The sequence below is a fragment of the Sturnira hondurensis genome, unplaced genomic scaffold (assembly GCF_014824575.4).
Source record: "Sturnira hondurensis isolate 20B ecotype Veracruz unplaced genomic scaffold, ASM1482457v3 Scaffold0017254, whole genome shotgun sequence".
NCBI lineage: Eukaryota > Metazoa > Chordata > Mammalia > Chiroptera > Phyllostomidae > Sturnira > Sturnira hondurensis.
In genome coordinates, this window is record NW_028089885.1 from 1,485,060 (window position 1) to 1,747,199 (window position 262,140).

Genomic DNA, 262,140 nt, shown 5'->3' on the forward strand with positions numbered 1-262,140 from the left:
TGGTGCCGAAAGGGAAGCTCCAGTTGAGCGGCCGAACCAGAACCAGAACCAGGCAGGGAGCCCGGAGCCTGCACCACCCATGGCTCTGAGCTCAGGGGAGGCTGCGGTCAGGGAAGGGGTGCGAGCTCGCTGCCAGTGGGCCAACCTCACCTGAGGGCAGTTTCAGAGCCGTCTCACAGGCTGAGAAACATCGGGGCCTGCTGCTCTCCTTTCTCCCTGCCTCCCCTGGGCGCTTTTCAGGTTCAAACAGTAAAACAACAAAACTTATTTGGGAATGTTTTTGGCCTCCATTTTCTGCAAATGGGCCCAAACCCCTGCGTAGTGCCCACTCCCCACAGCAGCACAAGTGGACTGGAACTCACAACGGGGGGCGGGAAGTCAGGGCTTGGGGGACTGCCCAGGTCCCTTCTGTGTCACCCACGGGACAGAAGCAGGCCAGGCAGGGTGACCCGTCGGGCAAACCAAACGTCTCATTTACCAAGTTTACATCTGTCTTGCAACTTCAACCTTTTCTGAAAACATTAAAACAACCTACCAAATCTCAAGTTTGAAAGTTTATCCTGTTAGTTCTGGCCTCTTTCATATGCAAAAATAATTATTTTTCTTCAAGTACATCAGAGTAGAAGGGAAATCCGATTTGCTCAGTCCAGTGTGTTGAACTATTATTACTCCACGGACCAGCCACTCCAGGCCTGACTCCCACGTAAGCCCCGCCTCGGGAGCCCTGTGTCTGGGACCGTGGCCCCTGGAACAGCCTTTGCTAGCAACTAGTTCAGTTGCTTTCCAGATGAGAAAGCTATTGGCTTAAAGAAACAAGACGTTCCATTAGACACATTTCTCTATAACTTATCTAAAACGCTCTCAGTGGAGCCCTCTGTTTCTGAACAAGGCTGAAAACAACCACACTCTTGGTGCATACAATAGATTTGTTGACTGCTTCTGGAAAATTCTGAAATGAACACTATGACTTAACAGCTCATTCGCAAGCAAAGTAACCAATTTGTAATTTTGCAAATTAGGAAAACAGTGGCCTAAAAAAACCTTCATGCTGAACAACAGGGGTGCCCCTGCTCTCTGAGGAGACCCCGCCCCCGTGGTCTGCAGAGACCAGTCTGGCTTCATGCGTGGGCGAGCACAGCCCAACTCCACCCTAAAGGCATTGGTTGGAGAAGGTATTAACTGGACAGCTAAGCCATCGGTTGGTTAATTCTTCCTCTAGCACTTGAGACATTAGAAATCCTGCAGAAACGACCATGTCCACGAAGGGGATGTAGACGGGATGGGGCCTTACCCATGGGAACGGCCAGGAGGAGCTGGCTAGCAAGGTTCAAGCTCAAGAAAATATGTCATCCAGGATGCTCTTATGTTTTCCTTACATTACAGTCTCTTTCACAAAACGGCATCCAGAAGAAACCAGGAACGCTGCGCTTTACTCCCAACCGTTGTCCTTGATCATGTGGGCCAGCTCGATGATAAATTTTCCTTCCTTGTATTTCTGACTGCTCTCAAATGCATGTTCCTGGGGGGGGGGGGGTAGAGACAGGGAAGGTTTCAGGACAAATGGTCTCATTCTTTAACTTTATTACACTCTGAGCAACGAAAATGAGTCTATATGTCCGAGTCTTCCCTAGATGTTCCCTGCACCAAGCTCGCCGCCTGGAGGGGTCTATCGCGGTGACAAGCCCATTGAGGGCGATGCAGGCCTACTGTACACTTGTCATCAAGTTATGATTAAACTTCCAGGGAAATACCATTTCAAATTTGTTACTGAGCACCTACCCTGTGCAGGGCAACTTGCTCCTCCCAGGGACTGCAGCTGAAGGAGGACAGGGACGCACCGCGCGCCCTGGGCACAGCTTGAGGAGGCTGTAGGGAGGGAGCTCCTTCGTCGGGCGGCGAGCGCCCAGGGGTGGAAGGGGAATGGGCCAAGCAGGCGATGGCCTGGGGAAGCATTCAGACCTCACCGAGCCTGTCTCTGTGCTGGGGACTGTGCCCCTTAATCTGACGGGGACATGGGACATCAGCGACAATCAAGAATTTGCAGAGGGAGAGCAAGTGGGCCTGACGAAGAAAACCAAGGCGGCTGCAGAAGACAACCACAACCACCAGGAAGGCAGACGCCTCACCACACGGGCCTCCCAAGCGGGGGCGGGAGTGTGCCCGGGACAGACGTGGGCACGGGGCGCGGGGCATGGGCTGGGGCAGGAGGACAAGTTTGGGAGTTGTCAACAGAAAAGAGGTCAAAACAAGTGGCGATCAGAGCGAACAGGGAGTGGAGAGAGACTTCCCAAAGTCAAACACTCCGAGAACAGAGACAGGCCAGGCCTCGGTGAGGCGCGGGCAGGGCGGGAGGGCGCCACTCAGCACAGGTGCCAGGAGAAGAAGGGTCTGAGGATACGAGCCATGGGCACGGGGGCTGCTGTGACCCCCACTGCGAGGCGACCTCCCCGCCTCTGCCCCAGGCCCGTCAGCCTGTGAGTGTCCCCCAGGGAGTGAGAACAGCTGCCCTCCCGTGTTTCGTGGGACACCAGATGGCATGGGGCCTGTGGGTGGGGCCCCATGCCCTGACGTCTTTAAACGGATTAAGAGGAATTCTTTTGACACATGAACCCTCTGACCCTCAGGGTCACACTTCCAGGGGGTGAGCTCACGCCTCTGCACATTTTGTTTTCGTGTGTAAACGTCTTGTTAGTTAGAGTCAGTCTCTGAGATGTCAGAATGAGGCAGCTGGCTACTCACGTATTTCCAGCCGAGCGTGGTTTTGCAGTTCTCACAGTAGATGTCTGCGACGGCGTGCAGGCCGGTGAGGAGGACTCTCTCCTCTGCAGGGCCGCAGCCCACGTTCACCCTGTGGGGAGGAGGAGGTGAGTGCTGGGGACCCAGAACCCTGGAGGGGCCCCAGGCTGGCAGCGGCACTTCCACCCCCGCCTGGCTCCCACCCTGGGCGGTGACTTCATGAGCCAAACGGTTACCAGAAACGCAGCATCGTTTCTCCTTACCTCCCTGCCTCCCCCAGTGCCCGCCCACTGCCACTGCTTACGAGAAGGAACGACTTTTTACTTCCCCATGAGACTCCCAGGGAAGGGCTGAGGAGGCCACACTCCTGCCGCAGTGACACTGACAACCAGCCACAAAAGCCGGCAGGCCACCGCGTGTGTGCGGACTAACTCCTCAGTCATGAGCCCCCTGCTTTCCCGAAACTCAAGACCAGCAAAAGGGAATTCTTTAAAGACCATGTAAGAGACGCTGGGCAATCCCAGACCACTGGCGAACACTACGTATCTACACCAGCTCTGAGGAATTACAGGGTGGGACAGAAGCGACCGATGCAACCCGATGGCGAAGGCAGCGCGTCTGCGAGGCTACACGGCAGCAGTCGGTACTCACACGGAATTGAAGAGGTAGGCGCGTCCCTGACTTCCCTGAAAGGACTGCAAAGAAGAAAAAAGTTTTAGAAGGCTTGCTGTGAGAGGGCAAAAAGCGATGTTGAGTTTGGCAGTTTGGAAAGAGTGGTGAAGCTGAGCCTTGGGCCACGCTGACATGAGCTGAAGGGAGACCTGGCAGAGGGCAAAGGGGCAGCACTCGGGCCCCGAGCAGGACAAGCATCTTCCCAAAAGGAGGGCCCGGAGTGCCGGCACCCCAGAGCACCCCCCAGAGGGGCCGCCCAGGTGGTCTCACTTGCTCCGCCCGCACAGGACACCCCCTTTCTGTCAGAAATTAGGAGCAAGAGGATGTTTCCCTGCTCTTCCACTGAAATAAAAGCAAAGTCACAGCCCAAAAGGGCCCCTCACCTGGAGGAAAGGACAGCTCACCCCGGGAAAGTGTTATAAAGCTAAGACATAGCTCGTAGCGTGTTCACGTACTCTCCGACGACTTAGGAGGCAGAACGGGTTATCAGTGCCTCCCTGACGTAATCGGGTCACTCCCAGCCTGAGCTCCCACAACCCTCGCCCTCCTGGGAACGGACACTGGTGAGGCGGTGGGGCACGCCTGCACGGGTGCCAGGCTCCAATGACCAGCTGGAACAGACGACCGTGAAGTCACCAGTGAAACGCAAACCGATCAAGAACGCTCTCTGGGTTTCTCTGCCTGTCGCCTGGCCCAAATTCGAAGGCTGCGAGGAAGGGCGAAGGGAGCACAGGCGGACAGAGCCTGCATGTGGAAGGCGTGCACTGAATGCCCAGCAGTCCCAGCTCTCAGAACTGAGTGCAAAGAACGAACCAGTGTGCGGAGGAAAGGAAATGTGACAAGAACAGTGGCCATTAGTGTTTGTAATCACAAAAAACGCAGCAGAGACACCCACCAAGAGGTGAGCAAACAGTAGACTCGTTTCCCATGGGGATTCATGCAGACATTGCAGAACGGGGGACAGGGACAGACGCTGTGAGGGCACGCGGAAAGACAGTCACAAAACACTGTTCCGTGCAGGAAGCTAGCTGCAAAGTGACCAGTTGTGAGCTCTTTCTCTAAAGTGAAAATGGCCCTGGCTGGTGTGGCTCAGTGGATTGAGTGCTGGCCTGCAGACTGAAGGGTCACTGGTTCGATGCCCAGTCAGGGCACATGCCTGGGTTCTAGGTCAGGTCCCCAGCTGGTGGCGAGCAAGAGAAAACTGATCAATGTGTCTCTCACACATCAATGTTCTTTCTTTTTCCCCCACTTCCCCTCTAAAAATAAATACATAAAATCTTTAAAAAATTAAGAAAAAAAAGTCAAAATGGCTCTGACTGGAGTGGCTCAGTGGATTGAGCACCAGCCTATGAACCAAAAGGTTGCTGGTTTGATGCCCAGTCAGGGCACATGTTAGGGTGTGCGAGAGGCAGGTGATCTATGTTCTCTCTCATACATAGGTGTTTCTCTCCCTCTTTCTATCCCTCCCTCTTCGTCTCTCTAAAAGTACATAAAGAAACTCATTTGAAAAAAAAGTAAGCCCTGGCTGGTGTAGCTCAGTGCATTGAGCGCAGGCTGCAAACCAAAGGGTTGCCAGTTCAAATCCCAGTCAGGGCACATGCCTGTGTTGTGGACTAGGTCTCCAGTACAGGGCATGTAGGAGGCAACCACACATTGATATTTCTCTCCCTCTCTTCCCCACTAAAAAATAAAATCTTCAAAAAAAAAAAAAGTGAAAATGTGTTCTCATGGACATAAAACAAAAAAACAAAACCAACCAACCATAAAACAATAAGAACCCACTAAATGACAACTCTAAGGAATGGAGTTGGGATAAGTTGGGAAAAGTAATTCTCATTTTTCACTTTATACACATACATCACTTTAGTGTGTAATTACAAACAAGTTTCCTTTATAATTAAAGAGCGAGCCTAGCTGACCCATGATGAACATCTCACTGAAGCAAGAAATAAACCTTTGTTTTAAGCCACTGAGCTTTGGGGTTCTTTGTTAGTGCAGCAAAACCAAGCCTGAGACGACTAGCAGGGTTTTGATTTACATATACGGCTTTCAGACTTAAAAGGGGTTCTTCTCTTAAGCAGCTTCCTAGAATTGGGAATATTATTTTATGTGCAACTTAAAGAATCATCTTATAGACTTTTCACACATTCCTATCAGTCTCCACTTTTCTGGAATGCTTTTCCTAATTCTTGCCTATTCGGCAAGTGCTTATTTGTCACGCAGGGTTTAAACAGAGAGGTGTGAGATGCGGGGCTCAGGCTCAGGCTCAGGCTCCAGTCGGGTACGGGGGGCTCTGCAAACTGCTGGGAGTCAGAGCCAGTGCGTATTTTCGGCTTTGGGGGCCGCATACCCTTTGTTCCAACTCTTGTGCTGTGGCACGAAAGTAGCCACAGAGGAAACAGAAAACTTCACAAAACCAGGCGGTCTGTCAGATGTGGCCTCCAGATTCAGTTTGCAAACTAGACCGAGTCTTCTAGCACCCGACCTGCCCGCACCAGGAAGGCTTTCTTGGGCCAGGGGCTGCCTGTTAATGCAGAGATGGGCCCAGAGGCTGGTGGAGCCGGCAGGACGGCACTGCCAGCTTCACATGAACGGGGCTGTGCTCAGCGACAGGCGTTGTGACAACCGCATAGGCAGAGATTTTCCACCAGCACGCTGTGAGTTTTTGAATCACGCACTACCTGACTACTTAGTTAGGGGTGCTGACCTCTTCTCATATTTGAAAAAAGCTGACAACAGCCAATACAACAACAGCTCTGCAGTGCAAATCAATCAAAATCATACCTTTTTTGTCAGATCAGCAAAAAATCTATGTTGGGGCATGCTGCAGAATTTCGGTAATTAGTTTACATGGGCTACGAGATGAAAAGGCTGGGAACCACTGCTGCAGGGACCAAAAGCAGCGGTGTGCTTCACCACCAGCTGAAACACAGCTGATGCATCTGGGCAGGCAGCCCGTGGGCCTGGCTGGCTCCGGTTCTCCGCACCCTCTCACCCCAAACCGCCCACGTAACAACGGCAGGACCATTTCCACCTGGCAGGCCTCCACCCTCGAGGCAGCTCAAGAACCAGCTTCAGGGCCTGAGGGTCCTTCGGAAGGAGCAGCTCCTGTTCCCTCGCCTGCCTCAGGCGGGTTCGCCCCAAGGCTTCAGAACGAAGGTCAGAAAGATGCCTGCACTTCAGTGTCAGGAGCCCAGCTAAGAGGCCACGGAAAGCAACCAAGAAACCAGGTGTCTGAGTTACTTACACTTCTGACCAGAAACTTCTGACTGGACAAAGGGGCCACAGAAGCAATGAGAGGACAGAAATTCTGCCGTAACAGTTTTTATTTTTTATTTTATTTTATTTTTTTTAAATTTTTCTTCTCTATTTGTTTTCTTTTTTAAAGATTTTATTTATTTGTCTTTAGAGAAGAAGGAAAGGAGAGAAGGAGAGAAATATCAATGTATGGTTGCCTCTTGTGAGTCCCCTGCTGGGAACTGGCCTGCAACCCAGGCATGTGGCCTGACTGGGAATCGAACCGCAATTGTGTGGTTCGCAGGCCGGCGCTCAATCCACTGAGCTACACCAGCCAGGCCGTAACAGTTTTTATTTTAAATGACGAACAGAAATGAGACAAATCCCTGGCTGGCGTAGCTCAGTGGATTGTGCACAGGCTGCGAACCAGGGGGTCACAGTTCGATCCCCAGTCAGGGCACGTGCCTGCGTTGTGGGCCAGGTCCCCAGTGGGGGCACGTGAGAGGCAACCACACATCAATGTTTCTCTCTCTCCCTCCCTTGCCCTCTCTCTAAAAATAAATAAATAAAATCTTTATTAAAAAAAAGGAAAAAGAAACGAGACAACCTCTCATTATTAACTAGTGAAAACACAAGTGGATAAATGCTCTACTTGAGTGAACCAAGCCTAAGGAGAGATTCCTGAAAGACACAATTTCCCAACAGACTCTGTTTTTGAAAGCGTGCGAGGTTCCTGGAGCCCAGAAAGGCATACCTGTGAGGACCGGTGGGGGTCACGACCTGTGTGGGTGGGTGGGAGAGGGCTGTCAATGCTTTCCAAGGGAACACTCACTCAGCCATTATGTTTGGGTTGCGTTAAAAGTTCACAGGAGCGCCCTGGCTGGTGTGGCTCAGTGGACTGAGTGCCGGCCTGCAGACCCAAGGGTCACTGGTTTGATTCCCAGTCAAGGCACATGCCTAGGTTTCAGGCCTGGCCCCCAGTAGGGGGTGTTTGAGAGGCAACCACACATTGATGTTTCTCTCCCTCTCTTCCTCCCTTCTCCTCTCTCTAAATAAAATCTTTAAAAAATAAAAGCTCACAAGAGGGTAATTCTAAGCATTACATTCAGCTAACAGAGCTCCTCCTAACAAGAAAGGAAAGGGCCGTTCTCGTCACATCTACCAGGCAGCAAAGAGGGCCCCGCACTTCCCTCCTGGGCATTCTTCCGAAAGATCCCCCATTCTTCACCCGACAGCCTCTACTCTTCACCACTGTAAGTTTTAAGAAAGCCTTAATTCCCTTCTTACACTGTTTCCCCAGATTTTCTAGACCACCTCTGTTCCTTCCGTGAATCTGATTTCACACGACTTTTTCTGCTCGGGCAGATAACCAACTCGGCCTGCTCCTCGGGACCGCGGGCACCCCAGCGCCCAGGCCTGCTGAGCACAGCCACCATTGAAAGATCGTGACCGCACGGTGCAGCCACACGTAATCATGCACAGGACCTTCCTCAGCGCTGCCCAGAAGGCCCTAGACCGTCAGGACACGGCAAACCCAGGCAGCCACGTGATGCTTCGCCACCTGTCTCGTCCACTGGCGAACTGGGGACAGTAATCACTGCTAAGGAATCTCATTTGCTTCTGGGCACAAACCACTTGCCTTGGAGATCAGCTCGTCGTGATTGGCCAGGTGGGCTCTGCAGTGGACACAGCTGTACGTCCGGTGACAGTCTGGCAGATAAGCTTGGAAAGTTTTGGACTTTGTCATCTTCACCATCTCTGCTGGGCAGGCGCCGCGCAGCTCAGCGGCGCTGGAAGAGCCGGGGCTCCGGGGGGCGCTCTGGCAGAAGCAGCACTGGAGCATGCGCGCTGGCGCAGGCGCCGCCGCCGCTCCCAGGGCGTGTGGCACTGTCCACACAGCTGGGGCGAGAGGAGAACGTCACAACCTGTCAACGAGTGGAGACAAGCAGTGAGTCACGGAGAGAAATACACCAAGAAGGTGCGTTTAGGACGCGTGCAAAGGAGGGGATAGGCAGGACTTTCTCTTCAAAGATCTAGTCATTTCACACTAACTGGACACAAAAAATACTAACAATTACTATTTAACCTTTCTAAAGTTAGTTGAAAGTGGCAGATGAACTAATTCTACATTCGAATAACTTGAGAAAAACATTTCATCAGATACACCTGACGCTGTGTGGCGTATCTGGAAACAGCAGGCAACAGCAGGCAATCCCGTCTCGGTGGGGCCAACAGCAACACAAGATACATCTTGTCCCAAACCCCAGAATTAATGATGCAAAGCACCAGGCTATTTGTGAATACAAGTGATGGACCCACTATTAATTAATCTTTAAGAAACTGAGTAGCAGTACAGAAATAAACCTTTGGATGGTCAGATGATTTTCAAGAACAGTGCCTGAGGCCACTCAGTTGGGGAAGGACGTTCCACAAACGTCGCTGGGACGGCAGGACGCCCACGTGCAAGTGGACGGAGGTGGACCCCACCTTAGCCACAAACCAAAAACAACTCAGAGTGCATCAAAGACCTCAATGTAAGAACTAAAAGTGCAAAACTCTTAGAATAAAATATAACACAAACACTTAGGACACTGGATTTGCCAGTGACTTCTTGGATGCCACCCGCAGCACACACACGTGTACGTTCACAGAAAGTAAAGTGGGAAGAAAGTGGGGAGGAGGTAAAATAGGAAGTGATGAAGGACTGAGGATTTTCCAGAATTAAAGAAAGACACCAATCCACAGACTTCAGAAGTCCAATAATTACAACTATAAAAAATAAAAATAAAGTCACACCAGCCGCTGGATAAAACAGCAGAAAACCAAAGGAACAAAAAAAGCCTTATAAGTACCCAGAAGGGGAAAATGACCTTTCAACAGAAAAACTTCCCACGGAAGACAACGGGGCCCAGAAGGCAGCAGGCGAAGAACCTTAAAGGTTCGAAAGATAGTAACTGCCATCCCAGAATTGCACATCGAGCGAAAATATCTTCTGAGGATTTGGGAAATGATATCTTCAGGCAACTAAAAGGTTTACCTCAGAAAAATACCACTAAAGAAGTTCAAGGATGTGCTTTTTGGACAGAAGACAAACACCACTAGATAGGTCCAAACTTCAGGCTCTAAAAGAAGGAATAGTGAATAAAGAAAATGGTAAATGCATGGGTAGTACACAGAACAACGACTTGTAGAGCTTTAAAAAGATACAATTAGTCCTGGCTGGTGTGGCTCAGTGGATTGAGCACAGGCCTTCGAACCAAGGGGTCAGGCCACCAGTTTGATTCCCAGTCAGGGCACATGCCTGGATTGCAGGCTGGGTCCCCACTAGGGGGCGCGTGAGAAGGAATAAGAGTTGTCTTGGGCCACACATTAAAATACACAAACACTACCGAAAACTGATGAGCAAAAAAAAGTTTTAAGTAAATTGATGATTTTGTGTTGGGCTGCATTCATAGCCTGTGGGCCCAGGGCTGGACACCCCTGCAAGGGAGGCAAGAGGGGGAGGGAAAGAAACAGGACAGAAGCAGGAAGCACAGAGAGGAGGAGGACACACACCAAACAGAGCGCTGCTCACATGAAACGCACATGGACTAGGCTCCAGACCGACCAGAGAACAAAACTCCTCTAGATGCTACTCACACGAGACACACCCTAAACATGGGGACACGAAAGGGCCGGAGAGGCCAGGAAGTGGGGTGGCGGCAACGCGCAGGCATGGTCTGCGGTCATTTGCCGGCAGTCCATTTTTAAAGCGTGTTTCTTGGGTCTATGTGATTGGCAACAAAGAAGCCAGAGCAGGCAAAGCAGAGGGAAGACACACAAGGTGGGGCAAAGTCGGGTTGCAGTCGCGAGTACGTAACAGTTTATTCTTGTATTATTTTCTATATGAACAACTGTAAACCCACTTTTGCCCCACCCTGTACTATGCAGATAATAAAACTTTACTAGACAGGTAAATGGGTTGCTTCAGAGTAAAAACAGCAAGAGATAAAGAGCAAGTGCATATACTACCCAATAACAGCCTCAAAATATATAATCCAAAAATTGACAGAACTACCAGCCTCCTGCACTGTTTTGTCCCCCAAATAAACTACTGAAATCAAACTGCAAAAAAAAGAACTACAAGAAATATATAAGTCTGTAATCAGAACAGAATTACTACTTATAGTATGTATACAAAGTATAATAAAGTATATTTCATATACTTATATACTTAGTGTATATTTATTCATAGCATATATAAGTATATAGCACTATTAATGTATATATATTTATATAGGGCATATATATAAATACATACTATAAAAATATATTTACATTTTACTATATCTTTTCAGTAATTCACAGAGCAGACAAACACAGATGAGTGTACACCTGGAGGATTTGCACAGCAATGAAGAAACTGCACCTTGCCCTGGCTGATGTAGTTCAGTGGATTGAGTTGGGGCCTATGAACCAAAGGATCGCGGTTCGATTCCCAGTCAGGGCACATGGCTGGGTTGCAGGTCTGTTCCCAGCAGGGGACACACAGGAGGCAACCACACATTGATATTTCTCTTCCTCTCTCCTTCCCTTTCCCTCTAAAGATAAATAAAATCTTGGGAAAAAAATATATGACTAGAAACATACTCGTGTTTAGAAATTAAGAAATGGAGACTTCCAGCCAAGATAGAAGCACAAGTAGACACACTGTGCCTCCTCGCACAATCAGGACAACAAAAATTTAGAAACAAAAAAAACCCCAACCAGACCTTTCAGAAAATTGAACTGTATGGAAGTCTGACAACCAAGGAGTTAAAATAGACACATTCATCCAGACTGGCAGGAAGGGTGGAGTTGGGCAGCCAGGCCAAGAGGGGTCGCAGCGAAAAAAGCGGTGACTAGCCAACCCCAGGCAAGGGTTGGGAGCGGGCGGACCCAGGGAGGTGGACTGTGGAGGGGCCCGACAGGCAGGGCGGGTGGCAGACCAGGTGGACCCACATTCACATGCAGATAAACCAGGCGAAAAGTGGGGAGCGAGACAGACCAGCAACCCAGGGTCCCAGCACTGGGAAATAAAGCCTCAAAACACCGACTGAAAACCCCTGTGGGAGATGAGGTGCTGGGAGAGACTCCCAGCCTCACAGGAAAGTTCGTTGGAGAGACCCACAGGGTCCTAGAACGTACACAAGCCCACCCACCTGGGAATCAGCACCAGTAGGGCCCAGTTTGCTTTGGTGGAGCAGCCGTAGTGACTGAAATCCTGCAGAGAGCCCAGCAAGCACCACTGCCGTTCTCTGACCCCGCCCCGCCATACAGTGTCACAACCCAGCCACTGGGTTGCCCCACCCTGGTGAACACCTAAGGCCCCGCCCCTCATACATAACAGGCAAGAGGAGACCAAAAAAAAAAAGGGCCCAAACAGAAGAACAGATCAAAGCTCCTGAAAAAATACAACTAAGCAACGAAGGGATAGCCAACCTATCAGACCCACAGTTCGGAAGCACTGGTGATCAGGATGCTCACAGAACTGGTTGAAACTGGTCACAAATTAGATGGAAAAAATGAACGCGAAACTAATTGAAATTAAGGGAAATGCACAGGAAACCAATAGTGATGGAAAGGAAACTGGGACTCAAATCAATCGAGTGGACCAGAAGGAAGAAAAAAATGACCAAACAGAAAAGAATGAAGAAACAAGAATTTCAAAAAATGAGGAGAGGCTTAGGAACCTCCAGGACATCTTAAAATGTTCCAACATCTGAATTATAGGGGTACCAGAAGGGGAAGAAGAACAGAAAACAAGTGGAAAATGTATCTGAACAAATAATAAAGGAGAACTTCCCCAGTCTGGCAAAGGAAATAGACTTTCAGGAAGTCCAGGAAGCTCAGAGTACCAAAGAAGTTGGACACAAGGAGGAACACAGCAAGGCATATCCTAATTACATTAGCCAAGATTAAAGATAAGGAGAGAATCTTAGAAGCAGCAAGAGATAAGGAGACAGTTATCTACAAAGGAGTTCCCATCAGACTGTCAGCTGATTTCTCAAAAGAGACCTTACAGGCAAGAAGGGGCGGGAAGCAAGTATTCCAAGTCATGAAATCCAAAGACCTACAGCCAAGAATGCTCTATCCAGCAAAGTTCTCATTTAGAATGGAAGGGCAGATAAAGTGCTTCTCAGATAAGGTCAAGTTCAAGGAGTTCATCATCACCAAGCCCTTATTATATGAAATGTTAAAGGGACTTCTCTAAGAAAAAGAAGAAGGTAAAGAGAAAGTACAGAGAATAAGTAGCATAGATGGTGGGGGAAAAATACGGGGAAGGCAAGAGCAGTGTGGGAAATGTAGAAGCTAAAGAACTTATGACACACAGACATGAATTAAAGGGGGAGAATGTAGGTGGAAGGGGGTGTGCAGGGTAGAGGGAAGTGAAAGGGGGAAAATGGGACAACTGTAATCGCATAATCAATAAAATATATTTAAAAAGAAGGAAATTAAGAAATGTACTTTTTACATATTCCTGGGTCTAAGAATAATGGAAATTAGAAATTATTTTGAACAATAAAATAATTACTTATCACTACTCAAAAGGAAATGTATAATCTTACAGGATGTATATTAGAAAGTAAGAGATAAAACTAAGGAGCTCACCATCCATTAAAAAAAAACCTCTTACCTGAAAATATATTTATTGATTTTAGAGAGAGAAAGAGCCCTGGCTGGTGTGGCTCCGTGGACTGAGTGCCTGCCTGTGAACGGAAAGTCCACTGGCTCAACTGCCAGTCAGGGCACGTGCCTGGGATGAGGCAAGGTCTGCAGCTGGGAGCACGTGAGAGGCAACTGACTGAAGCATCTCTCCTGTGTTGATGCTTCTCTCCCTCCCTTTCTACCTCCCTTCCCCTCTCTCTAAATTTTAAAAATCTTAAAAAACAAAATAAAAAACCTGAACACACTAGGGAGGTAACAAAGCCAAAAGTGTTTGCAAAACCAAATAAAATTGACAAACTCTGGTGAGACTTATCTGGGAGAGAGGGGGAGAGATCAAATAGAAATGGAAATAGGATCACACTTTTGGATAAAATTCATGGATAACAGGAAGATCAATTTAAGTCAATACATTTAAAATAGCCCTGGCTGGTGTAGCTCAGTGGATTGGGCGCGGGCCTGAGAACCAGACGATCGCGGTTCGATTCCCAGTCAGGGCACATGCCTGGGTTGCAGGCCAGTTCCTGGTTCCCGGCAGGTTATGCACGAGAGGCAACCATACATTGATATTTCTCTCCCTCTCTCCTTCCCTTCCCCTCTAAAGATAAATAAATAAAATATTTTTAAAAAACCCTCAAAACCTCAATATACCACATTTAAAATAAAATAAAATGGAAACCATAGGACTTCTGGTCAAGATGGCAGCGTAGGCAGACATGGCTTGCCTCCTCACACAACCACAACAAAATTACAACTAAAATACAGAACCACCATCACTCAGAACCAAAAATTGGGTTGAATGGAAGTCTGACAACTAGGAAATTAAAGAAATCACGTCCATCCAAACCACTAGGAGGGGCACAGACATGGAACAGGCTGTCCCACATCCACGTTTGGTAGATAAAAGTTCAGAAGGGATATCTTCGGAGTGAGGAGTCCCAGCCCCATACCAGGCTCCCCAGCCGAACCCTCCAGTGCCAGGAAGTCCCCACAACTTCTGGCTGCAAAAACCAGTGGAGACTGAGTCAGAGGAAGAAGTGGCTGGAGCCACAAGCATTTCCCCTTGAAGAACCCACACTCGTACTCACCTACTCAGACTCACTCCCTCTGAGCTCCAGCACCCAGGAGAAACGGAAGTGTCTGGCATCAAGGTGAGCAGAGGCTGTAGTCCCTTTCCTCCACCCACAACTTGGCTAACACTGTTTGACCTGCCTTAGAGATCCCCTGAGACTCTGCCCCACCCAACCTAGGGCCTACCCAAGCTACTTTTACATATGAATGGCTGAACTTGGCTCCTCCTACACAGATTCCTAAATCCTATCAAACAAACTGGCAGCCAGTTTAGGTTCACAGCTTGGCTTAGCCTGGGAATCTCCAAGCCCAGCATAAGCATCAGTTATCGAAGACTGCTCTGGGCAGGGTGGCCCCAGGCAAAACGCAGGTGGGGGCTGATCTTGGTCTGCACTACCCAGGAAACCCCAGGGCCAGGGCACCCAGCGGGCAGCTACAGACCACGTCAGAACGCCACCCCCTGCTCCTGCACAGCTGACTGGCCTGGCTAAATCCCTCCCATTCATCTGCCAACAGCAACCAAAGCTCAGCTACAAAAAGAGGGTGTACTCAGCCCACACTAAGGGTGCACCTCCAGTACTCAGCTTGGGTGACAGGGAGGCCATGCCACTGGACCCTACAGGACACCTACTACATTAGGCCACACGACCAAGACACAGAGTCAAAGCAGCTCTCCCCAATATGCAGGGACAAACACAGGGAGGCGGCCAAAATGAGGAGACAAAGAAACATGGCCCAAACGAAAGGGCAGATCAAAACTCCATGAAATAGAGATAAGCAATCTATGAGATGCAGAGTTCAAATCACAGGTTTCAAGGACATTCAAGGAACTTAGTGAGGACCTCGGCAACATAAACAAGATCCAGTCAGAAACGAAGGATACACTAGGTGAAATAAAGAACAATTCACAGGGAAACAACAGTAGAGTGGATGAAGCTGAGAATCAAATCAACGATTTGGAAAATAAGGAAGCAAAACATAACCAATTAGAACAACAAGAAGAAAAGACAATCCCCCGAAAACAGTAAATACAATGTGAGCAGCCTGTGGGACAACCTTTAAGCATTCCAACATTTGCTGCATAGGGGTGCCAGAAGAAGAGAGAAATAGTGGAAATCTATTTGAAAGAAATAATGAAAGAAAACTTCCCTAATTTGGTGAAGGAAATAGACACGCAAGTCCAGGAAGCAGAGTCCCAAACAAGATGGATGCAAAGAGGCCCACTCCAAGACATATCATCATTAAAACGACAAAGGTTAAAGGTAATGAGATGGGAGGGGGTGGGGGAGAATGGGTGAGAGGTGAGAAGATCAGGAAGTACAAATAGGAACTTACAGTATAGCCACGAGGCTGTAAAGTACAGTGTAGAAAAGAGAGTAAGCAAAGAACACATACCCATGACACATGGACATGAACAAGGGTGGGGGGAGTGCCTGAGGGGATGGGGGGTGTTGGGTGGAGGGAAGCAAAGGGGGAAAAATTAGGACAAATAGCATAATTAATAAAATATAATTAAAAAATAAAATGGAAACCACAAAGATAAATCTTTAGAAAAAATGTAACTTTTCAAAACTGACTCAAGAATAATCCTATTAAGACTTCCGGCCAAGATGGAGGCATAGGTGGAAACGCTGTGCCTCCTCGCACAACCAAGTTTAAAGACAACAAAGTTTTAGTAACAAAAATGCAACCAAAACACAGAAAATTGAACTGTACGGAAGTCCGACAACAAACCATTAACCCAGACCGGTAAGAGGGGCGGAGTCAGCGGCTGGTGGAGTGAAGTCGGGCAGGCCAAAGTGGCCTGACCAATCCAGGAGCGCAGTTGGCAGATCCCAGATGTGGGGTGGCGGTGGGCAGATCCAGTGGAGGCACAAGGTGGCTGGCTGACTGTGGTCACACATTTGCATGCAGATAAAACAGGCGAAGGAGCAAGCAGTGGGACAAATCGCATAGGCGAGGGCCCCAGCACCAGCATCAACTGGAGAAACTTTCGGGGTCGAGGTGCCGGGAGAGGCTCCCAAGCTCACAGAGAGTTTATTGGAGAGATTCACAGGGTCCTAGAGGGTGCACAAGCCCATACACCCGGGAACCGGTGCTAGGGGGGCCCGGTTTGCTTGCAGGAAGTAGTAGAGGGGACCGAAATCCGAGAGTGGAATAAACGCCATTGTCCCTCCCTGAACCTGCCCCCACATACAGGGTCACAACCCAGCGACTGGGTTGTCCCACCCTGGTGAACACCTAAGGCTCCACCCCTTATACGTAATAGGTTCGACCTGACCAGAACATTATGGCTCATGTAGAAAAAGAGCTCAAAGCCCCAGAGCCAATAATTCTAAGCGACAAAGAGATAGCCAACCTATCAGCTGCATAGTTCAAAATGCTGGTGATCAGGATGCTCACAGAACTGGTTGAAACTGGTCACAAATTAGATGGAAAAAATGAACGCGAAACTAATTGAAATTAAGGGAAATGCACAGGAAACCAATAGTGATGGAAAGGAAACTGGGACTCAAATCAATCGAGTGGACCAGAAGGAAGAAAAAAATGACCAAACAGAAAAGTATGAAGAAATAAGAATTTCAAAAAATGAGGAGAGGCTTAGGAACCTCCAGGACATCTTTAAACGCTACAACATCTGAATTATAGGGGTACCAGAAGGGGAAGAACAGAAACAAAGTGGAAAATGTATCTGAACAAATAATAAAGGAGAACTTCCCCAATCTGGCAAAGGAAATAGACTTCCAGGAAATCCAAGAAGCTCAGAGTCCCAAAGAAGTTGGACACAAGGAGGAACACACCAAGGCACATCATAATTACATTAGCCAAGATGAAAATGAAGAAGAGAATCCTAGAAGCAGCAAGAGATAAGGGGACAGTCACCTACAAAGGAGTTCCCATCAGATTGTCAGCAGATTTCTCAAAGGAGACCTTACAGGCAAGAAGGGGCTGGAAAGAAGTATTCCAAGTCATGAAATCCAAAGACCTACATCCAAGATTGCTTTATCCAGCAAAACTTTCATTTAGAATGGAAGGACAGATAAAGTGCTTCTCAGATAAGGTCAAGTTCAAGGAGCTCATCATCACCAAGCCCTTATTATCTGAAATGTTAAAAGGACTTATCTAAGAAAAAGAAGATAAAAAATATGAACAGTGGAAGGAGAACAAACTCAGTTATTAACAACCACACCTAAAACAAAAGTAAACTAAGAGGACAGCTAGATCAGGAGAGAAACCATAGAAATGAAGATCACATGGAGGGTTAGCAACAGGGGAGTGGGAGGAGAAGGGGGGAGAAGGTACAGAAAATAAGTAGCATAGACGGTAGGTAGATAATAGGGGGGAGGGCAAGAATAGTATGGGAAATAAAGAAGCTAAAGAACTTGAACACTTGTTCATGACACATGAACATAAACTAAAGGGGGGAATGGTGGGGGAGCGGGTGTGCAGGGTGGAGGGGAATGGGACAATTGTAATTGTATAATCAATAAAATATATTTAAAAAGAAAAAAAAGAATAATCCTATTAAAAGAAAAGGAATCACTGCTAAAACGGTTCATCCCCAGTACATGCACACACAAATAAAAAAACCCCGGGAGGAAGGCCTAGAGAATATGACTGATGAATTCTGTGGAATAACCCTGATCTGACACAAACTCTTCTGGAAAAAGGAGCTTAACCTGTTGCTAAACCTCACTCATGGCAGTACAAGAATAAAGTTCACTATAATTTTCTTTCTTTTTTTAAAATGAAGATTTTATTTATTTATTTTTTGAGAGAGAAGGGAGGGAGAGAAACATCAATGTGTGGTTGCCTCTCATGCGCCCCCTACTGGGGACCTGGCCTGCAACCCAGGCATGTGCCCTGACTGGGAATTGAACCAGTGACCCTTTGGTTCACAGGCCAACATTGAATCCACTGAAGGACACCAGCTAGAACCCAAAGTAATTTTTAAATTAAATGTAATTCAAATCAAAATCCAGGAGGGTGTGTTGGTGTGTGTGAACCAGGGACTCCGAGAAAAGAGACAGACAGACAGACACTTGGTTCTGAAACTTGTAAGTGTCTGTAGGGAAGGAAAACGTTTTCCTTGACCCTCTAAGGGTTCCTGGCTGGGTCTGAAAGTCAAACCAGCAAAGACACACCGACAGGAGGAAAGCACACGCATTTCACTGAACTCACACCACAGGAGCTTTCACAAGAGAATGAAGGCCTATAGAAGTAACCAGAGCAGGAAACTTTTATGTTTTAGACAAAGAATCGATACATTTGTGAAGAACTGACCAGGCAGAGGGGTTTGGGCTGGGGTTGGGCTAGTCCATGGTGAAGAAATAACCAGAAAAATAAAGGTTAGCTTAACAAGATTTGTGTACCCCGATTTCTTGGCCCCAGATTCCCTGTCTCTGGTGATAAGAATGTCTTGGCTCCTCCTGGTACAGGGCGGCACCCCCTTGCAGGGGAGTTTTAGGGACTGTTTCAGGACGTAAGCACGAGGCGAAGAGGTCAGACGGACCTTCCTGCTTCTGCTGTGTCCTCGCACTCCGTCAGCCCACGGTCTTCAGTCTCAGTGACCGCAGTTGGAGGGGGCGCGTCCTGAACCCCACTGTGTCAAAGGCCCGAACGGGTGAAGAGCAAGATGGGAGTGTGTTCTCTTCCGGAGTTTGCAGGAGAGCTGGTCCCGTCACTTCCCACCAGAGTCATTGAGAGTGTGACACCAGCTCGGGACAACACAGGCCCGCGTGACAGGCAAGAGGGCCTGGAAGCAGACTTGTGCCTATCACAGATGGACACCAACTATGGAGAAAGTGACACTGTGGCCCACTGGGAAAGAGCGGTTTAAATAAAAACTGCCCAGGAGGAGAAGTGGGATGCTACTTCACGCCATAAACAAAAATTCACAGCCCCGATCACACTTCGCGCTGGAGAGAACCGGCCGGCCGGCCTGCAGTGGAGTGGACGTCTGCACACAGCACACCGGCCTGCAGCCATACCAGCTGTCTCCAACGACGCCCCTTCCTTCTCCAGTCTGTGGTCTTTTTTTAAAAAAGTATTTATTTATTTTATTTTAATTGTTGTTCAGGTACAGTTTTCTGTCTTTTACTCCCATAGGTCTGTGATTTTTAAAAGCGTAATTCTCAACAAGCCCGTTACTAATCCCCCAAACACACCTCCTTCCCCATCAGCTGCCACTGCATCATGTGTCCATCCTGAATTTTTTCCCTTGGGTTCTTTGGAATCGAGGACAACTTGTTACCAAATTCAAGGGGTTCACTGCTTGGGGTGCTCTGTTCAAGGAGGCGACCTGGTTGTGGAAATGCAGTTTTATTTACTCGGAGCATGTAAAGGACACAGAATTCATATCCAAAGCTGTGTCCCTAAGGGAGGCTTAGCCATTGCTCATGTACCCTCTTCGGTTAATTACACATTGATTTCTTCTTTGCAGCTGCTACGTTAATCTGCTGGGTTCCTGTCGAGCTCATCCTGTCTGCAGCTGGTCTGCAAAATCCTGTGCTACACTGAAATACTGTGCTACATCTTCACACTTAGCAAGAATAACGTTTAGGAGTAACATTCCGAACCGCCCACACCCTGAGACCCTCACCCTATCTAATAAAGCATTAGCCCCAATACATTTAATCAGACTTTACCTGTTCTTCCAGCCTACTGGACCCTTTATGAATTTGAACCCTGGCAACCCTCCCATCTTTGAAAAACTCACTGTCACGACCCAGCGAGGGCACAAAAATGTCAACTTGGACACCACCTGCCCAATCCAGCCGGCTGAGCCCTTGCCCTTCCCCAGCTACGTCTTGTCTGGTCCCCACTCCCCTGCCGCCCATCCCACACTATCCATAATGCATTAAAATCCATACACGCCCCATCGGTCAGTAATGGCCAATAAGGAGTAAACTTGTTCTGACTTCACTTCGTATTGAACTCATGTCGAGTCTGTTTGAATATCTTTTTTCTTAATTGAAAGAAGCCTTAAATTAATAACTTCTGTTTTATTCCTTCTCTCCTTTCTCTGAACTTTCTTCTAAACCATGGCATAACATAAGGAGCCGAGAGGCACCCTGGATTATCCAAAGGCTAGTTGTTCAGGCTGGTTGTCTGAGTTCTCAGTCCCTTCGGTGGCAAAAGCGCTGCTCCCTGCAACCCGACTGGAAACCTACGGACAGTGCCCTGCATTTCAGTCCTGCTCTCGCACACGTGATGATCACTTATATGCACAGTCAGAATGGGGGACACTCATTTTTTATTTTAAAAAGACTTTATTCATTATTAAAGAGAGGGGAAGGGAGGAAGAGAGGGAGAACCATCAATGTATGGTTGCCTCTCGTGCACCCCCTACTGGGGACCTGGCCTGCAACCAGGCATGTGCCCTGAATGGGAATCAAACCTGTGACCCTTCGGTTCACAGGCAGGCGCTCCACCCACTGAGCCACACCAAGCAGGGCTCGTTTTTTAAACTTTGAATGGGACAACAACTTTAAAAGTGGCAATGACTTTAAAAGTGGCAACTTGCCAAGGGTTTATTTTCAGTTTCTCAATGCTGTGTATGCCTGTCGGTTTACTGAAGCCCCCAGTGGACAGCCTCCGCCCGGAGGCACCCTCTGCTCGAGGAGGCCCTAGTGGTTGGGTGGCCCCTTCCCTTGGGGGGCCTGCTCGTGACCCTGTCACATCTAGGAGCCCGGTCCATTCTCTGGATTCACGATCAGCCCTCCGAAGGCTGACTGGGGTGCTTCGGCACCCCCACCCTCCTCCTGCCCCGAGGGGGTCCGGGAGAGCAGCGGCGGGGCTTGGTTTGGAACTGCCTGTGAGTGACGACGACAAAGCAAATGCACCGAGCTAACTGTGTCTCTACTGGACGTTATGTCCCCAGGCGGCAGAGGTGGGGGGGGGCAGCTGTCATCCCCACAAAAAAGATGAGTGAGGTAATTTTTAGAGCAAAAACAGTATTCCAGAAGACTCTCTCCTGAAATAAGCATACACACTTATTTTAGGAGAATGTGAATCAGGCCTGCATCCATATGGCGCCGTTACCACACTTCTGAAGATAAAAACAGTGAGAAATGAGCCTTAGAGAGTTCTGACACTTACAGAATAGAACGGAGGCTGGCTGAGGGCCGCCCCCCTCTCTAAAGCACCCTGCCAGGCCCTCACTCCCTCCGGGCCACCAGCCCCGCGGATGCCCCTTTCTCTCTGCTCCCCACGCCATTTGCTTCTCCTCTAGCCTTCCCACTACCTGGCAGGTGAGCTCCAGTCCCAGGCCTCTGCCACATCATGGAGAAAAAGGAGGCACCAGGTAGATAAGCAGCGGGCGTGTCAGTGTGGGAGGAACTGGGGTGTCCCTGTCACTCGGGTGCTGGTGGACAGAGCTCCAGGGGAGCTCGGGAAGAAAACACAGCTCAAAATGGCACGGTGCGTGTGCACAGCCTGCTGTGTCCAGCCGGAGTTCTTGGAGAAAGCAGAACCCCAGGCCGGCAGCGTGTGCAGGGACGTCTCACCATCCATCACGGGCATGGAAACACAGACTCTCCCAAGGCCACGTGGTCAAAGCCAGCACCATTCAAAGCAGCTGACTTTATGAAAATCAAATGAATTAACAGCAGCGTTAAGAGATGCGTGCTCTTATTAGTCCCACTCTGCAGACAGTGAAACTGAGGCCCAGAGAGAGAGTTTCACCAATCTGCCAATGTTACACAGTAACACTGGGCTGGATTCAAAGCCAGAGGGTCTGCACCCTGGACCACAGGGCCTGCAGACAGGTAGCTGGGCGTGAATTTTACTCATTATACTCATCTACACAAACTCAAGGCACGCTGATACCTGCCTTACAATCTAGCAGGTTGGCAAAGATTCTAAGAAAGTTGGTAGCAGCATTGTAGAGAGCAGGCGGAGATGCAGCTGCACGCTAACACCCACCAGTGCTCCCGGACCAGGGTCCAGCCCAGGCACTTAGCTCCCGACTCACCTGCACCAGGGCAACATAGCTACATACTGGTTGTTACAACATTGCCTGCAATAACAAAAGAGCAGAACGCTCCTAAGCCTAACCCAGAGGAGACTGGCCAAACACCTCCATGCACATGAAGCCCTGGGATCTCAGGCTGCGGACAGGGAGGATAGGGAAGGTGACTAAAAGCAGTGTCTGTTTTCTGGTAACTTTTGATTTTCATATCGAGTGTATGTACTGACAATTCAAACTCACACCGGCATGGAAAGGCCTGGAAGGGTTTACATCAGAGGCTGGCGGCATGGGTACTGCAGGCCTTTGGCAGTACCAGGTGCCCCTCACACTCACAAACTCCCTTCCTACGCCAGTTAGGGGAAGGAAAACTTTTCTCCACGTTTCAGGGCCTGCAGCCTCTGTGGACCCGAGAGAAGACAGTCCCTGCCTTGCGTGGCCACCGGCAGACAAAGCACCCCAGGCCCCTGTGCACTCCACAGCCCTGCCTCCTTGAGGTTTGGGTTCCTGCCTCGCCCAGCGGCGGGTCGGGGGAGCGCTGCTGTCCCCCACTCTTCTCCCACCAGTGGTCAGGTCCTGTCTCATCTCCCATGAGACTACTGATTAATGAGTTTGCACTAATCCTTTCTTTCAGAAGAAACTTCATACATTCTTCTTTAATTCTCCCACTAGTAACAAAATTTCCCACCACGGCCTTGAGACAGGTTCCCAAAGGTTGCTCGCTTCCTTGCTAATGGGGGGAAAGACACAGGAACGACAACAGGCCCTCAAGGCTGCCCTTCTCTCCGGGTGAGACGGTGGGACTAAACCTAGAAGACTGAACTGAAGCAAGAGGAAAGAAGTTGGTAATCTTAAACTATTGGTCACATGCTAAATAAAACACAAGCAAGCAAACATTCAAAGCCCGGTGTTGTGCAAGGGAAGGGAAAAACCCAAAATACAAAGAGGAATCGAAAAGGGGGCCAGTGTGCTCGAGGAAGTGGGGGTGGGAGTGTGCGGGGGCTGGGAAGGCAGGTGGCTGCCCTAGGGAGCCAGCAGGTGAGGTTTGCCGAGACAGGCTGCCCAGGGTGGGGGTGGGGACAAGGGTGAGAGAAGGCTCCACTTAAACTGTGCCATGGACTTGGTGGTAAAATGGGGGGGGGGACATGTGATGCACACGGTGGTCCTGAGAATCATACGAGAGGTCATGTCACTGCAGCGTGGCAGAATTAGCAAGCTCGCGCCAACGCCTCACAAGACCCACAGGGCGCCCGGTCCTGACTCTGAGGCCCGGCAGGTGCCAGGGTAGGGGTCCCTTTCCGGGGCACCGTGTTGGCTGGCTGCAGGGTTTCTATTCTACTCTCAGCAGCACACAGGTTTTCTGCAGTACCCTGTCTCTGTCACAATGTCACCCAGCTGGCCAAGTCCATCTTGTCCTCTTGACCTCTTTCCAGAAATTAATTCGCACTACCCTCCCCAGAACACTTGGCCCTCCAGTGACTTGGCTGTTCGGAACTTCCTCCGACCTCTGCTGAAATCTCTTGTCAAAATTCCCACTCCCTGGAGGTTTTGCTGATTAACAGATGTAACTACTTTTCTAAAAATTCAAAAGCAAATGAATGTGGAATGAAAGTGTCAGAGAACGGTTTTAAAGCAGGCAGACTCCTATCACCGCTTCATATACCCAACTACACTCCTTTCACCAGCCCTCTGGGAGAAACATGCATCGAAACGACACGGCAGGCCCTTGTCCTCTGCACTCCCACCCCTGTGCCTCAACACAGGGTCCTCGTGGGACTTCGGGGGGACTGGTAGAACCAAAGCCGGACACTAAAGGGACACCGCTCTCAACATAAAACGAGCTTCACTCATTTTAGTGCTTCGAAAACAGAAAGACTGCATGTCTGGAACTTACTTAAAGGAATGGACCCGTGTCAGCTGCTAATTTTGGCAAATGAACCACAGCAATGCAGGATGGGAACAGAGAGAATGGCACCACTGAGAGTGTTGCACACTGGGATGGCCTGTGCTATTTTTTGCAATTTTTATATAAATTTACAATTATTCTAAATAAGGACTTTATTTACAACGTGTAAGGACTATTGTTCAGATTAGTAATTAAGATCAGTCATTTTTTTTTAATGTCCAAAACAGGCCCGACCCTGTGCTACATGGTTGTTTTAAGACTGAGTTTGCCCTGGTCCTGGCTCTGAGGGGTTCCCACCAGAACACACTCTGCACCCTGCGAGCTGCGAGGGGAGGGCCTTGCTTTGGCATTTTTCGGATGAGCCTTGTGTGCCACCTAGGAGCCCACAGCTAGGGGTAGGGAGGCCAGCGCAGGACTGTGAAACCCCACAACGCTGGGGCGGAGCGCAGCACCTGGTACAAGGCAGGGGCTCGTCAAACCTCCGTCTCATCCGCTACAACAGAGCAGAGGCTGAAGGGCGCACAGCTGACGGAAGAGGGGCAGCTCGCGCACGTGAAGCACCTGAAAGGGTTTTCCAGCGCAGGGAAGCCTTGCCTTGAGGCTTGGGTAGTTTAGGAGAGTGAGGGACTCTGGCGGAAAAAACATTCTTGGCAAAGAAATGGGCAGGTTAAGGTGTGCATGTTTTGAATTCAAAGGGAAAGAAGAAATGCAACTGAACGGGAAAGGCTTGGGGGTGGGGACACTGGTATCTTCCGAGGCCACTATCTACCTAAAACAGAATTCAGCATTCTTTCTATCCTAAAACCCAGCACACAATTTGGACATCGAATATGCCAATCACAGGCAAGGCTGGGGGAGGGGGACCCTGCTCAGCAGGTTTCCAAAGCGAAGGCATTTGCGAGCTCTGCTGTACTAGGGCCAGCTGCCACCAGTGGGGAACTAACGGAGGGCGGAGGGCAATTCATTCCAGTCACGACCTTTATGTGGGCAACTTGAAAACATTCCCCTCTTTTCTTAATTATTCCTAGGAGACCTCTTCTGGCCTCATTTCCCTCCCCAATGGCGAGGTTTTTTGTTTTTTTTTTTTAAGAGGGAAAAGCCTATATTATGTAGTTCATTCCCTCTGTACATTTTTTTTCAGGGCGGGGGTGGGAGGAGGAGGTAAAAATGCGGGGGGGGGTTGACAAATATTAGGATTCTTGGTTTGCTCCAAACGGAGTGAACCAAATACCAACAAGTCAAAGAATCAAATCAGAAGGAAAACATCGACAGGTGCGGCCCACTCGCGCCCCGCCCGCCGGCCCAGACGCCCAACAGGTGCCTCCGGACCCCGCCCGCAGCCGCAGGCTCCTCGGGTCGCCACCAAGTAGCCGCCCGCGCAACAGTGTCCAGGCCCGCCCGTACTCACGGCCGCTCCGCGGTCCGCGCCCCGGCCCGCAGCGCCCATCCGGCCCGGGCCTCGGTCAGCGCGGGCTCGCTTCTCAAGCGGCCCGGGCACGACCCAGGACGCGCTGCGGCCGTTGTCGCCTCCGCAGGGCGCGAGGCATCCTCCCGCCGCCGCCCCGCGGGCCGCCAGCCCTTTGTTTTGGAGCCGCGGCCCCGCCGCGCCGCCGTTAACGGCCTCGGAACGCAGGGCTGGCCAATCAGCAATCAGCACTGCCCACGCCCCGCCCGCGCCCCGCCCGCGCCCCGCCTCGCCCGCGCGCCCCCGCCCGGCGCGCTCCGTGCCCGAGAGCTCGGGCCGCACGCACTCGGCCCGGCGGGCAGGGGCGCACGTGCCGCGGGGCGCGCCGCGCTTCCATTGGCCGGCCCTCTGAGCGCGGCCTCGGAGGCAGCCTGTGAGGGCCGAGGGGCGCAGGGGCGGGGCCGCGCGGGGTTGGAGCCGTGCTCGGGGGCGTGCTCGGCGAAGAGGACCGCGCGCAGGCGCGGGTTGGTTCGGGCTGGTCACTTTCCACGCGCGATTGTCTTGTGTGGAGCCCTTATCCGGGGAAGGCCGCGGGTCACCTACTCTCTCCGCACACTCGGGTGGGTCATGGATATGCTGGGCTCCCAGTCCTGTAGCGAAGGTGGGGCGTGTGGGTTGTCCGTGCGCGGCGCCTCGGTTTACCTACTCAGACCCTGGACCCTGTCCGAAGAGTACCGGGTCTTGCGCGCTTACCCACTCCGACCACCCTCCCTGAGCTCTCCAAGCCATTCTGAGAACCTGTGGATCTGCACCTGGGCAATGGCTGGTGCGCCACCTCGGGACGCCCCAAATCGGACCGATGGCGCGCTTGAACCCCAGGCATCTCGTTGGCCACACTTTGTGCCCCACTCCTCTCTCATTATTTTGTTGGTTCCATAGCCTTTCTCTATAGATTTAAGTACATAATTTTTAAACTCATAAAGTTGAGGTTACATTGCGTGCGTAATATTTTTATACACGTCAGCATTCTTCAGATCTTGTTTCTTTTGTGCAATGCACTATACAAATCTGTGTCTTTGGGTGTCACCCGAGTTATTTAGAAAGCAGCTGGTTGTTACCTCTTACACATTTGTGGGAACTTAGCCATTCTGCTTTGTCTCCAGCTCCCTGCTGCTCCCACAAACCGGCTGCAAAGTGGGAACGCATGATTTTAAGATGCCTTTTTCAGATGTGTTAGCATCTCTTCTTTAAACTGTTAAGCCTTTCAGGGCTCTTTCAATTTCTTAAGTTTCTTAAACATTACACTTGTATTGTTTTTGCTATTGCAAATATCTTTTCTCAACCAGTGCTTTGTTGAAAACAAATTGCACTTATATGATCCACAATTTATATAATTTTGTATTCCACTTTTTGGTGGCGCATTTTTCTGTTATCGCAGGGTTTTTCATCCTCACCGACATGCCCATTGATTTTAGAGAAGAAAGGAGATAGAGAAACACCTATTGGTTGCCTTTCATGTGCACCCAGACTGGCACTGGAACCTGTGACCTGGGCATGTGTTCTGACTGCTAACTGAACCAGCAACCTCTTGGTTTATGAGATGATGCTCTAACCAACCGAGCTTCTGTTATTGCAGCTTCTTATAAATATTTCTAGTGGCTGCACAGTATTAAACTTAACAGATACCTACCTACATATTTAACTATGTACGGTGGTTGGGCACTTTGACCATTTCTGTTCTATTTGTGTAGACCCCTTTGTTCTTTGAAAGTTGGCACTGGACTCACTGCTGTTCTTTGCATCATGGTTTCCCAGCTTCATTCTCGGAGGTGCAGCTTTCTGTTAGAATCTCAGTGGCCACAGCGTGTGAGCTGTAGGTCGTCCTTCCGGCACCCTGGCCATCGGCTCGCTGGCCCCTGTCCTGCAAGGACCTTGGGCTCTGAGTAGCCGGAATACAAACCCCCTTGCTGACCACTCACCATCGTCTTTCAAACGTCTTTAACTACGACCAGAGTAAATGGGACATTTTATGGAGGTGAAGTTTCTGTTTGGGACAATAACAACTTTGGGGAGAGTGGTGACGGTTGCACACCAATGTGAATGTGCTAATGCCACCGAGTCACACACTTAAAAATGGCTCAAATGGCAAGTTTTGTTATTGTGTTACCACAATAAATAGTAAAAATATAGACTTCTCCTTATGACCCAGTTTACACATATGTAAGAAGTTTCATGATTTAGTGCATACTTATTCTGTGCCGTGCCCTAACATTTTCTGTGCTTCCCGTGTTCACTAACGACTGTCTTCACAAGGCACCCATTGGCCACGGCCTGCAGCCTGCCACCCACCCCCGTCATCGCCATCCTCCCAACCTCAATTTTGGGCAGCCCACTCTAGGACACTGCTGCGCTCTCTGGATCCCTCCTGTTACTGATCTGGTCACCCACATTACGAGCCGCAATGCACCGTCTCCTCCACCTATTTTCCGGCTACCCTTTCCCCTCATCCGCGCACCTCCTACCCTAAGCCCGTCTCACACCACGGACTTGCCCGGCAGACCCATCCCTGCGAGAGGAGACTGCGTGGCTGGACAAATGCTTTCCTCGTGGAGACCAGTTTCTAGGGCAGTGCAGCCCATGTGGCGACCCTGCACCTGCCCACCTCTCGGGTCCATTCAGGCTCCCGCGTTCCCGGAAGATGACCCTGCGCCTCCTGCTCCCACCACTGACCTTCCTGCTCCACTCCCGACCACGAGAATGCCACCCACGTCCTCCCCAGGACCTTGCAAGCAGCACCAGGACACTGCTCTGTACATGCTGAAGGGCCACCTCAGCCACGATCTCCTCTTCCTCCTGCACCCTCAACCCCCTTTACCGGGCTGTTCCATAGGAAGGAGGCACGCTGTCATCTCCACATCCCCGTTCCACTGTCTTCCTGCTTCCTGCATCAGTTCTGAGCAAGATCACTCAGGGGCAGTGGGGCCAGGCTCCCCCATTCTCAGGTTTGGCTCCAAACCACGTGACCTGTGCGGTGGCGCCAAACCTCTTGGCCGGCCCCAGCCAGACCCCACTGGACGATCGGAGCAGCATCTCCCTCCGCCACCTCTCATTTCCTCTCCTGTCCCTGTGCGCCGTTAGTCCGTGTTTAGAGGGACCCCCTCACTTCTGACGCCAACTGCAGGTTTGAGGCTCCCCGAGGCAGCTCTTTGGCTGGGGTAATTTCTTAGTACGCATGGGAAGCTGCTACACTCCCGGTTATAGTTGACAACAGGGAGGATACAGATTAGAATCAGCCATCGGGAAACACACACACTGAAAGGTCTAGGGAAGTTCCAAACAGGGAGCTCCCGGTGGTCCTCTCCCCGTGGAGTCACCCACAGCTGCCTCTCCTGGCTTCAAGGAGTGACGTCCCGCAGAGTCCAGCCAAGCAGGGGGCTCGCAGAGCCTGGGGGTTCAGAGCTTTTATTGGGGCTACTTCACACAGGCGTCATGGATCCATCCACTCCAGGATCCCACAGTGGGCGTGACCCAAAACACCCACCCTGAATCCCTGGTGGGTGCCCTCACTGGAAACCACATTGTTAGGCCACCTGGAAGGACACAGCCCCCAGGCAGGCAGACATTCGTCCCTATCAGGGCTTACCGCCTGCCTCCCAGAGCCAGAGGGCACAGGCCAGGCTCTTCCAGGTGGGGTGAAATTTGTCCTATGCAGTCCCCTTGCTTACCTCTCTCCAGACACCTGGGCTCCCTGCTGCTGCTCCTTGACAACTCTGTACTTACTGTCCCCTCCCCTGGAAGGCTCCTCTTGTTTCAGGCTTCTCCTTGAATGGGTCCCCAGCAGAGAAGCTTCGCCCTCCAGGCTCAGGGCACCAACAGCCCCCACTCAGCTTTGTTTCTTCTCCTTACCGCCCCCCTCAAAGCCTGCATTTTTTTCTTCGTTTGGTGTCCCTTCACCAGGAGGAGTCCCCTGATGGCAGGGGCTTGGTCTGCTCTCACCTGTGTCTCCCCTATTTAGAACATCTGCAGAATGAGCGAGTCCTGCAGGATGACCGAGGATTCAATGAGCTCCAAGACGACGGCCCCAGAAATGTCAGCATTCCCCCAGCTTTCCTCCCGGGATGCCCAGAGCACTGGAAGCAGTACCGAGGAGTGTGGGCAGTCGCCAAAGGCTGGCGTGCCCCAGAGGGGTGCCAGTGTTCAGGGGCATCACAAAACAGCTACCACTGAACCAACTTTGTGATGGACACTCCAGTCCAAGGCAGGTGGATGGGATTTGAAAGTAGATGAGAATATGGAACCCACGACATTGCAGACACTCTGTGGGGTGGGGACTGTCCAGCCCTGTGTGGCCCGTGGCACATGCTGGCTGGCACAGGGCTTACACAGAGGTGAATGGCTAAGGGCTGGGGCAGTTGTCCCCAGAGGAGCCAGTGAATTGTATTCCCCCAAATGTTGACGATTGTGGAGGTGGTGGTCTTTATTTTTTAATTTTATTAAAATTGATTGATTGATTTTACACAGAGAGGAAGGGAGAAATAAACATCAATTTGTTGTTCCACCCACCCAAACATTTATTCTTGTTCATTCTTGCAAGTATGTGCTCTACCAGGCATCAAACTTGCAACCTTGGTGCACTTGGACAATGCTCTACTGGACTGAGACACCCTGCCAGGGTTGAAGAAGGTGGGGTGGTCTTTAACGGGGTGATGAAATTAAAATGAGGCTGGCAGAGTGGGCCCTAATCCAGTCTGACTGGCGTTCTCATGAGAAGAGACACACAGAGAGATGGCCATGTGAGCCCCCAGGGAGATGGCGGCTGCAAGCCAAGGAGAGGGGCCTCAGGAGAAATCAAACCTGCTGGTATCTTGATCTTGGACTCAGCCCTGTAAAGAAACACACCTGTTAAGCCACCCAGCTTGGGGTACTTTGTTATGAAAGGCCTAGCAAGCTAACACTCTGGGTTTTAGTTTAGGTTGAGAATCACATCAATGATATGGAACACAAGGAAAAAAACAACGCAACACCCAGTCAGCCCTGGCTGGTGTGGTTCAGCGGATTGAGTGCTGGTCTGTGAACTGAAGGGTCACTGGTTTGATTCCCATTCAGGGCACATACCTGGGTTGCAGGCCAGGTCCCCAGTGTAGGGACACATGAGAAGCAACCACAGATTGATATTTCTCTCCCTCTTTCTCACACCCTTCCTTTCTATAAATAAATAAAATACTTTAAAAAAACCACCATCAGAACAAGAAGAAAAAATTTAAAAAATGATAGTGTAAGTATATACAGCCTTTGGGACAACTTCAATAACTCCAACATTCACATCACAGGGGTGCCACAAAAAGAGAAAGAGCAAGAAACTGTAAACCTATTTGAAAAAATAATGAAATAAAACTTCCCTAATTTGGTGAAGGAAGTAGACATGCAAGTCCAGGAAGCATAGAAAGTTTCAAACAAGATGGATGCAAAGAGGCCCACTCCAAGATGCATCATAATTAAAATGCCAGAGGTTAAAGATAGAGAATCTTAAAAGCAGCAAAAGAAAAGAAGTTACCTACAGGTGACTTCCTGTAACACTGTTAGCTGATATCTCAAAAGAAACTTGTAGGCTTGAAGAGACTGGCAAGAAATATTCAAAGTCATGAAAGGCTGGGACCTACAGCCAAGATTGCTCTACCCAGCAAAACTATCACTTAGAATCAAGGTGTAGATAAAGAGCTTCCCAGACAAGAAAAAACTAAAGGAGTTCATCATCACCAAACCATTATTATATGAAATGTTAAAAGGACTTATTTAAGAAGATCAAAACTATGAACAATAAAATGGCCAAAATACAAATCTATCAACAACTGAATCTAAAAGACAAAGTAACCAAATAAGAACAGAGACAGAATCACGAATACGGAGAGCATCTGAGAGCCAGATGGGAGGGGCATATGGGGGAATCGGAGAAGAGGGGATCAGGAAGTACAAACCAGCAGTCACGAGTAGCCGTGCAGATGTAAAGTACAGGACAGGAAATGGAGAAGCCAAAGAACATACACACATGAGCCACGGACATGAACAATGGTGGGGGGACCGTCTGAGGGAGTGGGAGGTGCCGAGTGGAGGTGGGGCAAAGGGGGAATATCAGGCTAACTGTAACAGCATAATTAATAAAATATAATTTAAAAAAATTTCCAGCTTCAGGATTAGGGAGAAAGATGTAAAAGCAGAGATGAACTGAAGGTACTGACAGAAGCGGTTGCCATGGCATCACACTGTCCTTGGAGCCTGCCACCTGCCACTGTGGTTTCTCCCTTCCTCCTACAAATGAAGGATTCCATGAGAGAAAAAATGAAGAGAAAAAACAAAGTATACGTCTTAATTAGGAATAGTCACTACTGACAGGCATTTATATTTTAAGAGTATGTATCAGTAACATACAGGGTTTCTGTAAACTTAACCGGTCACTTGGTATCCTGTTAAGGTGCTCATGTTGAATGTGGTGCGTCTGGGCTGGTGCCTCAGATTCTGCTTTTTAATTGTGAAAAAATTTACATAAAATTTACCATCTCGAACCACAGAGGCTGTGTTTTTAATGGGCTCTGGGGCGATGCTGACGTGGGGGGTCCGTGCGCGCATTAGGCTTTAACAGAGTCTCTCTTTGTGCTGCCGCCCAAGGGCAGCGGCAGGAAAACCAGACCGAGCAAGCCACACAGTGTGCTTTCCAGGAAGTTCCTGGCAGGGAGACAGGGAAGGGGCCATGTCACTCCAGAGCGTCCAGAAAGCTGCCCGACTTAGAAGCAAGGCTGGGATTTGCATGTTGGAGAATCAGAGCCTGGAGGAGGTCACTTTAAGAGGCTTAAAATTCGATCATTGCACTCTGGCTGGTGGGGCTCAGTGGATTGAGCGCCGGCCTGCCAACCAGGGAGTCGACGGTTCAATTCTCAGCCAGGGCACATGCCTGGGTTGCTAGACAGGTCCCCTTGGTGGGGGGGCACACAAGAAGGAACCACACATTGATGTTTCTTTCTCCTTCTTTTCCCCTCTCTCTAAAAATAAATAAAGTTTTAAAAATCTTTAAAAAAATTGTGTCACTGCTGTACTGACTTGAAGTTAGCCCGACCACTTCCTAACACTGGATATTGGAGAGTGCTTTACTTTGTTTTCTTTTTAATCCTCACCCAAGGATGTATTTACAGATATTTTAGAGAGAGAAAAGGAGAGAAACATCAATTGGTTGCCTTTTGTATGTCCCCTGACTGGGGATCAAACTCTCCACCCTTTGGCGTATGGGAGGATGCCCCAACCGACCGCGCACACCGAGCAGGGCTCCTTTACCTTTCTTTTGTCATTATAAATAATGCTGGTGCAAATGCCTTTGTACGTGTGGCTGTTTTCCTTGCAATTACTGTCTAGGGAAAAAAAGAATCCCAGTAATATAATTACTGAGTCGAAACACACCTTCCACCTCCTGATTGGCTCCAGTCTCTGCCAGATCCCACTGTATTCACCTACATCACCATTAGCAAGGCCAAAGGTAACATACTCCTTACAACACCACCTCTGGCTTTTATAAGTTTGCTTTTCCTGAAAAAACAACAACCAAAAAACCCCAACCCCCCCAAAAAAAAACAAACCAGAAAGAAGTGTATACACAAAAAGGACCCTCATTATCATTTTAATTTGCATTTCGTATTTACTAATGGCCCTGGAAGTTTTTCCTCATGTAAGCGGACAACATTCTTTAATTGGCTGTTAGTTGGGAACAAGGCAAATCTGTACTTTTGTGATTCATTTTGTCTTGGAAAACAGGCTTTTACTGTCAGTCGCTGAGGCAGATGTGCCGCGGCTCCTGTGCCTGCCCCTCACCCCACGTTGCCCATGCTGGTCTGGGATGAAAGCAGACGCAGAGATTTCTCGCCAGTTCTCTGGTTCGTCCAGTCACCGGACTTACTAGTTTTCTCCAACCGCCTACTGAGCGAACGCCCTGCTCTTCTAGATGCATGTGTCAGAAAAGGTACAGGTAGGCTTATTTTAGTGCCAAGATGTGGAGCTTCAAAGTCATCCCTCCTGCCCTCAGAAGAAAAAGCTGAACGGAAAACCAATGATGCCCTGGATCCATGAGAGAATTGAGGGCACAGGACGCCCCCACACCCCGACCTGTAGAGACAGGCAAACACAGAAAGGCACACAGCTCACCAGAAGCAGAAGCCACCGGGGCCAGGAACTTGAAGGAACACTCAAAGTGGCCCCTTAAATGTAAGGTTGGTGGAAGTTGGATGCTGAGTGTGGACTAATTTGAGAGTTCAAAACTCACGAGGACCCAGTCTAAGGGGGCCCCACAATTTCATGGGTTTACCTTCAGGGAGCCCCAACAGGTGCTCACAGTGAAGAATGGAACAAGATCCCCTTGATTTATTTCAAGGACAGGGAAAGTATCCATCTGTCTGCTCTCCATCGGGAAAGCCAGCCAGGTAGCCAGCCAGGGAGATGGCTTTCTCAGAGCCTCCAGCCAACAGGGCAAAGGGACCCGCCTAACTCCAGCCCCTCTACCAGGGGAGGCAGAAAGTCCCCGAGGAGCACCTACGAAGGCCACAGCCCAGGCTCATACGCCCACTAGAAGACTGAGATCTATCCCTCTGATTACCAGGGCTGCCCACTCCTCCAAGCAGCACCATCCCACCGACAGAGCTCCCGCACACCCCAGAGGTCTGCAGCTGAGAGAGTGGCGAGGCCCTGATTCCATTTAAGGCGTCTCTTGAGGTAAACCCGAACCCAACAGGGAAACGAAAGCAAGGGTGCTGGAGGCAATCTCAGCCCCTGACACCTACTGCTGAACAAACTCAGCCTAATTCCTAGCTAGAAAAACATAACTTCACACTGAGGGCCTGTCTACCTCAGTTCTATGACCCAATATATTACGTCTGGCTTTCAGCAGAAAAATCACCATCACGCTAAAAGAAAAGAAAAAACAGTCTAAAGAACAAAGCACGCACCAGGACCAGACTCAGAGACAGCAGAGATTTCGGAATTACTGGACCGGAAACTTACAACTGTGGTTAATATGCCAAAGCTCTAATAAAAGTGGACATCATGAAAGAGCAGCTGGGTAATGTAGGCAGAGCCATGCAAATTCTAACAAAGAATAAAAAGAAAATGCTAGGAAAAAGAAAACACTAGAAATGGAAAATGCCATTGGTGGGTTCATCGAAAGACCGGGCACCACCGAGGGAACAATCAGTGGGCCAGAACGCCTTGTCGGTGACCCCACGCTGCTGTGGAGGTGTTAGGTCACCTGTGGCATGGAGTTCCTTCCCCTGCTCTCTTTGGCGGCAGGAGTTTGCTCTTCTATGGTTTGTTTCTGTGACCATTCCTGGGCTCTGCTAGGGCAGAAGCATTATGCTGCTGTTCTCTGGGAGGAGACAGGTGGGGGGGGGGTCCTGGGCTGCCCCAACCTCGCTTATGCGAAGGTGAACTTTTACTGATTTCATTTCATAAAAGGGTACTGGTGATAAAAATATTTGAAAACTTAAAAACCACTGTTGTGTGGAAACTATACATGCAGCGAACACTTTCAAAGGCAATTAAAAAAAACCATAATTATTTAAAAGAGAGCAGCACTGGCTCTCGAGTGCTGTCTTCACATGTTCTCACCACTGGTCTCTTCTTGTGCCTCTGCATCTCCACCACCTCCCAGGGGAGCTGGCTCAATCTCAGAATACCCACATTTTTCTTGCCTATGAAGTCAGCCAGTTCCTGATGCTCAGAGAATGGGAATTCTTGCGTGTGGAAGTGGTAGCAACTCTGGGAAGACAGTAAAAGGGCTGTCTGGGCTTCAGAGGGAACAAAAACGGGGACACAGATTACTGGCAGTCACGGTGTGGCCACCGGTCCTTGCCTGACTCCCCAGTCTGCCTCAGGGTCAGCTCAGTGGTCCTCTGGGAGCAGCCGGCCAGCTCCTGGGCCGGCACTCGCTGTCTGCAGCCTCCCTCTGGTCCTGGTGCCCCAGGTCACTGCACCCCCCCCTTCCCACTGAGCAATGAGTCTCCCCGTTCTCCTGCCATCTCCACGGCTGACAGCAGGTTTCTGTCACCTTTCGGTCTTACTAAAAAGAGGGGGCATTGGCTTCCCTGCTCCTCTGGTCAAGGAGTTCAAGAGTAATGTTTCCCAACTCCTGTTCAATTAGACGTTCCCCTTCCCTAATGTTTTTATTCCCCATTTCTTTCTCTAGCCGGTGAGCCACGGCCCAGCGCATCATGGGCTGCTGTCCTAAACCAGCTCTGTCAGGTCACAGCACCTCGCTCTGGTCAGTTAAGTGGAAGAGCATCTCTACAGCCAACGTGTGAATGCAGGACATTGTTATATAGAGACCTCTCTCTAGACTCAATTTTAGAAATTAGGAAATGGACGATGGAGGGGAAGGGGGAAACGGGACATAATTCTTCCAGGCACTGGTGATTTAAAATGCCTTTCATTTTAAAATGAGGAGGCCCCTGTCTATTTCTATGTGTACCCACAGCACTGTGGAGGCTCACAAGCCACATAAGGGGGTGACAGTGTTTTGTAGTCTTTCTGATCCTTTCAGAAAGAGACAAAACTTGGCTTCTAAATGAGAACTACTTTTTCATATTTCTGTTGTTACCATTCAGCTTTTGAGTCCACACCATTATGGACCTCACAGATAAGACTACTGCAGCCCTGGCTGGTGTAGCTCAGTGGATTGAGCACAGGCCTGTGAAGCAAAGGGTCGCCGGTTCAATTCCCAGTCAGGGGACACATGAGAAGCACTAAGCACCACACATCGATATTTCTCTCCCTCTCTTCCCCTCTAAAGATAAATAAATTAAAAAACCTTAAAAAAAAAAGACTACTGCAAAACCAGTGGATATAGTTTCTGGCCTTTTACAGTTGTAAGGTTTCCTCTCTTTCTTCAGAGATCTGCAACATCAGGGATTTCCTTGAAGGACAGCCCAAGGCTGGCTCTGCATCAGGTACACGGCGGGCACGCAGTGCTTAGATGACTAGTAAATCAGCATCGAGGCAAGTAAAACGAAGCCCACACAACTGGTTTCTTCCACTGGGCGATTTGCAACTGAAGGCAGACCAGGTCTCTTCCTTCCTTGCTGCTACCGACTGTCTCATGTCACATGAAAAACCAACAGCGTGACAAAGCCCACCGCGAGCCACACAGTTTTCACCCCACTCTGGTGACTTTCTGAGCCCCCCAGATATCCCCCAGCTCCTGATGCTGGGAGTGCCTGTGAGATAACAGAAAAACCTGTATTGCTCTCAGGCCCTGGTTCCTGACACAGGGCTTTTAAAACCCATGTCATTTTCCCGGTGGACAGGGCACTAGGAGCATCTTCTGTTCAAATTGGCCTTTGACCTGATTCCTGACACTGGGCTCCTGCAAACCCTATGGTTTCCTGAGTGCTGGGCGCATCTTTTGGTCTAATGAGGCCACCCGGGGTGGGCTCCTGGGTGAGTGCTGGTCACTGGAAACACCAGGCCATGATCAGAAGCTTGGAAATTCCAGTCCCGTCCCTCATTCTCTTGAGAAGGGGAAGAGCTGAAAATGGAGTTAATGATCAGTCACACGTATGTGAAGCCTTCATAAAACCCCCAAAGTATGGGGCTCGAGGAGCTTCCACACTTTGGGAGGTTAATGTGCCCCAACTCAAGGAGGACAGAAACTCCTAAGCTTGCTGGGGACCCTCCCAGACCTTGCTCTACGTATCTTATCTGGCTGTTCATCAGTATCGTCGTATAAACTGGCAAACCAAGTTCTGTGAGATGTTCTCCTAAATTAGCTGACCCCAAAGAGAGGGTTGTGGGAACCTCCGATCTACAGCTAGTTGGTCAGAAGCCCAGGTCACAGCCTCGGCTTGTGACTGGCATCTGAAGTAGACAGGGGTGTGGAGTGGGGGGGAAGTAGTTTCTTGGGACTCAGCCCTTAACCCGTGGGATGTGATGCTGTATCTCTGGGTAGAGGGCATGATAATAAAGTTGAATTCTTGGATACCCAGTTGTCCCAAGAATTGCTTCGTACTGTATGGAAAACCCCACCACACCAATGTTGGAAACTTGGGTACCAGAACCCACACAAGCTTCATTTCAAAGAACAGGACGGAACCTGAGCACTGCCTTCCACATTTCCACATCTCCCACCACATCCCCTGCACGCCAGGCCCCCTCACAACTGCACGCCAGTCCTCCTGCCCAGTAATCTCGCCCTCTGCCCCGAGTCCTCTCAGTCCCCTGCTCTATAACCAGCTGACACCACCACCAGAGAAAAACTGTGCAGCTGCCCAGGTCTACCGCACTCCACACAGACTCGGCAGTGTTGCCCCAGCCTGCCCCCCACAGTGCTGAGCACCCCCATTTCTGTTTGTCTTGGTTCTTCTTAGCTCTTCCTCATTCTCCATAGACTGTTTCCCACTTCACCTGAAACCACACACCCCATTTCTTCCTCTCCACCTAGAAAATAACCTTTTGTTTTCAGCGCCCCCCTGGCACCAGATTCAGAAAGAGCCCCCACCTCCCATGCCCACCTAGACCCTCCCTTTACCTGCCCTCAGTCCTGCAAGGCCCAACTCCATCGTCCCCTCTGCCCTTCCTCACTTAGACTCAAGACAGTCAAGCCTGTGCCCCACGAACACCAATCCTTTCACTGCTCCCCTGTGGACACACACCTCCTCCACCTGCTTTTTAATCAAGATCTGGGTTTGGTTTCTGCGCTTGTCAGAGGACTGCTCTATAGTCATGAGCCGGCTCTGAACACCTTGGTTCTGATCAAACACAGCAAACGGACCACCCAGGAGGCCGGTCCACCATTGACTAAAATGTCTGCGTTAGTGCCCAGGCAAAGAGCTCATCGCAATTAAAGTGGGAAAGAACATGATTATTAGATTTCTGTGTTAAATAAGGAAGATGACTGTTTTAATCACTGTCCATAGGATTTAGGCAACGAAGTGTTAATCTGTCAAAGGGAAAGCAAATGCCATACTCCTATGACTGTTTCAAAAAGTCATTACACACTCCCAGTTCAGGGGGGATCAGCCCAGTTTCCTGCAGGAAGTTGCAGACAGGTAGGTTTTCCTCTCTCAGATGAACAGAAAGCAGTTGGTAAGATTAGCAGACATTTTAGTGCCACCTTAATAAAATTTTAAAAACAATTTAGGAATATCTGCTACTTACTGAACACTTGTTTTAAAATTTTTATGTTTTCATTTTTTCAGAGAGAGGCAAAGAGAAACACTGATTTGTTATTCCACTTATTTGTGTGTCCATCAGTTGTTTCATATTCTGCACTCTGATCGGTCAACCCCACAGCCTTGGTGGATGGGGATGATGCCCTAACCAGCTGAGCTCCCCGCTGGGGCCTGAGTACTTGTTTTGAGGCCCTACACTAGACAGCTGAACTGTATCTTCACAGTCCTTACCATGGCCCAGAGAAGGCTATTGGTTCCATAAAACAGCTGAGGGACCGAAGCGCAGTGCAGCACAATGACCTGCCGAAAGCCAGCTGCAGTTATAAGCACAGGGCTGGTTTTGAACCCAGTTTCATGGGCCCAAAACCTGTACTCTTTCTACACTACTACACCAGAAACATTTCTAATGTTTTGTCTTGTAAATACTTCACCACACGATGTCCAATACTGACAAGAACCACATGTCCAAGAGTCCCTAAAACAGTCGTAATTTCTTGGTCTGACAGAGGCTGCCAACGACACCCGCCCTGGTGGCAGAGTTCCTGAAGTTCAGGAAAGTGAGTAGAGATGCACGTGAGCACTGCACGAGGACCCTCAGCACCACCTTCTTTCCTCCCCTTTAGCCAGTGGTCTACAGAACAAACTGGAAAACGCGACAGAGCACTAAAACCCCAATGAACTCCAGCGCACCAGCTTATGGTTCTATCACTAATAAGCAAAGTCAAATTAGGAAGATTCACTTATCTTGGAAACATACTAATAAAGGACTACATGAGTTCATATTTTCACACATAAAATTCCAATTAAAATGTATATGCACAGTACCATGTTATTTTGGTAACACAGGGACACAATTTAATGATTCTAATTTCTTTGTAGTTTTTTACAAGTCAGGTGCCATAACATTCAAATAATCCATCTTTTAAAAAGTACGTTTACAACATCAAAAGAATTAAGATGAAATATAAACCTTTCTACTTACAATTTTTATACAGATTAACCAAATCACAGATACCACAAATAAATGTTAAATTGTAACAATATAATGAATAAACATTCAGATTCTTAATAAAATCTTCCTTTAACTTCTTTTTTAAAACTTACCATTATACTAAATAATCTATGCAGAGTTTGGGGGTACAATACCAAGAAGGCACCAACAGTACAAAGCAGATACAAAGCAGTTTCAGGACTTTCTTGAGTGCTCTACACAGATAAACAGCACGAAAAAGGCAACGAGCTCTAGGTGAGCCTGGTGCAACCCCACAGAATTCCCTCAGATGCTCAGCCGTTTCTGACCCATCCTGCCGAGCTGGACTATAGTGAGAGAAACCACAGACTTACTCCACTGCTACACGCATCTCGTCTGCACTACGGGAGTATCATATTTCAAACACCAGCACAACAATTTTAAAGCACAAATGCTTTAAAAATGTATAAGCAAAAGGATTGCTCAAATTTTCAAAACCACTACATTTACAAAAATATTTCCCTTAAACTTGGGATTACTCCAAAACATTGATTTACAAATATAAAAGTATTATGGAAGGACCCAAAGCATGTGTGCATTATGTATGTGTGTATTAACATACTGTTACCACACTATATAAAAGTTACCAATTTAAAAACCGTATTAACAGATAAGCAAATAAAGGTAAAAGTCACTTCTGAATGGTCTGAATATTACGTGGCATGCGGCGTGGGCAGTATACCAGTGACTCTTTAGAAACAACCACCGATGAACCACGTGTGGCTCCTGAAAGCTAACAGGTACCGACCGCTACACCTGTGCCTGCAGTGGAAGGAACCGCTGCCAACAGACCGAGCACTGTGCACGGCACACAAACACGACAGCGGTCTTCGCCCCACGCATCAAAATGGCCTGTGCATCTCTGTCATCGGCTCTGAGACCTGTGTTGGCCCAGGGTCACCATGAGTTCTTTCAAACCCACTGCACCAGCTTGGTAGGCATTTTATTTCATGCTAAATGAAAGGACTGGAATGTTTCAACAGGAGTTTTTTGCTTACATTTTAGACACCAAAAAAGCCACCAGTCTAAATGCTTATGTTCGGTATCACCAACATACATTTATGAACTAATTTGTACATTTTTAGAGATGCAAGAAGATCCAAATGATGAGTCTTTCACATGTAACAGCTGGTACTTTCTCACAGGTACCTTGTTTATGACAATTCTCTGACCTATTAAATCAGGTTTGGCATGATTAATAAAAAGCACACAACGTATGGTTACAGTGATTCTAGAATGCGGTTAGCGGTTTCATGCCATTCTGACTCCAGGGTACCAGCAAGGAGGATGAAAAAGAGCCCCGTCCCCAGGGATTAGTAACCAAGGCTATGGCTTTCTATTTAGAGAACTGCAGATTAACCTCCTAATAACACTAACATTCCATCTAAAAACAAAGAAACAAGAGTAATAAAACCGTCAATGCTCCTTGTAAAGTGAAAACTGACTTATCAGAGTATCAAGTTAGCAGTCAAATCTGCACCCTGTCAGTGCTGTGTGGGCCTGGACGTGGCAGCTCTGAGCATGGAGGTGAAGCTCATGCATTTCCGAGCAAGAATGTGATTCTGGTTTCTGAGGATGAGTCAGCTCTCCTGGTTCAGCCTGTGAGGCATGAGCATCAGCACCCTGGGCTGGGGCGGGTGGGCCGAGGAATGCTGAGCAGCCCTTCTGAGTGCTCAGCTGTGCCTAGCACACAGGCAAGCCCTCTTTAGAAAGAACCAGAGAATCCAACCTGAGACATTTGGGTTTCTTCACTAGAGTCTGACAATATTCTAATATGATATGAGTAAAGAAACAGGTCAGAACTGATTTCTCTGCTGTGCAAGAAGAAAAAAAGGGAAAAAATGCTTTCTAAATCATTTCATGTAAACCAAAGTGTTGGTGCAGCGCTTGGGTGGGAAGGTGAGGCCTGTAAGCACTTCCGCTCTAAGCACGAACTAAACCTGACTGTCCATTCGGACACACTTATCCAGAGGAAATCAACACTGAATCTTAACATGAATATGAAGATAGAAGATGTACATTTATTTCCATGAATTACAAGTGCATTTCTGTTCATATTAGCAGGCAGTCTTTATATAACCCATTCTTCATTGCTGTCAAAAATCAAACAAGAAGAGAAATGAAAAGCTAAAAATAGAATTATTCCTAAGTGATCTGCTGAAGAGCATTTTCCGTGGAACACAACTCAGAGGTAACAATAGATTTTTCATTTCAATCATAGGCATGTGGCACTTGGACAGTCATCTCTGCACAGAAAGCTGTAACAGTCATGCGAGGGTACAGTAATTATTGAACAAGGCAAATTTCTCACCACAGAGAGCAGTGGGGGAGTCAAGAGGAGGCACCGCACTGGGACAGAACACCGAGTCAACGCCACAGTGCACAGTGGCAGGAACAAATACTTAGATCAGGAAAATAAGGGACTGAGCTCCGAACATGACTTAGTGCTAGCTTTGTCTGATGGGCTTAGCTCAGCAGTATCAGAAACATTGGAGAGCACTTGATGACAGAACAGTGCTTCATGTCATGAGCTCATGAAGGCTTTATTACAAACTGTTATATCGTAGGTTGAAAAATGAACTTGAGATGCTGACATGCTGTAGGAGGAAAAGAATTGTACACTTTCTCATTTGAAGACGCAGTGTTCACCCTCTGCTAAATCCCCAGGCATCCAATGTGGTTACACTGAATGTGGCACACCATGTGAAGTAGCTTGGGGCATGGGAACCCCTGGGATGGAGCTCCGCCCAGTGACATCAGGCAGCCTACTGGCTACTTCTCCAGATACTTTCCTCAGCGCCCTGCTGTGACCTTTGTCTCTCACTAAATCCCCAGTGAAGCTGCCTCTTTAAAGCTTTTTGCATAAGTCTTGCAAACACTCTGTTCTGCATATAACACGTTTTGGCAAGTGTTATACCTCCATAAATGGTACAAATAACCAAAGTAAATCTACAGAGTGAAGTTGCTAAGTGCAGTACCTTTCTTTTATTTAGAAAGATGACTGAGTTTCCTAAAAGCTGGGCAAACAGCACATACCTTAAATGTTAATGACTAACACGATATGAGAAAAGATGCTGACAAGTGCCCCCAAGATTCCCAGTATGGGAGCACTTGCTGCCGGCTGCAACGTCATCCCAGGTGTTTCCACGAGTTCCTGCTCTGGGGAAACAATTACGGTGAAAAGGTGAAGTGCAAATAAGGGGCTGTCACTGACTTAAAGTGCCCAAGGTAGTAGCCTTCCCTATCATAAAGTGTGATGCCAGTGACGAGAGCCAACGTGAAAAAACGATCTCTGGTGCAACTGCATGGGTCAGCAGGGCGTCATGTAAGCAAGGATTCGGGGGGAGAGAGAGGAACCACTGCATCTTCCAAACCAGAAAGCGATTAGTGACTAAAGCAACGGTGAGCAGTAGGTGCACTGAAAGTCCATACTGCCACAGGTCACCAGTGGGTGACACACACAGGGGTGCCAGAAACAGTTCTCTGGACTGAAGGAATTCTTTGAAAGCATAAAAGCCACAACTACCAGAAACCGCTCCTCCGAATGGCTCAAAGGAGTCAAGATGGGTAAGCTGAGACAGGCTGGAGACAGGACCAGGGTCAAGAACTGGGAAGAACACCGATGTCTGAGCACGTCCAGTCCTCTGAGCCCTTGTCCTATTGAAAAATAAACAAACCTGTGAGTTAAGAATGAATCACATTAAAACATCAGCAGCAGCACTAGGAAAATGTTCACATGTAAAGAAAGAACCATATTAAAGCATCACCACAACATCATGGAAAAAATAAAGTGAAAAAGCAAAAACAAACAAATAAATAAATAAATACCCATCCAACCAACCCTGCAACAAGGTCGTTTTACTTGAACCACTTCAGTGTAACGTGGCAGTTCTGAAGAGGAAGGGCTGCTCTCACTTTGAAGGCACTTCTCAGACATTTCTCAGGGGATCTTTCCTTAACACTTAGAAGACACACACACACACACTCACTCACAGGCTGGCTGGCTTCACTATGGCCAAGACACCTGTTATTAATTACCGACCCACCATGCTAATGTCCAAATCAGAATCTGAGGGTCTTTGTAATATAATATGAAGCAAAAAAAACTCTTCCTTCTCCTATTCTTAGTAAGTCTCTTTCTCTCTGGATGACCAGGGAGGGCAATATCAACTACACGGTAGCAGAATGCGTGTTGTTATTAATGCTCAAGTTTTCTCTGCGATAGAGAAGAACAGCAAAACAAAGTGCTGGGTGAAAGAGTAAGGGTGGTGGGCCCAGATTCTAGAAAGGCAGGGAACTGTGCCATAGTTCCCATTGGCAGGGGAGTGTTCTGATGATCCAGGTCAGAGGTGAGCTGACCTCCAAGACAGGACCCTGAAGGGCATCAGGCGACAACGCGCTGACAGCCTTCGCTCATTGTCTACACAGGACTCATCTGGCCCTCCAGATGTTTGCAAATGGGACGCCTCTGAGCGGTCCACGAGGAGTGTCACTATATTAAAGTATAAGAAGCAGACTCCCCCCTCATTATCCTAATGTCTCTATTTTACTTGGAGAAATTACATTCCAAGTCAGATCTACTATAACTACGCAATAGGCTCATGGTTCTCAACTGCGAGCCTCAGAACCCCTTGGAGTGCTTGTTCAGACAGACTGCTGGGGCATGGAGTGGAGACAGACCACACTTTTGAGAAACGCTGCCTAAGGCACCCAACTGTACACAAGGAATTAACTTCAGCCCTAGGTCTCTTAGTTTTGCATCATCCTTGGGAGAAATGAAAACACTGCCACTCAAAACATGTTGTATGGTATTGGTTCTGATGAGGAAGCATGGTTAAGATGGCCAGGAAGGTCACCAAATCTGTCAAAATCAGACGAGATCTCTTTGCAGACCCTTACTGGTGTGAAAGGTTGGCTAGTATGATGACATAGCAAAATGTCACTATGCTATTTCACAAGTGCTTTCAGATGGATGGCTTTTGTCCACCACTCAAGGTTCAGGACAGGTATGGCGCAATTGTGTGATGAGGGTGTTGTGGCCCAATTGTGTGACGAGGAGATAGGCTCAGATATGGGAAAAGACCTCCACCTAGAAGTATGCCATTTGGAACTGCAGCCGAACACAATGACTATAAGTCAGTTGAGATCTTAGAAACTTCCTTTGAAATAAATGAAAAAAAAATAATATGGGCCGAACAGATGTATATGAGAAAATAAGCAAAGTAAAACATTAATCATAGAATCTAGGTGGTAGAAATACGGGTATTTATAGTACAACTTTAAACTTCTCAGAATTGTTAACAATTGTCATTTAAAAAATACTGGAAAAAAAAACACGCTATAGGCATGTACTGTGCTTTCTGTGACTCTTGAGGAAGTGACCTAAACACAGAGCGACTGTCTTCAGAATTGGGGTGGACCCTGGGAGGGCCATGGTCCTTGTCTGTTAACTGAGACTTCAGGAGGCATTGAGCCAGCAGCCATGGCATGTGGCCCCAGAAGAACCCTTGCCTGTGCCTTGGTCCCCGTGTTCACTGCATTGCTTCTCCTCCTGAAGCCTGGCCAGTTGTCCCATGGATTCCCCAACACCTTATTGCCCCAAGTCACTGCCCTAATGGTTCAGGACCTGAAACCACATTTAGGGGAAAGGTAGGCCCCCTGGAGAGCCTGGGCTTCAGCCTCTTCATAGCCTGACTCTTGTGGGGCTCCCATGCAGGCCTGTCTCCCTGGCTCCATACTGCATGTTTCAGCAGCAGAGTGCCCCCTTTGCAGCACTGTGATATTGGTCCCCCTCAATCTTTGCAGCCTGTATCCACCCATGATACAGCACTCAGCTTCTTGTTGTCTCCCATGTCCAGCCATCAACTTTGGGAAAGCAAAGCCTGGGTCTTCCTTGTACTCCTCTTTTGTTTCCCGGACCTGGCTGGCACCAGAAAGTGCTCAATGGTGATTAAACGAGTGAAGATGAATTGATAACTGTGTCAACCCCAAATGCTCTTATACACTAAAAACATGTATGACAGTTCTGTCCCCTACTAGACCATGTGATCTTTGAGGTCATGTTCAAGTCTTACTTGTTCTGCGCAGTCGGGTGTCTAACACAACCTGGCTTACAGTACACCGCTGTATGTGTGCCCTGAAACAAGGTGTTGGGGAAAAACAGCCACCAGCTGGCTTCAGTGATGTGACCTGTGAAAAGGACTGTGAAGGAAGAAAATCAACAGGCACTGCTCAGCTTAACCTTCTAGGTGGGGGGCCACTGAACCTGCTCTGTAAAGGGCCAGATAAAACGTTACTTACAAAACCCAGTGGTAGCCTATCAGTGTGCATGCAGTCTGACCTTGCGTGGACATGGGGAGGGAAGAGCAGGCTCTTGGGAAACAAGAAACCTTGAGAGGCTGTTCATCCTACTGAGAGCACTGAGCAGAGGGGCCAGGAAGGAAACCCCATGGGGACTCAAAGTTAAGGTGTGAAAATGGGTGGGTCCTGGGGACTGACTTTCTATCAGCAAGTGACTGTGTAGATTACATGTAACAAATACTTCAGAAGATTGCCATACCTATGTCCTATGCAAATGTAAATGAATTCAGCTCTCACTAGATTCTGTTGTCCTCAGTCCCATGCTAACCTCTTCTTCCTTCTCATTCAGACTCTTCCCAAGGGCGAGTTTATTAGAGCATAACTGGTGTTCTTAGGTAAGCATGGGTTTCCTCAACCCTTCACATGCTTCAAGTGTATCTTTTAGGGTGTGCCCAGTGATAACACAGGGCCTAACAGTGCCAGCATCATCCCCCTGCCCCCGGCCCCCAGCTGCTGGGTTCAGAAAATTTGGAGTCTTTCAGATTTCTCCATTCTCCCGAATTCACTGCTTCTCTCCACACAGCCCTAGTCTTAGCCTAGTCATTTGGTCTGTTTTGAGTTCATCTCCCACCCAGACTTCTCCAACCCTTCCTACTTTGGTGTCAGACTCCTGAAAGTACCATTTTCCATCCCCCAAACTAGTAGAGTCCATACCCCCCAGTTCCCAGCCCTCTTACTCTGCAAGGCTCTCTGAGGTTGAGCTGGCCATGTCTATTCTCACCTCTTTTCTACCCTTCCCTCGCTTGTCCTGTCCTTAATGACAAGGCTAGAAATCTGTCAACTGCATTGCTGAAATTTCTTGGTGGCTGGTCTCTGGGGAGATTCTGCCAATACTGGCAATGAAAGAAAAAAAGTCATACTTCCTCCCCCTTTCTGCTCCTAATCACACATGGCTTTTTAGGAGAAGGAGTGGCTTCTAGGTTTTAGAAGCACTGGCTAGTGATGGTTTCAGGCCCTCAAGGCAGTGGTAATACAGGCTCCTGACCCCTCTTCAGTGACAGTGATGCTCTAGCAGATGCAGTGACAGCAGGTGCTTAGCACCTGCCTTGTGTGGTGATCAAAGCCCCTGGCTAACACCATTTTCCTTCTTGCTCCTTTGGCTGAAGACTAGGGACAGCTTCCTGGTCTGCAGGTCACCCCATCTCCCTCTTTTTGCTCTTCAACCCTTCAAATGCCTTCTGACCAGTTCCATAACCTCTATTTAAAATACTTCAAGCCTGGCTGGTGTGGCTCAGTGGATTAAGTGCCGGCCTGCAAACCAAAGGGTCACCGGATTGACTTCCAGTCAGGGTAGCACATGCTTGGGTTTCCAGTAGGGGGTGCACGAGAGGCAACCACACACTGATGTTTCTCTTTATCTCTCCTTTACCCTCTCTTTAAAAACAAACAAATAACAATAAATAAATAAATAAATCCACTTCAAGCAGCTTCTACTTTCGAGCCTGGATGTTGCCCAACAGAGTCAACCAGGGACCAACCCTCAGCCTGAGCCATTGTCCCAAGGCCTCGTCATACAAAAATGAAAATGACAGGGCATGAGAAAATGGAACAGAGATGCAGCTAAGAAACTCCCAAATGTGCACCGCTGCAGAATCCACTGTTACATCACGTCACCAGGGTGGTGGCTTCCTATTCCAACACAAGCACAGCACCCCTGGGCCCTGTCTGCACTCCGCACAAGATGCCACTACTCACCACAGGGACACCTCCACTCCCTCCATGTCAGCCTGTCTGAAGCATTTCCCCAACAAATGTTTCAACTCTGGGCTGTAATTGTTTACTTCACTCTTCTTTTCAACAGAGGTCTAACATAAACTTTATTCACTTTCCTCTTCCATATATTCTCTAAAATCAAGATTTGCATGTATTTTTTTTGAGAACTTGTTTTTTAAAAAATCTACCAATATCACTGTATTGTCCATCACATCCTACAATCTAACCTTATGGAGCTTCCATGAAGGCCCATGGAAATCCCTCTTTCTTTTAAATAACTTTTAATTTGTATCCCTTCTCCTTCACCAGCTTTTATTATACAGCCAAAGCTATAGGTACCTGACAACTTTAAGATCTGTATCCTGGCTGGAATCTAGCAGTCTCTTCAAAAATGAGTTCTTTGAGCTTCTCCTTAGGCAAGTCATCCAATTCCATGTCAAACTTGAATGGTGCTTCAGCAATGGGCTTTAAGAAGAAACAAAATATTTACTAAACAACAGTTGTTATGGTTAGGGAAATTGTTTATTGATTCTTAAAATGACTATGGCTTAGAAATTTATACAAGACTGATGTACTAAAGACTGAGAATCATGGTAAGTAGGTACTTGTGCCCCAGATGCCTGATAGTGCACTCCGTACGAGTACTTAATAAATGGACGGGGAGCAAATGAGTAGAGTAGTCATCTAACCTTGTCCTAGAATAATTTTCAAATGTTTTAAGGCACCGAAAGTTAAAAATCACAGAAACTTGATGTGTAGGGGTGCTGGTGATGGTATATTTATATGATCAAAACCCATGCTAATCAGGTAGATGCATTTGATTAAATACATCACAGTATCTTCATATGTAGAAATATTATGGAACTTAAAAATGCAACTGAAAGGATGACTGATATCATAGTAAAATGCCCATGTTTGTGTTAAGCAGGATGAACCCTATTTTATTTTAAATTTAGATATAGATATCTAAATTTAGATATTTGATATCTAATCAAATTTAGATATAGAAATATAAGACTGGGTGGGATACACTCCAAAATTTTAATAATAATAACTATAACAAAACTACAAAGTGATCTTCCTTGTATTTTTCCTTTGTTTCAATTTAGTGCTCTCTATAAACAGCCAGCAGACTTCCCCCTTCTGTGCCACTGCGGGACAGCTGCCACTTGCACAGCCCCAGGGCACGGATGCACGGGGGTGGGTGGGGGGGTGGGTGGGGTTTGTGTGTGTGTGTGTGTGTGTGTGTGTGTGTGTGTGTGTGTGTGTGTGTGTGTTTCTTGCAGCACCAGCTACCAAATCTGGGCCCTGCTGCCTGGGGAGGACCTGTGAAAGTGCTATCAGAAAACTTTTTAAGTATAGGTTTGAACTATTTATGTCAAATAACTCCCATATATAATCACTTACCAAAAAATGAAGTTAGTCATTATTATGTATATTTTGATTTTTAATTAACCTCTAATTCTATGTTATAGAACTAACCTAATAATAATACAAGTTGTTGATCATTGGATGTCTAGTAGTTATTCATGCATTTTTCACACCAGACCATTAGGGGACAGAAATGTGGACTCCAAACTGTACTAAGCTTTGGCCTCTTGAAAGGGGGAAAAGGATTCGTGTCCGTTAGAGAAAATCAAATGGCTAGATCTCTGTAACGATGACTCTGTGTGGGATCACACTAGGGGTCCCACCTACACCATCCTTCTAACCCTCCCAACCCCCCTGGGTATGGGGTAGCACCCCAGCCTATGATTAGAACACAAGGCCTATGGAAATCTCTAGCTCACAGGCCTAGCAAAGGCTCCAAAAGGCATACTCTCAGATAGTTCGCTGTTACTACGTTGCAGGTATTTTTGCAAAATGCCTTAATTGTTTCTGGAGGGGATAAAGGTAAAAGGGAAACCTGATTAATTAATACTTCCTCTTTTTGATTTCTTCTTTCTCTGTATCAGCCACTGGCTTTTATAGTTTTTCCTCTCCTCTTCCATTTTCCCCTTTAATTGTAATAAATTCCTTGTGGCTCTCTCTCTTTTTAAAATAGGAGTGTGAAGGCTTGTTTTCTGCACATATGAGCCTCCACTAGAAACAGCTCAACTCTGGTTCATAATTGCATTTTCCTCTGCTATCTTTAGCTGGATGTCCAGAATGCTCTGGTGAGCCGTCACGCTGATCTCTAAATTCATCATTTCTTACCACAATAGTCTCTTGTGTCCCCATCTTCAGGGAGGCACACCAGACATGAAGTCACCAAGCCACACTGGGAACTGCCCAGGCTGACCCCCACCCCCTCACTCTGTAACACCCTCTACTCAAGGCAGGCACTTTGGTTCAGGTGTTTCTTAGGGCCATAGAGTACGACGATAGTCTCCAATACGGAACCTTATCTGCGCTCCCCTTTATCCATCCCCACCCCACCTCTGCTGCAGGGGGCCGAGAAGAAGTTTCAAGCTGTGCTCACACAACTAGGCCTCCAGGCTGAGGATGTGGGTGTGGTGGGAGGACCAGATAAGGCACCACTTAGTACCCCTCAAAACAGTTTAAAGCATGACACCTGGTTCCCTCCTGACTGAGCTTGCTGCTGGCTCAGACATGTCCCTGCAGAAGCAGCTAGGAGGAGTGGCTCTTACCTCATCACTTGGGTCATAATACTGCTCCAGATATGGGTGGGCCAGTGCCTGTTCCACTTCAATTCTCTTGTGAGGGTTGAAGGTCAACATTTTGTCCAGTAAATCCAGAGCTACAAAGACAAAGATTTTGCAGTGGTGAGAAGCCAAAGAAATAAAAACTGAAATACTTTCTATTTCCTGTTTAAGTAAAATCACCCCAAAACAGCTGAGCTAATCACTGCCTTAGGGAGAAGAGTCAGCACACTGTGTGTCTATTATATTTCTGAGCTTCTTGAGTATGTAAGCATCTGACAATTGCAGACCCAGACTCAGAAAGGTGAGGTGATCAGCCAAGGACTGAAAGTAGAAGAAAAAATTTCAAACCCAAGTCTGCCTACTACACCTGGACTTTTTTCCTAAATCACTACTCTGCTTTGTAGGTGTCAAAAGCAGTAACTTTATGTATGTACTTCTTTCAAGTCAACTCCAAAGTGATTTCTGCAATGGTCAATTTATCTTTCAACATACAGAGAAGACCTCCAAGGTTACAGAAGAAAATAGTCACTTGTTCTCCTATGTGCTTTTAGCCTCCTGTTTCCAGGTCCTGGCCGATAGTCATGTGTGAAGCACAGGCACCGGTCTACTCTGCACCTTAGCATTGTTCTCCAGGGCCCCAAACTAAGGGCATTCTCTTGACCAGACCATAGTCAGCGGCTGAACATTTCTTTCATGTTGAGAGTGTAACAGTAGGGAGCGTGGCAACAGGAATAGATAAGGGGTGGGTGGCTAATGAACAGTTTATCCTTCTGGACTCCTAGTGTCCAGGGACCACTGCGAGCCATGAGGATAGCCAAAGGGCATGGCTAACTGCTGTTGGGACAAGGGTTACAGGAAATGTGATAGAACGATTCCTGTATTTAGTCAGGAGTAAACTTCAATGAGAAAGATGTATTGTTTAAGTAAACAGGTAGCAAAAGGGGGCTTCTTTTTAAAATGTTTTCTCTTATTTAATCATGCTCAGACCAGTGGTTTCAATTTAAGCAGGTCCTTTCTTTAAATCCCAAAAGGAGCCTCAAGACAGAGGGTAGACAAAGTTACCTAAGCCTCTCTTAAGTCCTAGCTCACAGCCCCGAGGCACCTCTGAAAAATCCAAGGGCCTCAAGGATCAAGCCTGAAAATCTACTGCAAGCTTGAAAAAGAGAATATATTATTTTTAGAAAATGCAGTGACAACAACAAAAAAAACCAGTGAGATGCATCAACTAATCAAACAGTGATGATTAGGTTATCAACTGCATGCATGTGCAAATCAGCACATGCCAACGAGTTCTAAAAGTAGAATGATTAAGGAAAATCATTTTACTCATTCAATCACTAAAAAATATTTTCAGTCCTGGCTGGTGTGGCTCAGTGGATTTAGCGCAGGCCTATGAACCAAAGGGTTGCAGGTTTGATTCTAAGGCAGGGCACACGCCTAGGCTGCAAGCCGGGTATTTAGTTGGTGGTGTGCAAGAGGCAACCCATCAATGTTTCTCTCCCTCTCTTTGTCCCTCCCTTCCCATCTCTCTAATATAAACAAACAAACAAACAAACAAACAAATAACTGTAAAAAAATTTTTTTTTCAATCCTTGATAGTAGCAGGCCAGTATACCTTTTGGAGTGGCTGCTTATGTGCCAGGAAGACAACCTCGAGAGAGCAGGTGGAGGGCTGAGGCGGCACCTAACTGCCTGAGTTCACTCTAAGGGGTGAATGTGTGTGTGCGTGCACACGCATGCTTTTGCATGCTCACTTCTGACTCTGACTAGTGACTTTCCCTTGCTGCATGTCACCCTTCTTGATCTTCAAGACAATTAAATAGATAATGTTGTAAACCACATGTTGGACTTAATAAATTCCACATAGCAAAGAATTTTTCTCATGTTCACAAAGTAAACTTTAAGCTTTTTTAAAGCACATAAAATGAATTTTTGCCTCTACTGATAATCTTTTGAACACATACAAGTGTACGTAAGGAAATCAGGCAACAATGACATTTTGTTCTATAGGCTAGAAGACTTTTCAGAGCAGAGGAGGCTCTTAGGAATCTACATATTTGGGCTTTGACTGAAACACTGTCTGGGCAGCAGCAGAAGAGGTGTTCATTCCTGCAGCTGTGACGGGGGGTCCTGGGCCCACAACCAGCCTCCATTTCCGAGAAGGCTCCATCAAGGGTCAGGACAGTGCAGCACAATGGTCAGGAACTCAGGCATCTCTTGCTCAAATCTGAGTCCCATGGAACACCAGGCCGCTATGTGAACACATGACACACCCTTTGCTGAGTAAGTTTTAGAGTCTTATCTGTAACATAGGTAATGAAATCTAACTTCATTGCCTTGGCCCAATCACCCCTCCCCCCAAAGAGCTCACAGACAGTTCCCCAAGCACTGTCCTGATATTAGAAGTCTTTTGCCCTTATGCCCAATTAGACACCATTTGTTAGGGAAAGTCCAGGTGGTTCTGGCCAGTCTGATGCTAACAGCATTATTTCTAAATGGTAGTAGTGGCCGGGGGCGGGTAGGGAGTACTTTCCCACTTGAAGGCACCTAGATAATTGCAGTTTAAGCATTTCTAAAACAGATCTGTAAGTTTCTTTTCAATGTGTGGTTGCCTCTCTCATGCCCCCCACTGAGGACTTGGTCCCAACCCAGCATGTGCCCTAACTGGGAATTGAACTGGCAACCCTTTGGTTTGCTAGTCAGCACTCAATCCATTGAGCCACACCAGCCAGGGCTGTTAGTTTCATTAAGTTAAAGAATTCTAGGCCCTTAATCTTCCAGGTACAATTTCAAAAGATAACTTTTTTTTTTTGCTACTAGAAAAATAACTGAATCTCTAGCCTCCTTTTACTCCAGGAACCATTTCTGAATTATTCACAACTACAGAGGGGAAAAAGGAGAGAAATGAGGAGCAGCTGGCAGGTGCCAATGCCAGTTAGAGTGCCTGGCCTCCCTTCTCCCTCGCCACACAGCCATCCACTGGCACCACTCAGATGGCATGGATCACGCTGCCTGTGCGTGTATGTCTTTGGATATAGGTTTTATTTCTCCTGAAAGACCTAAGTCCCTCCAAGGCTGACCATGATCTCTGAGTCTCCCCGGTGCCCTCAGAACCCACACCTCTTTAACTTCAGTGGGTGCTTAGCAATATAACCCCACCCATCTGGCCCATCAGGCTTTTCTCTTCCCCTCATAGCCCAGGCCCCATGGCGGGTCCCCTGACTGGCTCTCTACTGCAAGGGTTTGGGTCCATCTTGCCTATCCTGAAAAACTGATCCTGGATCAAGGCTGCAATATGTCACTTCCAGCCTCAACACAAGTTTCTTAATGGAGTCCAAGAAAAAGGCCTAGCTGTACAAACTGTGTCACCACCATTTTCTGACCACAGAAACCTACTCTTAAAAACTGTTGACATTCAATCTCAAAAGGCAGCTGCTTCAGCTCATTAATTCAAACTGCGCCAACACTTTCCTTGAGAAGACCATAGCATTCACATGTGGCAGACATGTTTTGTGTGCATTTCCCACTTTGTCATATAGAACATTAGTAAGACATATGTGAAGAATGGGGTTTAATAAAGTACTTATTACTGCTTCAATAAGGACATTCTCACTGGCTGGCCTTGGTTTTTAGCTGTGAGGGCATGGCACTTCCGCCACCTTGTCCTGCGTCGAGGGGCTGGCAGTCTTGCTCACCACTGCTTCTGCACCAAGAGTGCAGACGGCTGCAAAGGCCTTGGTGTTAGTATAAAAATAGTTTTATGCTCACAGACAACCCTAAAAAGCCCTGGAGACCTCAGAGGTGTAAGGAGTTTGCTACAGAGAACTATTGTGGTACAAAAATGCAGGGTTTTTTTTTTTAAACCTCACAAAGGCCACCAACAACTCTAGGAAATCCCTAGCAGCCTATTCTCCACTCTAACATGCTCCTCAACATGACTTAACTCATGACACTCCTGACCACTGGCTCTCATCACTCTCAGCAGATCTGACTAAGGGTGATAATGAGAAAACTGAGATCCCCGGGAGTGACCCTCCTGGATGTCCCTCAACCCAGATTCACACACATCCTCACTGTGGAAAGAGGAGATCCTCTTTCTAGCTAAAGCCAATGTGTGGCCTTGTCACAACCAGCACCCCTCACCTAAACCAGTCCTTTCTGTCTCCACTTTCCATTTCAAACTTCTTACATACACTAATGTCTTAACTGCTGCTATGTGGTCCCCAATGACCTTTTAATTGGAAGCCCCTCTGCTGCACAGAGACTACTGAACATGTCCTCTTGAGTATAAAACGCCATCCTCTACTTCTGTGAAATATTTATTGTACTAGTTATTATTTGTTCATTCTCTCTACAGTCTTCAAGAGCTGCTATTCCACTGCCCACTGAAGGAAACTTCATTTATCTAGCTTTTTATTTATCTCCTTCTTCTATCCTCTCAACATCTTGCATGATTTCAAATGCCATGTGTTAAATAACTCTCAAATCTATCCTTAGCCTGGAACTCTCACCCAAGCTTCAAAATAATAACCTTCCACGGGTAATTAAAAAGAATATAGCTTATGATCGCATTTACAACTTGTATATTTATAGGAACAATAACAGTCTAGAAGCTTTTCAAACAGTAGGTTACATCAGAAATGAAGAGACTTCCTATAGACTCCATTGTTTTTAAATTTTAAAATATAAACAAAAGTGAAGGAGAAAGAACAGAACTCAACTTTCTTTCATGCAGAATCCCTTGTCTCTTTTTGTCTGTTGGTTTTGCTTGCCAGTGCCCACAGCCCTCTGCCCACGTGGAGATGCACTTGCCACAGGGGTCTCTCAAGCTTGACCACACTCCTTGGCTGTGCTGTGGGAATGATAACACTGGCTTGGCCAGTCACCTAGGTGGGTTCCCTTGGCCACAATGACTAGGTGAGGATGGGTACAAAGAGGCAATGAGTACTAGCCCATACTTGGGCTGAAATGAGCAGCAAATCTGTCAGTGGAGCTGCTGGTGGCCATCCTGTGACCGTAAGAAAGAGACAAACAGGAAAGAGTGCCGAGGAAGGCATTCCTGAAAGTAAAGAGTCCGGGTTCCAGTCAAAGTGACTGTTTCTAGAAACCCCAACATTACTGGGCCTTTCAGTTATGAGAGCCAGTCAAGTCCTTCTTCAGGCCCAAGTCGGTGAGCAGTAGGTTCTTGTTATGTGGAACTGAGAAGCACTGAAATGGCTGACTTTCAAATCTATGTCACCGCAGTTCCTCAGCCCTATCATTCAATGGCAACCACTGCAAATCTTTTGACATGTTGTATAGAATTTTTCCATGTGTTTTCTTGTACATAATTGAGATCACAGCATATATTATAAATGCTGTATTATTTACCCAGTAAATACTGATCATTAGTATTTTCCCATGCTATAAAACTTTTTACCAAAAATCACTGACTTTTAAAAAAAATTTTATTTATGTTTAAAGAGAGGGGAAGGGAAGGAGAAAGAGAGAGACAGAAATGTCAATGTGTGGTTGCCTCTCATGTGCCCCTTCACTGGGGACCTAACCTGCAACCTAGGCATGTGCCCTGACTGGGAATTGAACTGGCGACCCTGATTTGCAGGCCCTCACTCAATCCACTGAGCTATGCCAGCCAGGCACTTTGACTTTTAATATTCCTTTAAGTATATGTACCATAATTTACTCAACCACTCAATAAACACTTGTTATTTAGTGTGTTTCTGCTACCTAATAGGTGGCTTAAATTTAACATGGCACACACTAAATTCTCAAATGCTCCCCCTCAAGCTGCTCCTCCTTATAGGTTTCCTCATCTCAAAATTTTTTGAGAGAGGGGACATGGCCTGCAACCCAGGCATGTGCCTTGACTAAGAGTCAAAATGGCAACCCCTTGGTTCGCCGGCCAGCACCCAATCCACTGAGCCACACCAGTCAGGGTTCATCTCAGAATTTCTTTATATGATTCTGTAAATTTCTTAATTGTGTAATTTCTATAATTATGTTCTTATCCTTGCTCATTTATTTCTCCAATGAAATCTTGAGATTTCTCTCTGCTCTTTATACACTTAATAATATTAATGATGGGTCTAACATTAATAACTGATAATTCACTTAACCGTCCCAAATGATCCTACATTGGGGGGGGGATGCTATTTGTCCCAATTTGAGATGAGGAAATTGTGAAACAGACAGGTTAATTAACTTTTCAAAAGTGTGAGACCCATTCTAGTGCACACAGCTTCACCACTACGCTGTGCTGCCTTCAAAGTGACAGGACAGGGCCCCTTAAAATCTTATTCGATTTAGAACATTTTATATCTCTTGTCCACACCTGATCTAGCTCATCTATTTTAAGTTTTAAAACTTTTATGTGATCACGTCTACCATCTGTTTGTTTTGTTTTTAAACCTTATAGGAATATAGTCATTCTCCATGCAGAGATTAGAAAAACACTGAATGCTCTATAAATACTGTTAGTTTTTAACAGTATAATTTTTAAAAAGGTATTTAATCATTAATTCTTTTGGATTTATTTTTGATGTAATAATTTAAATTGTTTTTCTTCCAAATAGAGATTCAACTAGCCCAGCACCATCTGCTGAATAATAATCATTTCTTTCCCCCTCAAGACTCTGGAGAGAATCTTAAGCTGGGCTCCTTTGAAGAAAAATCTATACTACTACTGGTTCAAGGGACTCAGCAATCAGAAATTCCCAACAAACGTGAACATATCATATTCATTCCCACTCTTAATTCAACAAAAAATTAAAACACCACTTCTCCCTCACTTGGTTGGCAGACCCAAAAGTTCAATACCCAGTCAGAATTGCTGGAACAAAAGATATGTGGGAGAATTGCCAAACTGTCCTCCAGAGAGATCCAACCAATGTACAATCCACCAGCTGTCTCTGAGCACGTCCATTTCCCCACAGCCTCGACCACACAGTGAGTCATCACACTTATTGATGCGTGCTACTATAATGAGTGGGGAAAAAACAGAACTACTGACTTTTCAAAGTTCATATCTTATATAATAAAAATGAGTACCACTCCGTATATTTAAGGGACATTTACACTTCCTTTTCCGTGAACTGTCACTGACCAAACTTAAATGCACTAATGTTTCAGCATGAAAAGTTTTAATTTCTTGAGTTCCCTGAGGTCTTCCATTAATTTCTTTATATGTCATTTTCACATAAATCCAGACTGTTAGTTCCCTGTAGGCAGGCTCTTAATCTGTCTTACTGCTGCTGTTTTATGTGCAAGGCTTAGAACCCTTGATGGCATAGAACGGACACTCAAATCTATTTATTAAACAAACAAGTGTATGTATGTAATAGTAAAAAACAAAACAAAAAAACTACAAACAACTTGGAGGCAGATTAAACGTAGCCACAAATTCTTGATAGCTTCTCTCGTCAATGGGTGAATTTATTTCCCCACTTCTTGAATCTAGGGTGAACTTGTGATTTGCTCTGATCAAGATAATGTGGCGGAAGTGTCTGCTGTTCTGAGACCTGGCCTTGAGAGATCCTGCAGCTTCTGCTCTGGCTCCTTTGGAATATTTCTGCCATCACGAAAGGCCCAGGCTGCTCCAGTGTAGGATGAGAGGCGAATCAATTCCGAGACACTGTGAGGCCTCCTTAGACCGTACAGCTTCAGGTGAGCACAGCAGACCCACCCAACTGTGCCCAGCCTAATGGTTTTATAAACAAATATGCAGTGGTCATCTTGAGGCCTTGAGTAATGGCGTGAAGTGGCTTGTTATGTAGCAATAGATAACTGATGTAAACTTCAATGTCCAATGAGAGACTGGCTAAAGATATTATGGGTCACCCCTACTAGGAAACACTGTAGTCATTCTTTATAACTACAGAGTGGAAAGATGTCCAAGATACATAAATGAAAAAGTCAGTCCTGTGAGACCTCAGATCTAGGCCTACAAATGCCAGTGATAAAACCCTGTGATATAGGTTCTGTATCACACAACTCAGTGATACATGTACTGTTAGTAACCCCACTTTATAAATGGAAAAACTGAGTCCCAGAGATGTTAGTCTGTTCAAAGTTCACATAGTTAAGCTGCTGAGCTATGGCATGAACCCAGGAAGTCTGGCTGCAAAGCCCGTGCTCCTAATGCAGGATGATGCACCGCTCACTCTAGTGCCGCCAACGCCATTTCTCCACATTAATCTATTTACAGACCTTCCCTGCTTCATTGTATTCATCCAAAATCTGCACTTCAAAATTAACTTTCTGGACTTTAGTGGTGTTAATTATTATCTGGATAAAGCAATCTCAAAGTTCATAACCTTAACATAAGGAAAGTAAGCTTTAAAAAGCCTTACAAATAGTCTTATACAAAACTCATGACTAACTATAGAAAACAATAAGAAAACCAACAGGAGGAAAGTCTGGAAGTTTATTTATCATGAAGTCTTAATTATGCAGTTTTGTTACATACACACCTTTTTAAAAAGGCAATTCAGGAAATAAGATTTAGTTAACACACTTGGGACAATGTAATAGTCACGTGCTGCACAATGACATTTCAGTCATCGAACAACCACGTGTGCAATGCTGGCATATCTTCTGTATAGCCCAGCTGTGCACTACACCATCTAGGTTTGTATGTAAATACACTTTATGATGTTTGCACAATGACAAGAAATAGCCTAATGACACATTTCTCAGAATGTATCCTTGTCATCACGTGGCACATACTGTATACAAGTTATGTATCAGGAATATGTACAATTATGTGAAGTTCTAAATACTAAAGCCCTACAATTTCTAACTAGTTAGAAGATGTGCAAACATTGGGTACAGCAAAATGTTACAGGTTTTTGGGGGATTCTGGTATTAAAGAGTATTTTTTATCCTTTTACCTATTTATTCTTTCTAAACTTTCGAACTGTCTACCATGATAATATACTATCTTTCTACCAGAGATTTTATTTATTTATGTTTAGACAGAGGGGAAGGGAAGGAGTAAGAGAGGGAAAAAAAAGTCAATGTGTGGTTGCCTTTGCATGCCTCTAACTGGGGACCTGGCCGGCAACCCAGGCGTGTGCCCTGGCTGGGAATCGAACCAGTGCCCCTTTGGTTTGCAGGCCAGGGCTCAATCCACTGAGTCACACCAGCCAGGACTATATGAGAATTTTAAAGGATAGTTCCTTCTATATCTAAAAGAAATTCAATTTTAAACACCAAGTGTTTCTGAACCTTAATTCAGTTTAACACATGAAACAAATTCAACATCTAATTAGAGAGTTGTTAAAATTTAAAAAATATACACATGCCCTGGCTGCTTGTGGCTCAATTGGTTCAGTGTTGTCCTGTGAACTGAAAGGTCGTCAGTTCAATCCCTATTCAAGGCACGTGCCTCGGTTTAAGGTTCTGTCCCCAGTCAGGACATGTATGCAATGCAGCCAATTGATGTTTCTCACATCAATGTTTCTCTCCCTCTTCCTCCCTCCCTTTCCTTCTCTCAAAAAATTTAAAAAATCAAAATAAAAAGTTCTATTTCTAAATACTGAAAATACTTTAAAAAAATACACATACAGAGCAGGCCTGCGAACCAAAGGATCGTGGTTCGATTCCCAGTCAGGGCACGTGGCAGGGTTGCAGGCCAGTTCCCAGCAGGGAATGCACGGGAGGCAACCATACACTGATATTTCTCTCCTTCTCTCCTTCCTTTCCCCCTCTAAAGATACATAAATACAATCTTAAACAAAAAAAACCCCACATCCATAAAATAACAAAAATTAGAAAAAGCTACTTTCAACAGAAAACGGGATGAAAATACTGTAAAATCATTAAAGATAAACTGGACATATATACCAACACGGAAAAATACTCATGACAATTCCATTAACAATGACTTCTAGGAATAATTACTTAGGTACAAATACGCATACGTATGGAGATAAAGAAAAATATGGAACGACAAGCACAAGGTGCTAGCAAGCCTTTCTCTCTTTCTCTCTCTGGTTCTTTCTCCTTTTAAGGACCATGTCATGGCCATGACATTAGGCCCACCTAGATAATCCAGTATAATCTCCCTATCTTAAAGTCAGCTGAATTTAGCACCCTTAATTCCCCTTTGCCAGGTAGTCTAACATATTCAAAATCTGAGAATTAGGATGCAGACAACTTTGGGTGGGGTTATTATTCTGCCTACTACAGGTTTATATAATTTTTAAAAATTGCTACTTAATATATTTAACAAATACATGTTAAATAAGAATAAAGTATAATACAATTATTAAATAAAGTTAACTTAAAAATATCAAAGAATAAAATCTAATGTATTACTTTTTCTTTATAAGAGAGTGGGGAAGGAAGGAAAATTTAAAGAAACATCGATGCATGTGCCCCAAATGGGACTGAACCTACAACCCAGGCATACGCCCTGACTGGGAATCAAACTCGCAGCCTTCCGGTTTACGGGACAACACTCCAATCAACTGAGCCACGCTGGCCAGGGTTAATATATTAATTTTTCTTTTATAAATCATGCTCTTAGAAGCCTATCTAAGAAATCTTCATGTAACCTAAGGTCTTGAAGATCATCCTGTTTTCTTCACAAAGCATAATAGTTTCAGTAGGTTTTTGTTCCTTTTCTCCTTTTTGCATATAGATGTCTAATTATTCCAGTATCATTTATTGAAGAGACTGATACAAACAACACAGATAAATCTCAAGTGGAAGAATCTAGGCATAAAAGGCTGTATTTGGTAAAATTGGATTTATATTATATTCTATAAAAGACAAAACTATAGGGACAGAAATGAGATCAGAAACTACCAAGGACTAGGGGAGGGAGCTGAGTACAAAAGAGCACAAGGCAACTTTTGGGGTTGAAGAACTATTTCATTATCTTGATTGTGGTGGAGGTAACATTACTGTATACATTTGTCAAAATTCAAAGAACTGCATAATTAAAGAGCATTAATTTTACTCCACACAAATTATTCTTCAATAAACTTCACTATGAAAATTATTAAATACGATGAAAAAAAGAGTAATTTGTTTTGCAGTATCCTAGACTTTTTAAGCCCTAAAAAAGTGAATGTAATCCAAGTTACAAAGTAGCGAAGAAACTGTAAGGCAGAAAACTAGTCACTCTGAGACTCTTACTCTACTGCCACTGCTCCTAAATAAAAGAGAGCAATAAATAGCCATTATCTAATAGCCACAAGCTAACTTTTCAGGCTACTGACTTAATGATTTAACAAGTAAAACAAACAAGAAGCTAAGTCTAAGAAAAATAATCAACAAAATAATATTTACCTTTGGAGTCAGCATTTGGGAACAGCCTGTTCCATGGCACCTTATTTTTGTGTGGGAGAGAAAGCAAATAGTTTCTAGCTTTTAAATTGATTATGCAGTTCAGGTCTTCCTGTGATGGGGATCCAAGAATACCTATCAGATAAAATAATTAGCTGTTAATTATCAAGGCCAAAGTAAACTGACCACACACCATCGGCTGAATGGGAGAATGGACCTTGATAATTAATGTCTTCTCACACCACCTCCCATTGCTTAATTTTCTTGATAATTTTTTAAAGTATATTTTGATTATGCTATTACAGTTGTCCCATTTGTTTTCTTCTCTTTATTCCCCTTCACCCTGCACCACTCCCCTCCCACCAGCATCCCCCCACATTAGTTCATGTCCATGGATCCTACATGTAAGTTCTGTGGCTTCTCCATTTCCTATACTGTTCTTAATCTCTCCCTGACTATTTTGTACGTACCATTTATCCTTATTTCCCCTATTCTCCTCCCTCCCCATCCCCACTGATAACCCTCCACATGATCTCCATTTCTGTGATTCTATTCCTGTTCTGGCTGTTTGCTTAGGTGGGTTTTGTTTGTTTGTTTGTTTTTGGTTAGGGTGTTGATAGTTGTGAGTGTGTTGTCATTTTACTGTTCATATTTTTTTATCAATTTTTCTTAGTTAAGTCCTTTTAACATTTCATATAAGGGCTTGGTGATGATGAACTTCTTTAACTTGACCTTATCCTGAAGTACTTTATGTGATAGCTTTGCTGGATAGAGCAATCTTGGATATAGGTCCTTGCCTTTCATGACTTGGAATACTTTCCTGCCCCTTCTTGCCTACAAGGTTTCTTTTTAGCTGATAGTCTTATGGCAACTCCTTTGTAGGCATCTGTCTCCTTTTCTCTTGCAGCTTTTAAGATTCTCTCCTTATCTTTCATCTTGAGTAATACAATTATGATATGTCTTGTGCTTCCTTGGGTCCAACTTCTTTGGGACTCTCTGAGCTTCCTTGACTTCCTGGAAGTCTATTACCTTTGCCAGATTGGGGAGGTTCCCCTTCATTATTTTTTCAAGTAAGTTCATTTCTTATTTTTCCTCTTCTTCTGGTAACCCTGTGACTTGGATGCTGGAACATTTAAAGTTTTCGCACAAGTTCTTCAGCCTCTCCTCATGTTCTTGAATGCTTGTTTCTTCATTCTGTTCTGGTTGAATGTTTCTTTCTTCCTTCTGCTCCAAACCACTGACTTGAGTCCCAGTTTCCTTCTCTTCTCCTCAAGGAATGTTCCTTGTTGGTTCCTATATATTTTTCTTTATTTCACTTTGTATAGCTCCACCTTTTCTGTGAGCATCTGATCACCAGTGTTTTGAACTCTGCATCTGATAGGTTGGCGCTCTCTCCATTGCTTAGTTCTATTTTTGGAGTTTTGGTCTGTTCTTTCATTTGGGCTGTATTTCTTTGTCTTGTCGCACCTGTTACATTGTAAGGGGTGGAGCTTTAGGTATGACCCAGGGCTGGGCAACCCACCTCATTGTATGTGTTGTGGCACTGTATATGGGGGAGGGGTCAGAGAGGGAACAACGCCCATTGTCAGCTCTTGGCTGGCCTTTAGTCACTTCCCCTGCTCCTCACAAGGATATTGGGCCTTTCTGGTGCTAATTCCTGGGAGGGTGCATTTGTGCACATTCTAGGACCCTGTGGGTCTCTCCAATGAACTCTCCTGTGAGGCTGGGAGTTTCTCCCACTGCTGCAACCCCTGCAGATTTTTACAGTCAGAGATTTTGAGACTTTCTTTTCCCGTGTTGGAACCCTGGGTTGCGCAGTCTGTTTCACTCCCCAGTTGTTCCTCCTGATGAATCCACAAGCATATGTGGGACCACCCGGTCTGCCAGCAGCCACTTTATGCGGGAGTCCCCCTCCCGCCCTTCAGCAGCTGCCTTGCCAGGCATCCTCTCTGCGCAGCTGCCTATCTCTGCCCCCACTACCAGTCTGAACGAATGTTTCTTCTTTAACTCCTTGATTGTTGGACTTTCTTCTATTTTCTGGCAGGTATGGTTATTTTTTGTTTTTAAATTTGTTGTTGTCCTTCTTTTGGTTTTGCAAGGAGGCAAAGTGTATCTACCTATACTTCCATCTTGGCCAGAAGTCTTACTAACAAATTTTTACAAGGGTCCTTAACATTTATTATTTTTAACCCCCACCTGAGAACATTTTTTCATTGCTTTTTTAGAGTGAGAAGAAAGGAGAAACATCAATTGTTTGCCTCCCACACGTGCCCAGGCCAGGGATCATACACACCTGGAACAGGGATTAAACCTGCAACCCTTTGGTTATGGGACAACAATCCAACCCTCTGAGCAACATCGGCCAGGGGAGCAAGGGTCCCTGACATTTTCAATCAAGGAAGGGTTCAAAACTCATGTCTGTCATAGGTTAAAGAGTTGTAAGAACTCCTAATTTAATGAAATGTCTTTGATGTAAACTGTGGTTAATGAACTGGGTAAACCCAGCCCCTAATGTGCCCAGGAACCTTACCCAGAATGTGGTTCAGCTGGTCGAGATAATGCTTCCCCGGAAAGATGGGCCTGTTGGATAGCATCTCTGCCAGGATGCAGCCTACAGACCAAATATCGATGGACTTGGTATAGCCCTGCAGTAGAAAGCGAGAAGAAACAGAGAATGGTATCTGGTGTTATGTGGCACAGTAAGACCTTCCTATGTGACAGGCATATGACTGTCAGGAGTTTTAGTTTCTCCTTTGGTTCTATAGTTCATAAATAATTGAAAAAAGATGAAGAAACCAATAATAATTTGTCTTCCTTAAAAGATGCCGAACAACTAAAACTACTTAAAAGAAGAGGCACTGTTACACTCTCAATATATTTCTAATGATTATGCAAATCATCTTAAAAAAAAATCAAGCTGAGCCCTGGCTGGTGTAGCTCAGTGGACTGAGAGCCGGCCTGCAAACCACACGATGGCAGTTCGATTCCCAGTGAGGGCACATGCCTGGGTTGCAGCCAGTTCCCGGCAGGGGACACACCAGAGGCAACCATACATTGATATTTCTCTCCGTCTCTCCTTCCCTTCCCCTCTAAAGAAAAATAAATAAAATCTTAAAGAAAAAATAAAGGTGGTTATAAAAAAAAAGTCAAGCTGAAAACTCTTGATCTCTAAAAAAAAAAAAAAGGTGTGCTCTGTTTCCATCATATTTTACCAATCCCTATTTCTGGTCTTCTTTTTCTATTAATTTTTCACTTATAATATTTCTTTTCAAGAAATTCTATGAAAAGACAAAGAATAATCTAAATTGTACAACAGTGCAAAAAAAAAGCTGAATTGTAAGGAAAATGCTAGATATAATGATAAAGGGAAGAAGAAATATGAAACACAGAGAAGAATTTTGCTAAATAGTAAACTTTAGGGAAATAGAGCAACATTTTTGGGGGGGAAATCAAAGAATTAATAATCAGAATTACAGCTATGATAAAATGGGGTTGAATTTCAAGATAATTCTTTCTGAAATTCTTGTAATCCAAAATAACTTTTGCTTTGGCCAAAATTACATAAAGAGGAACATGTAAATGCAAAAAAATAACTAATTAAAAGCAACCAGGGCTCCCTGGAGAAAGGGCCACTCCAAGTCTGGGACAGGGAGAGCAGTAGAAAGTAAACCTGGAGCATCTAGTGCCCAAGAACAAGTAAAGTGTGGGCACGTCAACGTGGCTCCCACTGAAAAATCTGACAGTCTCAGCATCAAAATACAGAATGGTAGATATTGATTATCAGCCACTGAATAAAATAACCATGAATTAATAATTGAAGAGGACTAAAAGAGAACAAGAATGACAGAGTTATAAAATCATCAATGGATAGTAAAACTAGTGGCTGAGAGTTTGATGAAGATAACATATAGTCTTAAAGAATTTCCTCACAAATTCCTACTAATTAATAACTTATTAACAATTATGGACTTCTGCCAAGATGAAGGCATAGGTGGAAACACTGTGCCTTCTCCCATAACCAAGCTTGAATACAACAAAGGTTTAGTAAACAAAGATGCAGCCAAAGCACAGAAAATTGAACTATTTGGAAGTCCAACAGCAACGAACCGTTCAACCAGACCGGTAAGAGGGGCAGAGCCAGCAGCAGAGCCCGGTCAGGCAGGAAAGATCCCCCTGACCCAGGCGCACAGGCAGCTGGGGTAGCAGCGCAGACCCAGTGAGGGTGTGGGGCAGGCTGACCTCGGTCACATATTTGCGCACAGATAAACCAGCAGAGGAGTGAGCAGTGAGCCGGACTGCACAGGCCCCAGCGGGCAAACCCAGTGAGTGCGCAAGGCGGCTGGCTGACCGCGATCACACATTCACGCGCTGTGGGACAGACCACGCGGCCCCAGGAAGCAGCAGAGGGGGCCGCCATTGCTTTCGTTTGACCCCGCATCCACAGACAGCATCACAACCCAGCAACTGAGTTGCCCCGCCCTGGTGAACACCTAGGGCTCCGCTCCTCATACATAACAGGCATGAACAGTCCAAAATATGGCTCAAGAAGAACTCAAAGCCCCAGAGCCAATAACTCTAAGCGACCAAGAAATAGCCAGCCTCTCAGATGCACAGTTCAAAACACTGGTGATCAGGATGCTCACAGAACTGGTTGATTATAGTCACAAAATAGAGGAACATATGAAGGCTAAACTAATTGAAATGAAGGGAATGCACAGGAAACCAATAGGGATGGAAAGGAAACTGGGAATCAAATCAATGGAGTGGACCAGAAGGAAGAATGAAACATCCAACCAGAAAAGAATGAAGAAACAAGAATTCAAAAAAATGAGGAGAGGCTTAGGTACCTCCAGGACATCTTTAAACGTTCCAACATCTGAATTATAGGGGTACCAGAAGGGAAAAAGAAACAGCCACGAGTAGAAAACTTATTTGAATAATAAAGGAAAACTTCCCCGGTCTGGCAAAGGAAAGAGACTTCCAGGAAATCCAGGAAGCTCAGAGTCCCAAAGAAGTTGGACCCAAGGAAGAACACACCAAGGCATTACCCATCATAATTACATTACCCAAGATTAAAATGAAGGACAGAATCCTAGAAGCAGCAAGAGATAAGGGGACAGTCACCTACAAAGGAGTTCTCATCAAGCTGTCAGCAGATTTCTCAAAAGAGACCTTACAGGCAAGAAGAGGCTGGGAAGAAGTATTCCAAGTTATGAAATACAAAGACCTACAGCCAAGATTGCTTTATCCAGCAAAACTTTCATTTAGAATGGAAGGACAGATATAGTGCTTCTCAGATAAGGTCAAGTTCAAGGAGTTCATCTTCACCAAGCCCTTATTATATGAAATGTTAAAGGGACTTATCTAAGAAAAAGAAGATGAAAAATATGAACAGTGAAAGGACAGCAAACTCACAATTATCAACAACCACACCTAAAACAAAAGCAAACCAAGAGGAGAGCTAGATCAGGAAAGGAACCATAGAAATGAAGAACACATGGAGGGTTAGCAGCAGGGGAGTGGGAGGAGGAGAAGGGGGGAGAAGGTACAGAAAAAAGCATAGACAGTAGGTAGAAAATAGGTAAGGGGGAGGGCAAGAATAGTAGAGGAAATATAGAATCTAAAGAACTTGAGACAAGTGGTCATAAAGTAAAGGGAGGGAATGGTGGGGGAGGGGGTGTGCAGGGTAGAGGGGAATGAAGGGGGGAATAGAACAACTGTAATGGTATAATCAATAAAAATATATTTTTAAAAATTATGGTTAATGTAATTAACCATAAAAATGGTGGAGACGTGGAGGACTAGAACGTGGCTAGTGGGAGCCACAACTAGAACAGTGGGAGCCACATTGCTCTGCAAGGAGAAGAGAGACCTAGCCAGGCATCTTGCAGAACAGAAACCACCCTCCCTGGCTACTGACCCCTAGACGATGACTGAGAAGTGAAGACAGTGGAGGCATCTCAAGTTGGGATGGAGGCTGTAAGACCAGGAAGCTACCGGTATAAAAAGCATACTGACAGCTCTCCTTTATAAACAGCAGGCACCAAACGCCAGCAGTGCATGGAGTGGCTATCACATGGCCACTCCAAAGAGAGAACCTGGTATGTGGGATTATTTGTAATACAAAATTATAAGAGAATCAACATAGTTTCTTCTTCTTTAAAACATGTTATATCAAATCCTTCTTTATAATTCAATTTAATAAAATTTTACTTTTAAAACTGAACTGAATAAATATATGATATCAAGAATAACAAACCGCTTTAAACAAATTCCATTTTCTCACAAAAGCAATGTAATGTTCATCCCAAACTCTTCTATTTCATTACTTATAATGGATGGATGAAGAGAATACAATTTATGGTCCCTGGATCTGAGACACAAGGTCCAATGTCTGTCTATCTATCTATTTATTTTTTAGAGAGAGGGGAAGGGAAGGAGAAAGAATGGGAGAGAAACATCAATATATGGTTGCCTCTCGTGTGTCCCCCACTGGGGACCCGGCCTACATCCCAGGCATGTGTCCTGACTGGGAATCGAACCAGTGACCCTTTGCTTCACAGGCCTGTGCTCAATCCACTGAGCTATACCAGCCAGGGCCCAATGTCTATTTTTATTGCTTTTCTTCATGTTTCTCTCTGGAAAAAAAAAGATTTTATCCATTTATTTTTAGAGAGGAGAAAGGAGGGAGGGAAAAAACAGGGGTGGGGGGGACATCATTGTATGGTTGCCTCTCACACACCCCCTACTATGGACCTGGCCTGCAAACCAGGCATGTGTCCCAGACTGGGAATCAAACCAGTGACCCCTGGGCTCACAGGCCGATACTCAGTCCACTGAGCCATACCAGCCTGGGCTCTTTCTTAAAATGTAATCTTTATTATCTTTTTTCCTATTACCATTTAGTTCCCTTATACCCCTTTCCCTAGCAATCACCACAACGTGGTCCATGCTTTTCTTGTTTCTTAATGTTTTATTATAGTAAATAAAACATGATTGCTAAGTTCAAGACTATCATAATTTTGAGATATTAGATACAGTAAGTATGTCAGGCCTACTTAAGTTTCCAAGTTTGATACCTTATTCATTTACTATTTGCAAATTATACATTAAAAATACTGAATCTCAATTTCCACAGAAACTCTAAATACTTGCCACTTGTTTCATAAGCAGAACAAAGGTATCATACTTCACCTTTTCTTGCTTTTATATATTTATTCAATTATTTCATCTGACTAAGGCTCAAACCTCATTGGAAGGGTTTGCTTGCAGACTAGATGCATTCTTCATCGCCACGTGGCAATCAGAGGAACAAGATTATCATATAATTTTGGAACAATCCACAGCATTTCTATTCTTTCCCTACCTAAGTTGTCTCCAAATTATAATTTTGCTGGAGACACTCTTATCGTCAGATAAAGCTGATTGTTACAGAACAGCCTCCGTCCATGTTCACAGAAAGGCACATTATTGGATAACCTATTAGAGGCTAGCACCAACTCAGCCTGCACTCAGCAGTGGCAGCAGCAGGTGTAAAAGCTGCCACAGGTAACATCTCAGCACAGGTGGCCAAGGACAAAGACCATTTATTATAACTGACCAGAGAGAGAGACATGCCCCCTCTCTCTGTACTCCATGTCAGCACTACTCCAGTGGAGGTGCAGAGGCCAAAACCCAGGGCCCAGAGCTTGAAGCTGAATAGGAAATTATGACAGCACCTTGGTTCTGGCCAAATGGGCCATACAAAACCCAGGTGGAAACAGGCTTACTGAGAGGGAAGCCTACTGTGATACATGACTGAGGGTCTTTTGCTTGCTCATTTTCTTTTTATGTAAACTTGCTCCTTACCTTGGAATTCAACATAATTTCTGGAGCCCTGTACCAACGGGTGGCTACATACTCCGTCAGGAATCCTGTGTGATCATGGTCTGGATCTGCAACGCGGGCCAAGCCAAAATCACATATCTAAAGGAAGAAGAAAAAAAATGTACATCTTAGATATTCTAACCAATTTAATATCAAAACATCATAAGAATAAAAAACACAAGACTACTAGTCAAGATGGCAGCATTAGGCAGACATGGTTACCTCTTTGCACAACCAAATCAAAATTACAACTAAAATATATATCAATCATCACTCAGAACCATCAGAAATTGAGTTGAGTGGAAGTCTGGCAACTATGGGATTAAAGAAACCACATCCATCCGGGCTGGTAGGAGGGGCACAGACTGGACCTGGCTGGTCCCACACACACGTGGTCGATGAAAATGTGGGAGTGCTATCTCAGGAGTGAGGAATCCCAGGCCCACACGAGGGCCCCCACCCGGAATTCCAGTGCCGGGAAGGTAAGTCCACACAATTTGTGGCTGCGAGGCCCAAGCAGTTCCTCTTAAAGAACCCACACTCCGACTCACCCACTGAGCTCACTCCCTCTGAGCTCCAGCACAGGGGTGGCAGCTTGAAAGGCACCAGTGGTGAGCAGGCAGGGACAGAAGTGTCTGGCACCAAGGCAAGTAGAGGCCATCGTTCCTTTTCGAAATCCTTTCTCCCACAGAGCCAGCAAGCTGGTGCCCTACCTGAGACTCCATCAACCTGGCTAATACTGACCCGCTTTGGAGATCCTCAGAGACCCTGCCCCACCCAATTTAGGGCCCACCCAAGCTGCTTTTCCGTAAGAATGGCTGGTCTTGGCTCAGGCCTCAAACTTCCTAAATCTCCTCAAAGAACAATAGCTGGCCTCAGTGAGCCCCAGACACAGCACTAGCAGCAGCAGGCCGAGATTAACAGCTTGGCTTTGCCTGGGAATCTCCAAGCCCAGCACAAGTAGCAGTCATCTCAGATTGCTTTAGGCAGGGTGCTCTGGGCAAAACACAGGTGGGGGCTGATCTTGCCCTGCACCACCCAGGAAACCCCAGGGCCAGTGTACCCAGTGGACAGCTACAGACCATGTCAGAACACCGCCACCCTGCTCCTGCACAGCTGATCTTCCACTGAGGGCAGAGGTAGGTGGTATGCGGTCACAGACAATCCATAGTTAACTGGCCTGGCTAAATCCCTCCCATTCATCTAAGAACAGCAACCACAGCTTGGCTATAAGAGGAGGGTATACTTAGTTCACACAAAGGGCAGCACCTCAACTACCCAGTTTGGGTGATAGGGAACGCTGTGCTACTGGACCCTATAGGGCACCTATTACATTAGGTCACACTACCAAGACACAGAGTCAAAGCAGCTCCACCGAATACACAGAAACATAGGGAGGAGGCTGCCAAATGAAGAGGCAAAGAACATGGCCCTAACGAAAGGACAGATCAAAACTCCAGAAAAAGAGCTAAATGAAATGAAGATAAGCAATCTATCAGATGCAGAGTTTGAATCACTGGTTTCAAGGATGCTCCAGGAACTTATTAGTGAGGACCTCAGGCAGCATTACTAAGATCCAGTCAGAAACGAAGGATATACTAATTGAAATAAAGAACAATTTACAGGGAAACAATAATAGAATGGATGAAGCTGAGAATAAAATCAATGATATGGAACATAAGGAAGAAAAAAAATCAACCAATTACAACAAGAAAAGGATCCAAATAAGCAGCCTCAGGGACAACTCCAAGACATCCAACATTTGCATCACTGGGGTGCCAGAAAAAGAGAAAAAGCAAGAAATTAGAAATATATTTGAAAAAGTAATGAAAGAAATCTTCCCTAATTTGGTAAAGAAAATACACAAGCAAGTCCAGGAAGCAGAGAGAGTCCAGTGCCAAACAAGACAGATGCAAATAGGCCCACTACAAGACACACTGTATGTAAAATACTAAAGGTCAAAGATAAAGAGAAAATCTAAAAGGCAGCAAGAGAAAAGAAGTTAGTTCCCTACAGGGGAGTTCCCTTAAGACTTTCAGCTGATTTCTCAAAAGAAACTTTGCAGGTTAGAAGGGACTGGCAAGAAATATTCAAAGTCATGAAAAGCAGGGGCCTACAGCCAAGATTGCTCTACCCAGAAAAGCTGTCATCTAGAATCAAAGTGCAGATAAAGAGCTTCCCAGATAAGAAAAAACTAGCTTATCACCATCAAACCATTATCATATGAAATGTTAAAAAAGTCTTAGATTCTAAGAAAAAGATCAAAACCAGGAGCAGTATTATGGCAAAAATACATATCTATCAACAACTGAATCTAAAAAGCAAACTAAGCAACAATAAGAGACAGAATCATGGATACAAAGAGCATTTTGATGGTTGTCAAATGGGAGGGGCATATGGGGGAATGGGTGAAGAGGTGAGGGGATCAGGAAGTACGAATAGGTACTTACAGAATAGCTGAGGGGACGTAAAGTACAGTATAGGAAATGGAGAAGCCTAAGGAATTTATACGCATGAGTCATGAACATGAACAATGGTGGGGGGATTGTCTGAGGGAGTGTAGGGTGCTGGGTGGAAGAGGGTCCAGGGGGAAAATCAGGACAACCAGTAACAGCATTATCAATATAATTTTAAAAAGGCAATAGCAATAATGATGGTAATATGTAGCTGCAACAAAACTGTTCTTTATAAAAACAAAGTTACCAAAAACCACCCAGGATCCTTTCTAGCGCCCCCACCTGCGGCACTCCCAGTATCCTCACTGCCAGGATCAGCTCCTCAACCCACACTTCTACTGCTCACACTTCACTTTCTGTTCTTCCAACTGTTCCATGAATGTAGTTATTTCCAAAGATTCTTTCCACTTTCTTCTTCCCTCCTTGTACTCAAATTCACTCCTAGAACTTTAAAAGAGGTTTCATATTCTGAAGACAAATCTTTTTTCCTTTAACACCCAGCTTCTAATTTCTCCTGACTCACAAAAAGTACTGCTGGCTTTCCACCATACTTTGGCCATTCCATTCTTTCATGCTACTACTCCAGATTCATGTGCATAAATTTAACTATAATATAGTTAGTCCAATGAAACTGGAGGATTTTCTAATTCCTTGGTCTCTGGGGAACTAACCTGAGAAAAAGAAGCATGTCAACAAAGAGAAGCCAGAGTATAGAAGGCAGCTTTCCAGTCTCCTTGGAAAACGGAGACTAGTTTGGAAAACAGAGATGTTTATTATATCTAAGCACACAACCACAATCTATGATACTTGTGCATATATATCCCTTTCTTCCAAGCTAGAATGGAAGTTGCTAGAAAAAGGCAATATATAACTTACTTTTTATTCCTAAGTGTCCCATACATAGTGAGCACTCAACATTTGATAAACAAATGCCTTACTTTAGATATTTTAGAAGCATGACAAGTGGTAAGAATTAACTGGCAGACATTCTAGATCAGCAGGTCCTTGAGTAACATCGTTATATCCACTGGTATTTTGTTATAATGTTGATAAGAAACTTAACTTTTGCTTATTATCAATTAGCCTATGTAAAACAGGTTCCATTATGCCATTTTGCATATAGTTGAAGAACCTATCAATGCTGTTAAGTTAGGATTTACTATATTTTCACAGTATCTGAAGTATTGATAAGCTCTTAAAAATAATCAGGGTAGAAGTGCCCAGGCTAAAATATGACAAAAATCATGTTAATAAAATTACATTGTTTAAAGTGGCAATATTAAGGAGGAAAGAAAAATTAAAAATTGGAATTAGTAGCACTCCTTCCCAGGAAAGACAACTGCATCTATCAGTCAAAATGCTGCAATATATCTGTTTCTTTAGAGTTAAAACTAAGGGTACAGTGCTCTTCCTCATCCTCTCCTTCCAGGAAATCTAGTCTAGAAGCTACTAGACGGGATCGGGTACCCTAAGGGTCTCTGTGGGATGGGGAGAACCAGAGCAGTCCAGTGGGGTAAGTAGCATCCAAGCAGAGTTGAGAGTAGGCACCAGATCAAGATATGGTCTACATGTGACTTGAAGAGGAAGTCCATATGGAGACACAGTGGCCACCGACCCAGGGGATAAGAGTTTGAGGAGGGTTAACAGGGTCCATGGACTGTATTGCACAAATCAATTATTTCATTGGTGGTTACAAAATGATAATTTTCTAATTTCATTATTCCTTTTGCATTTATTGACTGGCATTCTTTTTAAAGAAGAGCTACCCTGGCTGGGGAGCTCAGTTGGTTAGAATGTCACCTTGATACCCCAAGGAAGTAGATTTGATCCCTGGCCAGGGCATGTGCAAGGATCAACCAATGCATGAATAGATGGATTGAACAACAAATCGATTTCTCTCTCTCTTTTCCTTATACTGATGTTTCTCTCCCTTTCTTCCCCCCCCCCCAAAATACATTTAAAAACTTTTAAACATAAAAAAAATAAAGAGAAGGTCAGCTGTTGTTTATCAGTAAGAGCGATTTGTTTATCCTGATACATAGATTCTACTAGACAGGAAAAATGTTTAATTCTTTCCCTTTAGTTACCAATTTTTACAACAGCGAGTTGATGTAAGTGGTATCATGTGTTATTATCTGTATACCCCTCACCTAGTAGAGGGAATAGAATTGGTAGTTTCTCAAAATTTAGGGGATGGGGTGGGGGAGTGGTAGGGAGAAGGTGGAGACAACTGTACTTGACAACAATAAAAAACGGAATAAAATAAATACACACAAAAGTAAGTTTGATAGTTAGAATTTAAAAAATAAAGAGGAAGATATCAGTTTAGACCTTTAAAAGATTTCACAACTCCATGTATGGTCATCAGTGGAAAACTCGTATGACTTTTTAAAACAAAAGTTCTCTTAACATTACAACACAGAAGTCTAACCAAATTTATATGGCATTAGCCAGAAAACTATTAAGGATACAAAATAAAAAAAGCAATACCATTTATTGTAATTCCTTACGAAAGAAGGTAAGATAACTAGGATATAGTATAAGGAACATAAAATGACCTACAGCACTCCAGTTGACTACTTTTGGGTTTGTATAAATTCAAATGTTCAGAGTCCTCTTTCCCAGGCGTACCCAGAACCACATGTTCTGTGACCCTAGCATCCCATGATTCCTATGGGTTCAGTCTAGCAAACAGTGAGGACACAGACTAGAAACCACACCCTTGCCCCGATAGCACCACTAAAAATATGCCAGCCAAATAAATCTCCAATTAGAGTTTATGTCCCTTATTTCTGTGGCCCTGAGAAATAAAGAGAAAGTCTACAAGAGAAGATCCCAAAAGGGTTCCAAGAGGGCAACATCTGCTGGGTCTTCAGATAACAAGTGCAAAGCATGTTTATGGGAACCAAAAAGAAAGCTTATTGCTGTTGGCCTTGACTGGTACAGTCAAAAGTCCAAGATACTGAGAAGTGGTATCTTAAGGGCTCAAGAGTAGGAAACACTGTAGTAATACAGAAGTCAACTGAAAAGGAAGAAATGATATTAATCATCTACTTGAAAATTAGTAACAAGAAGGAAGTAAGGCCACAGGCTATAAACTTTCTAAACACAGAGGCCTGTGGGACAAGCAGCAAGATCACCCCAAGGTACTGAGGATGTGATGGGTGTATGGTGACTCGAGAGCTCAAGCAGAAGACTCTTCTCATCAGTGCTGTCATCCCTCATCTACGTACCTGAATTGCCACAATACTGTGACCTGCCTTTTGGACACACACTACAACAAATCAGTGACTTAGTGACATAACCATACTCATCTTTAGAATGAGATTCTCCCCTGAGTACTTATGCAATGTAAATGAAGCACTGTCCATATGTACATATTTTTTAAATGTGGGTAATTCTATTGCTGTAAATATTTAAAACATTCTATTGTGTTTTTGAATCTCTGTGTTAAACTGGGTTTTGGAAACAATGCTTGGATTATGCAGATGGAGTAGTGAATAAAATGGCCATAGGTAAAGACAAGTCCACAAACAGTGAAGAAACAAGAGGTTCTGTTTGTCTTGTTAAGGATGAGCTTTTTCAAGCAAAAGTAAGTCACCTTTTCCCAGAAATATTATATACTTAAAATAGTGATTGAGAATGTTTCTCCAAAAACAAATAGAAGCAATCTGCCATAATAGGGTTGTGATAAGAAACAAACAAAAAAGCACTAGGAGACACAAAAATATCTATTGTAATTTTTTAAAAAATCACCAGGAACCAACAAAGTATGACCATTCCAAAAGAAGGTTCATTCCTTTTGTGCCCACCTGGCTTTTAATTGCACAGACTCATGGGAAAGGATCTGGTTATATCCCATGTGAAAAGTACATGAATCTAACTCAGAAGAATCCTCAAAGGTGATGGAGCCCAACCCCATCAGTTTCTGATGTGGGAAGCTGTCTACCACAACACTCCAGGGATGTCAGCCATCCAATATTAAACTTTCAGTGATCACCTAATGATAGAACCCAATGTCTTTTTATTAATTTAAAAATATTTTATTTATTTATTTTTAGAGAGAGGGGAAGGGAAGGAGAAAGAGTGGGAGAGAAAAATTAATGTGTGGTTGCCTCTCACGTGTAACCCAGGCACGTGCCCTGACCAGGAATTGAACCGGCAACCCATTGCTTCACAGGCCATGCTCAATCCACTGAGCAACACCAGCCAGGGCCCAGTGTCTTTTTTATAGTTACAGAAGGCTCCCCATGATTTACTACTAACCAACCTCTCTAGCTTAGTGTCAATGACTCTGTATTACCCAAAGCTACAGCCACACAGAATAGGTCTCAAGTGTTTATGCACCAAGTCCCTGATTCTTCTTTATTTCTGTTGTCCCTTCTTATCTACAATACCCTATGCCCAACCTACCACTGGTTTACTAAAAGCACGTCCATCCTTAGAGGAATACCACCTTCTTCCGGATGCCTCTCATAGCCCCAGCTATAACCAACCAACCCACCTCTCTTCCGTGCATTTGTTTGTATACCATTCTTTTTGCTATATTGGTTACAGCAGACATTATTACAATCATATAGTTTCAGATTTCTGGGTCAGACACTCATCCCCTTGCCAGGCACACCTTACAAGACTGTTCACAGGAAACATCTGTTGAACTGAAGTATTAAGAAATTACTATTGTTGTACATCTATATGTACTTTTTAAACAGCTTTATTACAACCTACCCATTTAAAATATGCAATTCTATGATTTTGGATTATAATCACAAGGTTACAAAACCATTACCACCATCCAATTTTATAACATTTTTATAACCGCAAAAAGAAACCTGGTACTTATTAGCAGTCTCTTTCCTATTGCACTGGTCCTAGGCAACCATTAACCTCTCTGTCTCTATAGATTTGTCTGTTATAGACACTTCACACAAATGGAAATATACAACATGTGCTCTTTCATGATTGGTTCCTTTCACTTACATAATATATTGCAAGATTCAACTGTGTTGTAGTATCAGTATCATTATCATTCCATACTGATTATCATCAGTATCAGTATCATTCCTTTTTATTCCATTGCATGAGTCTATCACAGTTTATTTATCCATCATCATTTGGACATTTAAACTGTTTCCACCTTTAGGCTCTTTTACTAGTATAAATATTTGTATATTTTTGGGGTGGTCATGTTTTATGTTCACAGGAATATTGAACACTTAGATATACACATAGGAATGAAATCCTCACCAATGCTTATCATCTGACTTTTTGATTATAGCTATCCTACTCTGTATGAAGTGATATCTCATTGTGGTTCTTATTTGCACTTCCCTACTGAGTAATGCTATACTTGTTGGACATTTCTATATCATCTTTATAGAAATGTCTACTCATATCTTTCCCCATTTAAAATTTTTTAAAATTTACTTCTAGAGAGAGGAAGGGAGGGAAAAAGAGGGGGAGAGAAACATCAATGTGTGGTCGCCTTTCACATGGCCCCCACTGGGTTCCTGGCCCACAACCCAGGCACGTGCCCCGACTGGGAATCAAACCTGCAACCCTCTGGTTCGCAGGCCTGCACTCAATCCACCAAGCTATACCAGCCAGGCTTTTTCCCATTTTTAAATTGGGTTATTTATCTTTAGATTGTTGAGTTGTAACAGTTTTTTATATAGCTCAGGTATGTCTTGTTAGATATTTGATTTACAAACATTTTCTCTCATTCTATGGGTTTTGACTTTTTTTGTGGTTTACTTTAATAGCACAAGTTCCTAATCTTAATGCAATCCAATTTTTTCTTTTGTTGCTTGTGCTTTTGGTGTTATGTCTAAGAAGCTCTGCCTAACACAAGACTGCAAAGATTTACTTCTACATTTTCTAAGTGTATTCTAGTTTTAGCCTTTAAATTTAGATCTTTAATCCATTTTGAGTTAAATTTTGCAAATGATGTGAGGAGGGACCCAATCTCATTCTTTTGTGTATAGCTATCCAATTGTTCTAGAACCATTTGTTGAAAAGACTATGAAACAAATGGTCCTAGAATAATGAATGATCTTGGCATTTTTATTGAAAATCAGTTGATCTTAAGCACATGGATTTAATGATGGTCAATTCTATTCCACTGATCTATAAGCTACTCTTATGCCAATATCATAGCCTTGATTACTATAGCTTTGTAGTAAGTTTTGAAATCAGGAAGTGTCCTCCAACTTTATTGTTTCGTAAGATTGTTTTTCCTGTTATGGTTCTCTTGAATTTTCACATGCATTTCAGGAACAGCCTGTCCATTTCTGTAAAAAAGCCACATGGGGCTTTAATAGGGATTGCATTAAATCTGTAGACCAATTTGGTATTACCACCATCTTAAAAATACTAAGTCTTCCAATCTATGAACATGAAATATCCTTCTATTTTTCTTCTTCTTGTTCTCTCTCTCTTTTTCGCCAGTAGGAAACACCTTTATTAATGGCCTTGATTCATTCATCACGTAGTGTCCAATGTGAACTGCATGTCCAGAGGAGCCATCTGGCACACTCAACTTTTTCCCAGCTGTGGCTGCCCATGTGGTCCAGATACCACGCTTCTGTCCATCACACTAAGGAAGCCAACCCTACCTTCCCAGGAGTTCCTGGGGCGCTAAGGGTCAAGACTATCCCAGGATTAGAACCTCAATCTCTACCATCTTGGCCAATGCTTCTGGGGAGAACAAGGCAGGGAGCATGGATAATCAGTTACTTTTTGGTTTCATGATTATTTGAAAAACAGAAAAGACAAGCATTCTATTAAAAAAAAAAGAACAGGAGACTGAGGAGAGGGGCTTGGTCCTCATTTGGGGAATCCCCCTTGAGTCCCAAACAACTGTGCCCCCTGAGTTCTGCAAACCAAGCTGCAGTGCTCCAGGTGTCCTGTTCAGCCACTGGCCTGAGCTGTAGGGCCAGTTCAAGTCCTTTCTTCCAAAAAGCAGTATGTTTTGGATCAGTGATGTGATGGGTATCTTGCCCACCAGGCACATGAAGAACAGGGGGAGATGAGAGAGACTAGTGCAGGGTGGGAAGCCACAGAAACAGGTACTGGAAGTACCGTTGTGGGACAGTTCCTAGGCCCACATGTAATGGGTGAAGGCCACCTGCACCTTCTCCTGCAGGCTCTCCACATGCACTGGATCCAGAGAGACCTCAGGCATCGAGTATGAATAGCCTGATTCCCTTGAGGCAAGGATACTTGGTTGGGTCTACCTGCAGGGGCCCCAGCTTGTGCTCCTGGAAGGTACACGTCCAGTCCATGAAGACCATGGGCGAAGCATGCAGACCAGTGATGGCTAGCAGCTGTGCTGTATGCAGGTGAAGAAAGAAATTTTAGCACGAAGAGCTTACTTTAGCTCACGTGCAGCAGCGCCACCTGGTGGGCCAACAGCAGGTCATGGGAAGAAGGGCCTGTGGCCCACCTAACTCCACCTGGCTGAATAGCAAGCACCTGTGCTGACAGCCCTCCCGTTGTCATGCCTGGCACTACACCCACCACACAGCTGCTGGTCTTGAAGCACATGGCCAGGACTCAGGTCTGACACCAGCTGCCTGGGCAAAAGGTTCATGCCTACCCTCACTGCCACAAGCAAGGAGCCCAGGAGCTGGTGAGTATAGCTAGGTCTTTTTGAACTCACATGCACATCCTTTCATCTTATCGAAGACTTCCGTAGTTCTACCTGTTTACTGGGAATGCCTTATTTGGGTGTTATATTACTGAGGTTTTCTGAGTGTTCTTTTTCTAAAATGCATCGAAGAAAAAGGTCACCAATGAAACAGATGGTTGTTTTAACTTACATATAATGCGCATGATTCTATTTTTATATATAAGTATAAAGTACACATTATGTAATAGCATAGAAAAAACTCTGGAAGAAAATACAGCAATTTGTTATAGTGGTTACTTCTGAAGAGGAGGAAGCAGTAGGATGGAAAAGAGAACTAGTATTCTTTACTTGCATTTTTTTTTGCCATAAAAATGTTTTCATGTATTTCTGGTATAACTTTAATGAGTAACAATAAATATAAATATGCCCCAGTAAAACTTTTTTCAATACATATCACCCTAAAAGTAAATAACCTGGCTGACCTTGAGATCACAGGTGGTGTTGAGCAGCAGGTTGGAAGGTTTGAGGTCACGGTGCAGTACGTTTGCTGAATGAATATATTTCAGCCCTCTGAGGATCTGGTAAAGAAAATAGCAGATATGGTCGTTGCTGAGGTGTTGTGTCTTCAAGAGCTTGTAGAGATCTGTTTCCATGAGGTCCTGTACTATATATCTGTTTGGACAGGTTAAGGAAGCACACCAAATAGCTGTTCACACTTAGTGAAGCACTGAAAACAAATGAACCCCCTCCCCGAATGGTTATCACATCATGAGGACCATGAGGGAAATGAGAAACTTATGAAAACTTGGTATTTCTTTATGAAAAGAATCTGAAATAGTTAACTCCTTATTAGGTTCTGTGAGACCAACTGGCATTATACCTGCTTGATATGACCCATTACTGGCCTAGACTAAGACCTGAAACGGGCTGTTATGAAAACATTGGCCAATCTTGAAACCCTAACCTTTTTGTTCCCCAAGTTGTCCACCATCAAAAAGCCCCTCCAAGGTGCTGCTGGAAAGAGCTGGGTGAGGGTGGTACCAGCAAGTATCACACACTCCCTCCTTTCTTTGGCCCTGCCACAACTTGTAATGTCACTATTCTTTTACCTCCTCCTCCCTTCTTGTTATCATCTTTTTAAAAATCAACCATAAAATTTTTGGAAATACAGGCCTAAAGCACATTGCTATTAAATTCAACCCTCAGTCTATCTACTTGACTTTTCAATTAATGTTAAGATCTTAAATAATTATGAGGAAGTCATGCCAAGAAGGATCTTATGCTAGTTTTGCTCCTCTTGCTTTCTTGCCGTTATCTAAGCATCTAGAATTTTAGCTATGGCTAATTTCTTTCTCACAGATATTAAATTATAAAAGCCTTTAGCTTTTAACTTCACCATAATATTTCATTACTAATGCTTTTTCATTTCTTTTACTCATTTGTGTTAAATATTATTGTGTATCTCCTCTATATTCATGGTAGATGAGACACAGTATGGGATTTAACTGAAACTGACCTGAAATCTTGTTATCTTAAATCAAGATGTGATTTTTAAAAGGTAAGCAGGACAACATGTGGTAGGGGCAGGGTCAGGGTCAGGAGGCATTTCACTTAAAATATCACTACAACTTAGTAACAGATGTATTTAAAAATGGAAAGGGCTGCCTAGAGATAGTGAACTACCTCTCTCTGAAGAGGCTGAATGCACATTAAGTGAACTGGTAGGAATGCTGCAATAACCAAAACTGTAAGTTTTTTCCCCCCGGGCAGATCCTCTTCAGTTTATTTAGTATCTTTATCTTTCAAATGTAGTCTTTACTCAGGCAGCATCCTCTGGACCTGCTTAGTCCAGATTTCTAAACCCTGGTCATAGTTAGTAACATAATTTAGAGGTGAGTTACCTTAAAGATCATGAGGGCTAGTACCTTAATTTTAAAGATGAGAGAGCTGAGATCTAAACATAAGATGCCTTTGTCTAAGATTAGAACAGCCTGGATTTGATCAGGTGACATCCAAGGTACTCTTTCTTATAACCTGCTCATCTTAGTCTATGGTTCTTTCTTTTCCTTTTCACCATAAAAACAAACTGTATCTTGAAGCCGTATCTGGAGAAAGCATGACTGGAAATGGCATTACCACATTTAAAGGAAATCTTTACTGAAACTGGTAAGAAAGAACACTGGATTTATTAAAAAGACACTAAAAATAGAACTGATAAAATGAATCAGAGAAAAATTTTACATAACGTTGAGTATGACAATAAATGGCAAACACATTACAATGTCCCCTTAAATGTGCTTTATATACTTCTCCTTTACTCTGGTAAATCCATAACATTTCAAATTACATTTAGTCAATAAGGTGACCAAGCAATGGAGCCCGCTGTTTGCAAAGGATACACATCTTTCATTTGCTCAATGGTTGGCGCCCGAATGATATCATTGATACCAATGATGTTCTCATGTCTGAAGCGCAGTAAGATTTTTATCTCCCTCAGGGTTCTCTGGCAGTAGGTCTGGTGCTCAAAAGGACTGATTTTCTTGATAGCTACTCGAACTTTGTTGACATTGTCATAAGCAGAGCTAAAAAAAGGAAAAGGAGAAAGGAAGAGATTGCATTAAAAACAGTCCTCAGAATTATCTTGGTAGAAAGAATGCAAACTGGCAAAGTGTTAAGTGTTTAGCATCTGGTTAAATCCTTGCGTAATACTGTGAAGGCAGCATGTATATTATCCACAAAGAGGCCTGGGGCTAAGGAATATGCAGCTGGAACAATGTAGCAGAGGGCCTGGCCTGATAACTGTGAGTGCCCATTTTAATAAACCTAGCAACACGGACTTATGCCACACACACACAAAAACGTTTTTCTACTGTTTTTAACAACAGCCGCATTCTGGTAGAGTATAATTTCTTCTGCCTCCAAAACAACTTTCTACTGTTGCATCAGATTCCCCTGACTCAGGAGAAACATTCAAATGACCATCAATCATATCTCCATTCCTAACAAAAGTGGACCCAAGAGGACACACGTTGAATGCTTATGTCAACTGTCTTACTTGCAAAATGACACCATTCTTTCTCTCCTCCCAAACCCCCTGAAGAAATTTAAGCAAGATGTCCGGGTAGTCTTATAACAAAACCTATAATGCACTCTTCAAGAAATACTTTCACAGCCCTGACAAAGGCCCAGTTCCTTCCAAGTTGTCATTAAGGTCTGATATAATAGAAATGAAAGCAGGAACAATAATTATACTATATCTTTAATTTTATGATAAATTTGAATCTTGAATATTACTTCTATCTTTATGATCAGTATTCTATTGAATGCTTTTTGTATTAATAAATATCAACATCTGGTTCATTAACGGAAGCAATGAAATTACACTTACAGACAATTAAGACATTACTTCTTGTTTCCTCAGGGTAAGCGCTAGAAGTATAAAATAGTGAAATAAGTTTACTTCTAGTTTGTGCTTCTTTAATGATATTTATCAGTCTACTTATCCTGAAAATTATTTGATGTATTTCATCACAAACTATGCTATAGCAGAACCCTCATCTTATTCAGCTTCCACTCTCCCACAATAACATTAATACAGCGCACATAGATAACCCCAATACTTTAAAATGTATTTCCTTAAATACAAGAATCATTACTCAAATCTTATTTTGCCTTGATTTGCTGAATAAACACCCAAACCACTGATTTGCAGGTAGGCAGGCAAAAGGATACATAAACGAGCTTATTCAATATTGGGAATAAGTAATTTTAGAAATTAAAACTCTCTTTGGGTAATCCAAATTATAGAGCATGAGTTCAACAGAAGAGAACATTGGTTAATATAGTTGTAAAAGATTGGTTTAAACTCAACACTATAAAATTTTGGTTTTACTGAGATACGGTAATCAGACACAACCATGACCATATATGTATTTGCTTTCAAGAACAAGACTGTTCAGGTGGCCCTGACTGGTGTGGCTCAGTGGGTTGGGTATTGTACCAGAAATGGAAAGGTTACCAGTTTGGTTCTGACCAGGGCACAAGCCTGGGCTGTGGACCAGGTCCCTGTTTGGGGGCGTGCAACTGACTGATGTTTCTCTCTCAAATGGATGTTTCCTCCCTCTCTTCCCCTCTCACTATGAATGAATGAATGAATGAATGAAAGAAATCTTAAAGGGCTGCTGGGAGAGTTTATGGTCAGTGGGCCCCTTCAACTGTATCAACACTCAGTGGTAAAATAAAAAACCTGTTTTTAGCAAGAAGGCATGAGATTATTCTCATTGGTTCCCACTTGAAAAGAAGGTGTGACCCTATCTATGGAGCTGGGTCTTTTTTGTCTGTTCTACTACTCCTTTCTGCTGACTTTTTGGTTCACACTATCTGCTGCAGAACTGATCACAAAGAATTTATATTCCCCAACAACTCTGTATTTGCTCATTTCTCCTTAAATTTCTCAGTTTTGTTTTATATTTTTATTGTTCTGATACCTGGCAAATGTATTTTATTGGTGTATCTTTTACGACAGATTATTTGGTATCTCTTAATACTGTTTTAAAGAGGGGAAAAGAGGGGAGAGAAACACCAAAGTGAGAGAGAAACATCGATCTGTTGCCTTTCTTTGTGCCCCAAACAGGAGACAGAACTGCAACCCAGGCATGTGCCCTGACCAGGAATCAAACCAGTGACCTTTCACTCTGTGGGACAATGCCCAACTGACTGAGCCACATTGGTCAGGACAATGCAGTGTTTGTTTTAAAGTCTCTCTGGTGTTACCAACCCCATTTTCTTTTTTTTCTCTGAGAACTTGATCTGCTTATCTCCCATCTCCCAACTATTGCCATGCCACAGCTTTTGCTTTAAATTTGAGTCCCATAAACAACCTATGGTTGCAATTTGGGATCTTAATCCAATCTGTGACTACAATGTGTTTGAGTGGATTAATTTTAGATAACCATATTTTTCTTTTAGCTGATGGACTTGCTCTTTTCAAAAATAGAAATTCAAGGTTAAATAAACTGTTCAAGGTTAGGAGAATGAGGAGTTTCCTAACTCATCCCTGTAATGTGAATAATCATTGTAAATAAAAAAAGACTTTCAGTCTAAAATGGCAGCATAGGAAGACCCTGCACTCACCTCTTCCCACAAACACATCAAATTTACACTTAGAGACAGATCAATGAGCTCTGAAGAAATGAGGGCTGACTGAACAGCTTTTATACAATGGACCAGAGAGAGAGAGAGAGAGAGACAGACAGACAGACAGACCGACCGACCAACCGACCATACAGAAACAGGCAGGAGAGATGGAGACATGGTACCACGGGGGAACCACATTCCCAAAGCAATGACCTGCAGTAGGGAGGAATCACTAAAGGGCCTATGCACAGACTTGCCTGCCCTGATGTACAATGAATAAATGGTGGTTTAAAGGGCACTTAGACTATACCAGAAGGACATCCAGTTACTAACCCTAGAGTATCTGCCAAATGGGAGGGGAATTGCTGGACCACTTTCTTACACCACATATACAAAAATAAACTCAAAATGTGTTTAAAGGTTTATATATAAGACCTGAAACCATAAAACCTCTAGGATAAAAAAGGCACTAAACTCTTTGACATTGATCTTAACAATACCTTTTTAAAGATATATCTCCTTGGGTAAAGGCAACAAAAAACTCATGAAACTGCATCAAACTGCAAAGTTTTTGCACAGCAGAAGAAAACCACCCAAAATATGAAAAGGCAACTTATTGAATGGGATATGGTATGTGCAAATGATATATATGATTAGGGTTAACACCCCAAAACCATAAAGAACTGATACAACTCAACATCAAATAAACACAGATCCTATTAAAAAAAAATATGTGAAGGACCTAAACAGAGATTGGCCAACAGACACATGAAAAGATGTTCAATATCACTAATCATTAGAGTAATATAAATCAAAACCACAATGAGATACCACCTCATACCTGTCAGAATGGATATTATCCAAAAGACAACAAATAAGTACTGGCAAGGTTGTGGGGATGAAGGGAAACCTCATGCACTGTTGGTGAGACAGTAAGTTAAATGCAGCCACTCGAAAGAACAGTATGGAGATTTTTCAAAAAATTAAAAATATGCCCTGACTGCAAAACAAAAGGCCGCTGGTTTGATTCTGGTCAGGGCACATGCCTAGGTTGCAGATTTGATCCCGTCAGGATGTGTACAAGAAGCAACCGACTGATGTTTCTCTCTCTCCTTCCCCCCCCCCTCTAAAAATAAATTATTTTTCTTTTTTTAAAGATTTTATTTATCTTTAGAGAGGAAAGGAAGGAGAGAAGGAGAGAAACATCAATGTATGGTTGCCTCTCGTGAGTCTCCCGCTGGGAACTGGCCTGCAACCCAGGCATGTGCCCTGACTGGGAATCGAACTGCAATCGTGTGGTTCGCAGGCTCAAGCTCAATCCACTGAGCTACACCAGCCAGGGCTAAAAATAAATTTTTAAAAACTTAAAAATACAACTACTATACACATCTGGGTATTTATCCAAAAATAATGAAAACAGTATTTTGAAAAGATTTATGCACCTCTATGTTCACTGTAGCAAAGCACTGTTTACAATAGACAAGATATAGAAGCAACCTTGGTGTCCATCAATAGATGGATGAAGTTGTGATACATATATACAGTGGAATTTACTCAACCATAAAAAAGAGTGAAATCTTGCCATTGGCAACAACATGAATAGTCCTAGAGAGTAAGTACTGCATTAAGTGAAATAAGCTGGACAGAATAGAACAAATACTGTATGATTTCACTTTATGGAAACAACAAAACAAACAAATGAACAAAATGAATCAGAAACAAATTCATAGATACAAAGAATAAACTTATAAAATAAGTCAAGAAATGTACAGCATAGGTCACAGAGTCAGTAATATTGTAGTAACTGTATGGTGATGACACTAAATGGTTACTAAATTTATTATGATAAGCACTTTGCAAGGTATATAAGTGTTGAATCAATATACTGTACATCCGAAACTAATATAGTATTGTATGTCAGTTATAATAAAGAAATGTAAAAATAAAGAATAAGTAATTGATGACAAAGAAAAATCAAAACTAAAGAACAATCTCATTTACAAGCATAAAAAGTAAATAAGTAAACACACTTTGATAACACATTAAAATAATCAATTAAGTCTAAGTAACAGTTTATCTTAGGAACTCAAGAATGGTTCAATTAAAAAGAAACATTAAAAACAAGATATGTCAAATAGATATACCTCCAAAGACGACACACAAATGGCCAACAAGCATATAAAAAGTTGCTTAACATCATTAATTATAGAAACACAAACTAGAAGCACAACAAGCAATCACTGCACACCCATGAGGACTGCCACTTAAAAAAAAAAGTGTTAGGATGTGGAAGAAGCTGGAATCCTTGTGCACTGTTGGTAATGTAAAATGGTCCAGCCACTATGAAAAACAATATGGAAGTTCCTCAAAAAATTAAACCTAAATTTATACAATCCAGTAACCCCACTTAATGGGTATATACCCCAAAGAATTCAAAACAGGATTTCGAAGGACATTAGCGCACTGATGTTCTCTACATTATTCACAAAAGTCAAGAAGTGAAGCAAGTCAAATGCCCATTGATGGATAGATAAAAGAAGAAAATGTGGTACATACACACACCAGAGTATTACTCAGCCCTAAAAAAGAAGGAAATTCTATCACATGCTACAACATAGATGAATCTGAGGACATAGTAAGTGAAATAAACCAGTCTCAAAAAGAAAATATTACATGAGCCCATTCATATGGCATCTGAAGCTGTCAAACTCATAGAATCAGAAAGTAGAATGGTAGTTACCAAGGACTGAGAGGATGGGAAAATGAGGAGACAGTGTTCAAGGGTACAGTTTTAGTCTCTCAAGATGGTAAAGTTCTTATGACACATGGACATGAACTAAAAGGGGGGAATGTGGGTGGGAGGGGTGTGCAAGGCAGAGGGGAATGAAGGGGGGAATGGGACAACTGTAATGGCATAATCAATAAAATATATTGAAAAAAGATGGTAACGTTCTACAAATCCGTTGCACAATTATGTGAATATACTGAGAACTACTCAACTATATACTCTTAAATGGTTAAAATGGTAAATTTCACATAATGTCTTTTTTTTCACACCAAAAAACTTAAAAAGTTTTAAAAAGGGAGAAACTAAACATTTCAATAGAGGTCAGACAGGAATGGTAGTGGTTTCATGAACTTACATATGTGATAAAACTGCACACAACTACACACACATCAAATGAGTGCTTATGAAACCAGTGACACATGAATGAGCTCTGTAAAACTTATCAGTGTTAATCTCCCAGCTATGGCATTACAGTATAATTATGCAAGATGTTTTTCTTTTTTTACCTATGGGGGAAACTGAAGTACCTCTGTATTATTTCTCACAACTGCATGTGACTCTACAATTATCTCAAAACAAAACATTTAATTTAGAAAGATGTCTATCAAAAGGAAGTGGGTATCCATATAGTGGAGTACTACACAGTTGAAAAAAGGAATGCTGTGAAAAGCCCTTCAAGATCTATCCAAAGGGAAAAAAAGCAAGGTTTAACAGTAGATACTATTCTATTTTTCTTCTAATACAAAATAAAAATAAAATATATACTAACATTTGCTTGTGTTTGTATTAGGAAGTCTAGAAAGTTACAAAAGGAAGCAGTATGAATGGTGGTGGAGGGAGGGACAATAGCCTAGACTGGAGTGGGACAGAGAGGGGAAGAAAACATTTCATTGTATTCCTCTTCACATTGCTTTTTTAAAAAATATATATCTTATTTACTTATTTTTGGAGAGAGGAGAAGGGAGGGAGGAAGACAGAAACACTGATCAGTTGGCTGCTTGCACGCCTCCCAACTGGGGACCTGGAACTGAATCACAACCTTTTGGATTGTGGGACGACGTCCAACCCACTGAGCCACACCAGTTAGGGCCACATTGTCTTGGATTAAGGAGCCATGTGAATGTGTTTAAGACATATTGAAACTTTTTTAATTAGAAAAGGAAACAGGAAAATGAATACTAGTGAACTACTGGGATACCCATTAAAGGAGAAAACACAATCATTTTAGAGTTCCTGACTGATATAAAAATATTAGAAAAAATAAAGATTTACTGGGTAACGGCACAAAATATCTTAATGTCATTCCTAACTAAGAGAATAATCTTTCAAAGTGAATCTGGGTATATTACTTAAAACAAACACATACACACACATGAATAAAGGGGCAAGCTTTTACCCAGATTTGGGTTAGTATCTTCTATGTACTGAGGACTATTCTGACAGGATAGAAAGGTTATAAACAATACTCTGCCCTTGATGAGCTTAAGCTATTGAGATCACCCTTACACACACGCAGCCTCAAGCCCAAGGTGAATTCTATACTGAGACCCATAAATTGTGGGGAATGGGATGGAGTCAAGGAGAGTATACTGAATTTTCAAAAGATTCCTACTACTTGTCAACAAAACAGAATGAACTATTAATAAAAACAGCACAGATGAACCCTAAAATAATTACACTGAGTGAAGCCAGACCAAAAGCAAAGTACTTCCATTCATATAAAATGCAAACTAATCTATGGAGACAAAAAGCCAATCAGTAGGGTTGCCTGGGAGGGAGAGACTACATAAATGGAAACTACATAACTTTCAAAGGTGATGAGTATGTTCATTATCTTGACTATGTCAACAGTTTCATGGGAATGTATGTCAAACATATTAAACAGTATACGGATAAAAGAGATTGCACGTATTTAAAGTATTTCTATTACTTTTTCAGAGAGCAGTTTAAAAAAAGGAACCAGGGTTCCTTGGATGCGTGGTTTATTCCTGGGCCTGGGTGGTTGGGAACAGACTAATTCCAGAAATGTATTTGACCAGTAAATGTAGAAGTTCTTAGAAGCCCACAAAATTCTGGGATAGATTATTTAACAGATGTTTTGTGATCACTTATGAAGAAAGAGGAACCAGAATGAGTCAATGATGAACAAGTCATGCTAAATTAACTTCATTTCCTGTTTTGATAGGGTTACCACAACAGCATCAGAGTGATGCCAGAGTTGTGGTAGACTCAAACCTCGTTTGTCAAGCACTTCCCATTTGTGAGACTTCATGTTAGGACTGGTGGCAAAAACAAATAATGATCCCACTCTTCAGAAACTGCCTTTATCATAGTAAAGCACATCTGAAACAGAGTAGCTGGGTAGATTAAGTCCAAATAAGGGTTTTAAGGATAGGATTAAATGATGAAGTCTATAGAAATCACATCCTGAAGGATAAGCAGGATTTCAAAAGAGGAGCAAGGCTACCAAGAAAGGCAAGAGCTAACACGTGGAGAGGAAAATGAGCAGAACAGCCCTAGCCAGGTGGCTCAGTTGGCTGGAGTGACATCCCCCACACCAAAAGCTTGTGGGTTAAATCCCTGGTCATGGTGCATATGGGAGCTGTGCAACTGACTGATGTTTTTCCCTCTCTCTACCCCTCCTTCCCCTTTCTCTAAAAATCAGCAAATATATTCTCCAGTGAGGATAAAAAAAGGAAGGAAAGAAAATGAGCAGAATGTTATGGGAACAACAGGCTCTCCTTCTCATAAGGTTTATGGGGGTCCAGGGAAGATGACAACCAGGAGCTCCAGAACCCCCATCTCCTGAGTCTGCTTCCAACACTGTGTCTCCTGCACAATGGCTCTGCTGAGAGCAGAATGCTCCTCCAGTGTGTGCAGTAGAGGCAGTACTTGCAGGGTGTGTACTGCACCTGCAATATCAGGCCAGGTGTACGTACACAAGTTCAAGCTCATGACAGGGATCACTGGGGCTGGGAGGAGAAAAGGGTATGCTAGAGGCTTTACTCTTCTTCAACTGCTGGCAACAAACTAAATAGGCCAAAATTTTCTATTTGAACTTGACCTTCTTAGTCTTTAAGGTATAATGGTCACAGTAGGAAGGGAGAATATATATTTAATGTTTCTTAGTTTGATTTGTGGAGCTCCAGTGTAGTCTTGATCCAGGACTTGCAAACATTAGGGGCAAGCCTGGCTTTGGGAGGTACAAATGAAGATGGGGGGCTGGGGACAAGGACAGTCTTGAACTTCCCAATTTAGTGATCTAAGGATATTTGTGGATGACTCAGATGGAAGAAATGAAGGCCCTGTGCTTCCAACATCAGTACAGGAAATGGAATTGCCAAAGAACTTATATGCATGATCCATGCACATGAACAGTGTGGGGGAGGGATTGTCTGAGGGAGTCAGGGATGCTGGATAGAAGGGGGCTAAGGAGGAAAAATCAGGACAACTGTAACAGCATAATCAATTTTAAAAAAAGAACTTTTGTTATTAGTCAGTTTACAGATTCAGTGGAAATGGCAAACAGAAAACTAGTACAGAAGTTTGTATTCAAGAGAAAGAAATGTCAGTTTGGGATCTTCAAGGAGGCATACTGAATGACTTTTAAAACACTTAAATGTTAAAATCAATTTTATTGATCAAGTATTAATCATCTACATTGTATTGCATGCTATAAACAGTATAAAAATAGAAACCTTTATGTAGCACGGGAAAAATATAAAGAAATATGTTTCTTTACAAATACATAAATTACAGTAGATACTAAAAAACAATGCATATTATGTAATTAATGTCATCATGGATAACTAGAGAACTTGTTTTAATTAGGGACTTAGGGAAGGCTTTTCCTCTTTAAGGAGTATCATTCAAAACAGAGACCTGAAGGATGGACAGGAATTAGCCAGGTTGAGGGATGGCAGAGAAGGCAGGTATTCCATCAAGCAGGGAGGGGTTAGGCCTGAGTCTTTGTGGACTTCAAAGTGTATCAAGCAGAGGGAGAATGGCTCAGGATGAGGCTGAAGAAACAGGCAGAAACCTGGCAGTTGTACTAAGAATTTAAGATTTCTCTTAAGTGTGCTTCCAGTTTATATGTTTAAATAATCTCTCCAGCTATGATATGAAGAATGAATTATAAAAAGTAAAACGGAAAAAAGGAAACCATCTGAAGCACTGCAATAGTGAGAGATGGCAGTGGCTTAGACTAAGCAACAAGCACATAACTGGCAGTTCAAACAGGTCAGTTTACTGTGTGAAACCATGCCGCCCACTGCAGGACCTTTAACATCCTATGCCAAAGGGCACTATGAACGACCACTCTCAGTAAAATAATTGAAGAAATAAAAACAAACACACTTTTGAGGTGTGTAGTAGAGCCCCCTGAAGTATACAAGAGTGACAGAGAAATTAGTAAGGCTGAAAATGAAAGGTACTGAGTGGGATCTTGTAATGAAACAGATGAACGGGCCAGATAATGCCATCGAGGCTGAAAATGAGCTGTGCAGACTGGAGGGAAAAAATGCAATAAGTAGGACTCATATTTAGAGTATATGAAGAACTCCTACAACCTTCAAAATAAGACAACACAATATTCAAAATAAGCCAAAGATTACAGACACTTCTGTGAGATAATAAACATGAAAAGAGAACTGGTGAGTCATAAGGAAATGCTAATTAAAATCACATACCCATTAAAGAATACATAAAATAAAAACACTGACCATACTTACTGCTCAGGATGTAGAGAAGCTTGAATTCACATACTTCACAGTGGGAACTGCAAAATAGCAGACTGCCATGGAAAAGTTTGGCAGTGTCTGAAAAGGTATACATAAACTTACCACACAACCTTGGAATTCCACTCCTAAGTATCTACTCAAGAAATGAAAATACATTATCCACAGAGACTTGCATATGTTTGTAGGAGCTTTATTCATAATAGCCACAAACTTGGAACAACCCAAATATCCATCCACAAGGGAAAGGTAAACAAAGTTTTTGCCATCAATACAATGAAGAGTACTCAGCAACAAAAAGGAAAACAACTAATGAAGTATGTAACAACAAGGATGATTCTGAAAAACTGCCATGGTAAGTGAAAGAAGCCAGACACAAAAAGAGTACAGACTTTTTAATTCCATTTATATAAAATTCTAGAGAAGTTGAAGCTGATCTACAGTGACAGCTGATCCATGGTTACCTAAGGTGAGGACTGAATGCAAAGGGATACGAGAACTTTCTGGCATTATCTAATGTTCTGTATCTGCATTGTGGGAGCAGTTACACAAGTATATACGTTTGCCAAGATGCATTGAACTACGCACATAGAAAGGTGTTATTTTATTGTATGTAGCAATACCTCGCCCTGGCTGGTGTGGCTCAGTGGATTGAGTGTTGAACCAAAAGGTCATTGTTTCAATTCCCGGTCAGGGCACATGTATGGGTTGTAGGCTGATTGATGTATCTCTCACACATCGATGTTTCTCTTTCTCTTTCTCTCTTTCTCTCTCTCCCCCTCCTTCCCTTCCTTTCCCTTCCCTTCCCTCTAAATAAATAAATAGATAGACAGATAGATAAAATCTTTAAAAAGGGATTAAATAATAATGCCTCAAAAGGTAATTTTAAAAAACTAAGTTGTGCTATAAAATTATAAGGTTGATTTTCTTTTATGATTCATACAGTATTATTTAATACTGTATTATTCTCCATACAAACAACTGTAAAACTACTTTTGCCCTACCCTGTATGCTCATATTGAAGGCGATTGCAAGGGAAATGTTCCAAGTCAGTTTCAAGCAATGTCAGTATTGTTAGAATAAATGCCTTCCATAGTCATTTTCTAAGACTTCGATATGAATATAAAAATTTTGGTATGTTCATATTTCCCCCTAGCCCCCATCCCCCTTCCTCCTCTCATTCTAGTCATTTCACAGCCAAGACTCAATAATATTTGTGGAAAATAAAGTCTGTCTAAATAAAGTAAATGTGCACAAGCACCACATACCGTACCCAGTGTTAAGCAACTAAAATGCCACCTATCAACTGTGAATGGGTTATTTTTAGAGAAAGCTATTAAGCTGTTCTCTCAGCTACCCATTTGGGTGAACTTTAATTATCTGAACACAAAACTACAGTACTTTGTTTTACAGATAAAAATTAACTTGTCTTCAGATGCTAAGTAAGTTAGACTGATCCAAATTAATGTTCCAAAAATAAGTAGGTAGATAATACAGATGACTGCTTTAAAAGAAAATACATTCCTTACTTGAGTTTGATTCTCTTGTCATTTACTAACCAAGAAAGCCAGTGCAAAGGCTTTTTAGGAGGGTGCAAAAAATTATGCGAGCAAATAAAAACTAGTCTAAAGTAATTTTAGCTCTAAAACCATCATAATTTTAAAGTATTTAAGAATCAATGCGCCCTGGCTGGTGTAGCTCAGTGGGTTGAGCACAGGCCTGCGAACCACACGATCGTGGTTCGATTCCCAGTCAGGGCACATGCCTGGGTTGCAGGCCAGTTCCCGGCAGGGGACGAATGAGAGGCAACCATACATTGGTATTTCTCTCTCTCTCTCTCTCTCTCTCATCTTCCCTTCCCCTCTAAGATAAATAAATAAAATCCTAAAAAAAAAAAAAGAATCAATGCTCCAATGAACTATAAATGTCATAACTTAAAATCTGGTATCATTAACGCATGTAAAATCTCTAGAAAAGGTGCAGACACCTCAGAGCTTGAACAAGTTTATCTACATAAGCATTCTTTAATCTCTTCGGTAATAAAACAGGGCCAAGCAGTCAGATGATTTGCAGCTCTGGCCCTCATCCCTTACTAGCTGAGACACCGCTGAGTTATCTAACATCTCTGAGCAACCATTTGCTTGGCTCAACAATGGGAGGAAGCAAAAAAAGAGAGAGAGAGAGAGAGAGAGAAAGGGAGGGAAAAAGAAAAGCTCAAGGGTTGTGAAGAGTACAGAAACAGCAGATGTAAAGACTGAAAGACAGCCCTGGCTGGTGTAGTTCAGTGGATTGAGCACGGGCCTGCGAACCAGAGGATCGCGGTTCGGTTCCCAGTCAGGGCACATGCCTGGGTTGCAGGCCAGTTCCTGGCAGGGGCCACAAGATACATTGTGTGTCCTTGGCAGAGGCAACCATACATTGATATTTCTCTCCCTCTCTCCTTCCCTTCCCCTCTAAAGATAAATAAATAAAATAAAATTAAATTAAAAAAAAAAAAGACTGAAAGACATTAGGCCTTCCAAAAAAAGTGGTATAGCCATTGTCATTAATTTATTATTATTATTAATTACATTTATCACATGATACCCTAAAAAGGAAGTAACATCAGACCACAAATCAGGAGGTCTGAGTTTCAGTCCAAACTTGGCTCTACCCTACATGTCTGCTAGGATAGTGTTGGCCAACTTACAAAGAGGAGGCTTTGTTACTCTGTGTCAGTCTTCTTCCAAACATTGGAAGTACAAAATAAAACAAACAAACAGAATGTAATATTTACACAAGAGAATGGGGAAAAACCCTCACACCTAGTTATGTGTTTGAATATGTATGCATAGATGTAAACATAGAAAAATGAAGACTTGGAGTAATTCAGTAAAAGTTCCACAAAGTTTTTGTTGGACTGAAGTACACAAATTATTATTTTTCAAGTACAAAAAAACTTAACATTTCTCTCCTTACGAATAGGAAAAGTCAGTCTATTGTGCTAGATCTAAGATTCCTTATCAGGATCTAACACTGTGAGTACCACTATCCTAAAAACCCACAACCTTAGACAGAAAACTGTACTTGAAAAATAATTAATTAAATTAAAAAAAAAAGATATAAACAAAACAAAACAAAACAAAAAACCCCACAACCACGACAGCCTATTTCATCTGAAGCATGCTAGGGTAGCACAAAGTCAGAGTTAGTACTTTCTGCCATGGATATTCTCGAATCCAAAGCAGTTCACTTAGAAGTGACCTCTGTAATTCAACTGTGCTCTGAACTTGTCATGAGAGACCTTGATGGAAGATGGGTTAATCACTTTTTGATCATTCTGCTACATTTCCTTTCTCTCCAGTTATTCCCTCTCACCTTCGCTGGGAAAGAATTTTGGAAAGGTCCAGGTCAGGCTTGCTAATAGTGAGCTATGATAACAGCTAGAGATAATCAACAAAGATTAAGGGCATCAAGTCTCCACTGCTGCCAAGTATTCAAGGGTAGCAGCACAGACAGAGCTCCATGGGCCTCTGGAACTGAAGTCGAGTAAGAAATGAGAAAGGACCTCATTAATCACAAGGATACAGTTTACTGAGAACTCAGCACAGAGCTTTACAAAAATCCTTATATATTGTCTTCACCAGAACCCTATGAACCAGAGGGGAGGAATCAATTAACTTGTCTATGACCATGTAACTAGTAGTTAACAGAACTAGGATTCAAACCCCAGGTGTGCTGACCTCCAAAACCCATGTTCTCAGCTGCTATACCAAACAAGGACCAATGGACCTTCACTGGCCATGCTCTCTTGGTGGTGATGAACCCAGGTCAAGCTCATAATTGAGCCAGATTCTGATAGGACAGCTGAAAAAGAAGTTGAAGAAAGCAGTGTGATGACGAAAAAAAATCATAATGGTCATGATACAGAAAATGTAGTGCTTCACAAGGTTATGTAGATCTTCCTCAAGATTAGCCAAAATCTGTCTCCCCTGAAACTAGAGGCAAATATGTGCTGTCAAGGAGGTATAGGGAAGCAGATTTGAAGGCAGAAGATGTAAAGGCAAACCATACACAAGGGAGGTAAGAAAGGGACCTGAATGAGGACAAGTAACAAAGATCATGTTGAACACCAATGGAAATTAGTATCCACGTATTTTTAGTGATGCCAATCATGACAATTAAGTAATTTTCTTTGGCATGTATCTTCAGGCTGTGAGCAACATTAGACAGAATAAAGTTGGGTTCTTACAGAACAGGAATGGAGAGATCAAGAGAAAGTGAGAATCGGGTCACAGGAGAGGTCTTTAGACAGAATCCAGAACAGACAGGATCAGTACACTGGGAAAACCATAAAGGTGAGGTCTTCAGTCAGGAGGTGCAGGGGAGAAAGGGCAGGAGGGTAGGGGGCTACAGTCTGAAAAGAGGATGATCTACTTCATAGCACACCTTTGAAACTATATGCAAACAGGTCAAGGGGGAGAGGCTCAGATGAATGTCCTCATTAGTGAAACGTAAAGTAGTCAAGAAATTGGTCTCTTATGGACTGCTTCTTTGTTAGAAATACTAAACACCTGTCTCAGACTTGTGGAAAATGAGCCCCTAATAACATGAGGAAAATGGTTAAACTTGAGGCACACATTATTATCTAAACTCAGAGGAGCTGCCTGCACAATTAAGCAGGTGGTGAGATATTACATAACAGATGCTAAACTAGGTGAAGTAGAAAGATGTAACATATAATTATAACTCTAAAATGCCAGGAAGAAAATCTCCAGTCAGCTCTGAAAAACTATTTTTACTTCTTCCCATTAAAAAGTTTCTTCAGTGAAAGTTTTTTCTTTTGCAAACCATCATTACAGAAGAGGAAGTAAGCAAGGAAAAGAACAAAATTTGAGAATTGTTCACATCCATGTGAAGTTTCAAAACATATGCAAGTAACTCTCATATATTGGTGGGAATGCATATTATACAATCATTCTAGAGGGTAATTTGGCAATACCTAACGAAACTACATATCTGTGCATCTAATCTTTTGATCCAGCAATCCCACCCCTAGGAATCTATTTTGAAGAAAAACACCAACATGAAAATATATATGCACAAGGTTATTCACCGTAGGATTATCTGTAATTGCAAAATACTGGAAAAAACTCAAATGCCCATACATTGGAGGGAGGCTGAATAAGCTATGGTACATCCATATGATAGAGTACTATGCAGCTGTAAAAATAAATGAGAAAAATCTCTAAGAACCACTATGGAGTGATTTCCAAAATACAAGATTTATACTGTTATTCTTACTACCCCTTCAAACAATAGGGGTAGTAAGAAAATATGCATGTATCTGCTTACACGTACAAGACAAATACAGAAAAGACAGAAACTAAAGAAACTGGCTACCTGCAGGGAGCAGGCAGTGAAGGGGTTAAGGGTAGAATGGGAACAAGGTGGTAGGGATGACGAGCAAACGATACTTCTCTGAGTATCCCTTATGTATAGCTCACATTAATGTATCACATACCCCCTTAATTAAATGAATTAAAACCAACCAGGATGTGGGAAGACTATAAAATGCAACACAAACACTAACAAATGAACTTAATATCAAATGAGTAACATAACCAGCCTAAGTAACTTTAGAAAACAGTATTTTGTCCTGGTTTGTGTGGCTTTAGTGGATTGAGTGCTGGTCTGCGAACCCGAGGGTCACAGGCCAGGTCCCCAGTGTGAGGCACATGAGAGGCAACCACACATTGATGTTTTTCTCCTTCCATTCCCCTCTCTAAAAATTAATCAATTAATTAATTAATTAAAATAAAACGGTATTTTAACTGGATACTGTAAAGCTAGATAGAATCACAAAGAACTACAGATAAATCCTGTAATGCAGTTGGTAAATTTGTTTCTCACAGGATATTTGGTTAGCAATTCTGAAACTACTTTATGTACATAATGGGACTGAATAAATATATAAACAAATGGAAGATGACAGCCAGGCTGGTGAAAGAATTACACATAAGAAGAAGGCTAGCCCTGGCTGGTGTGGCTCAGTGGAATGAGTGCCAGCCTGCAGACCAAAAGGTTGCCAGTTGGATTCCCAGTCAGGGCATATACCTGGGTTGCCTGCCAGGTCCTCAGTTGGGGGTGTGAGAGAGGCAACGGATCGGAGTATTTATCACACATCATGTGTCTCTCCCTCTCTTTTTCCCTCCATTCCCTTCTCTCTAAAAATAAACAAAATCTTTAAAAAAAAAAGAGGAAGGAAGGCTAAAATAAACCACATGGTGTTGGACTAGAATCAGAGATTATCAGTATCAACTCATTTTTTAACATATACACAGACAGATACAAAAATAAAGATCTGTGTGTAAGTGTGGGTTGGTATACACACATCTATTTTCCTAGCTCTATTTCAGGGGTGTCAAACTCATTTTACGGGGGGCGGGGGCGAGGGGGGCCTGCACTGCATCATCCTCATGGCTGCCTTCATAGGGCCAAATGTAATTTTAGGATTGTATAAATGTAACTACTCCTTAACTGTTAAGGAACTGAAATACCTATAGAATAAAACAAATACCCCCAAGTTCATAATGATATAAATAACTGAATAAATAAATGAGGGAGAGTGGGCAGCTCTCTTACAAAAGCACTGCAATTAGTAAATATGGAAGAAATGAGGGAAACAGAAAAACTATCATTCAGCAAATACCAGAATAATTTTTTTAGACAAGATCCATGGATGCCTGCCTAAATTAGTGAGTGAATATCTGAGAAGAAACAGGATAAATATGCCTAGTCTTAAAGTACTTGGCTACAACACACTGGAATGACCTGTGAAGCTTTTAAAAATTGCCTAGTCACATCCAGAAACTGACTGAGTCCGACTAGGATACAGTGTGGGCACTGGGATCCCCCCAGCTGCCACCCAAGGACCCCAGGTGATTCTAATGTATAACTAGTGAGGATCATTGTTCTAAACCTTCACAGCCCACTTTATCCTGGGCATGTATCCCATGGTTTTAGGTCTATGGTAGAAGAGCCCTCCCTACAGAACAGAGAGAACACAAGGTTTTCACTTTCCCTTTGCAGTCTATCCCCTTCTTCTCAGGCCTACAAGTTTTGACTTCTACAGAATTATGCTGATAAGAAAAAAATGAATTACATTAGAACAAGTAATACCAAAAATTAATAACAGAAACAGGATGACACCTCAGTTATCTTCAATTATTTTTAAATGAGGATGTTGTTTTCTGTTAGGCCAAAGCATTTCTTTAAATTTTTAAGACGACTAAAAAAATATTTTGAAAGAGAGGTATCTTGCTCCCACCCCTGTATTACCCATACCTATCCCATAAGCATTTTATTAGTTTCTTATTTACCCTTCCATTATTTTCTTATGTGGATACAAACTGATTTATTTACATGTATTGGAGTAAAATGATTTACAAATCTGAGCAGGCATCAGAATCACTGTGGGAACTTTTAAATGTGTAAGCACCCAGCCCTGGCTGGTGTGGCTTAGTGGACTAAACGCCAGCCTGCATACCAAAGGGTTGCTGGTTCGATTCCCAGTCAGGGCACTTGCCTGGGTTGCAGGCACATGAGAGGCAGCCACACACTGATGTTTCTCTCTCTTTCTCCCTCCCTCCCCTCTCTCTAAAAATAAATTAATTTTATTTTTTTGAAGTGTCGGGGGGAGGGAGAAAAAAGTGTGAGCACCCAATTTCTATTCCATACTGATAGAATGAACAAAACCTCTGGGGAACAGAGCCTGGAACTCTTTTTACAAAGTTCCCCAGGTGACTTTCTGTGACAGACACCTTTTGGGGGTACCTGTCCAGCCTATATCACATTTACTCAAGAGAAATCTGCTCCTTCACCTTGTCTGTGCCCCTTGAGACTACGGCTCCTGACCATGGCCAATGAGTTAACAGCCAGCACAGTGAGCACCCACCCAAAGACTGAGCTGAGCCAACTAGCTTCTCTTCTCAGAGAACACAGAGCTGGGACACAGAGGCTGCAGGACACTCGAAGGTCCAAGTTAGTAAAGGAATGTTTGGAGGGCCGAGAATGCTAGGATGGGCCACATACCCACAGTTAATTTGCACAGGAATATGAAACAGACACAGCTACAGAAACTGGGTCTGCTGCTCCAGAGAGCACAATGGAGGCACTGCCTTGATTCTTGGTGACTTCCCAATTCATCCCACAGGTCATGGCCTGAGTTTCTGTGTTTCAGTTATCTGACAGTGTACACAAAGAGTCTCCAAAGAGACTCCAAAGGACTTCAGAGATCTACAAGAATTTCGTGGGATATTGGTCAGCAGAATGATGACTTTTGGTGAAATTACTCAAATTTTTTTGGCTCAAGTTACTGTGGAAATCTTATCTCAAATCAATTCCTTTTCTTTTTCCCTCACTTTTAGCCTTGAGCAATAAATAGACCTGTTACCAAATACAATCAAACACCTAGACAAAGAAGTACTGCTAGAGACAGTGGCTGCCCCCAGGTAACTCACAACACTGACCAGTAAAAAGCACATTCAGAATCACATGATTTCCAGGACAAGTGCTGAAACTCATGCCTTTTACTCACTCCAGAAAACCTACTAAAGTGATAGTGTGACACATAATGAAAAAAATAACCTTAAAACTTATTTTGGGTCAAGAAACAAAGTTCTAATCCTCAAAGTCCTTGAAATCTGAATTCAAGTTCTTACATATTATCACAACTGTGTGCTTATAACTGTGGGCAATTCTCTTAATCTTACTGAACCTCAGGATCTTCCTCTGTAAAATGGAAAGACTATCTCTCATATACAGGGTTATTTGGAAGAATAAGTATGTGTAAACTCACATAAATCCAATACAAATGCAAACAGTATCATTGCTACCTGGAAGAAAATAATTTTACCAGGGCCTCAGCCCCGACAATCTCATGTTTTACTTTATCATTTAAAAGTAATCATCGAATCATTAAAAAATTTTTAATCAATTTTCTATTGACCACTGTAAATGCATTATTTTAATGTTCCTTATATTTTTATTACATATAGTAATTATGCTAACTTTTAAGAATACCAAAACTATATAAAACTTTAAAAGAGTTCATGTCCTGCCACAGAGTCTGATTTAGCCAAAGCCACTCACTGAGAGGGCTCGGATCAACTCTTTTCTCTGAAATCTGTGTTCTTTCCATTATACAAGAATGTGCCCAGAAAGTCTTATTCAACAGAAGTTTGGGAAGCTTTAAGTGAGAAATGATACAGAATGCCTCCCCTTTCAAAACCCAACAAAATAAAGAAACATGTTACAAACAAAGAACAAAGATAAACTCAACTGAAGGGACACAGCAAGCAAATTTTAAAGGGCAACCCAGGAGCTGGGAGTGGTAACTAAGGCCCACGAGAAAAAGCAGGCTTAGCACACAGAGTCAAGCCTGTAAGAATGGAGATAAAGACAGGAGAGAGCTCACTAACAACATTTAAAGTGTTCTATGTAAAGGCAATGCTGGCGAGAACATACATTGTAGGGCCATAACATATTACAAAAGGATTTAAAACAAAAAAGACATCTGTGAATAGTAAAAATGGAATAAAAAAAGAATAAGCCAAGCAGAATGTAAATGATAAGATAACTTATAATGAAATAGTGACAGAAATCAGGCAGTTAAACAGAAACCATCAGAACAGGAAAACATAAAAAAAAGAATTAATGTACAATGATAGAGGTCCACAGGAAGAGTTAAGATTAACTATTCAGAAATCACTAAGAAGCCCTGGTTGGGGTGGCTCAGTGGATTGAGCACAGGCCTGTGAACCAAAGGGTCAGTGGTTGGATTCCCACCCAGGGTATACTCCTGGGTTGTAGATTGGGTCCGTGGTAGGGGTACTCAAGAGACAACCACACATTGATGGTTCTCTACTACTCTTTCTCCCTCCCTCCTCCTCTCTACAAATAATATTTTCTGAATTTGAAATAAAACAAAAACAAAGGACATCACTGACAAGAATGAAAGAGCACTGTGCCTACCAATCAGAGTTAAACACCTGAGAGGCTCAGAATAGGGAAGGATAACAAAGTTAAGTAACCGGGAGGAAAAGAAAGAACTGAGAAGAAAACTAGAAGACAACACACACATAGTCCATGCTAAAAAAATTAAAAATAAGATGATTATTTTCTAAATTGATTTTATGAGTCAATGCCAAACAGTAAACAATGACTCTGAAAAGTAAATCTTGATAACTTAAAATAGTAAAATGCGTGTGGAAATATAAAGAAGAAAAGAATGCAGAAGAATTCTTTCTACACGCACAAACAGATATGGAAAAACTGGAACCCTTGTTGGGAATGTAAAATGGTGCAGCTGCTTTAAAAAAAAAAGCAACAGTATAGTGTTTCTTCAAAAAAATTAAACATAGAATTACCACATGATCTGGCAATTCTGATTCTGGGTATCTACCTGAAAATAATGAAAGCAGGAACCTGGCTGGTGTGGTTCAGTGGATTGAGCGCCAGCCTGCAAACCTAAGGGTTGCCGGTTCAATTTCCAGCCAGGGCACATGTCTGGGTTGCAGGTCAGGTTCCCAACAAGGGGCACATGAGAGGCAATTGCATGCTGATGTTCTTTCCCTCTCTTTCTCCCTCCCTCCCCCACTCTAAAATAACTAAATAAAATCCTTAAAAAAAAAAAAAAGAAAGCAGGGTCTTAAAGAGATATTTGTACATCTATGTTTCTAACAACATTATTTAAAATAACCAAGAGGTAGAAGCAATTCAAATGTCCACTTATAGCAAAGAAGAAATTCCTATATTTGCAACAATATGGACAAACCTTGAGGACATCACACTTATTTGATATGAGGTACGCAGAGTAGTCAAATTCATAGGCAGAAAGTAAAATGGTTACTGCCAGGGGGTGAGAGGAAGGGAAAATGGAGAGTTTAAGGGAGACAGAGTTTCAGTATTACAGAATTAAAAAGTTCTACAGGCCTGTTGTATAATAACATGAATATACTTTACATAATTGTACACTCAGGTCATGGCCAGGTAGTTGGTTAGAGCATCATGCCAATATGCCAAGGTTGTGGGTTCAATTTCTGATCACAGCATATACAAGCAGCAACTGATGAACGCACAAATAAGTGGAACAAATTGATGTTTCTCTCTCTAAAATCAATAAAATTTTTAAATGGTTAAGATGCTAACTTTTATGTCATGTGCATTTTACTGCAATTTAAAAATAATTTGCCCTGGCTGGTGTAGCTCAGTGGATTGAGCTCGGGCCTGTGAACCAAAAGATTGAGGTTCGATTCCCAGTCAGGGCACATGCCTGGGTTGCAGGCCAATTCCCAGCAGGGGACACATGAAAGGCAACCACACACTGATGTTTCTCTCCCTCTCTCCTTCCCTTACCCTCTAAAGATAAATAAAATCTTTTAAAAAATAATAATTTAAAAACCCCAAACAAGCTCCACAAGTTACCTACTTACACAGGTCTCCAGCCTGTACTCCAGAGTCATTCATTTAAATGCTTTCTTCTGTAACCCTATATTGGGATGTAAGAAAAACTGCTCTCAGAATTACATAGCAGTTTAGTTGATGTAGTCTCTTCAACCCTCAAAAAACAGGATCCCTGTTTCAAAAAGTGAAATAATACTCTAGGAAGTTGCCCTGGCAGATGTGGATCAGTGGATTGAGCGACAGACTGTGAACCAAAGGTCCCCAGTAGGGGATGTGTGAGAGGCAACCACACATTGATGTTTCTCTCCTTCTTTCTCCCCCCCTTTCACTTTCTCTAAAAATAAAATCTTTCTGGGGGGGAGGGGAACCTCTGGGAAGTTAAATGACATGCTCCAAGTCACCTAGCTATTAGTGCCAGAGCTGAGATTTTAAATGCAGTTTTTACATTGATAAATGAGATATGTGCAGAGCTTACTTCTTCCTTCATTCAGGTATTCAAATATTATAGGGAAGTGAATGCAAATATGACAAGAAGGTGAAAACTATGAGGAGAGCACAGAGCTAGCCAGCCAAATGTACTGATATTGTATTTGGCTGATCCAACAAATATTTGCTGAGCACCTACTGTGTGAAATGTGTACTAGGTGGTGGGGCTACAGCAGGAAACAAGGTCCTTACTTTCAAGAAGTAGGAGCAGTCCTTTGATTCATCTCTATTTAACTCTCAAGCACACAACAGCTGTTCCAAACTTTCCAAGCCTCTGATCCTTCATGCAATGCACTCTTGACAGACGCCGGATCTTACCTGCTCCTCGACTCAGAAGCTAAGGCCAGCAGGCAAAAAAGTCCCTCACATCCATTCAGTTTGGCATGGTTTCACAGCATCTTTCTACAGCACCCTTTCTTTCTACAACACCCTTAACTTTCTTCCCTTGAGTCAGGGGAAGAAAGATCTCCTCTCTCCTCCCAATCTGTAATCTCACCACATGTTTCACAGCTCCAGAGACACGAGAGGTACATGCAATACAGCTAAAGGCCTCCTTCTTCCTTTACTGAGATTTCCTCCCATGAATATCCCTTCTTCTAACACTGCCAATCTAGACAGCAGAAAAATAGATGACAGGATGACATTCACTAAATTATAAAATAGAAATTATAGAATAGCCCTGGCTGGTGTAGCTCAGTGGATTGAGCACGGGCCTGCAAACCAGATGAGTATGGTTCGATTCCCAGTCAGGGCACATGCCTGGGTTGCAGGCCAGTTCCCAGCAGGGGACATATGAGAGGCAACCATACATTGATATTTCTCTCCCTCTGTCCTTCCCTTCCCCTCAAGAGAGAAATAAATAAAATCTTTTTTTTAAATTAATTTATTTATTTATCTTTAGAGGGGAAGGAGAGAGAGAGAGAAACATCAATGTATAGTTGCCTTTTGTGCGTCTCCTGCTGGGAGTTGGCCTGCAGGGAACCAGCCTGCAACCCAGGCATGTGTCCTGACTGGGAATCGAACCTCAATCCTCTGGTTCGCAGGCCCGCGCTCAAGCTATCCACTGAGCTACACCAGCCAGGGCAAAATCTTTAAAAAAAAGAAATTATAAAATAAAGTCAAAGAGGTCCCATTAAGAGCATGAAAAGGCAACTCTCAGAATGGAGAGGATATTTCCAATACATACTGTATTTTCAGACCATAAGATGCACCTAGGTTTTAGAGGAAAATAGGAAAACAAATCTGAAGCAAAATATTTAATAACATAAATAACATTTCAACAATAAAATGTAAAACTACATTTGGACTATAAGACACACCCCCACCCCACCCCCAAATTTTGTGGGAAAGAATGCATCTTATAGTCTGAAAAATATGGTAAATCTAAAAGCACACTCATGTCCAGGATCTATACATGAGGATCTACACGATTCCCATTATTTAATAAAAGACAGAACTCTACCAGAAAAAAATCTGCAAAATCCTAAATACTTCAGGGAAATGCAAACAAAACCACAATGTATGTATCAATTCATACCCACCAGAATGGCTAAAAACAAAGAAAAATACCAAGTGCTGCAAATATGGAGCAGTCTGAACTCTACACGGCTACTGGGTGTAAATGATTTAACCACTTTGGAAAACTGGTAACATCCACTGAAGTGGAACCTAAGCACACATGATGCAGCCATTCTGCTCCTACACATACAGAGAGGGTAAAAGTAGATTTACAGTTGTAATACAAATAAGCAATACAAAAATTAATAAGTAATAATACAAGAATAAATTGTGTTCCATACACTCACAACTGTAAACCTACTTTTGACCACACCTGTATACTCAACGGAAATGTGTACACACGTTCACCAGAACACATGCACTAGAATGATCGTGGTGGCACACTATTCATAATGGTCCAAGAGTGGGAACAACCCAAACGTGTATTAACAGCAGGGTGGATAATTTGTGGTATAGTCGCACCATAAAATACTAATGGCACAGCAAGAGTGAACAATCCACAACCACGTAAGCATGACGTTGAGTAAAAGAAGCCAAATACAAGAGAACAAATATGATTGTATTTATGTAAAGTGCAAAACAAAATGAATCTGTGCTGTTAGATGTCAGGATAGAGGTTACCTCTGGAGAATAATGACTGGGAGTACAAAGGGAGGCTCTGAGGTGCTGGAGTTCTGATTGTGGATCTGGACATCGGGTGTCTTAGTTTGCAAAAATTTATCAAGTGGTAACCTTATGATAAGTACTTTTCTCTATGCATATTATATTGAATAAAAGTAAAAAACAATGAGAGGAGAGGGCCCTGGCTGGTGTCACTCAGTGGATTGAGTGACAGACTGCAAACCAAAGGGTCACCAGTTTGATTCCTGGTTGGGGCACATGCCTGGGTAGTGGGCTGGGTCCCCATGCAGGGAGCACAAGGGACAGCCACACATTGGTATTTCTCTCCCTCTCTTTCCACCTCCCTTCTCCTCTCTCTAAAGGTAAATAAATAAAACCTTTTAAAAAGAGAGAGAAGAGGCTGAAAAGCACATTTGTAAGGTTGTGACAATGTTCTATTTTATTTGTACAATTACATGTATTTAACATTAAACAACATATGTGTTTACATGTCTGAATACTTCAAAATAAAATTAAAAGGGGCAAGAAAATAATGCTCTAATAAATGTAGAAATAAGAAACAAGTTACTAGAAAAATATAAATTATCAAAAAGAATTAGAAAATGGAAAACCATATAACCATTTTAAAAGAATCTGAATCAGTAGTTTAACCTGTTCCCAATACAAATAAACACCAAAACAAAGCAAAACATAAAACCACCCAGGTCCAGACTGCTTTACAGGCACATTACCAAACTTTAAAAGAATTAATCATTATAATTTTGCAGAACTACAAATAAAATAGAAAAAGAAGAAACACTTCCCAACTAATTTTATAACAGTGGTCTAATTTTGATACCAAAACCAGAGGAGAACATGATGAATAAAAAATTACAGGCCAATTTCATGTAAAGATTTCATTTATTTTTTCAAGAGAGAGGGAAGAAAGGGAGAGAACCACCAATCGGTTACCATTTAGACACCCACAACTGGGGACCTGGCCCACAACCCAGGAAAGTGCCCCGACCAGGAATCAAACCAGTGACCTTTTAATACACAAGCTAGCACTCAATCCACTGAGCCACAACAGCCAGGGCCAGGCCAATTTCACTTATAAACATGATGATAAAACCCCGATTAGTTATTAGCAAACCAAATTATGACAATTTTATCACTTTGCATTGTTTCCAGTAATATGTGATGCTGATAATATATCATGACCAAGCTGCGCTTAATCAAGGAATAAAAAACTACTTCAGTATTAGAAAAATTTATTATTGCAATTTAAATTTGTAACAGATTAAAGGAGAAAAAGCACACAAAAAGTCTACAGATGCAGTAAAAAAACAGATGTGGAAATTCAACAATCATTCAAGATAAAAAGAAAAAGAAAAACAAACTTGTCTAACCCCAAAATAAAAGGCCCCTTTAAAAAAGTGAAAGCAACAAGCATTTATGACATCAATAAGAAGAGCTATTCCGAGGCATAGATTCAGGCAGTAGCCCAAATAGTGTTCCAATCAGGAGACAAAAGTAATGGTTATTTACAAGAAAGGGAAGGGAAACAATTACATCAATAGAAGGCATTTCTATTGGTGCTGATAACACAGTGATGCTAAGTCTACACGTTTGTTTTTAATTTTCAGTCTGCAAAGTCATCCATCCTTCCAGGAGTCATAATATCTACTTTCTTCTTATCATTGCAAATAGTTTTCTTTCAGGGTATAAGGTGGCTTTAGTCTCAGTCCAAAGATTATTTTGCCCTGTTTTAACATTCCAAAGATTTGAGGCATAAAACTTGCAAGGCAATTAATTCCCCTGGCATGGCAGCTCTGGCTCCATTTTAAAGTGGCTCCAATTATTTTTTTTTGACAACTGAAAAAAACTTGAAAAAGAAAACCTAATAAGGAAAACTGAAATTAAAACGGACAGCCCCTTCATTCAATTAGAGCTTTTCTTTTCTTTTTTTTTTTTAGAGCTTTTCTTTTAACGAGTCAGTGATGCTCAGTATCACCACTGCTCTTAAGATAGAAGAAATCTAAGTAATGCGAAGAAATAAAATTGTCAAAATTTTCAGATGATATACTTGTCCAAAAAGAATTTAAACACAAAATAATGGAATAAGGCTTTAGCTAGGTTGTGGGACATAAAAATCAATAAAAGTCTAATGCATTTCCACAAACCAGCTACAAACAAATTCAAATTACAACAGCAACAACAAATGTAAAGCACTAAGGAATGAATTTACAAAAATGTGTACAAGAATAATAGCATAAAACTTTACTGGTAAAACTATTCAGGAAACAACAAGGCACTACCTAGTGAACATGTATGTATCCTACCATCCAGCAATTCTACTTTTGGGGATGTGTCTAAAGAAACTCTGGTATATCAGGAGAGATGTACAAAGTTATTCTCAGAATCATTGTAATAACAAGAAACCATAAAATACCCATTAATACTAGAGGGGATAGATTGTGGTATACTTATACCTGATATTTATATAAAGCAATGAAACTGTATAACTATATTAAAAGTGAGTTTAAAAAAGTGAAGAATAAATACAATATGATTCCACTTACATAAAATTCAAAACCAGGAAACATTAAGTACCGTACTGTTTAATATGAAAGGAGAATAACACATGAAAATACTTAATGGGTAAACAGTAGTCACGGTGGTGGTTGGGGAGAATCACCTGGAGGGGAAGGAGAATGACAGCAGAGACCAGACAGAAACCAAAACAGAAGGAAACATAAACGCACCAGACCAATGGTGTCACAGGGAAATTCTATCACTTAAAAATAAGGTAGTCCCAATGCTATCTCAGAATACTGGGGAAAAAAAGAGGAAAATTTCCAAATTCACTTTACCAAGTGTTAACAGTAAACCCCAAGCCTGACAAAGGTTGCAGAGAAAAAAAATACTACAAACTGCCCTGGCTGGTGTAGCACCGGCAGGGCAGGGCGGGGTGGGGCGGGGCTGCGAATCAGATGATCCTGGTTCGATTCCCAGTCAGGGCACATGCCTGGGGTGCAGGCCGGTTCCCAGAAGGAGGTTCGTGAAGAGCAGCCATGCACCAATATTTCTCTCCCTCTCTCCTTCCCTTCCCCTCTAAAGATAAATAAATAAAATCTTAAAAAATACTACAAACTAACATCACTTGTGTATATCAACACAAACCCTCCAAACAGAATCCAACAGAACATTACAAAAAAAGAATACAACACAACCAAGCAGAATTTATTCCAAGAATGTAAAGGAGATTCAATATAAGGAAATTTGCTAATATGACCCTCATATTATTAATGCTAATGAGATAAACTCATACAATAACCTCCATGGAGGCAGAAAATACATTTGACAAAACTCACTCTTTTATGTTAAACAACCAAAATAGGGTGATGGATACTTCCTTGAGTAAATAAAATACACCTCAGCCCAATGCTAGCTAGAATCTTAATAGGAAAATACTGGAGCCTCTCCTTGTGAAGTCAGAAACCATGTAAGGCCAAAATATTTTCCAATTTACAGGTAACCATTATATTCTATGGCACTGGACATACACTTACCAGTTCTTTTTAAAAATATTTAATTTATTTATTTCTAGAGAGAAGGGAAGGGAAGGAGAGAAACACTGATGTGAGAGAGAAACATCCACTGGTTTGCCTCCTCACACATCGCCAGCCAGGGACCTGGGCCACAACACAGGGGTGTGCCCTGACTGGGAATCGAACCGATGACCCTTTGATTTGCAGGCTGGCACTCAATCCACTGAGGCATTCAATCCACTGAGCAATACCAGCCAGGGCCATTTACCAGTTCTTAAATGGTATATTTGCCCTGCTGGGATAACCAGGAGCCTTCTTTTTTTTTAAATCAAACTTTATTTTTTTTAATTACTCACCTGAAGACATGCTTATTGATTTTAGAAAGAAGGAAAAGGAGAAAGGGATAGAGAGAGGTAGAGAAACATCCACATGAAAGAGAAACATCAATCGGCTGCCTCCCATATACCTCCACAACTGGGGACCAAGGCACATAGCCTGGCAGGTAATCAAACCCAAGGACCTTTTGGGTTTACAGGATGATGCTCTGACCAAATGAGCCACACGGGCCAGGGCAACCAAAAACAGTCTTAAAGTCTCTAAAAACTTTGGCCTTCTCATGACTATTTCTGCCTTACACTTCCTTGGTGGCAGGAAATATGTGTAAATGGCTCTCCTTAGCAGTTATATCAGAGTAGACAGATAATCACAGGTATCTTTTCTTTCTAGCTAGAATCTAGATGGACTAAAGAAAGAATCTACAACACCCCTAAAGAATATCACTTTTATTATCACTTGAATGGTAAGGGATGAGAGTGGCCCTGAAAGGATTCTTCAAAACAACAAAACACACGATAAGCAAAATGTCTCAATAACGAGATGAAGGTTCCTGGTAACAGTGTTAGATTAATCTAGCATTACTATTGACTGGTTTTTCACTGGTCTAAAAAGTAACATCAAATATTTTTATATGCCTGTATTGTCCTGAAGTAAAAATTAACTTATGGGAAATGATTATATTGATCCTTAAAAAAAAAAAGAGGAAAAAAGGCATCTGCTTCAACCATGGAAACAAAGATGATTTAATGGGGAAATATAAGTTTATTTGAGGGCAGATTCAGCATTGCTAGACTGAAAATGGGAAGAAATTTTTCCAGTGAGCCCTCACACTAAACATTTTCACATTTCTATTGAAGCAATAAATAAAGTATCCTGAACTTAGTTACTGACTCAACATATATTTTTGTGACCAAGGTAAATTCTATAGGTTTTACTTTCTGCTATGTGAGCCTAACCTGTGTTCAGTGGAAATTTAGATACTAATTGGGTAAACATAGTGTTTATTTTCTTTAGCTGTGCAGCTAAAACTATTTTTTCTATAAATATAAATAAGCATACCAAGTTATTTTTTCAGAATTACTTTTATTCAGTTCTATTTTAAAAGTTTTTTAGTTTATTAATTTTAAAGAGAAGGAGGGGTGGAGGAAGGGGGAAGGAGAGAAAGAGAGAGAGAAAGAAATATCGATTTGCTGCCCCACTTATTATGCATTTCACTCATTGATTCTTGCATGTGCCCTGACTGGGAATTGAACCAGAGACCCTTGTGTTCACAGGCCAGTGCTCAATCCATTGAGCCACACCAGCCAGGGCCATTTTAACTTTCTTCATGGCACTTATCAGCAAGTGAAACATTGAGTACCTGTGACAGTTTATCTTCACTGAAAAATAAGCCCTCTTTAGGGCAGGTACTATGTTTTGTTCAACTCTCTATTCTCAGTGCCTAAAACAGTAGCCAGTATATAAGGTATTTATATTTGTTCAATAAATTAACTTAGTGTTACTATGGTTAAAAGTAAAATCACTTTTCCATCCCCACCCTGCTCTAAAACACACACACATCACTTATGACCCACCAAGTTCACTCCCAAGTACCCAAGAGAAATGAAAACATTATGTCCACAAAAGAACTTACAAATGAATGTTCATAGCAGCAACATTAATAGAGAAAAATCTGGAAACATCCCAAGTGCCCATAATCTAGCTAGTATAGCCATCCAAATTAATCACTATTTGATGACAAAAAGATACAGGCTACTAATCCTAGCACCAATATGGATGAACCTCAAAACACTATAAGTGAAGAAAACACCATATACAAAAAAAAAAAACAAAAACCAAAAACCCCCTGTATCTTGCATGATTCCATTTTCATGAAATTTCTAGAACTGGCAAGACAGAGAGCAGATCAGGGATGCCTGGGGGTGGGAGTGGGAGTGACCACAAATGACAAGAGGAAACTTTTTGGAATGATGGAAACATTCTAAAACTGGATTGTGGTGATGGTTGCACAATTATGTAAATTTACTAAAAAAATTATTGAACTGAACACTTAAAATTTTGTAAATTTTATAGTATGCCCATATGGCTGTTTTAAAATAAAAGGTAGAAAGCCACAGACAACCTCACTTTGCTTGCTGTTTGATTTTTTAAAAAATCAGTCTAGTATAAAGGGGTTAATGAGGCTTCACCCTGTAAGGGGAATGAGCATTTTATTTATTTTTTTATTTACTTAAACTGTTGTTCAAGTACAGTTCTCTGTCTTTTACTCCCATCCCAGCCCACCCTGGGAATGAGCATTTTAAAATAGCTCGTTAATCCAAATTAAGGTCCAAACTGCAAATTGTAGGACTCTGACAATTGGTAGGAGCTACTGTCTTCATATTCTCTCTCTCTGCCTGGCACAGAAGATGCTCTCTGACTGTTAGATCGAAGAATGAAAGTGAGTTGCCCAAGGTCACACAACTAGAACTCCACACACAACCTGTGTGATCCCAAGTCTATTATTTTTATTCCTGCACATTCTACTTTACATTCCAAGAGGATATGCTGAGAGACTACTGGGAGGGAGGATCAGGTCTTGCCAAGCCCATTTATTTCAAGGGAATAACAAATGAGCATTAACTAGAGGTCGTGCAGTTACATGTCTCACTTAATCCTCACAACACTGAGGTGTGTATCACTATGCCCTTATTACAGGTGAGGAAAACATGGTTCAAGTCACATATAAATAGTCAAAGCCCATGCTTATATCCACTCCACTATACAGATTCCAAGAAAGAAGACAATACTGTGGGGGTAAGGACTGCGGCCAGGTTTCAGAATGCTGGTGTCAGTCAATCTAGTCAAGAAGTCACTTGCTGGGTGGTGAGGTCTTAAGCACAATTAGGTTGCATAACTCATATATATATATATACACACACACACACACATATATATATATTATATACGTACATGCATATAAAATAAATTTAAAGCTGCCGCCCCCATAGTGTCAGAGACAGGAAGGCAGAAGAGCCCTAAAAGCAGCCCAAAGCCCTTCTCATGCCTTAATTACTCACTCTTCTCCACTTCCCTTACAGCTTCCAACAGCCTGGAATGGTTCCAGCCTGGAGAAAAGCAGGGGCAGCAGCACCAAAAATTTTAACTTGTCAAGCCAGTAATCAACGGGAGACATCTTCTGACCACCCAACCTCCACTACTCATGCCTTAGAAATGTCCAGTCTTATCAAGGGACCCCATTTTGGACCTCAGGTGACTGGAAGTGGACATCAATCATCTCAAGCTGGATCAGACTCTCTCCCCCTAGGCATCGGATTCAGAAAACTAAAAACACATACTATGGGAAGCTTAGGTGAGCTCTCTCACAGTAAGTGCATGGAGAAGTAGCAAAAAAAAAACAAAACTGCAAACCCAAAAAGAGTTGCGCAGAGATGCAGGATACAGGAAGATTTTGTAAATGTAAAGAGAAAGAGACTTGATCTATTTTCTAGTTCCTAGTTGCAATCTTACCTGAAACTTTAACTACACTTCCATTTCCTTAGGTACCACGAGAAAGACCCCTGGATCTCCATCATGCACTCAGTATCTACAAGGTAGTACTTGAAACACTCCAGCATTTCCAGGTCCCAGCTTAAAACTACTTCTTCCAGGAAATCCTCCCAGACTGTTCCTCAAACTACCTTAGTCCACCTTTTATACTCTCCGGTAGCACTCTCTGCACCTCATATTCAGTAAATGTTATTCCTTTCCTGTTGGACTCTAAGTACCAGAGTAAAAACCACTTCTGTTCACCACTTTGATCCTACCACCTAGCACGTAAATCAGGTACATGTTTAATAATGTTAGTAAATGACTGAAAATAAAAAAAAACTAGTAGAGATAAATAGGAGGATGAGAAGAAATCAACACTATCCTCCTGACAAAAAACTAAGCTGCTTTGACCCAACAGCCCTTCCAGTTATCCAGTTTTTCCTTCTCCCCACTCAACAGGCTCAAGTCAACTATCACAATCATCACTTTACAATTTGGTGCCAATGGAGGAACAAGGGCTATATGTAGGAAGCATGTTTCTAGGTAATTTGGTGTAACAGAGGAAAACCTATAGTAGTTAAAGAAAAAAACAGCACACATTTGAGGGTCTAAACAAATTTCAGTTCTGCTATGTATTTATCAGCTGTGAATCTTGGACAAGTTACTGAAGACCTGGTTTCCTTACTATAGACTGAAAAAAAAATACCTGAAAGATGAGGATGAAAATGGTTTTCACGCCATGACACCTAAAGCAAGGCAGGCTTGTGACAAATATTAGTTGGTCATAGAATATCTCATGGAGACCCCCACCCACACTTACGCACCACTTCCTAGATCCTATGGGCCATAAGGTGAGAACCCAGAGCCTGCCCTAAGACTGAAAATCTCAGAGGGACCTTGGAAAACATTTATTTTGTTGGCTTTCCAGATTATGTAGGAGCCCCAGGAAGTAACGGAGAAAAGAAAAGCAAAAACAGATGAACAGCACATCAGGGTCAGGCAGACTCAGTGGGTGAGCAGTGTACTGCTGTACAGGGAGGAGCTCTGGATGTTTGCGGACATACCAGTTGGGTTTTAATTTAGTAAGTACATTAACATGAGTAAGGGACAAATACATTTTATATATGGTTCCGGGAAAACCCAACTTGGATTTTTTCACTGAAGTATTTTTATAAGTACTTGAGAACTGAGAACACACCAATTAAATTCATGAAAATGGTGCACCCATTATAGCTAGCCACCACAGCACATTATCAGGAATGTTATAAATATCAAAATTAATTTTGTTGAGTTTTATTTGTACTCGAAAGCTGTTCAGAAACACTGGATTTTTCTGTTGCTCACCTAAGTTGGTCTCCTCACATCTTTGAGCTCCTAAAAGTGTACAAGAGACTACTTTACTAAAAATTAACAGTTAACAAGGAAAACTAAGAATCTGAATTCAGATGGGGTTCCAAGTCTTGAGCTTTTATAGATGATACATACTACTGCTGACCCTGCTTTTCAAACAGGTGGTGCAAATATGGGCTGAATGCCAGGAAGGGAGGGAAGGAGTGGTGTGACAGGGAGTAATAAGGTCAAATTTATGGGCCTTAGAGGAAGGAAGACAGGACTTGAACAGGGCCCACTGTCTCTCAGAGGTGGACTGGAGGGATGGACTACTGGTATCTTGACAGGATGATTCTCTAGTGATGGGACTGTAGCACGAATTGCAAGTTGTATAGTCTGCCTACCTTCACCACACCCACACCAAAGGCCATTAACATCCCACAATCAATGTAACAACCATGGTCCATATGGTTGGGTATTTCAAAATACCCCTGGACAGGGGGTGAAGACACATCCACTAAGTACCCCTGGATAAGCAGGAAAAAAAGAATAGCACAATGGGCAGAAAATGTAAGACAGACAAAGGGGAACACAATCACAAAATCTGATGAGAAAGAGGGTTATCCTTTAGTGACTCTTATCTATAAGATCAAGTCCAAACTCCTTAGTATGCAATGTCTTTCAGGATTTGGCCCATCCCATCCCAGCTGTTTCAATTCCAGCTTACTCCCTAAGGCACCCTATATTCCTGCCATCCCAAACAACTTGTGGTTTTCCTTACCTGATGTGCTACTGTCAAATTTCTAAGCTTTTGCATGTACATTTCCTCCACCTAGAATGCACTTTTCAAAGCAAACTCCTATTAATACATCAACACCCAGCTCAAGTCTGTGAAGCTATACAAAGACAGCCCCATGTCACGCAGGCCTTCTTTTTCTGTCACAGAACTTCACACATTTTTTTTAATACCTTCTGGTATAGTCTCTGTGTTACTGCCCAACTCCACACCACTGTTTGGAGTAAGAGCTACAAAAGGGCAGGGACCATGTGAATCCTGGCACATAAAAAGGTACTCAATAAATGTTTTGAGAGAATGACCATGCATGAAAGGTTTTTAAAAGGATTAAAAAGTGATACAAGCAAAAGCACACAACAGCTATATTCTGTTATTGAAAGCATGTATTTTTGCAACTTTGATCTTTGGTCGAGTGTCACTTAGGTGCCGGACAGACTGGGATGACCTATCACTTTCTAACTGGGTGTCCTTGGGCAAATTAACCTTTGTGTCCCATTTCCTCACTTACAAAGTTAACTACCTTTGCAGTGTGGTTATGAGGATTAATTAATGTATGTTTAAAAAAACAAAACAGCCCTGACCTGTGTGTCTCAGTGGGTTGGGCATCACCTCACAAAGGGAAAGGTCACCAGTTCAATTCCCGGTTAGGACAGGTGCCTGGGTTGCAGATTTGGTCCCTCTGGTCAGGGCCCATGCAAGAGGCAATGGATCAGTGTTTCTCTTTCACATAGACATTTCCTTCTCTTTCTCCCTCCCTTCCCCCTCTCTAAAAATAAATAAATAAAATCTTTAAAAAACCCAAACCCAATGACGACAGAAAGTGCTGACTAAATGGTAGTCCCACCACTTTGTCATAATCAGAAAAACCTTACTAGGAGAGGATACTGTATTAGACTGGCCAAAAAGTCCATTTAGTTTTTTCCATAAAATAAAAGATACATTTTTCATTTTCACCAATAACTTTATTGATTTGAACATTTTGAGTATGCTGGCTATTTCCCTTTATTGGCTTCTAGTGTGTAGAGGCCACGGGTGCTGCTAAACATCTTCCAATGCACAACACAGTCCCACAGCAAAGAATTATTTGGCTAAAATGTCAATAGCACCAAAAACTTCACAAACCACTTCTGACTCATTAAATCAGTCACAGCACCTTCTCCTTACACTGCACAAACCTTTTTCTGTGTTTCACTTGCCTTTTTACCTTTCTTGAAATAATAAAGCAGACTATGCTGAAAATGTTGCCTATTTTCTTCCACCTTCAATATTAAAATGGCTGCACAAAAATCCACCAATTTTGGTAAGTTTTTTTTTAAATGCACACTGATAGCCCTACCTGGTGTGGCTCAGTGGATTGAGCACTGGACTGCAAAGCAAAGAGTCACTGGCCTGATGCCATCCGGGCACAAGCCTGGGTTGCAGGCCCAGTCCCCAGTTGGGGTGCATGAGAGGCAACCACACACTGAAGTTTCTCTCCCTCTTTCTCCCTCCCTTCCCCTCTCTCTAAAAATAAAGAAACATTTTTAAATAAATAAATGCACACTGATATAAAAACTGCCACAACACAATTTTAAAAAACTGTTTTTGAAATTAAAGACAACCAAACACAACTAAGCACCATACGGAAAAAATGTAACAACTTTTTGGCCAACCCAATACCATCAGGAATGTGACCACAATGAAATTATGTTGGAACTGTCTATTTTTTGGTGGAGAATTGAAAGTCAACAAACCCAACAGCTTTGTCTTCAAGCTGCTTTGTTTGTCCTATACTCATATTCAATACCAATCCCTTAGGACCACTATCTTCCTTGCTCCTTTGATAATGGGCACTCAGGGTTCTCCGAGCTCTCTAACCACACTTCCTCTGTCCTCTTCTGCAACTTGCCCTCAGGCTCCATTCTCACATTTTTCTTCATCTTGTTCACTCTTAAGGTTTCAATTAGTCTCTCTATGGAGATGACCCTATAACCTCTCAGTCATATTCAGAAAGTGTTTCAAATTTAACTTATCCAAAGCAGATAGTTCTTATCTTAATTAGATGGTCAAAAATACAGCTTCAATTTTTCTTCTCATATCCTTTTTTCTTTTTTTCCTGATTCTTATACATCTTACCAGTCCTCAGGTTCCTCTTCCTTTGCCTACCTCCTCATAAAGTGTTTACTGGAGTTACCTCTTCAGTCTTTTTATTCTACCACACTGGCTCTTAACCTTTCAGGGATAATGGACCCCTTTGAAAATATATTGAATACTATGGATAGTTTACTAAACAGATGAGTGTACTCAACATCTGCATGCAATTTCACCTAACCAATGACTTCAAGTAAGAATCTGTGCCCATCCATGCAAAACTAAACTTGATACAAATTTTCATCTTCAGGTTCTACTTCCCTGTTAATAAATTTCAAGATGCCTTATGGATATAGCCTAAATGGCCAACAGGCACCACAAACTTAATCCAAACCGGAGCTCATTATTTCTTAACAAACCTGCTCTACCCATGGTATTCCTTCTTGGATAATAGCACCACCATTGCCCTCCCCCCCAGGAATTAACATGTATGCTCCAACCCAGCTAATCACCATTTATCTCAGAAATCCCCCTCAAATCCAAATCCTACCTCTCTTAGGTTCTCACCCTTTAAGATCCCATCATCATGCGTGCTTCTTCCCATACCTGCCATGATTAAGTCTTTCTACTCCTCTTCTAAAGAGAGCCTGTTACTAACTCAATCTTTCTGAGATCACTCATCTCCATCTGCTACCTTCCAAGGCATTACATTCTTTTACCTCTAGATAGTTACAATACCCTAAATGATCCCCACCCCCAGTTTTTTTCTTATTACTTCCACCACTGTTCATTTTCCTCTAAAATTCTAAAATTGACGGTGTGACTGCCTCTTTTCAAAAACACTGATGCTTTTCCATTGCTCAAACACACAAACTCAATTTTGCCTTTGGAGTCCTCTACGATTTGCCACCTTAGTATCCATCCATGATTAGATTCCACTGCTCTCACTGTTGCTGGTGCCTACTATCTATCAAAACCACACCCACCCTTAAAGGCCGAATTCAAACTCTGTTCACTCTTCATCTTTGTATTCTCCAAATAATGATTAGGAAAGAGCTCTGCACAGATAAGGTAAAATTCCTAATGAACTGATTCAGGAAATTTTTTTAAAAAGCTTGAAATTCCTTAAAACTTTCTGAAACCATTACTTTAAAAAAATCTCTATTTAAGTATTAACATTTCAGTCAAGAAGCCCTCCATAAACTCAGCACTTCTAATCAACATTTGTTAAATGCTAATAATGTGCAACACAAATTAAAGTCTTACCAGTGTCTATCATCAACCTGAAGGTAAAAAACTACATTCTGGGTGCAGGATTTAAATTTCAATTTTATTTGTATTCATATTTTACTTAGCAAAGGAAAATTACAGTAAGAGGGCTTGGCATTTCACCTTCTCTACAGCAGTGAGAAAGTTAATAGACCTAAATCATTTTCAGATTAGTAAAAATCCTATTAGATGGGGGCATGGGGGCGGGAGAATAACCCTTTCAATTAAAATGTCCTAAACTTAGCCTTGGCCACAGAGCTCAGTTGGTTAGAGCATTGTTCTGATACACCAAGGTTGAAGGTTCAATCCCCAGTTAGGGAGCACACAAGAATCAACCAATGAATGCATAAATAAGTGAAACAACTAATTGATGTTTCTCTCCTTTCTAAAATAAGTAAATAAATAAATGCCCTAAAGATTTTTTTCAGCCCTTGTTTTAGAAACTGATTTTTTTTAAAAGGGCCAATGGACATGATGGGCAATTCTGAGCCTCTCATAATGAGACGTTTACCAGCATACTTACTAGCAGGTTTAACAGCAATCAGATCTACGACGGAGAAGTGACGCTGCAGGCAGTACTGTTACTTTCTAGTGCCTTATTTCTTTTAAGCTTGACCTAATTTAATTTCCCTTTTGGTTCCTAAGCCTCTGAGTTCGTGTTAATTTCCACAGTTGTATACTGTGAGAAAGTTTGCTCCTGAATACAATAAGAATATTCAATATTAAATTTAAAAAAATTTTGGTAAGAACTTTAGCCTTGGCTGGTATGGCTCAGAGGATTGACTGCTGGCCTGTGGACCAAAGTGTCATGGGTTCTATTTTAACTAATCTGTCTAGCTAACATACTTGGCAAAACATGCCCTCTGTGACATTTCTAAAATTATGATCACTCAAATTTGAATGAAATAGATTTTCTTAAAAAAGTAAAATTTGTTGAAATTCTAAAATTATTAGTAATACTACCTAAGGCTAGCAGGGTATAATGGAAAGAGCTGCAACATTTGAACAGGATCTCAGTCTACAATCTCAAGTCTGACTCTTTGGTTGTAAGACCTTAAGAACTGGCTTAACATCAAAATGCTTTCCCACCTTATAGAGGAATATTACCACCTTTCCCTCCTTCGAGGTGGCTGTTCCAATAAAATGATAATGTACGGTACATGCCATGGAATGTTCAATAAACATTAGCTTGCTTCCTTTCTTCAACACAAAACACAGTCACAAGAAGTCTTAGGTGTCAGGGAGTCCACACTTCCACAAGCCTTCATCAGCATAAAACACTACAGTTATTTCATTCTACTAATTCCACCCTTATTCCATCCTTTCCGAGGGATCTGGATTAAGATGAGGGAGCCTGCATATGACTTTGCAAGAACTCTGTTAAGGCTGCATATATATTTGCCATTAAAACATTACCAGTAAAAGTCCACAGGAGTTGTGCTATAAAGGGTGGATGCGTTTTTGTTAGTAAGAGAGCTCACTTGGGGGTAAAGAAAAAATCTTATTAGGCCCAACTCCAAACGACTCTTTAATAAATCAAGAGAGCGATGCTGACTTTTCTTTCCCGAAACGTCAACAGCAGGATATTAAAATCCATTTAAAAACTTCAAGACTGAAATATTCCACAACTAACCGTGGTGCCACTAATGCTTTTTAGAAAGCATGCGCAGGAGAGCACCATTAGCACTGCTTAAGATATTTAATGAAAGCCGTTCACAGAAAACGCAGGCGAACAAGAAAACAGATTATCACTTCGATGTTCTGCACACAAGCCGAGGCAAACAGACAAGCATCTGGAGGGATTCCCGCCTTTACAATCGGGATGTCAAAAAGAAGACCACTATGCTGGCAAATTGGAAGTTTGGGGCTGGGTCCCGTTCCTTTCCTGAGATACTGGCTCTAAAATCCGCGATTGCAACAGGGTCCGCAGGACCTGAGGTCCTGGCCTCTGCCCCCTGGCGCCTTTTTCAGAGGCGAGAAAAGGCCCGCCCGCGAAATGCCGCGAGCAACACCCAAACCTCGACTGACCCCAAGGCACCGCCCGAAGCCCCAGGGCGCGGACCGCGACGAAGCTGGGGTGGGGGGCGCGGTAGCGCGGGAGGCCCAGGCGCGAACGAGGCCGCAGCTGCGTCCACTGCGGCCCCGAGTGGTGGGGTGGGCGGATGTGCACACTCACCACACCATGCCGTAGGCACCCTCGCCAATATAAGAGAGGTTGGTGTAGCGCGGCCCCACGTCGAACACCTGCCCGCGGACCATCTCCGGGCCCGCGCCCGCCGCCGCCGCCGCCGCCATGTTGGCTGCCGGGCCGCCGCCGCCTCCGCCGCGCTGGGCTTGACGCTCCGCGACCGTCTCTCGGCCCACGCCGCGCCTCCCGAAGGGACCGCGCCGCCGCCGCCGGTGCAGCCGCTGCCGTTGACCGAGAAGGAGCAAGGGGGTCACGCTCAGGAATGCTCCAGAGACCAAAGGCAGTTCAGACCGACTGCCTGCCTGACTGACTGACGGGCGGTCCGGCGGGCGGAGGGAGGGGCACACGCTGAGGAGGGCGCTTGGGCGGAGCCAAGAGACGTGCGTGTGGATTGGCTCTCTGCGCTTGGGGGCGGGGCTGTGCTGGCCAGCGGAAGCGGAGAACTCTGGGCGGAGCTGGGAGGCTGTTGCGGCACCGGCACCGCCCTACGCGGTCACGTGTGTTGGCGGCTGAGTCCGCTCGGGGGTGGCTGTTGAGATGCGAGAGGTCTCCTAGGCGTCGGGAAAGAACCGTCGGGACTGCTGCTGGGGGACGGCCAGGGGCAGGGAAATTCTCGGAGTGTGGTTATGACTGAGCCAGAGAGCGACCCAGTGCAGCGCGAGAGGCACTGCGAAGCTCCGCACGCGAGCTGTGGACCTGGGGCAGGCCTGGAGAGCCTGTGGCTCACCACACAAACTTAAGAGCTCCTGACACCAGAACTAAAAACCAAAAGGCCTGACCGAGACCGAGAAAAATATTTACATACTGGGAAAGTGTGAAACACAAAAGGTGGGAGGAGGATACTCTAATCAGAGAGGTTCCTTCAACAAGTGTGTTGAGCACTTACAAGTTCGTGGACATACACCTCATAGAAGTTGCGTTTTAGAGGGAGGAGATGGACAAATCATGTAATGCCCAAGTTGTAAGTACTGCGAAGAACTATATAGCTGAGTAAGAGATTAGGGAGTACATTGAGCCCTCAACGTTGCGGAAAGTCTCTGAGCCCTCAAGTGAAAGGGGTATAAGGAAACCAGTCCACAGGCTAATTGATAGTAAGCTAGAAGTAAGTTCCTAGAGCGTCTCATCAATCATAACCAATCCACCTTAAATTTGAGAACCTGCTGAAGTAGGCTGAGACACTAGAGAAAGACAATGGGATTCAGAGATGGAGACCTACAGTGATACAGATGGATAGAAACTTAGAGGGTATACTGACATACAAACACTAAGATGGTGCCCTGGCTGGTGTGGCTGGTGTGGCTCAGTGGATTGAGCACTGGCCTGTAAACCAAAAGTTTACTGGTTCGATCCCCAGTCAGGGCACGTGCCTGGGTTGCAGACCAGGTCCCCATTTGGGGGGTGTGTGAGGGGCAACTGATGGATGTATCTCACACATTGATGTTTCTCTCCTTCTCCCCTTCCCCTCTCTCTAAGAAGTAAGTAAATGAAATTACAAAAAACCCAAAACACCAAGATAGAAATGCTAAACCGAAGCATCAAGATGTAGAGAAAATGAGAAATACACACTGAGGCTCAGAAATAGTCACAAAAAGCAGAGGTTGCAAAATAAAAATTGGAATCCGAAGCAGGTAAATGCCAAGAATAGCTAACATGAGACAGAAATGATCCAGCCACTGCTTCTGAGCCCTTTCACACACCATTTTTACAAGGGAGTGAGAATGGAAAACTCTGCGACCTGATTGTGCAACACCCTGAGCTTGAAAGCAGTCCACTCTGGACTTGCAGACATCTGCAAAGATCAACTAGTCAATTTCAAAGATGAATAAACAACTTTTTAAAAAGCCCTGTGGGAAAAACATGTGGCACATGAGAAGAGAAAGTGCTACAGCCAAAAATTACTCCTTTGAAATATATTTAGTCCATGAAGCAGAATCCAGTTTTAGAAAACACCTAATTCTTATTCTTGGTTGTAAGAGGACATTGCATCTTTTAAAAACAGGCCAAAGTAAGCCCTGGCTGGTGTAGTTCAGTGGATTGAGCGCGGGCCTGTGAACGACACGATCGAGGTTCGATTCCCAGTCGGGGCACATGCCTGGGTTGCGGGCCAGTTCTCGGCAGGGGACACACCAGAGGCAACCATACATTGATATTTCTCTCTCTCTCCTTCCTTTCCCCTCTAAAGATATAAATGGGGAGTGAGATGAAATTAAAACCACAATAACCAGTAAAATTCATTGATCAAAGTGATAAAATGCAGATTTGACAAGAAGAGCAAGTCAGCAATATGGAAGATAAACAACTGAATGATGGAATTCTTTAAGAGAGAAGAAAATGGACAGGTGGACATCATGGAGATTGAAACTATGGACATCCCCAAAAGGAGATAGAGCAAATCAATCAGAGGCGATAATTAAAATTATAATAAAAGAAAACTAGCCCTGGCTGGTGTAGCTCAGTGGATTGAGCGCAGGCCTGCGAACCAGGCAATCGCGGTTCGATTCCCAGTCAGGGCACATGCTTGGGTTGCAGGCCAGTTTCTGGCAGGGGCCAGTTCCCTGCAGGGGATGCACGAGAAGCAACCATACATTGATGTTTCCTTCCTCTCTCCTTCCTTTCCCCTCTAAAGATAAATAAATAAAATATAAAAAAAAAACAAAAAAAAAATTTTGCTTGGGTCTAAAAGGATCTGAGGTGGAGGTGGAACATTGAGTGAGTTCACTGAGATCCAGAAAAATTAATAATTATAGACCAAAGCATAAATTCTTGAAAAAATTCTTAAATTTCAGGAATAAAGAAAAAACACTAACATTATACAATCAGAAAAAAATTATAAAGCTAAAACCTTTTTTTTCAGATCCCTCCTCTGTTAAAATTAAATGCCCAAAGGAATCTAGAACAAGATAGAACTCTGAAGGGCAAGGTCGTAATCTCAGATGGTTTCATTCCCTCCAATGCCTTACTTCTTCCCAGATTATAATCATTGCTCGGAATCTCTCTGCTGAACTCCATCCAGTTCAACACATACCCCTGCACAGCTCAGTGTGACATCCCGCCCACAGGCGCTTCAACTCAACATATCCAAACTGCCCCCGGTTAGCTCTACATGTTCTGCACTCACACTGCCAGAGGGTTTGAAACTTGGTTGCACTACTCACTACCTGTATGACCTTGCCTTCAGTTTCCTCATTCTTCAGATTATAAGTTTGCTATGCGGAATAAATAAGACAACATATGTAAAGAGCCTGGCACATAGTAAGCATCCGATATATGCTGTCTGTTGTTATAACCTACCCCACCCAGAGCTGTTCTTCACCTTCTATCTGTGGATAGCATCACTTTCACCCAGGTACTCAAGCCGGAAGCTGGAGTAGGATCCTTAACAACTTATTTTACCTCCCTACCAACCCCTACCCCACCCACCCAATCACAAGCTCCTGTCAATTCTATTTCTTTAACATTTCTGAAATCGTTGGTATTCAAAACATCGTCTCCAGACCAGCAACACCAGCATTATGTGGGAGTTTGTTAGAAATGCAGCATCTTGGGCCCCACCGCAGACCCACTGAATCAAGATCTGCATTTTAACAAGATCCAGGTGGTTCTCATTAAACTTTAAAAAGCGCTGTTTTAAATGTACCCACTTTATTCCCACTGTCATTCTGCTGCTTAAAGCCTGCTGCGTCAACTCACTCACTTAGGCTACCACAATAGCCTTAACTGTTCTGCTTTCAGTGTTGCCTTTCTCCAATGACTTCTCCCTATTTATATGCAGTCAGTCTTTCCATAACAAAATTGACCATTGACCCTTTCTTAAAGAAGTCAGTGGCCCCCAAAGCTCTCAGAGAGAGGCCGTGGCTGCCTGTCCCTCTACTCCAACTCCTTTTACTCTGCCCTTCCATGCTCCAGCCAGACTAGACTATTCTGCTCTCTTTTTGTTTTTCTCTCTTAGCACAGACCGATCTCTCTCCATTCTCCCAGCCTTTGCAGACATTTTAAAGGCACCACACTATCATGGCATGAAGTACCCAACCACTGATTTTCTCCAGAGAACGTCTCTTGCTTTGTTGCATGGGAAGTAAACCAATCTATAATTAGAGTTGGCTTCACTTGTGGTTTACTGACAGAGAAAGTACACTGACCAGAGGACAACCCTATTCAGGTCCTGCGGCAATTATTGTTCATTCTAAGAAGGGTTTCAGTTATACATCGGCCTCTGCCGACTCAGATTAGCAGGAGCCAGGCCCAGAGGGGAAAATTATCTAGCCATGGTGACAACAAATTTCTGGAGTCACAAAGGTGAGAACTAGGCTCTGGAATGCTGAAACCAAACTAAGCCACTATGAAAGAATAAGAACCTGCTTGGATGGCTGGCTGGACACTGGAATGTCTTCCTTATCGTCTCTCTAGAGTGGTGAGTGGTGACAGAGCACAAATTAATAGAATCTTAGAAAACAATGGACATCTGTTACTTTTGCCTGTACAGCGTTGACTCCTCCTATCTCGGGTAGCACAGCCCAGTTTTTCATTGGTGACCTGTCTTTTCCGCACTCTTGCAAGCCTGTGAACCAGGGCTCCCCAATTAGAGTCACAGACATTAGTTTAAAGGATGGGCACGTGACCCAATCCAGGACAATGACACACAGCCCAGACTTTTTAAGAAACGATTGGGGGAGGGGGTGCTCCCTTTATGGGGGGTGCTAAGGTAGCGATTCTGAGTCTGGAGCCAAAGAGTCTGTCAATTTTGAGTCTATACCATGATGTGAGAAATAGTCCCTGAGAATGAACATGATACAGGAAAAACAGAGTCCAGATTTGGAGATAATTTTCTGATGACATAGCTTCAGACTATATTCAGCTGAGCCTGAAATTCACAGGCTCAGCTGAATATATTATTATTATTTTTACTGAAGTCAACTTGACTTAGTTTTTTGTCATTTGAAACTACAGAGTTTCTGACTAATACATACCCAATTAACTCCCTTTTCTGCGAAAATTGCTCAGAATTGTACAGTAAATCACCAAGACATGAATCAGAAACGCATGAATGATGAAATGGGAGGAAAGAACTGGCAATGAGCCTTGAAACTAGCTAAAGATAGAGAGATAACTGAATAAAAATACCACTTAGTATAGACTGTTTGACGCTGATAGGTTGAAATAATTGTTGCTATGGTAACAAATAAAATGCAAAAGAAAATTTGAGAAAGTAGATTTTTTTAAATAGCAGGGTTTTTAACCTTAGATTAATGCAATAAAAACCAGAGAGGGAGAAAGGAGATAGTTTTAAAAAGCAAGGCCCACTAGGTCTTATTTTGCATAAAATAAAGATAAAAGTTATTTTTAAATAATATAATTTATATGGTTTTTTAGTTTAAAACTTTTTTTCATGGCTTAAAAAATCTCTATATTTACTTTATAATGTGACAAAAGAGCCCTGGCTGGTGTAGCTCAGTGGATTGAGCACAGGCCTGCGAACCAGAGGATCGCGGTTCGATTCCCAGTCAGGGCACATGCCTGGGTTGCAGGCCGGTTCCCTGCAGGCCAACTCCCAGCAGGGGACGCACAAAAGGCAACCATACATTGATGTCTCTCTCCCTCTCCCCTTCCCCTCTAAAGGTAAATAAATAAAATCTTTTTAAAAAATCTAGTATAAAAAAGTGACAAGATAAAGGAGAAAATATAATTCATATAGCAAAACTCAAGTCCTGTACCGAGAAATGTACTAGACATTTTTTTCACAGTATAAATGGAAAACAAATGGCAAAGAATTATAAAAGCAGTATCAAACCACCAAAAAATTACATGATGGAAAGTTAGACTAAGTGTAACAAATAAGGCAAATGTAAATAAGAAATTGGAAATAACTTAAATTCCCACGTAATAATATGAAAATCTCAGGTCAAAGGGCCAACTCTGAAGATGTGTTTTTGTTAAAAAAAAGATGCGATGCAAGAAATCAAATGCATCAAGTAACATAGCAACACAAAACAGTGAACAAAAACCTTCAGAAATACAGTACGACCAATAGAAACACAGTTCTGGCAAAACATATTGCCACTATCAGACTGTGATATATAAACAAAAACAAAGATGAGTTAAACAGCAGAATTAATAGGACATAAAAATACACTCTGAGTTCTATCACCTACATAAAATACAAAAAGTATCCTACACTGGCCCACAAAAAGTTTTTTTTTTAAATGTATGTCCACTATTCTAATCCACTTAATTGATGGGAAGGTATACTCTAAAAAGTTTTATTTTAGTTTATTTTATTTATGTATTTATCTTTAGAGGGGAAGGAGAGAGGGAGTGAGACATCAATGTATAGTTGCCTTTCGCACGTCCCCTGCTGGGAGTTGGCCTGCAGGGAACTGGCCTGCAACCCAGGCATGTGCCCTGACTGGGAATCGAACCGCAATTGTGTGGTTCGCAGGCCCTCACTCAATCCACTGAGCTCAAAAAGTTTTAATAAATTCAAATTAGCAAGTGTTTAAGTCAAATCCTCTGCTTGCAATTTAACAAATAGTTACACAGACTTAAATTTCAAAATCCCCAACCAGTGGGAAATTAACAAACATTCTAAATGATGTTTCAGTCAGTGAGGACCTATGAATACAGTAACATGCCCCAGCAAATCATGAAAATAAGATGACTCCTACCGAAAGCAATTTATTTACTATTAGGTTGAAGGCTGGGCTGGTTGCTGGTACAATTATTAAATCACATCACTCTAACCCACACAGAGCAGCTGTTTTTCATATCCAAGTCTAGGTTCCTCTTCCTTGTTCGTTCCTTACACTTCAGTGTCTCCACTTGCCAGTTAGAAGCTTTCAGATGTAGGTGCAGAAAACCTTGAATCAAACCGGACCAGGACTAGAATAAGGCCAGTAAGGGAGGCACCTAGGTTGCAACATCGAAGGAAACACTCTGTCTCAGGGTTACATAATTGCAGCATCAACATCTGAGAGCAAGCACTTCCTTAAATATTGCATCCGAGGCGCCTCAGATGCCTTACCCTAATCCTGTCCCTGCCAAACCAAATTGGTATAAACAGTTAGGACCAGCACTTTCTTATCTAGTGAAAACTCCACAGATAAGGCTCTTGCTTCTCTTTTCTGCCTTTCTAGGATCTGTCCTATTCTGGGCATCATACTCAGGCATGTAGGGAGATGGCTGCAGCAGTTCCAGAACATACACGGTGCCACACTATTCAAAGGCAGAAAGGCATTGTTGCCTCTTTGGGAGTCTTCTTAGGAGTGAGGAACCTCTTCAGAAGCCACTCAGTAAACTTCCGCTCGTGACTCATTGGCAGACTGGGTCACATGCCTATCCCGTCTAATCGTCAACAAGAAGAGTGGGACCACCTCATGGTGTCTTAGGCCAATCAAGATTTACCCTTTGGAACCTTGGAGAGGATGACTCCCTTAGTCGCATGGGAGAGGGGCAGATACCCCAATAAAATTAGGGCTCCAGCATCTGGGAAGAAAGAAGAAATGGACGGGCAACGAACAGGGCTGTCCCACTTTTCTCATATGACCCACTCCTCCCGGGGTAGCTCATCATCGTCACCTCCCAGGTGCCCAAGTCTCGCTCTCCAGTGAGAGCCCTACGCGTCGGCTCCACACTCAAGTGCACAGTCCCTCGTTACAAATCTCCACTGAACTCACCTGCCCACCATTTTCTGTCTTACCCAGGATTCCCTCCATCCCCCTCGTTCCCAAGTCAAACAACATATTCCTCAACCTTATTCTTTATGTCAGTTGACCTCAACTTCTAACTCACGTCCAAATCCTGGTCACTGAACAGCATAAATATTTTTAGATTTACAGAAAAATTGCAAAAATAGTACAGGTAGTTCTCAATACCCCATATCAGGTTTCCCCTATTATTAACATCTTAAATTAGTATGGTACAATTAATGAACCAATATTGATACACTATTATTAACCAAAGTCCATACTTTATTCAGATTTCCTTAGTTTTCCCCTAGGGTCCTTTTTCTGTTCCCGGGTTCCACATCACATTTAGTCACCCCTAGGGTCCTCTTCATTGTGACCTTTTCTTAGATGTTCTGTTTTTGATGAGTTTTGGGGAGAACTGGTCAACTATTTTGCAGACTGTCCCTCAATTGGGATTTGTCTAATGGTTTTGTCATAAAGATCTGGGTATGTGGATGTGGGCAAGGAAGATCATAGAGTTAAAGTGCTGTTTTTTATCACATAACATATCAAGGCTACTGAATATTAATGTGACTTCACTGTTGATGTTCATCACCTGGCTGAGGTAGTGTCTGTCAGATTTTTCCCTGTAGAGGTACTCTTTGGGAGAAAGTCACTGCACAATACTAATTCTTTTTTAAAAAAACATTTTAATTTATTTTTAGAGAGAGGGGAAGGAAAGGAGAAAGAGTGGGAGAGAAACATCAATGTGTGGTTGCCTCTCATGCGCCCCCTGCTGGGAACTGGCCTGCAACCCAGGCATGTGCCCTGAGTGGGAATCGAACAGGCGACCCTTTGCTTCACAGGTCTGTGCTCAATCCACTGAGCTACGCCAGCCAGGGCACAATACTCACTCTTAAGGAGTGGGGAGTTATGGTTCTTCTCCTTGAGAATGGTATATATGTATAGAAATTATTTGGAATTTTTCTGCATGGGAGATTTATCTGTAATATTTTTTATTTTTATAATTTATCATGAAATAATATTACACTTCAAAGTGGCAAGAATAGTATAAAAACTCATATATATCTCCATACATATTTATGCATATGATATATATACATATATATTCATATGTAGATATATATGATCATTATCATAATTCTTTTTTGAACCATTCAAGGGAAAGTTAAAGCGTTGATGCCTAAATCCCCCAGTAGGTGTCTAAATCATGCCTAAATACCCCTACAGGCATTTCCCAAAACAAGGAGTGTCCTGCACAGCCAGGCACAATCATCAGAATCAGAAACTCAGTTCAGATAGGAGGCTGTCATCCAATCCGAAGATTCCATGCAAATTTCACTGACTGCAGCACAGTGTTTCTCTCACTTTTCTGGTCCAGGATTCTATCCAGGATCATGAATTGCATTTTGTTTTTGTGTCTTTTTAGTCTTCTTCAGCCTGTAACACTTGATCTTTCTCCATCTTTCATGACCACGTGTTTTTGTTTCTTTGTGTCTTTTGTAAACTGCTTTTAAATTTATTTTTAAAATCACACAGGCTTGCCCTGACCGGGTAGCTCAGTTGGTTAGAGCATTACCCTGATACGCCAAGGTCGCAGGTTTGATCCTCAGTCAGGGCACATACACGAATCAACAAATGAATGCATAAATAAATGGAACAATAAATTGATATTTCTCTCTCTCATACACTCTCTCTCTCTCTCAAAAAAAAAAAAAAAAGAATCAAGCCCTGGAGCTCAGTGGATTGAGCACAGGCCTGCGAACAGGCCTGCGAACCAGAGGATCGTGGTTCAATTCCCAGTCAGGGCACAAGCCTGGGTTGCAGGCAGGTTCCCTGCAGGCCAACTCCAAGTAGGGGATGCACGAAAGGCAACCATACATTGATGTTTCTCTCCCTCTCTCCTTCCCCTCTAAAGATAAATAAATAAAAATAAAATAAAACAAAGAATACAATACATTAAAAAACAACTATTGTCCCATTTCCTCTGGCCTCATGGTTTCTGATGAGAAATCTGTTGTCATTTGTTGTTTCTCTTTAAGTAATGCATTTTTTTCTCTAGCTATTTTCAAGGTGGTTTATTTCTCTTCAGTTTTTAGCAGTTTGANGGGTTGCAGGCAGGTTCCCTGCAGGCCAACTCCCAGTAGGGGATGCACGAAAGGCAACCATACATTGATGTTTCTCTCCCTCTCCTTCCCCTCTAAAGATAAATAAATAAAAATAAAATAAAACAAAGAATCAATACATTAAAAAACAACTATTGTTCCATTTCCTCTGGCCTCATGGTTTCTGATGAGAAATCTGTTGTCATTTGTTGTTTCTCTTTAAGTAATGCATTTTTTTCTCTAGCTATTTTCAAGGTGGTTTATTTCTCTTCAGTTTTTAGCAGTTTGATTATGATACACCTGAGCATGAGTTTATTTGGGATTATTCTATTTTGCATTCACTGAGCTTCTTGAATCTGTAGGATTATATCTTTCACCAAATTTGGGAAGTTTTCAAACTATTATACAAAATTTTTCTGTACTATATTCTTTCTCTTCTCCTTGTGGAACTTCAGTAACATTAGACCTCTCTGTTTTGTCCCCCAGGTTTCTGACTCTGTTTATTTATTTTTAATTCTTTTTTTATCTCTGTGGTTATGATCGCATAATTTTATTGTTCTATTTTCAAGTTTTGCTTTCATCTCCATTCCATTATTATAATCATCCAGTAAGATTATTTTCATTATTGTATTTTTCAGTTTCACTTTCCATTTGGTTCCTTGTTATTTTTTTGCTGAGATATCCTAGCTTTCCTTGTTTCAGTAGTATTTGCCCTTACTTTTTAGAGCATTTTTATAGTAGCTGCCCTTAAATTCTTTGTCAGACAATCCCAACATCTCTGTCACATCCGCACTGACATCTATTAATTGCCTGGGTGAGTTGACATTTCATTCTGTAAGATATTCCCAACCCAGAGATGCATTATGACTTTTGTAGGTCCTCGGAGCATTTGCACTATGTGGGCTCCCTCCACAGAAAATTAAAATAATTTTATACTTTAATTTTTATTATTAGGCAGATAATTTTAAAATTATCTGCCTAATAAATCACCTTAACATGTAATGACATTGGTTAGCATTGGTATAAAAATAAATATAGCCCAGGCTGGTGTAGCTCAGTGGATTGAGTGTGGGCCTGTGAACCAAAAGATCGCGGTTCTATTCCCAGTCAGGGCACATGCCTGGGTTGCAGACCAGTCCCCAGCAGGGGACGCACGAGAGGCAACCGTATATTGATATTTCTCTCCTTCTCTCCTTCCCTTCCCCTCTAAAAATAAACAAATAAAATATTTTTTAAAATAAAAAATAAAAAAATAAAAATGAATATAAACCAGGATGGATTCATTATTATTGCATTATTTTTCTTCTTATTTCCAAAAATTAAGACTAAAATATTTAAAAGATTAAAATATTCTAACTCTAAAAATATTATAGTTGTGTTGGACTGTTCCCGTCTATTCAGTGTTTCCTCATGATTAGACCAATTCTGTGCATTCCTGGTCGGAATACCACTAAATGATGCTATGCTGTGTTCATGGGGTATAGTGGTTATGACTTGGTCATCACGGAAACCTTGATTGGTCATGGGAAAGTTGGTTCCACAGTCAAGTTACTGTCTGCCAGACTTTTTCTTCATAAAGTTAGCATTTTCACCTTTGTGTGGGGAGGTATTTTGTGGGGAGACATTTGAGACTGTGCGCATGCTCCACTTGTCTATATTTGCTTAACAAACTACCCTAACATGTAATGACATTACATAAACTGATTCGATTGTGCTCATAGATTCTGTGGGTCAGGAATTCAGACAGGGAACAGCAGGTCTGGCTTATCTCTGCTCCTACGCGGTGGTGGGGCCTCAGCTGAAACGTTTGCACTGGTAGAAGTGACTCAAATGGCTGGTGGCTGGAGGATCCAATTCCAAGGTGTCTCCTGGGCTAGAATGACTCATGGATAGGCTTAGCAGGGGTAATTGTCACTGTAGCCACCAACCTGTCACTTCTCTATGTAGCCTGGGATTTTTACAGAATGGCTGCAGGGCTCTGAGGGGCAGCATTCCAAGAAGAAATGTCCCAAGAGACAAAGGCCAAAGCTTCAAGGTCCTCTGACCTGGCCTTGAAGTCACAGGTCACTCTTGCCATATTCTGTTGGTTATCAGTGAATCTCCAGTGGCAGAAGAATGTAGGGGGAGGGAGATATTTTGTTAAAACCAACTGTGGAAAAATACACGCTGTATTTTGCAATATTCTGTTTGTCATCAAACCTCTACCCAGCAGCCTTAGCGTATCCATGAAGTCTCTCGTCTGAATCAACCCACCACTACAATGGTCTCTATTTCCCCTTCTATGTTTGTTAGTTGGCTTTGTACTATAAGAAAGAGATTTCCCTTCTGAATCAATACAGACCCACAAGTTCCTATGTTATTCAGTGGGTTGTAGTCTGTTATCATTTTTATTTTGATGTTCCAGTTTCCCCAGAATTGGTCAGCGGGAGCCACTCTGACTGGCTCCTATATCCCTTTGACCGTCACCATCATTATGTGGACATTTTGCTACGTTCCAGGTGCCCCAGCCCTGGAATCAGTCAATTCTTCTGGAAGCTCTAGCTCTTTTCCGTGTAGGATGGTGTCCACGATCTGGGTGCCAGATCTAGGTGCTTGCTCCTGACAGGATGATGTTGCTTCGGGGCCTGGTCAGTAGACAGGGAAAAACAAACAAACAAACAATCAAGTAAATGAACACACACACAGATAGTTCACACTCTCTCCAGTTCCAGTTTCTAGCCTTCCCCCATTCCAATTCTCTTCTCCAACAGTGAAAACCCCAGCTACCATTATGCACAATATATTTGTCCAACTCCCTTACATGTAACTAATTTTCCAACCACACCAGCTGCCTCCTTGGCTTCCAGCCATGTTTCTGTCTCCAAGGAAGGAAAGGGAAGGGAAGAGTAGAGAGAGGAGAGGAGGAGGAGGGTCTCAAACACTGTGTGAGCCAGCCCTCCGCTCCTTTCCTGCCTCCCTTGCCCAGTTGGTCCTGCCTGCTGCTTGCCTGGCCTCTGTGGCAGGCAGTGCCCTTGGCTCCCCCTGCCTCAGCCCATTCACTCCTGGCTTCCGAGAGGATGTCTTTCCTTTCTTTCTGTTTTATGATTTTTTTAATTACAAAAATATTTCATGCTCATTTTTAGAAGTTCAAGTAATGCCAAGCACATAAAGCAAGGCATAACAACCCACCTCCAAGGGTAACCAGGCTTCTGTAAGACCACACTTATGTATATTTATACAATTTCAAATATTGAAATAAGATCGTTTTATATATTTTCATTACTTTTTTTCACCCTAGGCCTGAGCAGAATAAATCTACTGCAATTTTTTTTTAAAGAAACACATGGGAATCCATTGTAAGAACATACATAATATATCCTTTTACCTGAGACTACGCTTTTAAGGGTAACTTTCATTTGTGCCAGATGCCTTTCATAGCCACGGTTCCCCTGGGAACCCTGTTCTGCATCTGCAAAAACGCTTTTGACTGGGCTTAGCAAGACGAGGGCGGCGGGAGTTTGAAGGGAGAAAAGTCCAGTTATTTATTTCCTAGGTCCTTCCTTCTCTCCCAGGTAGCACCTGGCTGGCCACAACCATCACTGCTCCTGCAGGGGTCGCTGTCCCACAGATCCTCCTCTCACCCAGGGGGCCCAAGGAGGTCAACAGACCCCTGCCCCCGACCCCTCTCACTATGCTTTGTGGTTCCCCTATACCTGTCCCATACTTTAGTCAAGAGTCCCTTTATGAAACTCGGGCTGTCTGATTTGCCTGCACCCTCCACTTGCACATGGGCAAGCACCGTAGGGTCTGGTTTGCAAAGCGCGCACACACATCGTCTCAAGCAGTTCCACCTGCCACAGAGGGCTCCTTTAAGTGCAGATGCAATTACTGCCCAGCCCCCACCTTCAAAGACAATCAAGGGCTTGTTACTGTGGAAGAATAGGGGTGAAATCCTCAGGTGCAGCATTTCAGGCCCCTGCTCCGTCACAGGTCTACAGCCCCCAGAGCCTCTGCTCCAGCCGTACCAGGAAGAGCAGGCCCCCCAGTCTCTCACCCTTGCTGACTCTAGATTTGCCTTCTAAATGAAGCAATGGATCAGCTGAGATCATGAGATTTCAGTAAAGCATCCTTAAGACTCATTGCTAGCACACACAGAATTCTGATTTCTAACAGATTTGTTCTGTTCTGACTCAGCCACATGGGCAGCCTTGTAGTTTTCTCTCTCTCTCTCTCTCTCTCTCTCTCTCTCTCTCTCTCTCACACACACACACACACACACACACACACACACACAACACCACACCGCTGTTCCGTGGTTCCCCCACTACAGCAGGTGATGACCAGATGTGGGGAAGCTTGGTTCTAACTCTAGGAGAGGGCGGCCTGGGTTAGGCTGCCTCCCAGCTGCCCTGAACCTCATCCTCCTGTGCCCAGCATTCATGAAAACCTTTAGGGCTGTAGTTACAACCTAGTGAGCTTCAGCCTCTCAAGCCCAGGGCCCGGCACACAATAGGCTCTCAGTAAATGCTAACTCCCTCTCCAACTCCTCAAGGACTCACCCAGGTTCTCTTGTGACTCTCTTGGCCCAGGGATCATCCCTCAGCACAGGCCATGGTCGGTGGCCACGATCTCTAACCACCACTGTACCCCGGGCCACTGGCCTACTGATCATTCACATGCGTGGCCACCTTAGGTCCACCCTTGGCACTGCTTTGGGGTACCTCCCCAGGTGGCCTTCCCTCTCAGTTTTCATGATTCCACCAACCACACCACCTGGGTTAGACAGAGTATGACCTGAGTCTGTTTTTTTTTTAACAAGGTGTAACTTACATACAGTGAACTGTACCAATCCCAAGGGCAGGTATAGTCTAATGAATTTGGACAAAAACATATATCATGTCACCAAGAACCAAATCAAAACGCAGACCATGTCCATCACCCAGTCCACCCCCAGGTGTTCCTTTCCCCATCCTCCACCCTCAGACAACCAGCCACTTGGCCTCTAAGGTAATAGATTATTCTTGCTTGATCTTGAGCCTGCTATGGACAGAATCTCCCAGGATTTTGCCCCAGGCTTCTCTGCAGTCTGGCCTGGCACCTGGAGTGCCTGCGGCGCCACACAGGCTGGTGGGAGGGAGGTTGAGCAGCTGCTGGGGAATCGAGCATGGGCTGCAGAGGACATGCTGACCCAACCACGAAAGAACGGGAGGGCAGCAAGCAGTTCTTCCCCATGTGGACTTGGCTTGGCTTGCTGTTCCCTCCGCCCAGAATGCTGTTCCTCCCCTTTCCAGCAATGAGGTGCCCACCCTTTTTGCCCATGGTTAAGCAAGTCAATGGCAGCCTGTCCCCTCATTCTGCACCATATCCATTAGCGTACTTGTCTGTCTCCTATCTTATCCATCTTGTCCTATCATATCTTATCAGAGTGTTAAATGTGTGGATAAAAGAGAAATCTCCCTGGCTCTAGTCCACCTGGGACTGTTAAATGTACCTGTCCCATATCCGACCCCCCCAGTCCAGGCTCCCTGGCTCCTTCTCGGTGAGTGGGCCACTCTGACCCCCACCACCCTGACCTGCGAGGCCCTCTGGTCCACGGCTTCCCATCCTGTTCTTCATTAGTACCCAAAGGGAGCTTGGAAAAGCATCACTCTGGCTACTTTCTTAGGCCTGGACTGTCTAGCAGCTTCCAGATACACTCAGAACATTACAGGCTACCAGGCCTTGTGGTCATAGCCTCCCTCTATGATCACCTAGCCATTGACCCCGAGTTTGCAACCTCCCACCCCCACCGCATCTCCAGCTCTCCCTGGGCTTACCTCCCTCAAATCGGAAGGTGTAGCCAAATAGCCCAGCCATAGAGGTGGGGCCTTCCATTTGTGGGTTCTCCAACCCAAAGTCCAGACCAGCAGGTTAGCAAGCATTTGTGAAGGAATGAACCATTTTAGTGTCTTCAAATAATGTTAATTTTTTTAAATCCTGATTTTAAAAGTAAAATACACTCATTATCAAACATTTAGAAAAAACAAAAATACAAAAACCAAAGTAAAAATCCAACTACCCAGAGGTAATTATGCTCAAATTTTAGTGATTCCTTATAACTTTTCTATGTGTGTAGAATATATGTCTCTTTGTAGATGTGTATACTTACATACATAATTAGACACACTTCATACACTGTCTTAATATAATTGATCCTGTTTTTGCCCTAATGTATATATTTTTCTAATATTTATATTTCCTAATTTTTTCTATTTAATCTTTAAAAAAATCATTTAGCCCTGACTGATGTGGCTCAGTGGATTGAGCCCTGTCCTGCAAACTAAAAGGTCACCGGTTCAATTCCCAGACAGGGCACAGGCCTGGGTTGAGAGTCAGGTCCCCAGCTGAGGTCATGTGAGAGGCAACCAATCACGCATCAATGTTTCCCTTCCTCTCTTTCTCCCTTCTCTTCCCTTTCTCTAAAAATAAATAAAATCTTAAAAAAATTATTTAGGAAGAGCATTTTCAAATGCTGAGTGAAATTCCACCCTACGAAGAACTCCAGCTGGTAGAGATCTAGGCTGCGTTCCATTTTTGGCTGCCACGGCCGCGCTGGGGTAACTATGTTTGTTATTCATCATCCATGTCGTTGTTATGCGCAGGGACCAGATGTCCTGGTATTTGCCTGTTGGACCTTGTTCACTCTCAAAGGTCACCATTTGGACAATCGATTACATGGACCCTCCTTAAGAGGGCTCAGAGGCACTTGGAGATGACCAGGAGTGGGCAGGAGCGGGTGGAGGTGGCTCCGGGGTTCTGTTGTGGGGACCTGGGTAAGGGATGGTGATACCAATCCCTGAGATGAGGTGGAGGCTGGTGGGAGGGCAGTGAGTTTTGGACACTTTGAGTCAGAAGCGTCCAGGTGACTTTCCAAAGACATCATCCAGGGGCTGCTGGAGATGCAGTCCTTGCCCAGCAGAGGTCACTTGGTTGGTGGGGGAACGATCCCTGCTCTTACTTTCCTGAGGTCACGCAGCAGCTTGGTGGAAGGATGAAGTCATCCACACATTTCACCAACACCTGTGTTAGGGCACCAGTGAGCTGGGAGGTGGGGGAGAGAAGAGCTCACTATTTTTGACAATTCATCACGATCTTGCCCCTAATCTTACAACACACGTAGGTGTCAGATGGTCAACAATGAAAAGCGGTGTTGTTGTAAATCGTACCTTAGTCCAAAAAAGAGGTGGGGGCATGGTGACCGTCTCAGCCACAGCCCTAGCTTATTGGGGTTTAACTGCCCAACTCTAAGCCTCTGTCTCTGTCAGTAGCCCCAGGGCCCATCAGTGGGGAATCAATGATGGGCCCGCTTCCCTCACCGACAGAGAAAAGATCTGGGGCCCAGAGAGAGGAGCAATCCCTCAAGTTCAAGGTCGGACCTATGGAATGCATCCTAGAACTCAGAGTGAAAAGAATAGCCACCAATTCCATATCCAATTCAGTCCTCAAGGTAACCCTGCAGATGGGGAGGTGACGCTTATCCTCCCCATCTACAGATGAAAACTGGAAGCTCAGAGAAGTGAAGTTCCCTTCCCCAAGGCAGCAGAGGTTGGCAGAGGCTGGCTTTGAACAAGGTCTTTGCTATCTGCCCCTCCACCTGCCACACGCCTGCTTCCAGAGGGAAGTCCCTAGCCTGCACACCTTTGTTGACACGTACAGAGCTACTTGGTGATTTACAGCCTTCATTCAGTAGATGTGAAAGATGCATGTGGACACCATGTCTGGGAGAGGCCCTGGGTTGAAGACACAAAGATGAATGAAGAGCAGTTATAATCTAATGGCAGAACTTTAAAGCAGCGCATCTCTATGCTCAGATGAGAGAACTGTGGTCCCAGGAGGGGAGTGATCCACCAAAGCCCGCATGGTCAGTGAGGGGCGAGAGCAAGACGAGAGTCTAACTCTGTACCCTATTCCTTGATAAAGAGTTACCCAATGGTCCACACCGACGTACATTGCTCACGCTCTTGGGTAACCACGGAAGTGAGCTGAGACCACAAAGAGATGCCACTTTACACTCGTTACATTGACACACATTTAAAAGTCTGATGAAGCAGGTGCTGGTGAGGATGGGGAACAGAGGACACCCCATGCACTGCCACCCACATGGCACAAGCGCTTTGCGTGGCCCCATCAGGTGGGTGAAGGTGCGGTGGGAGGGGCCTCCTGGTTGTGCACCTGTGTAGTCACAGGGGCCTGCACCCGGCACAACGCTCCACCCGTGCCACCCTGGTCCCTCAGTCATCTATCAAGAGCCCTGTGTCTTGATCCGCACCAGGCCCTGGAGGTTCCCTGGCCAGTCCAGCCCAGCAGCTTTGCTCCGTGGTGCGTGGGTCCGGGAGACCTGCCAAGGATGTTCGCACAGCTCGGCTTCTGCAGAGACCAGAAGCCCACACAGTATGGATGGACTTGAGAAACAGGACGTCGAGTCATGAAAACGTGAAGTAGAATACACACAGCAGAAAATGTTTTAAATCTTTTCATGTTTTTCATCATTTTTCTATCTTTCCATAAAAAGACAAGCAAAATGAGCATTGTTTACAATACCCACTTGGCTAAGTGGGTAAAAAGGCTGTGGCCCGTGCATCAATGGAATGTTACTCGGCCATAAAAAGAATGAAATCTTATCTTTTGCAATGGCATGGATGGACCTAGAGGGTATTAGGCTGAATGAACTCCGTCAGTCAAAGTCAAATAAAACAAAACTGCAACAGAGAGATACAGAGAACAGACTGAAGGCTGCCTTAAGATTGGGGGCCTGGGGGCCTGGGTGAAAGAGGTAAAGGGAGTAAGAAGTACAAATTGGCAGTTGCAGAAAAGTCACAAGGATTAAGTGAAGCACAGAGAACATAGTTGATAACATTGTGATAACTATGTATGGTCAGTGGGGGGGCTAGGAATATCAAGGGGAACACTATGTAAAGTATATAATACTTGTCTAACCCCTGGGCAAAATGAAAGTGCATATATATATATATATATATATAGTAAAATTCACTTTATTTTTTAAACTATTTTCTTTATTTTTAGAGGGGAAGGGAAGGAGAAAGGGAGAGAAATATCAATGTATGGTTGCCTCTCGTGTGTCCCCTGCTGGGACCTAGCCTGCAACCCAGGTATGGGAATCAAACTGCGATCCTCTGGTTCGCAGGCTCGTGCTCAATCCACTGAGCTACACCAGCCAGGGTGTAAAATTCATTTAAAAAATCCTCTTTAAAGATGACGCAGAGGGTGAGCACTCAAAGGTGCATACTGTTGGCAAGACGATATTCTGAGGTTGGTTGGTAGGTCTGTAATTATTATGCTTGATAGCTAACCTATGGCATCGATTCTCAATGTGTTTATGTCAAATACTTCATATTTTAAAAATGGAAGAAGTGGCCCAGGTGTACTCACTGTGGGGATCAGGCCTGGAGGCAGGGAAAGAAAAAGGGGCAGCGGGTGCATGGCAGGGCCAGGCGTGGGGCCGGGCATGGGGGGAGGGGAAGCGGCATCCCCTTCCCGCTGCGCAAGGGGAATGTCCTGAGGAGGCCGGGCCCTCCTGGGGCTGCATGGTGGCCAGCTTCATTAAGCGAGGCTTCTTTCTCAAACATGACGATGCAAATGGACGTTCTGTGTGCCCGACTGCAGCCTGTTTTCGCCAGCACACAGCTCTTACTCTGAGTCTGTTTCGTCTTCAGTGGCTTAATACTGACTGTTCTAGTGGTGTCTGGGCAAAAAGGTGCCTTTCATTTCAAAAAGTTGTATTTTTGAAACTGTACTTCTAAACACCTTGGTTATTTTGTTCCATACCCCAAATCAAATCTTGTTTTTCTTCTCTCTTCTCCGAGTTTTGTCACATTCATATTGCTTTATAATTTAAGAAAGGAGGTGGAGAGGGCAGGGAGGAGGAGAAGGGGAAGAGATAAGAGAGAAGGAGGAAGTGGTCTCCCCTGTCGCAGCCAGAATGACTGAGACAGTGGTCTAGTGAGGGGCCTGCCTGGGGTGGGCAGTGGAGCCCCTGTGGGACCCCATGCGGTGCCCGCAGCCGGCACCTGGAGCAACCCTCAAAGGTACTCTGAGGAGGCCATGCCCCCTGCTTGGCCTTGGGTGTCCAGATGTTGGGGACACCCCCTAGCCCACTCCCAGGAAGCAGACTCAAGATGAAGCATGGCTTTATGTGTGGGCTTGGCCGAGCTGTCCTCAACTGGTTCAGAGCCTGCCTCTGCCCCATACCAGCCTGGTGAGGATGGGAGGGCAGCTCGGGACCAGAAGGGTAGCCGTCAGGGCCCCCTGAGGGTGGCTCTCACGGTGGGCTACTCACCAGCTTTCCCAGAGGGGCGTCTGGATTCTGCCCACCTCGAAGCCACTCTCCCCCCAGGCCTGCCCTCAGGGAACCTGGCTGACTGCCTTGAGACCCAGTCCCCATGGCCCCAGCTCCTACTCCTCCCCCCCCACAGACCCTGTGCTGGACTTGACCTCTGGGTGCAGATTGTGTCCTTGCTGGCAGAGAGCCCAGCTGATGTCCCTGGCCTCCCCACTACCTGCCATCATGATGGCCTGGTCTGGCCGGGGCCACTTAGCTCCTGCCTGTTCAGAGTGTCCTGTCCCTCAGGTTGTCCCCTGCCCCCAGCCAGTGGCCCCAGAGAGAATGCTGTCCTGGGCTCCACACTGTGGCAGTGGGAGGAAGTGTGGAGCCACCATCTGGCTGCCGTGATGAGATTCAGACGCATGAGGCAACTCATTAGGGAACAATGGAGACAGCATATACTTAAGACCGCGGATTCTGCTGGGCAGATTCTTCGAGAGCTTTGAAGGAGGAAGAGGGGGCGAGGGCAGGGGAGGGCAGATGGGTGACTAGCTGGGGCTGGGGGGGTGGCAGTGACAAGGCCTGAGCGGAAGCCCCCAGCCCTCCCTCAATGAAAGGATGAAGAGATCCAGCTGCCTCCCTGGCGGTGGAGTGGTCTGGAGGGTGGGAGGCCACTGCCGAGGGCTGCCTGGAGCAGGAGGGAAGGGGGCCCTGGAAACTTGCAGGGGTGATTCAGGAAGGACTAGGGAAAATGAGGCCAACCAGGCCTGAAACCAGGCAAGAGGGGCCCCCAGGCAAGGAGAGCGGGCAAAGGCTGAGGCAGGGGCTGACAGTGAGGGAGCGACGCAGCAAGCCCCGGCTAGCTGGCCCCAACTAACCTGAAAGCACAAGCTACCCCACGGTTTCGGGGAGTTCAGACAGCATTTTGGGGCCCTGGCTCAGCAGCTGCTGCATGGAGGAGACAGTGTGTTTAATACTCATCCGAGGATATGGTTTAAAAAAAGCAGACGTTAGAGAGGAAGGGAAAGAGAAACATTGATTGGTTGCCTTCTACACGCACCCTGATCAGGGTTAGGTCCTCATGAGATCAAACCCACCACCTACTAAAGGAGCCATGGTCAGGGTGTGGAGGAGGCCATTCTGACGTTGTCCACGTTCCCTTGATGTCTGGGTTCAGCCAGCAGCACAAGGAAGAACCTCGGATCCACTTGCTGCCAGCTGAGTACTGTGAGCGCGGGGCCTCCTTCCTCAGCAGCCCAGGGGCCCCAAGGACAACTGTGGGTTCCCAGGGGCCTGGCCTTGGTGCCACGAACCCTGTACCTGCTCACCATGGACACAGATTCTTGCTGCTGGTGAGGGTGGGCTGGGAGCCCACGGATGTGAACCAGGCTGGGCAGGCCAGCTGGAGGGGCTGGGAGTCAGTAGGTTTCCCTCCAGAATTCATCTGCTTCCCCTACAGTGGGATTTGTAGAAGGTCCCCTGCACCCCACAAACTTCCAAACACCCTGGACACCCAGGGGAACCAGGAATTCAGAGGTAAGCAAGGCAGGACTCAGGACTCGAGACACGTTTCAGAACTCGTGGTTTATTGACACTTGAGCAGAGCAGCCCTGGGAGGAGACGGCTTTTCTGGTCCCGGCAGACAGGGTAAATAGCCACCCCACCTTAGAAAGGACCCCTACCCCCCACAAAACCTCACAAAATGTGCACAGATAAACCCTCGGCAAGGCTGGCACAGTGTGTGAACGGCAAAGCGAGGCAAGTTTGGCAAAGCTGTGGGGCCCGAGGAGAGCCCGGGCCCCAGGGGTTGCCCCTCTGGGCTATGGGCAGGATCGAACCAAACAGCCCAGTCTGCACAAGCCTGCCTGGCTGCCGCAGGGCTGGCATCAGGCCAGGACTGTCAGAGCTGTGCCCGCAGCCCTAGGAACACTGCTGAGGTAGCTGGGGAAGGGGTGAGGCGGGGACTGCAGTGGGCTCAGGGAGGGCGGGACCCAGGACTCAGCCAGCCCCTGCTTCTCCCTGGGGCCTGGCACCTATTGCCATCTCCCTAAAACACACCCATTTCCTAGCCCTGGGTGCTGAGGATAGGCTGGGTTGGGGAGGTCACAGGTTCACCTCTGGATTTCAGCAGGTGGGTAGCTAGACTAGCCGCCCTGGGGAGCCCCGCTGTGCCTGCCCCTCTGCCACCCGGGCTGGCTTGGGATCGGCTCTACCTGTGAAAGTGGAGCTAGAGTTCTCCAGTTTTTGTATTCCACATAAAGCCCTGACATCAGTAGCTCAATTCTTTTCCAACCCACTTAGTTTTAAGAATAGACACTAGTAATACTTAATCACCCTGCTGGTGGTGGGGGAGGGGTCCTCAGCACTGGCAGCGTCTCTCCAGGATGTGCTGGGTTTGCCCCAGGGCCTCCCTGCTCCTCCAGAATTCCAGGAGCTGCTGCAAACTCAGTGCAACACTGTGCCCAAAAAGGGGGAAACTGAGGCCCAGGGAGGTACAATGACTTACGCAGCTCACATAAGGAGCCGGTGGCAAAGCTGGGACTTGAGAGGGGAATCAAGGTTTCCAGACCAGTGTCTTGGCTAGGGGCCCTCTTGGGGCTGTGGCCTGAAGAGGAAGTGGAGCAGGCTGCTCGGAGGTTGAGGGTCTCCCGGTGGCCCCCCACCCCCCCGCAGCCAGTCCTGATGGAAAAGAACTGCTCTGTGTCTAGGGGCGCAGCAGGAGAACACAGACTCCTTGGGCTGCCAGGCCCGCCAGACAGCAAAGACCTCTGCTGGCGGTGGGGGGCGGGGGGGCGGGGGGGCTCAGGCTTGGAGCCCAGCAGCCTGGCTGGGGGTCAGAGAGGCGTCAGGACAAGCCTGGAGAAATGTCCTGGTGGAGCCTCCAGCCAGGGCACAAAGCAGACCATCAGGTGGTGTAATCCAGACCCCACATGGCGAAGCTTCTCTCTTGGCAGCAATCAATGGAATAATGTCAGCAAATAAAAGAGGAAAAGCGAGCCCACTGCCCCCTCCTTCCAGTCAGGCCACGCCCTCAGGATGCCAGGCTGTAAGTGAAGGGTGGGGCCACACCCGCCTTGTGCTGGGAGGGGCTGACAAAGGGGCTTCTGGACCCCAGAAGGCAATGGGGCCTTCGAGTGAAATGGGACAACACTTGGTCACGCTGGCTGCCGAACATCCTCTGAACAGCAGGGCCTGTTTAAGATGCATTATCATGAGGCCCTAAGCAAGACCCCCTCGGAGTCTTTGTCCTGCTCTAGGGAAGGGGTAGAGTCAGCCTTCAGGCAGTGGCCCCCGAAGGCTCCTACCCTTCCCTGAGACTCCCCTCAGTGCCACTGGGATCGGGGGCTCCCTGCGCAGACCTTCCTGGGGCCCTGCTGCTGTAGTGGACTCAGAATGCTCCCTCTGTAGCTCCTGGCGGGGGGCCCTGGCACCGAGCTTCCTCCCACTGCCCAGCGCCCAGGGAACATCCTGCCAGGGCCTCAGTTAAGCCGCCCACTGCCCTTCCCAGACCACCAGCCTCTGCCTGCAGCAGCCCTGCCCACAGGGCAAGCCCAGGTCCCACCTGGAGCCCTCACTACTTTCTACGCCCGACGTGAACTTCGCCTTCCCAGGGCAGTAAGGGACCTTGACACCCTCTCACAGACAGGCAATGCTGGAGGCAGACACTGCAAGGCAGCGGGGGCCGCCAGCTGTTGGCAGAAAGAGGAGCAAGGGCTGGGTGGGTGGGACAGACTCCCAGCTGCACTCCCGCTGCCTCCAAACAGACCCACCAGCTACATCAGACTCGCCAGAGCCTCTTACGTGTGTTTCTGAATGAAACCAATCCAACTACCAACACACAGAACATTTTGGAACATTCCAAACAGCAGCAAGGATCTGCCTGCTCATGGAGCTCAAGCTCTCAGCCTAAGGTCCAGCCAGACACCGAGTGGCAGAGCCAAGGAAGGTGGGGGTCAGGCAGGGACCACGGTCACCCTGAGCTCCTGGAGCCCCGGAGCCTGGCCTGGGCCACGTCGCACGGCCGATGCTCTTAGGGACCAACCACTTTGTTGCCAGTGGAATGTCACTCTCCTGGGAATTCTCCTGGGAAGAATTCTAGCCTACACCATCCGCTGTCACAAAATCAATCCCGCTTTTGTGGAAACTTAAACGTGCCTATTAGTGCCCATCCCAGGCCTGGCAGGTCCAGCCTTACCTAAAACTGTTTAAGGCACTTGAATGGCTTATTAACACTACCTGGAAAGATTTTTGTTTCAATCTTGATTTAAGAAAAAAAAATCAGTAATACTGCAAAAAAAGTTTCCCCTAAAAAATATCAATACGTTAAATTTTCTAAGGAATAAAATAAATGCTAAGCTCTGCTTATTAGACAAACAAGTCTCCTTGGCACTGACGGAACAAAGACAAAACCTGAAATACTGCTTTTCCGAATTGGACTTTTCCCCGGGGTGGGGGTGGGGGTTTTGGCACACAACAGACAAGTGCAGTGTCTCTGAGCTTCCCCTCCCGGGGTGTGTGGAGGACAAGAGGGACCGGTGAGGCCAGAGCCACACGTCACGGCTGCCATGATGCAGGCGGGTGACTGCCGCAGACCCGATCCCCGATCCTCTCCTGTTTGGGGAGCAAGCTCCACCAGCCAGGCCCCGCCAGGCCTGTCTGCAGACACAAAACCCAACACTGCGGCCAGCGAGGAATGGGTGAGAAACCTGCGCCGGGCACCCTGGGTCTGCCCAAGGGCCCACATGGTGTCCTGCTGCCCGGTGTCTTTGGTCTGGCTGCAGTCAGTGACTGTGGCCTCTGGTTCCACTCTGGCCCCATGGGGAGCAAGAGCCAGTCCAGTTCCTGGGTCATTTTTGCTTTGGTGAGACTTCCTTTGTTCTACTGCCTGTCACGAGCAAGGCATGACGCCCACCGCCCCACGCACTTCCACAGCGGTCCAGACAGACCAGCGGGAGCAGCGTGAAGGCTCAGGAGTCCTAGGGGAAAGCACTGCTTGGGTGGTGCCCACCTGCCACCTCTACCTGTCGGGTCCTAGAACATCTGAGGGGTGGGGTTACAGGCAGGGACCACCGGGGGCCTGGGCCTCCTCACTTCTCCACGGAGCGTTGCTCTCTGACTCTGAGAGGTCAGAGGGCAGGTCCTGACTTCTCCTGTCTCCCTGGGAGTCCCCAGCCCCCTGGGCCCCACCCTCCAGCAGGTCTTGGGGATCCCTGAAGAAGACCACTATGACCGTGATGTTGTCATGGGAGCCCCGCTCCCGGGCTGCGGCCACCAGCTCCTCAGCGACACGCACGCCACTGCCCTGCTGCCGGAGCAGGTGGCTCTGCACAAGGCCGGCGACCTCCTGGTGGGCAACTACGTCGAAGAAGCCATCACAAGCCAGCAGTAGGTAGTCCTCAGAGCCGGTCAGCTCCCGGGAGGCCGCGTCTGCCTCTCCAGACACATAGGGCTTCTGGAAGACATCCCCTGTACACGGGAGAGAGGCGCCTGGGGTCAGAGAATCGGCCTGCTGGCCGCTCCACCTGTTTTGCTCAAAACCCAGGAGGGCAGGAGTTCAGCTCCACAAAACTGCTTTCTTACTTCCCATGGAGCAGGGCCCAGAGTGCGTGGCCCAGGACGCAGCATGGGCGGTGGCCCTGGTTCCCCTGAGCTCCCGACAGTGCCCCCCAGACACTCAATTGGCGCTCAGCCAAGCTCACTTCTCCTCCCTCACACCTGCTCTTCTGGGCTCTTCCAGGAGAACGGCACCATGATCCCCAGGTCCTTAGGCCCAAATCTTGGGGGTTTCCTCTGATTCTCTCTCACACCCCACATCTAACCTGTTAGCAAGTCCTACTGGCTTTACCTTCAAACGCAGCTCAAACTCCCCTCCCCTCCCATTTTCTATAGCTTACCTCACCCAGGCCCCCCAAGGCTGCCTGTTGGCCCCCTTCTACCCAGTCGTCCCTTACACGGAGCTGCCCAGAACTCCCCTGTCCCTGGAAGGGAGCCTGGCTCCCACCTTCATGACGTGGTGTGTCCAGAGACTCGAGGGCAGAAGCCACAGGGAGAAGGGGTATAGAGAGTGCAACATGCTTGGCAAGAAGGACAGACATTAGCAGGAAGGAGGCGATTCCTCAGTGTCTGAAGACAAGATGGGGCTGTTGAGCCCTGGACTGGGGCCTGGCAGTGGTGGATGCTGAGAAAATGGGGTGGGGCAGGTGAGGGGCTGCTTTTACTTCAGATGGTCAAAGACAGGGAAAAAAAAAGAATCATCAGTGTGTGGGGGGCAGACCTCACTCATGGAGTATTTAAAACTCCCAGCTAACCAAAGGTTTCCTTCTAGATTGTTTGAGGAAGCGTTTCAACAAAAAGGTAAGGACATGCAACTTGAGCCACAATGATCTGCGCGAGATGGAAGTTTCTTAGGTGTCGGCGCCTGCGCTCTCCACACTCCCTTCACGGTCTGAGTGTCAACCCAACCCCACTGACGACAGGCACCTTTTCAGCACATGACACTGCTGTCCCCAACAGCTGGGTCCAGAGGCCTGAGCCCTGGGTGGCCCTCGCCTCCTTACCAATGGCTCTGGAGACGGCCAGGGTCCCGTTGACTCTCCAGCAGTCCGTGTGAGACACGAAGCCCCCCAGTGCTTCGATGCGCTCCTTCTCATCCTGTGGGAGATAGCCAGGGCCGGGGCAGGGTGTCCAGCACTGCCACCGGAGGAGGTGAGCTGGTGTCTAAGACAGCGCCCGGAGCCACAGCTCTCGAAAGATGCCCAAATGGGGCTTTAGTCACACAGTGAGAAATTCTGTATAACCTAATTGCCCTTTAGCTACAGGAATGGTTAAGTATGTCATTGTGCAAATACAGACAGGCCACTCGTGGCCACTGATCAGCAGCCCATCCCTGAGCAGCATTTCAGGGTCAGGGACATGCTCACGAGGCAACAGAGAGGCATGAGCCCCAGGGTCAGAGAGCAGGTCCCCAACTGCCTCTCCTGGCATGCAGGACACTGTCCCTTCTCTGTAAGCTGCTGGGAGGAGACGGAGCACGTGCACATGCAGCCACGTGGCAGGGCTGGATGAGACCTGAACCAGGCCCTAGCCAAGCCCTGTGGCCGGGGGCCTCATCCTTCTCCTGCACCCGCAGGCCCTGCCCGCTCCCAGAGGACTATGGTGCTCCCGGCCTGAGCAGACAGAACGAGGCCCAGCCCAGCTGTGAGTCCTCAAACCTCTGGCCCTATAAACCGCCTCCAACCAGAGGTTTCCAGCCATGAGTCTGCCGCCTCAGGGAGGGTAACGACAAGATCTGCTGCTTGATGATGAGCCTGAGGCTTGGAAAGGGTGGAGCCAGGGCCAAGCCGTCTGTCCTTGCTCTTTGCCATGGTGTCCCGCCCCGCCCCGAGCTCAGGCAGTGTTTGGAAAGTGCTACCTGCAGAAAGCACTCTGTGGGCCTTGGAGGCAGCGTTGAACTCTGGTCAGACTCTGGTCTCACTTCACTCCTGTCGTAGTGAGATGGTGTCCAGCACTGCAGGCCAGAGCTGGGCTGTCTACCCAGCACGCAGCCCGGTAAACGGGGTCAGTGTGCAGGGTCCTAGCGTGCGTGCCAGCAAGGAGTGGCCCACCTGGGCTTCGCATGGGTGAAGCCAGCGGGTGCAGAACCGGCACCCCAAGAAGAGGTTTCTATCTACCACTAGCTCGGGCCACAGTTCACCCAACTGCTTGTCTTGGAGTAGGAGGGCACACCCGAGAGCAGGCACTGGAGGCCCGGAAGCGACAGAGACTACCTGCCACTTCCTGGCTGTGCTTTGGGAAGTTACTTAATCCCCCCAGGCATCAGTTCTCTCCTCTATACAACAGAGAGAGCGTGTCTAGGAGGCTGCGCACAAGCTAGGAGCTGCCGTGGGGCCGAGGAAGGCTATCGTTCCTGGCTGTTTTGATACCCCCTGCAGTGCTTTCTAGAAGCCACAGAGAGACAGTTCCACGGAATCACAGAAAGCCAACACTGCCACGTGGAAAAGCCCATACAGAAAGACGAAAGAATTTGCAAATCACTGCACACACAGGGAGCCAAGTTCCCCGATGTTTATAAGATGCCTACAGATTGGTAAAAAAAGAGCAACAATTTGGGACAAACATGGGTGAAGGAGGGGAACAGAGTGTTCCCAGGGAAGGTGCTGTAAACCATCTTTAGCATTTGGAAAGATGCGAGAGCTGGTTTAACAGAACACAAACTAAACAAAGGCCTTCTCTCCTCGGGACCCCACAGAGCCTGGGGGCGGGTAGTTTGGCAAGTCCGTGCCCTGTAGATGGACCTGAACAAGGCACATCTGCACTGTTAGAAGGAAATGCTGTACTGTTATTTATTGCTGCCTTGTTTCTAGTACCAAAAGGCTGAAAAAAAGTCCATCGTGGAGAGACGGAAATGAATGGAACTGCACCAGTCCTAGGAGGAGTGGGAGCAGTTTACTTGCTGACCTGAAACACCTACCAGGTGCATGGGGAGGTGAAAACACGCGTGCAGAGCAGTGAGTGGGGCCTACAGGCATCCCCCAGACATGCAAACTCTAGCTCTCCCACCTCAGGAGACAGAATGGACACCTCTGTGAGAGATGGTCCGAGTAGGAATGTGATCCTCATTTCTGGGTGAGAATCCCGAGGTACAGGTGGGTGACTGACCTCAGGGTCTCAGCGAAGCTTCTGCCTAATAAAGCCCCAAGCCTGTCTCCTTCCAGCCCAGCGTCACCTCCTCACTGAAGCCCTCCTTCCCATAGCCCGGGTGGGCCACTCCTTGCTGGCATGCACGCTAGGACCCTGCACACTGACCCTGTTTACTGGGCTGCGTGCTGGGTAGACAGCCCAGCTCTGGCCTGCAGCGCTGGGCACCGTCTCACTATGACAGGAGGAGTTCACTGGGACCACTGGCTGTTCGTGTCCCAAGCTCTAGGGGACCCCTGGCCACTGGAGCCCAGCAGGGGAGCTCTCCCCATGGAGGAGTGCCAGGGGTTTCCTGGGAAGATGGTCCCTTTTACTTCCTAATCTGTCCCAGTGACCCTTGGCCAGGGCTCCCTGACCATCTGCTTCCCTGACGGGCCCAGCCAGTGGGGCCGGGGATGTCCCAGATGTGGGTGGAGGGAGCCCTTACCTGTCGCTCGGGTCTATGTGGCTCCATCAGCTTCACTACCTGTCCCTGCTGTACCAGGATAACCTGAGAGTCCCCGAGCCAGGCGACGTGCAGGGTCTTTCCCACGACGAGCGCGCACACACCCGTGGTTCCGCTCTGCAGTCGCTGTGAAAAGAGAAGGCCGAGTGGGGTGAGGGCGAGCCAGGCACCTGCCCCTCGGGCACCCGCGGTCCAGAACAAGGGACTGCCGGGGCAGCGCGCAGCTGGAGACACGAGGGCTGCTGAGGCCGACAGGCACCGTGAAGGTCACCGGACGATGCTGCGCGAAGGAGGGCACAGCCCGTGTGATCTCATTTATATCAAACTCGGGCAACATGTCTGTTGTGTCAGGGAGCAGAGGAGTGGGGAACAGGCGGGCAGGGGGAGGGCGGGAAAACGGCAGGAAGAAACTTCTGGGTTGGAACTTCCGCCAAGATGGAGGCATAGGTGGAAACACTGTGCCTTCTCCCACAACCAAGTTTGGATACAACAAAAGTTTTGGAGAACTAAGACACACCCAGAGACCAGAAAACCGAATTATATGGAAGTCCGACAGCTACGAACCGTTCAACGGGGACGGTAAGAGAGGCAGAGCCAGCAGCGGAGCAGGGTCGGGAAGGACAGACCTAGGAGTGCAGGCAGCCCGGACCTAGTCGGGGTGCGGGGCAGACTGACCAAGGTCGCACATTCGCGCGCAGTGAGACAGACCATGCAGGCCCCAGGGGGCGAACCCAGTGGTGGAGGGCTGACGGCGGTGGCACACTTGCGTGCCGAGGAGCGAGGCGCGTGGCCCTGGTGACGGTGGTGGCTGCGGTGCTGGTGGGGGTCGTGGAGGCGGGCGCCGGAGGGAAGCCATTGTCCCTCTTTGACCCTGCCCCCACATACAACATCACAACCCAGCGACTGAGTTGCCCTGCTCTGGTGAAAACCTAGGGCTCCGTTCCTGCTACTTAACAGGCACGAACAGCCCAAAAGATGGTGCAAGAACTCAAAGTCCCAGAGCCAATAACTCTAAGCGACCAACAGATTGCCAGCCTCTCAGAAGCCCAATTTAAAACACTATTTATCAGGATGCTCACAGAATTGGTAGAGTACAGTCACAAATTAGAGGAACTTAGTCACAAATTAGAGGAACATATGAAGGCTAAACTAATTGAAATGAAGGGAGATGTCCAGGAAACCAATAGCGATGGAAAGGAAAATGGGACTCAAATCAAGGGAGTGGACCAGAAGGAAGAACGAAACATCCAACCAGAAAATAGTAAAGAAACAAGAATTCAAAAAAATGAGGAGAGGCTTAGGAACCTCCAGGACATCTTTAAACGTTCCAACATCCGGATTATAGGGGTACCAGAAGGGGGAAAGAAACAGCCACGAGTGGAAAATGTATTTGAACAAATAATAAAGGAGAACTTCCCCAGTCTGGCAAAGGAAATAGACTTCCAGGAAATCCAGGAAGCTCAGAGAGTGCCAAAGAAGTTGGACCCAAGAAGGAACACACCAAGGCACATCATAATTACATTAGCCAAGACTAAAATGAAGGAGAGAATCCTAGAAGCAGCAAGGGATAAGGGGACAGTCACCTACAAAGGAGTACCCATCAGACTGTCAGCGGATTTCTCAAAAGAGACCTTACAGGCAAGAAGGGGCTGGAAAGAAGTATTCCAAGTCATGAAATCCAAAGACCTACAGCCAAGATTGCTTTATCCAGCAAAACTTTCATTTAGAATGGAAGGACAGATAAAGTGCTTCTCAGATAAGGTCAAGTTCAAGGAGTTCATCATCACCAAGCCTTTATGTTAAAGGGACTTATCTAAGAAAAAGAAGATGAAAAAGATGAACAGTGAAAGGACAGCAAACTCACAGTTATTAACAACCACACCTAAAACAAAAGCAAACCAAGAGAACAGCTAGATCAGGAGTGGAACCATAGAAATGAAGAACACATGGAGGGTTAACAACAGGGGAGTGGGAGGAGGAGAAGGGGGGAGAAGGTACAGAAAATAGCATAGACAGTAGGTAGAAAACAGATAGCGGGGAGGGCAAGAATAGTGGGGGAAATATAGAATCTAAAGAACTTGAGACACGTGGTTATAAACTAAGGGGGGAGAAGGGTGGGGGAGGGAGTGTGCGGGTGGAGGGGAATGAAGGGGGGAATAGAACAACTGTAATAGTATAATCAATAAACTACATTTAAAAAAAAAAGGAAAAAAAAAAGAAACTTCTAGGTTGAGTATCTGTCACTGTGAGGGTTTCAGGGGGGAGACACATGCCCAAACCTATCACACTGTACACTCTAAATATGTGCAATTAATTACATGTCATTATACCTCAATAACAATGTTTATAAATATAAACATGTTTATAAACATGTTTGGTTTATAAACTAAACCAAACGCTTGCTGCAGAGAATCCCTTCCCAACTAGGAGGCGGCCCTGAGCTCGGAGGCTTTTCTCACCTCCTGGGGGCGACAGTGGCCAGGAGGCTGAGGCAGGTCGGGGTTTCACGGGTGCCACCGTTTTAGGTGCCTCATGGTTTTCTGTCGAGTCCGGCTGTGCTGACTTCCGCACAGGCCCCCACCCCACATCTCCTCACCAGCCGTATCAACTGGGCCTCACTTTCCCCATGTCTAACATGGGGCTGATCTTAGCATCTACCTCACAGGGCTGCGAGACACCCCACTGATGAGAACACAGGCGAGGCTCAGTGGGGGCAGGGGGGGGGCGGAGGACCGGTTCTTCCTTCTTTCAGTAGCAGAGGCCTCATCCCCGTGCAGCTCGATCTCCCAAGGAAGGAGCACTACGGAGACCCCAGCTCCTGCGGAGACCCCGCTCCGGAGAGCGGCTGGCACTCGGGCTGTGCTCTAACTGCGTGTTTTGTTTTCTGTACTTTATGGTGCTTGAATAAACCAGGGGCCTTGCTAACCCGAGAGAGAATCCCCACCCTCACCCACCGGGCCAGCTAGTTCCCGAAGACAGCAACCCCCCCCCCCGCCCCTACTGCAGAGGGCCTGTCGTGCCCAAGCCAGCAGGTTGGGAGCCCGCATCTTCAACCACCCGCTCTGTGTCTCACGCCGGGACAACGTTCCTGTGGCCCAGAGGGCTGGGGACTGGCCGGGTGGCCCAGAGCCTATAGAGCTGAGTCCAATGAGCCAATCTTAAGCTCGCTGTGACTCGCTGGCCTTGCCTCGCCCACACATGTCAACGGAGACCACAGTGAAGGCCATGGCCACGCTTTCCTCTCTCTCTGCCACCTGACCCGTGGGGGGTTGCTTCCTGAGTGGCACTGTGTGGCATGGCACCACCTTTCGGGAACTGTAAGTAATAAACACCTCCACGTAATAAACTGCTCTTTCAGGGCATTTGCCTCTGTGTCCGTCATCTTATGCTGCTTAATTAAGACAAAATCCTGGGCACATCTTAACAGAGCCAGCCTGTCCTCCCCCATGAGGCCGGCACACCCTCTGCAGGGGCTGGGCCTCTCTGATGCTAATGGCTCCTCGCCCCCAAACTGCATGGGAGGTGGGTCTACCTGTCCTCACCTCACGCTTGGCTTTCCTGAGGAACATCTCATCGGTGCGCAGGAAAGCTTCTCTGAGGGCCCCCGCAGGGTCTGTGCGCAGCCCCGGCTGGTGAGCCGCGTTGGTGTGTACATGCACGGCGGCGTACCTCGCGGCATCCACTCCCCCGTGACCGTCAAACACTGCAAAGTAGGCGCGGTCCACAGGGTCCTGGTGGGGAACACAGTGGGAGTCACTGCCCAGCTGGCCTCATGCCTGACTGAGGCTGTGACCCAGCCAGAGGCTCTCATCAGGCACTACCACAAGGGTCAGGAGGGGCCTGGAAGAATCAGCCTGGCCCCCGCTACCAGACAACCCTCCAGCGTGTCAACCCCCCCTCCTGCACTAGGCTGCTGGCACCAGGAGCTGTGTCAGGCAGCCATGAGTGCCTCAGACAGAGCGGGGCTCAGCAATCATGAGTGTGGGTGAACTTGGTGCCCAGGGCCTTCCCTCACAACAGACTAGGGAAAACCATTCCCTGCTCAGTCCCTCAGCTGGGAAAGCAAGGTGGCTAGTGGCTGCCCTGGCCCAGAAGCACTGGGACAATGAACTGGGCCTCCCAGACTCCCTGGAAGTGCTTTGAGAGACGCCAGCACTATGGCCCTCAGACGGAAGCTGCAGGCACCACTCCTGCCTTGGCTCTGGCTGGAAGCTCTGCTTGGCGCCCAGAGTGATCTCCTACCCCTTGTGCAAGCCCTCCTTGTCTGTCCTGACTGGAGACACTGGTAAGGCCTCCCCAGGGCCCGGGAGGTGGAGCACTCACGGACAGGCCGAAGAGCTGGTTGAAGGCAGGAAGGCATACGTGCCGGTCCTCCATCCTGCGGCGAGTGTTCCGGATGGCGTGAATGGAGACCAGCCACTGCCGCGGTGGAACCCGTGCCGTCGAGGGCACCTGCTTCTGCCACTGGCTGCATACTTCCCAGAGCCGGTTAAAGAAGCTCCACGCCAGGCCCTTGGTGTCCAGCACTGATGGGCAAGATGGGGGTTGTCAGGGAAGCACCAGTGCAGGCCAGCTGATGCTCTGCTGGCTCACCCTGCCCGCCCCCGCCCACCCCGCTGTGGCCTCCAGACAGCCCCATCACAGGCCTGCACAGCCCCTCCAGCCACCCCCACCCCCGGGCACACCAGCCAACACGACAGGCCATATCATCAGCAGTGAGACGTGTCTGGTTTGGCAACACGCACCGAGAGCCTCCTGCCCCACGTGGAACACCTCCACTCATGGAAGCCCGCCCCAAGGGAACAGCAGAAATGTGCCAGTAATTTAAGGACAAAGTACAGAGCCACTTATGATTCTGCATTAATTAGAAACACTACATATCCACGACAGAGTAAATTACGGTTCATACTTCTGACAAAGAATTAAACTGCTATTAAAAATAATTTTCACTACTAAACACGTAATTGCCATTGGCCCAGCAACTGCACCCCTCGGCATTTATTGCAGAGAAACGAGGACTTTGTTCATACACACACTTGAGCCCGACCATTCAGAGCAGCCCTGCGCGTAGCAGGTGAAAACCCAGATTGGCTCTGGGTGTCCCCCGATGCAGGAACGGTCACACAGGCTCGGGTACATCCTGCAGCGGAACGCCACTCAGCAGGGGAAGGGGGGCTACCGACACACACAGACACTTGGATGAGTCTCCAGGGAATTATGCTAAATGGGAAAAGCCGATCCCCCAAAGTTACGTCCTGTGTGATTCCACTTATATGTATTTTTGAAGTGACCAAATTACGGAAATTGAGAAGATTGGTGGTCGTCAGAGGTTGGGGGGGGGTGTTAGGGTGGCCATGCAGGGGAACGAGGGAACCATGTGAGATGGAACTGTTCTGTATCCTGACTATGCACGATCCTGGCCACCGTATTTTACTTGTTTTGTAAAACATCACCATTGTGGGGAACTGGGTAAAAGGGGCCTGGGATCCCAATGTGTTATTTCTTACAGCTGCATACACAGTTGAATCATATGTGAGAAATTTCTTGACCACCTGGACCCAGCAGATGGAAGGTAGGGCAGTACGCCCCCACCACGTGAGCACTGGCTCTCTCCCGGCAGGCGGCGGTTTATAGGTGATGTTTTCTCTTAAGCACATTTCTTTAGTGCTTGCCCAGTCTGTCAGTTCAAGTGTTAGCCCCAGTGATGGTTTTAAAATACGCTCATACCCTCTTCGATTCTCCTCCCTTCAAGGGTGGGGGCTCCATTCGCTCCCTTTGAACGCATTACTTTGTGACCCCAGTGACCTGCTTCTAGTGAATAAAACCAAAGTGACTGTGAGTGGCTCCAGATACCAGGTCCCAAGAGGCACTGTGGCTTCCCTGTCATGTGCCCTGTCTTTCTCACTCCCCCTCTCTCCCTTTCTGTCTCCTCTGTGAGCCGCTGGCTCTGAGGGAAGCCCCCCGCCACGTCATGAGGATGCTCCAGCAGCGCTGTGGTGGAGAGTCCACAAGGTGTGGAACTGAGGCCTCCTGCCAACGGCCGTGTTACTGAACCATCTTGGAAGTGCAGCCTCTGCTCCCACTGGCCTTCGTCTGACCTCCTGAGACCCTAGGCAAGAACCACCTGTTCAGCTGCTCCCAAATTCCAGGCCCACAGAAACTGTGGGACGGTAAGTGTTTACTGGTTTAAGCCACTACATTTTGGGCCAATGTTATGCGGCAACAAGTGATACTGCCGACAACATAGACTTTAAAAGTTTAAACCCTACTTAAACCCGGCTCTAAAGAAAACACTAATAAGGAAGAGTCCAAAGGAACCCTCTGGTGCCACATCTCAGAGACTCGGTTCATTCTGATGCACAAACCCTTCTTGGGACCCCTGCTGCCCCTAGGTGCTGGTAGCAGGTGCAGGTAAGTCAGTGCCAGTCACCTAAGAGGGGGGCCCAGGGCGAGTAACTAGAAACATGGTAGACTCGGGAGTGTCACAGGCTACACTTGGAGTATCTGGACAGTTGGAGAAGAAACGGCTTGTGCCCAAAGGAGGCGGCTGCAGAAGAAAAGAAGGGCCGAGGCCAGGGGAGGCATGGAGGGCCTGGGAACACGGGAAGCCCCGGAGAAACCCACCCGTCGGGGGAGTCTGGAATTTGCTGCTGCCACCACACTCGGGACTCGGTGGCCACGAGTGGCCTTTGTTGAGAACTGCACTTTATCGGGTCTGAAATGCCCAGGGAGGGCAGAGCGCCGTTTACTCTTCTCCTAGGTCATGATGCTGCTGTTCAGCTGCATGCTTGAACTTGAATCTTGGCTCCAGCAAAGAGCAATTACCAACGAGAATGATTACCTACAGGGAGGATCACCTAGCCCACACACTCCCGGTGCTGCCCATAGGACATGCTACTCTCCTGGCTCCCACAGAACTACTCACTGGGGCGGGGCCCTTGAGTAGTTGACCCTGACCCTGCCACACAGAGGTCTTAGTCACATCGCTGCTCTTGGGTGATGATCCTAACACCCCACTGATAGACTTTAGTAAAGCCCCACCCCACTGACAGGGACAGCTTATCCAGGCCTGCACAGAAGGCAGGAGCAGGAGCCTCCAGGTGCAGGGATCTGCCACTGTACTGCTTTTTCCCGCCAGCAGGCGGCGCCAACATCTTGCCGGGGATGCAGGCGGGGTGGGGCTGGCAGGCACTCCCTCTGCAGAGACAAAGGCCTGTGGACTTTGCAGAGGCAATGGCTGCCTGTCACTGAACTGCTGTCTCGCGCAGGCGGGGAAATGAGGCTGTGCTATACGGGAATGAAGATAGGGAGCCCAGGAAAAGGACAGGGGACCCAGAGAGAAGGGTCTGGTACCTACGGCAGGGGCAAGCTGCTTGTTTTTCTCCTCTTTGGCCGACCTGTTCATTGCTTTGCTTTCAGTGCTCCCACTAACGCTGAGATAGTCGGATAATGCGGGAATACCTTGTTTTATTTTTTTTATTTTTATTTTTTAAATATTTTTTATTTATCTTTAGAAGGGAAGGGAAGGAGAAAGGGAGAGAAATATCAATGTATGGTTGCTTCTCATGTGTGCCCTGCTGGGAACTGGGAACTGGGAACTAGTCCCTGCTGGGAACTGGCCTGCAACCCAGGCATGTGCCCTGACTGGGAACTGAACCTCGATCATGTGGTTCGCAGGCCCGAGCTCAGATTCACTGAGCTACACCAGCCAGGGCAATACCTTGTTTTATTATGCTTCCCTGGATCCTGCTTGCAGATGCTGCATTTTTTTGTAAACTGAAGGCAAGGCACCCTCCACCCCACCCAACCACCACCACCAGCAAAAAAACTATGACGCTTTGCTGCAGTGGCCTGGAACTGAATCCCCAGTATCTCGAAGGTATGCCTGTAATTAAGCGACATAGGGGAGGTGTGACAGAAAGTAATATATACATGAACCAAATCAACCCACTGTATACCTTAAAGTTACACAATGTGATACATCAACTATATCTCAGTGAAAAAACAACAAAGTAACACAGTCAGATAGGAAATGGCAAGGGAAGGGGAACCTGCCGAGGCACCCACTACCCTGCTGACCAGGCCCCGGCCCTTGCTGGCCCTCAGCCCTGCCCATGTGCAGCCTGAGCGGCACCTTTCACCAGAGGTGTGGAGCGACTCAGTGCTGGTGCACAGCTGGGCCCACCGCACACTCTGCCACAGGCCACAGCTTAGCAACCCCGGCTTGCTGTATGGCGCTCTGGTCCGGCAGGACCCGACAGTTTGGTGAGATGTTAAGAGAAAGGAGTTACTGGGGAAGCAAAAGGAAGACAGACAAAATGAGAGCCCTGCCTTTTCAGCATGAGGCTCACTCCGTTTCGGAGTCCCTCCTGTGCATGACCACCGTCCCAGGAGCAGGCTGCCTCCCCAAGCTCTTGTGGAAATCCAGTCTCCACCTGATTGGAGACTGGGTGGGCCCAGGCCACGGGCCAAACTCTAGCATTTTCTACCAGCTGGACATCAAGGCTGCCCCTGGGAGCCCATTCCCATGTTAGCCTCCCAACTCTGACATCACCACAGGGTGATGCTGGCTGAGGCAGAACAGAAGTGTGACAGAGTCTGGAGCCTGGGGTCCTCCCATGTGAAATGGGCCACACGGTATTCCTCCTGGCTGTTCTGCAGCCCAATGAGCAGCTGCTGTGCTTCCCCCGCTATCGTCAGGCTACGCGTGCTTTTGATTCTGCCCCGTCACCAGCACACATGCATGGTGCTGTCCCCTCGTGGGTCTCAGCCCTGTGCTGCCACAACCGTCTTCCCCCAACAAAACAACAAAGGAGATGGAGGCCAGCTGAGCCCTGCCTTCTCCCACCCTGGGGCTCACTGGTAGCCTGTCCTTTGGCTGGCCTGGCAAGTGTGTGGCCTGCTAAGCCTGGGGTCCCAAGAAAGAGAACTCACAGGTCACAGGGGCCTTCTGCTCCTCCACTTCCTCGTTGTCCTCCTCCTCCTGCCTGGGCAATGTCCTGAATTCAGAAAGGTCTGTCTGCAGCAGCTGGGAAACTGCTTCATGGGCCAGAGATGAAGCAAGTGGTGGCGGAGCATTCCTGGGATGGGAATAACAAGTGAACTGGGGCCAGCTCCTTGGCAGAAGCCAACACTTCAGCCCTGGCCTGAGCCCTCCAGAGGGAGATCTCAGCCCCCCTCCACCCAGGGAGACCCCCCTGGGGGTAGTAATGACCACATGCATCCCACTGTGGGGCCGTGACAAGCAGGTCAGCCTCTGGTCCTTGGGGAGCCTCTGTCCACATTTCATGGAGCCTGTGCTGGTGGCACTGTTTACTGGGGCTGAGCCTGGTGGGGAGGGGTGTGGCAGCCTTGTTAGCTGTGTCCACTGGCCTTCAAGGCCAGGCCCAGACAAACTGCACAATGTTTAGCCTGATGACAGGTGCCTGGTCACCAGTACCAGCTGGGGACCTCTGGGTGTGGGGGAACTTATGGGTTGAATTGTATCCCCCAAATCCCTATGCTGAAGTTCTAATCCCCAGTAGCTCAGGATGTGACCTTGTTTGGAAAAGGGCTGGTTGCAGATACAATGAGTTAAGATGAAGTCACCACAGAGCAGAGTGGGTCCAGTAACATTGGGTCCTATTCAAAAGGGGAATCTGGACACGGACACGGACACGCCCACGGAGGACACTTGGAGAATGAAGGCAGAGACTGGAGTGATGAACTTACAGCCAAGGTGGCCAGCAGCCACCAGAAGAAACAAGGCCTGCTGGCACCTTGATCTTGGACTTCCGGCCTCCAGAAATCCGAGACAACCCAGTTCTGCTGTTTAAGGCACCCAGCCTGTGGTCCTTCATTATGGCCACCCCAGGAAACAAATCTTGGGCTGCACTTGGAAGGCTGGGCTGTGCCTGGCCCACGGGGTCCCTGGTCCATTGGAGCAGCCTGCACCAGGGGATGCTGGGGGTAGGGGTGCAGGTGTCAGGCCCCCAGGGAGTCCTGACCTCAGTGTGTTTTAAAAGAGGGGTGTGTCATGATGGGAGAGGCTTCTCTCTGGCCTCTCCACTCAGGGCAGAATGAAGGGTGAGCTGCCAGGAGGCCAGGGCCCCAGCTAGGCAGGGCCTGGTGGTGGTCAGGATGGGGCAGAGCAGGTGCCGGGCAGGGAGCCGGACAGGTTCCAGGTCCACAGTGGGTCTCAGGTCCAACTGAGTGTCGAGAGGCCTGGGGCTGACAAGCATGTGGTCTGGAGATGGGGCCTCTAACTCATGGGGGTGAGGACGACAGCCTGAAGGAGCTTGCCTGGGCAGACAGCAGGTGGGGGCCTGGGAACAGCTGGACAGGTGGCCGCCCAGGCCCGTGTGGGGACGATTCTGGGAAGCAAGACTTGGCTGAGTGCTTCGAAGGTCACAGCCAGGCCATCCGGAACAGAACTGGGGGACTGGTGTGGGCAGGAACGGGAAAGCAAATGGAGGGAGGAACAGGAATACCAAGTTCAGGAAAACAGGGACAAGTGGCAACTCTGAGGAAGTTATGGGGCGAACAGACCGAGGCCCATGGGGAAGGACTATCAAAAATTCTGCCACTGCCCTGGCTGGTGTGGCTCAGTGGATTGAGTGCTGGCCTGTAAACCAAAGGGTTGCGAGTTCGATTCCTAGATGGGGCACGTGGCCGGCTGGGTTTTGGGCCAGGTCCCCAGAAGGGACCCCTGAGAGGCAACCACACATTGATGTTTTTCTCCTTTCTTCCTCCCTTCCCCTCTACCTAAAAATTAAATAAATACAACTTTTTTTAATTAAAAAAAAATTCTGCCACAGATGTATTTTTCCATGGGCTCTCTGGCCTGCCTGCCTAGCACCCAGCCTCAGGGCTGGCTCCCACCCTGTGTTCCTGGGAAGCCCTCCCTGGCTCCTCCAGGCCCAGGGCTGGTTACCCCTGGTGCCTCTACAGCTTCTAGAATATATCCTGACCCCAAATCTACCTCCCCGACAGTGGGAGGTGGCTCACCCCCATGTGCCTTTCCCTGAGGGCTGGGGGCCAAGGCTGGGGTGGGTGGCCCGTGATTCTCTGCTGGACCGACCACTTGTGGCACCTGTAGGTGGTCTTAGGCATCCACTGGGATGAATGCCTTCGAAAAGCAACCAGCCAACATGAGAAATGGGTTCCTCTGCCACTCAGGGATATCCTGTCCACCACCGGGTCTTCCCTTCTCACAGCAGCAGCAAGGGGCGCCTGGGGAGGTCACGCTGCGCCTTCCTGTGGGCCCTCTGAGGTCCCACTGCTGAGGCCACTGAGCTTCCGGCCATGGGGACCCACACAATGCCTGGCTTCGGGCCACATGCTTGCTTCCTGGATGCCTCTCCCGCCTCCTCCAGGGTCCCGCCCAACCCTCTCAACCCCCACCAGGCACTCAGGCCTGGTGTCAGTCATGGCTCCTAAAGGGGCCAGAAGAGGCAGTGAAGGGGACAGGGTGTGTGCAAGGCCCAGGAACCCGAGAAACGCTCCAGTCCCACACGCCTCGGGGAGTTTCAAGGAATCTCCAGTTTAGCAGTAGAGATGAAAACACGTATGAATAATATAGAGTAAGGAAGGCACTGCCTGGGAACCTGAGATGTGACAGGGAGCTGCAAACAACAAGGGAACAGATAGGATGTAAATTACCACACCCTTGAACTCAGCGATCTGACTTCCAGACAGTTTTGTGAAAGATACAAATTACAGCCTGGCTGTTGTGGCTCAGGGGATTGAGCACGGGCTGCGAACCAAAGGGTTGCTGGTTCCATCCCCAGTCAGGGCACATGCCTGGGTTGTAGGCCAGGTCCCCAGTGGGGGCCACACAAGAGGCAACCACATACTTATGTTTCTCTCCCTCTCTTTCTCACTCCCTTCCCCTCTGCCTACAAATAAATAAATAAAATCTTTTAAAAAAAATACAAATGACAATCTGAAAAAACTCCAGGGACCACCATGCTCAGGGCCGCTGCCACCCACAAGCCCACGCGCTACAGCCCGAGCAGGTGCTCCGACTGCCATACACAGTGCAGACGCCACGTGAACATCCATGTCTACAGATGGAAGAAACACTAGAAAAGGACAAAAAAAACCACCCCAAAAATAAATCCCCTAAGATGGCTGGAAAATAGAAGACTTTAAAATATTACATTTTAAGGTACATTTGAAGGTACTTTAAGGTGGACTCACAGAGGCCTGCACCACCCCCTCCAGGGGGCTGTGACTCTTGTTCTCTTCTGTCACTGAGAGTCTCAGGCCTGCTCTGTCATTCTGCTAATAAACAGGGTGCTCACTCGACACCTGAGCCCGGGGCCCGCTGCCACCGCTCTCCCTCTCAACCCTGCCGGGGTCTCGAGACCCTGCTCCACCTCAAACAAGTCCTGCTTCTCCATGCATTTAGCATTAGGTACCTGCCCCAAGGCCCCGCATCCCACAACCCTGCAGACCAACCCCCGACTGCTCAAGCTCAGGCCCTGCTCCGGGCAGGAGTGTGGTCCCTGGCTCCTGCTCAGCTACCCTCCTCTTCCTCACCCCCTGCCGTTGCCACTGCCGTGAAGCAAAACCACCCCACCATCCCCTATCCTCCTCCTCCCTGCACATCCCTTCTCTGAACCCTCTCCTTCCTTGACCGAGGAATTGACCCTCAAGTTGGTGCCCCCCCTAGCCCCCTGAGTAGTGGCCACTACCCTTTTCTCAGGTTGGGGCCCCCATGCCTGGAGGCCTAGCTCACCTGGGGCTCTGCTGTCGCCCAGGCTGGCTCTTTCCCAGCTGGCTTCTCTCTGCCCCTGCGGACACATTATCCTTGGCACAGCAGTGTGCTGGCACTCTTGTGCCAGTCCTGGTCGGCACAGGCACCAACCCTCCTGGGTCCGCCTTTCCTGCCGTGACCCCTGAGCCCCCACGGAAGGCACTGTGGCGGCTGGGAGGATAGATTCTGCGGCCCTGGGTCCCTCGAGTTCCCTTTTCCCCTCTGAGTGTGGCTGCTGTGCCTGGCTGGCTCCTTCTCCTCCCATCCTCCATGCTCCTGGCCCCGAGGAGGCAGAACTCTGGGAGCCCTCTCTTGTCCTCCCCTCCCATCTCCTGTACCACCAGCACCCATCCAGCACCCCCAAAGTGGCGTCGTCAGGTCCCAGGCCCGCTCTACTCCATCTGCCTCTGAAGTTATTTCCTCAAAGCCATACGAGCTGGCAGCCCCCTCTACACATGCCACCCCCCCAAGGGGCATAGTCACTGGGAATTTTCTCCTGAGCGCTGTGGGACCACAGGAGATGCTGGGATGGATGTGGCCCCAGAGCAGGCCCACATCCAGAAGCCTTTGTGCTCAGCGACCCAAGCTCCCGCACTGCAGCTGCATGGGCAAGAAAGGCTGGGCAGTTCTGCCGAGGGGAGGGGGCTGGGGCTGACCTGCGGAGAAGGAAGCACACTGAGGCCAGGGCCTGTCCTGGGTTTAGGGGTGATGCAGTGACTAGGGACCACGGATGCCACGTGGCCTGCCAGCCCACACGCCACAAGCCTCCCACATCTTTCTCGAAATGTCTCTGCTGGTCAACTCCCTGCTTTGTGTCTCAGCTTCCTCATCTGTGAGACGGGGGAAGCACCACCACCTCCCTGCAGGGCAGCGGGGCCTGCACGCGGGGCACATGGCCAGTTTCCTGACCCAGCCGACCTCTGTCTCCCCATCTGTGAAAAGGGACAGGAATAGGATCTACTGCTTAGCACCGTCATGAGCTGAACTGTATCCCACAAAATGATACGCTGAAGTCCTAACCCAACTGGTTCACGGTGGGACCTTATTCCGAATTAGGGTCTTTGCAGGTCACACTGCAGGAACAGGGGGCACCCCATATCCAACAGGACTGGCATCCTTACAAGAAGAGAAGACACACAGAAAGAGAGGGAAAACGGATGCCACGTGAAGACAGACACATGGGAAGATGCCATGTGACAAGGAAAGCCAGGCTGGAGTGGCGTGTTCCCAGGCTCAGGCACACAAAGGGCCAGTGATGACACCGGAAGCTGAGAGAAAGGTCTGGAACCAACTCTTCTGACAGCCTTTGCTTGGGAACCCGGCCCTGCTGACACACTGATCTCCGACTTCTGGCCTCCGGGAAGAGACAACGCCTTTCTGAGACTCTAAGCCTCCCTGCCTGCGGTGCTCTGTTATGGCCACCTTGGGAAACCAACACAGCGCTGCCACAGAGATGCACGTAGTGGACACAAACTGCACAGGGCAGGAAGTGTGGGGTAAATGCCAGGTTCAAGGTCAGCGTGTGGCACATGCCATGCCTCTTCCTCCCATCCTGTGCCGTGCTGTCCCCTCCTGCTGGGCACAAGGCCTACCTGTTGCTCAGGAAGCCCACCGCCAGCTCGGCCAGCTCGCCCTCCACCTCCTCCGGGCTCAGCGCTGTCCCTGGGATCTTCCACGGCAAAGGGCTCTCTGGGCTCAGTGGGGCTGGGAAGTCGCGGAGGAACTCGTCCAGGAAGCTGGGGGTCTCCTCTGCCATCCAGCTGCTCTGCTCAGGGGCTCCAGAGGCCATGCCCAGAGCATCCCGAGGGGGCTGCTGGCAGGCTTCCAGTCAGGCTTCGCACTAGGGGGAGACACCAAGGTCAGCAGAAACAGGGAGCACTCAGCACCCTGCCGTGGGGTCTTCAGGCCTTGCAGGGCCGACTGCCGGGCGCCTAGATATCTCCTGCACCTTTGAACACCCAGGGCAGGGGCCACACCAACTCTGGAGCCCCGGGCTGAAGGCCACCCAGCTTCACGCGGTTAAGTGGGAGGGACAACCCTGGCCGCTCTGATCTGAAAGAAGACGTGGGGGAGCCCAGAGAAGTGGCTTCAGGAGGCAGAGCAAGAGGAAAGAATTGCCTAGATATCCTGAAGGCAGGTGAGCTCCTGCAGCAATGGCCAGTGTGGCCAGTGTGGCCAGTGGTGGGAAGGAGAGGGGCACTGGGGACCAGGCCACTGAGGCAGGTGAGGGGGCTCAACTTGACCCAGGACCTGGGCATCCAAGAGGTGAGGAAGTGATGGCATCAGGTTTGTGAGCCTAGACGTGGTACCCAGAGGGGAGAAGGGTCACCTGTTAAAGGAAGGGAAAAAACGGCCTGGACAGGATGGTGGCAGGGCCCATGTGCAGGAGAGGGCTGGTCCTGGGCTATTTCAGAGATGGACCAGAGGGGGAGCAGCAAGGGCTCCCCAGAGGGAGAGGGGTACCCCAGGATATAGACAGTAGGAAGCAGAGGGTGAACTCAGGATAGTCAGGGGAGTTTTAAATGTGGTCAAGCCTAGTAACATCCTTTGCAGCAGGAGGAGTCCAGGCCTTCAGAGGCCTAGCTGGAGGAGAGGTGCTGGGGACAGCCCAGGCCACTGACCCCACTGCCTCACATAGCTCCAGCCTCCAGGGCTCTTCCTTCCAGGAAGCTCAGGAGGGCAGTGGGCTTGCTAGCTGCCAGCCCTTCAGCATTACCTGAAACACCTCTTGGAGCCAGGATGGGCCCCCATTTCACAGATGGGAACACTGAGGCGTAGAGAGGGGCAGCCCTTTGCCTGAGAATGGACGACAGGGTCATAGAGGGATTATGGAGCCCAAGCTTAACACCCCTGTTCCTCTAACCCACTTCTCTCACATCTGGAAGGTGTCGCTCACCCCCACCCTCCACCCCAAGGTGGGACTCCAGCTCCTCTCCCCCAGCTCAGGACCACCCTCTCCACCCCACACGTGCCCCCTTCTCCTCAGCCTGCCTGTCTCAGTTTGCATGCTAGCTAAGGCCCAGTCAGTCAGACACCCCCACAGCCGCCTCCTGCTCACCCCTGCCGACCCAAACAGTCCCACAGCTCTTCCATTCACTGCCCCTTGGGGTTAGCCTCTGCCCCCACCCTTCCTCAATCTCACTTAGGGGCTACAGCCTGGCCCTCTCCAGACCCCACTTCCTGACACACACACAATACACACCTGGGTAGTCACCTCCCATCACCACAGGCTCCTGACAGGCCCCTCACTCTCGCCATCGCCCCCTACTCCATAGCAGCCAGCTGGGAACTTTCTTCGGGAATGAATCCCACAAATTCATCCCCCCAAGAAACAAAGTGTTTCCTGATGGCAATAAATTGACCTGAGAGCCCAAGCAACACCCCAAGTTTTAGGAGATTTGGGGAAGCATTTTCATAGCCCATCCCCACCTGAGGCCTCCTAGGTTCCGAGGGGTGGATGGAAAGGGCAGAACCACAGGAGAGAATCTTCCAGAACTGACAGTCTTAGATACCTACAGACCACAGCTGTCCACTTCGCCGAAGGGCAGCTGCAGCCAGGGTCCACAGTCGGAGGGGGAAGGCAGCTCAAAAAGCTCAGGGCAGGGCATGGCCAGGGGAAGGGCTGTCCTTGCCAGGCGCTAACTCAGTGTAAGTCTTTGCAAAGAACAAAGATGGAAACACAGGGGGAGTGGGAGAGGGAGAGCTAAATGTCGACTGGCAAAGGGGTCAAGGGTGAAGGGCAAAGAGTGGTCAATTAAAAACCATACACACACAAAATCTCTCCTTCTTCCAGAGACAGGCATCTAAAGTTAATTTTTAAAAGTAGACACACACACAAATACAGAAATGGGGCCACTTGTAACAGAAGGACACAGGGACAGACTTAAGTTCATGGCTATCCTTCCATTTACTCACCAGCAGAAGTGAATAGAGTGGAGCCCCAGGTTACGACGGCCGACAGGTAAGAAAAGGTCGAGAATGTACAACAGAGAAGGGAGACCACTCACTGCATTATGACCACCAGGGTGAGCCTGAGGAATGGGGCGATCAGGAAAGGTGAGAGCCCCATGGGGTGGCGAGGGTCAGCTGTGGGGGAGGCTGGAGAGGCTGCACCACTGGCCACAAACACAAGAATCCAGCCAGTGAAGACGACAAGATGACAGGGAGAATTTCCCAGCAAGCCCGGACACCCGTGGGCAGAGAAAGAGACCTCCTCTGCTTTCCCTGCCTCTGCCTCTGCTTTCAAACCCAAAGCATTCTGGTCTCCTGCTGCTTAGAGGAGAGAAAGGTAAGTAATGCAGAGCTGCCTCGAGCAACACTGAGTACCCAGTAGGGTTGGGAAATGCTGAGCCCAGAAACATACTCCAGAGGCAGGAAATCTCAGAATCCACACGAAATGACCGTGTGCTCACTGACCTCCCCAGAATGCACAACTGTGGCCCACAGAATAAAGCACAGAGTTCAAGGCCCTTCACCTTGCTGTGGTGGCACTGCTGGACATTTTGTAATGTAGGAGCCTCCCAGCCTCGGGATACTGTTCTCTGTTTGGGCCCCCACCCCCAAAGTGGGCCAGTTTCCCTGGGGGTTGGGGGCCCCTCCTCTCTGTGCTGCGGCACTGGTCTCTGCCGTGGTTCCTCTCCACGCAGGAGGCTGAGGTCATGTGCCCACTGCCCCAAGTCCAGGGTCCAGCGTGGGCTTAGATGGCAGTCAGAGTGGGGCGTGTGTGCCAGGGGAGGTCTGGGGGTTGAGGCAGCACAGGACTGACAAGTGCTCGTGCGCAGGCTTGGCCTGCAGCCTGGGGGGCAAGCTGGTATATTTTCAGGGCCTGCACCAGCCGCCCTCCTTCACTAAATAGGTAGGTGGCCCAGGGCCACCCTGCCTGCTGAAGACCAAGGCTGGTTTCCACATCACCTAGAAGCGGTGAGGTGCAAGGAGAGGAACCAGGACATGGCTTCCGTTCTCTGGGGCCCAGCTGCTTTATGACTTACGATGAATTTCCTTCCCTGCCCTTCCTTTTTTCAACAAACTCCCGACTCTCTGATGGAGTCACACGGATATGAGCAAAACAATCCCTGCCCTTGGGAGCCCAGGGCCTAGAGATAAAGGCCTGAAGACAGCAAGAGGGAGGAATTCCCCAAAGGGGAACTCAGAGGTGGCCCTGGCACTGCCAGGAAGGGTAGGGGACAGTGCTGTGGCCCTAAGCTCTCACAGGACCACCCGAGGAGACGGCCTCAGGAACGGTGCAGCGGCCAGCAGGCAGGCAACAGAAGTAGGTAGTGCAGGTTGAGGTGGCACTGAGTCTGGCGCAGAGATGTTCCCACTGGGGATGATGGTGAGGGGCTTGTGTATGAGTTTGTTGAAGTCACCAAAGACCTGGGGTGAGTATGGGAGGGACACTGAGCCCCCAGCCCCCAGTGCCACCTGCCCCTACCAGTCTGGCTAAACCTGGCTCCGGGAAAGAGGCCCCTTTGCACTGTTCACCAGTGGGCAACCAGGGGGGCTGAACGACAGTGCTGCCAGCCAACATCTGCCGGCAGCCCACAGGTGCCACCACTGCTCTGAGCACTCTGCCTGGGTCACTGCTGTCCACCTCCCACAACCCGCGATTACCCCTACTATACAGGTGGGGGCCACAGCAGAAGGGCCAAGTGACTGGCCCAGTGTCATGGGATGGGGTTCATGACTGGCTCCTAACTGTGCCAGAAACCACGCCCACCCCGCACCTGTCACCAGCCCCAATTCAGCCTCTCTCATGGTGCCATTTTTCATTACTATGCCCCCTGCCCTGGCACAGCCCCTCACCTTCATGTTCCTGCACCTCACTGGTGGGTGGCATCCCATCGTGCCCTGAGACCTCTCTAATCCAAGCTCTGCTGAAATCCTAACACCTTTGGAGACAAGCCCTCTGTCTTTTGTGGCTCCAGTGCACTTTCGCTGGCACCTGACTTGTTAAAAAGTCCCTTTTTTTTCCATTTAAAATATGTATTTTCCTCTAGTTGACTAGCTTTGACTCATACACTCAACATAATGCTTATTCGTACAGCTGCATTTTCCTAGATCGGGACAAAAATACTTGCTGAGCCCTGCTTAACTTCAGGGAGCCCCACGAAGAAAGAAACAGCAATCCTTTGAAAAGGAAACCACAGCACTGTTACAAAAGTTTTGTCTTCATTGTTAAAAACCTTTCTGCAAATGGAGAATCGTATGTCGTTACTTCTGAATAACTACTGGGAGAATTTGTAACTGCTTCCAGACCTCATACAAACATGTATGTATTTTTATGGTAAAATATACATCACATACGATTTATCATTCTACCCATGTTCAAGAGCAGAGTTTTGGGGCACTAAGCATGGGCACACTGTTGTGCAAGAACCACTTTTTATGGGCCTGGCTTTCTCACTAGGTTACAAGCGTCCTGAGGGCAGATAGTCCACCCCTGTCCCCTCCAGTGTTGACGAGGCCTTTGCGCATGGCAGCTGAAAGGGTGATGGCAGTGGGGAGGAGCTGGCTTCCTTCTACCACGAGTGCATGGTGTGGGCTGGGATGCGCAGTCTGAGGTCTGTAACCTTCAAAGAGGAAGCTAACAGACGCTATGGAACATGGTGGGCAGCAGAGAAAGGTTTTAAAGACAGGGCTGGCTTCAGGCGCTATCTCAAAGGAATTCTACAAATGAACTTGTGTGGAAGTTTCCAATCCTCAAAGTGACATTCTTTTTGTCTACCACTTACAACTAGGCAGAAAGTACATGCTGTTAAGTCACACTGCAGATGAAGAAACAGGCTCAGGAACAGCAAACAACCCAACTAAAGCCACTAAGGTGAAGCTGGACTCAAACGGGATCTTCAGATGCCCGTATCAGTTCCACCTCGGCTGCAGGAGGAAAAGAGGGAAATCTGACAATAGGCGGGGTATGAGCATAAAGGCCAGAAGGGAGTGGAAATGACCTCAGAGTGCTGGCCCTCACAGTCCATCTCCCAAGTTGGGAGCAGAGCTCCACCCACAGAACTTAAATTCCATGAGGACACCTGTCAGTCAGGGCCTGGGTCTAGCTGGGTGGGAGCAGGGGCGGGGGGAGGGGGGCGCGCGTCCACCACCACCCACTATGCCAGGCCTTTACTAAAATCCCCACAATCAGGTGCCATTTCCCCCTACTGCACAGAGAGGTTAAAGGGCTCGCCTGAGGTCACACAATTGCAGTGGTGGAGCCCGTGGTCTCCCTGGCCGCGGTTCCATCTCACACACACGTCCCGCTAAAGCTGCTGCAGCCCCAACACTGGCTTTAACTAAAACACGTTAAATACACTTAGGGCAGGGCCACGGGCCATGGGTGGGGGCACCTGGGCAGAGACGCAGTTCTGCCAAAGTGCAGGGGCTGGTGGGGCGGGCGTCTGGGCAGTGGGACCGGCCCAGATGCTCCTGAGGAGTGGCGTGGGGAGGGGCCGGACTCCGGAAAACGGGGAGGCTTCACCTCTTGGCACCCCATGCCGCTCTAGCCCTTAGTCCACACCCGGCCTTGGCTCGGCCACACCCCCGCCAAGCTAATGTCTTCCCAATTCTGCGCCCTTGGCTCCTCACTCCACCAATTCCCCGCCTCAGGTTCCTCAGCAGTTCCTCCCATTCTTCAGCCCACGAAGCGGCCCCCTAACCCTTTGAGTTTCCCCGTCTCGGCCTCCCTGCCTCGGTAGCCCTCCATCATGCCCCCTCTGGATCCTCAGCGGCCCATTTCACCCCTGCACGACTAAGACCCCCACCTGAGCCTCACCCCAGCGCCGTCAGCCCCGCAATCCCGTTCCATGGGTTTCCTCACCCCCAGGTCCCCGAGGGCCTCACGTGCCACTCCGCCGCTCCGCGCCGAGACAGCGGCTTCGGCCGGCCCCGCCCACTTCCCGTCCCCTGCCTCCGTGGTCGTCACGCAAGCGCAGTTGGGCCCGGGGAAAGAATGGGGTGGGGCCGGGCCTCTGCTGCCCCCCGGCGGCCGTGCGAACCGTGACTTCGGCCCTCTCATTTCAGGTGAGGAGAGGCCCTCATGCTGGGTTCTGCCTACTTACTGGTGACTTGCTTCACTTTTTGAGCCTCGAGTGGGTGGGTACATGAGGAAAGCAATCTCTTCCTCACAGCGCCCAGAAATTAAGCAGCTTGAGCAGTCAACAGACGTTAAGTGGTAGAGCAGGGATGCATACCCCAACTGCCCAGGGGACGCCATCCATCAGGCAAGGAGGGGTCCCTGACCACCATAATTTTAAGGACTACTTCAGTTTCTTTCTTTTTTTAAGATTTTATTTATTTGTCTTTAGAGAGGAAGGGAAGGAGAGAAGGAGAGAAATATCAATGTATGGTTGCTTCTTGTGAGTGCCCTGACTGGGAATCGAACCACGATCGTGTGGTTTGCAGGCCCGCGCTCAATCCACTGAGCTACACCAGCCAGGCCCTACTTCAGTTTCTGATTGCTGCTCTGACAATTACCACAAAGTGAACAAAAATTTATTAGCAGTTTCGGAGGTCAGAAGTCCACAAAGACTCAATGGTCTAAGTTCAGGGTGTCCGCAGGTGCATTCCTTTCTGAGGGCTCCAGTGGGAATCTGCTCCCTCGTCTTTTCCAGCTTTTAAAGACCGCCCCTCTCCTTGCTGATGGTCCTTTCCATCGTCAAAGCCAGGAACATACAGACCCTTGTAATGCATTGGGCCACCCGAAGAACCCGGGGTGATCTCCCCATTTTAAAGTCAGATGATGCACAACCTTAATTCCACCTGCAACCCTCATTCCCTTTTGCCACATGGGGGGCCAGGAGGACGTAGACATCTTTGGCGGCTACTCATCTGCCGCCATAGAACCCCAGAAAGATGTTTTACCGCCAAAAGAAACAAATGAACTTTTAGGTCAAAGAAAATATTTCAATATATAGTATTAATATACTCATTTTTATATCAATACCGTTGTAACATATAATTTAAAAAATATTTTATGAAGGAAGGGCCCTCAAAAGTTCCACGGTGCCCCTGCTCAAATGACCATTAGGTCCGCACACTGGCCTGTGTCCTTCTTAGGAATTAAGAAGTCTCTGAGGTGTTTCACCAACAGGAAGGTTTCGGTGAAGCCAGAAACCTGGAGAACTAGCCATTGGCCAATTTGCAAGGAAACCATCTGGGACGGGGTGGGTCTGGAAGGAAGAGGGTGTCTGGGTGGGTAAAGCAGGGTGGGAGGGGTGCTGGCTCACCCCACTCTTCTACCCACGCCTCCCTAGTTTCTGCTGCCAGGAGGCTACTTCTGGCAGGAGTACTTCTGCCAGGAGGCTACTTCTGGAGGCTACTTCTACCGCAGGAGGCTACTTCTTGTAAACCTTGACCCTGGATGTCCTCAAGCCTCAGTCTCCCTACCAGGAAAATGGGGGCAATAGCAACCAACCTCATAGGATTGTTGTGAGAACCTGCATCAGTGTTTCTCAAAGTGCATCCAGGACCACGTGCAACAGAATGACTGTGGGGTGAAGTTTGAGAACCGCAGTGCAGGTGAGGGGGTGCGTGGGACAGGACCTCCCACACTGTAAAGTCGGGTGTTCATGATACCTGACAGAGCTGCAGGGGTCCTCGGCTGGGGCCCCCATGTTTTAGAGCAGGTTCCCTGCAAGGCTGGCAGCTTGGAGATGAGGCAGACAAGGCACTGCTGCTTGGCGAGGAGCTTGCCCCTTACTGACGCTGGGCCAAGGACATGCCTGTGAGCTTACTCCTGCCCTGTGGTTTCTGCCAACCCCTCCCTGTCTGCATTCCATCACATCTCAACTCCTGGCTCTTGACTTTCACACTTGTAAAAGGAATCTCTCCATGTTACGCGCCCCCCCCCCCCCGCCCCCGGCCAGAGCTTCTGCTTCTCACAAAGCTGTGTCCCTTGCTGGGTGGAGGAGCAGGAGGCTCCCAAAGAGCTGGGTTTTCTTCTTGTCTCTGCCCCCTCTGACTGAACTCTGTCCTGGTTCCCAAATGCCTCCTGTTCTGGAACCCCACCCTGAGCACTCTGCCCCGCCTCCCACCACCTGCAAGTGGTTATAACACCTCCCTCCTCCAGTTCTCCCAGGCCCCATGCCATCACACATCACCAGACTACCTGTGGAGAGGGCATCACTGTGGTCTTGGGCTTGCAAACCATCACTGAGCTGTGTGACCTTGGGAAGGAAGTGCAAACCCTCACCCCAACACTCCAGGACATTTGCACTCTGCAGTGCCCATCTGGCTTCCTGTCTACTGCTGCCTTCTAACGGGGGCCTTGGGGTCTCTCTCAGCCACTGGTGTCTTCAAGTCTTCAAGGGCCCGACCCATGGAGGTGGGAGTGGGTGGGTTAATATCTGCAGGTGTGCGCGGTACATTCTCCTGTCCAGCAGACCTGGAAGGGTGGCCACATTCGCCTGAGCAAACACATCTGGGGCACTTGGTCTCAACATGTACCAGGGTTGGAAGGTGACAGGGATGGGGTTTATCAAGGACAACGGTCTGTTCTAGCCAGGTCAGCTGGACAGACAAGTCCTATTACTATGAGCCATTTGCAAAGATGGGAAACCTGGTCTGCAGGGGTTCTGCCCCCCTCAGAGCAGGCCACCTTGCAGCTATGGACCTTCAGCTTCCCCTTCTCCCACACCCTCCACTTTTAAAGCAGTCTTTCCCAGCAGCCAGGGTGATCCTGTTAAAACAGAAGTTGGATCATGTCCCTCCTCTGCTCCAAACTCCCCAATGGCTCCCCATCTCGTTCAGAGTCAAAGTTGAAGTCTTAGTAAAGGTCTTACACCAGGAGTCCCCTGCCCTTTACCACTCAGACCCCATCGCCTCCTACTCCCCTCCCCACCGTCACTCCGCTGCACTACACTGGTGTTTCTCCAACCCACCGGGCACACCATTGCCACGGACCCCTGCTCCCGTTCCTTCTGCCACACACGCGGCTCACTCTTCACCTCCATCTCTCTGCATGCCCCCTTTTCAGGCTATTTCTAACCATCTTGTTTAAGACCGAACACCTACAAACACACACGGGCACACCCCCACACCCCCACACACATATTGCACCTCTTAACCTCTTTCCTTGCTTAGAACTTATCACTGTATTATTTACTATGATTTTTTTTTATTTATCCTGTTCATCATTTGCACAGTCTATTCAATCTTGGATCACCGAGGACCCTCTCTGTTGACAGAGACCCAATTCCAGTTAGTTTAAGCAAAAATGAAAAGAATGTAATGACCTGGAAGAGCCCGTGGGTAGCTCACCTCAGGCACAGCTGGAACCACAAATCCAAAAGATGCTGTGAGCCTAATCGGCTCGTTCACAGCATAGCAAACCTTCCCCAAGCACCCATTTACTTGCTCGTGCTTCTGGGAACTGGCTGAGGACTTTTTCTGGTCTGGACCAGCTCACCCGAAGCTGGAGGTCTCCAGCACTTTCACGCGCATGCCTGGCAACTGGCTCAATATCAATTGGAAAATCAGATGCCTTAGTCGCGTCTTTCTCATTACCCCACAGGCTGGTCTGAGCTTGTTCCCATGGTTACTGGGCTCTAAAAACAGCAGGAGAAAGGACAAGTCCCAGTGGGTGCTCCCTTTTTAAACCTTTGCTTACAGCCTGTTTGCTGATGCGTCCTCGGTCCAAGCGATCCCATGCCCTGCCTGCTTCAGGTGATGGAAAAACAGGCTCCACCTCTCGACGGAAGGACCCGCAAGTCAGCGTTGTGGAGGGGTGTACACAGTGGGATGGGAAAAGTCTGAGAGCGTCGTTTCACATTTTCTTGGGTAATCTCAGTGCACGCGGCAGTGAAAACAGCCCTGCTCTCCACCAGGGTATTCTCTGCCGCCCCATAAGAAACATCAGTGAGCGGGTGCCTCACACGGAGGGTGAGCGGAGGGTGTGGGAGAAGGGGAAGCAGGGGTCCCTGGCTTCCCCTGGCAAGCTGGCCTGCTCTGAGGAGGGCAGAGCCCCTCCGCAGCGCAGGCCTCTCATCTTAGCAAATGACTCAGAGCGATAGGACTTGTCTGTCCAGCTGACCTGGCTGGGTGGAGATAAAATGGCTCAAAGACCCACAGACAGGTTTTTGTGAGAACGAAACTTTTATTTCTCTTGGTTAATCGCCTAGAAGTGGAATTATAGGGTCATGTGTTCAGTGTACCCCCCAACCTTCAGGTGTCACCCAAGCAGGATCTGAGTGGCATAGGCATTTTTATTTTAGTGGCTCTCCTTGCTTCTCCCCCGTCGTGTCCCCGGGGGAGAGGGCAGGAGGATCACAGGTGCTGGTGCTAAATCTGTCACCTGTGTGTAGGCGGCTGGGTTAGCACCCCTGCTCCCAGGGCTTCCTCCAAAGCCTCGCACAGCTGCTCCCCCCTTTCACGCTGCCGTTACTTCTGCTAGGGCTGCGGGGCCTCCCGGTTCCGCCATTGCGTACACGGGCAAGTGGGGACGTTCCAGGGAGCTAAGGCCCCAAGGAGCAACTCTTGACCAGTGGAGAGACAGGAGCCAGTGAATGCGTGTTCCCCTCTCCCACCTCTCAAGAGGGGCGCCTTGTACACTGGTCCTCAGGGGGTCCCCAGTGGGACCAAACCCACTGCACACGGTAATGATGCATTTAATGATATTCCTTGGAATGTTTCCTTCTGGTCAATCGCCCACACCTGTTCCTTAGGATCACCCTCAGGCAAGCCCTTGTCTCGTCCTCTTCTTTTAGAGAAACTCCAGCTAAGGCAACCCCTGGCTTTATGACATGGAAGGGAGGCTGGGGACTGCAGGACAGAGGAAGAGTGATGGAAATGGCGAGGACCTGGGTCCACGTGGTGGCCGATTTTGCCCTCTTCCATTGTATAACATACGGGTGGCGAAGGGGAGAGAAAGTACTCCACAGTTTCAGCAGGGGACCGTTGCCCCGATAAAGTCAAGTAATCTTCATTGCCAGTGAGGCTCCTAGATTTCACTTAACTGACCAGATATCAACTCTAACCAACCCCACAGTGAAACAATCCGTACACTTAGTGTTGTTCCCAGAGCAACGGAAAAATAATGACAAACTCCCTCAAGACAAGTTGGACAGCTTCGAGTCCTCCGTCTAGTAGTTGTGGATAAAATGGCTCAGAGACCCACATACAGGTTTTTGTGAGAACGGAACTTTTATTTCTCTTGGTTAATTGCCTAGAAGTAGAATCGTAGAGTCATGTGTTAAGTGCGCCCCCCCCCCCTTTTCAGGTGTCAGGATCTGAGTGGCATGGGAACTTTGGATTTTAGTGGTCTCCCCGCTTCTCCCCTCCCACGTCCCCGGGGGGAAGTGGCCACCTGTGTGTAGGCACCCCTCCTCCCAGGGCTTCCTCCTCAGCTTCATGCAACTGCTCCCCCTTTTCTCACTGCAGTTACTTCTGCAAGAGCTGCAGGGCCACCCAGGGGAAGCGGAGGCCTCTGCCAACATGTTCGTGGCCCTCAAGCCATGACGGCTGGGGCGGATCTGCACCTCTGCTGGCCCTGGGTCCTTGGGCCTCTTCTGCTGGTGCCCTATGTGTGCGCCCCTCCCCCAGAGTCCTTGCAGGCGCTGACTCCTCTTAGCTTCCAGCACTGGTGCCCATTGTTCGCTGGCACATTCCAAGTGTATCCCACCAACAGGCCCAACAGTGAGCTCTTGGCTTTCTGCACTGCTAGCAGCTGAAGAGGCTCAATGGGAGCTTGCTGCCTGAGCACAAATGTCACCCAAGCGCCCAGTGGGCAGTTAGTTACCTGAGCAGGCTCTGCCCCCTGCCTTCTACCTTCAGCCCTGGGGAGGGCCTGGGATGAGGGCCAGTACCACACTTCCTGCTCACCCAGTTTCCCATCGGTGCACGCACCCAGCTGTCCTTAGGCCAGCATCTGCTCGCAGCCCATCCTGCGAACATCCAGAGTTAGCCTCCATGCTGTGCCACAGCCTTTCTGAGATTCTGTTCCAGGGTCCCACAGACCCTGTGCTTGTTCCTGGGACCCTTACTACCTCAGTCTGCAGGCGTCGAAGGAAAAAGATGCTCTCTTCTCCCAACTCAGAGATGTCTGCAGTGGGCAAAGGCACTCTGTGTGTGCGGCACAGGAGCAGGTAGTCACCCCCATGCCGCTCACGACACCCAGATATCTCTCAGACACCTGCACAAAAGAGATCGCCCTGAGAGCCCTTGGAGAGAAAGGGAAAGAGAAGGCCGAGCAGGAGGAAGACCCCGCCGTTTCAGGGAGGCAGGCAGGCTGCACGGGGAGGAGGCCCTGATTGCTCTGACATGCACCGTCTGCGTTTAGGCTTTTGGGCATCCAGAGGCTTCTCTTTCTTCATGCTCAGGCCTGGGCCTCTGCAGAGATTCCTCTGCACACAGAGCCCAGAGGATACAAGCAGCAAGAAATCCCAGGCCTCTGTGACGAGTTCCTGTCACTAAAGAAATGCCATCACCAGTTCCTACAACTTTGCCTGAGGTTTCCTGCCAATGCAGAGGAGGAGGGGGCCTGCCACTTGCCACGTCAGGTTGCCTCAGAGGTTCTCAAAGACAAGGAGCCAGGAGGGCCTTCCTCAGCTTTCTCAGAGGAAGAGCCAGCATGAAAAGGACAAAGATGCAACCAGTGGGCAGAAAGGATCCGAGAGGAAAGATTCACCTGCCTCTGACAGTTTCAGGCCTGGAACATACGGTTCCTGGTTCCTCTACTGCCACACAGGCGAAGAAAACCTCGGAGGCTGCCAGTGCCTCCTGAGCCAGGTTTCCCAGTCACTGTCCAAGACACGCCAAAGAAAGCAGAGTTCCAACGCATCAGCCGTGCTTTGCAGGGTGAGACGGAGGCCCTCTTGGGCCGTGGTGCTCCAGAGCCTTCGTGTTCTCCCCGTCTGCTGCAAGGACTGCTCCTGTCCCAGCCGTCCCTCCAGCCCCTGGTGTGAATCCACAGCCGGTGAAAGAAAAGAGGAAGCAGGACTCTCCAGGCCCAGCGGCCCTCCTGGAGTCTGCTGGAGGGGACACCTCTGTGCGTCCTTTGTCTCCCAGGCAGCACAACCCACCTGGCCCCCTCTCCTCCCTGTCAGAGCCCCCTGGCTCAGCCTCCCTGCTTCCTCCCAGCTGTCAGGCAGGGCTGACTTATCTGCAGCGGGTGGGGGCCCAAACCCCTCTGCCCACACTCCCTCCCTGACGCCAGGCATGGGCAGTGAAATGGAAGCCCAGCTGCTCTCTGGCCCACTCCAGCTGCTGGACATCCCTCCCCCGACTCCACAATGAGGCCCACTTGGGGGCCCCCTCTGAACAGGGGCGGTGGGGAAGGTGGCCCTTCGAAGCACAAGGTGCCAGAGTCAGTTCTACCTTCCCCGATGCTCCCAGCACCTCCAGAATGGAGTCCCCCCCCATATCTGTAGATACGCTTGTCTCCTCCCAAACCCCACCCTTGGCACTGTTCCTAGTCCCCCTTCCTCCCCCAGCCTGCCAATTCCGTCCGAGGCTTGCGCCGACTCCTCGGCCAGCATGTCTGCAGGCTTGCTTCCACAGCCCGTCTCTGACCATGAGGTCACACTAACGGATGCTATCCCATCAGCCCAGGCTCTCCTCGCAGGGGCTCCCCCTAAGCTCTAGTGGAAGCTTCCCACCTGCAAGGGCCCTTCAGAGGCACCTTTGAGTAACCGCTCGGTGTTTGTCACAGGGGCCACCAGCCTGCCTGCACTGAGTTGCAGCAGCCCCACTCCAGTTTTGAAATTTCCCACGCACCGTGGAGCCTCCGGACAGTCCGACCCCGGGGCCTCTGATTGGCAGCAATTCGGAGCCAGCACTTTTGACAGTTCTCTCCAGGGAGGAAAACAAGCAGCTCCAGCCCCAGCCCAGCCAGCCTTGGGCAACAACAAACAAGCAACTCTTGGAGGCTCATTACCCACAACTTCCACCTTGGGAACCCATGCCAGCACCCGGCCAGCTTCTGCTTGCCAGCTCAGCTGTAGTCCCTTCTGCCACTCACAAGCCCAGTGCTGTGGCCAGTGCTGGGACCAAAAGTCAGCAGCTCCGCCTGGAGTTGGGCAGCACAAACTCCACCCACTTCAGGCTGGCGGTGTGGGCAGCACCTGCGGGCTCTGGGAACAGGACAGCCACCCCAGATCTGAGCATCGCTTTTGCAGCGCTCAGCATGACTGCAGAAATGAGCGGGGGCCCTGGAGCCACTCGCCACCCTGGGGGAAGCTTGGGCAAAAGCTCTCTGTGGCTGCCCTCACCAGAGCGCCCCAACAATAAGAACAACCCTGTGTTTGGAGGCACTACTGTCCCTGACTGAAGTTCCATCTTCAGCGGTGCACACGAGAGCCTCCTTCCTCAGTGCTTGCCAAGGGCCCAGCACAACTGCCGGCAAGGCTGTCTCTAGCGTCGTGACCCTTCCAGCCTCCACCCCCAGCCACTCTGCTTCCACTGTGGGCACAGCAAGGAAGGTCCTGGCTGTTAGGGCCCGTGAATCTCCTGTCCAGGGGTAGGCGGATCACAAAACCATTTAGCCACCAACCAAGTCGTTTTCCTCCAGGTCCAAGCAGCAAATGCTGGCCTGAAAAAAAACAGCTTTCTGCAGAAGCAGCCCCATCCACCTCCCTCCCAGGCTGGATGGTGTTGAGATGCACAATGCAAGTCGAGCCTTGGTCTCTGAGATCCAGGAGCAAACCGGGCACCGGAAATGCAGCCTCACAGCCCCAGCCTGCCCTGCGGTTTTCCCCGGAGCTGGGCGGTTCAGGGCTGGCGTCTGGTCACAGTGTCTGCAGCCTCAGGACAGAAGACAGGGGCTCTTGGCCGGCTTCCCTGCAGTCCCAGAGCAGGTGGGTCTCCCCCCGCCCCGCCGGCCTGACTGCACCCCCTCTCCTCGTGTGCTGCCCAGAACCCAATTTCGTCTTCTTCCTAAGTTGTAATAAAGCCTCATTCTCGTTTCTCTGCATACATCTCATGTGCCCGTGCCTGTGCCTGTGCCTGGAGGCCAAGTGTGCGAGAGCGCTGACTGGTGCACTTGGCAGTGTGGGAAGCCAGACCTAACTGTGTGCAGCCAATGGGGAATGGGCAGCAGCGTAACTCGAGGGCTAAAAGGACGGACACCAAAATATTAAAAGTGTGTTTGAATTTAAATGATACAGCCCAGGACTGAAGGGGCTCCAGGGAGGGAAAAACCAGGAGGATCGCCCCAGCCTGTTGTGATAACACTGGCCCCTCTCAGCCACGTCTCAGAGCCGAGCGAGCTGCACCCGTGCCCCACTTGGGAGTGGAGTCCCTCCTCCCAGCAGTCCACGCCCGACCCATGTCAGGCTTCGCTAACATAACAATTTTTAAAGTCCTAGGTAAATCACCCCCACACACATCTCAACCAATTTGTAAATAAATAAAACAAATATCATTGATTTCATTTCATTTTAAACAGCATTGTCTTCTGTGACCTTTCCTCCTTGGAATACATTAAACCATAGAACATTTTTTTTATTATCACTGCATAATGGGTTTGAAGCTGAAAGACACAGGCACAAGGTGAAGACATCAGGGGAACAGACATGTGCTCTGGGCCTCTGTTCATTTTCACTGTGACAGTCTCATGACTGACTGGGAGACCCTCATGAGGTCTTGCTCCTCACAGAGCTCAGGGGACAGGCTTGGCCTTTTTTTCCCTGGGGTCTAGAGCCCCCCTTTTCTCTGTATCAGTCCCACTGTCCAGGAAACCAGCCACCTGCAGGCTGCCCGGCCAATGCCCAAGTTCACCCGCCCCCTGGGCAGCATTTGTAGGCACTCGGTGGACAGCAACTTCTGCAGCCGAGAGCAACCAAGAGACTCCAGGGCCTTGTGGATCTGACTCTGGGGATGTCGGGGCCTAAGGTCACTTCTAGGACCTGAGGAAGGTCTCCGCTCCAGGAAGCTCTTCTTTAACTGTCTCTATGCCTCCCCAGCGAATGCCCCCTGCACTGATGTTGCAGGTTCTGCCTGACAGCTGGGAACGCTGTGAGCTGGCGGAGGCCGCAGCGGGGGCCTGCAAGGGATGGAATGCACACTGTGTCAGGGCATTTAAATGGGATAATGTGCCAAGAATCAAGAGTGGCCTCCCTGCCCCTCCTCTCTCAAGTCGGGGAATTTGGTGCTGGTTATTTTGTGTGTGGCATTGTAGTAATTTAGGTTTACAGAGATGTTTTATATTTAAGGTTGCAGGTTTTTACATGAAACATTTACCTCCTGCTAGTTTTATTTTGTGAACACATAAAATAAAACACAAATGTAGGATGCACCCTTACAAAGGTAGCCATCAGTGAGTCACTGCGGGACCCACACCTGGTGTGGCATTAGTTTTTCAGTCCAAGTCCAAGTGCTCCTGAGGAGTTTGTCTGTTTCCTCGCCCTGCCTCCACTTCCACAGTCAACCCCTAAGGCCCTCCTTGGGTTTCCCCAGCTCTCTGGCCGAGTCCCCTCCCTTTGAGAGGTCCTGCCACACTCAGATTGAGTGAGTTAGGTGCCATCATTGCACTTGGAATGTGTGTGGAGTAACTGATTTTATTTTTGTAGCCTAGAGATATTCTGAATGTTGAACTGGGTGCTGGCAAAACATGTGTTTCTATTTATAATCATCCACAAAGCGGGGGCGTCCAACCTGCAGCCCTCAGGCCGTGAGTGCAGCTTAACACAAAATCGTAAATTTACTTAAAACATTGTGAGTTTTTTGTGATTACGTGTCGCAACGCCGCGTAAAATGAACACATGTATGCTCGCTGTTTGCATGTGTGTGCAGCTTTGGCTCTGCCGCGGCGCCAGTGTGTCACCTTCCAGGTGAGGACCGCAGGACCCACCAGATGCCTAAGGTTGCGCGTGCTCATGGTGACGCAGCGAGGCGGCAATTTACCAACAATATTTCAACCTACTATTGCAACGCTAGGCATTTAATGTTATTTAGAGGTCAGGTAAGCATTCTCATTTGATTACTAAAGGTACTTCCACACCTTAGCAGCACCTCACACATCGCCCGCCACACTTCGCAATTGGCAAGCCCCTTGCCCCGCACTGGCAGCGGAGAGAGACCCAGTCCTCATGGAAATCTTTGAGGATTTCCTTGAGGCCCAAGGATTGTGGAAAGGCCCAATCCTTGCTTTCTATTTTCCTGTCAATTTTCATAATAAAAGTAAATAAAGTCCCTTATATGTTACTATTATTTTTCAACCCCAGCATGGCTTCTATCATGTCTCAGGAGAAAAAAGAAAGATTATCAATGAAGGAAGATGGCTCAGTGAAAAGTGGACAGGTGACAGTTTTTTGTCGAGGCAACTACGAAGGTGCTCTGCTTAATCGGCAGGGAATTTGTGCAAGTTTCCGAAGACTATAATTTGAAAAGGCATTGTGTGCAAAAACGTACCGCCAAAGTCAATGCTAGGAAGGATTGTGCTGTGAGGACAAAATAGCAGAACTGAAAACAGTGTCTTCTCAAGATAAATATTTTCAGAAAGTTACAACTTAGGCAGATCCATGGTAAACGTGAGCTGAGTGGTAGCATATTTAATAGCAAAAAAAGATCAAAACCATTTTCCGATGGTGAGTTTATTAAGCGAAATATACAAGGCGTGGCAGATATAATTTGCCCTGGAAAAAAGAGTGATATTCTAAAATAAGCTTGTCTTCCCAAGACTATAGCCAGACAAACTGAAGAAACTGGAAAATGGAATGCAGTTTGGACAGTAAAGCCGCTAATTTTAAACTTGATGCTTTGGTGATGGATGACGGCTCTGATGCTACAGATGCGGGCCAATTTGCCATTTTCATTAGAGGTATTGGTGACAAATACAATGTCACCGAAGAAATGGCTTCTCTAGTGCCATTGAAAAGCACAGCTAAATCAAGAGATTTATTGAAGCAGTAAAAGGTATGTTAAAGTGATTTTCTTTGTCCATCGTCAACATATCCGGTACAGATAGTTACTGAAGGTGACCGGCAATGGCAGGTGAAAGAGAAGAACTTGCAAAATTAATAGAAGAAAATGCAATTACCACCTAAAACTCATGTGTGATGAAGTGTTATTGCTTTAGTACATCATCAAGAAAATGTATGCATAAAAGCCTTAAAATGGATGGCGTCGTGCAAACCCTCATCCAGACCGTGAATTTCACAAGAGTCAAGGGACTGAATCATCACGAATCCCAGGAATTCTTTAAAAGTACGATGCTGACTATGGCGACATCATTTACTTTTCGAAAGGAAGATGGCTTAAGTCGAGGCCAAATGTTGAAAAGATTTTATGATTTGCGACACGTTATCAAGTCATTGACAGTATCCAGAAACAAATTTGGGCCGGAACTTCACAATGAAAACTGGCTTACAGGTTTAGCATTGTTAGTGGATTTAACCGCTTATTTAAATGAGCTACACATGTGTCTTCAAGCGGAAAACCAACTTACTGATACCATGTGTCAAACCGTAACAGCTGAACCAAATGAAACTGAAGTTACGGTAAGCTCAAACTAGGGCAAACAATTTTATAATTTCGACACATTGGCTAAACACAGTCCTGTGAACAGTGAAAAATATTCAGCCTTGCTTTTTAATTTTGTACAAGAATTTGAAAACACATTTCAAGGTTTCTGGGCAAGTAATCAGTATTTTGCTATATCTGTGACTCCATTTTCAGTTGATATAAATATGTTACCTGCCAATTTTCAAATGGAATGAATAGAGCTGCAAGCTGAGGTTCAACTTAAAGACAAATTTGATTGTGTCTCTTTACTGGACTTTTATGGGTCCTGTCTTCCCAGAGACAAATGTCCCTTCCTTCACAGTCACGCCTTATCCATGTCATCCCTATTTGGCAACACCTACATTTGTAAGCAACTATTTTCAAGAATGAAACACCTTCAGAGTAAAATTAGAACCAAAATATCTGATGAGCACCTTGGGAACTCGCTGAGAATCACAACTACTTCTATCAAACCAGATATTGATGCCCTAGTTTCTCAAATACATTGTGAAACATCTGACTAGTTTTATGTTGCCCTCTCTTTTTTTCTAAGATAGGGTTTTTTAAAAAAGATTTATTTATTTTTTAGAGAGAAGGGATGGGAGGAAGAAAGAAAGGGAGAGAAACATCAATGTGTGGTTCCCTCTCACATGCCCTTAGCTGGGGACCTGGCCTGCCACCCAGGCATGTGCCCTGACTGGGAATCAAACCAGCGACCCTTTGGTTCACAAGCTGGCACTCAGTCCACTGAGCCACACCAGCTAGGGCTGCCCTCTTTTTTTTTTAAGATTTTATTTATTTATTTATCTTTAGAGGGGAAGGAGAGAGGAGAGACATCAATGTATGGCTGCCTTTCGTGCATCCCCTGCTGGGAACTGGCCTGCAGGGAACCGGCCGGCAACCCAGGCATGTGCCCTGACTGGGAATCGAACCGCCCTCTGGTTCGCAGGCTCGTGCTCAATCCACTGAGCTACACCAGCCAGGGCAGGGCTGCCCTCTTTTACTTTTATAATAAAAATATTTTAAAAATCAATGATGTTTTATTGCTTAGATATGTATGCTTTCTTTTCTTTTTTTAAAAAAAAGATTTATTTACTTTTAGAGAAAGGAAAGAGGAGGGAGAAAGAGAGAGAGAGAAACATCGATGTATGGAAAGATGATCAGTTGTCTCTTGCACGCCCCCAACTGGGGCCTGGGCCCGCAACCCAGGCATGTGCCCTGGCTGGGAATCGAACCAATGATCTTTTGGTTCGCAGGCTGGCTCTCAGTCCACTGAGCCCACCATCCAGGGCAAGATATGTACATTTTTTATGTTAGTGACAACACAGAAACAAACTGGGGACCTCCTTAAGAATTTTAAAAGATTATCAAAAGGCCCACTGAACAATTAGGGTTATTATGTGAGGACTTCTTTGCTTATCTGTGGTTGTGAAAATTATGAACGGACCTTTTTTTTTTACTCGTCAGTTTTTGTTAGTGTTTGGGTATTTAATGTGTGGCCCAAGACAATTCTCCTTCTTCCAGTGTGGCCCAGAGATGCCAAAAGGTTGGACACCCCTGCCATAAATCTTTACACTTAAGACTGGGGTACTTTACAGTAAGTAAAGTAAACATCAATTTAAAAAAAGAAATGCCAAAAAATTTTTCCCCAAACTCAACTGCAGGCCCGAGTGGCTTCCTCTGATTTCTACCAAACATTTCAGAAATAATGCCAGTCCCCTGCACGATGTTCCAGAGAACAGACACAGAGGGGCGCACCCACAGTGCTTCCACTGGACCAGGGTCATCTGGGTACGACCCACTTAGGCATGACGGGAAAGGGGAATTACAGGCCGACCCTCCCAGCGTAAATGTCAGAATCTGAAACTCACACCAGCAGTCTAAATCTTGAGACTGTTAGAAAGAAAAGAAACCTGGATTCCATGGCAGGATTTCTATGGGTTCAAGGGCAGGGGATCACTGGGTGTTGGCCTGCTGTCTGGGAGAGTGGCGAGAAGGGACAGTGCCTTTGGGCAGGTGGAATAAACATTTGGTGACAGAGGCTTGGGAGGACCGGGTGATTCTCAGAGAGTCCACAGGTGACCCTCTGTGAAGACAGGGGTCTCTATGGCAGGGTCTGGGGAGGCAGGAGGGGTTTGTAAACACTGGATTGTAGTGAGGGAGGAGCGGGCAGGGAAGGGGCACCCTCACAGCTGGCACCGCCCCAGCCCGGGCTGCTCGGAGGGTCCCTCATGTCAATAGGCCGCAGACCTCGGGGCAGGTCAGCTTCGTCCCTCAGCCCACCCAAGCACCAGCCCAACAGATCGCCTTCCTCATCGATTAGCACTCACTGTTTGTTTATCAAGGTCGTCACTGAAGCCCAGCTAGTGAATTCGTTAGAGAGCTGCCCTGTGGACAGTGGCGTGGAAGGCCTGGGCTCCTAGCCACGTGGGTGCTACACAGACCCTCAGGATGTGCACCTTGAGGTGCTGATGTGTGAGGCTAGTGGGAGAGGAGGGACACAGATTGGATGCCCTGGTTCTTCAGGGGGACTTCAAGGGAACTTCATCACTTTTGGGTTTGGAGTTAAAACACACGGGTGGAAGCTGAGCAAGGCACGTGCCCTGCCATTGGCTCCCACACGGCCTCTCTCCCTCCTGCAACCTTGGGGAAGGGGGATGTGGGGAGAGGAGGGAGGGCGGCCCTTGGTTCAGGAGTCCAGGACTTGATCTACAGGACTCGGGAAATCTAGGGCTCTCGGGCCCCAGGAATCAGACTACATTTCTCTCCCAGATCCACCAGTGTTGTGACTCTGGGCCACTCACTTAAAATCTCTGAATTTCAGTGGTGATGGCAATTTCATATTGCCATGAACCACGCAATATGGGTCAGTTCAGTGGTCGGCAAGACCCCGGGGGCGTGTAGACCTCATCCACGCGGCCACCAAAGCACCAGCCCAGCAGACGCCTTTCCAGGGTACCGGTGTTAACTGCCAGTTGCCCGGGTTTGGTCCGTTGAAGACGAAGCTGATGCTTTGTGCAACTGTCACGTGGGCAGTTGGTTTGGAATGTCCTGGGTTCTGAGTCAGTTGGGAGTTAAACCGATGACTGGTCATTCATGGTGGTCGTTTGAGCAACTAATAGTCTCTGGAAGAATGAAGGTGCCGAGGGAGGCGGGTAACGGATTGGACAGCTCGGAGCACTTAGGGGGCCTTGACTGGGGCAGCTGCGCAGTTTGGGATTCAGGGATTCGGGCGTAGAGGCAGGAGGCTGGTGAGGCATGTTCCCTCCTCTTGGGTCTGGTAACCTCTCTGGTGTCAGCCATCTCCTGGAGGCAGCCTTGGAGCAGGAGGATGTGGTACAGGGAGGGGTGAGAGCTTTTGTTTCCGGGGCTCAGGCTTCAGCTTGAGGGATGCTCGGAGATGGCTTTGCCCAGGGAACCAACTACATTCCTGACTCTAATTCACCGTGAGCATTGTGTTACTAGGCAGGTCAATTAATACCTCTAAATTCCAGTGCCCTGAACCATAAAATACGGGTCACAGCCCCTTCTCTGCCGGCCCCACAGGGCACTGTGTGGAGCTCACAGGAGAAGATAACAGACACGCCCCCAGGAGCCGTTACAAAGCACCACGCCCAGGCACAGACTGAAAAGTACCTTTCCACCCTCCCCAGCCCCGGAGCCACCGAAGGGTCCTCTCTTGTGGCAGCCCCTACATTTCATGCTTATTCTTCCAGGCGTTTCACATTTGAACCTCTAGGTAGCACTTAGGAAGAACCAGACACTTTCCTTCAGGCTCTATCTGAATTGTGTTGTATTTAGCCTCATAATACTAGCAAGGGGACCCCATGTCACAGAACAGGGGGGAACTGGGGGCAGAGGGGCGAAGCAGTCACTTTTCTAGGTTTATGTGGCTCCCAGGACGATCTGGTACAAGTGACCAGACACCAGCTCCCACGCTTGGTCACTGTGCTGTGCCGACTTTCCGCATTGTGGTATCGAAATCATGTCCCCACACAACCTGGGTGCTGGGTATTTTAACAACCCTCGTCTAAGCCCAACTCAGAGTCACTTGGCAGCTGGCGAACAGGGAGAACAGAAATGTGACCTGGGGACAAACCGATACTCCCCCGTGGCCTTCCGCCGGCAACGTGTCTATAGTTTTTCCCATTTTCAATGTCCGGGATCATCATTCAGAATATAAAAAGGATAGCATAAGGGATTCATACAACGGCTTCGATAGAAAATGGCTTAAGAGAACGATTTAAGAGAATCTGGCGCCCCCAGCAGCGGCTCAGCAGCACGAAGACGGGCATCTGCCCAAGCGATAGGCAGAGCCCAAATGTCCCCCACCGCCCACTCCACTGAAGGTGCCGCGGAAACACCACCAGTAGGGCCCAGTCATTAGACTACGGTGTGCACAGCCGAGACTGGGCGTCAATGAGAATGGACTCTGGACACTCAGAGCCAGCGCAGCCACTGCCCACTCACAGCCAGGCCTCAGAGCCAGCTGCTCGGTTCAGTCGTCACCGAGACCCTGGGGGCGTGTAGACCTCATCCACCAGGCCACCAAAGCACCAGCCCAGCAGATGCCTTTCCCAGGTATTGATGTTAACTGCTCCTGGCCCAGGTGTGGTCTGTTGAAGACGAAGCTGATGCTTTGTGCAACTGTCACGTGGGCAGTTGGTTTGGAATGTCCTGGGTTCTGAGTCAGATGACTGGTCATTCAGGGTGATCACCTGACCAATGGGAAGTCTCCATGAAAGACAGTTGATAGAACCAAGTACTGGGGCCGGGGGGTGGTTAGTGAGGGAACCATGGACCCAGGTTTGGGTGCCCTGTCCTTCAAGGCGGGGTGGGGGCAGTCTTCATTTAGAAGAAAGGCATTGTGTCTCCCGCCAAGGACTGAAACAGAGGCAGGAGCTGGGTGAGGATCTGAATACCTACCTGGACACGAGATCGTGTCTTGGAGAGATCGGGGGCTCTCCTCGCTCTCCTGGGCCGGGCGTCTGCTCCTGGTACCTGCTGTCTCCCTGCAGCAGCTTTGGGGCAGGAGAACGCAGGGAGTGAGGAGAGCCCACGATCTCTCCAAGACGCAATCTCGTCTCCAGGTAGGTATTCAGGGATCTCTGTCCCCAGGGCACCCTCTGTGACCCCTGAGTAAGACCCCTCTCGCAGCGGTGCTGTGACTGACAGCGAGCTGGGTCCTCAAGCACGACACACACACCGGCCAGTGTGCTAGCACTGGCTTTTGAAAGTAGGTTTCTACTGCTAAGTGGAACAGCCAGGAGACAGGAGGCAAGGCTAAAATCTGTCTCCTGAAGGTAGGGGTGAGCTGCATTTAAAGGAAGAAGCGGGGGAGTTTGTGCATGTTCTAGAGTTACATTGCTTCAACATGAGAAAATCAGTTAGTGCACAGAGGCCTGGGAGTCATGGTTTTTCATGCATGGCGTGTTTGAATTTGGGGTGGGGGGGTGTTAGTATGTAGTCCTGCTGGCTTTTGTCTCAGGAACTTGAAAGGTAATTCTAGCATAAATTGTTTCTCCAGGGCGCGTGCCTAACTGCCCCACTGCTTGATTTGCAGGCTTGCTCTGCTAGTTCTGAAAAACAACTTAGTATCTCATTAGAAACAGGACAAGGCCGATTTGGATTAATTCTGTGGTTACAACTCTGGGCAAGGCACTGGATCTAAGTTTCAGTGTCTTGCACCATAACATGTGGGTTACAGCCCCCGACTCTGTCCACCCCATGGGGCTGGTGTGAGCACCACAAGAAATGACAGATTCTCTCTACTAATGAAAATTGAGAGCCCTGGCTGGCGTAGCTCTGTGGATTGAGCGAGGGCCTGCGAACCAGACGATTGCGGTTCGATTCCCAGTCAGGGCACATGCCTCGGTTGCAGGCCGGTTCCTTGCAGGCTAACTGCCAGCAGGGGACACACAAAAGGCAACCATACATTGATGTTTCTCTCCCTCTCTCCTTCCCCTCTAAAAATAAATAAATAAATAAAATCTTTTAAAAAAATTGAGTATTAAAGCATCCAGCTATTATCGTTGAGGGGTTTGTTTTCTTCTCAGTTCTGTCAGTTTGCTTTGTGTATTTTGGAGATCACTTGTTAATTGGAAAATGTATATAATTTTCTCCTTGAAGGATGGAAACTTTTGTCCTTATAAATGTCCGTATATGCTCTGGGAAAAAATTGTTGTGAAGTTTGTCTTATATTAATAATGCCAGCCATCGCTAGGTAGTTAGTTAGAGCATTGTCCCAATATGACAAGGTTGCAGGCTTGAACCCTGGTCAGGGCACATACAAGAATCAACCAATGAATGCACAAATAAGTGGAACAACAAATGAATGTTTCTTCCTCTTTCTCCCTCTTCCTCCCTCCCTCTCTAAATATCAATGAATAAACATTTAAAAATATTTCAGGGGTTGCCTTCAGTAAAAGAAGCTACTATTCTAAAAGGTACAATTAGATATCCTGGCTGGTGTAGCTCAGGGGACTGAACACAGGCAGCAAACCAAAGGGTTGCCGGTTCAATTCCCAGTCAGGGCACAGGCTGGGTTGAGGGCCAGGTCCCCAGTGGGGGATGCATGAGAGGCAAACACACACTGATGTTTCTCTCCCACTCTTTCTCCTTCCTTTCCCCTCTCTCTAAAAATAAATAAATAAAATCTTTAAAAAAAAGTGCAACGAGAATAAATGAGTAAAAGTGGGACAAGTTCCCATTCATGAGATAAAGGTCTTCTTTTTAAGACAAATTCCAATAATTAAAAAGGCAATCTTTAACTTTTCAGGCAGACCTGCTAAATGAGCAAAAGAAATTCCTGTTGTGAGACTGGGTTATGATTCAAACGACTACCATGTCCCTTTAACTCTGATCCCAATACTCTAAAATGCGCTGCTTTGTGGATTCCCAGGGGGCGCTTCCCGATCCGGCCGAGCGTTGAAGGCTACACCACCAGAGACGGAAGAGAGGAGTCCACAAGTAACAGGAGGCAAGACACAAAATGGAAGTACAGCAGGATTTCAAACATAACACATTTCATTTGAGAGTGAGTGTGGCCCCAGAAGGTAGCCCTCAGAGTAGCCTCAAAGGCTTCTGAGTGGAAGGAGAGAACAGTCTAGGCTTTATGGAGAAGACAACAGCAGAAATATCCTGGTTTCACCATTAAGAAACAAAGATCCTTTTCAAGATCATCCTTGAGGAGTCCTGGCTGGTGTAGCTCAGTGGATTGAGCACAGGCCAGCAAACCAAAGAGTCGCTGGTTTGATTCCCAGTCAGGGCACATGCCTGGGTTGCAGGCCAGGTCCCCAGTGTGGGGCACTTGAGAGGCAACCACACATTGATGTTTCTCTCCCTCTCTTCCCCTCTGTCTAAAAATAAAATTTGTAAAAAGTGGTTATATAGGATTTGACTGGATCACTTATGTCAAGCCCAGAAAAGCAGATCATCTATATTCACAGGATAATGAACTGAGAAACATGTAAGAAACATTTTGTACACATGACACCATGCAAGACAAGATCACATGCCAAGACAGGCATTTCAGTTGAAGGTTTATTTTTAAAGCAAGTCCAATTTTTGGAAACACATATGGGAACTAGTTCTTACTATCCCACCACCCACTCACATCAAGTCGCTAATTGTCACGCCTTCCTCATCTTGTAACCCAAGAGCCACAAACCCTAAACCATGAAAGCCTGTTTGCGTGGTTGTTGACTGGGGTGGATTCGACTACTTTGTGTGTAGACTCTCAGAGTTTGGGTAAGCAACCCATTCCCACAATTTAATATTTTCTGTTATTCCACCTTCCGATTGCCGACAACGGACTTTTATTTTTTATTTTTTGGCAAGTATTTGTCTTTTATTGATTTAGGGTTTTGGTGACTTGACTGAAAATCAGTTAAATTTTCTCCCTCAGCAGCACTCTCAGAGAGTTTTACTGAAATATTATCTTTTCAAGCATTAGAGAGAGAAATGAGGGAGAGAATAAGAAAAGGGAGAACAAGTGGGTTTGCTGTCATATTGATGATCTTCCCTAAAACACAAGGTAGCCTGATAAACAAAAATCAGCAAGAGATAAAGACAAGAAATTCAAGTTAAGAATCTCTGTGAGGACTGGTGGGATACAGTCCTTGTCCAGTTCCTTGGAACAAGTTGTCTTTTTCAGCTGCCGTCTTTCGTCCTGTCGCCTAGATTTTGGTCCGAGTTTGGTGGCGGTCCTGGGCTGGGAAACCCATTCAGCAACAGGGTCTGGGAACTTTTTAAAATGAGAAACATGAATCCACGAGTCAACACTGTGGAATTTAGCAGCACATAGATTGGCCAGAAGCACCTGGTAAGGCCCCTTCCAGAGGGGCTGAAGAGAGTCTTTGAGTTGGTGTCTTTTCCAGGACACAGTATCCCTGGGTTTGAGGCTGAGAGGACATTCCTCGTCTCCCAGGAGCACACAGTTGAAGGACTCTTTAATATTTATTTATTTATTGTTAGAGGGAAGGGAAAGGAAAGAGAAAGAAGGAAAGAAACATCAATGTGTGGTTGCCTGTCATGTTCCCCCCCACTGGGGACCTGGCCTGCAACCCAGGCATGTGCCCTGACTGGGAATCGAACCAGTGATACTTTGGTTCAAAGGCCGGTACTCAATCCACTGAGCCACGCCAGCCAGGGCTTGAAGGAATCTTCAAAAGGTTGGTGTTACGTTGCAGGGCGTTGATAAACTCCTTGCGGTGATGCAGGAGATCTCCTTTGACAAGTATTGCTTAGTGCGGCTCTTCATCTAGGTGCACGAGACAACCCTTGATAATCTCAAAGGGCTAAAGTTCATGTATTCTTTTTTTAAAATATATTTTATTGACTATGCCATTACAGTTGTCCTATTTCCCCCTTCATTCCCCTCCACCTTGCACACCCCCTCCCCCGCCATTCCCCCCCTTTGTGTCCACGCTACAACGGACTTTTAAATCAGGAGTGACTTCTGTTGTGCTTGCATTTCTGCACCTCTCATAGCCACGCCCACGGTAGGTGTGACTTTCGAAGGCTGTGTGAAGGAAAGGGCCGCTGTGTAATTTCCCTCTGTATAGAGGGTCACCAATGGTGCAGCGACCTCACGCTGAGGGAGGTCCACTTCTTGTTTCTCTCGCCCATTTTGCTGATTGTGGATGGGAGTCAACTGGAAAAGAATTCCAAGTCATGGTATGAAAAATCATTTTTAAAAAATCATCTAAGATGCTTCCCACTACAAGGGTGTGCTATTTTTCCCACTGAAATATAATTTTAAATGTCCATCATGACTGAATTTGATACTTTTCCTTAAAGCAGTTTAATAACACTGAGATTCTCTCACGGGTTACTCTGGATGACTTTGACTCTAGGTACCTGACCGGTAAGGATATACTTGGAAGATCATTTTGCCACGCGAAGACATCCACAGTACCATTAGTGATGTAACGCCCAGTTTGCCCTATGCCAAGCACTTTACAGGCATTCTGATGGGAACTCTGCTTGCTCTCTCGGACACCACAAGCAGCCTAAGAAGAGGGAGCAGTCGCAGTTTTAGACGTGACCGAGCTAGTTTCTCTTTGCATGCCTATTTGTTTGACCCAGCTATGGCATAGCAACGTGAAACCGTTCTTCTTCCTCGGAAAATTCTCGCTTCTTTCCAAATTCCCCCCCGACAAGGACAAAAATTTGGTGTCCAATTTGATATCCCAGAGTTGAAGCTCTTTTTGCGTATTTTTATCTCTGAAAGCTAAAATATTTCCGCACGATCCAAGCCAAGAAAATAAACAAAGGCAATGAACCGTTTGCAAAACGCAGGACAATTTCCCTCTGATCTGAGTTCCCTCGCTGCTTGCAGAGCCCGCAAGGAGCTCCCTGAAATTCTGAAATAATCTTGTCTTTGCTCTCACACTTGTGGGGTCTTCCCTCTCGAGGCCTCCTCTAAGGCAGCAATGACAAAAACAACAGATATATCATTTTCTTCCCAGCCGCCATTTTTTAACCGAAGAATCTGAGATAGATGCCAAGGGGCCCTCAAAGGTCTCGACTTCAGGAGAGGGGGTGAAAGACGGAGAAGTAGCACTGACTTTTGCACAGTATCCATGAACTTGTGCAATTCTTGCTGCCTGTTTCCGGATCTAACCCCACGTGAAGAGCCAAGTCTCTCAACACCACGCAGTCTTCACACAGGGCATCGGTCCGACCTTGAACGAATTCCAGAGGATACAGCTGAACAAGCAAGAACAGATTCTTATCAGAGACTTAACCATGGGATCTGGAAGGGGAAGAGCCAATGGGGAGAACACAGCTACGCGTCCTGCATCGTTGCACCGTAATATCTGTATTTAGAGTCTGTACCTGGACTTCAGAGAGGGCTCGTCTCCTATGGAGACAGCCTAAACCTGCAGCACCTGTCAGAGAGCGGAGCTCAGGAATTGGCCACAGAGGTGTGTGTGTGTGTGGATCCTACTGGCTCTTTCCCCACTGGCCCTTGCTGATCAAAAGTGGCTGAGTTAGGTCAGTGACCCGGACATCACACTGCTGCTCGGCAGAAGCAGGAAAGAACACCGGCGGAACTGTCAGCCAAACCTTCGCAGCATCACACAGATTGGTCCAAAAGCTCATTTTTGGATCACAAAGGGAGGCCCAGAGGTGTGGCTGCGACATTGTTTCCCCAAGTTCCAGAATGTGTTAAAAAATAGTTTTGCCCTGGCCATGTGGCTCGGTTGGTTGGAGGGTTAGTTGTCCCAAACACCAAAAGGTTGCAGGTTCAATCCCTGGTCGGGGCATGAATGGGAGGCAGCGGATCACTGTTTCTCCCTCACATTGATGTTTCTCTCTCCCTCCCTTCCTCTTTGTCTAAAACAAAAAAACAGGCTTTGTTCTGCCAGGGGTCCTAGCGGCCACTGGGACACACAGGGCTGTGACCAATGCTGAGCCATCGATGGCGGAACCGCTCAACATTCAGCAGCACAAGCCCCTCCCACTTCGGGCTAGGGGTTTCAGCAGCACCCGCGGCCTTTGGGAGCACAGCCACTACCCTAGATCTTAGCTGCGCCTGGCAGACCTCAGCACTGCAGTGGAACCAGTGGGGCTCCCGGCACCCACACTTCTATGAGAGAAGACGGAGTCCGAATGCCTGCAGCCCTCCTCGCCAGAACACCCCAGTGGTGACCGGGGCCCAGCACTGAGAACAGCCGTGCATCTGGAGGCACCGCAGCCCCCCTCTGAGTCTCACCCCCAATGTGCAGAGCCCCTCTAACTTCCACCTGAGGGCCCAGCACTGCTGCCAGCAAGGCTGCCTTTAGCGGGGTGTGCATCCTGGCCCCCACCCGCCGCTGCTCTGCCTTGGAGGAGGAGCCTTGCCATTAGGGGCCCTTCATTCCTTGTCCAGGACCTGTTTGGACAGAAAACTGTTGGCCCATCAACCAAGCCACTTTCCTTCAGGTGGGAATCCACTCCCTCGGGGTCTAGGAGGTACATGCCAGCATGAGAGAACAGCTTCCTCCAAGAGCGGCCGGTGTGCCTGTCCCTTCTCCCAGGCTGGATCGCGTTTGGGCCCCATTAACAGGTACAGCACAGTCTAGCCCTGACCTCTGCCACCTGGGAGCCAACTGGGCGCCCAGAGGTACAGCCTCCCACTCCATCCCTGCCCTGCAATTCTTCCCAAAGAAGTAGTGGGGGCGGGGGGTGGGCAGGTTGTAAGGCTGCTGTCCAAGCCCAGCAGAGACCTCAAGACAATAGAGGTGCTTGGCCAGCTCCCGTTCAGTGGAGCTGTTGGGACCCCCACCCCCTCCACTTAAGGTTGGCGCCTCCCTTCTCCCCATTTTCCTCCCAGAACCCTTTGGTCTTGTTCATGCTTTGTAGTAAAACCTCATTCTTGTTTTCCTGTGAAGATCTCGTGTGTCTGGGTTTGTGGACCAAGTGTGAAAACGTGCTACCCAGGGTTCATGGTCCTGTGGGAAGCCACACCTAGCTATTTCACTTCCTGTGGCCCAGCTAACGGGGTCCAGGGAGTCGTTCCAGCACGGACGACACAGTGCCACCAGGGCCGGCCTGCTGCACCTGATGGGGCTGAATGTTCCAAACCAGATGTGTCCGCTGGCCATCGGCCCTGCTGAGAGGACTGTGGGCCAGTCATTTCTGTTCACTACGGGGAAAGAATCTGGTTGAGAACGTGCTGCTGCTGCCCTCAGGAAAATGTTTCAAACACTGGGTTAAACAGCCTGAGCAATTCGTCGGTAAGAGGCAGACTTAGATATCAGAAAGGCAGACGGGAATTAGCTCTGCCCTTCACATTACTCTAACACAGGCAACAAAGCCGTGAGCGAGAACCAGAGAAACCCACTGATGTCGGGACTTTCCTGGTCAGTGATCATTCACTCAGTAAACGCCCAGGAGGCAGTGGAGACCGAACTGCGAGCAGCAGAACCTGGTCTGGCTTTCCTGTCTGTGGGCCCTGACTGGGAATCAAACTCGCGACCTTTTCGGTTTACAGGATGGAGCTCCAACCAACTGAGCCACACCAGCCAGGGCGTGATGAGTAATTTTTATTGAAACCTGCACATTTGGGGTATTATGTTGGGAGACTCTGGGTCATATTTAAACACTGGTCAAGGAGAGGGGGTCCTGCCTCATTAATGCCAGGTGAGTGTGGTTATCCAGGTTTCCCACTGGGCCTTTATTAACCCCTGAGAGGTGAGGGTCTCTGGTGTTGGAGGGGTGGGTGAGTTCCAGCTCCCCATAAAGGCTCCAGTGACCCATCGATGGTAGGGACCAGTATTGGACCAGGCTGAGCCTCTCTTGAATGAATGAGAATGCTGTTCAATTATTGTCATTGCTGCTATTATTCTTATTCTTATTATTTTGAGCCTCTCCTAGATACATTTAAAGGTCTTCAGGCACTCCCCGAAGGGCTCCACCCTGCGCATGCTCTGGTTGGCACCTGCCCACCAGCGCTAGCGAAGATTTCCTGGAGAGCAAAAAGCTCAGCCCTGCACTTGCGGATACCAACAACCCACAGCCGGAACCTGAAAAGCAAAGAGCTCCACACCTGCACTGGGGTCACGACTGGGGTCACAGCTTTGGGCTGGGGACGCGTTAAGCCAAGAAAACTGCTCTGCGTCTGCGTGAAGAACTGAGCTGTCTGTCAGCCCGACCCCGGCAGCACTCCAGGGAGTCTCGTTCTTCATCAGCGTGGGCTCCCCTTGGTGCACCAAGCTCTCTCCCTTTCTCCTCGCCCAGGAAAACTTCGTTTTCAGTAAACACCCTCCTTTGCATCTGTTTTGCCTCCTCTCTTGATTTTTATCCTGGGGGCGGGGAAAGGTAACAGTGTGAGTGCACTGTAGTGTACCCCGTGACTTCGCTGACCCTACGGGTAGGGAGATGGCCTCGTTGCCACTGAGTGGTGGAGAAATTTCTTTCTGACACCACCCCGTGGGGAGAGGGTGGACCTCCTCTTCACTCCTGGAAGTGGGGTGCAAAACCAGGCTCTCCCCGATCTCTCCTGACACCAGGGAATGGAGGCCTGATTTGCTGAGTATCTGAGAGGGATGAAAGTTCCGACCCTCCCACCCCACCCCGCTCCCACCCCACCCCCGCCGCCCCCACGTTTCCTACCACCACCACCAGCCACCTCCGCACCACAAAGGGGCTGAGGCGCCTTATCACAGCTTGGTGAGGGTGGAAGTCGAGACTCTCCACTCCGTCTCTGCTAACATGAGTGGGTGATTTTTTAAAAAATATTTTATTTATTTATCTTTAGAGGGGAAGGGAAGGAGAGAGGAAGGAAACATCAATGTATGGTTGCTTCTCGTGCATCCCCTGCAGAGAACTGGCCCCTGCCGGAAATTGGCCTGCAACCCAAGCATGTACCCTGACTGGGAATCGAACCGCGATAGTCTGGTTCACAGGCCCACGCTCAATCCACTGAGCTACACCAGCCAGGGCCGAGTGGGTGATTTTTTAAGCAAATGATCTCTGGCTTCTACTTTGTGCCCAGCTTCATCGCCCTGACCCCGTGATGCAGATGAGGAGCTGGGCCGACAGCTGGCTTCCTAAAATGTGGCCAGAGCCTCATTGTCTGAGAACAATCAGGGGGAAGGTGAGAAGGCAGAGACAGGGCTTCCAACCTAGATTAAAGCTCCAATTCGTGCTTATTAAAATAGAACCGAATAACGTGTGCAGGCAAGCCCTCGGAGGATGACAGCTGTGAGCATGAGCTTCAGAATCAAACGGCCCTGGGTGCAAGTTTTTTTTGAATATTTTATTTATTTATTTATAAGATAAATATTTTATTTATCTTATTCCCCTCTAAAGATAGAGGGGAAGGGAAGGAGAGAAGGAAAGAAATATTAATGTATGATTGCCTCTGTGTGTCCCCTGCTGGGAACTGGCCTGCAACCCAGGCATGTGCCCTGACTGGGAACTGAGCTGTGCGATCCTTTGGTTCACAGGCCCACGCTCTATCCACTGAGCTATGCTAGCCAGGGCCCTGGGTGCAAATTTTAACTCTTCCCCCATTTGGCTGTGTGACCCTGTTGGAGTCATTGAACTTCTCTGAACCTCATCTCTCTATATGAGAATTGCTCCGTTAACATATTTTTCAGCTCCCACTCTGTGTAAATAACTGTTTGGTATTATTTTTTATGACTACTTTAATCACTTCTTATTGCTCTTTGCCATGTCTCCAAAAATGCCTACAAATTATTCCGCTCCATCTAGCTATGCTTTGCAGTGTTGCCCTGCCCCTGACATTGACTCCGGCCTTGACCTCAGGACTGACTCTGCCCATTGGGAGGTTGGCCCACATGACACAGGAGCTTGGAAAGTGCTAGAGGCTGTTCTCTCTGGCCACACCTGGACCCAGCCACCAGGTTGACAGCCCTGGCTATCCTGCTGGATGATGGCAGTCTCAGGGCTCAGTGGCACCTCATCACCCCAGCCAGCAGCCGCCAGCCCCCAGACATGTGAGGGAGGGCATCCTGGATCGTCCAGCCAGGAGACGACCTTCCAGCTGACCACAGATGCAGAGCAAACACACAACCAAGCCAGCCCGCAAAGAGGTGAGCTAAACAGTGTTGTTTGAAACCACCAATACTTCGAGGCCGTTTGTTACACAGCAGTAGATAAGGGATATGGAGCCTCTACCTTCTACTCTAAGGATGAGGAAATTAAAACTAGAGAAGCTTGCCCAAGACTGTGGCACCATGGCTCAGCCTCTCTCCATATACCATACAGTGAGGCCTGCTCTGCCATCCCCAGCCCCCTGAGGCAGGATGTTGGCTGTGCTCATGGCCTCAGCTGCGTGGCCTGCTGGGAGACTCAGCACACGCCCTTGGCCTCCTGACCCTGCTGAATCTATCACTGACTGCCCAGAGCTCTGTGGAGATCTGTCCAGCCTGGAGCTTGGGGTGGAGACCCCCAAGGGGAGCTAGAGGACACAGGCTCTTTGAGAACTCCCCATTCACTGTAGGCCTCCAAACGTCCATCAGCTGTGTCTGTGTCCTCAGCCCCTGCTCTGTATTTCTGACAGCCAGCATGGAGGACTACAGACGTATCAAGTTTCCAAACTTTGCATCAATGAGAAAAATACTTCCCTTGGACAAGATGGAATAATAATGGCAGGAAGGAAGATGCAGAGTATCCTGGACAGAGTGTATCTGTGCTGCAGACCCCTAACCTAGCCCACCCCCTTCCTGTCTCCTGGCTCCGCTCCCTCCCTACAGAAACGTGCTCAACCGGGAGGCATGTTGACAAATCATGAAACCAACATGTTACCAACTCACTGTCCCCTTTTCCAACCTGCAAATGCCATCCACTGTATCAGCCATCAAATATTTGAAAGCTGCTCACTTTCATTCATGAAGCTGAACAAAAGACAGTATATAAGGCCTGAATGCTTATTGTCTAACTTTTATGTTGTCTTGAAGTTCATTATTTGTCATCACAAACATACAGCAAACATTCAGGTTTTTATGTTGTCGTGGACTGAGGTCTGCGAACTGCCACGGCTCTTTAAACTGTTACGATATGGGACCACTTAGCGACAGGCACTACTACCAACCATTGGCAATATGGTGACCTTTCAAATTTATGAAATAAAAAAATATGATGCTCCACCGTTGGGGGTAGTCAGTGTGCACGTTTAAATAGAAGTATGTCATATTGCAGGTTTCTCTGAAAATGATAGTTCAGATGATAAACTCCCCCATCCTACAACCCCCTCTAGCTCACACACTGTCTTTCTCCTTCCTTTCATGACAAACTTCATGTAAGGGTAGCTGCATTCCTGGGCTCTGTCCCTCTCACCCCACCGACTCCCCAACCTACCCTAATCTGGCTTCCGCTCCCATCTCTCCAGTAAGACCACATCTGCGTAGTCCCCAGAGGCTTCTTGGGTATTTTCAGATCTACATTTCTCAACTTATCAAAAGCATTAGAGCAGTGTGGACAAGGTTTTTAAGTTCTTTGGCTTTGTCCCATCTCTTTGCCCACCCCATCTGGCGCTCTGAGTTTCACTTTCTTTGCCCATCATTTAATTTCGGTATCAATCATCCCTCCCTAAGGCACCAGTGATCCGTCCGCGTGGTGAGGAAAACCGAGTTTGTCTTCACATGGAGCCGCTCCCTTCCCTTACCTCACACGGGCACCTCCGAGTCATCATTTAAAGATACACTTCTTGATCTGCCCCCCCATTCCATTTCTCCTTCAATCTCCCCCCTTGGTCAATGGTGCCCTCCACCAGTCACTCAAGGACCCACGCCAGAGAGCTGATAGTCGCCCCCGTCTCCTCCCTGTCCCTCACCCCCTACCTGTAGTCACCAGGTTCTATGTCTACCCTTCCTTCGAAACAGACCTAGAATCCAGCCTCTTCTCTCTGCTGCTGCACTGCTTCCGGCCAAGTCCAGGCCCGCATGGCCTCTCACCCGGACCATGGCGCAGTGTCCTGGCGCGCCTCCCTGCACCTGCTCTTGCCTCCTGCAACCCATCCTCATCACAGAAGCATCCAGACTGACCTTTCCAGAACACCGCCTTCACCACGGGTCTCTCTCCCATTCGCCACTGCCATCAGGAGAACGCCAGGGCAGATTCACCCGCATTTGACCCAGGGGATCACTCCTTAGGACGATGGCTCCACTTGGCTTCCCATACAGCACTCTGGATTTTTCTTCCGCCTTTTACGCTACTCCTTCTCATTCTTCTTTGCTGGATTCTCGCAACTCCCCAACGTCCTCACACTGTTACATGCTGTGGGGCTCAGTTCTGGGCCCTTTCCTCTTCTTGCTCTATACTCACTCCCTCAGTCATTTCATCCAGCCTTGTGACTTTAAATATTTCTATGCCGGTGATCCTTAGATTTGTACCTCAAGCCCAGCCCTCTTCCCTGAAATCCAGACTCATACACCCAACTCGCTACTCCACGTGTAACTCTAACAGACACCTCACACTTCAGTTCCAAAATTCAGCTCCTAGTCCTCTTGCCTACACTGTGGCCTTTGCCAGTCTTTCCTCTCTCAGTTAAGGACAACTCCACTCCACACTCCCAACTGTTAAGGCCAAAGGCCTTGAAATGGTCTTCCTAAGTCAGATCTTTCTACCCTATCGTACTCTATCCATCAGCAAGAACTCTCTGCTTTGTGGCCAAAATACATCCAGTGAAATGCTAGGGTGTTTAGGATTCACAGCTGAATAATACAAGATCGTCTACAGGTTAATTGTTGAAGCTGGGTAATGGTATGCAGAGGCTCCATTTATTATTCTGCTTCTTTCATGTTTGAAATTTTCCACAACAAAAAAATCGCCCTGCTTCTCCCCACCCTCACGGCTGCCTCCTTGCTCCCAGCCACCGTGCCTGGTTGGACTGATTTTGCAGCAGCTCCCTCACTGGCCCCCTGACCCCGGGCCGAAACCTCAGTGCAGAATCCTGGTAAGGAAGGGGTGGTTTGGGGTTGAGGCCTAAGGTGCAGTATCTGCCCTCTCAGCCCACACCCGCCTCCACCCCGGCTGCCTCACCAGGGCAGGGGGCTACAATGTCAGGGGAGAAGGCCAAGTCTGCCCTGTGACAGGGCCTCCGTGGGTGGCCGAGCAGTCCCAGGCCCGGGCCCCTGCCCCCCCCAGACGGGGCTCTATTGGTGCCCCAGGACCGGGGCGCTGCAGCTCAGCTTCCTGGGGAGGCTGCTCTCAGGGCAGTCTTGGGAGGGCATCTGGAGGAGCTTCCCAAACTGCATTCTAGGGAACACTGCGTCAGCCTCTGGGAACCTCCAGGGAGAGGGAGCCTGGGGGCGCGGCTCTTTGTGGAATGCCAGGTAAGGCCACGGGTTTATTAACCTCTCAGAGCCTCTTATGTCCTAGTGTGAACTGTGAACCTGCCACCAAGATAGAGGGGCCTGTGAAACATTCATCTGCCCTGGTACAAATGTCCCTCTACGGAACAGCCCGGAAAGCCCTGCTTCCAAGCTCCTGCTGCCACACGGTCGGGGGTAGAGTTTCTGAAGCTCAGAGGACTTGTGGCTGCCCAAAGCAGCGCTCCTCCTCCGGGCTGGGGTGGGGGTACAGGCAGGATGGCAGGCTGGCAGCCTACTGCTTACATCCAGCTACCACGGGGCACTAAGACTTACAGGCGATTTTCAACATCTGGCATGAGAACGGCTTGCCACTGTACCCCTGTCCCCTGTAAGTTACCATGTGAAGTAAACGATCAGGGCTTGTTTGACAATGGAAACCGGAACAGGCCCTGGAGACTGTCAGGGTCACCTGAGGCGACACACACACCTGCTCAGAGCTGCTGACCCAGAGTGTGGGGTCTGAGCCTGAACGGGGGGCTGCATCGAGGGCCAGGGCCAGAGAGCACTTCTCCCGGCCCATCTCCTCCACCGGACCTCCCTCCTGCAACACCTGCCTGGGGTGACAGGCTGGTGGCACCCTCCTTCCTGACAGGCATCAGGGACACCTCCTACTGTGCACGCAGCTACCATTTCCACATTTGGTGTCCTCTCTGAAGGCGCTGCTGGGGTGTGGGAAGAGCAAGCCTCTAGGAGGAGTGTGCAGAGTGAAGGGAGAGGCAATAGGTGGGGAGGACACGGTAACCCCGACACCAGCAAAAGGTCCCCAGCTGCTTGCTCTGGAGAAGACAAAATGCATTTTAATGATCTGTGGCCCAAAGGACAACCGTCTGGAGCCTGGATGAGGAATGACAGGCCATCATACGAAGTAGGCAGCCAGGGCTGACATCTTGTCCTTTGGTCGCCTGGCACTGGGCTTCCCGGCAGGCCTCCGGCCCCGGCCCCGCCCTCGGCCTTGCCTCCTCCCCGGCCCACCTCGGTGCATGGGGTGGCAGGAGGCTGCATGCCTCAGCTCCACCAGCTCCTGGAAGACAGGGTCGCAGAAGACACAGCCCACGTGCTGCGTCTCATCGCCCAGGAGAGGGGACTTGGCCTTGTTGAAGTCCACGTCGAGCAGGGCGGCCTCGCAGGAGCTGCAGGTCTCGGAGGACACCCGCACGCGGTGGGCGTTCTCAAAGCAGTGCGCCACCACGTTGCACCTGTTGCAGGCCACCTTCCACTTGGGGCCTGAGGTGGGGTCCAGCACCAGCACACCACTCTCGCATTCCACGCACTGGCCGATGCCCAGCATGCTCAGCGAGTGCTGGCAGGTGGGGTGTGTGCACTCGTTGCAGCCCATGCCTGGCAGAGAGAGGGCTGTCGTGAGGCACGCCTGCACCCCTTGCCCCGTGCTGCAGTCCCACCCCCCACCCCTGGGCCTCCCTCAGTGCTTTGCAGTCCAGCGACCCTCAGCCCAGCAGAAAGTGCTCCTTTAGGCTTTGCTTACACTGGCCTGGGCTCGCTCCCAGTCTCTGCTTATCTGAACTCCCCTCACCCTTTGAGCACCCCGCTCCCTGGGCTCACATCATTTCCCAAAGGCCTTCCTGGTGGCCTCCAGCCAAGTCCATCTGCCCTTCACTTTGCTTCCATAGCTTGTTACGGGCAGCTCTGTGTGGACCTCATTTGTGTGGGCCACACGGGGCTATCAGCAGCCCTGGAAGCCGCTGGAGGGCAGGGATGAGCCTGAGTGCCTACCCCACAGCGGAGGCTTGAGTCAGGAGGGATAAATTGAGACCCCGAGGGCTCCCAGGCCCCCTGGGAATTGGAGCGGATGCCTCACTCTTGCTGTGTCTAGTTCCTATCTGTAGTGTGCGGCGATGCCATCCCAGGGCTTGTGCGGGGTGTAAAGAAAACAGCACAGCTGATGGTGAACACCCTGGGTCCGGCACCCACTTCAGACTCCAGGCTCGGTCTCTCAGCCCCACCGGGATACATGCTCTCCTTTTGCCAGAATAAGCGTGAGGACGGAGAGCACTGGTGGGTGCCGGCTGAAGGCCCACTCCCACCTGCTCATCCTTCACTGGCCACAGCCCAGGAAGGGGCGCACTGCGCCCACTGACCTGATCCTGAGTGGGCTTACCATAGTCAGCTGTGTAACTATGACAACACAGAGAGCGGCAGAGGGTAGGGCTGACACCTCAGCAGTGCCCAGGGACACGGGGCACCTCCTATCTTAGCACCAGGAGCATGGGAAGGTCCAGGGTAGGCACACTGACAGAGACCAGCGTGGCGTCAGGCAGGGGCTGGTGCTGATAGAAACCCGGGGGGAAAAGGGCAGTCCAGCTTGGAAGGGAGAGCGGAAGCCCAGCGGCGAGGTGGTCTCACCTTTCTTCATGTCCCGGAAGGGTGGGTGGTTGTAGCAATAGGGGCACAGTGGGTAACTCTTGCCCCGAGAGCCTGATGACCACAGAACCAGCTCGAAGTCGTCCAGCGGGCACCGGAGCTCCTTGTAGAGCTTGATGGTGCCGTTCTGGGGCAGGGTGTAGGTCTCGTCGCAGTGGGAGCAGTGCAGGCGACTTGGCTTGGCCTGCAGCAAGGCCGGGGGAGGGGCACAGGGTTGCTGGGGCCACGGGGCCCTCCTGCCCACCCTCATTCTCCCCATACCACAACACATAAAGTGCAGTGTGAGACACATAGCACACAGTAAGTCCTGTGTAACACATAATATGCAATAGATAGTACTAATATATATGTGTATACACACATACATAATACAGAACACATAATATGTAATGTGAACATTCAGCTCCATACAGGTATGGAATATATAATATGCAATGTGAGATACATATCACGTGACGTACAACACATAACACATAATATGCTCCCAGACAAGAACCTCTTGGGCAAGGACCCAGGCCCTGAGTCTCAGGACACTCGCTCTGCACGTGAAGAAAGGCAGCCCTGAAATCCCAGCACGTATGTTAATGCCCGTGACAGCAAGGAATGTGCTGACGGGAAGCAGTGGACAACATGTGTGTAAGTGGCTAAAGAGCTTATGTGTGCCTGAGTGACAACTGAAACAAAGAATCCCTTGTATGACAGGATAAGATGGAGGCCTACAGAGGGGATAAGACTTGCCTGAGTCTGTACACAAGGGCACCACAGGGGTAGCCCCTCACCGACCACCTACCTGGATGTACTTCATGAACCGGTGGCACTTCCCGCAGCGGGACAGGGGTTTGCCTGTGGCTGCCAGAGGTGAAAAGGACACCTCCATCAACTCATCCATGCCTGAAAGCAAGCAGTGCAAGAGGGTTGCATCCTCCCGGCCTGCAGCAGCCCCCTCCCTAGCAGGTGCAAACAGGTGGGCTGGAGGGGACACCACCACAAGAGGGACAGGATCTGTGAGGGAGTACCCCCCTGCCCTGAGGGTTCCCAGTCCATAATGGGAAGAGCAGAGCTGCAGCCCTGTCTGTCAGATGAGCCAGGTGCCCTGTGTGTGGTATTAATACACTGGCTCTTCAGTCCTGGTACTGGTCCAGTGATGACCCATCATCTAGCAGAGGCCTGGAGCTCAGACCTAGGGGCTGGTTTCTCCTGGGGACCCTGGGCATCCTGAGTGGTGGCAGCTCTGACCCAGGGGCAGGGAAGAGGCAGACCTCACCTGCAATGGAGTCGACGAAGTAGTGGAACTTCCTCTTGAAGATGTCCAGGGTGTGGCCGAGGACCTGGCGGTAGTCAGCCTTGCCCTGGGCGATCAGGTTCAGCTGCTTCTCCACGGCACTGCGGATGGTGGGGAGCACCAGCTCCGCATCTGCAGGTGGGGGCGCCACTGTGAGCGTTCCCACCGAGGAGTCCTGGTTGCTCTGGCTGGAGTTGGAAGGCACCAGGCTGCACCCCACAGCCCCAGACCCCTCCTGATCTCCCACCCAAAAGAATCTTGGGTGGAGTCACGAGGGACAATTGCCTCTGGAACTGCATCACAGGTGGGCTCCAGGAAGTCCTTGGGCCATGTCTATGTTCCTCGGGGCCATGAGGGGACAAAGTAGACAAGCCCTGCAGTGCAGATCCAGGCCTAGCCGGTAACTGGTCTGTGGTGAGGGCCCTTGTCTCCCTTTCTGGATCCTTTATACTTGTCCATTCATCATCCACCACTCTGAGGCCCTGCTGGGGCTAGTCCTAGGGTGGCCAGTGCAGTGTCCTTGCAACGGGAGCTGGGGCTCACCATAGGGTCTGCTGGGGGAGGCTCTGCACTGACAAAGGCGGAGCTGTAGCCCAGGGAGCACTGGCCGGCTGAACTCACCGATCTTGTAGTAGCCGTGCACCAGGACAATGCCGAGGTTGGTGGGCTTGAGCCGACGCCCACTCTCCACGACCACATAGTTGCGCTGGCAGATGTTGTTGATGTGCACAGGGATGCTGGCGTCTGTCCCTGCAATGCACAGCAAGGCCCTGGTGTCCCTTGCCTGCCTGACACTCCTCATCAGCTGTGGACTCCCTTTTGCCCACTCCAGTCATGAGCCCCTGGCTCTTAGCCTCTCCTGTGCTGCTTCCGGCCAGCATTTTGCCAGGCACTGTGCCACATGCTGTTCATGAATCGCCGTACAAATCCCAGGATGGTGCTCCCTGTGCCGGGCACTATTTTCCGCTCTACAGAGACTCAGAGAGGTTAAGGAACTCTGCCAAGGGCGGAGAGCTCATCGGACCTGCCCCTCGCATCTAGTAAGACCTCCTTGGCCTCTCTGACCTCCATCCTGTGGCAATAACCCTATTCTGGAGCCAGAGCCCCAGCCCCCTGAATGTGGAGCTCACACACTCACCGCCAAATCATCCCCTTCAAAGCCTGCTCTGCTTTGCCCACTTCCTGGTGCTCTGGCCCCAGGACAAGCTCAAAGTTCTGGGACACAACTCCCTAAAGGATTTCGAGGTCACCTGGCACTGCCAGATGCTACCATTACTGCTCCCCTGGCCAAGGAGCCTCCTGAGTCTCCTGGCTGGTGCTTGGAGACTGACTAGCCTGCTGAGGCCCCGTGTTGACAGGATGAGGTGAGGACGGGACCTGAGCCCTGTGTGGCGTGCTCTGAGAGGTGCTGTGCCTGCTGCTGCCTGCCTGCCAGGACCCCTGTGTGACTCAGTGAGTTCCCCAACTCCTTGCTACATTCTTGCCATGGCCTGAGGGGCAGCTCTCAGCAGGCCCTTTTATAGAGCCCTGGGGGCCCTGATTGACAGGACCAGCCTCGACCACTGTCTGGTTCAGAGGTCACAAGAGCCCTCTTCACTTCTGCAAACTCAATTTGGTCAACGGGAAGGGGCAGAGGATGCTGAGGAAGCAGCACCCGCACCTCCCAGTAGGCTGAGGATTGTTGAGACACGATCCACGTAGGCCCCCAGGCCCCTGGGAAGAAGCAGGCTCAGCTCCCCTACAAGGGCCACACTGCTGCTAGTGCCCTGGACTCTGGTGAGCTGCTCCCTGGAAGTCTCCTGTAGGTGTGTCAGTGATGGAGCCGGGCCCAGCTACTGAGGCCTAGATTGTCCCAGAACCCTCCAAAGCCTGTCGACTGGGAGGGGTCTGGTCACCTGGGATAGCACATCAGCAACTGGGCAGTGCCCATCAGTGTGAACAGTGCTTGGGGAGGTGGCCTCAAGTGTGCGAGGACACAGGTCACAGGTCCTAGGCCTGGGGACTATGTGAGACCCCCTCACCTGTGAGGTGCGAGCATTAGCAACTATACTCTGAGGCGGCAAACGGCCCTGGGCTGCCAATTCCACTTGGAAACCTGGCTATTGTGCAGGAACTTCCAGCCCTTGGTGGGCTCTAAGCCTCCCTCACAAGGAAGCAGCACCTGTGAATTTGGGTTTCCTTGTCACTGGATTCCAGGACAGACTCGGGCTGGCTGTGCCGACTGAAGAGGACTCTGGTTTGACCTTTGTGCTTTTCCTGTGAATCAGTCATTTGGCATCCTGGGTGTCAGTGTGCACAAGGGCACCTCTCGGCCTTCACAGGCAAGGCCTAGTCCCGACATGGACACCTTGGTGAGGTACTGCCCTCTGCCACTCTGCCTGGCTCAGCTGGTCACTCCCTGGGCCCCAGTTACCAGGTGCTGGGCTTGGAAGGGTCACTGGGCCACTTTGGAAGCACTGCCTCCTGGGCTCTGGGGTTGGGAGGGGAACCCTCAGGCCCGGGGCCTGGCTGGGCACACCCACCGATGCCATGCTTCTCCATGAGGGTGATGAGCTCGGCCTCTGTCAGGTAGTCGGGTGGGCTTGTCTGCTTCTCCAGCAACTTCACCTCGGCTACAGGGAAGGTGTCGCCCCGCTGGCAGGGGGGCAGGCTCTCCTCCAGGGGCACACTCTGCCAGGGCATGATCTCCGTAAAGCCTGGAGAAACAGGGCTGCCTCAGACCCTGGGCCTCCACCCACTGGTCCGGTGGAGAGCGTGCCATCCGTCTATGGAATGGAGGGGAGGAGCAAAGCTGGGCCCCGCAGTTTTACCTGGTGAGATGACGGTCTTCACTGTGCAGGTGAAGTGCTCGGGCCCGATCCTGAAGGAAATTGTGTTCTGGAGGTACTTGCAGTCGTAACTAACCGTGGCAATGAAGTGCCTGGTGATGTATTCATAAAGCCGCCACGCCTCGCTCCCTGCAGTGAACACAGATGTGGGTCACCAGCCAGGACTCTGGCTCTGAGGACCCGCTGGCTCCTGCTCAAGAAGCAGAGCCACAGGGCGCCCCAGAGAAAATGCATGGCAAGGAAAGCGAGTCTCCTACACCCTGGTGGTTCCTCCACAGCCATGGCTCCCCCCTCCTGCCCTGCTTCCAGGTGGGACTGCGATTCAGACACCGGGCCTGACCCTCTCTAGTGATGCCACCCTCACTTCCCACAGGGGCTGTGCATGAGCAGCTCCCACCTCCACCTGCATGGCCCTCCCTTCCTCTGCCTGCTCCCGGCACGTGGCCCCCAGCACTGCCTCAGCCCAGTGACTGAGCTCGTTACTCTGTCCCGGTCTCATCCTTTTCTGCCCACAGCCACCTGCCCACTCACCTCACCCTCCCACCTCCTGCCTAGTCTCCTCTGGTCTAGGGTCCCCTCGAGCAGCTGCCTGCACCCTGCACTCAGGCACACCTGCCATCACATTTCACTCTTGTCCTGCTCCATGGTGAGGGGGCACAACTTTCAGGTGACCTCCTTTGCCACAGCCAGGAGCAGACAGGTGCCAGAGGGAGCCTCTACATTGCCCACAGGGCCTGACACCATGCAGAGGTCCCATGTCACTGTGGCTTCTCACCCTTCCCTTGTCAGAAGCTTCAAGTATGTATGTGTGCATGTGTTAATATGAGTGTGCAAGTGTGAGAATGGCAGGGGGATCACCTGATACCTAATTCAGCCTCTGTGGCAGACCTCATAGGGGTGATGGGGGGATGGTCACCAGCATCGTGGCCTTTCCGTGGGCGGTTGATACCTTCTGCTAATAACCGCTTTACCTGAGAGAGAGAAGACAAAGCCGAGTGTGAATATGGGCGTGGTTGCCCTCCCACCTATGGGGAGCTGCTGCCAGGCCTGGACTTGGCCAGTCCTGAGCTGGGTCCCAAGGCCTTGGTAACAGGTGTGTACAGGGGGCCAAGGCCTGGCTCTGCTCACCGTGTCGGCCCAGTAGGGATGGTTGGCCTGCTGCCGGAGAGGGCCCTTCAGGTCAAAGTTCTCGGGGTAGTGGGTGGTCTCGGTTCGTGGGTAGCTGATGTAGCCTTGGGTGTAGAGCCGCTCAGCGGTCTGCATGGCGTGCTGTGGCCCCATGCCTGCGAGACAGGAGGCTCAGCCGGCCCAGAATGCCAGGGTCGGCCAGGTGCCTGCCCAGGGCCTGGGCCTTCAGGCTCTCCCGAAAGCAAAGAGGGCCTCCTTGGGGTGATGGTGAATCTGAACAGGCAAGGCCCAGAGCAGAGCTGCTGACTGAGTGCCTGTGCCTTATCCAAGGCTGAGGTCCTCAATCTATGAGGCCGGACCAAGGACAGGGATGCTCAGTGTCACCCACACGATGCTGGTAGCTGTACTGACTGAACATGGCCTTCAGGCCGCCTGTCTGGCATGGAACCATAACCATGCCTCAGGGCCTGCTGACATCTGCTATGGCAGCAGAATTAGCACATGCCCCCCGCTCGGAGCCTCCTGCGTATTTCTGTCCTCACGGCATTCCAGGGCCACTGAGAGAGGGCTTATCTTCCTGCTCCCCTGTGCCCAGCAGAGGCTGGCACCAGAGACTGGTCACCCAATGTCATTGTTGCCTCTGAGGATCCCTGGATGAGGCTTCAGATACTGACCATGGTTTCCCAAGGCCACTGAGGGGCCACCAATGCCTGGAGGTCACCAACTGTCCAGACCAACCCCCTTCTCGCTATTATAGAAACAAGGCTCAGGGACGACAGCTCGCCTGTCCCAGGCGGGAGAGATGGGTCTCGACCTCTCCCCTGCAGCAGGGAAGCTGCTCTGGGCCGCTAACATGGGATGTCCCTCTTGGGCAGTGACAGTCATTAGCAGCGCTATTGACGAGATGTGCCACTTTAGTCATTCAACCCCTGCAGCCCAAAGGGATGGTACTAATTACGGTCACCCTCTTTTCTCATGACAAAACTGAGGCCCTGGGACAAGGAAGGATGTGACTGAGCTGGGATTTGGCCCAGAGTTTGTACCTGGAGATGAAACTCCACAGTTTAATGCCTCTGAGGGGCGTGTGAGAGCCTGCCTGGTGGGTGGCCCTGCTGATGGCTTCCCATGTGTTCATTCCTGGCAGGGGCTCCTCAGACATTTTTTAAATGATATGGTCTGTGTTTTCCCTACATAAACTCAAGGAAGCTGTTAAGTATTAACCAACAATCCTGTGAAACGGAATCTGCTCTCCTGTTTTTCACTTGTTTCCACTCTGGAATTTAAGAGAAATTAAATCTGCGCAAGGCTCAGATTCCCCCTAAGCCTCAGGTTACACTGCATGGAGAGGGGGTGCTGGCACAGGTGAGCACGTGGAGGGGGTGTGAGATGGCACAGGTGAGCACATGGAGGGGGTGTGAGCTGGCACAGGTGAGCATGTGGAGGGGGTGTGAGATGGCACAGGTGAGCACGTGGAGGGGGTGTGAGATGGCACAGGTGAGCACGTGGAGGGGGTGTGAGCTGGCACAGGGACTACACGGGGGTTGAACGGGGGTGCAGTGTGACTGCTCTAAGAAGTCTGTTGGGGGGTTTAGAGAAATGCTCTCATACCCAGGGAAGAGCTGGCCACACGCAGCATCTCCACAGTGTTCAGGGCCAGTGGCCTCTGCTTGGCCTTCTCTTTCCTGCTTGTGGCTTCGACCTAGAAGAGAGAACAGATTCGGTGATTTGGGGGTTGGGGGAGGGGAGAGATAGAAAAATAGAGAGAATTAGGATGGATGTGCAGAGGGTCTGCTCCACTGACTTGGTCTCTGTGCTTCTCAAAGTCACTCCTCACAGTGTTCTCACGATTTGAATGAATATTCAGTCCCAGAAGGAAAAAAGATGGTAATTTTCTAAAGAATTTTCTAGGGAGAGAGAAAAACTGGAGGAATGGAGAAGAGGGAACAGAAAGGATTACAGCCCTGGCGTGGTTGCTCAGCTGGTTAGAGCATGGTCCTGACTCATCAAGGTTGTAGGTTCGATTCCTGATCAGAGCACATATAAGAATGACCAGTGAATGCAGAACTAAGTGGAACAACAAGGCAATTTTTTTCTCTCTCTCTAAAATCAGTATTAAAAAAACATAGAGAGAGAAAATGGGTTGCAAGGTCAAAACCAGACAGGATCCAGTGTCAGTGAGGCCCTGGGGATGGCAGCAGGTTGGGGGCCCCGGCGCAGGCTGTGTCGGGGGGCGGCTGCCCTCAGGGAGCCTGAGTGCCCCGCCAGGCCCTGCTGCTGTTGCTGCACCTGCTGACTGGTCGGGAGAAACTGGAAATTGAGATCACAATTTTTAAATGTTGGTACTATTTTGAAACTTTTATGATACTATGAAGTTTAAATAAAATACTGGTGAGCTACCTCTTGCAACCTCTAAATCAGACAGCTGTCAGAACAGGTGACTGTTGTGCCTGCGGCAAAAAGAACCCCAATGACTCAACTACGACAGCTCGTCCCTGCCAATTCCATGTAGACCTGGCCAGGGCAGGGCCTCCCGATGCCAGACAGATGACTGTGGGCTGAACACCAAGGCCAAATTGTGCACATGCAGCTGAGAAGGCTGGATCACCAGGGTGAGAGCTGGAGACAGTAGCAATGGCATCTCTATAGAAAGGTGATCAAGGATAACAGCATGGAGTGGCTTTAGAAAGTTCTGGAAGCCCGAGTCAACTGCATAGGTGGGTAAGAAGGCACCCAAGGAAGGCTCAAGGACAAGAGAAGGCACCTCAGTGGCTTTGGTAGCTGTCACCTCTATATGACACTTGCTGCAATGGCCATGGGCCTGCCCCCTAAGCCCCCAACCCTCCCAGAGCCAGCTCCTTGCCAGCCAGGCAGCATGTCCGTCCAACTCATAAAACCCTATGAAACGCAGCACCATGAAGGCCATGAAAGCTGAGGAGTTGGGGCCCCCGACCTGTCCATACTGGCTGTGTGACCCTGGGAGGGTTTGTGGCTATGCTCAGAGAGCCCTCTACAGTTGTCAGCTTTGGACGTCACAGAAAAGGGGCATTTGTGTGAAATGAAGTCCCGTCAAAAGGAGATGATGCCCACAGGGTCACACGGGAAGGGAAGCATGGAAGGTGCCTGGCAGGTCACAGCAGTGGGACAGTGCATGGCGCAGAGAACACCCAGCACGCTACAGTTACCACGGCAGGCAGAGCTAGTTCAGTAGGAGTGTGTGTGTGTATAACTGTTCTTCCCAAAAGATGTCTGTTTCCGAAAGGGGAGAAAGACATGATCCTAGGTCACAAGCTGTTCCTCTAGCCAGAGGCACCCCACTCCTACCCCCACCCCCGGCAGGGCTGACAGATGTGGGTGGAGCAGGCCCACCTGGGCTTCCTTCTCCAGCTTGGTCATGTTTAAAAACATCTGCGCGATCTCCCGATCAAACACCCGCACTCGGTCCCAGTCCAAAAGGAGGGATCTGTCTTTATCAGCGTTAACCTGCAGGAAGAAGGATGAAAGGAGCATGGAGGCAAGACAGCATCCAGACCATCCTTGCCAGAGGAGGACTGGGGCAGATGAAGCTGGTCCTTGTCTGAGAGCAAAATGGCCCCGGCTTTAAAGTCTCAGGGCCGTGCCCATACAGCCCCTCCCAAGGCGAAGGCTGCTCTGACAGCTGGTCTCCCCCTGACGTTGGACAGATAGTCTCGGGAGGGGAGCCCACAGCTGAGGCTGAGGTGTCCTTAGGGAGTGTCAGAGCCTCCATCTCTCCCGCCCTCCCTGTCCACATCCTGATGTCTGACCAACACTGGGTGTGGCCTCACCCTGGGGTCCCCAGCCCCATGTCAACCGGAGCAGCTCTGTATTAGGTTCTAAATTTTATGAGAAGCTTCCATGGAGGCTTTTATTTGGAGAAGGGGTTCTAAAACCTTAAACATTTTGAAAGGCAGTTCTTGGACCTAACCGTGGCAGCTGATGGCCCCAAGGGGTGACCTCAACCCACACCACCAAAGCTGAGCTCCTTCCCATTCATCCAAATTCAACGTGTCTCGCTGAGCCTTAGCCTGCCTCTCCAGGAAAGCTGGGGTTCCTTCCCTAGGCACCCTGCAGACCCTTCTCTGGCCTCCCTCTTGTACTTCTGTCTACAGTTGTGCCCTGGGCCTCTGGGGCCTAGAGGGCGACGATGATGGTGGTCGTGGTGGTGGGAACTCTCAGAACCCACACCCAAACCTGGAAGACCCAGCGGGAACACAGAAGGGAACAGAACCTTGGCCTGCAGCACCCAGTAGGTCTCTGGTTTGAAGGACTGGATTCTGTCATGTCTCTCCACACAGAACCCCAGGGTAGGGGTTTGACATGGCCCGAATGAGATGAGAGAGCTGTCCAAATCGCCGTATTTCCCCTGAAAGTACTTAGTCTGAAACCTAGAAGTGGGGGTGGGGGAGAGAAAGATGCTTCAGTCATGTGTTTGCTCAAGACACTGCCATTAACCACTGGTGGGAGTGCAGGATGGCCCAGCTGGTGGGCACGGCAAGGAGGCCAAGGTGGCTGGCTGCTCCCCTCTTGGAAGACAGGGCAAGAGGACGTGCTCAGCACGGGGACCGGGGAGGTGAGCGTGTCACATAACAGCAAAAGCGGGAAAGGAGCAGACATTCTGACCATCCTGGGCCAGGAGCCCCTCTGTGACACCCCACCCTCTGCCCTCTCCTCAGGATGCATACAGTGTGGACAGACGCGCTGCTTTTTAAGCACTGGTCTGTTGAGACAGTTTTCTTCAGGGTTTTTAAAATGTTGAAAACTGCAGGATGCGGATCAGGCTGGGGACCGAGGAAGGGGACCCGCAAGGGCGGGGACTCTGGCCAAAGGGAGGGCGGCCAGCACCTGGTGAAGGCACAGCCAATGCGCAGATCCAGCTCCTGCCGGGCATCCACTGAGAGCGCCTCGTTGTGGTCAGGCTCGCCCAGGCGGGCCATGGCATTGCAGATGTCCGTGTCCGTGATGGAGCTGAATCTGGCCCGGAACACTGTCTTGTCACCCCCGTGGGCGGGATTCATGACGGGCAGCACAGCATCCAGGACCTGAGGGAGGTGGCTGGCTGTGAGCCCTCCGCCTCCCGAGGTCTCAGCTCCCGTTCTACACCCCACCTGTGGGCCCAGCTCCTCTCCAGGGCTGAGCCTCCCCAGACGTGTGTGTGATCCCCTCTCTACTATTGCCAGACCCTCCTCTGCCTCTCTCCCCTTCCAGAAGCCTCGGGCTCTCCACATACTCCTGTCACATGGCTTCCCTTCCTTTTGTCTGCAAATTTACTCAAACACCCCCTTCTTACAGCACCCTACAAGCTGCCACCCTCTCTTACTTCCTTCCATTGTCACCAAACCAAGAAATGCTATTGCCAAGGACACAAGGGAACTCAGTCACCGAGTTCACCCCATTTGACCCATTTCCCCTTCTTCTAAAGGGGGGGTGCTGGGAAGGGTGGGTAGAACTTTTAAGAGACTGGAGAAAAAACAGGGCCAGGCGAAGAGGAGAAGGCCACAGGCAGGAGAAGGTCACGGGAGGCCCTATGACCCTCACTGTGGGGGGCTCAGGTAGCTGAGGTGGGCGGTGGATAAAGCACAGCAGGGTCCTGGAGTCCAGACTCACTAAGAAGGCCGTGCAGCGGGAGGGGAGTCGTGCTGGAGCCTGGCCATGCAGCTTCTTGACAGGGAAGAAGGGGCCTCCATTCTGAAGGGAGAGACCCCGTGAGCTGCCGCCCTTCTTTACCCTCAGTGGCAGAGACCCCTGAGGGGGGCGGCACTGCAGGGGCGGACAGGAGAGTGGTGTCTGGGAAGGGGTGGAGTGTAATCAGTTTGCTGAGGGTGCCGTGCTGGAATGTTGGGTGCCCTGAGCTCCCGTTGTACCGGAAGCATTCCCTGAGCCCCGAGGCATGCTGGTCCTCAGGGTGAGGAGCAAGGGGTGCAGAGGCAGGAGGGCGACCTGTATAGAGTCACAGCCTGAAGGGCACCAGGTGACACTGAGTCACAACCAGTGTGAGGGCACCAAGGCCAAGGCAGGTATGGGAGGGCATCCTGGGCGGGGAGAGGACACGTGAAGCAGGTGCTGAAAAGAATGAGGCGAGTGACAGGAGTGAGGAAGGTTCCCGGATGTCAACCGGCATGATCTAAGGTCCTTGGAAGGTGCTGAGTGACCTGAAATGCTGCAAACCACCTCTCTCCTTGACAGAGCCCCATTCTGAAACTCGAATCCGTCTAGCAGCTTCTGCCCTTTTACTGCTGCCCATACAACGCACCCCCAGAAGGTGAAGCGACACGCCATCACCCTTAGTAAGTCCACGCATCTTTAAGTGTCTAGAGATTTTCTAAAATAAAGGAGAATAAAAGGCATTTTTAATCCAACACAGTTGATTCCCTACTCTGGGCTCAGGAGTAGTGTGGGCAGGTGGCAGGAAAGGCCAAAAGTGAGGACCACAGTGGGGTCCACCCCTACCTCAAAGCAGATGTTCTCCCCTTCCTTGTCGCAGTCCAGCCACAGCACGATGTAGTCGCAGCCTTTGCCCTCCACCTGCCACAAAGCACAGGGTGAGTCGCACCTGCCACAGCCCGGCGCCCCTCAGTGCCCGCCCCCAGCACTCCCACAGAGCGGCCGGCCCCTCACACCCGCCGCTGTTTAGAAAGCCTGGTGCCCAGAGCAGGGGCCCAGGCTAAGCAGAGGAACATTCTAGTTAGACTGGCTTAGCCACTCAGAGAAGAATTTAGTTCAGAACTATTGTGGACAAAAAAACAAAAAATGAGTAAGATCTTCACTCCAAAAATTGCACAGGAGGACTGAAATAAAATAACCCTATATGTTAATAATAGTAGTTGTCCTGGGTACTGTGATTATAAATAATCTTCCTTCTTTATACTTATTTACATATTCTAATTTTCCATAATGTAAATGCGTTTGTTTTAAAATAGAAGGAACCACCACCACCAAACTACTTTAAAAGAATTCCGGGGGCCAGCAGTGTAGCGGGGGAGTGGGGAGGGAGGAGCAGGCCTGAAAGGTGCCTCGTGGGCCAGCTGGGGGTGCTCACAGAGAGGGCGGAGAGGTCTGCCCAGGGGCTGGGCTGGAGGGAGCTAGGGGACGGGCCTCCGCGCCTGCTTCTGCCCCCGCCTGCTCCACAAACCTGCAGGAACTTCACCATGTTCAGCTTGGGGTTAGCTTCCTTCTTCTCCGTGGGGGCTTGACTGAACAGCTCTGCGGGGTCCACTTTGTCCCATTTGTTGTACTTGCCTGTAAACCCCAGGCACAATGACATCTGAGTCGCACTTCAGAGCTTGGCTTCTGTGGCCATAATATTGTGGTCCTGTCTTGCAAGTAGGGAGGGAGAGGCCTGGAGAACAGCTCGCCTGGGGCAACCTTCACAACCAGAGTCTCCCTTCAGCAGCCTGCCTGCTCCTGCCTGTGAGCTGACACCACGACCCCGCCACCACGGGAGCCACCAGGGGGCAGGGCTGCCGCTCTAGCCTCGCTTCCAGGACAAGCACTGTGGCTAGAGGTACCATTCTGGGCCGGCTCACTCTGCCAGAGCACGGAGCCACGCAACACACGCCTTCGTCTTCTCTCCCAGCCTGGATTCTGTAAGCCTCTCCCCAGACCTCGCAGCCGACTGGGCACACGATGGGCATTCAGTTGACGCCTGAGAAGAATCAATCTTTTTGAGCCTCATGTTGGAAACACCCACCTACTTCACCACTTAGAACTCGGTGCTCACATGCTCAGCACTCTGCCTTCCTTTTAGGCCTGATCCCTGCAGCCTGAACGACTTGGGTCAGATAGAGCCAAGTTCAAATTCCAGCTCCCAATCTGCAGGCTAAAACTCAGGGTCCGAACGCTCAGCCAAACAAGTGAATCCATGTCACTGTTGCCACTGGGCAGCAGGAAGTCCTGGGGCTTTGCTGTGTGCCTGGCCCTGAGCTAAGCATGCCACCATCACTGTCACACTGAGTCCGCAGACAGTCCTGGGAAGTGAGTGGCACTGTCGGAAGACCCATTCCACACATGAGGAGCAGAAAGGCATGGAGGCCCAGTCACCGGCCCAGCCCTAGCCTGTGAGCCAGAAGAGTGTGGTTCGGAGCCCAGGCCGGATTCCTGTTGACTATGCTGCCCTGTCCTCACCCCAGTGCGTCACTAATGCTGGCCATTCCAAGATGATGGATGACAATAACAAAATGAGGATAATGATGACAGCCACCAAGTGACTGCTAGACAACAGCAATAATCAGCAGGAGCAGCAGCCTTCCCCCAAGCACCTCTTCAGACCAGCCCCCCCCGCAATGCTTCCCCCCTTGGTGAGCACCCTCTCCAGTCTGCACAGCAAGGTACACAGGGCAAGGGTATGGCTGCGGGGGTGGGGGGGCATGGGTGGTGACCTCCAAAGCCTGAGGTCTGGATGCCTCATCCAGAGACCCTGGGTGACTTCTCCAACCTGCTGGTGTCAGGACTCATGGGTTTGGACACTTCTGCCTGGAGCCCTCCCCTGGTTCCAACTGGACCCTGGGAAGCACCGTGCAGGGCTTGCCTCAACGGGATGGGTGGGCAGGGGGTGGGGGCTCACCCAGGAAATCCAGGGTCATCACATGACCACAGACAGACGTCATCTTGAAGCGGACTGGCTGGCCTGCGAAGGTCCCTGTGTACTCGTGCACCGAGCACGTCCCATTCAGCCCTTTGTGTGAGGACATGTTTCCTGCAGGAAGAAGCACGGCAGTGGCTGCTCCGTGGGCTGCAGCCGCCTCAGGGGCGCAGGGCCCCAGCGCTGCCTCTGGGAGGGCCAGCGTGCCCCTCCCCCAGAGCAGTCCGTGGTAACATCCCTCAGGTCACTGCGGGAACTGGGTGCTGAGAGGTCTCACGGTTCACAGGGAAAACACCCCTGGTAATCAACCAGCACAGTGCGCACACCACGTAGAGCCCCGCATCGGCCGGGGGCCTGGGGCGCCACCTCTGAACTCTCAGGAGCAGACACTCTTGGGCTCTTTCTCTGCATTTCTGTGTTCACTCCTGAATTTGGTTCCTGCCTACCTTCTCTCAAACTTTACTCAGAGGTCCCCAGGAATGCCCTAATTACTGAACCCAGCAGTGTCATCTCACGCTCTGCATGGATGGCCCCTCAGCCAAACGTCTTCAGCTCCTGGGACCAGGCACTACTTCTGGGGTCTCCCCTCTCCTTCAGACGGCAGCTTCTTAGCCCACTTGTCTCAGGGTCTCTTCCTCCTTCACCCTCAGGACCAAGGGGAGGTCAGGGTAAATGTTTGCTATTTCTGGGTTCCCAGCATCCAAATACCCTTCCTACTTGGAGGGAATTCAGAGAAAGGAGGGAAGCAGCACCAAGCACCCCAGTGGCCAGAGTTGGGGTGCAGGCAGACGTTCCATTTCCCAGGGCTCTTGGGAAGGCCATGGCCAAGGTTTAGCTTACTGGCTGCTCTGCTCTTGAGTGACACGAGGCTTGTGGGCAGAACCTGTAGCAGTCAGGGGTCAAGGGTAGGGGCCAGGATCTTGTGCTTAGGGTGATGATGCCTTCGGCACGGCCTCCTCAGACTTAGGCCAGGGTGTGGTCCTGGCTATGTCTCCCTCCCTCCAGTAAACTTTCTGTGTAAGTCACCAGGGTTGGCTGCTGCTGTGTGCGACCACCAACCCTGACCGGCACAGCGCTCTTACAGGGGCCTGTCTGTGCCTGTTGCTATGCTGTGAACAGTGCCTGTGCCTCCTGGGAGCCCCGCCCTGGCTCATGCTGGCTGTGGCAGTAAACACACTCCACAGTGACCAACACCGAGGAGCTTCGTGAATGCCTGCTCTCCTGAACCATGTCTACTCCAGCGAGCCAGGGTCGCACTTTGGAAAAAGAAAGAAATCATGTGTAAAATAGGAACGACAGTGGCTGCAGATCAAAGCCAGAGAGACGCCAGGGTCAGTCTTCCCTACCTCGAGAGAGGATTTTGGCGATGGACTGAGCCAGGGACGGCTTTTCTGCAACCATGAGCACAGTCTTCATCTTATCTTACACCTGGCTCCGGTTCAGGGAAAAGGCACAAAAGGAGTCCCGGAAAGTGGTGTTTCAGCAGCCCACACCACTACCAACGCCGACTCCTAAAGAGAAGATGAGACACACAGAAAATAGCAATGCTTCCAATGGAACCTGTACCACTTGCTAACAAGGAAACTCACTTAAAAAGACAAAAAAGAAAAGCCCAGGCAAGAAAAAAAATTTTAAGGAAACTTGAACACATCTGACAGACAGACAACTGCCCAGGACAACTGATCTGGCCCAGAGATGACATTGGGAATTTGGCTTCATCTGGGAGAAGCTGAGGTGACTCTATGACCTCAGGTCAATTTTCTCCGCAATCCAGGCCAGGAAGATGCTTGGCCCTCCTCCCATGCTACAGTTCCTTGTCCTCCTCGGGCCTGAGGGGCACCTCCTCCTTGGCTGAGCCCTGAAAGACTTTCCAAAGGCAGGAATCCATTGCCCTGGCTGGTGTAGCTCAGTGGATTGAGCGCGGGCCTGAGAACCAGACAATCGCGGTTCGATTCCCAGTCAGGGCACATACCTGGGTTGCAGGCCAGTTCCCAGCAGGGGACACATGAGAGGCAACCATACATTGATATTTCTCTCCCTCTCTCCTTCCCTTCCCCTCTAAAGGTAAATAAATAAAATCTTAAAAAAAAAAAAAGGCAGACATCCAGACCAAGCTCCCCAGGGCCTTCTGACCCACAGCCAGGCCTGAGACCCAGAGACCCACTGGCCAGAGGCTCCAATCCCCAGCAGAGCTCACCAGTCCTTCACAGCAGGTTCCAGTCTCCCTTGACCCTGGCCCATAACCCTCTTCCTTGCCAGGCTATGCTCTGGCCAATTAAACTGAACACCATTATCTAAAGAAAAAACACTTTCAGGATTCTGTCCCTTTTGCTCGGGATGTTTCTCCAAGCCTGGAGAATGCTGCTCAACTGACCAAACACCCAGTTCAAGCAGTAGCTCTTCCTTAAAGAGCTCTCCCCACTCCCACTCGCTGGATGCATCCTTTCCTCCCGACCCCCACTCCTTACAGCCCGCTGCACACCACGCCAGTTGGTTACTGCCGCACCTCCCCCTGCTAGCACGTGAGTGGCCCGCTGTCTGACTCACTGTTAGCAACTGAAACAGCTGGTATGGGGCCTGATACAGGACATTTAATGCCTGTTGGCCAAGTAAAAGAAACATATGAACGTGCCTTTTTAATCATTATAAATATGGCATTGACATTGATAAATAGCGTATTTTTAAAAAAAGGTTTTCATTGACACAACTGGGCAACCTTCTGGGAAGAAAAATAAAGTTAGACTCTTGCTTCATAATTTTCACCAAATCAAATTCTAGATCTAGCAAAGACTTAAGTAAACAAAACGAAACCAGAAAAACACTAGAAGAAAACATGAACTCTGATATTTAAAAAAGAACCCCTAAGCACTTCCAAGTTCAGGAACATACCCCTTCATGTTCACAAGCATCTGGTTTCCTTTTCTGTGATCTGTTGATTCACAGTTTTTACCGATTTTTGTCAACTAAATTGCCGTTTGATGTTTAGGACTTGTTCATGTAATGAGGAAATTAGCCCTTTGTAATATAATGTCCAACAAGGCTCATTAAAGCAAATCAGAGCCGGCATGGGCCTCTGCTTATCTCTCCAGCAGAGACTGCAGGTCTGACCACCCACAGGGGCGAGGGTGTGGGGTCGGGCAAACTCAAATGTAGGCAGTGGGAGTTCGGTCAGAGCAACCTCTACGACAGGTCTCACACTGTGCGTGCACAGCCCCAGCGACTGCCCTTCCAGAAATAAAATCAATGGTCCTACAGGTATTTATGGAGTACCTACTACATGCTCAGCCCAGTCCTGGGTGCAGGGAACACAGCACCGTGTTTGTCCTTTGTGCAGGATCTCCATGTGTCACGTGGGACAAACCAGTGCAGGAGGCACAGGGCAGGAGTGAGGCCTTTGGGGTCTGGGGGGAAAGTAGAAGGACCAGGACAGGCTCCAGGGAAAGCGAGGAGGCCTGGGGTGCTGAGAGCGAGCAGGTGTGTAGGATGCAGGCACCGGCCATGCTCTCAGGGGTTTGCGTTCAGGGAGCTGGGAGGCAGCACAGCAGGAGATGGTCTGACTTCAAGTTTTCAAGGGACCCTTCTGGCAGCCCCGCCAGAAGGGACTGACTGGGTTTTGAGTGGCAGCAACAGAGGTAGCGAGGTTAATGTGGAGTCCGGGCAGATTCTGAAGGCAGAGTCAACAGCCCGAGATGGAGGAAAGGAAGGCGAGTCAAGAATATCCAAACTTTTGCCGAGCAACAGGCACTGACAAGACTGTCCACGTGAACACTGAGTCCCCCAGGGGCAGGACATGGCGGCACCCGAGTTAGAAACCACTGCTGGGGAATTCTCTGCAGCATTATCATTCATGATAGAAGATGAGACAGTCTAGTGGAGGCCAACAGGGAATCGTTAAACAAAAGTATGGTGTGTAGCGGAGCAACATGGGGTGTGGCCAGGAAGGATGCATCTGCTTGGTAAATACGAATACGGGTCAGGTCACCGTGAAAGTGACATGAGGAAAACTGGGTGCGTGACAGTGAGCACAGACTGCTGCCATCTGGGAGGCACACACTAGTTGAAGGAAACAGATGGTCAGATGGGGTGGGATGGGCTTAGGGCCTGAAGGTTGGAACTGGGAGCAGGAGGGCTCCTGCTCACCACCCCGCCTCTTGCATCTTCTACATTGAATGCTGTGGACACATGTGACTGGTCAAAAGAACTAAGACAATGGGTTTAAAACTAAAGACAAAATAAAACCAGACTGAGAAAGAAGGGCTAGGAAGGGCAGCCTTCGGAAAGGACGCCAAGGAAAACACCTTCACTACCCGCGGTCAGCCCTGGGCTGCCAACCCAGCCCCTTACTGCAAGACACTGGCAACCTCAGTGAAGTCAGTACTCTTTGTAAGAAAGCTGCCCCAAATAAAACAATTTGTTTTCTCCCTCAAAATAAATACTTGGGTGTCTCACCTTAAACACACTACCATCCCAGAGACAAAAAAGTTGAAAACTGCTGGAAGGGCAGCATGGACAGACTGCAGAGCTCACTGACCTGAGGACCACTCGGGCCGCATCGCCCACTGCCGGCTATGCTGCCCCCATCCCGTCCCCTCAAACACCACCCTTCTTCCCTGTGTGCCGGAGCTGCTCCTGCCATCCAGCCTCCACCCAGGTCACTTTCCCCAGACATCCCAAAGCTCTCACCACCCCCCCAAAAAAACTACACCTGCCAGCGTCCTCGGGTGCAGGCACTGTCCCTGTACTGCCCCACAGGGGGAACTGAAGGGTCAGGGAGATCAGCGCTCAAGCAGCAGAACTTGGATACGAATCCAGGCCTGTGTGTTCTAGAACCCACGCCCAAAGCCTTCATCCTGCAGTGTCTCTGCGGGCAACTGCATTGAGGGGCGGCCATGCTCCACCTCCCTCTAGCACTTACCACTACACCCAACAGTCTCCATCTACTGACTTGGTTTTTGTCTTACATGTCCTAGAATGTAAGTAAGCTCCAGAACAGGGGTTTTGTTTGGTTCATTCTAATGGTCAGTAGTAAATGACGAGCAAAAATACTAACTGAATACGTGAGTAATCAGGAATTCTACCTGCAAAGTGAACAGTAAAAATACTTTTAGATGCCTAAGATGTAAAGGGTGACTTTAAATCTGTAAGAGAATTGCAAACACTTCTCCTTCTGAATGTTCTTTTTTTCCCATACGGTAAAGTTTCTAGAAATCTTACACCTCCACTATTCCTCCTCATACATAAGAATCCTAAACACCTTTTCTGTAAATCACTATGGTTCTTCTCTAAAGATCCCTCTAGGGAGAAGTATTTTGATGAGCTTGTTTATCCAGAACCGGGGACACCACTGGACAGTCACAGAAAGGCACAGCAGCATTGGTCCTGACTCCAGATCACGTAACGTGTTCACCTGTCGGCTGTACAGCTGCTAATTCACATATGACACGTGCTGGTCACAAGCAACTCTGCCTCTAAAGGAACACATGTTCTAGTTCAACAATTTACACCTCAGTACTGCCTAAGTACTTTGCAATGCTCTGAGTATCACTGTTTTATTAGGGGAAAATATCACTTATTTTAAGGACACAGAATCACGAAATCCTGAGAAAAGGGCCCTGGTGATGATCCGGCACAAACATTTCAAGGAAGAAAAACAAACTAAGGCTCAGAAAGGATTATCCAAAGGTAACCCAGGAAGTTGATTAAGTTGGCGTAAAACTCATGTTTCCTTACTTCCAGCTGAATATTTTTAAAAAGATTTTATTTATTTATTTTTAGAGAGCGGGAAGGAAGAGAGAGGGAGAGAAACATCGACATGTAAGACATACATCAATGAGTTTCCTCTCACATGCCTGCAACTGGGGACCTGGCTCACAACCCAGGCTAGTGTTCTGACTGGGAATCGAACCAGCAACCTTTTGGTTCACAGACTGGGGCTCAATCCACTGAGCCACACCAGCCAGGGCTAGCTACAGTTTTTTACATGTAAAGTTCCTTTCATCTCTTAAAAATTTTCCGCAGTCACAGCTGTGATTAACTTTCTGCGATTAATCTCAGAGCTTCCCTGCTTTTCCATTAAGGTATGTCTTCAATCTTAAAACAGAAGCCAATAAAAAACGAAAGCTGAAAGCAATGTTCTGTCAATTTCATTTATATATCATCCTAATGCCCTGCCCGCAAAACATTATTATTCACTTAAGTTTTGCTTTTTAAAAAAAGTTTAAATATCTATAAAAAAAGGAAAATTGTATAGCCTCAGAATTAAAAGGCTGGAGTCAATGTCCAGAACTACATTATTTCCGGTAACCTACATGGTATGTATATCAAGTCCTGTTCTTGTGCCTGACAAAGCTCTGAGCCTGACATTGGTCCTCCTATCACAAAGGGAGATTAGCAAGTGCTAAGGGGGTGCTGACAGCAAACTCTCCAAACTGGGACTGTAATTAGAAGGCTGAAAGTGCGAGGGAGTGGCAGGTTAGCCAGCCTGTTATTACCCGGTCAACTTTCACCAGCAGCACCAGCAGGGTACCTGACCTCCGGGAGGGACTGTTCGCAGGGAAAGGCTTTTCAAGCAGTGTCTTACAAACCAGCGGATTTCGCTGGGCAGTGAAGGCCTAGCAGTGGTCTGCACAGCATTTAGAGCCCCAGGATTTCCCACCTAACTTCACCAAATACCTATACAGTCAGGAAAAGAGGGAAAGAAACCACCATTTCTTAACCTCTTCCTCTGTACTAGGTCATAATTGCTATAAACACTTTATTTAATCTTGCCAACAACCCCACAAGACCAGTGTTGTCATTTTTTAAGCTATGAGTAAAATTAGGTTCAGACCAGCATCAGATGACCTTTGCAAAGGTTCTAGGAACCTAGGGCTCACTGACCATCAAGTCCACGTTTCCTTGTGTGTCAAATAAGGATAATGATGATGATGACGATGATAATAATAATATCTAATTCCTAGTGTTGTAATGAGAATTAAATGTGTTAATAATAGAAAAGTGCTGTTCCCGAAGGCTTTTATAAAAAGGTAGGAGTGGTAACAAGGTAAGACAAAGCCTCTGTAAGAAACAACTGCCCCTGGAGTCCAGTCAATTTGTTCAAGTTGAAGTGCCCTCCTTAGTCTACATCAACTCAGAGAACGCCTGGACGCCCTCAAGACTGAGTGGGGGCTCCGGTGGTTGCCAGCGGCACCAGCCTTGAAGTGGAGCCCTGCCGGCCCGGGCCCCATCCTGGCCCGGCCGCTGCACGGCCTCCCTGAGCCTCTGTTTCCCTACCCGTGACAACATTCGAACAACACACCCATCTTAAAGAACAGCAGGAGGGTTTGATGAAGAAGAGTATTAACTGCAGCTCCTGCTCTTTCCAGACACCTGGCGAAACGCTGGCCCATCACCACCTCCCCGACTTCCCACAACAAGCCCTGGGGTGGAGGGTCCATCCCCTCCAGGGATGTGGCAGAAAGAATTGAAAGAGCTCGGTCCGGGGCCCGATCCCTAGCAGCGGGGCTGGGACCCCCTCGGCGCCAGCATTCGGGAAACATGCCCACGGAAGGCCCGCGCTTCCCACAGGCCTGAGCCGCGCGGCTCGGAACCCGCCGGGTTCGTCTCACCCTCAGCCCCACAGCGCCTGCCGTTCCAGCTCGTGTTCCCGGGGCGGCCACTGGCAACCCCTACTTCCGGGTCCGGCATCTGCTGGCGTCCCCGCGTCTGCCCTCCGGCACCCGCACGTCTCCCTCCACGGGTTCCGTGGTTTGCGCGTTCCGGCAGCGCGGTTCTGGGCAGGCGATCCTCAACATTCTTCCCCATTGCGGGGAGGCAATAGTGACAATGATCAATACAATGATTATGAAAGTACTGGACGATAAGCATGAAAACATTTATGCTGTTAATAATCAAAACTACAGATGTATGTACAGCAGGCTTTTTTCACTACCATAAACATTTGTGGAATGAATGAATGGTTTAAATATCTGGAAAATGAATTGGAAAATAAAAGTAGGGGTTTTTTCCCCACCTATGGGAAAAGGTGCCTTGTTGTGGTTCATGAAACACCTGAGAGCTCCTGGATCTCTCTTATATCTGGTTGGCTATTGGCTGGACCGCGGTTTTGCTAATACTTAACAACCGCCTAGTGCTTACTCAGTTCTAGGCATTTTTCTTTTCTTTAAAAAACTTGATTTTAGAGAGAAAGGGAGGGGGATGGAGAGAGAGAGAAACATCAATTTTGTTGTTCCATTTATTTATGCATTTCTTGGTTGCTTCTTCTATATGCCCTGATTAGGCATTGAACCCGCAACATTAGCATATTGAGATGATGCTCTAACCACTTGAGCTACCTGTCAGGGCCTAGGCACTTTTCTATTATTAACACATTTAATTCTCATTACAACACTAGGAATTAGATATTATTATTATCATCATCATCATCATCATCATCATTATCCTTATTTGACACACAAGGAAACAGGCCACACAGATGTAAACGGCAGAGCCAGGTTTCAAAATTAGGCTGGTTGGTTCCAGAAGCCAAATTCTCAACCACTGCTAAGGAGCCTCTCACTGCTTCTCATTCTCTTTATCTTCCCAGGCTCCAGGCCCCGGCTGCCTCGGCTGCCTCAGTGTGAGGTCCCTGGAAGACACTGTCACCATACCCTACACAGGAAGTAGTAGCAGCATCAGAGCCTGTGCCCAGACCGGTACAGGCACCTGCCAGGTCCCTCAGGTGCTCATCTACAAGAACAACAGTCAGTTCTCAGGGGTCCTGACTTGGTCCCCTCTAACTTGGCCTGGCTCCAAGTTGGGCAACACAGCCTTTCTGACCATAGCTGGGCTCCAGATGAGACAAGGCTAGTTGTTGCTGCCACTCGTATGACCACAGTCAAACCTGAATGGCTCAGAGCTCCAGGGTCCAGGAGAAGTTGGATACATACCTCCCAGTTCCTCCCTAACACTGATGACACATTTTCTACTGGGTAAATTTTACTCTGTTAGCAAGATGGTTTATGAACCAAGTCTGGCATTTTCGTGTTTCTTGTACTCATATGCTATTTACGCCAGCTCTCTGCTTCATGGCTGACTATGGTGTGTTGATATCCGTTCATCTGTGGCCTTTGTACTTAGAAATCATTTTGGCTGGACCCAAAATCCCTGGCTCACAAATTCTTCCCTTGAATATTTTAAATGTGTCATTCCATTTTCTTCTGATATAAAGTGTTGCTCTCAAAAAGTCTGATAATCTGATATTCTTTCCCTTGTGATTTGTTTTTTGCCTGGATGCCCATAGTATATTTCTTTTCCTTTGTAATTTCATAATTTTACTAGACCACATCTTGGTGTTGGTTATTGTGATCAATTTTCTCAGGTTCACAGGTTCCCTCCAAGTATATGTTTAAAAATTTTTTTCTAATTGCAGGAAATTTTTCTTGACTCTGTACTATTTGTGCTATTTGTACTTGACTTTGTGCTATTCTCTTGTTTTGGTATGTGTGAGATTATACTCACCTAACTTCTAAACATGTAATTTTATCACAGATCTGTTTTGTCTCTCTATTCATTCTGTACACTTAAAAGAGAAGAACAAAGTTGGAAGACTTACATGACCTGATCTCAACCCTTCCTATAATGCAGTCATTAAACAGTGTGGTGTGGGCACAAGGAGAAAGACAGAGATCAAAAAAAACATAATAGAATTTTCAGTCACAGACAGGCATATACAGCGTCCAGCAGAAATAAGACCTGCTTGAATGTGGTTGGTAGGGTAATAACATGGGTGTGATAATGTATAGTTTTAATTCGAACATTTCACCTACAATGACATATGATGTGCTTGAGTGTGGTATTCTTATGTTACAGAATTACATGCTTATGATTTTGTTATAAAAATTTTGTAATTGAAAGGGGTGTTATTTGTGCCAGAGCCTGTATAATGTCAATTGATTTTTTGACAAAGGCACCAAGTCAATTCAATAGGGTAAAGAAAAGTATTTTCAAGCCCTGGCTGGTGTAGCTCAGTAGATTGAGCGCGGGCCTGCGAACCACATGATCGCGGTTCGATTCCCAGTCAGGGCACATACCTGGGTTGCAGGACAGTTCCCAGCAGGGGACTCTCGAGAGGCAACCATACATTGATATTTCTCTCCTTCTCTCCTTCCCTTCCCCTCTAAAGATAAATTTAAAAAAAGAAAAGTATTTTCAATGAATGGTGTGCAAAACAAGCTCCAGCTCCTCCCTCACACTCTTCTGGCCTCTGCTGCTGTCTATTACTTTCCTCATTATGTTTTCATTTCATCTGTACTCCCCAGAAATGAGGGAAGATATTTCCTTAGGCAGCAGGCTCCCTCACGGAACTCAGACTTTACTTCTCTACAACCAAAAATGTACCCTTCTTTTCCTAGTTTTTTAGCAGCTCCCCCCCTTCGAATCATATACAAGAGTGATTCTTAGCTAAGGATCCCCAACATGATCAAAACACTAAACCAAAAATGTAAGTATTTTCTTCATTTCTCAAGCACAGTCCCGTGGAGGGGTGGGGGAAGCTGATGTAAAACTTAGTAAAGTGCAATTATCACAAACGCACACTTGATGATTCCATTCATATGCAAACACCCATGTTATCATCATTCAGATCAAGACAAGGAACAGTTCCAACACCCCAGAAGGCACTGTTGTTGCCCATTCAGTAACTACTGCCTCTCAAACTCTTGACAGAAGAGTTTGCCTGTGTGTCTATGTGTGTCTATGTGTGCGGATTCAGGCTGGGTAAGGCTGGAGTCCTTGGGCAGCTTCTATAACATCTCAGAAGCAGCAGGGGGCGCTGTGCGCCATGTCCCTGAGAGATGCGGAGGGTGAGGCAGCTGAACCACCAACTCCTGGCTCCCTAAGCGCTCAGAGCTCCCAGTGATCAAAGCTATGTCTTCCAGGGTCGGGATGGCAGGGGTGGGATAGGGGGATTCCCCTCCTCAGACCAGATTGTGGGGGTGTTAGTGTGCAGAGAGGACCCCACGTTCCAGGATTTGGGAAATGGAGGGTTGGAGTCTCTGGGGGCCTGCGAGACCCAAGACACAGGCTTGGGAGGTATGAAGAAGTAGGCGCTGAAGTCGTCCGCTGATCCTGTGCCCCTGATGTGGCTGTGCTGAGAAATGAGGGAGAAGAAATTAGCAGGAAAAAAATCAAAGCAAATACAGCTGAAGAGCCCAGGAAGGCAGAAACAGCGTACAAGACCTCAGGTGTGGTGAGGATTTCCAAGTATTTATTAGGTGCAGGCTTTTCCTCGTAGCTAAACATTTATATTCCTGTCTTTGCACGTGTACAAAATACAGCTCCTGCCGCCCCCCCCCCCCCCGTCTTCTCAGGTCACATGTATGAGGATGCCACCGCCTGTCCAGTCCTCAGACCGTTGCCGAATCCCCCTACTTATCCCCTCCACCCATCATGGTGGGCAATTAATGCAGCTGCACTGATTAGCTGCATCACCTAATGAACACACATACCAAGTCCAAAACTAAACTTCGGCAAACCAAACCCAATAGAGTGTTAGAAGGACAACATGTCACCATCAGGTTGGGTTCATTCCAGAAATGCATTTTAATGGTATTCTTTTCCCCATTGAATTGTCTTGGCAACTTTGTTGAAAATCAACTGATCATGAATGGGAGAATTTGTTTCTTTTTTTTTTAAATATTTTATTTATTTATCTTTAGAGGGGAAGGGAAGGAGAGAGGAGGGAAACATCAATGTATGGTTGCTTCTGGTTCATCCCCTGCAGGGAACTGGCCCCTGCCGGAAACTGGCCTGCAACCCAAGCATGTGCCCTGACTGGGAATCGAACCGCGATCGTCTGGTTCGCAGGCCCACGCTCAATCCAGAGAATTTGTTTCTGAAGTCTTAATTTGACTTTGTTCATTGATCCAAATGTCTATCCTTATGCCATACTGTCTTGCTTACTCTAACTTTCTTCTTCTATTTTAATCCTCACCCAAGGGTATGTTTTATTGATTTTAGAGAGAGAGGAGAGATAGAGAGAAACATTGATGGCTCCCATACACACCCTGACTAGGGATCGAACCCCCAACCTTTCTGTGTATGGGGATGATGCTCCAACCAACTGAGCCACTCAGTCAGGGCTGATTACTCTTAGCTTTTTTTTTTTTTAGATTTTATTTATTTTTAGAGAGAGAGGAAAGGAGGGAAGAAAGAAAGGAGAGAAATATTGGTTGGTTGCCTCTTGTATGTACCCCAATCAGGAACTTAACCCCTGCCGGGAATCGAACTAGTGACTTTTTGCTTTGTAGGAGGACGAAAGACAAAAGCCCAACCAACTGAGCCACACTGGAACACCAGTCAGGTATGATTGCCCTAGCTTTATAATAAACTTTGAGGCTGGGAAATGAGTCTTCCAGCTTCGTTCTCTCTTTTTTTTAAAGATCTTCACTTTGGGGGGGTAAAGATTTTATTTGTTTATTTTTATTTATTATTATTTTTTAAATATTTTATTTATTTATCTCTAGAGGGGAAGGGAAAGAGAGAGGAAGAGAAACATCAATGTATGGTTGCTTTCTCATGCATCCCCTGCTGGGAACTGGCCCCTGCCAGGAACTGGCTTGCAACCCAGGAATGTGCCCTGACTGGGAATCGAACCGCCATCGTCTGGTTCGCAGGCCCGTGCTCTTATTTGTTTATTTTTAGAGAGAAGGGAAGGGAGGGAGAAAGAGAAGAAGAGAAACATCATTGCGTGGTTGCCTCTAATGTGTCCCTCACTGGGACCTGGCCTACAACCCAGGCATGTGCCCTGTCTGGGAATTGAACTGGTGACCCTTTGCTTCACAGACCTGTATTCAATCCACTGAGCTATACTAGCCAGGGCTCCAGCTTTGTTCTTTTTTAAATTTCTTTTTTCAAAGCTGTTTTGGCTATTCTGAGTTCCTCAGATTTACCTAAGAATTTTAGGATCGGCTTGTTAATTTCTGCAAAGAAGCCAGAAAATATGCATTGCATCGAATCTGTTGTAGGTGAATTTGGGGAGAAGTGACATCTCTTACTACATACATTAAGTGTTAAATGATACAAAATGCTTTGTCTACCTCTATTGAGATGAATAATACACTCCCATCACTCTGGAAATCCTAGGGTCTTAGAGGTACCCTCCCAGAACCAGGATGAAGACTAGCTAAGCTGTTTGTTGTACAACACTCTTGCTTCCTACACAGCACCCCATCTATGGCACTGAGGATGGCTTCAGACTGGACACTTCCGCAGCTCAGGTGAAGTGTCAGCCACCACCTAGGAGCCTGGGACAAGGTCCAGCCTGCAGTGGCAATGGTCCCAGCATCAGCTGGGAGTCTTTCTCTCAGATGGAAGACATCTCCGTGACTGTGAGGTGTAGATGGGCACACGGCTGGGGGGCACTCTCTTCTTTCTACTTTCTTCCCTGGAAGAGGACTTCCTTCACTTGGGCTGGGAGCTCACTGTGTCCCTCCTGTTGGTGACCCAAAGGACCTTCAGCAAAGACACCAAAGGTGTTGCCAGTCTGCCAGCCCCATGGCAGAGACTGAGTCTCAGCCAAGTGTTTCCCCACCCTCTGCCCTTGAAATTATTGAAGGTGTTGATCTCGTCTACAGCTGAAGGCATGGTCTCATCTCAGTGGCTGGTTCTGTTTATGCCTCATGAGTAGACACAGCAGCTCAGACGACCCATCCTAAAGTGACTGCTCTTTTTTTTTTTAGCTCCACCTGTGGAGAGGCCTTGCTTTTGAGTCTCCTGAGAACTGAGGGCCCACTTGACTCCTGGGCTTCCTTGTGTGGCTGTGCTTTAATGAGAAAGTTCTAGAATGTGATGAAGAAGGCTGTGATAATGGAGTATGATGATTAATTGCGCTCACTGGGTCCGAGGGGGCTCAGATTAAACGTTGCCTCTGGGCTGTCTGTGAGCGTGTGTCTGGGTGAGATTAGCATTTGAACCAGCGGACTTGGTAAAGCAGATGGCCCTCCCTGACAGGGGGCTTCGTCAGAATCCAGCAAGGCCCGAAAAGAGCAGAAAGAGGAGGGAAGGAGGAATCCTTCTCTTTTCGCCCTCGGTCTGCCTGCTGAGCTGGGACACCCAACTCATCTCCAGCCCTTGGACGGGGATTTACAATGCAGGCTCCTAGGTTCCCCGACCTTCAGGCTCAGACAGAAGCGCACCACCAGCTTCCCGGGCCTGCAGTCCACAGCCAGCCAGGCAGGGGGCTCCTCGGGCCCTGTGGTCACATGGGAGCCAGTGCCTCATTTTATATACATATAAAATGTATCTCCTTCTACATCTATATTATAGAATGTATAACTATATTATACATTACATATTATAGTATATAATATTATACATTGCATTATATATACCAAATCATTATATATTGTATATTACATTACATTGTAATATATTATATAATACATAATGCAATATATCATATATTACTATATAGTATGTATAGTAATATATTGTAAAATTATATATTACTATACATTATGTATTCTATTTATATTATAATACTATTATATTATAATTACATAATTACATAATACATAATTACTACACATTATGTATTCTATTTATATTACAATACCATTATATTAATATATAAATACAATTATATATTCTATTTATATAATATATAATACATTATGTATTAATATAATGCAATGTATAATATATGAGTATAATATAACATACAATTATTATAATAATTATAATATTTGTATTGTATTATAACTATATTTTATATAATGTGATGTATCATGATACATGTTATATATTACATAATAGTATGTGATACATAATAAATGACACATCATATATGTAGTGTGTATATATATCTCCTGTTGGTTCGGCTTCTCTGGAGGCCCAGACAAGTGGAGGAGTCTCCCTCTGAGCCTAGGCAGCGCTGAGCGGGGAGCAGGCCCTGGGCCACCTGGCAGTGCTTGCTGATGGGCTCAGACCCAGGCAGGGCGGGGCTGGGATGGGACAAACAGAACTTCTGTGGGAACGGGGTCTGGCCAAGAGTGGCCCCAGATCTCTGCCATGACAGCTCCTCTGGAAGAGCCTCGTGAGGAGGAGTGGTCAAGCGAGGGGAGGGGCAGGGCCTGGTCAGGACACCTCGAGGGGGAGGGGCTGCTCCAGGTGTGGAAGGGCACAGAGTGTCCCACTCACCTCCAGGGCCCCACATGTCCTGCTGTGTGAGCAGGTGTTTCCCCACTCTCAGGATGTGTCCTCTCTTCCCGGTTCACCAATCATGTATGTTTGGAGAAGAATCTTATTCATGTGGGACTCGGTTTCCTCAAGGGGACGTTGAGGTCACTCTCCCTCAGGGACCCACTCTGGCAGGCTGGCCTCCTGGGCACTGAGTTGTGAGCTTCCAGCAGGTGTTTCCTCCCTGAAGGCTTCTATGGGGCCAAGGCAAGAGCCCCTAACTGATGCTGGGAACCAAGGAAGTTTGGGATGGTGGTGGCTGGAACTGGGTGTATGATGCTCCACCCCTGGGAGGGAGGAAGAGGAGGATGCTGTCCAAACCCCAGAGAGCCCCAGGAGCCGTGGCTGCACAATTTGGGAGGCAGAACCCTGCACGTCCGCACCATGTTCTCGGCTCCTGTCCTGCTGCTGGCGCTCCTCGCTCAGTGCTCAGGTGAGAACACCCCAGAGCTTGCAGCTGCTGGCCTCTCCCCTTGGCCTGCCCTGCCCCAGCTGTCCATGTTCTCTGTGTCTCCAGGTGGCAGTCCTCAGCCAGTGCTGGATCAGCCACCCTCGGTGACCTCATCCCTTGGCACCACAATCCGTCTGGCCTGCACCTTGAGCAGCGACCATGATGTCAACTTATACCCCATCTACTGGTACCAGCAGAGGCCCGGCCACCCTCCAAAATTCTTGCTGATGTATTTCTCTGATTTGGAGAAGAAACGGGGCCCCAAGGTTCCCCCACGCTTCTCGGGATCGAAAGATGGGACCAAGAACACGGGGTATTTGAGCATCTCTGAGCTGCAGCCTGAAGATGAGGCTGTATATTTCTGTGCTATGGGGACCCCGAACATGGAGAGGGAAAAGGTGGAGATGGAGAGGGAGGAAGAACAGGAGCCTCCTGCTTCAGTGTCCCGGGCACCCCAGGACGTGCGTACCGTGAACTGAAGACAGAAAGGGCGTGCATCCCCACAGAGAGGTCGAGGGGGGGTGGGTTGTGTGGGCTGTGCTGAGCAAAGGAGGCGCTCCTGTTCAGCAAGGCCCTGTTGGAGGTTGGATGGAGGATTAAAGCTGCTTGTATCCTGGGAATTTGCTTGGCTGACTGGTGTGCTGAATTATACCAAGAAGGCCCTAGCTGTTCTGTGTGAGGTCAAAGTGGGTAGGACATACCCAAGAACCAACCTAAGGCCAAGGTCCCAATAAACTGATCAGTCCTGGTCTGCTGGGCTGGAGCCTCGCTCTTGTGGATCATCAGGGCAGGGGGCTGCCACAAGCACCCTGGAGAGATGCTCTGGCCAGGAACAGGACCCTCTGCTGTCACCTGGTTATTTGTAGGAGTTACAGGGTACACAGCTTAGAAGTGCCTTCCTTTACTGAGGCTCCGGGGCAGAGAGTGGAAGCCGGGTGATTGGTCTAAAGCAGATATTTGGAGCCAGACAGGTCTTTGGGGCAGGCGCTGTCCTGTGTACTGTAGGATGTTGGCCAGCATCCCTGGCCTCTACCCACCAAATGCCAATACCTGTAACTTTCCACCCCTGGTTATGACAATGAAAATGTGTCCAGATGTTGCCAGATGTACCCAGGGTGGCAAAATCACCCTAACTGAGGACCACTGGTCTAGGTGAGAGGAATGTGTTTACTCTTCTGTTCGGGAGAAGAGCGAACCTGGCAATTAAATTTTCTGTAAAGGGCCAGAGAATACGTAATTTTGGCTTTCTGGGCCATATGATCGTTATTTCAACTACTGAATTCTGTCCTTATGAAAGCAGCCACAGACAACTTGTAACCAAATGGGCACAGCCATTCCTATTCAGCTTCATTCACAGAAACAGATTGGACTGGACTGGATATGGCACTTGGGCCAGTTTTTCAACCTCTGCTCCAGAGAAACACCTCAGTTCCTGCCTCCAGGTTTCAACCAAGCCATGCTTGGCGAGGTGGTCAAGGTCACCCTCAAGTCCTCCTGCCCAGTGGTCTCAGGGATACCAAACCTCTGGGCCCACGGAAAGACCTGGAGGCAGGAGGGGTGTGGCCTCACCAATCAGCTTGTTGGGTGAAGAGGGAACAGGTGGGTTCCTGCAACCCTGGCCCACAGCTCAGCACCCTGAGCCTCTGGGTGGTGGGCCACCCCGTAAACAGAGAGGCGCCAGGCAAACCATTGTTAGCACAGGTAGCCAGATATTAACAAAGGATGGGAGCAAAAGGGATCATGGGAAGCTGGATCTAATATTAGGCCTGCTTCACTAAGAAGCTACAGCTTCACACACTCCCCAGGGAACCACCTGTCCTTCCCTGCAGATCACTGAGGGGAGGGCTAGGACGATAAAGGGGAAAGTCCTCCGCTGGGCGCACTCCCAGTGGGAGCCATAATGGTGCGGGGGGAGGTGCTTCTACTACACAAGCACAGTAAGAACTACGGTGGGGACCACGAAGACCTGTCTACCCAGCCCAGGCAAAGGATCATATTGGGCAAGGGATACAGAGCCCCAGAAGAGCGAGAAAACGGATTGGTTAGGGGAGGATCCGGCACCAGCCAATGAAAGCTTGGGAAGTTGACTGGTTGGCTTGAACGGGTGCCTGGTGGGGAGGGGAGTATACAGGAGTTAAATGGTAATGCAAAAAATACAGTTAAAAAAAAAAGAAAGAATGAAAGAAAGAGCCCAGCTGGGATAGCTCAGTGGATTGAGCACTGGTCTGCAAACAAACCAAAGGGTTGCCGGTTTGATGCCCAGTCAGGGCACATGCCTGGGTTGCAGGCCAGGTCAGGACCCCAGTAGGGGGTGCGTAAGAGGGACCACACATTAATGTTTCTCTCCCTCTCTTTCCACCTCCCTTCCCTTCTAAAATCAATACATAAAATCTTTTAAAAAAAGAAAGAAAGAATGCATTCCTGGTCCTTCCCAAGCCCTGGTAACATGCGCTTGGCCCCATTTACTCCCGTGTTTTCTCTCCAGAGCAGCCATGGGGCCCTAGTAGCAGACCGCACGGGCCTGGGCACAGCACCAGCTGGAAAACAGCTGGGAACGCAGATAAGACAGCTGGGTGGACACAGAGACGTGCACTGAATCAGCGGTGTAAAGTGTCTGGCGCCGGCCCTGTTTCTGGGCCCGATGAAGACAAGGCAGAAGACATACCTCTCTGACCAGGCCTGGGCGCCCGGCCTCGGAGGGTCCTCCCATTAGCAGGGGAGGCAGCCATAGGAAGCGAAGTTCTGTTGTTACTTAGGTGGGAGACCTCAATATAGAGGCCCATATCAGGGGCAGGAGATGCACTGGTGAGCTGACGCCCTGGGGTTCCTTTTACCTTAGAACAGGAGACTCAGGGACCTGGGCTGGAGACCCCTAATGGTGGGCATGGCCACCTTCAGCCCGGGGAGCCCTGAAGCCTACAAGCTTTTCATGCTGAGGCCACTGACACAGAGGGAAGGAAGGAGCTAGGAGGCAGACAGGCCTGGGATGTAATTCTGGGTCTCTGTTCCCACGTCCTCTCCGAATCCCTATTGAGCAGCCCCCGGGCGTCAGGCTCAGTGCCAGCCACCAGGGACAGCAGTGATCAGGGGAAGCACCCTGCACTCTCCGAGTCCCAAGTCTAAGGCAAGTGTTCTCGACTGTGGGGCCCACGAATCGGGGCAACACTGTATGTGGGTGGGACAATGAGCAATTTTACAGGGAGAAATCCCATGGTTGCTGTTACATTCACAGAGATATCCATAGCCCATAAAGCGCTCCACATCCTTTGATCTAGAGGCTTCTATGCCTTCCCAGTGCTATGACCATGAGCAAGTCACTAAGCCCCTAAACTTCCGTGTCCCCTTATGCGAAATGAGAGTCGTGATGGCCACTCCATGGAGTATTTGCAGTGTAAAGAAGGCATAGTTGGCTGGGTGATTTGGGGCTCTCTGGAGAAACTGAACCAACATTACATGTGTGCGTGAACCGGTATGCAGGAAGCGAGAAATGCACTTTAAGGAACCAGCTCACGTGATCGTAGCTGGTCCAATATCTGCAGGGTGGAGGCTTGGAAGTGGCACTCTGAGTTCGTCTGCTTGCTGAATTCCTTCCAGCGTGGGAGAGGTCAGTCTTTATTCAGGCTCTCCACTGATCGGATAAGGCCCACCCACATTAGGAAGACCGATCTGCTTTGCTCAGAGCATTGACTTAATGTTAATCCACCAACTGAAATGCTAATATCATCCAAAAACACCCTCACGGAAGCACCTAGAAAAATGTTTGATCAAGTATATGGGCACTGTGGCCAGCCAAGTTGACGTGTAAAATTAACCGTCACACTGGCCTTAAGTAAAAGCAGCAGCAGCAGCAGCCCCACCACCACCCTCATGTCCAGTGAAACCTCCGGGCCTAGTAGAATGTTACAAATCTTCCGCAATTGCAGAAACTACCCCAGAGAGGGCTCGGGAGCCATACAACAGGTCCCCACGGTTCTGAAATTTTCTAGAATATTTGCACCTGGAACCTCGTGAAGGTGGTTCACAGGCCTGCTGTGGAAACGGCCCCAGGAGAGAAAGTCCATGCTGGTTGGAGGCAGAGACTCTGAAGCCTGTGGGACAGAGGGTGGGCAGGGGACTGACCAGCAGAAGGCAGAGGTGAGGGTGTCCTTCCACCCAGAGTAGGACAGAAGTGACTGGACAGGAATAGGCCCTTCTGCTCCAGGAGAGAAGAGCCAGGGCGAGGCACAGAGGAGCCAGGGACAGCCTGACAAGGACCTTTCTGGCCTGGCCGGAATCCAGCCCCTGCGCGTCTCAGTGCTGTTGTTACAGGAAGCAGGCCTGGGAGGGCCAGAGCTGCAGCTGCACCTCCTGGGAAGACCCGCCCATCTCCCCAGGGTCCCCAGGGTCCAGTCAGAGCTGATTTCTGACTGCGGCCACCAAGGGAGGATGTGGTCTACAGCAGCCGTTGCCCAGAGGCTGAGGCAGGTGTAGGGGCCGAGGTGGGGGGAGCAGCTGAGGTAGCTGGGTTTAGAGACAGCGGCTTCTCCTCTCCAGGACCAGGGGCTGCCCCAGAGGAACCACCGCTTCTAGGCCCCGGGCACTGGGTGAATGTCACACACGGGTTCTGGGATGGGGCAGCTTCAGCTTGGAACCCTCTGATGGACCCTGCCCCAGGCCCCCAGTTTTGAGGAGCCCATGTCAGAGGCAGAAATGGGCTAAGCACCTCAAGAGGGAGACGCTGGACTGGATTAGGGGCCTCCCAAGGGCTCCTCCATATTCTGCGATACTCAGAAGCTAGTCTGTTATCGAACCCCATGGCTTTGGCTAGATAGATGCCAACAGGGTGTCTGGGACGGCCCCTCCACTAGGGCATGTGGCATCCATGAAATTCACTCTAGGGGACCCTGGGAAGAGCCTCACAGAGACGGATGAGCCATTGGGATGGTACTGCCCAGGACACACTGGGCCTTTGTGGACTGGGACACAGAGGATATAAAAGCAAAGGGTAGCCCTGGCTGGTGTAGCTCAGTGGATTGAGCGTGGGCCTGCTAACTAAGGGATCGAGGTTCGATTCCCAGTCAGGGCACATGCCTGGGTTGCAGGCCAGTTCCCAGCGGGGGGACACACGAGAGGCAACCATATATTGATGTTCCTCGCCCTCTCTCCTTCCCTTCCCCTCTATAGATAAATGAATAAAACCTTAAAAAAAAAAGCAAAGGGTGGTGTCAAGCATCAGCTCCAGGTCATCCAACTGTGAAGTTCAAGGGTGGGTTTGACCATGAGCTTTGTCTCTCATGCACACCTGGACCACTGTGTCCCAAGGTATTTTCCAAAAGTTGTTCTGATCGACACTCCCAGTAAGAAATACATTTCCCATCGTTGTCCCGAGCGTGTCTGCATATTCAGATAAGCGAAGCAGACCTCGTGAACCGCCACCGGCCCTCCCCGTTCTCCAGTCTGCCTAAGCTACTTGACTGTTGCTAAAGGCTGGCTGCAACCGACTGAATCAATTTCACAACCCGCTGGGAGCTGCAACTCAGTGTTTGGAAAGTGGAAGTTAAAATATCATCAGGGATTTGTTTCTTTCTTAATGGCTATTGATTTTTCCCAAGCCACACCTGATAGGCCAGTGGCTGCTGGTGGCTGTGGCAATAATAAATGTGATAACAACAGTTATCTTCCATATGTGTTCTGCGTGGGGCACTTCCCAGGTTAAGAAGTATTTTCAAAGGACAAATATTGTGTGATTCCTCTATGCAAGGTCCCCAGAGCAGTCAAATTTGTGGAGAAAGCGGGCCCCAGGTTGTGGGGCGAGGGGCTGGGGCGGGAAGGAGGGGTGGGCGCTGCTGTTTAATGGGGCAGGGTTCCCGTTGTGGAAGATGATGACGTTCTGGAGACGGACGCTGTTGATGGTCGCACAGCAATGCAAAGTACTTAATATCGCTGAGCTGACAATGAAAAATAATGAAGATGGTAAATTTTATGTTATGTGTAATATACCACAATTTTTTAAACTAAAGAAAGCTAAAAAAAAACCCCCAAAACTAAAAAAAGCACTTTCACATCCTTTATCTTCCTACTTCAACCGAGCCAGGGTGCTGGGAGTGAGCAGCGCAGGCAGCCGATGCTCCCAGCCCCGCACCAAGAGGTGGAAAGGGAGCCTAGAATGTCAGAGGCGACTAGAGGTGTCATCAGAGGCAACCAGTGCAGAGCCAGGCCCTCACCATCCAATGGGATCACTCAGTTCCTCCTCACTGGCCCTGCCCACCGTGCACCACAGCACAGAGGCTCTGAGGTGACAGGGGCCTCGTGGAAGCCACTGCTGTGCACCAGACACTGGGCTTGTGATGGTGACCGCTAGGTAAAAACAATGAGGATGTGTGTGTGTGTATGTATGTGAGAGAGAGAGAGAGAGAGAGAAAGAGAAAGAGAGAGAGGAGACCCACAAGGGGCCGGACACGGCACACTGAACACTGTTTTTACAATTTTATCACAATTCCATGACTTGAACACTAGCTTTTTGGTGAACCAACACCTGTTTCCTCCCCTGCTACCACTACAGCCCCAGGTCTGGCCGGAAGAGAGGCCCCGCCCCACATCGCTGAGCTCAGGTGACTCTTGGCCCACTGGACGCTTGGTGGGAGCAGGTGCACCCCACACAGGGCCCCAGGGGCAGGGCCAGGCTGGCAGCTGTGGTGGGAGCAGCTGAACCCTGGATCCAGACCACAGCATGGCAGTTGGCAGATGCCCCTCTGGGAGAGACCCCCCAGGAGCAAGGACCATGGCCCTGGATTGGGTGGGGCACGTGGGGGCAGGGACCAGAGAAGGCCCAGGCAGATGGCAGGGCCATAGCTCGGGTGCACTGGGACAGTCACTGCTAGTGAGAGGGACCAGGGGCACCTGCTGACCTAACCCCATCCTGTAAGCTTACGCCAGCAGGTCAGCCAGAGGTGCTTTGGACTCTGAGGGCAGATGAGGCCCAGGACGGGACAGGTGGGCCAGGAGGCCCGCGGGGGGCAGAGCGCCGGCCTGAGGCAATGCTGGCTGCCACTGCTGCTGCTGGGCCTGGCCGTGGCCTCCCATGGCCTGCTGCTCTCCACAGCAGCACCTCGGAGCGGGGCTCCAGGCTCTGGAACCCCGACAAGAAGCAGCAGGCCTTGGAGCCTGAGGGAAAGGTAAGGGGCTGCGTGAGTCATATGGGTGATGGGAGGGTCCCCGCAGCCATGACTGGGAGTGGCAGTGAGGGCAAAGGGATGAGAAGGGAGAGTGTGCTAGAGGGCAGGGCCCTGAGCAGACTCTGGCTTTATTTAAGGAGTTGGGATTTCACCCAGTGCGGGTCTATTTGCACTGATTCTCACTCTTTCATATCGTATCAACATATCACTCACCTTAGTTACTGACTTCTTGGTAACTAAGAAGTCAGTAACTTCTATTTTGCACCCAACATTAGTGCTTCACCCTGGTCCTCCAGTGGGACAGAAACAGAGGCAGGGGCAGGACGTCCCTGTGGGTGGCCGGTGCCATTGCCCCAGGGTGCCCGGGCCTCCTTCTCTTAGCTGAAGAGCCACGTCCTCACTCTTCCACTCGAGCTGGGTGGCCATCACTCTCTGGAGCACAAGGGCACAGGCAGGCTCTTCTGCTGATGAATCGTGGTGGGGGCTCCTTCCCTGGTGTCCTCAGATCACCAGAACCTGAGCCAAGGGTCCTCAGCAGGGCTACATTCTGGGACTGGCCTCCCAGGAGTCTGAGCCCACCCAGGATATAGACGTCTCCGTGGGCAAGGCCCTGGGCAAGGGTTTTCAGGGGCCGTGGCCTGTCCTTCTGTGATGTGTGACCCGGGCCCCTCCTCTCTGTGTGCTGTGGGAAGTCCCTGGACAAAGAGCTGAGCACCTGGGACCACTCATGGTAACCAGTACCTAACGGCACATCATCATGGGCAGTAATCATTTTAGGGGCAGAACCTCCCTCTCAATGGCCCCACAGGTCAGATGCCACTGTCACCCCCAACTTACACTTGGGGGGAGAAGCTCAGAGAGGTGAGGCAAAGTGCCCAAGGTCACACAGCTGGTGCAGACTCCAGTGCCCAAGCTCAGTGGCCTTCAGTGATCCCCATCTCCAGCCCCTAACCTGGGCTGACAAGTCCACTCCTCCGGGCCTCAGTTTCCTCCTCTGCCAAGTGAGGGTTCCCAGTTGGCCTTGCAGCCTGGCACCTGCCCCAGCCATACTGGGGTCGAAGTGATGACGGGCTGGAGTGGGAGGGGCTGATCCCTTGCTCACCAGCTGTCCAGCAGGGAGGTGGGTGAGCGCTGTGGGCACCAGGTCAGGACTGGTGTCTTGGTGTCCTGCAGGGACTGCTGGGCAAGGGCAGGGCCCGGGAAAGCATGAGGAGAGGTGGAGCCTCATTAGGGTCTGGCCTTACGCTGAGGCTTTGATCCCATGGACCGAGATTTGGCCCCAACTCAAGGTCTGCCCAGAGAGGGGGACAGGTGAAGTGACAGCCACACGCAGCCTGAGGCCTGCAGGACAGAGGCGCATATAGGGAAGGGCCGAGGAGGCCCCTCTGAGAAGGGGTTACGGACAGAGCGACCCACCTCAGAAAGCTGCTGGTGGCCCACAGGGCTGAAGCGAGTAGGTCCTGGGACCAAGAGGGTCTGAGGGGGGGCTGGGCAGGTGGCCAGGCCCAGACCTGGAGGATCCATACTTGGAGAACGGACTTCATTTGGACAATACTGGGGGAATATTTGCAAGAAAATCACCTGACTGGACTTGGGTAGGTGGGAGGGATTGGGAATCCGGAACTAGAGACCTGGGGAGGGTGGGGGTGGCAGCGACCCAGACAGAGTAGATAGATACATGGACAGGTAGACAGATTCAGAAGGCAGGAAGACCTGGAGGGGAAGAGTCAGGATACTCTCGCCTTTTTTGATAGTTAAAAGAACACTGTCACTGTACCCAAGTGTCCTGTATTTCAACAAAACGGTCCAAGAGGAGGGGTGGTCTGCAAAGCGTTGGTCTCCCCCAAGGCTGTCCACTCACTGAGGGGCCACTCAGGATGCAGGATGCAGAGGGGAGTCAGCCTGAACCAAGGGGCTCATGTCCAGTCATGGGGACAGACCCACGGACACTTTAGGAGCAGTGAAGTGGAAGGGGGCTTACCCAAGCTGGTCTCACAGAGGGAGGGGTGTGGCCCCCCGCCAGGATGCTCCAGGCAGAGAGCCACATCAGCCAAAGGAGAGAGAGGACGTGCGCAGACGCAGAGGAGGCTGGGAGTTGGAGGGAGGGATGTGGGGCAGACCCAGGGAAGGAGGCGGGGTTGGGTTGGGGGGAGTACGTCCCGTTTCCGGGGGCTCACAAATTTGTGTCTTGGAAAATGGCTCTGGATTTTTGGAGGCTGGTGTAGAGGAGCAGCGAGCGGGAGCGCTCTCTGCGGTGACCAGGTAGCAAGATACCTATGCTTTTGGCGAGTGAATATAAAGTGACTCCCCGAGGGCTGACTGGGAACAGATGGGCACTCTCATGGATGGTCGGGCAGATCGAATTTCCAGAACAAATAGCGCCTTGTATCAAGATTCATAAAAATGTGGCCCTGGCTGGTGTAGCTCAGTGGATTGAGCGCGGGTCTGAGAACCAGAGGATCGCAGTTCGATTCCCAGTCAGGGCACATGCCTGGGTTGTAGTCCAGTTCCCTGAAGGCCAACTCCCAGCAGGGGACGCACGAAAGGCAACCATACATTGATGTTTCTCTCCCTCTCTCCTTTCCCTCTAAAGATAAATAAATAAATAAAATTAAAAAAAAAGATTCATAAAAATGTGCATTCCTTTTAATCAAGTAGTTCCACTTTTGGAAATTTACCTTGAGAAAATAATCAGCACTTTAATTAAATATTGTACCTATGTTTGTGGGAAGAAGTGGAGACAATCTAAATGTCCAATGATAAGGGAACGTAAAATCAACTATGGTACATGTGTGATAGGGAATACTAAAGTCATTCAACACTAACTTTTTAAAGATTTTAAAAAATTATTTTTAGGGAGGGGGAAGGAAGGGAGAGGGAGAGAACTGTTGATGTGCTAGAGAAACTTTTACCAGTTGCCTCTCTTACGCCCCCCACTGGGAACCTGGCCTGCAACCCAGACATGTGCCCTGACTGGGAATCGAACTGGTGACCCTTCGGTTTGCAGGCTGGCACTCATTCTACTGAGCCACACCAGTCAGGGTTTGATATTAATTTTTTGATGACTATAAGGACATAAAGATTTTATTTATTTATTCTTAGAGAGAAGGGAAGGGAGGGAGAAAGAAAAGGAGAGAGACATCAACACAAGAGAGAAACATCGATCATTTGCCTCCCATACCCGACCCGACCTGGGATTGAACCCTCAGCCCAGGCATGTGCCCGGACAGGGAATCAAACCTGTGCCATTCCACTTTGTAGGAAGATGCCCAACAAGCTGAGCCGCACTGGTCAGGGCAGACAGATTTTTTTAAATCAGGCTCCAAATGTCATACTATCATTTTTCTACTTTTATTTTATTTTAAGGTACACAGTAAAAGTACTCTTTTCCTGTAGAAGTTATATAAATTGTATAAAATCATAGAGTTGTGTAACTGCCGCCACACTGAGACACAGAACATCCCCACCCCCGCTCCAAATCTCCCTAAGGTCCTTCCCACTCAGTCCCTCTCCGCACCCAACCACGGCAACCTCTGACCCTGCATTTTTGCCTTTTCCAAAATATCATGTAAGTGGAATCATGCAGGATAAAACCTTTTTGTAAATTAAACTTTTTATTTTGAGATAATAGTAGATTTGCATGCAGTAGTTGTAAGTAACAATACGGGGGGTCCCACGTACCCTTCACCCAGTGTTCCCCACAGGGAGTGTCTTAGACTCCCTGCGCCTATAGTCAAATATGACACCCAGGACATTGGCATCGACGCATATGTATCAATGGTACAAAACTGCATTTGTATCACGGTACAAAACTGTTCCCTCACCGCAAAGGTCCCTCACTTCCTTTTCTTTTTTTGAATCCTCATCCAAGGATACGTTCACTGATTTTAGAGAGAGAGGAAAGGAGAGGGGGGGGGGTAGATAAACATTGACCTGAGAGAGAAACATCACGGCCCAAACTGGAAATCGAACCTGCAACCTAGGCATGTGATGTGCCCTGACCAGGGATTGAACCCCAAATTTTTGGTGCACAGGACAGCGCTCCAACCAACTGAGCCATCTGGCCAGGGCCCCTCACTTCTTTTTTCATAGCCACGCTCTCTTTTCTCCCTCCCAACCCCCTCCTGATCCTCTGGCAGCTACCAGTTTGGTCTTCGTTTCTAATTTTGTCATTTCAAGAGTGTTCTATAAATGGACCGTGCAGTGTGTAACATTTTGGGACTCGCTTTTTTCACTCAGACTGCTGGGTGTAACGTAGTTTGTTGCTTTTTTGTATTCCAAGTAGGAACTTTTGAGTCTGGCTTCTTAGTTTAGTATAATGCCTTCGTGGTTCATTCAAATGATCTCATTTATCAATAGCTTCTTTCTCTCTGTGGCTGAGTGTGAGCTCACTTATGAAGGTCACAGTTTGTTGAGCCTCTCACCAGCGGAGGCATAGTTGGGTTGTTTCCAGTTTTTACAGTGATGGATAAAGCTGGTGTAAACATTTATATTCATGGGGTTTTTTTTGCACATAAGTTTTTATTCACTTGGCTAAATACCCAGGAGTAGGATCTGACTGAGCACAGGGCAAATGTGTGCGTGTAAGAAACTACCAGACAGGTTTCCGGAGTGGCTGTACGTTTTACGTTCCCTTAAGCAATGTGTTCTGGTTTCTCTGCATCCTCGCCAGCACTTAGTTCTTTTAGAGATTGAGATAAAATTCATTTGACATAAAATTCGCCATAGTAACCATTTTAAAGCGCACGATTCAGCGGCATTTAGTGCATTCACAGTGTCGTATGACCATCCCCCTATCTAGTTCCCAGATGTATTAATCACCCCCAAAGGAAACCCCTAACCAAACCAGGGACTCTTCCTTTCCCCCTCCCTCAGCTCCTGGCAACCACAGAATCCGCTCTCTGTCTCCGTGAGTTTGCCTATTCTGGACATTTCATGTACGTGGATCCAGGACACACAGCCTCCTTTGTCTGGCCTATCTGACGTAGCGTCAGGTTTCCGGGTTCGTTCACGCTGCAGCACGTGTCAGCACGCATTCTCCTCAAGGTGGACGACGTCCCGTAGCGTAGACGGCACGTTTGGTTTCTCCCTTCATAGTTCAGAGGTGCTAGGGCTCCACCTTTGGGTTACTGTGAGAGTGGTTATCCACATTCATGTACAAGTTTTTGTTTGAATCCCTGTTTTCAATGACTTTCCGTATGCCTAATTGTGAACTTTCCGGCCCATACGGTAACTCTTAAGTTTAGTATTTTGAGGGTGATGGAACTGTGTTTGCACAGCGGCTGCGCCATGTTGCAGTCCCACCAGTAATGCACAACGGTTGCAGTTCTCCACCTCGTTTCCATCGAGCTTTGTATTTCGCTTTTTTCCTTACATTGTAGCCACCCTACTGGCTGGGAAGTGGCACCTCATCGCGATTTCGGTTTGCATTTCCCGCTAATGACTGACGGGAAAATATGTTGAACCTACTTTCACGTGCTTGTTGGTCATTTCCTATCTTCTTTGGAGAAGTGTCTGTTCAAGTCATTTGTCCATTTTTTAATTGGGTTATTATCTTTTTTGTTTTTGAGTTGTAAGCTTTCTCTATATATTCTGGAGACTAAATCCTTATCAGATACACGATTTGCAAATGATCTCTTCCATTGTGTGAGTTGCCTTTTCGCTTTCTTGATAGTGCCCTTTGATGCACAAAAGTTTTGAATTTTGATGAAGCCCCACGTACCTAATTTCTCTTGTACCACTTGTATTTTAGTAACACATCCAAGAATCAGTTGCCTAATCCAAGGTCATAAAGACTTACACCTATCTTCTCAGAGTTTTCTTCAAAGAGTTTTACAGTTTTAGCTCTTACATTTAGGTCTTTGATCGATTTTGAGCTTATTTTGTATATAGTGGGAGGTCGAGGTCCAACCTTTGTATGTGGACCTCCAGGTGTCCCAGCGCCATTTGTCAGAGAGACTATCATTACCCCCTCTAAACCGCCTTAGTCCCTTTGTCAGAAAATCAATTGATAATAGATGTGAGGGTCTCTTCTTGTCACTTAATTCTATTCTGTCAATCTATGTGCCTGTCCTCATGCCCGGGGTGCGTGGGGATGAAAGCTCTCAGGATTGCGTGGGACAAGATGAAGACAGAAAAAGAACAGGGTTGGGAGAACAGTGGCCAGTCTCATTTGGATGGGGCAAGTGTGAGATTTCCGTGGGCCATCCAGCTGCAGACGGTCACTGGGCAACTGAGGCTGAGCCGAGGAGAAGGCTTGGCTGGAGCTGGGGTAGACTTGAGCTTCATCACACGGGCAGTAGTGGGAATCCTCAGTAGGAGAAGATGGCAAAGAAGGGCTCAGCCGCCTTGTGTGGGCTGTGGAGAAAGGGAAGTCAGAGGAGGAAGAGCGTGGGAGGTCTCAGATGCCAAGGGGAAGAAAGTCACTGGAAGGAAGAGCCGCTCTGTGCTGCACCCGGCAAAACCTAAGGAGCGACAGGGACCGGGGAGGGAAGCTTGCACTTGCCGGCAAACAGGGTCTCGTTGGCCTTAACTGAGAGGTGCTGGAGAGAGATGGAGATGAGAGCCGAGGGCCCTGCCACGTCTCAGCACATGAAACTGCCAGACACTTGCTTGGGAGCCGAGGTTAAATGGATGGACAGAGGGATGGATGGGTGAATGTAGCAAGGAGTGAATGGATGGATGGACAGAAAGACAGTGGTCTAAGAGATCAGAGAAGGTTTCACAGAGAGAATTAAAGTGTGTCTTGATGTGTGGAGCCAAAGGGGAAGGGGACCTCCCCTGTGAGACAGGAATGTCCCAGTGTCTGTGGACTCAGGGAGGCAGCCCTCCTGGCTGCATGGTGGGAAACTGCGGGGAAGAAACCCTCAGAGGCTCTAAAATGAGGCCAGGAGAGGTCAGGGGGATCCAAGCTAGTTCAGGACTCGTTCCACCGGGGCACACGGCCGTGGGAGGGGAGGCAGTACTCAGGGTCTCCATCAGCACCGAGGGTCAGATGGTGACCAAGACAGCCTCGGGGGTCACACATCAGGTGACTCCAAAGCATGGGCGGTTCTTGCCTTGGAAAGGGGGTCAGACACAGTGACACCCCTGGGTATGAGTTCACCCAGGTACGCCCCGGCCTTTCGGCACCCAGCCACCCACCCGCCCCACCCCAGGACACAGTCCTGCCCACTACAGCCCCTCCACCTGTCACACCCAGCAGGTTCCCGTTCAAGACTGGCCCCCAGAGGGCAGGCCCTAGGTGCTGGCATGAGTTTTGGCCGGATTCTCAGTCACAGTGGTTCATCTTCAGCAATGGGACCGAGCTGATTGTCCTAGGTAAGTGGCCTCACCACCTGTTCCATTGTATCCCACCCACTGCTGCCCCGGCAAAGTTACTCTCCTCTCTCTGTGGGCTGCTCCCCTATGCCCTCCAGCCTAACAGACCAACCCCCGCTTTCTCTGTGGGGCCTGGGGAGGTGAGTTGGTCTTGGGGTGACTAGCTGGAAGGACCCAATGGCAGGAGCAGCCACCTCCAGAGCTTGACAGTTTGATGCAGCTGGGTCCCGGGGGCCTGGGCGGAAGGTTGGCCCAGGAACAAGGTTCCTTCCTCTCTTCTAGGACAGATGCCCACCAGGGGACCAGAGGCTGGTTCTGACTGTCCCTGGCCTTGGATAGTCCAGAGCCCCTGGGGTCTGGGCTGAGGGCTCGGTGCTCATCTAAGTGGGAGAGCCATACAGGAGGCTGAGGACAGGCTGGATCTGTGACCCCAACCTCCAGAGACACAGGGTCAGCCTGAGAGGAGGCCCATGGAGAGTGGGGTCCAGCTCACTCTCAGCTGAAGCTCTCAGGGCCTCTGCTGGGCCGTGAGGACATGGAGATGCAAAGACACAGGTGTGACAGGGTGAGGTGGCCAGAAAGGAACAAGTCCTGCAGGGCAGAGACTCCTCTGTCCCTGGAGCCCGACAACCCCTGTCCAAGGGTCAGCCACTCACCTTCTTCAAAGGGTCATTAGACTTGGATGACAAAGGGGGAGTGAATGACCGGCGGCTCATAGCTGCACAGCTGCCCCATGAAGTCAGGTGTCATCAGAGGTGCTGGGTGGACGTGGGGCCACTGTGCTCATTGTCTGGGGGACAAGAATAAAAAATGAAGCCTAGGAGAAGGGTCCTGGGATCAGGGCGTGAGGGACAAGGAGGGAGGGAGGCAGGCAGAGCCACAAGGGGCCCCCAGGCTTTGGCCCCAGCTTTCCCTTGGAGAGCTGAGGCCAAGCTAAGGCAAAGTGGGTGCCCAAGGGCAACAGGGGCTCCAGGCCCCACTGTGTGCTAGGCATGGGCTTGGAGCCTCTGCACACACAGTCAGGCCCAGATCACATTAGAGGCCCCGGGCTCCAGGAGAACAAAGAGAGTTGGGGGCCTGGTGCTGGGCTGAGGGCCTGGGGGGGGAGTCGGGGCCAGACTCCATGCTCACACTCTGGAGAGCAGGAGAAGGAACAGCCTGCCCTGGTTCCACTTGGGGAAACTGAGGCTACAGGTGAAGGGGCTTGACCAGGTTACCTGAGAGAGGTGACGTGGAAGGGTTTCTGGTAGGGTGGGGGCTGTCTGCTGCCTACTGGGTGAGTGGAAAGGAAGAGGCAAAGAAGGATGGAGGGTTCCTTGGGTGAACAAACGTGGACATCATGGGTCCAGCCACAAGCTATAGATTTGTGGGGGCTGCCACCACTGAGATTCTCCCTCTGTGTCTTACACCCCACAGGTCAGCCCAAGTCCGCACCCTCAGTCACTCTCTTCCCACCCTCCTCTGGGGAGCTCAGCACCAACAAGGCCACACTGGTGTGTCTGGTCAGTGACTTCTACCCTGGAGCCGTGACGGTGGCCTGGAAGGAGAATGGCAGCCCTGTCTCCCAGGGCGTGGAGACCACCAAGCCCTCCAAGCAGAACAACAACAAGTATGCGGCCAGCAGCTACCTGAGCATGTCAGCCAGCAAGTGGAAATCTGCCAGCCAGTTCAGCTGCCACGTGACGCACGAAGGCAGCACCGTGGAGAAGGCAGTGGTCCCCTCCGAGTGCTCCTAGGACACTGAGCTGCCCACCCTCAGGGGTTGGAGCCTGAGGACCTCTGGGAGGGTCTTCCCTTCCACCTTAGTCATCTCTAGCCCTGCTCCCTACACCCAACCAACTCTCAAAAATGTTTTCATTGTCAATCAGAAATCATGCTCTCTGCTCATTTTTTTTGTCGTCTCATATTTCATTTGTGACCTCTCCTGGGTCCCAGGGTGAGGTGGGAGAATCCTTGGTGCCCGGCAGGAAAGTTTCCCCGGGCACCTCCCAGGAAAGTGGCCAGGACACAAGGAGTCTAGTTACCATTCAGTCCCTCTGCCCTCTCCTTCCACCAGTTTCTCCTCCAGCCCCACAATGTCCGTCTCTCCTGGTCGGAGCTGGCCGTGGCCAGTGACGTCCAGATAAGCCCTCTTTCCCTGCCCTGGTCAGGAACCCCTCTGCTCCAGGCCCTCGCCCCCAGGAACTTCCTGTTACTTCCTCAGGCAGGACCACCCAGGGGGTTCAGGATGCTGCAGCAGGATCAGTTTTAAAAGCCCTTTCGTCTGGGGTCTACCTCAATTCCTCACCCAAAGTCAAGTTCAGAGGTATGAGAGGGCTAGAAGACAGGAAGGGACCTGTCACACAAAACGCCTGCTGGGAGGCGAAGATAAACTCTGACTCAGACAAGCTCTGAGCTCCCCAGGGAGGGAAATAGGTGCCTCGTCATGTCTCTGAGATTAAACAGAGGCTTTGCTGGAGGAAAATTGGTGTCTCAGGCATCTTGCATCACAAAAGTGAGTGTGAGTTTCCTCTAAGTTATCAGCATTGAAGGAATCGGGCTCTGACACACAAACATGACTTGCCCTGCAGCCTCAGGACATGACAATGACCATGAGCTGGCTACAGTTGCCACTGCACAGGGAGCCCCCCCATGTCACTGTCTTCTTCACCACCAGGTCACCACCACTTGGGGAGTGGGTGTTACATAGTAAAAGTCCTCTGATTTGCCTCAGGGTGGCCTAACCAGGTAACCTTTCCCCCTGGACCCAAGGTGGACCCACAAACTCACACCATCCTGCACCCATCACACATCTAAGGACACTCCGCCCCTGCTGGAACCCCCTTGGGTATCCTGGGACCCCTGAGCTGCTCCCCGACTCATGGCCCAGCTTGGCCACANGAGGTGTGAGAGGAGAAAGACAGGAAGGGACCTGTCACACAAAACGCCTGCTGGGAGGCGAAGATAAACTCTGACCCAGACAAGCTCTGAGCTCCCCAGGAAGGAGGGAAATAGGTGCCTCATCATGTCTCTGAGATTAAACAGAGGCTTTGCTGGAGGAAAATTGGTGTCTCAGGCATCTTGCATCACAAAAGTGAGTGTGAGTTTCCTCTAAGTTGTCAGCATTGAAGGAATCGGGCTCTGACACACAAACATGACTTGCCCTGCAGCCTCAGGACATGACAATGACCATGAGCTGGCTACAGTTGCCACTGCACAGGGAGCCCCCCCATGTCACTGTCTTCTTCACCACCAGGTCACCACCACTTGGGGAGTGGGTGTTACATAGTAAAAGTCCTCTGATTTGCCTCAGGGTGGCCTAACCAGGTAACCTTTCCCCCTGGACCCAAGGTGGACCCACAAACTCACACCATCCTGCACCCATCACACATCTAAGGACACTCCGCCCCTGCTGGAACCCCCTTGGGTATCCTGGGACCCCTGAGCTGCTCCCCGACTCATGGCCCAGCTTGGCCACATCCAAGCAAAGGGAGGTGGGATACGCTCAGGTATGTGGCCCAGAAAGGCACCTACCATCTTCCTCGGGGCATTAATTATCGGAAACCATGTCCATCCGAACCAGGTCCCCTATGGTGACTTTGTGAGGCTGTGAGGTTCCCAGTGTCTCTCTGAGAATAAAGGGTGTCATCCCAGCCCTCATGCTGAGTCCCTCAGGCTTCTCTATCACACTCTGGAGGGGGGTGAAGGGGGTTGGGGCAGTGGCAGCCGGTCAGGCACATCAGTGTGGGTAAGGGCTGTGGCGGGACCATGCTGAGGTCCTGGGTGAGTCTCTTCCTTGGCTCCTTTGTCAGTTTCNATTGGAAACCATGTCCATCCAAACCAGGTCCCCTATGGTGACTTTGTGAGGCTGTGAGGTTCCCAGTGTCTCTCTGAGAATAAAGGGTGTCATCCCAGCCCTCATGCTGAGTCCCTGGGCTCAGGCTTCTCTATCACACTCTGGAGGGGGGTGAAGGGGGTTGGGGCAGTGGCAGCCGGTCAGGCACATCAGTGTGGGTAAGGGCTGTGGCGGGACCATGCGGAGGTCCTGGGTGAGTCTCTCCCTTGGCTCCTTTGTCAGTTTCCTGCTCCTAATGTTAACATGTTGTGGCAAAAACTAAGCGGCTCAAAACAACACACAGTTCTTTATTCTCTCACAGGTCTGGGAATCAGAAGTCTGAGATGCTCCGGGCACCTCTCCGCCTTGCTCTTGTCTGTGGCATCCCTGGGAGGCTGTCGGGTGGCAGCTTCTCGGCACCACTGGTTAGGATGAAGAGCAAGGCTCTGGGCCTCAGCCCCTAGAACACAGGCACAGCAGGGACCAGGCTCCGCAGCCGTGGGGTGTCCTGTCACCTGCCCCTTTGTCCTGCTGTTGCTGTCGGAGCCAGGGGAACTGGCCCCTTGGCTGTTCTTTCTCGTCTACGTAAGGTCATGAACTGGCTGGACCCAAAAGGGGCCTGTTTCCACCCAGTTTCCATGCTGATCCTAAATTTTATACAGAAATGCAAGAAGCCCTGAATAGCCAAAAAAAATCTTGTAAAAGAAAAAATTTGGAGGACTCGCATTCTCAATTTTAAAACCTTCTAAAAGCTACAATAACCAAAACAGGGTAGTTACTGGCATAGGGTAGACCTACGGATCAACATGATAGACTTGAGGTTCGGGGGGGGCGGGGATCATAGATTTATAGTCAATTGACTTTTTCAATTCTCACTCAAGGAAATATTTTTACTGATTTTAGTGAGGAAGGAAGAAAGAGAGACAGACAGACATACAGTCAGACATCGTGCATGCCCCGACCAGGGATCAAACCAGCAACCTGGGTATGTGCTCTGACCGGGGATTGAACTCACAACCTTTTGCTGTGCAGGACGATGCTCCAACTGAGTCACCCAGCCAGGGCTCAGTTGGCTTTTTTAAACACGTATTTTTTGTTTGTTTGTTTTTAGAGCAGTTTGCGTTTGCAGCAAAGTTGAAAGGAACACAAAGAGTTCCTATTTGCCCCCTGCCAACACACACACACAGACTGCCCATTATCAGTCTCCCCCAAGAGCGGTGCGTTTGTTACGGTTGGCAAACAGCACGCCGGTGCGTCAGTGTCTCCTGAAGTTCATGGTTTGTGTTAGGGTTCACTCTTGGTGCTGTATTCAGTAGTTTGGAGTTAGCCAAAGGACCTGAAAGGGCTAATCCAGGAAGGAAAGATCTAGTCCAGATACAGATTTCTCTTTTATCTCTGTCTGCGCTGTTCTGGTAGAAAGGTTTGGGGTGCCCTCAGGGCCTCCAAACTCCAGGCCCAGGCGGAAGCAATAGGGTGTAAATAAGCTCCGTGGGCATGCTCAGTGTGAAGGAGAATCACCTTATTCTTACTTGTTTTCTGAGTTCCTTTTTTTCCCCCCAGCATTTTATTTATCTTTAGAGGGGAAGGAAAGAGGGAGAGAAATATCAATGCATGGTTGCCTCTCATGTGTCCCCCGCTGGGAACCGGCCCGCAACCCAGGCATGTGCCCTGACTGGGAATCAAACTGCGATCCTTTGGTTCAAAGGCCTGGGCTCAATCCGCTGAGCTACACCAGCCAGGGCTTCTGAGTTCCTTTTAAACAGTTTATTTATCTTGGTCTTCTGTCTAAAATAACAGCAGCTCACTCTAAATAATGTAGAAAGTAAGGAAAAACAAACGGGGGGAAATTCACCCCTCATACTCACTCAGAAGAGCCACTGCTAATATTTTAATGTACTTCTGTTTTAACTGTACATTATAACCATAAAAATGCATTTGTAAAGTCATTTTTATAAAGTAGTAACAAAACCAGTCAGAAGGTGGTCAGGACCTCGGGGTCCCGAGTTCTCCACTTTTCCTTACAGCTTCACCTCCTCCGTGCGCGCCCCTAAGCGCCCCCCGCCCCAGCTCCATCTGCGTGTGAACGTCACACAGGTTGTTAGGCCGCGTCTTGGACACGCACTCGCGCGGGCGAGGAACCCACCCCGCCCTGCGCCCGGCCGCGGGCCACGCTCGGCGGGTCGACCCTGAGCAGGGTCCGGCAGCACGGCCTGGAGCGCGGGTGACGGTCTCTCCGACGCCCTGTGTGTGCGCGACGCCTTGTTTCCCTTCGCTTGGCTTTCGAAGACGGAGACAGCTTAAGTTTTTTCCTGTTTATGAGAAGATATACAAAGACTCTTTTAAAATAAAACAGAAAGAACTCCCGCGTGCGGGACGCCCCGAGTCTCCCGCGCCCAGGGCCCGTCGCCTCTCCCCGCGCGTCTGCGTCCGCGCGGGGGATAAGGACCGAACTCTCCGCGGCGTCGGGCCGGGTTGCGGAGCCTTCGGTGAACACTCTGCGGTTCGTGATGGCCCCAAATAAGTCCAAACGTCAGAAGAAACCCGTGGCCCTCCACAAAGTCTTGGTGGCGGGCAGCAGCGACGGGAACCGGGCCGCGCTGACTCTCCGGTTCCTGTACGGGGAGTCGGTGCAGGACTACGAGCCCACGCGCGCCCTGAGCTATCGGAAGAACGTGGTGCTGGATGGCGAGGACGTGCAGATCGACGTCGCGGATCCGGTTGGGCAGGAGGACTACGCGGCCCTTAAGGACGGCTACATACGGGCCCGGGACGGCTTCCTCTGCGTCTTCTCCGTTACGGGGATGCAGTCCTTTGCAGCCACCGCTGACCTCAGGGAGCTGATTCTACGAGTTAAAGAAGATGAGAACGTTCCGTTTCTGCTGGTGGGCAACAGATCGGATTTAGAAGGTGAAAGGCAGGTTTCTGAACAGGAAGCGAAAGCCAGAGCCGAAGAGTGGAATGTTAATTACGTTGAAGCATCCGCAGAAACCCGTACTAATGTTGACAAGATATTTTTTGATTTGATGAGGGAAATTCGAGCCAGAAAGATGGAAGACAGCAGAGAAAAGAAAGGGGAAAAGGAGAAGAAAAGCTTAGTCAAGAAAATGATGGAAAGATTCTGCGTTTATTAATCAAAGCCCAAACTACTTTCTTATCTTTTAAGTATTTTATCTTATTAGTATTTGACCATACTAATAAATATAATTGATGAGTGTCACCTCTGAAGGCTCAATCAACTGAAATTATTTTATTTTGAAAATTGTTATCACAATTTTCTCAGAAAGCATGAATTGGAGCTGCACTGAAGGTCAAATTCACTTTTTCAATCCACACCTGAGGCTATCTTTATTGTTTTTTGTTTGTTTGTTTGTTTGTTTTTTAGAGAGAGGAAGGGGGAGAGAGACACACATTCACCGGCTGCCTCTGGTGAGGCACCCAGACAACCAACCAGGGACCAACCTGCAAACTTTTGGGTGTGAGTCAACACTCCAACCCACTGAGTCACCCAGCCAGGACTCAAATTCAATTTATTTTATTTATTTATCTTTAGAGGGAAAGGGAAGAAGAGGGAGAGAGAATATCAATGTATAGTTGCCTGGCATGGGTCCCCTGCTGGGAATTGGCCTGCAACCCAGGCATGGGCTCTGACTGGGAATCAAACTGCGATCCCCTGGTTCCCAGGCCCGCTCTCAATCCACTGAGCTACACCAGCCAGGGATCAAATTCACTTTAAAAAGAAAGTAATGAGGCTTCATCAAGAAGCAAAGTTTACCTTCTCTCATAATGGCCTAGATCAGGGGTGTCAAACTCATTTTTACCTGAGCCACATCAGGCTCACCGTTGCCTTCAAAGGGCTGAAATAATGTTAGGACTGTGAAATGTAACTACTCCTTAACTGGTAAGGAGTAAGGAGTTGAAATTACGTCCTGGCCTAGATTTATCATGGTCACAAATGTAACATCGTGTTTTGAGAGCAGAGTTAAACTGTTACAGGAGTGAGCTGGGGGTGGGGAATGGCTGGAAAGGCTACTTCTGGTTTACTATGAAGCTTAAATTTTATATTATTTTAAAATGTCTTTAAAATGTCTTCTGTTGCCTTGAAAGTGACAGCTGTGAACCTAATAGTTAAAATCTACTCGCTTTTAAAACGATTATCATGCAAAATATGAAAGAAAAGTTATTAGTATGATTGTTGCATAGAGTTAAATGGAGAGCAAGTCATCTGTGAACCCGCATTAATTACCCGGTGACTGGCTCAGAAAAGCAGTGAAGCTTGTACATGGAAATTTTTGAATATGCCTTAGCTTAGAAACTGAAAAATACTCAGGTACATCATTCTGGGTGTGTCCTCACTGGAGCCATGGCCCATTGCCCAGGACATCCTGGTGACATTTGTCTAGGATGGAATACAGCTTCTGTGTAGAAGATTCTTGAGAAATGGCTGTCCGTTAGGAGGCTGTCCAAATATAAAATGTGTGCTGTAGTCCGGTTCTTTTTTATTTTTATTTTTTAGTTTGTGATCCTCCCCTGAGAACATGTTCACTGACTAGAGAGAGAGAGGAAAAACACCTCGATGTGAGAGAGAAACGTCGATTGGTTGTCCCTGTACTCCAACTGGGGATCGAACCCGGAACCCAGGCATGTGCCCTAACTAGGGACTGAACCCACATCCCTCTGATGTACGGGGAAAATGCTCCAACCAACTGAGCCACCCAACTGGGACATACTCTGGTTCTTCAAAGTAAGATTCCAGAACTCCTGATTGCTTTTGACTATGTGGTAGTTTAAGGTGAAGGGCCGGCATATACTTATAAGATCATTTTAGACTGAAGATTTGGCACCAGTTATGTTTCAGTGAACCCTCTTTTTCTGTAAGATGCCGGTCCCTGGAAACCCCTTCTGCAAGTGGTAAGCATGTGCTAAGTTTTTGATCTCTTTGGAGCAGACACAGGAAAAACACAGTGCCAATGCATTTGGGGAAAATATTTATGCTTGCCATCTGTTAAATTCATACTCGTAAGGTTACAGTTTGTCTATATGGGATTTACTAGGAGTATTTGTGGTCTGTGTCCCTAATCAAGAACGCTGTAGTTACATTTCCCTAAGGTTAGCATCAAACAATTAAACCTGGATACCGCGCAGGAGACGTGTTAGATGCTCCTGGACCGAACACACTTAGGCCTGCGTCACCGTTGTGTGGTGCGCCCCCTGGAGGAATCCTCGCACGCTACTTGGGAACATACTCTCAGTGGGAAATCTACAATACCATTGTCAGGCTTTGCTTTTCTTCTTTGGAACACAGCTACGACAATGGATTCACAGTTTTTCCTTTTTTTTGTTCAGTCCTAATTTCAACAAGTCAAAGATGTGTTCAGGCATTCCATCTTTACAGATGTGCACGTAAAGTCAACAAAAATAAGCTCTTCAGAAAACTCTACTCTTTTTTAAAAATGTATTTTATTGATTATACCATTACAGTTGTTCTATTCCCCCCTTCATTCCCCTCCACCCACACACTCCCTCCCCCACTATTCTTCCCCCCTTAGTTTATATCCACATGTCTCAAGTTCTTTAGATTCTATATTTCCCATACTATTCTTGCCGCCCTATTTTTTATCTACCGTCTATGCTACTTATTCTCTGTACCCTTTCCCCCCTTCTCCTCCTCCCACTCCCCTGTTGCTAACCCTCCATGTGATCTTCATTTCTATGGTTTCACTCCTGATCTAGCTGTTCACTTGGTTTGCTTTTGTTTTAGGTGTGGTTGTGATAAACTTTCTTTAAGAAAAATAATAAAACAGGGAAAAAAGTATAGAGAAGTCTCCAGCACAGCCTGCAGATCCATGCTGGGTGTATGTGGTACGGGTCCTTCCAGATATGACCTTCCAGACATGTCCTTCCAGACTGAATTTCACATCGATGATACATAGATAAATAGGTGGATGATAAATGACAGGTAGATGACAGACAGGTGGAAGGAGAGTGTTCCTTCTGCCCAGAGCAGCACCCCACGCAGCTGTGGGTCACCCGGGCACACAGCACCCCGTGAATCTGCAGCTCCAACAACACTCAGGCTGCCCGTCCCGGGTCCTGCAGGACAACACTGTCCCACACAGGACACAGCCAGTGCCCCGGCTTCTATCCCTGCGTTCCACCACGGACTTCAGGTAGACCCTCCCTGAAGCCTCCCCACAGGAATTAATGATCACGCCTGTCTGAGGCATTGGAAGTAGGGTACAGATGAACTCCCAGGCCTTCCAGAAAGAGGAACGTGCGCCACTCATTCCTCAGGGTCTGGGAGGGCCCCCTGGGTCCTAAGGAAGGAACGGCGCAGGTGTGGACAGAGAGGAGCCTGGGAACCCTGCTCTCCCACCTGTCCCGCCCCCACCCCGGCTCTGCTCTGAGGCTGAGGCAGAGAGGGGCCCCAAAGCCTCTCCCTGGCTCCTCGGAGTTCCCCCCACCAGAGACCTGAACCAGGCCCAAACCCCCTTCCACGTGGCGGCCTCCGACCCCCCCCACCCAGTTGCTGTGTCTGCCTGGCAGCACCAAGCCCCCCCCCCACCCGAGGTAGGAGAGGGCTCAGTGCTGTGAACGCGTCCTCTGGCTGCTCTGGGGGCTGCAAGGGTGTGAGCGCTGGGAGCGAAGCTGTGAGCGCTGGGAGCGAGGGGCTCGAAACATGGCCGACAGTCAGCAGGCTGTGCAGGGGGGGGGGCGTGGGGTCTGCCCTGTGGGCTGTGGGAGGGCACGAGGGGCCTGGTGGTGGCTCCCACAGTTAGGGCCCAGGAGGGGGATTTGTCCCCTCTGTCCCAGATAACAACACATGGCCTCTCAGGTTCTGGGGACAAAGACCCCAGTCTGACCTTCCGGCACAGCTGTCCCTGATGTGGGGGGTTGGACAGGAGACCTCCAGGCCCCCAGTAGCAGAGCCTGGTGGCCCCACCCTTGAGCCTGGTCTCAGAGCCTGGGAGTCAGGCCTGTCAGGGGTCCCAGCTGCCCAACCCAGCTGCCCCAGAAGCCAGAGAAGGCTTGGGGGTCACTGGGGAACCCGGAAGGGGCAATAGAGAGTGGGTGTAGGTCACAATGGAGAAAAGAAGTCCCACGGGGAACAAAGGACTTGTCCTGGCCACATGGTCACACTGTTAGCCCAGCCTCCATATTCAAGAACCAGTACTCTCCCGACAGTGTCCGCATGCCCTTAGCCTTGAGGGGCCCATCCTTAGCCCAGGCTCCAGCCCTGTGACCTGCACCCTAAGGCTCAGAATCATGCAGGAGCATCACCTGCATAGAGATGCCACCACCCTCACCTGACCACCTCACTTGTACCACGAGCTACACAGAGGTGTCCCAGCTGCACTCCTGGTCAACACACCCCAAATGTCCTCATACAATGCCCAGACACACTCACACACACTCACCCTCACGCATGCAGCACAACACACACACAACTCATACTTTTGCACTTGCAGTCATCCATAGGTGCACATCTGAGCCAACAGCGCTCTCTAGTGGCCTCTGTTGTTATTTCTCTAAAAGGTCACACTCATCTCAGTAATAACCAGAGGAGTGCTCATCACAAATGCCGGCTCCACAAGTCTGGGAAGAACGTTCTCTCCTTTCACAGGGAGGGATGTGACCTGGCCAAGGTCACACGGGGGCAGGTGGTGGAACCCCGCCCCCACCCCCCCACCTCCTAGACCAGTGCTCTCGTTCCCTCCCACCTGGCCTGGGTGCTCAAGTTCCAGCTCCCAAGGTCCTGCCAGACCCAGACGCTGAACCTCTCCCAGGAGAGGGGCTGCGACAGGAGCTGTACCCTCGCCTCCCCCCACACAGGGTGCATTGCCCCCAGGAGGAAAAAAAGCACTTTGGGGAGAGGAATTTCCAGACCAGAGAGTCCCTGAGATGGGGCTTCTCCATGCTGGATGAGGCGGGGGGTCAGCAGGGAAGGGGACCAGGCTTTAGGGAAACCCAAAAACACCAAAAACATTGACATAGATGCAGAAGCTACAAATACTGACCTGGGGTCCACTGGCTCAGGTGTTTTTACAAGTGAAGAAAAGCAGCTGGTCATGCGGGAGCAACTCCCCACCCCCCTGCCCGCCCCAGTCCCATGAGCTCTCTCCTTCCCCAGAGAAAACAACGCCATTCATTCCACATGCAGCCACTCGCCTGCTCCAAAGCCTGGCACTGCTTTAGGCTCTGGGGACAGGGCAGTAGCTCAGAGGCAAAGTTCCAGTGGGTGACACAGGCCAGAACAAACAAGCCATTATGCTACAATACATGGGGTGGTGAGCTCTTTAAGCAAGCGGGGAGAGAGGGACACTGTTGGTTTAGGTAGGTGCTCAGGAGAGGCTGCCTCGGAATGACACAAGGGGACTAGCCAGGGAGGTGCCTGGGAGGGAGTGCTCCTGGCAGCAGGAGCAGCACGTGCAAAGGCCCTGGGGTGGATCATGCCTGACAAATGACAGGAGCAGCAAGGTCAAAGTGGCCAGATCCAAGGAAGTGGGGGCAAGGCAGGAGAGGGAGCCAGCGGGCCCCTGGGGCCTTGAAGGTCATGCTGGGCACCTTGCATTCTGTCCCAACTCTTCAAATGTACCTGAAGGACATCATGCTGGCAAACGTGCTCCTTCTAACTTCCTACGAATGTGTCTCTACACCACATTTGGTGCAGCTGCGTCGGCTGCAGAGAGCTAGGTGGCTGTGTGGTAGCAGACTGCACAGCACTGGCCACCTCGGCAGGTGGACCTGGAGGCAGTTCTAGCTTTTCTCTCACACACATGGCCCAGGGGACCCCTTGTGTCCCCCGTGCGCCCACAGGCGCTTCTGAAGGGCACACACTGACCTGCAGCTGGGGGACACAGGCGTCTATGTTAGATTTCCTGTCCGCTGCATGCAGCCTGCTCTCTGGAGCAGCGGGACTAATGTACAGCCCAGCGACAGGCCACCACCCCATTCCCCAAGTCTGCCCTTCCTTGAGTCATTGACGCTCAGACCTTGCAGTCCCCAACAGTACATGTCCCCTCGTGGCACTGAGTGAGAAGCCAGGGAGAGCCCACCAGCATCACTCGCCTGTCATGAAGCTCTGGTTCCCACTCAGCCCATCTCATGGCTTCCCTTGGTGGCACTTCTGAGTGGAGATCCCTGAGCCCACCCTGCCATCCTGGTTCCTACTCTGAGTCTGTGCATGCTGGAACACCTTCCTGAGCTTCTAGCGAGGAAATAGAGACCCCTGGCGACCGAGGATGGTGAGGCAGGTCTGTAGCTTTGGCATGATTGCCTGGGGCTGGAGGAGGAGCAGGCGAGGTGACCCTCCACCCCGGAGAGCACAGGGATGCCCACCCCTACCCCAGGTCTCCACCCTCGGAGCTCCTCCCAGGTGTGCTGTAGGCCTGCAAATGCTGGACCAGAATGGTGCTCACAGTGGGGCACCTCCAAGTCGCTCCTCGGTTGGTGGCAGGGTGGAGGGGCTTCTGGGATTGGGGGCAGGAATGTTCTGGAGCCCAGGCAATCCCTGAGCAGGCTGTAAGTAGTCATGGCTGGCCCTGCCCTCCCTCCAACCAGGCCCCCTCTTGTCCTCCTCTGGTTCCCTCCCCATGCGGGAAGG

At 48.0% G+C, this 262,140-nt stretch overlaps 6 protein-coding genes, 1 long non-coding RNA gene and 1 gene segment (V, D, J or C); 4 read left to right on the top strand and 4 right to left on the bottom strand.

Annotated features, from left to right (window-relative positions):
• Positions 1-1,213: 1,213 nt before the first annotated feature.
• On the bottom strand, positions 1,214-25,869 carry YPEL1 (yippee like 1). Its single transcript, XM_037067308.1, has 5 exons — positions 25,684-25,869; positions 8,285-8,570; positions 3,388-3,431; positions 2,740-2,848; positions 1,214-1,519 (listed from the first exon to the last, which is right to left on the bottom strand). The coding sequence occupies exons 2-5, from the start codon at positions 8,486-8,488 to the stop codon at positions 1,430-1,432; spliced, it is 447 nt and encodes a 148-aa protein (XP_036923203.1). The 5' UTR covers positions 8,489-8,570; positions 25,684-25,869; the 3' UTR covers positions 1,214-1,429.
• A 13,839-nt stretch (positions 25,870-39,708) lies between these two features.
• Positions 39,709-121,981, bottom strand: MAPK1 (mitogen-activated protein kinase 1). Its single transcript, XM_037067474.1, has 9 exons — positions 121,636-121,981; positions 82,268-82,450; positions 80,351-80,540; positions 69,765-69,881; positions 64,447-64,561; positions 61,920-62,051; positions 50,610-50,719; positions 48,319-48,444; positions 39,709-43,563 (listed from the first exon to the last, which is right to left on the bottom strand). Exons 1-8 carry the CDS (start codon positions 121,752-121,754, stop codon positions 48,328-48,330), a joined length of 1,083 nt encoding a protein of 360 aa, XP_036923369.1. The 5' UTR covers positions 121,755-121,981; the 3' UTR covers positions 39,709-43,563; positions 48,319-48,327.
• A 21,318-nt stretch (positions 121,982-143,299) lies between these two features.
• Positions 143,300-171,498, bottom strand: PPM1F (protein phosphatase, Mg2+/Mn2+ dependent 1F). Of its 4 annotated transcripts, none has more exons than XM_037067327.1 (8): positions 171,426-171,498; positions 165,208-165,455; positions 159,811-159,956; positions 155,200-155,402; positions 154,419-154,607; positions 150,859-151,002; positions 148,292-148,385; positions 143,300-147,200 (listed from the first exon to the last, which is right to left on the bottom strand). In XM_037067327.1, the coding sequence occupies exons 2-8, from the start codon at positions 165,402-165,404 to the stop codon at positions 146,788-146,790; spliced, it is 1,386 nt and encodes a 461-aa protein (XP_036923222.1). In that variant the 5' UTR covers positions 165,405-165,455; positions 171,426-171,498; the 3' UTR covers positions 143,300-146,787. The 4 variants fall into 4 exon arrangements, with proteins under 4 accessions (XP_036923222.1, XP_036923221.1, XP_036923223.1 ...); XM_037067326.1 differs by having other exon boundaries at positions 171,381-171,478; XM_037067328.1 differs by having other exon boundaries at positions 171,370-171,478.
• Positions 151,215-153,211, top strand: LOC119001799 (uncharacterized). Its single transcript, XR_005069636.1, has 2 exons — positions 151,215-151,293; positions 153,105-153,211. It is a non-coding gene; the product is annotated as an uncharacterized LOC119001799 (long non-coding RNA).
• Positions 171,499-203,149: 31,651 nt separating the features above from the next.
• TOP3B (DNA topoisomerase III beta) lies at positions 203,150-226,269 on the bottom strand. Of its 2 annotated transcripts, XM_037067353.1 has the most exons (19): positions 226,192-226,269; positions 219,931-220,095; positions 218,567-218,698; positions 217,136-217,242; positions 216,454-216,528; positions 215,611-215,691; positions 214,849-215,045; positions 214,235-214,391; positions 213,355-213,468; positions 211,597-211,687; positions 209,989-210,143; positions 209,726-209,831; positions 208,843-208,989; positions 208,555-208,728; positions 206,654-206,782; positions 206,015-206,164; positions 205,541-205,641; positions 204,733-204,934; positions 203,150-203,709 (listed from the first exon to the last, which is right to left on the bottom strand). In XM_037067353.1, the coding sequence occupies exons 2-19, from the start codon at positions 219,998-220,000 to the stop codon at positions 203,228-203,230; spliced, it is 2,670 nt and encodes an 889-aa protein (XP_036923248.1). In that variant the 5' UTR covers positions 220,001-220,095; positions 226,192-226,269; the 3' UTR covers positions 203,150-203,227. The 2 variants fall into 2 exon arrangements, with proteins under 2 accessions (XP_036923248.1, XP_036923249.1); XM_037067354.1 differs by lacking the exon at positions 215,611-215,691.
• Positions 226,270-233,954: 7,685 nt separating this feature from the next.
• Positions 233,955-234,871, top strand: VPREB1 (V-set pre-B cell surrogate light chain 1). The gene is made up of 2 exons (XM_037067396.1): positions 233,955-234,233; positions 234,318-234,871. Exons 1-2 carry the CDS (start codon positions 234,050-234,052, stop codon positions 234,728-234,730), a joined length of 597 nt encoding a protein of 198 aa, XP_036923291.1. The 5' UTR covers positions 233,955-234,049; the 3' UTR covers positions 234,731-234,871.
• A 15,158-nt stretch (positions 234,872-250,029) lies between these two features.
• LOC119001871 (immunoglobulin lambda constant 7-like) lies at positions 250,030-250,476 on the top strand. The segment is given in 1 exon segment: positions 250,030-250,476. A coding segment is annotated over 1 exon segment (432 nt).
• Positions 250,477-255,046: 4,570 nt separating this feature from the next.
• On the top strand, positions 255,047-255,689 carry LOC119001847 (ras-related protein Ral-A-like). The gene has a single exon (XM_037067392.1). The coding sequence runs from the start codon at positions 255,047-255,049 to the stop codon at positions 255,668-255,670; it is 624 nt and encodes a 207-aa protein (XP_036923287.1). The 3' UTR covers positions 255,671-255,689.
• The last annotated feature ends 6,451 nt before the right edge of the window (positions 255,690-262,140 follow it).

Bases quoted from the DNA above. Each gene is read 5' to 3' on its own strand.
- LOC119001847 (XM_037067392.1), top strand. From the start codon at position 255,047: ATGGCCCCAAATAAGTCCAAACGTCAGAAGAAACCCGTGGCCCTCCAC.
- VPREB1 (XM_037067396.1), top strand. From the start codon at position 234,050: ATGGTGGTGGCTGGAACTGGGTGTATGATGCTCCACCCCTGGGAGGGA. The intron at 234,234-234,317 runs GTGAGAACACCC...CTGTGTCTCCAG, and splicing joins GCTCCTCGCTCAGTGCTCAG to GTGGCAGTCCTCAGCCAGTG.
- TOP3B (XM_037067353.1), bottom strand. From the start codon at position 220,000: ATGAAGACTGTGCTCATGGTTGCAGAAAAGCCGTCCCTGGCTCAGTCC. The intron at 217,243-218,566 runs GTGAGCCCCCAC...TGGGGTTTACAG, and splicing joins GATGACCCTGGATTTCCTGG to GCAAGTACAACAAATGGGAC. The intron at 206,783-208,554 runs GTGGGTGTGCCC...TGTGCATTGCAG, and splicing joins CATGGAGAAGCATGGCATCG to GGACAGACGCCAGCATCCCT.
- MAPK1 (XM_037067474.1), bottom strand. From the start codon at position 121,754: ATGGCGGCGGCGGCGGCGGCGGGCGCGGGCCCGGAGATGGTCCGCGGG. The intron at 80,541-82,267 runs GTATCCTTTGCA...CTGTCCAAACAG, and splicing joins ATTGAGCAAATGAAAGATGT to ATATATAGTACAGGACCTCA. The intron at 64,562-69,764 runs GTAAGGAGCAAG...TTTCTACTGCAG, and splicing joins AAATTATGTTGAATTCCAAG to GGCTATACCAAGTCCATCGA.
- PPM1F (XM_037067327.1), bottom strand. From the start codon at position 165,404: ATGGCCTCTGGAGCCCCTGAGCAGAGCAGCTGGATGGCAGAGGAGACC. The intron at 155,403-159,810 runs GTGAGTTCTCTT...CTTGCCCATCAG, and splicing joins GCAGAAGGCCCCTGTGACCT to TGCTGGACACCAAGGGCCTG. The intron at 151,003-154,418 runs GTGAGGACAGGT...CTCTTTTCACAG, and splicing joins TCAGGAAAGCCAAGCGTGAG to CGACTGCAGAGCGGAACCAC.
- YPEL1 (XM_037067308.1), bottom strand. From the start codon at position 8,488: ATGCTCCAGTGCTGCTTCTGCCAGAGCGCCCCCCGGAGCCCCGGCTCT. The intron at 2,849-3,387 runs GTGAGTACCGAC...TCCTCCCCACAG, and splicing joins GCCTACCTCTTCAATTCCGT to GGTGAACGTGGGCTGCGGCC. The intron at 1,520-2,739 runs GTGAGTAGCCAG...CCCCCCCCCCAG, and splicing joins CCACGCTCGGCTGGAAATAC to GAACATGCATTTGAGAGCAG.